The sequence below is a fragment of the Bubalus bubalis genome, chromosome 2 (genome assembly GCF_019923935.1).
Source record: "Bubalus bubalis isolate 160015118507 breed Murrah chromosome 2, NDDB_SH_1, whole genome shotgun sequence".
In the NCBI taxonomy this organism is placed as follows: domain Eukaryota; kingdom Metazoa; phylum Chordata; class Mammalia; order Artiodactyla; family Bovidae; genus Bubalus; species Bubalus bubalis.
Genome location: NC_059158.1, coordinates 162,568,736 through 162,857,093, shown reverse-complemented (window position 1 = coordinate 162,857,093; position 288,358 = coordinate 162,568,736). Strand labels below are relative to the sequence as shown.

The following is a 288,358-nucleotide window of genomic DNA, read 5'->3' as shown; positions in this document are numbered from 1 at the left end:
GAAAACCTTCAGGGAGTTCAAGTCTTTTCAGCATGAGAGGCTTGTACTCCTTGCTGGGCACTTTCAGTAAACACTGTACTTACCTTCACCACATCCTGGGGTCAGTAAATTGGCTTTGCTTTTCAGTGGGTAAGTGGATGGGCCTTTCCAGGTGGTGCAGAGGTAAAGAATCCAACTGCCAATGCAGGAGCTGTAGGAGACGTGGGTTCGATCCCTTGGTTGGGAAGATCCCCTGGAGAAGGAAATGGGAACCCAGTCCAGTATTCTTGCCTGGAAAAATCCCATGGACAGAAAGGAGCCTGGTGGGCTACAATGCATGGGGTTGCAAAGAGTCAGACATGACTGAGCAACTGAGCATGCATGAATGGGTGAGTCGTCAACTTCAGTTTGGTAACAGTAGCCAAATTAAAAATCTGGAAGTCCAAATCCAAATCAAGTGACAAAATAATAAATCAGAGACAAAACTAAGGTGTGCCTGTATAAAGAGGGGTTAAAGAAAAAGAAAGGTCTAGAATGGGGACTTGGAGTGTAGATAAGCCTGAGACATTTCACCCTGCCTCAACGAGAACATATTTGGAAGAATATGTTTGAAAGAAACCTTTGCATATTAAAGGGCATACAGGACATAAACTATATAAAACTGTCACTAAAATATTCCAGCACCTACAGAGAGTAGAGGTTCTAAAATTTCTCCACAAGGAAGTTTTGTTTCTTGTCTTGCTTTGAAGAAATAGTTGCTTCTATACAATTCTTATATAAAAAAAAATTTTTTTAATTTATTTATTGTTGCCTATGGAGAAGGCAATGGCACCCCACTCCAGTACTCTTGCCTGGAAAATCCCCTGGATGGAGAAGCCTGGTAGGCTGCAGACCATGGGGTCACAAAGAATTGGACACGACTGAGCGACTTCACTTTCACTTTTCCCTTTCATGCACTGGAGAAGGAAATGGCAACCCACTCCAGTGTTCTTGCCTGGAGAATCCCAGGGACGGGGGAGCCTGGTGGGCCGCCGTCTATGGGGTCACACAGAGTCGGACACAACTGAAGCGACTTAGCAGCTGCAGCAGCAGCATTGTTGACTATGCTGGGTCTTCACTGCTGCATGGGCTTTTTCTCCAGTTGCAGCGAGTAGGGGCGACTCTCTAGTTGTGGTGCACAGGCTTCTCATTGTCATGGCTTCTCTTGTTGCAGAGCATGGGCTCTAGCTCCCAGGCTCTAGAGCACAGGATCAGTGGTTGTGGCTCACAGGCTTACTTGACTGTCCAAGGCATGTGGGATCCTCCTGCGTCAAGGATCGAACCTATGTCTCCTGCATTGGCAGGAGGGTTCTTTACCACTGAGCCATCAGGGACACATCTTTCATCTCCTTAATATGCTTGATCTCCAGCACAAATTTTCTTCAGAATGAAGGCTGGGAAAACCATTTGCTTCTAAATGAATTGAGAAACTAATCATTGCTAACCTAGCCACAAAATTTCTGTAACCCAGTGCCTTCTTCTTTGTCTTGATTGCTAGAACGTTCAGAGTTAAGTTTTATCATCCATTGATGGGAATTTTTAAACCAGAATCTTTGGGCATAATTTTTCTACTCCTCTTATGTTTTCCCTTGTCTCCTGTCTTATATTTCATAATATGTGCAGCCTTATCATGGGGCTTCCCTCATAGCTCAGTTGGTAAAGAATCCGCCTACAATGCAGGAGACCCCGGTTTGATTGCAACCTTACTGTATCTCTGACATGTACAGAAAGGGCTATGAGGAGCTTGCCAGTGGATCCCAGCCCCCATTTTGATTCTGGCTTTTGTGAGTGCTGTTTCTCAGAGAAACAAGAATATCATACTGTCCTCTGCTTTGGCAGGCCCTGTACAGAATCTCAGCTGAGGGAGTTTATGTGCAGAAATAAGAAGCCAAGCTTCCTGAGCAAACATCTTAGCAGTACCAGAGACTTGGCTGTTCCCACATTTCAGAAGTGGGGTCAAGAAGCTGACAGTGTCCTCAAATAATACTCTTCTCTAGTACTAAAGCTCCTTCCTGGGTCTTCCCCACCCTACTGTGATAGAGAGTTTGTCCATAGGTTGTTAGATTTAGCAAATAAAAATACAGGAAGCCCAGTTAAATATGAATTTTAGATAAATAATAAATAATATTTAGTATAAGTATGTCCCAAAATATTTCATGGGATATATTTATGCTAAAAAGCCTTATTCTTTGTTTACCTGAGATTTAAGTTTAGCTGGGCACCCTGTATTTCTTTCCTGGCAATCCAAACATATCAAATAAATGGAAACAGAGTCACAGCATCTATACTCTCATATTCAAAGACTGTTTTGTTCCTTGCTAGCTTCTCTAGCGTCAGTTTTCAATTTATACAATGGTATTCATTTACAAGGCATGCAGTAGGAAATATTTTTCTTAAGGCACTATTTCAAATGTTCTTTAAAAACCTAAGTACTCTATAAATTTAATTTCTTTTTTATCACAAACAACACATTCAAAAAGGGATGGAAATGTATTACATCCATTTAGTGTTGTTTTAGTTGCTAGGTCGTGTCCAGCTGTTTTGACCCCATAGACTGTAGCCCACCAGGCTCCTCTGTCCATGGGATTTCCCAGGCAAGAATACTGCACTGGGTTCCCATTTCCTTCTCCAGGGGATCTTCCCAACCTAGGGATTGAACCCATGTCTCCTGCATTGGCAGGCAGATTCTCTACCACTGAGCCACCTTGGGGAGCCCGTCCATTTAGTATGCTGTTTGATTAAATCAATCTTTTCCCCAAAGAATCCCACTATGGGTTGTTGTTCATCACTATCATCGAAAGGGGTTTTATGTTTTGGAGATGTTTAAGAAGGCTAATGTTATAGAATCACAACTGGAATGCCTTTTATTTTTAAAACATGTATTCAGCCAAATTCACGATGTGGGCCATTCCATAGGACATTTGACCAGGTTTCTTCGAGAAGTCAATGGCCCAGAACAAACAAATAGAACTGGGAAGAGACTTCTAGATTAAGAGTTAAGACAGGTATATGATTATGAATAGCCTAATACAATGAATGGGACTTGTTTGGATCTTGGTATGTACAAACAAAGTTTTAAGAAGATGCATTTTAGCAAATGGGGGAAATTTGGCTTGAGATGGAATTAGGAATTTTAGTTTTAGCATGTATGGCCACAATATCCAATTAGGTAAGAAAACGTGCTCTTCCTTTTTTGACATTCATACTACAGAATTAAGGACTAAAATAACATGAAGTCTTGAAGTTGCTTTAAAATGTTTAGAGAGAGAGAGAGGGAGAGAGAGAACAGAAGAAATTAGTGTAGAAGATTAATGATGATTGGTGAATTCTTATAGTAAATTCATGAAGTTTTGTTATAGTCTCTATTCTTGTGCACATTTTAAAAGTTTCTACAACATAAAATTCAATCTAATTTGGAAAGATTACAAAGAAGACATAGAAAAAAGTTTTAAAGGACACAATACTTTTTCAACTTCTAAATGTTCTCACTAACTTCATTTACTATTTTGCTTCTAATTATAAAGGTTCATTTCAGTTCAGTTCAGTCGCTCAGTCATGTCCAACTCTTTGCGACCCCATGAATCGCAGCACGCCAGGCCTCCCTGTCCATCACCAACTCCTGGAGTTCACTCAGACTCATGTCCATCGAGTCAGTGATGCCATCCAGCCATCTCATCCTCTGTCGTCCCCTTCTCCTCCTGCCCCCAATCCCTCCCAGCATCAGAGTCTTTTCCAATGGAGTCAACTCTTCACATGAGGTGGCCAAAGTACTGGACTTTCATCTTTAGCACCATTCCTTCCAAAGAACACCCAAGGCTGATCTCCTTTAGAATGGACTGGTTGGATCTCCTTGCAGTCCAAGGGACTCTCAAGAGTCTTCTCCAACACCACAGTTCAAAGCATCAATTCTTCGGCGCTCAGCTTTCTTCACAGTCCAACTCTGACATCCATACATGACCACGGGAAAAACCATAGCCTTGACTAGACAGACCTTTGTTGGTAAAGTAATGTTTCTGCTTTTGAATATGCTATCTAGGTTGGTCATAACTTTCCTTCCAAGGAGTAAGCGTCTTTTAATTTCACGGCTGCAGTCACCATCTGCAGTGAGTTTGGAGCCCCAAAAAATAAAGTCTGACACTGTTTCCACTGTTTCCCCATCTATTTCCCATGAAGTGATGGGACCAGATGCCATGATCTTCGTTTTCTGAATGTTGAGCTTTAAGCCAACTTTTTCACTCTCCTCTTTCACTTTCATCAAGAGGCTTTTGAGTTCCTCTTCACTTTCTGCCATAAGGGTGGTGTCATCTGCATATCTGAGGTTATTGATATTTCTCCAGGCAATCTTGATTCCAGCTTGTGTTTCTTCCAGTCCAGCGTTTCTCATGATGTACTCTGCATTTAAGTTAAATAAGCAGGGTGACAATATACAGCCTTGACGTACTCCTTTCCCTATTTGGAACTAGTCTGTTGTTCCATGTCCAGTTCTAACTGTTGCTTCCTGACCTGCATATAGGTTTCTCAAGAGGCAGGTCAGGTGGTCTGGTATTCCCATCTCTTTCAGAATTTTCCACAGTTTATTGTGATCCACACAGTCTATACTAAATATTATAAATAAATAAATAGCATGGCAAAGAGCAAAGAGAAGAAGAAAGTACATGAAATCATATGACTATGATCTGAGAAGGAACAAAAGACATCCCTTGAAGAAATACTTACAAGTTTTTTTTCCTGGTCTTTAAATTATTATTACACATACTTGCTTAAAGAAATAGTTTGGACCTGGCTATTTGTCCAACAAATTTTCTTTTACTCTGGGATGGGTTCTATTCAATAACAAACAAATGGTTGGAGTTTGATAGAAATCCCAGATGTTGGGTCATTTAAGCAGTGTTGCTTCCCCACTGTGAAAGTAAAAGTGTTAGTCACTCAGTTGTGTCTGACTCTTTGCAACACCATGGACTGTAGCCTGCCCGGCTCCTCTGTCTATGGAATTCTCCAGGCAAGAATACTGGAGTGGGTTGCCATTCTCTTTCCCAAGGGATCTTCCCAACCCAGGGATCAAACCTGGTCTCCCACATTGCAGGCAGATTCTTTACCATCTGTGCCACGAGGGAAGCCTCCCTACTGTGGCACCTGGAAATTTCCAAGGAGCCCAGAGCATCGGAAATAATAAAAATGCTATCTTTCTACTTTTTCCTCTCTTCTTTAACTTTTCTACTCAGTTTTAGCTTCTGAGAAAAACAGTATCATAATTTAGCTATTTTTTGCCTTTCCAGTAGTACTGAGTGGAAACTCTCCTTTTATTCTTGTATTAGATAACTACTTGCTTATTTTAAATATGCAAAAATGGAATAGTTACCCACTTGGTTATCTTAAGGAAAGTATTAGCATGATTCTAATAGAAGGGTATCTGTATAATTCCAAAATTAGGTGGGGCAAAATCTTTAGATATAGATCCATCAGCATTATGTTAGAACATACGGCCACACGTGGCTATAAACTAGGGGATATGTCTTCCCTGAGCCAAATGCTAGTGGCTACCCTTGGTCATTGGTCAGTCTGAACAAAGGGGAACAGGATCTCTACTTGTCACCATTAGTGTCCTACAATCCTGATGACGGAAGGGTGACCTGATACTAAAATCCAGGGGAGGGAGAGGAGATGAAGATAGTGGAACAGAAGGGCGTGGAGCTCTCACCTCCTACCACAAATACATCAAAAGTATATCTACATGTAGACAAATTCTCACAGAATACCTACTGAAAGCTCACAGAAGATCTCATACAGCCAAAATTGCAAGAAATATCATCACATAACTAGGTAGGATGAAGGGGAGAAAATGGAATGGGGATGGGACCTGTGCCCCTGGGAGGGAGTGGTGAAAGACCAAAGGTCCGGTCTGTCCGGAAATGTCCTTCACCAGCTGAGAGATCAGCTGGGACAGAAAGGGAGCTTCAGAGGAGAGTGCAGCAGGCACAACAGACAGAGAGCAGCACAGAGGGTCCTGGCCACTTCCCTGTACTCCCCAACTTGAGATGCATGTCTGCTGGTGCACAAAGGAGTGGGTCCCAAAACGTGGGCTTCAGCAGATAGACTTGGGAAGAGAACTGGGGTAGGTTGAATGCAGACAGCCTGAAGGGGCTTGAGTGAGGTCCAAGCAACCTGAGGTGCACTCTGGGTCTGCCAGAGGGGCCTCACTGTTAACATGCATGCAAAGGGCAGGGCGGGGCTTCCCATCACAGCCTCATTCTCAGTTTGAGGGTCACAAAGAGTCAGGCACAACTGAAGTGACTTAGCAGGCACCAACGAATCTGTGCTTTTTGAGCATAGCACCTGAGGGACACTGGGACTGACTGCCTGCGTTCCCATGGTTAAGGTGGGGCTGGGGGCAATGCCAACAACGGTGCACTGTGTGAGTCCCTGCGACAGGTGACACCCAGTGTGCACCTCCTGGTGGACTGCTCCGGCAGAGGGATACTCAGTGGCTTCTCTCCTAGTGAAAATGCTCCATTCCCACCTACCTCATACCGTATGAGAAATGGATCTGTGGGCTTCTACCCCCAAAACTGGGGAGAAAACCCTGCTGCAGACAGTGCTGTGATAACCACGCAGCAAAGAGCAGGCCCTGCTGAACATCCAGTGGTCATCAGAACACTAGCCACAACCCCTATCAAGGGGATAATGGTCAGCACACACCGAGGAAAGATGTGGCAGACATCCATATTAAAGACAGCACTTGCACAAAAAATATTAGACTTCTGCAGGCTACAAAGGGATGATCCCACATAAAAATAGCCCTTCATGACTGCAAAAAATAAATGTTTCTCCTAAACCCACATGTGTGTGCTCACTCAGTCATGTCTGACTCTGCGAACCCATAGACTGTAGCCCACCAGGCTCCTTTGTGCGTGGAATTCTCCAGGCAAAAATACTCGAGTGGATAGCCATTTCCTTCTCTGGGGATCTTCCCAACCCAGGGTTGAACCTGAATCTCCTGCATTGGCAGGTGGATTCTTTACCACTGAGCCACCATAGAATTAGAGAAATATAAGTACAGTGAAGAAGCAGAGGAATAACTCCTGAACAGAAGATCAAGAGAATTCCCCTGAAAGAACAATGAAACAGACCCCTCCCATCTATCAAATCCAGAGTTCAAAAAGGAGGTGATTAAAATACTGAAGGAATTAAGAAAAGCTATTGACATAAATTGTAGATCACTGTAAAAAGAGAACTAGAATCTATAAAGAAGAGCCAGTTAAAAACTAGAAAACTCATTTGCTGAGCTAAAGGCAAATAAACAGCAAACTAAATAATGCAGAAGAATGAACAGGTGATCTGAAAGACAGAATAATGGAGATCATCCAGTGAAAATAGCAGAGAGAAAGACAAATTTAAAAAAAATGAAAGCAATACATAAAACCTATGGGATAATATAAAGCATGCCAATCTATGCATACATGGGATCCCAGAAGGACGATAAAAGGGGGTCAAGAATGTATTTAAAGAAATTATGGCTGAAAACTTCCCAAACCTAAAGAAAGGAAACAGATATCCAGGTAAAGGAACCACAGAGGGTCTCAAACAAGATGAACCCAAACAGACCTACACCAAGACATATAATCAAAATGGCAAAAGTTAAAGGCAGCAAGAGAAAAGCAAAGAGTTAGTTACAAGGGAACCCTTATAACAGCTATCAGCTGATTTCTCTACAGAAATATTGCAGGCCAGAAGGGCATGAAAAGGTATATTCAAAGATATTAAAAAATCCTGAAGTGGAAAAATCAGCAACCTAGGATACTCTGAGCAAGATATGTGTTTATATATATATACAACAGAAACTAACATAGCTTTGTAAATCAAGTATACTTCAATAAATTTTTTTTGTAAATCCAGGGGAAATGCTAACTTGAGGAATGATATAAGCAGGTATCTTTCTTTCCTAATCCACTCCTAACTATGTTCAAAAGTTGGCCTGCTACTGATTTTAGGAGCCTTGGGATGTGGTATAATAGAAGTACACAGCATCATCTATGAAATAGTCCTGACAAAACATTTAACCTGAAATGTAATTAAGCCTCTACATCTGTATCATTTGCTTTTGCTGCAGGACAGATCACCCCAAAATTTAGTGGTTTAAAGCAGTAACCACTTATTATTTCATATTATGCTGTGAATCAGATGATTCTTCTGGTCTGAACCAGATGGATGGTTGGGGGTGGCTTCACTCTTGATATCAGCCAGGGGGATGGAGATGTAACCATACATTTCTCCTTAGCCAAAGACTGGTTCAGTCACAGCCCCTCAGGAGCAGCAAAGCTGAGTAAGCCTTGGTACACCAGCACATTTCAAGCTTTGGCTTGTATCATATTTGCTAAAGCAAATGTCCCATTGGCCAAAGTATGTCTCATGGCTGAGCCCAGAGTCAAGGGAAGGAGAAATAAACTCCACCACTTAATATGAAAAATATTGGCAGTTTTACAGTCTCACCACAACATCTACTTTCTTTTTGTTTTTAATTCAAAAATTTTTCTTTTCATTTTTTGGTGTTACAACCATGCAGCATGTGGGATCTTAGCTCCCCAGGATGGAATCCATGCCCCCTGCATTAGAAGAGCAGAGTTTTAACCACTGGACCACCAGAAAAGTCCCCACAACATGTAATTTTTAATTTCTGTAGATACAGTATGGAGAGGAGCAAGTTAAATGGTGTCATAGGGAAATAACTGGTCATTTAAAATGTGAAGCATTCAAAATATAACTTGTTTATGTGTTTTTAAAAAAGTCAATGCTATTGAGAAAATAAAGATGAAAAACATGATGGGTGGAGGAGGGGAGACTGTAAAAGACTAAAACAATGTAACAACCAAATTCAGAGATGAACCTTATTGGATCATTAGTCAGGAAAATAAAAACGATCATTAAAAAGTCTTTGGATAACTGGGGAAAATCAAATATAGATTGAATACACAGAATATTTTAAATTTCTTAACTGTGATAATGGCATTAAAGTTGTGTAAGAAAATATGCTTATTCTCAAGAGATGTAAGGTGACTTATTTAGGAGTAAGATGTCATAATACCTGTAATATAGTTTAAAGTGGATCATCAAATCAGTACATCTGTGTGTTTATATATGATACAGAAAGAAAACAGTGTTAGAGGCTGAACTGTGCCTCCCCTATTCATATGTTGAAGTTCTTACCACAGTATCTTAGAATGTGACTATACTTAGAAACAGTGCCTTAAAAGGTGATTCCCTGATGGCTCAGATGGTAAAGAATTGGCTTGCAATGTGGGAGACCTGGGTTCAATCCCTAGGTCAGGAAGATCCCTTGGAGAAGGGAATGGCTACCTACTCCAGTATTCTTGCCTGGAGAATTCCATGGACAAAGGAGCCAGTGGCCTACTGAGTGACTAATACTTTCACTTTCAAAATGTGATTAAGTTAAAAGGAGGCTCGTAGGGTGGGCTCTAATCCAATCTGACTGGTATCCTTATAAGAAGAGATTAGGACAGGCTACAGAGAGGAATGATAGTGTAAGCACTAAGTTGTATCAGACTGTTGCAACACCATGTAGCCTGCCATGCTCCTCTGTCCATGAGATTCTCTAGGCAAGAGTACTGGAGTGGGTTGCCATTTTCTTCTCCAGGGGTAAGCACACAGGGAAGATAATTATCCACAAGCCTAGAAAGGAGGCTTCAGGACAAACCATCCCTGCCGACCTCTTGATCTTGTTCTTCCAGACTCCAGAACTGTGAGAATAGAAATTTCTGTTGTTTGAGCCATCCAGTCTATGCTGCTTTTTATGGCAGCTCTAGCAAACTAACACACATAGCAAAATTCTTTAATTGTTAAATCTAAGTGAGGGATATACAGGTGTTCATTGTCCTATTTTTTTTTCAACTTTTCTGCAGGTTTGAAAATTCATGTAATAAAAAGTTGGAAGGACCAAACCTTTCCGGACTTCCTCTCTATTCAACTGGCTCTTAAGAAAACATTTTCAATCAATTATAATTGAATTCTGCAATATAGAGATTTGGCTGCAACTTTGCTTAGAGACAAGTAAGATGGTAGGTGTTGCAAGAGGGCATCAGAGGGCAAACACACTGAAACCATACTCACAGAAAACTAGTCAATCTAATCACACTAGGACCACAGCCTTGTCTAACTCAATGAAACTAATCCATGCCCATGGGGCAACCCAACATGAGTGGGTCATGGTGGAGATATCTGACAGAATGTGGTCCACTGGAGAAGGGAATGGCAAACCACTTCAGTATTCTTGCCTTGAGAACTCCATGAACAGTATGAAAAGGCAAAATGATAGGATACTGAAAGAGGAACTCCCCAGGTCAGTAGGGGCCCAATATGCTACTGGAGATCACTGGAGAAATAACTCCAGAAAGAATGAAGGGATGGAGCCAAAGCAAAAACAATACCCAGCTGTGGATGTGACTGGTGATAGAAGCAAGGTCCGATGCTGTAAAGGGCAATATTGCATAGGAACCTGGAATGTCAGGTCAATGAATCAAGGCAAACTGGAAGTGGTCAAACAGGAGATGGCAAGAGTGAATGTCGACATTCTAGGAATTAGCGAACTGAAATGGACTGGAATGGATGAATTTAACTCAGATGACCATTATATCTACTACTGTGGGCAGGAATCCCCCAGAAGAAATGGAGTAGCCATCATGGTCAACAAAAGAGTCCGAAATGCAGTACTTGGATGCAATCTCAAAAACGACAGAATGATCTCTGTTCGTTTCCAAGGCAAACCATTCAATATCACAGTAATCCAAGTTTATGCCCCAACCAGTAATGCTGAAGAAGCTGAAGTTGAACGGTTCTATTGAAGACCTACAACACCTTTTAGAACTAACACCCAAAAAAGATGTCCTTTTCATTATAGGAGACTGGAATGCAAAAGTAGGAAGTCAAGAAATACCTGGAGTAACAGGCAAATTTGGCCTTGGAATACAGAATGAAGCAGGGCAAAGACTAATAGAGTTTTGCCAAGAAAATACACTGGTCATAGCAAACACCCTTTTCCAACAACACAAGAGAAGACTCTACACATGGACATCACCAGATGGTCAACACCGAAATCAGATTGATTATATTCTTTGCATCCAGAGATGGAGAAGCTCTATACAGTCAACAAAAACAAGACCAGGAGCTGACTGTGGCTCAGATTATGAACTCCTTACTGCCAAATTCAGACTGAAATTGAAGAAAGTAGGGAAAACCACTAGACCATTCAGGTATGACCTAAATCAAATCCCTTATGATTATACAGTGGAAGTGAGAAATAGATTTAAGGGCCTAGATCTGATAGATAGAGTGCCTGATGAACTATGGACAGAAGTTTGTGACATTGTACAGGAGACAGGGATCAAGACCATCCCCATGGAAAATAAATGCAAAAAAACAAAATGGCTGTCTGGGGAGGCCTTACAAATAGCTGTGAAAAGAAGAGAAGCAAAAAGCAAAGGAGAAAAGGAAAGATATAAGCATCTGAATGCAGAGTTCCAAAGAATAGCAAGAAGAGATAAGAAAGCCTTCCTCAGAGATCAATGCAAAGAAATAGAGGAAAACAACAGAATGGGAAAGACTAGAGATCTCTTCAAGAAAATTAGAGATACCAAGGGAACATTTCATGCAAAGATGGGCTTGATAAAGGACAGAAATGGTATGGACCTAACAGGAGCAGAATATACTAAGAAGAGATGGCAAGAATACACAGAAGAACTATAGAAAAAAGATCTTCATGACCCAGATAATCACGATCATGTGATCACTCACCTAGAGCCAGACATCCTGGAATGTGAAGTCAAGTGGGCCTTAGAAAGCATCACTATGAACAAAGCTAGTGGAGGTGATGGAATTCCAGTTGAGCTATTTCAAATCCTGAAAGATGATGCTGTGAAAATGCTGCACTCAATATGCCAGCAAATTTGGAAAACTCAGCAGTGGCCACAGGACTGGAAAAGGTCAGTTTTCATTCCGATCCCAAAGAAAGGCAATGCCAAAGAATGCTCAAACTACCACACAATTGCACTCATCTCACACACTAGTAAAGTAATGCTCAAAATTCTCCAGGCCAGGCTTCAGCAATATGTGAACCGTGAACTTCCTGATGTTCAAGCTGGTTTTAGAAAAGGCAGAGGAACCAGAAATCAAATTGCCAACATCTGCTGGATCATCAAAAAAGCAAGAGAGTTCCAGAAAAACATCTCTTTCTGCATTATTGACTATGCCAAAGCCTTTGACTGTGTGGATCACAATAAACTGTGGAAAATTCTGAAAGAGCTGGGAATACCAGACCACCTGATCTGCCTCTTGAGAAATCTGTATGCAGGTCAGGAAGCAACAGTTAGAACTGGACATGGAACAACAGACTGATTCCAAATAGGAAAAGGAGTACATCGAGGCTGTATATTATCACCCTGCTTATTTAACTTATATGCAGATTACATCATGAGAAACGCTGGACTGGAAGAAACACAAGCTGGAATCAAGATTGATGGGAGAAATATCAATAACCTCAGATATGCAGATGACACCACCCTTATGGCAGAAAGTGAAGAGGAACTCAAAAGCCTCTTGATGAAAGTGAAAGTGGAGAGTGAAAAAGTTGGCGTAAAGCTCAACATTCAGAAAACGAAGATCATGGCATCCGGTCCCATCACTTCATGGGAAATAGATGGGGAAACAGTGTCAGACTTTATTTTTTTGGGCTCCAAAATCATTGCAGATGGTGACTGCAGCCATGAAAGTAAAAGACGCTTACTCCTTGGAAGAAAAGTTATGACCAACCTAGATAGCATATTCAAAAGCAGAGACATTACTTTGCCATCAAAGGTCCGTCTAGTCAAGGCTATGGTTTTTCCTGTGGTCATGTATGGATGTCAGAGTTGGACTGTGAAGAAGGCTGAGCACTGAAGAATTGATGCTTTTGAACTGTGGTGTTGGAGAAGACTCTTGAGAGTCCCTTGGACTGCATGGAGATCCAACCAGTCCATTCTGAAGGAGATCAGCCCTGGGATTTCTTTGGAAGGAATGACGCTAAAGCTGAAACTCCAGTACTTTGGCCACCTCATGTGAAGAGTTGACTCACTGGAAAAGACTCTGATGCTGGGAGGGATTGGGGGCAGGAGGAGAAGGGGACGACAGAGGATGAGATGGCTGGATGGCATCACTGACTCGATGGACGTGAGTCTGAGTGAACTCCGGGAGTTGGTGATGGACAGGGAGGCCTGGCATGCTGCGCGATTCATGGGGTTGCAAAGAGTCGGACACGACTGAGCGACTGAACTGAACTGAACTTGCTTAGAGAATAGATGAGTAGTTGGAAGTCTGACAAATTAAATGAGGAAGCCATTTCTCACTACACCAGCAGTTTCATTGTTTCAGATTTCAGGCCATTACATCTAAAGAGACACTCAGTGACATGATTGATTTGGAAAATGATTTTGTGCAGCAGAATGAAAGGACAGAACAGTATATGTCCTGAGTTTCAGTTCCAAGTTATGGCAAAAGAGCATCGATGGCAGTTGGCAAAGTTTGGGAATGAGGGACATCAATGCTTGCACTATCCAAATGGTGCATTAACTCTGTCCCTCTGCCAGTAGCTCAAACAAGTCCTTCTGATAAGATTTTATTGCTTCTGTAGTAAACAATTTAGAGACCTTGGTCACTGGATTTGATCCAAGCAAAAAAGCAAGTTCATTTTGTATATTTTGCTGTCTTTTCTTTTTTCTGATGTTTTCAACAGTTGCTCAGACACTCAAGTGTCCTATCTATTTCTCTTCTCCCTGGCATCCATGAGATATAAAAAGAAGCAATCACACATTTAGGTGTTACTATTCTTAGCAGGTGATTGCATTTCTAATAGCATCAAGATCCTAAGAGAGTAGTTCTCAATTCTGGTAGCACATTTGGAAGAGTTAAAACAAAATGACCAAACAACAATGCTGGGACATATCCCTAAATATTTTGAATTAATATGATCTGAGGTAGGAGCTCAGTATGGGTCCATTGTTGTTGTTGTTGTTTATTCGCTAAGTCATGTCTGACTCTTTTGCAACCCCATGGACTGTAGCCCACTAAAATCCTCTGTCCATGGGATTCCCCAGGCAAGAATACTGAAATGGGTTGCCATTTCCTTCTCCAGGAATCTTCCTGACCCAGGGATTGAACCTGTATCTCCTGAATTGGCAGGTGCATTCTTTACCACTGAACCACCAGGGAAGCCCAGTATGGGTCCATGCTGCTGCTGCTGCTGCTAAGTCGCTTCAGTCGTGTCCGACTCTGTGCGACTGCAGACAGCAGCCGTCCCTGGGATTCTCCAGGCAAGAACACTGGAGTGGGTTGCCATTTCCTTCTCCAATGCATGAAAGTGAAAAGTGAAAGTGAAGTGGCTCAGTTGTGTCCGACTCCTAGCCACCCCATGGACTGCAGCCTGCCAGACTCCTCCGTCCATGGGATTTTCCAGGCAAGAGTACTGGAGTGCGTTGCCATTGCCTTCTCCAATGGGTCTATACCAAGGTAGTTTTAAAAAGCTTCTCAGGTGATATCAATTTGCAGCCGGTAAGAACAACTGCCCTCACCTAAAGTCAGTTCCTGACCACAAGTCCAGGTACTTCTGGGGAGTCTTTGAAGAGCCTTTAAAGGATTCTTTAAACCATCTCTAACATGATCCTTTTCTTTGATGTTAAAATTCATTTTGAAAAAAAATGATTTCCAAATATACTATTAAAGAATCATTTCACTCTTAAAAAAATGTTAAAAGCCATACCAGCCAGGGTAAACATGACATAAGTTTGAGCAAACTCCAGGAGATAGTGAAGGACAGGGAAGCGTGACATGCTGCAGTCCATAGGGTCCCAAAAAGTTGGACACAACTTAGCAACTGAATAACAATGAGCCAGGGATGCTATTGGGCAAAGAGGGTATGCAGCTGCCAGACTACAACATCTAAAATATTTTTCCCCATTGACAACGGCATAACATGAATTTCCACTGGAACACAGATCTTAATTTCCAAATAATATTTTCTATTAAAGGAAACCAAAACTTCAATGAGCACTTTCAGTTCTGAAGCATGGGAAGTACATGGCAAGGACAAGACATCTGTTTGCATTAAAACAAGAAAGTGCTCAAAATCTAGGACTTCCCTTGTGGTCCAGTGGTTAAAAATCCACCTTTCCATGCAAGGGATGCAGGTTCGATTCTTGGTCAAGGAACTAATATTCCACATGCTGAGGGGCAACTAAGCCATTTGCCTGAGTGCCACATCTACTGAACCCAGGCTCCGCAGTGAAAGATCTTGAATGACACAGTGAAGATCCCATATGCCACAGCTAAGACCTAACACAGCCAAATTAAAATAAATAAATTTTTTTAAAGTGCTCAAAGGCTAATGGAGATGTTTCAAAAGGGCTCTGAATCCAGAATGAAGGAGCTCCTTTTGGCTAAATTTGGGACAATTTGAGCATCAGAAGAAATAATAACTATAAAGTGACTACAGAACAATAAATAAAAATTCCCAGTCCATAATGCAAGAGGAAAAGGTAGCGACAGAGGATGAGATGGTTGGATGGCATCACTGACTCAATGGACATGAATTTGAGCAAACTCTGGGAGCTAGTAAAGGACAGGGAAGCCTGGCATGCTGCAGTTCATGGGGAAGGAAAGAGTCAGACACCATTTAGTCACTGAACAACAACAACGATACTCAAAATGGAAGAAAAAGAACTGGAAAAAAATGGAGAAATTTATTTGCCACTATGGAGGTGACTATTCATAACTCTTTATTCTGAAAGAAATGAGTTAGATAGTAATTTTATCCTAATAGAAAGAACAGAGACTAATCTCCAGGTGATGACGGAAATCTCTTCCCTTAATGGATGCTACTTAATTTAAAAAAAAAAAAGGAAGACTTAAAAAAAAAATCACCAAGCTCCAATGAAATAACTGATTAATACAGCAGTCATTAATAAATGTGATAATACTGAATAAAATGTTAACAGGATTTCTGCTTTTGTTATGGATGAAGTAACAAAGAAGATATATCGTAAAACAACCAAAACACCAGACAAAAATATATGAAACAATGACCCAAAAGATGTTGGACATCAGCTTGTTAAGGACAGTGATCCCCGAGAAACTGAAAGCAAAGAGAAATGAGTCCTCTGAATATCATGGCTTATTCCTGCAGTTTCTAGGCTGCAGTGTGAAGAAGGGGAATTTAGGCAGAGCCCAGTGATATCCTTAAACTGCTTTGAGCTGGTGGAGATGGCAATTCAGGGAAGCTAAGATGCCCCGAGTTTGCAGGGGAGGATAAAAGTGAGCTGAACAAAGAAACATGAGATCTAAAGGGAATGTCCCTCATATATTCAACTGAGTGTTGTTTAGCACATGCATGTGAGGAAGCTATCTGACATCAGGGAAAGAAAAGGTCGGAGAGAACAGTGTCTGGAGATTACCCAGGGTCAGAAATAGTGCCTGTGTCCACCAGAGTGGAAAACCTCACAATTCACAGAGAACCAGATATAGTACTTTGAAGGATCTTACTTCAATAGTGGGAAAAATTCACCCCAGAATTAATGCAGTTTTGGTCCCACTTTTTTTTTTTTCTTAGTCGCTTCAGTCGTGTCCGACTCTGTTCAACCCCATAGACAGCAGCCCACCAGGCTCCTCCGACCCTGGGATTCTCCAGGCAAGAATACTGGAGTGGGTTGCCATTTCCTTCTCCAAGCAATGCTTAAATGTAAGTTCCAAAAGGATTAAACTATAAGCAACTCTCAGGCTTTCCTGGTGGCTCAGATGGTTAAGAATCTGCCTGCAAGGCAGGAGACCCAGCTTCCATCCCTGAGTCAGGAAGATGCCTTGAATAAGAAATGGCAACCCACTCCAGTATTCTTGCCTAGAGAATTCCATGACAGAGGAGCCTGGTGGGCTCTAGTCCATGGGGTTGCAAACAGTCAAACACGACTGAGTGACCAACACTTTCACTTTCATGAGCAACTTAGTCATGTTCTAGAACAAAGCTGAAAGCGTTTATTTATGGGGGGAAAGGGGGACCATATGGCATAATTCAAAATATTTGACATCCAATCAAAGATAACTTCAATGAAGCAGAAAAATACAACCCATAATGAGAAGAAAAATTATTAACTGAAAGTGACTCATATATGACACAGGTGGCAGAAAAAGAACATTAAAACCTTTATTATAACTGTACTGTATATGTTCAAGAAACTGGATCAAAGATTAAACATGTTAAGAAACTGAATTTGTATTAAAACTTTTTAATAAAGAGAACTCTGGATTCAGATGGTTTCTTTGGTGAAATAATATCAAGTTTACACAGTCTTCCTGAAAATTTAAGGAGGGAATACTTTCTAATATATTCTATGAGGCCAGGATTACTCTGATACCAAAATCAGACACAGACTTCTTAAAAAAGAAAAAAAAATACTTTTACAGACCAGTATCTTTTATGAACATAGATGTACAAATTCTAAACAAAAGCTCACAAATTCAATCTAACAGTAAATGAAAAGGATAATACATCATTTGCATTTCCAGAAATTCAAAGTTGGCTTAGCATTTGAAATTTAATGTTTCTAAAAAGAAAACCCAGTAAATTAACAGCAGAAGAGAACCTTCTCAATCTGATTTAAAAAAAAAAAAAAAAAAATCTGCAGACTTTATATAGAATGGTAAAACACTGAATCCTTCCCCCAGAACAAATTTTCACTTCTTCTATCCAATATTGTTTAGGAGGTTATAGCTGGCACAATAAGGCAAACCATAAAGAGAAAGAGAGAAAAGGAAGAAAGGAAGAAGAAAAAGTCATACAGATTAGTAAGAAAGAGATAAAACTATTCTCAGATAACATGGTCATTTGCATAGAAAATCCTAGAGAATCTATATAAAAGCAATTAGAAATAAGTGAGTTTAGCAAGCTTGTAAGATCCCATTTCCATATAAAAAGTCAATATATAAAAGATCTTCATTCTTATTTTTTTACTTTCCTATATACTGGAAAAAACAGCCTCGACTAGACAGACCTTTGTTGGCAAAGTAATGTCTCTGCTTTTGAATATGCTGTCTAGGTTGGTCATAACTTTTCTTCCAAGGAGCAAGTGTCTTTTAATTTCATGGCTTCAATCATCATCTTCAGTGATTTTGGAGCCAAAAAAAAGAAAGTCTGACACTGTTTCCACTGTTTCCCCATCTATTTCCCATGAAGTGATGGGACCGGATGCCATGATCTTCGTTTTCTGAATGTTGAGCTTTAAGCCAACTTTTTCACTCTCCTCTTTTACTTTCATCAAGAGGCTCTTTAGTTCTTCTTCACTTTCTGCCATAAGGGTGGTGTCATCTGCATATTTGAGGTTATTGATACTTCTCCCAGCAATCTTGATTCCAGCTTGTGCTTCATCGAGCCCAACATTTTTCATGATGTACTCTGCATATAAGTTAAATAAGCAGGGTGACAATATGCAGCCCTGATGTACTCCTTTCCCTATTTGGAACCAGTCTGTTGTTCCATGTCCAGTTCTAACTGTTGCTTCCTGACCTGCATACAGATTTCTCAAGAGGCAGGTCAGGTGGTCTGGTATTCCCATCTCTTTCAGAATTTTCCCAGTTTATTGTGATCCACACAGTCAAAGGCTTTGGCATAGTCAATAAAGCAGAAATAGATGTTTTTCTGGAACTCTCTTGCTTTTTTGATGGTCCAGTGGATGTTGGCAATTTGATCTCTGGTTCCTCTGCCTTTTCTAAAACCAGCTTGAACATCTGGAAGTTCACAGTTCACATATTGCTAAAGCCTGGTTTGAAGAATTTTGAGCATTACTTTACTAGCGTGTGAGATGAGTGCAACTGCAAATCCAACCTCAAAAAAAAAAAAAAAAAAAGACTCTGTCAAAAAGCATATTTGCTGTTCCAAAGTCTTCTCTCTTCACGGTTATTCACCACACGCCTAAATGAAAAGAAAATTGCCCATATATAATTATAGAGATCTTGGTTCACATACTGTTGAAGCCTAGCTTGAAGGATTTTGAGCATTAACTTGGTAGCATGTGAAATGAGTGCAATTGTGTGGCAATCTGAACATTCTTTGGCATTGCCCTTCTTTGGGATTGGAATAAAAACTGACCTTTTCCAGTCCTGTGGCCACTGTTAAATTTTCCAAATTTGCTGTCATATTGAGTGCAGCACTTTCACAGCATCATCTTTTAGGATTTGAAATAGCTCAGCTGGAATTCCATCACCTCCACTTGTTTTGTTCATAGTAATGCTTCCTAAGGTCCACTTGATTTCACAATCCAGGTGGTCTGGCTATAGGTGAGTACACATATCATCATGGTTATCCGAGTCACTAAGACATTTTTTGTACAGTTCTTCTGTGTATTCTTGCCACCTCTTCTTAATCTCTTCTGCTTCTGAAATGTCCTTAAGCATAAACATGAATCTTAAGCATAAAGATTGTTTATACATTTGTAAGTGTGAAAAAGGAATTTCCTTTGTTGGAAATGATGTAAAACATTGTGGGTCTATGTTTATATGCTTTTTTCTGGCATAGACATCATTGCTTCTCTTGGTTTCTCAAAGTAGGTTCTCAAAGTAGTACCGTAACCTAAAAAGGTAAGAAACGCTGCTAAAAGAATGAAACTCTGGGAATTTCAGGCACTTCTCAGTAGCTAGAGTAGGATTCATAAAGCATTCAGCTTTTCCATTGCTCTAAAACCTCACAACTGAGGCGATCTCCTCCACCATCTATGTCTAAGCTCATTCTTGTAGAGTCTACTTCAAGAGGTGAAAAGTCAAATGTTGCCTTATTTATGTATTTTACAAATTTGTCTTTTTCAACCAATTGTTTCACCACATTTTTTTTTCTCTTTTTTTCTGGTGTGCTGGGTCTTTGTTACTGCGTACAGGCTTTCTCTAGTTGTGACAAGCGGGGCTACTCTTCATTGTGGTGGGAGGACTTTTCTTGTTGCAAAGCTTGGGTTCTAAAGCATGCAGGCTTTAGTAGTTGCAGAGTACACAGGTTTAGTTGCCCTTCGGCATGTGGGATCCTCCCAGACCAGGGCTAGAACCCGTGTCTCCTGTACTAGCAGACAGATTCTTTACCACTGGACCACAGGAAGTCCATTTCACCACTTTTTTAATGTGCCCTAGGCTTATTTGGTGGCTCAGATGGTAAAGCCTCTGCCTGTAATGCAGGAGACCCCCAGGAGTTCGATCCCTGGGTTGGGAAGAAACCCTGGAGAAGGAAATGGCAACCCACTCCAGTATTTTCACCTGGAAAATCCCATGGACAGAGGACCCCGGTAGGCTACAGTTCATGGGGTCGCAAAGAGTCGGACACGACTGAGCAACTTCACTTTCTTTTCTTTCTTCTTAGGCTTATTCAGCTGTCAGGCTTCTTTGAGTTTATTAACAGAGCTCTGGTCCTATGCATAAGAAGCAGTGACAGGGAAGTCAGTCTTTATCTTATTTTTATATTTGAGGCTAATAATACCTTAGATTGTATGCTGTATTTTGAACATAATTCCTATCTACTTTTCTCTGTCAGTATTGGAAAATAAGTCTGCTACTGAAAATATTTCTGCCATTACAGGGTTGATCCATTACTAGAAGTAGAGACAGTTAAGTACAAACAGAAGGTATTAATGACATAATCAGTAATTACATCAATGGTGTTGTATTATCACACACAGTGTCATGTCTGTCTTGCTTTTTTTTAGAAACTTCTTATTTTGTATTGGGGTAGAGAAGGCAATGGCAACCCACTCCAGTGCTCTTGCCTGGAAAGTCCCATGGACAGGGGAGCCTGGTAGGCTGCAGTCCATGGGGTTGCTAGAGTCAGACACGACTGAGCGACTTCATTTTCATTTTTCACTTTCATGCATTGGAGAAGGAAGTGGCAACCCACTCCAGTGTTCTTGCCTGAAGAATCCCAGGGACAGGGGAGCCTGATGGGCTGCCGTCTATGGGGTCACACAGAGTCAGACACGACTGAAGTGACTTAGCAGCGGCAGCAGCAGAGCCGATTAACAATGCTGTGATAGTTTCAGGTGAACAGGGAAGGGACTCGACCATACATATACATAATTTGCTTTCCATTCTCCCCCAAACTTCCCTCCCGTCCAGGCTGCAACATAACACTGAGTGGAGTTACCTTGATATACAGTAATTCCTTCTTGGTTAACATTTTACATATAGCAGTTTGTACATGTCCATTCCAAACTTCCTATCTATCCCTTCTCCCAATCCTTCCCCCGTCAATGCATCTATCTTTCTTTGCTATATGAACCAATGATATATGAACAAAGATTAATGTGGTGAAGAGGTGCAAATTTTTAAAATTATATTAAATATTTACTAGTTAACAAAGTAGCTCAAAAGCTATGATGAAATAAGAAAATCTAAAACTGACAGCAAATATACTTTTCTTTGTGTGCTTCAAATCATAGTATTCTCATTCAACCTCATTTATAAAGGTCACACTATCTTGGTAACTACAATCTACTCCTCTCTACCATGTGTTTAATTAAAAAGCTCTTTCATGAACATACAATCTCTTTTGAATATAGATTTTGGGACAAATTAATAAATTCCATAGCACTAGACTAAATACAATTGAAGCACTCCTCAAGGAGGAAACAATTCAGCTAGATATAGAATTCAAATAGTAGAGATGATTAAAATCTGTCCAAACAATTTATTTTTTAATTGTGCTAGTTTTTGAGCTCTCTCCTATACATGGCTTTCTATAAGATGGGATTTTAGGAGCTAGGTAGACTTTCTAAAGTGTTACAAAGATCCTTAAAATTTTTTTCTCCAACAACTTATCTGACTTCTTGGAATCAATACAAAGAGAATAAACCTAAATATTTAAAAAGTTATATTAAAAATGTTTATTGCAATGAAAACTATGATTTAAAAAAAGTTTAAAGTTCCTATAATTGTTTAAAAGACTGAAAATAAGCATTTGAAATAAGAAACATGAAAAATAATAAATACTAATGAAAATATAGCAGGAGATGGGACTTAATCCAAAATCTCTGAAATTATGAAATAAAAGAAAGAATCCAGAGATTTTCCTTATGGTCCAGTGGTAGAGAATTTGCTTTCCAGTACAGGGGATGTAGGTCTGATCCCTGGTGAAATAAGTTGGATAGAGAAAGACAAATACTGTATGATGTCACTTATATGTGGAATCTAAAAAATACAACAAACTAGTGAATATAAGAAGAAAGAAACAGATTCAAACTATAGAAAACAAACTAGTGGTTACCAGTAGGGCAAAGGAAGAATGGAGGGACAAGATAGGGTTAGGGGACTCAGAGGTACAAATTAGTACATATAAAATACATAATCTACAAGGATATATTGTATAACACAGGGAATATAGCCAATATTTTATCATAATTATAACCTTTAAAAATTTTGAATCACTATGTTTTACACCTGAAACTTATATAATATTGTCCATCAACTATACTTCAATAAAAAAGAAATCTGTCTAACCCCATTAGTAGTATGGAAATACAAGTTAAGCAAGACAATTTCTCAACTTCATATTGCCAGTTATTAAGAGCAAAAGATTCTAGTGTTGTTGAGGGTGGTGCTGAAACTAGCAATTTCATATATAACTGATAAGAATGTCAATTACTACAAACTTTTATGAAATTAACTTGGGAAGATATACTGGAAACTAAAGAGTCCATACACCTTAAGGATTCCACTTAGAACAATGTAGCATAAAGAGGGAGAATCAATTAGATTAGAAATAAAAAATACAGAAATACAAAGGATCATAAAAGACTATTATGAGGAGCTATTTGCCAAAAAAATGACAACCTGGAAAGAATGGACAAGCTCTTAGAAAAATACAACCTTCCAAAACTGAACCAGGAAGAAATAGAAAGCATGAACAGACCAATCATAGCACTAAAATCGAAACTGTGATAAAAAAAATCTTCCAACAAACAAAAACCCAAGGCCAGATGGCCTCACAGGTGAATTCTACCAAAAGTTTAGAGAAGAGCTGAATCCTGCTCAAACTCTTCCAAAAAACTGCAAAGGAAGGAAAACTCCCAAACTCCTTCTATGAGGCTACCATCACCCTGATACAAGAACCAGACAAAGACACCACACACACACAAAAATTACAGGTATCACTGGTGCAAGGGATGCAAGGATTCTTCAATATAAGCAAATCAATCAATGTGATATACCATTTCAACAACCTGAAAGATAAAAGCCATATGATCATCTCAATAGATGTAAAGAAAGCTTTCAACAAAATTCAATACCTATTTATGATAAAAACTCTCCAGAAAGTAGACATAGAAAGAACCTATCTCAACATAATAAAGGCCATATATGACAAACCTACAGCAAACATTATTCTCAATGGTGAAAAACTGAAAGCATTTTCTCTAAGATCAGGAAAAAGACAAGGGTACTCACTCCCGCCACTATTATTTAACATAGTTTTGGAAGTCCAAGCCACAGCAATCAGAGAAGAAACAGAAATAATAGGAATCCAGATCAGAAAAGAAGTAAAACTCTCACTGTTTGCAGATGACATGATACTATACATAGAAAACCCTAAAGATTCCACCAGAAAATTAGTAGAGCTAATAAATGAGTATATCATAGGATATGAAATTAATACACAGAAATCCCTTGCATTCCTATACACTGACAATGAAAATAAGAAAGAGAAATTAAGGAAACAATCCCATTCACCACTGCAACAAAAAGAATAAAATACCTAGGAATCAGTTCAGTTCAGTTCAGTTCAGTTGCTCAGTGGTGTCCGACTCTTTGCGACCCCATAAATCGCAGCACGCCAGGCCTCCCTGTCCATCACCAACTCCCGGAGTTCACTCAGACTCACATCCATCGAGTCAGTGATGCCATTCAGCCATCTCATCCTCTGTCGTCCCCTTCTCCTCCTTCCCCCAATCCCTCCCAGCATCAGAGTCTTTTCCAATGAGTCAACTCTTCGCATGACGTGGCCAAAGTACTGGAGTTTCAGCTTTAGCATCATTCCTTCCAAAGAAATCCCAGGGCTGATCTCCCTCAGAATGGACTGGTTGCATCTCTTTACAGTCCAAGGGACTCTCAAGAGTCTTCTCCAACACCACAGTTCAGAAGCATCAATTCTTCGGCATTCAGCTTTCTTCACAGTCCAACTCTGACATCCATACATGACCACGGGAAAAACCATAGCCTTGACTAGACAGACCTTTGTTGGCAAAGTAATATCTCTGCTTTTGAATATGCTATCTAGGTTGGTCATAACTTTCCTTCCAAGGAGTAGGCGTCTTTTAATTTCATGGCTGCAGTCACCAGCTGCAGTCATTTTGGAGGCCAAAAAAATAAAGTGAGCCACTGTTTCCACTGTTGCCCCAACTATTTCCCATGAAGTGATGGGACCGGATGCCATGATCTTCATTTTCTGAATGTTGAGCTTTAAGCCAACTTTTTCACTCACCTCTTTCACCTTCATCAAGTGGCTTTTGAGTTCCTCTTCACTTTCTGCCATAAGGGTGGTGTCATCTGCATATCTGAGGTTATTAATATTTCTCCTGGCAATCTTGATTCCAGCTTGTGCTTCTTCCAGCCCAGCATTTCTCATGATGTACTCTGCATGTAAGTTAAATAAGCAGGGTGACAATATACAGCCCTGACGTACTCCTTTTCCTATTTGGAACAGTCTGTTGTTCCATATCCAGTTCTAACTGTTGCTTCTTGACCTGCATACAAATTTCTCAAGAGGCAGGTCAAGCGGTCTGGTATTCCCATCTCTTTCAGAATTTTCCACAGTTTATTGTGATTCACACAGTCAAAGGCTTTGGCATAGTCAATAAAGCAGAAAGAGATGTTTTTCTGGAACTCTCTTGCTTTTTCAATAATCCAGCAAATGTTGGCAATTTGGTCTCTGGTTCCTCTGCCTTTTCTAAAACCAGCTTGAACATCTGGAAGTTCATGGTTCATGTATTGCTGAAGCCTGGCTTGGAGAATTTTGAGCATTACTTTACTAGCGTATGAGATGAGTGCAATTGTGAGGTAGTTTGAGCATTCTTTGGCATTGCCTTTCTATGGGATTGGAATGAAAACTGACCTTTTCCAGTCCTGTGGCCACTGCTGAGTTTTCCAAATTTGCTGGCATATTGAGTGCAGCACTTTCACAGCATCATCTTTCAGGATTTGAAAGAGCTCAACTGGAATTCCATCACCTTCACTAGCTTTGTTCATAGAGATGCTTTCTAAGGCCCACTTGACTTCACATTCCAGGATGTCTGGCTCTAGGTCAGTGATCACACCATCGTGATTATCTTGGTCTTGAAGATCTTTTCTGTACAGTTCTACTGTGTATTCTTGCCACCTCTTCTTAATATCTTCTGCTTCTGTTAGGTCCATACCATTTCTGTCCTTTATCGAGCCCATCTTTGCATGAAATGTTCCCTTGGTATCTCTAATTTTCTTGAAGTGATCTCTAGTCTTTCTCATTATGTTGTTTTCCTCTATTTCTTTGCACTGATCTCTGAGGAAGGCTTTCTTATCTCTTCTTGCTATTCCTTGGAACTCTGCATTCAGATGCTTATATCTTTCCTTTTCTCTTTTGTTTTTCGCTTCTCTTCTTTTCACAGCTATTTTTAAGGCCTCCCCAGACAGCCAGGAATAAACCTACCTAAAAAGATAAAAGACCTATATGCAGAAACCATAGGACATTGGTGAAAGAAATCAAAGATGACACAAGCTAATGGAAAGATATACCATATTCTTGGATTGGAAGAATCAATATTCTTCCAAAGAGAATGAGTATACTACCCAAAGCAATCTATAGATTCAATGCAATCCCTATCAAACTACCAATGCTATTTTTCACAGAACTAGAACAAAAATTTTCACAATTTGTATGCAAACACAAAAGACCCTGAATAGCCAAAGCAGTCTTGAGAAAGAAAAATGGAGCTGGAGGAATCAACCTTCCTGACTTCAGACTATACTACAAGCTACAATCATCAAGACAGTATGGTACTGGCACAAAAACAGAAATACAGACCAAGAGAACAAGGTAGAAAGCCCAGGGATAAACCCATGCAGTTATGGGCACATTATCTTTGACAAAGGAGGCAAGAATATACAATGGAGAAAAGACAGACTCTTCGATGAGTGGGGCTGGGAAAACTGGATAGCTTTTTCGTTAGTGTTCTAACGAAATTAGAACACTTCCTAACACCATAGGTGGCTCAGTGGCTCAGAAGGTAACGAATCTGCTTCCAATGCAGCAGACGTAAGAAACATGGGTTCAATCCCTGGGTTGGAATGATCCCCTGGAGAAGTGAATGGCAACCTACTCCAATATTCTTGCCTGGAAAATTCCATGAACAGGGAAGCCTAGTGGGCTACAGTCTATGGGGTTGCAAAGAATTGAGCACAACTGAACTACTGGATCATCGAAAAAGCAAGAGAGTTTCAGAAAAACATCTATTTCTGCTTTATTGACTATGCCAAACCTTTGACTGTGTGGATCACAACAAACTGTGGAAAATTCTGAAAGAGATGGGAATACCAGAACACTTGACCTACCGCTTGAGAAACCTATATGCAGGTCAGGAAGCAACAGTTAGAACTGGACATGGAACAACAGACTGGTTCCAAATAGGAAAAGGAGTACGTCAAGGCTGTATATTGTCACTTTGCTTATTTAACTTATATGCAGATTACATCATGAGAAACACTGGGCTGGAGGAAGCACAAGTTGGAATCAAGATTGCTGGGAGAAGTATCAATAACCTCAGATATGCAGATGACACCACCCTTATGGCAGAAAGTGAAGAGGAACTCAAAAGCCTCTTGATGAAGGTGAAAGAGAAGAGTGAAAAAGTTGGCTTAAAGCTCAACATTCAGAAAACAAAGATCATGGCATCCGGTCCCATCACTTCATGGGAAATAGATGGGGCAACAGTGGAAACAGTGGCTCACTTTATTTTTTGGGGCTCCAAAATGACTGCAAATTGTGACTGCAGCCATGAAATTAAAAGATGCTTACTCCTTGGAAGGAAAGTTATGACCAACCTAGATAGCATATTCAAAAGCAGAGACATTACTTTGCCAACAAAGGTCCATCATAATCAAGGCTATGGTTTTTCCAGTGGTCATGTATGGATGTGAGAGTTGGACTGTGAAGAAAGCTGAGCGCCAAAGAATTGATGTTTTGAACTGTGGTGTTGGAGAAGACTCTTGAGAGTCCCTTGGACTGCAACGAGATCCAATCAGTCCATCCTAAAGGAAATCAGTCCTGAATATTCATTGGAAGGACTGATGCTGAAGCTGAAACTCCAATACTTTGACCATCTGACGCAAAGAACTGACTCATTGGAAAATATCTTGATGTTGGGAAAGATTGAAGGTGGGAGGAGAAGGGGACGACAGAAGATGAGATGGTTGGATGGCATCACCGACTCAATGGACATGAGTTTGAGTAAACTCCGGGAGTTGGTGATGGACAGAGAGGCCTGGAGTGCTGCAGTCCATGGTGTGGCAAAGAGTTGGACATGACTGAGCAACTGAACTGAACTGAATTGATAATAGTAAAGTTCTATATGATACATATAAATAATGACTTTATTTATAATAGTTGTTTTTACATATAGTATTTACCCCTTAATAATAGTAATATTTATTTAGTAAATAATCATAATTACTGAGGGATAAAGAACTGAATATTGTAAGGCAATAAGTAATATTTGGGCAGTTACTCTTACCTTGAATTTTATAAAGTATTTATTTCCTAGAGCTCAATGTTGGAATCTTAAAATTTGTTTCAACTGTTAAATATCACATTTCATTAGCAGCGTGGAATTTCAGCCTCTGTTAGCTAATGCCTGTAGTTCTGTGCTGACATTCCTGTGCATCAGCTTAAAACAGTTGTGCTTACAGTGTCTAGAGCTTTTGAAAATGTCATATTAATAGTCAATAAATAAGTATTATGTAAATTCAGCATAGCAAACTCTGCTGTGGCATAGCATAACAGAGAGGCTAGAGAACTACCATATACAATACAGGAAGACAGTTTGGGGGAAAATGAGGACTATTACCTCATACAATCTTACTGGACCATCATTTGGCATCCTGGAGCCTTTGTCCCTCCCAAACTAACCAGATACCATATATCATATCTCTAAATAATCACATAACCAGATATCATAGAGATATAATCTCTAATCACATTATTTAGAGAAATAATGACATATCAGTAAAAGACATACCTTCTAATTTCTTCCTTCTGTACCTAATTGAGTGTTCATGCTGTCCTAAGCATATCCACTTGCCAACCAGCAAACTCAGAGGCAGTAAAGAGATGCGTAAGTTAGTGACACCAAGTAAGGGTCAAGACCATTATGAGTTCCCAAAAAGTGCTCTCTTCCATTTTTTAAAAAATCTTCTTAACTCACTAGAATAAAGATCTTGATATTAGTATGATATCTTGACTCCCCCAGCCTCCAAGAGATAGGAAACCCAATAAAATCATCAGATCCAAAGGAAACTTTTTTTTTCAGCATCCAGTATACACCAGGTTCTTTGAGTTTTAAGGCAAAGAAACCCATTCAAACTAGCATAGGTAGAAATGGGGAGAGAAATGGCAATAACTCAGGGCATCAGGGAAGACCCCCAGAACCTAAAGGTCATCACGGTGCATGCGTCTAGGAATAGAAAGAAATCCTGAACCACAGCCTTGCCTCCATCTGTCAGGCCTTGCTCATTGTCTCTGCTGGTGTTTCAGTCTGTTTTCACTCATATGGGTTTCCATTCTTGCCTTTTCTCCCAGCTTCTGCTTCCTCTTCTCCTACTTGGCTCAATTTCCTGGAGGGTCTCTTAGTAGAGACTCTAGGCAAAGGGAGTGTGATTGTTGAACTCATGAATGAGCATATGTGTGAATGAATGGGTCAATAAATGGATAAATTCAGCATTACTTTCCTTTGAGTTAGAAAATTAATTGAAGATAAACCACTGAACTCAGTTATTTGCCCCAATTATCCACAGGTAGAATTTTGCGAAGATGACTTTGGGTAAGAATAGTAAACCATCATCTATCTTAACGTGATGTAATATTTTGAGCTTTCTATTTGAAGTCCCTTATATTTATGTTCCTGAACAATATCTACTAAAATAGTGGCATCTTGTATAAAGTTCATTAATAAGTAACAACAACTTGTAAGTCAGGCATTTGTTAAGTACTTTAGTATTTAAGCCTTACAACAGCTAAAGAATAGGTACTATTATTAGACCATCAAATGAAATTTAGGAACACAGGGTTTAGAAGTCACTTTCACAAGGGACACAGGATTCCCACAGGGTTTTTCTGACTATAGCTTCAGGGCTTAGCCATTGCCCTATATAGCCTACTTTGCACTCACAGTGAAATGAAACTTTTAAGCTCTGTGTTATGTAAGTCTAGTTAATACAAATGTTTTGCTAAAGTTTAGCAGTTAAACATCAAGACTAGTTAGTAGTTAACTTGAAAGTACTAGAGAGTTGGCAAAATGAAGAGATGATATTTGTAACTTTAAAAGTTTCTTTTAAGCACTTTAGGTTTTTTGTAAGTGTTTAAAGTGTTGGTTGCTCAGTTGTGTCCAACTCTTTGCGGCCCCATGGACTGCAGCCCACCAGGCTCCTCTGTCCATAGAATTCTCCAGGCAAGAATACAGGAGTGGGTAGTCATTCTCTTACCCAGGGGATCTTTCTGACCCAGGGATCGAATTTGGGTCTCCTGCATTGCAGGCGAATTCTTTACAGTCTGAGCCACCAGGGTGTTTTAAACCCTTGCAATTAACTCGGAACTCTGCAAGAAATTTGCAAGATATTCCTATCTGCCCCAATACTCTTACCAGTTACAGTGTTAGTGGGACAGAGTTGAAGTTACGATCTTTATTTATTGTGAGAGTAACCAATTGAATTGTTCCTGACTTCCAAAGATCAAAATAGCATTTCTAAATTCCAACTCTACCATATCATTTAAAAGTTACTGGAGAAGGCAATGGCAATCCACTCCAGTACTCTTGCCTGGAAAATCCCATGGATGGAGGAGCCTGGTGGGCTGCAGTCCATGGGGTCGCTGAGGGTCAGACACGACTGAGCGACTTCACTTTCACTTTTCACTTTCATGCATTGGAGAAGGCAATGGCAACCCACTCTAGTGTTCTTGCCTGGAGAATCCCAGGAACAGTGGAGCCTGGTGGGCTGCCGTCTATGGGGTCTCACAGAGTTGGACACGACTGAAGAGACTTAGCAGTAGCAGTAGCAGTAGGGATCTAAACTCCAAGGATCTTAACTCCAAGGATCATAGTTCAGGTACAGCATCTCATATCATCCTGGTATCTTAAATCACTGAAGTTTTCTTCTCTCTCATAAAGACGATTTTACCGGCAAGTGTTACCCAGTTCTGGCTCTAAAACTTTCCCCAGGCTTACAGGTTCTTTTACTGACCTTACTTAAATTGAAGTACACCTCAAGTTTGGAGAACTATTCAGAGAGAAGTCAAAGGTCAATGTGGCTTTAGTATTTGAATGTAGTGCAGAAATTTTTGGCAAATTGTTACTAGTTGTTCTTTAAAAAATATTTGGCAGAACGTAGGTAGAATTTATCTGAATTCATCAAGTCTTTCTATTCTAATTAACTGCAACCTTTTTTTTATTATTATCATTTTGCCAGGAATCTTCCTTTCTTTCTCTGAATAGCACAGGCAAAATACCAGTTCTCAATCTATGAAATGCAAAAAGAGAACACTTCTCAAAGATTTATTGGCTTAATGGAAAAGGATACATTGAGGAAAGAAATAGTAGTGGATAAAAATTTCCCTAGGCTATGTGTTTCTGTCAAGCTGCAGAAGAGACAAAATTAGATCCGTAAGACTGTGATCCTGAGCTCGTGGTACGGTCTCTGTCTCCTTATTGTTGTGCCTGTATTGAGGTTTCAAGACAGCAGTTGCACTTGCAGCAAGTAATTAAAACAATAATTAAAATAAGACAAGATGTATTCTTGTTCCTCACTCCCTTGCAAATTGGACTATAAGAAGCAGAGACTCTCGGCTTCTGCCTAAGTATTCTCTGACTCCCCCACACACATCAGTTATCTTGTAAATTAGAAACCAGCCATAACCATTAAGAACTACCTTGTTATCCCTTATTTTGATTAATTCTCTTCCTCCACAGCACACATTTAGACGATGACATCTGTTCTGAGAAGCTTGCATTGGAAAGCCACAGTTCTTGTTGGTTTTTTTTTTTTTTTTTTTCCCATCTGCATATATAAGATGCATGGTCATGAAATAGGTTTCAAAAATAGTAATAAATATTTGATTTAATTAACCCACAGAAACCATCAGTTTTTTAGAACTTCAAACTGAGGAAAGGAAACAGGAGATGAATGTAAGTAAATCAGTTCCATCTTAAAAAAAAAAAAATCACATGACTAGTATTGTCAATATGCTTTAGATCTGTAACACTAATTGATTAATAAATTGTATGTTTACTGATGTTCCCATAATAGAATCCTACATGTGGTATGGGTGTTCAATAATGTACACTTTAATTAATGATTTCTTTTATCTGAAACTTAAATGTCAATTTGATTACAATGCATCTGCTGAGGGCAGAGTTCAGTAGAGCCTCTCAGGAGTAGAACTGAAATAGAACTAAAATAGAAGGCAACAGCCATTTAACTACAGGAGACTTAAGCCAATTAAACCAGCTCCCTTGAAATGTTCCATCTTAGGGGAGCAAACTTTCAAGTCCCTTCTCACCAATAACTTTCTGATCAACTCTGCTGTACACATGGGCGATGGCTACAACCCACTGAACTAGATACTTAGGTCTCTATTTTATACTCAGAAATTGCCTTTGTTAGCATCATCCACGCTTTGTACCAGCTTTTGGCCTCTGGTGGTAAAGATGCATGGTGTAGGAATCCAAAGGAAAAAGGTTTTGAAACAGAATTGCCACTTACTACCTGTGACCTTGTGTAAATTTCCTGAGTCTCTGTTTCTTCATCTGTAAAATAGTATTCAATGAGGCAAGTTCTATCAAGTATCAGGCACAAAAAGGAAAGTCAATTATTCTCTCCTCTGTGGGCATCCAGATCCAACTGGGTTTGGTATTTTCATTGTTTTATATTTCAACAATATAGAAGTTTATCCCTGTATGGTCCTTTGGGAGAAACGTGTCATAAACTTTCTAGATTTTTTACAATGAACGTGTGTAAGTTTTTAAATCAAGGTTAGGACATAAAATCCTTATTTTTTTGGATTCAAAGTGGCATCCACAAGCTAAGCACAGTTTTTTTAACTGAAGTATAGTTGATTTCACTGATTTCACTTTCACTTTCATAGTTGATTTACAAATACTGTGTTAGTTTCAGAGGTACAGCAAAGTGACTCAGATATAAGTCACTTTGCTCATATTCATATTCTTTTCCATTCATATTCTTATTCTTTTCCATTATAGACTATTATAAGATATTGAGTATAGTTCTCTGTTATACATTAAATCTTTGTTGTTTACCTATTTTATACATAGTGGTGTGTATCCCTTAATCCCAAACTCCTAAGTTATCCCTCTCATCCCTTTCTGGTAACCATAAGTTTGTTTTCTATGTCTGTAAGTCTATTTCTGTTTTGTAAATAAGTTTGTATTATTTTTAGATTTCACATTTAAGTGATATCATATGATACTTGTTTTTCTCCAACTTACTTCACTTAGTATGATAATCTCTAGATCCATCTATGTTGTTGCAAATGGCAGTATTTCATTCTTCTTTATGGCTGACTAGTATTCCATTGTGTATATATATTCTTTATCCATTCTTGTGTCAATGAACATTTTGGTTGCTTCCCTGTCTTGGCTATTGTAAGGAGTGCTGCTCTGGCTATTGGGGTGCATGTGTCTTTTCAAATAAGAATTTTCTCTAGATATATGCCCAGGAGTGTGATCACTGAGTCATATGGCAACTCTATTTTTAGTTTTTAGTTTCTTTAAGGAACCTCCATACTATTTTCCAGAGGCTGTACCAATTTCCATTCTCACCAACAGTGTAGGAGGTTTCCCTTTTATCCACAGTCTCCCCAGAATTTATTATTTGCAGACTTTTTAATGATAGCCATTGTGACCAGTTTGAGGTAGTTTTGATTTGCATTTCTCTAATTATTAGCAATGTTGAACATCTTTTCATGTGCCTGTTGGCCATGTGTATGTCTTCCTTGGGGAAATGTCTATTTAGTTATTCTTCCCATTTCTGATTGGATTTTTTTGATATAGAGTTATATAAGTTATTTGTATATTTTGGAAATTAACCTTTTGTTGATCACGTTTGCAAATATTTTCTCCCTGTCTGTACATTATCTTTTCATCTTGTTTATAGTTTGCTTTTTTAATGGTTTCCTTTTAAGCACACATATTTACTCCCTTCTCTCTGGAAATCTCATTAAATAATAGTACAGAAATTTAAAAAGGAATAAAAGCAAAACTATCCAGAGAGTGACCTTAACAGATAAGAGAGATAAATTTCTGGAAGACAGCAGCAGATAGAAGTTGATATATATATATTTTTTAATGGTTGAGGAGACTGCAGTCTAGAGCATTCTAGGAGGTGGCCACCGTGGAGAAGGGAACCCATCTTTGCAACAAGTGTGGTTCTGGGTGCAGCTGTGATAGGATAAAGGCCTGGGAGGAGCGGAAAATAAAGGGATAAACTGCAAGTTGAATATCTCTCCCATTCCCACTTTAAAATAGACATGCCATCTAGCACCGACGCTGAGAGGAAAACCCCCAGTGTCCTCCTCTAAAGAAATATAGTGAACCACCAGCGGAGAGACAAAGGGGTGCCACAGTTTGTCATTTTGTTGGTCTCCAGGGAAAAGCCACCTCCTGGATCCTTCAGTCTACAAGTTCCACATACATGCATACATCTCCCATTCAGCCCTTCTATTAGACTGGAAGGTTGATTTTGGAGAAAATGGAAATAATTCAGGTAGTTAAGAACCCTTTTAAGAAATCTCTATCAGTATCTTCAGAGAGTCTGTAACACATAGCACTCATGAAAAGTATGTATACAAAGGGGCCCTCAGAAAACAAGAACTAAATTTTCAATAATAGATAAGTCAGTCACAAAGATGTAATGTACCCACATGGTGACTACAGTCAATACTTTGTTACATATTTGAAAGTTGCTAAGAGAGTGAATCATAAAAGTTCTCATCACAAGAAAAAAATTGTAACTGCAGTGAGACACTAACTAAACTTACTATTTAGATAATATTACAAATTATTATTATAATATCATAATTATCAAATCATTAGGTTGTATGCCTTAAACTAATACCATGTTATATGTCAATTGTATTTCAGAAAAAAAAATAAGAATGGGTGCGTTGAAATAAGAAAATTTGGTAATAAAAATGATAAAATCAATGGGATAATTGGAAGGTAAAATCAAGGAATTTCCCCCAGAAAAGAATGACAATAATGAAAACAAAATCCCAAAGAAATAGACAATATGAGGGTAAAAATAGATACAGAGGATTAATTCATTCAACTAATAAAAATTCTAATAAAGAATAAAGGTTCTTAAGGAGCCATGGAGACCAAATGAAACATAAAAGACATGTCCAGTGTTTTATTTTCATTGTATTATTTTTATTATGTTTTAGCCATGCTGTACAGCGTGCAGGATCTTAGTTCCTTGACTAGGGATCGAATCTGTGACCCCTGCAATGGAAGCATGGAGTCTTAACTACTACCCTGCCAGGGAAGTCCCCATTGTATTATTCTTTATGTCCTTTCATATGACTTAACTATTTCTTAGCAAAATAATTTAAAGCCCCAGATTCAAATATATTATTGTGAGATCTCAGAGCACCAAGAATGTAAGAATATTCCAAATCTTCCAAAGAGACACAGCTCACCCATAGGAAATGAAAGTCAACAGCATTAGCCCTCTCAGCATCAAATTTCTAAGGAATAATAACTTTGAACGAAGGGTACCATGTAAAAACTATCAAGTTTGAATAGGAAATGGTGATTTTCCTTTTTTTTTTTTTAACATGCAAGAACTTGCAGAGTTTACTTTGTACTATTTATTTCAAAAGAATTTACTTGAAGATGAACACCAAGAAAGAGGATGATGCAAGATAGAAGCCATGTCACTAAAAAGGAATCTAATGAAAGGAAATTTCAAGGTGACAACTGAGCAGCTATTCTGATAAAAGATCATCCAAATTAGAATGTGAAATCATGGGACTTCAAGGAAACACTCTCCAATAAGTAGAAGGAGGAGGAGGACAAAATGACAGAATCCATAAGATATTCAGAATAGAGTGACCAAAGCATATTATTTTGCATTCACTAGAAATATAATGGAAAAATCAGTCAGAAACTAGGGGGAAGTCTATTAAAATCATTAAAATCATAATTCAAATATACGGCAGCTAAATTGGAGTGTGGCTTTGAATAGCAGTGAGACTGTAAGAAAGAAGAATATATTTGATGTTGATACCTCAAACATTTCCTTTTGAGAGATTCAAGGTTCTTGACAGTGGAACCAGAGAGAGTGGTGTGTTTATTGCATGTTATATGGTTCTGTGATAAGCTAGAGTCATGACTCATGTAAGAGTAAATGCTGTTTTGGTTTGTTTTTTTACCTCAACACATAGACTCAACCTATAGACAAAACACAGGAGGTTTAATTAAGATCACAAAACAGATAATAAATTATCAACACTGACAATATAAAGGTTGAAGAACAGCTAACAGAGGGCAGGAAATAAGGGAGGGAAGAGAAATAAGAAGAAGGGGGAGGGTTGTTAATGTCTTCAGCATAAAAGATGAGCAGTCAAGAGGGGCTTTTGAAAGCCAATGGAATAAGAAACAGTTTTGAAGTATACTATTTACAGTTATAAAAGACTAAAAATAGTAATATGAAATACAAAATGGGACAATGGGGGAGCTAAAGCCTCACCCGTGATAGCAGAAAGTCAATATTTAATATCCCAAGTTGACAGATCAAGAAGTGGTAATGGAAGTGTATAATTTACAGATGCATTAGGTAGCCACTAACAGAACTTAACAACATAAATGATTAACCATGGCTGCTTCTGGAGAGACAGGCTGACAATAAGGAGCCATGATGTGGGGACTGCTCTTCCTCATTATAAGTTTTTCTGAACTGTGTGAATTTTTTTTAACTGTGTGCTTTGTTACTTGGATTAAAAAAATAAAAAAATTTAAAAATCTAAGTTGATGCGGTTGCGCTAAGTCGCTTCAGTCGTGTCCGACTCTTTGAGATCCTGTGGACTGTAGCCTGCTAGGCTCCTCTGTCCATGGCATTCTCCAGGTAAGAATACTGGAGTGAGTTGCCATGCCCTCCTCTAGGGGATCTTCCCGACCCAGGGATCAAACCCATGACTTCTGTGATCCCTGCTTTATAGGCAGATTCTTTATTTTTTTTCTCACACCTGCTATAGGCAGATTCTTTACTGCTGAGCCACTGGGGAAGCCCCTAAGTTATGATATTTTAACCCCATTTACAGAAACTAATTTAACAGAGACTCTAAAACCTGCAGGCTTCTGCTAACTGGCTACTCTCCACAGTTGTAATGAAGTAAAACTGAAGTTTAAAATCATTGTGCAGATGTGTTTAGAGATACTAATATGACTTTATTAATGAAAATTATACTGTGCTTCAAAAAGCTTCAGTTTTGAGTTAAATCTTATTTTAATTTAAAAAATTTTAGTTGAAAACACATGATGAAAACAATGACTCCATAACTACTCAAATATTTGACTAACCTAGGTCTTTTTCTCTGTACAACTTTTCACTGGTCTTCAAATTTTGGCAAAAGTCAAATAAGATGTTCTACTTTGATTCTTAAGAGAAACTAATAAAAAGAACTGAGGGGAAATCTGCATATAAGGTCCATTGACTTAGAATCAACGGTTCTATGTTATATTTTACGACTGTGCACATAAACAGGCTTCTCCTCTCTTCTCTCGCCTCTCTCCTTTATGACTGTAGCTCATGGTAAAGAATCTGCCTGCTAACACAGGAGATGAGGGTTTGATTCCCAGGCCAGGTAAAGCCCTGGAGAAGGAAATGGCAACCCATTCCAGTATTCTTGCCTGGGAAATCCCATGGACAGGGGAGCCTGGCGGACACAATTTAGCAACTAAACAACAACAACAATAAACAGGTTAGGATTTTAAATGTGATATCCTTTTTTTTTTAAGGAAAAGATAAGGAATCATAAAAGATGTCTTTTTTAATATTTAGGAAATAATTTGCATATTTAATGTTTCCTCCTACTTCTAATTGCCCAATTATAATGGAACCTAATGACACTTAGCACAGGTTGGGTTTTCCAGAAGCAGATGCTGAAACAAAACTTAGAGTGCGAGATGTTTATAGATATCAACATCTGTGAAAGCATGCGAGAAGAACTGACACAGAGAGAAGATGAACTATAATGCCCGATAAAGCCCCTGGACCACTGGGGAGCTCTAGAGCAAATCTTGCCTCATAAAGTTATCCTCCCATTGGACTGAAATGGCTGGTCCCTTGTACCCACCTCTAGAGGCAGGCTGTCCCATGATGGGAGTGGTCTCAGACCCAGCTGCTGTTTGCAACCCAGGCAGACCCTGAAGCAGCAGTCAGTAGGAAGCTGTATGCTGCACACACTCCTCACAGCTGAGCAATGAACCTTTCTTGAGGGGAATCTGGGTTGCTCATCTCTGTGTCTACCTCACTGCTGATCTGTGATCAGTCAGTTCAGTCACTCAGTCATGTCCGACTCTTTGCGACCCCATGAATCGCAGCACACCAGGCCTCCCTGTCCATCACCAGCTCCCGGAGTTCACTCAGACTCACATCCATCAAGTCGGTGATGCCATCCAGCCATTTCATCCTCTGTCGTCCCCTTCTCCTCCTGCCGCCAATCCCTCCTACCATTAGAGTCTTTTCCAATGAGTCAACTCTTTGCAGGAGGTGGTCAAAGTACTGGAGTTTCAGCTTTAGCATCATTCTTTCCAAAGAACACCCAGGACTAATCTCCATTAGAATGGACTGGTTGGATCTCCTTGCAGTCCAAGGGACTCTCAAAAGTCTTCTCCAACACCACAGTTCAAAAGCATCAATTCTTCAGTGCTCAGCCTTCTGCACAGTCCAACTCTCAAATCCATACATGACCACAGGAAAAACCATAGCCTTGACTAGAAGGACCTTTGTTGGCAAAGTAATGTCTCTGCTTTTGTTTTTTTTATTTTTTATTTTTTTTTTTATTTTATTTTTAAACTTTACATAACTGTATTAGTTTTGCCAAATATCAAAATGAATCCGCCACAGGTATACATGTGTGAATATGCCATCTAGGTTGGTCATAACTTTCTTTTCAAGGAGTAAGTATCTTTTAATTTCATGGCTGCAGTCACCATCTGCAGTGATTTTGGAGCCCCAAAAATAAAGTCTGACACTGTATCCACTGTTTCCCCATCTATTTCCCGTGAAGTGATGGGACCAGATGCCATGATCTTCGTTTTCTGAATGTTGAGCTTTAAGCCAACTTTTTCACTCTCCTCTTTCACTTTCATCAAGAGGCTCTTTAGTTTCTCTTCACTTTCTGCCATAAGGGTGGTGTTATCTGCATATCTGAGGTTATTGATTTTTCTCCCGGTAATCTTGATTCCAGCTTGTGCTTCTCCTAGCCCAGCGTTTCTCATGATGTACTCTGCATATAAGTTAAATAAGCAGGGTGACAATATACAGTCTTGACGTACTCCTTTTCCTATTTGGAACAAGTCTGTTGTTCCATGTCCAGTTCTAACTGTTGCTTCCTGACCTGCATATAGGTTTCTCAAGAGGCAGGTCAGATCTATGATAGTTAAATGCAAAAACCTACCTTATTGTGGTGAAACAGATCTGGTAAGCTGAGTTTGTGATTAGCTATGCTGGGCCCTACAATGGCTATGGGAAATGGCTTTGTAGATGGCTTCAGCCATTTTGCTTCTTCTCAAAAACGATTTTAGGATCCACTGAGCCAAGCATTTAGAAACATCCCCTTTTCAACTTCTGCTTTCCTTGGCTTTGCTCTCTCTACTGAGCCTTATTTGATTCACAACCTACTTTGTTTCAACACTGCCTGCAGGAACCTCACCCAGAGTAGGTAGAAACCAGCAGATCACCCGACAGGTTCCATAGCACCCACCCTAGTTGTCAGGAGCAGGGCATCAGAAATGCATGACACCAGGGGCTGGGCAGGTCAGAGAATTCAGCAAAGACAAAGCGAGTCTGCCCCCAGTTGGAAGTGGTTTGAGAGGTCTTTGAGCCCACCACCCATTCATCAGTTGTTTCTGCCTGCAACCCTGATTTGCTGTAGGGCAGTGGTCCCATCCTTTTTGGCACCAGGGACTGGTTCCATGGAAGACAGTTTTGCCATGGACTGGAGTTGGGCCGGGGAAGGGCGGATGGTTTCAGGATACTTTAAGAGCACTGCACTTTATTTCTATTATTATTGCATCAGCTCCTCAGATCACCAGGCATTAGATCCTGGAGGTTGGGGACCCCTGCCCTAAAGGAACAACCACCCTCTCGTTCAGGTCACATGGGTGGAGGCTAACCAACCCTTGTGTGCCTGAGGTGATCTTGTGGGCCAACTCGACACTCAGCCAACCTGGATGTAGTGATTATGTCGGAAATGGACACTCAACTCAACCATGGCAATACAACTCTACTCCAAAATAGATATTATTGAAAGGGTGCTTTCCCTCCATGGGAATTGCTCTGTGTAGGCTATTTTAAACCTCAATTCAGCCATGCCTGAAATAGGCTTTTCAGCCTCAAGAGCCAATAAGTTTCTTTTTTTGTCTAAACTCATTTGAAATTAGTTTTTCCATTTCCCCCCCAAAAAAGCCTGGGCCAATACAAATCCTCTCATAACTTTCTTACTAATTGCTGATACAGTTGATTTGATGGGGAACTCAACACTCTCGCTTACACCAAATAAGAAACCTCTTTATAAGTTTACCCTTTGTTTAGTCCCGTGGAACTTCAGTGGCATAGGCATTCATCCAAATAGTTTGTCTACATCAGTGGGTTCTCAAATTTGGCAGCACATCAGAATAAACTGGGAGACCTAAAAATTGGAGATTACTGGGCCTCAATGTAGGTCTACAGAATCAGAATTTCTGGGTTTGTGGCCAAGGAAAGTGTCTTTTTTCAAAGCTATGTGGATAGTTTTAATCTAGTGCCAGATTTAAAAGCCACTGATCCACATAATGCCAAGTAATTGTTCTATTAAAAGCAATAAATTGGTCAGCTGGAAAACAGTTGGATACATGTGTCTTGTTTGTTTGCATTATATTTTTTAAGATCTGGTCCTTAAGTTCAAGAAGCAAACACACATCCTTCCTAAAGAAACAGCAGTAGCTCTGGTGGGAAAAAAAATTGAGGGGAAGAAAATTGAGAAGTGGATTTACCATGAAACTAATAAAGCTTAAGTGTCAGGGCTCCATACTAGAACTTGTAAGTGCTTCCATGACGATCTGGGCTTTTGAAATTTAAGGAGTACAATATTTTAATCACAAATGGTTGAGACCACTGTCTCTTTCCACTTTGAATTCTAATCAGTCATATTTCCCCTTGTGCTGGGTGGCATGGGAGGAGCCCATGGTATTTTGGGACCCTGACTAAGGAAGCTGATGAGGTTACATATAGTTTTGGTTAAGTGTAATATTTATGTGGTCCACAGCCTCTTGCATGTATGGTTTAGTTACTGCTAGCTGCCCCAGTGCAAGAACAAATTTTAGGAATGGTCCCACCACCTTCTATACCAACATACTCCACCTTGAAAAATGGAAGTTCAGGGCCTGACATGACCTTCATAATATGACACAATATCAGGAATACAAGAGAAGCTGGTTAGTGAATGTTGTCAATTCAAATAGTACTTGAGATTCGTTCTTGCAACAAACCTCTGAAATATCTTGACATCTTACAGCTCATATATGAAAGACACCTGAGTGAAGTTTTCTTAAAATTGACAATCCTAAAAGCATACATACCAATACCAGTAATAGGTGGTGAAGCCAAGAGAAAGCTTCCCATTCCGTAAATCATAAAATCAAACAAACAAACAAACAAACATTATTTGAGGACTTCCCTAGCAGTCCAGTGGTTAAGATTCCAAGCTTCCAATACAGGGGCCACAGCTTCAATCCCTGGTCATGGAACTAAGATCCTACATGCCTCATGGGGTGGCTAAAAAGTAAAAATTCATTTGATCCACCATGCTAGAGGGAAACTGATTCCTCCTGTTCTCTAGGTAGAAAGTGTAGCAAAACCATTGTTCTAAGAAGAGGTCATCAAACATGCAGGCAGTACTTTTATTTGTTATATCAGATAGCTAATTATTGACTATGCCAAAGCCTTTGACCGTGTGGATCACAACAAACTGTGGAAAATTCTGAAAGAGATGGGAATACCAGACCACCTGACCTGCTTCTTGAGAAACCTGTATGCAGGTCAGGAAGCAACAGTTAGAACTGGACATGGAACAACAGACTGGTTCCAAATAGGAAAAGGAGTACGTCAAGGCTGTATATTGTCACCCTGCTTATTTAACTTATATGCAGAGTACATCATGAGAAACGCTGGGCTGGAGGAAGCACAAGCTGGAATCAAGGTTGCCGGGAGAAATATCAATAACCTTAGATATGCAGATGACACCACCCTTATGGCAGAAAGTGAAGAGGAACTAAAGAGCCTCTTGATGAAAATGAAAGAAGAGAGTGAAAAAGCTGGCTTAAAGCTCAACATTCAGAAAATGAAGATTATGGTATCTGGTCCCATCACTTCATGGGAAATAGATGGGAAAACAGTGGAAACAGTGTCAGACTTTATTTTTGGGGCTCCAAAATCACTGCAGATGGTGATTGCAGCCATGAAATTAAAAGACGCTTACTCCTTGGAAGGAAAGTTATGACCAACCTAGATAGCATATTCAAAAGCAGAGATATTACTTTGCCAACAAAGGTCCATCTAGTCAAGGCTATGGTTTTTCCAGTAGTCATAAATTGATGTGAGAGTTGGCCTATAAAGAAAGCTGAGCACCGAAGAATTGATGCTTTTGAACTGTGGTGTTGGAGAAGAATCTTGAGAGTTCCTTGGACTGCAAGGAGATCCAACCAGTCCATCCTAAAGGAGATCAGTCCTGGGTGTTCATTGGAAAGACTGATGTTGAAGCTGAAACTCCAATACTTTGGCCACCTGTTGTGAAGAGCTGACTCATTTGAAAAGACCCTGATACAGGGAAAGATTGAGGGCAGGAGGAGAAGGGGACAACAGAGGATGAGATGGTTGGATGGCATAACCAACTCAATGGACATGAGTTTGGGCAGGCTCCGATAGGTGGTGATGGACAGGGAGGCCTGGTGTGCTGCAGTTCATGGGGTTGCAAAGAGTCAGACATGACTGAGCGACTGAACTGAATTATCAAAAAATGTTATTTTATACATTTTGAGATCTCTCCAGAATTTATCAGCCTTAAATGTGTCGCTGTTATTGTGTTCGTTTATAATTCTAAATGAATATTTAATTTCCTATCTAATAATTTGAATTTTTTCAATAAAAAAAGGGCCTCCAAAACTGTATGAGCTTCAGGCCCACAGATCTGCCCCTCAGTTGAAGTGAGCACCTTGCCCATTCATGCTGGTGGTGGAGGTGATAAAACCTAATGGACTTGTCCTTTAAGCTGCCTTGGTCTCCTGAAAACCAAATCTGCTTATTATTAAGTCAGCAAATGTACTGTTGATGGATTTAGTGACTGTGTAGGAATCTGTGTGGCCAGACAGATAAATAATACATTATTTAAAGGTTTTTGATCTCTAACAGTGTTTTGGAAGAAGCTGTTCTTTAAAAGAAATTAGGAAGAAGGATACATCATAGACAGGGAGAGAAATACATAAACAATCAATTATGATTGAGCATGCTAGAGGAAGGGTGATTTATCTTTTATTTCCCTCTATAGGAAATACTACAAAATCATTGTCATGGGAAGTGGTGATTAAGCAGATCTTGTCTAACAGAGCCAGTCTGGCTTGGCTCAATATAACCTCAGAATCCATTTCTTCTTTTTCAGCAAGGGCATTGCTGCAAATAGAATGGTATGTGGTTTCATGTAGATGATGCAAAAAGTTTATGGAAGCTGTTACAAACACACTCGGGTCTCTGTGCATGCTGAATCTCACTCACAGCTTTGCAGCTTATAGGTCTTAGGGAGAAATCAATACTTATGATGACAGGTATGCTCTTTTGTCCTATGTATCCTATTTCCTGCACCACTTCAAACAATCTCAGTATTTACAAAACAGCATTTAAAAACTGCTCATTTAAATTCTCTGCCCAAGTGTCTTTAGTCATATCTTAGATTCATAGGATATTAATTGGTTTACTAAGAAGAAAATTGGAGCCATAAAAGTTTGGTAAACATTGGTTTATATAACAGTGAGCTGATTTCTTTACTATTTGCAGTAGGTCTTGGAGTTTGAATCTTCTCAGTATAGAAGAATGTAGTTTGCAATGCTGCCCAAATTATTTGATCACAAAAACCTTTTTTGTAATGAGGAAAATGGGCTATAACACTGAAAAATGCTGCTTTGGACTAAAATAAAGGGAGTTAATGGGATGTAAATGCATTTATAAAGTATAAAAATTAAATGAATTATATGATACTATGATAATAACTATTATTATTATTATGATCACTATGTTCAAAGGAATCAATTGTTTATCTCATTTCTTTCTACTGGGACCATTCAAACTATCTGTTTATGAGAAAAAGATGAACTAAGACAAATGTATTTACTCGCATAATTTTCCTCTGTGATAGTTTTATTTAAAAAAGCAGTTGAGAAACAACTACACAAGCTTCTAGTTATCAAGCTTCTATCTGCTGCCTCAGTACTTTCACTACTTTTTTGAGTTTTTTCCACTACATCTATTAATATTAAAGAACAGTGACTATCAATGCAATCTCTATCAAAATCCCATTGGCATTTTTGAAGAAATTAGATAATTCATTCTAAACTTCATATGGAATCTAAAAGCACCCTGGATAACCAAATGATTTTGAAAAATAAGAACAAATTTGGAAGTCCCATGGGTCTTAATTTCAGAAAGTATTACAAAGCTATAGTAATAAAAGCTTGGTGGTAGTAGACAGACAAGTAGACTAGTGGAATAGAATAAAGAACCCAGAAATAAGTCAACTCATATATAGCCAAATTATCTTTGACAAAGATGCCAAGGTCACCCAGTGGGGAAAGAACAGTCTTTTCAACAAATGATGTTAGGAAAATTGGATATGCACATACAAAAGAATGAAGTTGGACTCTCATCTTACACCATATACAAAATTAAATCAAAATGGATTAAAGCCCTAAATATAAGACCTGTAAAACCGCTAGGAGAAGAAGGGGGAAAGTTTCATGAGTTTGAATGTGGTAATGATTTTTTGGATATGATAGCCAAAGTACAGGCAACAAAAGCATAATAGGCAAATGTGTGTGTGTGCAAAGTTGCTTCAATCATGTCTGACTCTGTGTGACCCTATGGACTATATAGCCTGCCAGGCTCCTCTGTCCAAGGGATTCTCCAAGCAAGAATATTGGAGTGGGTTGCCATTCCCTCTTTCAGGGAATCTTCCTGACTCAGGGATCAAACCTGTTTCTCTTAGGTCTTCTGCATTGGCAGGTAGGTTCTTTAACACTAGAGCCACCTGGGAAGTCCTAGTAGGCAAATGAATCTACATCAAACCTAAAAATTTTTGTGCATTAAAATGACACAACCATAAGGTTTTTCCTGTGGTCATGTATGGATGTGGGAGTTGGACTGTGAAGAAGGCTGAGCGCAGAAGAATTGATGCTTTTGAACTGTGGTGTTGGAGAAGACTCTTGAGAGTCCCTTGGACTGCAAGGAGATCCAACCAGTCCATTCTGAAGGAGATCAGCCCTAGGATTTCTTTGGAAGGAATGATGCTAAAGCTGAAACTCCAGTATTTTGGCCACCTCATGTAAAGAGTTGACTCATTGGAAAAGACTCTGATGCTGGGAGGGATTGGGGGCAGGAGGAGAAGGGGACGACACAGGATGAGATGGCTGGATGGCATCGCTGACTCGATGGACGTGAGTCTGAATGAACTCCGGGAGTTGGTGATGGACAGGGAAGCCTGGTGTGCTGCGATTCATGGGGTCGCAAAGAGTCAGACACGACTGAGCGACTGATCTGATCTGATCTGATAAAGTGAAAAGGCAACCTGTAATGAGAGTATTTGCAAATCATATTTCTGAAAAGGAATTAATATCCTGAGTACATAAAGAACTTCTACAACAACAATCTTGAGAAAGAAAAACAGAGCTGGAGGAATCATACTCTCTGACTTCAGACTATACTACAAAGCTACAGTCATCAAAACAGTATGGTGCTAGCACAAAAACGACACCTAGATAAGTGGAACAAAATAGAGAGCCCAGAAATAAACCCATGCACTCACCATGAATTAATCTATGAAAGGAAGCAAGGACATGTAATGGAGAAAAAACAGTCTTTTCCATAAGTGTGCTGGAAAAAAAACTGGACACTGTATGTAAAAGAATAAACTTAGAGCATTAACACCATATATGAAAATAAACTCAAAATGGATTAAAGACCTAAATGAAAGACTGGAAGCCATAAAATTCCTAGAAGAAAACAGACAGAACACCCTTTGACATAAATCATAGCAATATTCTTTTAGATCTGTCTTCCAAAACAAAGAAAATAAAAACAAAAATAAACAAATGGGACCTAATCAAAATCTTTTGCATAGCAAAGGAAACCACTGATGAAACAAAAAGGTAATCTAGTGAACAGGAGAAAATATTTACCAATGATATGACCAACAAGTGCTTAATATCCAAAATATATAAACAGCTCATACAACTCAACATCAAAAAAAGCAAACAACCCGATTAAAAGATGGGCAAAATACCTGAACAGACATTTCTCCAAAGAGGACATACAGATGCCAACAGGCACATGAAAAGATGCTCAACATTATTAACCATCAGGGAAATGCAAATCAAAACCACAAAGGGAAATCACCTCATATCTGTCAGAATGGCTATCATCAAAAAGAACACAAATGAAAATGTGGAGAAAAGAGACCCTTATACACTGGGAATGTAAATATAAATGTTGGTGGAAATGTAAAGTAGCGCAGTCACATGGAAAAACAGTATAAGAATTTCTCAAAAAGCTAAAATCAGAACTACAATACTCCTGAGTAGGTATCTGAGAACAAAAACACTAATTCAAAAAGATACATGTACCCCAATGTCCATAGGAGCATTATTTACAACTGCCAAGATATGGAAACAATCTAAGTGTCCATCAACAAATGAATGGATAAAGAAGATACAGTGTATATAGACACAGTGCACTACTACTCAGCCACAAAACAGAATGAAATTTTGCCATTTGCAGCAACATGGATGGACTTGGAGGATATTATTCTAGGTGAAATTAGTCAGACACAGAAAGAAAAATACTATATGATACCACTTATATGTGGAATCTAAATAATACAACAAATGAATACTAAAAAAGGAACAGTCTTACAGATATAGAGAACAAACTAGTGGTTACCAGTGTAGATATAAAAGTGGGGAGAGCAATATAGGGGTAGAGGATTAAGATGCACAAATTATATACATAAAATAAGCTATAAGGACATATAGTACAATATGAGGAATACAGCCAATGTCTTATAATAACTATAAAGGGAGTATACCTTTAATAATTGTGAATCACTATATTGTACACCTGTAACTTATATAATATTGCACATCAACTATACATTAAAAAAAAAAAAAGTAAAATGGTTGTTACCAGGGGGAAGGGGGAGGGGGGAAGGGGGTTGTTTAATGGGTATAAGGTTTCAGTTTTGCAAGAAGAAAAACTTCTGGAGTTCTGTTTCAAAGCAATATGAATATATTGAAAGCTACTGAACTATATGCTTGAAAATGGTTAAGATGATAATTTTTATGTTTTGGTTTTTTTTCTTTTTACTATAAATAAAAGTGGACTGTCCTGGAGATACTCAAAGATGAGCTGAGGATATTTACATTCATACCTTCTAATACTTCTCCTTCTGTTCATCTTTGTTCTGATCAAATGCAGTTCTTTTAATAAATTCCCCTTGGAGCCAGAATACTTAAGAGATTATGAATAGAAAACAAGAGAGCTAAAGAGTGAGAATTTCACAATGGGTCTGAAATGTTCTTATTTGAAATTCCCTTTGATTTAAAATTTTGCTATTGGTGATTAAACACATCAAGGACTTGCTTGACTCACACAAGTCTGGGAAACCTTTTACTACAAAGATCTTTGCAAAGTATTCAAGAGAAGCTCAGAGGCTAGGCCTTCTCCTCACCCTCCTTGAGTCTATGAGTACCTACAGCATCTTCTATTTCAGTTGAAGGGATGGTTATTTTATGTATAGACTTATACCATCTTTTGGGGCTTCGCAGCTGATGCTAGGGATAAACAAGCCAGCTGACAATTCAGGAGACATAAGAGACAGGTTCAGTCCTTGAGTTGGGAAGATCCCCTGAAGGAGGGCATGGCAACCCAATCCAGTGTTCTTGCCTGGAGAATCCCATGGACAGAGGAGCCTGGCAGGCTACAGTCCATAGAGTCACAAAGAATCAGACACGACTGAAGCAACTTAGCACATACCATCTTTGGCTTTTACACTCTCTAGAGCTTAAGACAGTCCTGGTATTAGGTTGGAAACTCAAATGCCTTTAGTATTTCACAACATTCAGGTAGTCTTTAGAGTTTTGGGATTCATTGCTGTGATAGTGTTACCAAAACCATAAGTTCATGTGCCTGATACACGGTGAGGTCAAACAAAACTAAAACGTTGGAGTTTGGAAGAGAGAAAGGTTTATTACAGGGCCATGCAAGGAGATGGGTGGCTCATGCCCTAAGAAGCACAAAGTTACTGAAAACTTTTAGCAAAGATCTTTTAAAAGCAAAAGGTAAGGGAGGAACGTGGCTAACTGTTGCAAACTTTCTGGTGGTCAGATCCTTTGCTCTTGAAGTCAGGTCATGGTCAGGTAATGATGTTCCTATAAATCTCTACTAAATAAATGTTATTCTCTGTCCTGACAAGAAAGGGCAAGGTTCCAAAGTACAACTTTCACCCTCCACGGTCCCGGTCCTAGCTAAAAGGAGGCAGAGCTCAGCTGCCAGTTCACTCAGGGCTAGGTCCCCAGACTCTGCCTAGCTGTCACCTCTGAGGGAGCAAGGTGCCCAACCCAACTGGCCCTCAGGCTCCTCAGGTCACCCAAAGGGGAGAGACCAGATCCCACAGACTGTGACCCAGGCAGACTGCCACTACTGTTAGGTCACTGCGACAGGGACAGGGGAGGTTCCCGGCCTGTTCTCTGGGCCCCCACCAAGCTCACCTGCTGGCCCAAGGCGGGATGAGCTGGAGGGCTTCCAGGATAAGCCAGGATTCGCCTCTTACCTGATTCTTCATCTTACAACCACTACTCCACTCTGGTCTGATTCCCCTCACTAACTACAATTCCTTAACAGTTGGTCGCTTGTGGGCGGGGCCCACTGCTGCAGTGTCCAATGGCTGAGCAGGACCCATTGCCTGGTAACAGGGATGAGTAATGACCCAGAGCAATCAGTTAAGGGCTTGGGCTCACTATGCTCTGCTATAATAGAAGTCCAGAACAAACCTTACTGGAAAATGGAATATTTTGCATCATTTACTCCTATTTGTGGCATCCAAGAAGCTGGTTTTCTTATTAAAAATATTGTACCCCAGCCCCTTTTTAAACTTTTTTTTGCAGTGAAGATGGTGGAAATTCAGACTGAGCGTGGGTACCAAAAGCAACCGATCATTCTTTCAAAATAAGAAGATGGTCCTGCTTGGGGAAACTGGCAAGGAGAAGCTCCTGCAATACTACAAAAATGTTGGTTTGGGCTTCAAGACACTGAAGAAGGCCATGGAGGGCACCTAGATTGACAAGAAGTGCACTTTACTGGCAATATCTCCGAGGGCAGATCCTATCTGGTATGGTGACCAAGATGAAGATGCAGAGGACCCCGTCATCAGCCGAGACTACCTCCGAACATCCGAAAGTACAAGCGCACCTTTCCCCTCGCTTCAATGGAGAAGGCAATGGCAACCCACTCCAGTACTCTTGCCTGGGAAATCGCATGGGCGGAGGAGCCTGGTAGGCTGAAGTCCATAGGGTCGCTAACGGTCGGACACGACTGAGTGACTTCACTTTCTACTTTCCTGCATTGGAGACAGAAATGGCAACCCACTCCAGTGTTCTTGCCCGGAGAATTCCAGGGACGTGGGAGCCTGGTGGGCTGCCGTCTATGGGGTCGCACATAGTCGGACACGACTGAAGTGACTTAGCAGCAGCAGCAGCAATGGTGTCCAGACAAGACAGTGCGCTTCAATGTGCTCAAGGTTACCAAGGCTGCCGGCACCAAGAGAAGTTCCAGAATTTCTGATACTACACCCCTGTCCACTGTCCCAAACAAAATATTTTCCCAGTCAAAAAACAAACAAAACCATACACTTTTCTGGGCCCTTGCAGCATCCTCCTCGGTCCGGATTGTGCTTCCGGTGTGAAGGTCACGGACGAGATGGCTCTGCCTGTGCAGGTCCATCTCGGGTCATCAAGCTCAGCCATTGCTCTGCAGTGTGTTTCTCAGCGGGCGGCCTATAGTACCGAGTGCTACCATTACCTGAAAACCCAGGCAGAAGAGGAGAGGAGTATAGCAGCTGAGAAGAAAAAGAAGCAGGATGAGCAGAGGCTCATTGAGAGAGAACTGGCAGAAGAAGCCCAAGAGGACAGTGTGTTAAAGTGAGCCTGCCTGTCTCCAGAGCAGTATGATGAATAAAACTGGCTGTGTTCTGTGAAAATAAATAAATAAATAAAATAAAAATACTGTACCTTAGTTTTGTTCTTCAAAGAGAAGATCCATAGCTCAAAGAGAAAGCTTTAAAGCATTTGCTACCTAAGTTTTTTTTTTGTTTTTTTTTTTTTTTTATAGCATCTAATCAAAGGGCAGACTTGTAAGTGGAAAAACTTTTTTCTCTATCCGCCATACAGAGTTGATGGAAACGGTCCCAACCTTTTGGAGAAAAGTACATTTCCTGCATATCCGATTTACCTTGCCTTTGCTGTACAAAGGTTGCCAAGTGATAACAGGGTAAGAAACTGCTTTTTAGAAGCGAGCCTGCAGCCGGTTGGCTTGGAAGGCGCAATCTCTTTTTGTTGCTCAGATCTTTTCAAAGAGACAGGTTTTGCAGACAGGGCCTCTCCTCATCAGGGAAAATCTATGAGGCTAAAATTGCCCCCACTTTAATCTCTGGGAGCCATTTAAGATTATAGATTCTGATAATCCTTCAGGATACATTTATAGCAGATAAGAACATTTTCCCTAACTCCACTGCTATTACTATAACAAACAAAATCAACAATAAGCCCTTCATATTACCTAATAAGTTCTGGGGCTCCACCTCACCTGCATGGGTTCACTGGCAGGTGAAGGAGAAAGGAGAGAGCCACAGAACACACCTGTGTGACACTTTACTCTTTCAGAACCCTTCTCCCTTCAAACTCCTCCCAGGTAGGGCTAGTGCTCCTCATACATCCGTGTGTGTGCGCTAAATGTTTCAGTTGTGTCTGACTCTTTGCAACCCTATGGACTATAGCCTGCCAGGCTCCTCTGTCTGTGGGTTTCTCCAGGCAAGAATACTGAAGTGGGTTGCCATGCCTTCCTCCAGGGGATCTTCCCTATACAGGGATCAAAACCACATCTCCCGCACTGGCAGGAGGGTTCTTTACCACTAGCACCACCTGGGAAGCCCACTCTCCTCACGAATCCCTCTCTTTTCCAAGATGGTACTCACCCTCCTGCTTCCTTAGAGCCATAAAAGCACAGCAGCTCTGGGAAACATTTGCACACACGTGTGAGGGTTGGAAAATACATTTGTTGTTGTTAACAGGTGTATGTTACTCCACATTATCCAATTAACCTATTGTTTCCTATGGCTAGTCTCATGGTGCCATGTGAATGAATGGTGGACCACAGTTAAAACAAATAATGGGAAATGAAATACCTTCTCTAATGCTAGGTGCAATATTTTATGCTCCCAATTTATAAGCATCCCCTTCCCCATTTTTCTTTTCTTTTTTTGATTAACTGACCATTTCTTGGACATAATCAAATTGCATAAGAAAACTTCTACTATTCTTGTTCTTTAAGATGTTTTCCTTTCTTTCTTTTTTTATTAAAAGCAAAAGAACAAACTTATTTTGGTAACTCAGTCACCTCTCTTCCACTTTTAAACACCTTTTATGGGGGTAACGGTTCAGTCATTTTAGGATTGTGGTTCTCTTCCTTCTCTTCCTTTCACTCTGAATGGCACATGGATTCAAGGAAAGCAGAGGCAAGAGGTGGAAAAGAGTGAGAGGGTCCTTCCTGGCCCCTGCTCAGGTGACTGTCATCTTACCTTGGTTCTTGGTGCACCTAATGCTGTGCTGCTGTGATTTCTGCTCTTGAAGTCCATCTGCCTCCTCCACCTCCTAACCAGGATCTCCCTCTGAACTGACTTCTGTACCCCACCCAGGGCTCAGGATGTTCCACGTGCAACCCTGGAGCTCTCTGGAGCATCAATCAACTGGTGGTGGGATGAGGTGTGTCTGAGCCTCTCTGCACTGATCTGCCCCAGCACCATTTTACTCCCTTCTCTGGGTTTGGAATCTTCCCAGGATACACTCTGAAAATGGCACACAAACCTTCATGCTAAAATACGTTTATAAGCTCCTATTACCTCCTGACTCCAGATTTTACTTCAAGAGTGGTTCAACAAACAAAGCTTTTGCAGGATTTCCCTGGTTGTCCTGTGGCTAAGAATCTGGCTTCCCAGTGCAGGGGACCTGGGTTTGGCGTCTATTCAGGGAACTAGATCCCACATGCTATAAGTAAATGATCCTGCTGTAACTAAGACCCAGTGAAGCCAAATAACTAAATAAATATGAAAAAAAAAGAAAGCTTTTGCAAATGTGTCTGAATGTTCTTTTTCTGCTCTCTCCATTTCCAAGCTTGTCCCCACATCTTAACTTGGGATTCCCCAGAAACAGACCTTGAGATAAGAGGTGATCCCAAGGACACAGCAGTAGGGGAGTAGGAATAGGAAGCAGGGAAGGAAAGGGTGCACTGTCAATCCAGCCATCACTCTGGTGCTAAATTCTGATGAGAAGACTCTGAGAGCAGAGAGAAGACACATGCCTCAGAATCAACTCACTCAAGGGGAGAGGGAGCTGGGATACATGAATTCCCATTAGTCAGGGGTTGAGGGCTGATCTCTGGGTCAGGGAAGGGGTCAGGGGAGGGGGCTGCATGTGTGTATTAATTCCTCAGTGCTTCAGGCAGCAAAGGAGACTTGGCCACAGGAAAAAGTTGTCAGGAAAATGAATACAGGTACTGGCAGTTCCTCTGACAAGAAATCTGCCTTTACATTATTTTATATTTTGTGATAAAGTTTCCAACTGGTGTTCAGCAACCCACTGGAGGGCCAGAAAGGATATTGAGCCCTCAGGCTTTTTGCAGCTATGGAGGGCCTGGGACAGCTGCAACCTAAGGGCCAGTCACCAACTGTGAGCAGCTTTTGAGGGGGCTACAGAGGTGCTTTGGCCAAGAGAATAATGGCCTCTAAAGATATACACATCCTAATCCCGAGGTTAGGGTCCTTAAGAGGGAGACAACAGGATCAGAGTCAGGGTAAAAAGGGATGTCAACTCAGAGTGATGTGGCCCGGAGCCATAGAATGCCAGCAGCCTCTAGAAGCTAGAAATGGCAAGGGAATGAACTTCCCTCTAAAAGCTTCAGAAGGAATACAGCTTTTGATTTTAGCTAAACTTACCAGATGGCCCTGGGTAAACAATTTGGACCTTTGTGTTCTGTATTAGCACACTGATCATAAAATGCAAGTAGAAAAATGAAGGCGTTGCAAAATAATGCTTCAAAAATCGGCAAATTTAAGCATAAAAGCCATTTTTCAAGTTTCTTATATAAAAAAATGTCAAGATACCAGAGTTTGTGAGCTTCTTACATGTCTCCAAACTTGTTTAGACTTGACTCTGTTTAGCTCTGGTATGCAGACACTTGACTGGCCTTAGTGACTGTCGGCTGACAAAACCCCACCAATCAATCTGCCACCTGGTATAAGCTCTGGGGCATTAGACACTTCACAGGGTTGCATAAGTGATAACAAATACACAGGATTACCAACAACCGGAACCTCTGGCTTTCCTCTTTTGGTGGCACCTCTAATAATTACACTTATAAAGAACTGAAAAATTTAAAGAGCAACTTCTAATAGTCCCTGGGAGGCATGACAGACATGTATTTTCTTGCATAAACTACAGTTTAACCATCAGAACATAAATTAGTGACAAGTACTGAAACATCAAAAGTCCAGTGAAACAAGAACACCTGTAAGGAAATGGGATAAATTAATTATATGAAGTATAAAATTGACCTACTTATTCTTTTTTTTTAAACTGATATCTCAGTGAAACAAAATTAAAACAAGCAATAGGTAGAGGAATGGTTTTAACACCTACAATGACCTTCTTGAGAAAAAATAAATTCTTCTTTAAAAAAAATTTTTATTCCTTCATAAACATGAATGTTAAAAGAATAAAAGTACTTTCCTGGGTGATAAAAATGTGTTCTTAAATAAAAAACACCAATTGCTTAAAGGCTTTATGCTTAATAGGATGTGAAGTCATCAGCTAATAGTATTTTGTAAAATATTTTTTGAGGATGATGGCCTACAAAATTTCTGAGAATCAGCCTTGGAGAATAATCCAAAATATGGAAAACGTTATATGATGAAAATTTTAATTGCCATATGATTTGTAGTAGCCAAATATTTTACCCAAATATCCACTGATGGAAGGATGCTTAAGGAAATTCAGTTCAGTTCAGTTGCTCAGTTGTGTCTGACTCTTTGCGACCCCATGAATTGCAGCATGCCAGGCCTCCCTGTTCATCACCAACTCCCAGAGTTTACCCAAACTCATGTCCCTAGAGTCAGTGATGCCATCCAGCCATCTCATCCTCTGTTGTTCCCTTCTCCTCCTGCTCCCAATCCTTCCCAGCATCAGGGTCTTTTCCAATGAGTCAACTCTTCGCATGAGGTGGCCAAAGTATTGGAGTTTCAGCTTCAGCATCAGTCCTTCCAGTGAACACCCAGGACTGATCTCCTTAAGGAAATTATGATAGGGTAATTAGATAAACAGTTAATCAGCTATTAAAAATCATTTATTTATTCAAAAATATTTTTTGAGTGTCTACTATATGCTAGGTACTACTCTAGGTGTTAGGGATACGGAAGGGAAGAAAACACAAAAAATCACCATTCTCCATAGGCTTACATAAAGAAAAAGAAAGATACACAGGAAATAAGTCTGTTAATTAAATATATGACATGAATATGTAGGGCTGGCTTCGTGGACTTGTGACAGACCCTGATCTTATCAGGGCCTCCCTCTTATTTTAATGCTCTGCTGGCAGCCTTCTTAAAATTCTTGTTAATTTTCAAGCAAGGGCTGCACGTTTTCAATCTGCACTGTGTGCATGCTCATGTCAGTTATGTCTGATTCTTTGTGACCCTATCGACTGTAGCCTGCCAGGTTTCTCTGTCATGGGGATTCTCCAGGCAAGAATACTGGAGTAGGTTGCCATGCCCTCCTCCAGGGGATCTTCCCAACCCAGGGACAGAACCCGTATCTCTTATGTCTTCTGCATTGGCGGGTGGGTTCTTTACCACTAGTGCCACCTGAGAAGCTTGCACCCCACCAATTAAGGGTCAGAGGGATATCAGAAGGGGAGGGGATTACAATTTTTTAGATCAGAAGGGGTCAGAGTAAGCATCTCTGATGTGATATTTAAGTAAAAAGATGAAAGATGTCATGGTTATAAAAATTATCAATATTCTGGGAAATGCTTATTATATATTTGTTAGGTTAATGATTGCTATTGAGTAAAAGATATATATATATATATAAGTTTGGGGGTTTTGGATTGAGGACAAAAGCCTTGAAAAATGCTTTTTCCCTCTCTCCCCACACCAATCCTGCTGGCCTTACCTTCACATACAGAATCCAACAAGTCTCACCCAATCCAAGCACTGTTTTCTCTCTAGCCTCTTTAACTGGAGCCCCCTTCCCAGGTTTCCTGCTTCTAAATTTGCCCCCTCTAAGCTATTCTTCACACAGCAGTAACTGTGATTCTTTTCAGACCTAAATTGATTATGTACTTCTCTGCTCAAAACACTTCAACGGTTCTCATTTTACTCCAACAAGTCCAGATCATCCCTACCCTGACCTCCTCTGTGGCCTCCTATCCTGTCCTTTCCCCTAGCTCACTCTGTTCTGTGGTTGGCTTCCTGGCTGTTCCTGGAACGCATGGACTATGCTCCCACCGCAGGACATTTGCACATGCTATTCACTGCTTAGGGTATTCTTCCTTTGAAGAGCCACATGGTTCTGTCCTTCATGTCCTTAAGGTCTTTGCTCACATGTTACTTTATTAGATGTGTCTTACCGGCCACCTTATTTAAAAAAAACAAACCATCCATTCCACAGTCCAATATACCCTGTCTTCCTATCCTGCTACATTTTCCTTTGTAGGACTTTAGACTTACTCATATTATTGTTGTGGTTGTTCAGTCACTCAGTCATGTCCAACTCTTTGCAACCCCATGTACTGCAGCACACCAGGATTCCTTGTTCTTCACTATCTCCTGGAGTTTGCTCAGACTCATGTCCATTGTGTCGGTGATGCTATCCAGCCATCTCATCCTCTGTCTCCCCCTTCTCCTCTTGCCCTCAATCTTTCCCAGCATCAGGGTCTTTTCCATCAGGTGGTCAAAGGATTGGAGCTTCAGCATCACTCCTTCTAATGAATATTTAGGTTTGATTTCCTTTAGGATTGACTGGTTTGATCTCCTTGCTGTCCAAGGGACTCTCAGTCTCACACAGTTCAAAAGCAGCAGGTCCTTATGGTCACCCTTCCTTATGGTCCAGCTCTCACATCTATACATGACTACTGGAAAAATCAGGAATTTCTGTACATGACTTTTCTGGAATTTACAGTCATGTAGGAAAAACTGGGAAATTTCCAGTAGTCATTTTGCTATTAAATACTTCCATTTATTTTTTTATATCACACGTACATGTGACTACAAGCTTCATGAAGACAAGCATTTTGTTTTGTTCACTATTTTACATCACCAGCCTCAAAAACACTGTCTGACACATAGTAGACACCATAAATAGTAATTTGAATGAATAAATCAAATTGAAGTAAAGCAAGTCACGTGCATTATTACCCCAAATATGTAAAAACATTTGCTTATAAGAATAAATTTAGTGATAGTAATAGTTATGCCAAAGTTTGGGGGTATAACTCTCTTTTCTGAAGTTTCTTTAAAGTAATTGCACTATTTCTATACATATTTAAAAATCAGCATCATGTGCCTTTTATAATAAGTATTAAGATCCCCTAATGCAATAAATCAGATATTTTCTGATTTATTTTCAGATATTTTCCTAGAACATTTTTTTTAAGTTTGCTTAATGGATTTTACTCGAAATGAAACAAACGCATAGTGAGCTGATATGCCTTATCCCAGGGAATTCTTGTGATTGTAAATCCCCATAAATTGATCACATTAAAAGATAAACTTTTAATTCCAGAATAGTTTTAGATTTACAGAAAAACTGCAAAGATAACACAGAGAATTCCCATCTACTCCACACTGTTCCACCTATTATTAATATCTTTTATTAATATGCCACATTTATCTTATTAACCAATGTTGATACATGATTATTCACTCAAGTCCATGCCTTATCCATATGCTCTCACTTTTTACCTAATGTCGCTTTTTTGGTTCCAGTCTCTCCTCCAGGATATCACACTACCTTAGTCATTCTGTCTACCTAGGCTCCTTTTGGCTGTGACTATTCCTTAGACTTCCCCTCTTTTTGATGATCTTCGCAGTTCTGAATGGTATTGGTTAGCTATTTTGTAGAATGTCCTTCTATTGGGATTTGCTTTCTGTTTTATTCCATGATTAGATGGATTATGGATTTTTGAGAGGAATATCACAGAAAGTGCCATTGTCAACACATCATATCAAGGGTGCGTGCATGCCAACTAAGTTGCTTCAGTTGTGTCTCACTCTGCGACTCCATGGACTGTAGACCACAGGCTCCTCTCTATATGCCACATCTTCTTTATCCATTCATCTGTTAATGAACATTTAGGCTGCTCCCATATCTTGACAATTGTGAAAAATGGTGCTATGAACATTGAAATGCTTGTATCTTTTAAAATGAATGGTTTGGGGTTTTTGTTTTTTTTTTTTGGATATATACTTAGGAGTCAAATTGTTTGGTCATATAATAGTTCTATTGCATGAATACTCTTAAAAGTTTTATCTTTACAATATACAGCAAAGAGTTCTAGCTCCTAAAGTTATGTTAATTGTTATGCTTTCTCTTGATGAAGACAATTCCAATTCCTGTCCACCCCACAGTCCCATGGGTACTCCTGCCAAACCCTGACGTGGTATGTCCAGTTGTCTACAAAATTAAGTCCAGCCTTGCTACTATGGTTCTGAGCTTTCCTGAACAGCAAGTAACTGCTGAAGCAGACTACTTACAATGCCTTCAGCATGTACGCTTTCCCTGCTGCTGCCTTGAAAGTCTTTTTCTCTGCCTCTTCCTTAAATCCCCAATTCACTAACCATGAGTCTGCAGAAATTTCCCTCATCCCACAGCAGAAATAACTTCTCACTCCTCATTCTCACCAGACTTGTCCCTGGACCACAGACCTGCTTTATTCTGTCTCCTGGTTTTGTACATCAGCTTAATATCCTCTATTAAACTCTCGTTTTCTGGAAGCCAGGTTATCTTATCACATAGCCATAATGCCTTCCAGAATAGTACTTCAATAAATGTCAGATTGAATCAACCCAGTTTGTATTTGAAAATGTCAACTGTTTGATTGACTCATTCCCTACTTGCTTCTGAATGGCGTTATCCATCTATATATTTATTCTTCCAATATTACCAATGAAATTTCACTTTGTCCTCCTGTTTTATGCAGAGCTTTATTTATTTCAGCTGGCAAATCAATAATGCATGGTGAGATTCACAGGTCAGGCCTCCTCCTGGTCTTTCTGATGGAGATGCTACCTGTATCTCTACCTTTGAAATAATGGAAGAGTTGGACCACTCTACCTCTTTTGGCTGGGTCACCTTGGACTGGTGAAACAAACTCTCTGGGCCTGTCACAGGGCATTTGAGAAAATTATTGAGGTTAGGAATAGAAACTCCTGACCATAAACAGTATTAACAGGGGCTGGGAACTCTGTGTATGTTCTGTGTACATCATGTTCACTCTTTACAACAGACTTAGGAGGTAACTGTTCTTATGCCCATTTTACAGTTCAGAAAACAGGCACAGAGAAGCTAAGTAGCAATCCAATGCTATACAGAAGGTGAAGAACAGATCTCGAATTCAGACCCAGAGCAGTCAAACCCCACTCTCTGTTCCCCACTAAGTCCTTTGTGAAATAGCTGCCCCCAAAACTTAAATATTGGCTCTATTTATATGGAGGGAATATATACAGGAGATTACCTGAAACCACTGTTGCCTCGCATTTTCTCAGGTCCTCAAAAAGAAAATGACTCAGCAAATACTGAGTGTCTAATATATTCAAGGCACGAGCAGGATTCTTGCAAAGTCAATTCAAATCCTAATATAAATGAGTTGCTTGTTTCTGACATAGACCTCTTTCAACATATCTTTCACTGCAGTGGAAACTCCTGCTTGAAGGACCAGACTTCACTACATGCTGCTGTGGGTAACACTGTGAGCACTGGGCTTTACAGCCTGTAAGACAGGATGCCTGTGGTCTGTGTCATGCAAACTCATACTCTTCATGAACAGTCTCTCATTCCACGGATCGAAACCCCATGTCACACCTTGGGAGTCCTAAAAGTGAATGACTGCTACTAGGATATAAAATAATTGGAAATGCTGGTTTAAAAAAAAAAAAACTTGTCAAATACAGAGTAAATTCCAGTCTTGTTAACCCAAATTCTGGCAGTTGATTATGACCCCATCAACAGAATATATTATTGACAAAATCCAAGCCTGGACATCTCAAAGAGTGCGGTGGTATCTAAGTGACCATGAGCTATGGGAGACCATTAACTATTAACTAATTACTTTGACTGGTAATGCTGATGACTTTCCTTGCACAGTTAATACTTGGGAGATGTTTCTGCTTTTGGTTTCATTTTAACCAAACTGGTGGCTATTGTATAAATCCTCAACTAGGGGTGATTATGTCCCGATGGGACATTTTTGGTTGTCACTGCTGGATTGCTACTAACATCAAGAGCATGGAGGCCAGAAATGCTGCAAAACATCTGACAATGCATACATCAGCACCCTCAAAATGAATTCTCCAGCTCAAAATGTCAACAGCTGAGGCTGAGAAACCCTGGTGGAGCCACATGCTCCATTCCTCAGTTCTTTCATTCAGTGGTGAGAATGCATAATAGAGTGACATTTTGAAATCTTAAACATTTTGTCCAAATGCACACCACATGTGAATATGTAGATCTTCGGAACGCTTTCAGTCCCCTTTGGCACGCAGCTTGCCAGTGTCTTAGGAACTGGGTGGGTGGGATGGACAAGGACATAAATGCACACAAGCCCCTCATGTTTCCACATTTCTCTTCTGCCCATGCCCTGTTTAAAAATTTCTTTCTTGGGCTTCCCTGGTGGCTCAGTGGTAAAGAATCTGCCTGCCAGTGCAGGAGACACGGGTTCGATCCTTGATCCGGAAAAATCCCACAGGCCATGGAACAACGAAGCCCGTGTACCACAACTCTTGAGCCTGTGCTCTAAAACCCCATGTGCAGCAACCACTGAGCCACATATTGCAGCTACTGAAGCCTGCATGACCTAGAGCCCCTGCTTCACAACAAGTAAAGCCTGCCGGCCGCAACGAGAGACTAGTCCCCACTCTCTGAAACTAGAGAAAAGCCCTCGTAGCAACAAAGACCCAGCACAGTCAAAACTATAAATACATAAAATTAAAAAGAAAAGTCTCCCCTATAGCAGCATTATCTATCTTCTCAGCTTCGGGCTGCTCAGGGCTTAAAGTATTTAGAAGAACCAGTTTAAAATTGTGCTTTAAATGCTATTTCAGAGGCTTTTCACAATCAGATAAAGGAGGGAAAGAGAGGCGAGGACAGGAACTTAACTCTGTCCACAATCGGTTGGTTTGTGAAACTTTGTACTATTCCAAGGCCAGACTAGGGTCTTCTTCCGATGTTCATTACCCTGCTCTCTGCTTGTCACAGCCTCCATCACAAAATGATACAGTTTTTTTTAAGTATAATTTTTTTTTAATTTAAAGTAAAATTTGAAACTAGGAAATGGAAAGCTCACGGTTTTTAATGAGCCTCACCTAAGGTCTCTCAAACTTACCATGTCAATCACATTCTCTATTCACATAGAGTAAAAGGTCTATTTATTTTCAAGTGTCATAGAAACCTGATAGTTATTTATGATAATTCCATCTTTGGTCTGTACATTGGTGGTTTGTTGGTATCTTCCTTTCCTTCAGCTTCTCTCTTCCTTCAGCTTGATTCTCATTCATTCAACCTTTCCACAAATACCCCCTGGGGTATCTTGCTTTCTGCTGCAGAGAATCCAGAGAGAAAGTGGGAACATTCTCATCTCATGGGAACCCAGAGAGCTCTCCCCTTTCCCTTCCCTGTTGGGGCTGGGGAGGTTTTCTCTTCATACAGTGAGGACCAACCTGGAGAAACAGAGGAACAGAACTTTCTTATTAGGAATATCTAAACATCGCCCCTCAGATGCCCATCCTCCATTCCTGTACCCTCCTGAGTGTTCCTTCAAGAAGTGCTACTTCTTGCTAACCTGCTCACATGGGCTTCCCTTGGTTTTAATTAATAACATTAAGAAGATACCTCTCCTGTTACTCATGGAGTTTTCAGCTCTCTACATGTGTGTGTTAAAAGTTTAAGTCGACCACAGTGGGGAGTGATGCCAGGGGTAGACTTAAGCTGTACCTTGAAATTCTGTGAACCTCTCTGTGCCGATAACATTTCCCCTCTCCAGGCTGTAAACATATGCACAGCCACCAAGTAGCGACCTCCATCCCTAAGGGTCAACGTCAGGAAATCAGCGAGTCTGTCTTCATGCCTCCTTCAGGAAGCAATATTTCAGGGGAGGAAAACGTACTTTTCAGCTCCCAAATTTTCCTCTAGATGGTTAAAAGGAAAATGCCATCTCTCGGCTTCCACCCTGAGAAGAACGCTGCAGGGCCGCCTGGGCTTTGCTAATAAAAGCGGAAAGTGTAAATGGTTTGGTGATGACTGGCTTTCGCCCTTGGACGGAGAAATGAGATGACGGTTTTCACAAAGGACAAGAACCGCAGCTGCCGCCACCGCGGAGTCTGCCGCTTCCTCTCCCAGAGCGGGTCCCGTATTATATCACCGGTGAGCTCCTGGGGGGTGGGGGTGTGGGGGGAGCGGAGGCTCCTCCAGGGTCGTATCCCCTGACTCCGGAGGATAAATACGGAGCAGCAAGGATGTAGGGGGAGGGGGCGAGCGGGAGAGGAGAAGGAAAAAGGAGGACCACGTTTCCCACTACCCCTCCGAATGTGAGGAGGGTGTTGCACTGGCTTCTGGTCCTTAAGCAGCCGCACCCCAAATTTCATTCCCGCATCGCCCCCCCTCCAACTCCCCACCCGCCCTCAACACTCAATTCTGACATCCAAAGCAGCCAGGGAAGTCGCTTTGAGAGGTCCAAGGGGGACTGGGCAGAGAGGCTCTCGGGGACTGGGAGGGACCGCGACGCCCGCGCCTCCTCGGGGGAGTCGGGGGGGCGGGGGAGGCGGCCGCCACTGCGCCCCCGCCCGGCCCAGCCAGCGGTGCCTCCCCCGCCAGGCGACAGCAGCCGGACGGGGGCGGCAGAAGCGCCTCCTCCCAGTCTGGAGCCGAGACGGCGGCTCAGGGGCAGCAAGGCGCCTCACCTTGCCCCCGATGAGGGGCGGATCATGCCATGGCAGAGCCGGCGAGCGACCGCGGCGGCGGCGGCTGCGGCGATCGGAACCCAACCAGCAGCCCCGGGAGCTCGACCGGAGCCGGGGGCACCGCGGCGCGAGCCGGGGACGGCGGGGACGCGGGAGCCCGGAGCGCAGCGGTGACGGTCCCCGGCCTCCCTCCGCTCGAGGACTACGAGTGCAAAATCTGCTACAACTACTTCGACGCAGACCGGCGCGCGCCCAAGCTGCTGGCGTGTCTGCACACCTTCTGCCAGGAGTGCCTGAGCCAGCTGCAGCTCCGCGCCGCCGCCGCCGCCGCCGCCGCGCCTGAGCGCACGCCGCGCCCGCCACCCTGGCACGGCCCGCCCGGCGCCATCGCCTGCCCCGTGTGTCGCCACCGCACGCCGCTGCCCGACAGCCGCGTGCACGGCCTGCCCAACAACACTAAGCTCGCCGAGGCCTTCCCGCTGGCCCTCCGCGCCGCGCACGACCCGCTGCCCCAGGACCGCCTCCCGCCGCTGCCCGCGCGCCGCCCAGCGCCCACTTCGGCCCCGTCGACCGCCGCGGCCCCTGCCCCACCGCCGCCGCAGCCGTCCTCAGAGGACGCGGCCGGAGGACCAAGCGCCCGCGCCGGCCTGCGCGCGCCGGGCAGCTACGAGAGCTGCCAGAACTGCAAGCGCGCAGCGCTCACCGCCGGCTGCGTGTGCGTTGTCTTCTCCTTCCTCTCCATGGTGGTGCTGCTCTTCACCGGCCTCATCTTCGTCAACCACTACGGCGGCGGCGGCGGCGGGGCCCCTCCGGGGGGCGGGGCGCCCCCTGGTGCAGCCCCGGCAGCCGGCTCGCCCTCGCCCTCGCCAGTGGGGCCCATCTGCCTGTCGGTGGCCAGCATCCTGGCCCTCTTCTCGGTCGTCATCACTTGGATCATCTGCTGGCTCAAGTACCGGCCCGAGGGCGCCGCCTCGGGCTCTGCCGGGGGCGGTGGCGGCCCGAGGGCGCGGGCGGTGGCAGCGGCTAGCGGTGCGCGGAGGAGCGGCACGTAGCGGGGCCGCACGCTTGGCCTCGCTCGAGCACCTCTACCCCCGCGTGGCCCTAGTGGAGGGGGCCTCTGGTCCCGTGCGATCGAGCTTCTCCGCCCTCTCCCCTTGGACCCCGGACGCGCACCCCTTCTGCACCCGGCCACTGAGGAGCCTCGGTTTTCCGCCTCTCTGGCCTTTACCGTCCACTTCGCGCTGGGCCAGAGAGGGAAACCGAAGAGGCAGGGATCCTGGTGGGGTGTCACATCTCCGTGGACTGTTCAAGGTCAGCCCCCTCCATGCACCGCCCTCATCCTCGCCAGAATGCACAATCATCCCTCTCCGGAGTGCGAAGATTCGCAAAAAGAGGAGGAAAGAGGAGTGGGACACCCATCGCCTCGCCTGGAAGCTGGTTTTCTGAATGCCGTGACTTGGGCGTTTCTTTAAGGGTATGGGTGCGCGCGCGCGCAAGCCCGCAGCAGTTGTGAATGGACCTAAGCTGTCCTGAGGAAGAACGAATGAGATGTGAACGTGAGAGAAAGGTCTTCCTGCCCCCCTGGAGGTCCTGGAGAGTGAGTGAGCCGGATCGCTGAGAGTGATGTACAACCTTCGGGGGCGTCACGCGTGGGGAGGCTGGAAAGAACAACCGCCCAGCATCTGTGAGCAATTGAGCAGGTGCTCAGCGCGCGTGCGCGCCCTCATCTGCCTCCAGATTATTTCGAGTAGAATGGTGGTGGAGCGCACTGGGCGGTGGATCCTTCTGTTAGTGGCCCGACAGAGTCCAAGAAGTCCCACCTCCTGGAAACTTGTGATCGCTTTATTCTCGATGTTGCTACCAGAAAGTCATTTCATCTTCAGTAACTGGACTCAGGGAGCTTCAAGAGCCCGTTCTCCCTTCTCTTCTCAAAACTGACTTACTGTTGCCCCCACCTGGAAGATACTGAAAGCTATTCGCGCAGAATAGAAACTGTAGGCTTCCCCTGCCTTTTTTCTTAATTTCATTTTTAAAATAATTTATTTTAGAGTATATAAATCTGAAAAATTTGTGCATTAACATTTCTGGAAAAGTTGTTTGATAAGCAGTACTATTTCTCCTGTACCTCTAGTCCGAATACATTTCGAAATGAGGGGCATACAATAAACGCGTGTTGGTAGTTGATTCAAGATTTTATACTGTGAAATAACTGACTTTCAATTATCTGATAAAAAAAGAAAATACTGCCCAAAGACGAAACCGATAAATCAAATACCAAGTCTTTCTTCCTTTGATTACAAATATATATTATTTTGAATGTAGCTGTTTGATATTGTTAGAAATCACTGAAATGTTCACTTCTCATCACATTAGATGAAAAAGAATACATATCTATCCGGTTTTGTAACTAAAAAGATGAATTGGAGTGTATGTTGCAGGTGGATTCGATGCTTTTTTAAAGAAAAAACAACAGTTATTCCAAATGTGTTTTATATGAAAACATTCTTTATTCCATCTTTTGAAGTTTGGAATAAGATAAAGTTTTCATGCCTAAACACCACAGAAGCTACGGAGGGTATGCTGTTATTCCTCGTGTATTTATGCAAGCTGTCTGCATGATATCCTGACACTATTCTATTAACTGAACTTGAATGGAGCATTTGTATCTATCATAGAGTAAAGTAATTTACTGGCCATTGATAAGTGTGGTAGGGCTGCAATTTAGGAATTGCAATATGATGTGTTTTATGTCTGCACTGTCAATAAAAACAAGAAGCATTTCTAGAAAAACCTACTTTCATGAAACTTATTTCATGGGGAAATGGCTCCATGTTATTGGGGCGGCACTTCTTTTTCTGAAATACACATATCCTCAACCAGATTCTAATTTCGCATTTTGAATAGGGCTGAGAGAGAGATAATTCACGTGTGGGAATGTACTACAAGGACATTTCATGGAATTACTGGAACTCCTGAAGGCCAAGTGAGATCTGTTGTATTTTAAAGTTTTACCCACCCAGTACTATAAAACTCCCCTAAAATGAAACTCTGTTGTCAGATTTTGTTCTCAGTTTCTGTAAAATGTTTTCAGGTTCCTAATATGAACAATCACATTCCAGAGATTGGTTTTAATTTACTTTTACCTCCACCAAGTTACTTGTGCTATTTTATTTCTATATTCATTTTTATCTTTTATATTTTGTTCGCCTCCAGTGCTGAGATTCTAGCATTCACATATGTTCAGTTGTACAAGTGCAACTACACATATATGTATAGTAGTGCTAGTGACAGAACTTGGCTTTGTGGATGTAACCAAGTGTACACCCACATGTGTGCAAGCCCATGTGTTTGCTATTTCATTCCCTCAAATTGACAACCTAGAAGTCTGTCTAAAGTTACTTGGGGACCAGCTTGCTTGAATCTGTGTTCCAGAGAGGAAGGTACAACAATGACATAAACTGAATTATTGCTCATAAATAAGAAAGAGATCTTTGAATTGCTTGAGTCACAATACAAGCCACATTGCACTTCTTTCATAGGCTGTATACATGTAAAGCTCTTATAATGAGAAATATGAATACTTTAAAATCAAGTAGATACAATTAGGACCTCAGTACCTGAACATGGGGAGATTTTTTTTTCTTCACTAACTTTTTTTGCTTTGTTTTAGTGCTAATTTCTGAGTTCTTTATCAGGAATTGAGTGGCAGGATGAGGTGATAGAAAACATTTTTCCAACTTCAAGTGGTTTTCTGGCATTCAGGTGCCCCCCCTCCTCATTTTGCAGATATAACTTCATCATTTCCACCTCCTTTGGAAAGTCCTGGAATTCCATCACCTTAGAGCATGAATTTAGCAGTAATTGTTGAAGTGACCAAGGAGATATCTGGAGGACTCCTGTTAAAGTGGAAGACTCCTTTCTTATAAAAATTCAGTAACTCAGTCCTGAGCACATCTCTAGCTATTGAGTATGAACCACCAGTAAAGTCACTGCAAAATGCCAGACCTGGTCTGGGCTGCACACATGCTCAAGAACTTGTGGTTTCCATGGTCCAGGTTCTGCTTACATTCTGAGACTGTTAGGTAGAATTATTGTGATTAGGTAGAATTATCGTGAGGCTTCAATAGCATCTAAATTTCAAGTGAAAGAAACTCATCTTGGAGTGATAGATTAAATACTTGGCTTATGAATGTAATATGATTTGGTGAACAGGGTCCACATCCATAAAGAACATCGGTTTGGATTCTAAAAATCAGTAACATCATCAGGAGTTACGAGTTTGAAAACTGGCTTTCTCTTTTCTTGGAAGGACCTTGGCAAGTCATTTAACCTCTTTGAGTCTCAGGCTCCTCATCTACAAAATGGGAACAAAAAGGATCAGCCCTCCTTTCCTTTCAGGATTGATATAAGGCTTTGTATACAAAAGAGGGAATACAGGTGAAAATACTTTGGAAACAATCCCTATGTGGATCTATAGTTTTGCTTCATTCAGGCTTGCAAGGGTCCAATATCACCTCCCCAGAGAAGAGCTTCCCTGGTGGCTCAGCTGGTAAAATCCGCCCGCAATGCGGGAGACCTGGGTTCGATCCCTGGGTTGGGAAATCCACTGAGGAAGGGCATGGCAACCCACTCCAGTATTCTTGCCTGTAGAATCCCCATGGACAGAGGAGCCTGGTGGGCTACAGTCTATGGGGTCACAAAGAGTAGGACACGACTGAGCGACTAAGCACAGCAGCACAGAGAGATCTACCCTGACCACTCTATTCCTAAGGGAATATCTACTGAAGTTTTCTCTTTTTTCTTAATACTACTATCTGCAGTGGTCTCATTTGTTATATGCTTTATCTCAACCTCCTGTAACCAGAATGGAAACAAGCGAAGAAAACTTGTCTGGTCACTCACTCTATCCACAAAAACCTTAACCAGCTCTAGGTATTTGGTAAGTGACAATTAACTAGTCTGTTGACTTGCCTTAATGGGAAACCCTGTACTAAATGTTAGATGCCTTGGCTCCCTTTACGCACACTGCCACTCAGTAACTCCTGAAACCCTGGGGGACTTACGTAAACAATTGATTTTCCCAACTTCATCTGGAGTTTTCAAAGGTGAAAAAATATACCCCCAAAGCATCTTGAGTTTTGATAAAAATCAGTTCAAGCACAATGAAACTCTAATTGCAATATAGTCAGTGAAAGTAGACACTGAAGAAACTAAAAGACATTTGGCTTCCATTTCCAATCATTTTCTGCACTGCAAGATTTCAAGATGTGATGCCTTTTGGCTTCCTTCTTTATAAGCATGTCTGAACCATCCACTCCAAAGCCAGCAGCACCTACATGTTTGGGATAAGTTTACATTGCAGTGAAATTTCCTCACAACATTTATGTTAATATCTATCAAATTTCTCATTATTTGTTACCCCCTGTTTTATTAATTCTTCAGTCTTTGCCACTTTACATAAATTATCCTTCATAGACTGGCTAAATTTATAATCTCAGTATCTGAGTAATCCCCCATTAGTCTGTGATCCAACTCATCCTCTTTAATCACTTAATTCCCGTTAGCTAATATTTGTATTTTAAAGTTCTGTTATGATACAAAGACAATTATGCTCATGCCTTTGGCATAGAACTGCATTCTTGTTAAAGGTAAACTGCATACTTCTTTCTTTGAAATAATATGTATATGCTATAGTGTGAGTTTGTCTGCAGAATAGTATTTGCTACAGTAAATATTTCTGAAATGAGTATTAGAAATGACTGCAGTCAGATCTTAGTTAGTTCTGAGTTATGTGAATAAAGAAATCATGAGATATTTTATCTATCTTTTGCTAGATTTCTTCTCATTGTTCATTTAAGGAAAGCTTTGTAATACATACCCTTAGCATTGTTTCTATCCATCAGTTATACCTGAGGCGAGAGGCAAATTTTTTTCTGTCATAAATTCACCATCATTCTTGAAATATATTCAGGGAAATGAGAGTGTTTAATGTTCAATTTCCAAGAATATTCCTAGGAGCTCAGGAAGAATGTGCACACTTCCCTTAGAAGAAATTGTCTTTGCATGTAAAATTGGATTATCTTTGGTTTAGAAATACCACATCTCCATGGGGTGGAAGAAGGGAAATGCTGATGTGGGAAGAAAGAGCGTAGAGAAGATGTGCAAAAAAGTTCTCCTAACCCCTAATATTACAAACACACATTCCAAAATAAACGGGAGTGAAAGCATTTAATCTTTGCAAGAACAGAACACTTTTATTTCAGCAATTATTATCTCAAGAACCATGGTCTGGTTGTATTTGAATGACTCAGCTATCTCTGACCACAATGATGAAACTCCTTATCATATGGAAATGATACTTTGATGGGATTTATATGTCTAGTGTGCGTGTATTTAAAAGTAGTTTGCAGTCAAACTTGAGAGGTAGAGAACCATTGCACCTGACTTGCAGCTTGGGGGAAGGATTAACTTCAAGTTGTGAAGTAGATAGTTTTTGTGCGGAAGAAACTTTGGAACTGAACTCTGCAAGAAGATTTGTCCCTAGAGCCAATTTCTTATTAAATTCACACACAACAAACTTATTTCCTGATTGGAGCCTTAGCAGAGGTTCTCGGCTCCGGCCGCAGGTTAGAATTACCTAGAGCGCTTAAGAAAAAAAAAAAAGCGAAAGCACCAGTCCCGCCCCCAGAGACGTTTCTTTAATTGGTCTGGGAGTAGGGATGGGCGTAGGGAGGGGAGGCGCATCAGTATTTTTAAATGGCGCCGCAGGTGATTCTACTGGGCAGCGAGATTTGAAAGCCATTAGACTTCACAACGTTTTTTATTGAAATGCGTCGTTCTCCCTAATCTCACTTTAATGAACGAAAGGCCGCCAGGTTTCTTAGAAACTGGGAGATTGTGGACAAATGCTTGGATTTTTGGAAGTGGCCATGGTTTGAATAACTATTTGATTGCTGCTCTACTTTCTGACATTCTCTCTATGTCTCTATCGATTTCTCTCTCTCTACACACACACACTCACACGCTTCTGTTGACTTTGTCTTCCCAGGAAAGTTAGGTAAATATTTGCAGCCCAATTTGGCTCGCTTTGTGGTCTTTCCTAATGTGGTGGGGATGAAAGCTGCGCCTCCCCAAGGCTTTTCCGTGGGCTCCCCTCGGCCCCTCAAAATAAGTATGTGCTTTTCCAAATCCCGCCAGTCATCAAAATTCGGTGACAACGTGGGGATTTGAGGGCGGATTATGTGGATAACCAGGAAAAGTCTACAGGTTAAATTAACAAAACCTGGCCGGTTAGACAGCTCTGGGTGTCATCGACCATGACAGCTGAGGGCGAAGCCGCTGGTCGCCGACAGGTGTGGACCTGCGAGCAGATCCAGCTCAGAGTCCTGTTTAAAAATATTTGCTAGAAGAGTTCAATTTTTTTTTTTTTTAAAGACACTTCCGAGTAGCCGATCAGCGTGCAAATTAATTTCACGCTCTGGGACCCAGGTGTAAAGGGATTTGTGCTGAGACTCGGCGGCTGGCGTGCGGTGGAAGGCGGGGGGACTACCTTGATTTCTCCCCCTTTGAACGCGGACGCCGGAGATGGTTCGTGGCTGAGCTCAAGGACTCTCGGGCGGAAAGCGGAGGCTCACCCCTCCGCGGGAACCCGGGGCCGGGGCAGCCACCGCGACAAGTTCCGGGGAGGCTCCTGGGCGAGTGGGATGGCGTCTGCCTCCTGGGGCCGGCCTGTGCCCGCACCCGCGCAGCCTCGGGTGAAGAAGAGAACTCGAGACCGCCCGGGGCAACGGGCTGGTCCCCGCACAACTGGGACGACACAAACGTGACCTCTTTGCAGCCCCCGACCCCAATCCCCAGCCCAGCAACCCCTACACTGGCGATCCCGAAGGACAGGCGCGGGCCCGGGTGAAGCAGAAGGCACAACAACGCTGTCGCCAACCCTCTGGAAGAGCGCACGAGAAGCCGCTGGCGCGGTATCCTGTCAACCTAGCCACTCAGTAAAGAGACTTAAAGGCTTGTTTGTTTTGCCTTTGTATGGAAACTGGTCTTCCTTCAGCCCTTACTCTCCGGATTTTGTGACGCCCGGATTTCAGAGTCTGAAGGTCTCTGATCGGGTGGCGTCGTTACCATTCTTGGATGTCCACCGGCCCCTCCCAGCGCCCGTCCCAAAGTCCTGCATTCGCATCTATTCCTAAAAATAACAGAGAAGCCAAAAACCCGCTCCAGCCTCCCGCCGTCTTTCCCATTTCCCCCGCGGCTTTCGCAATCCCCACCACCACCGCGTTGTTCCCGCGCGGGTCAGCGGGACGTGGACACCAACGGATGGCGACTTGGAAGTACCTTTGGTGTGTTCGGTTTCCTTTTGGAAATTCCTCGCGGTTCCCCGCACTGGCGTTGCCCGCATCCTACGCGAGGTTCACTACCCGGCTAGGTGCCTACGAGGACTTCTAGAAGCCCGGCCCACGACCCGTTCCAAATAGAGCGCTGATCCGCGGGAGGCACGAAGATTTGGATTCCTTCTGCAAACATGCATCAGCTGCCTGCCACGTGTCCTCCAACCCGAATTAGAGGCGGTTTAATGATGTTAGGCGTCTCTGGTTCTTCTCCGCCTGGGAAGACAGAGTTATAAACTCTAACTGGGAGTAAGAAAAAAAGATTGTTTAAAATAAGCAAAAAATTTAAAGTGGGATTATATTACTGGAAGCGTTTTAAAAGGGAACTGAAATGGAGTAGATTTCCAAATTATTTTCAATCGAGATAAGATAGATCAGTGCCTCCCAGAGGCATTAAAGGTAACTTCTGTTGAAATTTATTTACAGAACAGGGCAAACAGTGAGAGGTAAAGTATTTGGCCAACTCCCAGATCCCATCCCTTTGGAGGTCTGATTGGAGAGTTAGAAACTTGTTGGGCTTCTGATTGAACAGGAGTGACAACACCACATTGTCTGTGGTTTAAATCCTAGTTTTGTTGCTTGCTAGCTGTGTGACCTCGGAGAAGGCAATGGCACCCCACTCTAGTACTCTTGCCTGGAAAATCCCATGGACGGAGTAGCCTGGTAGGCTGCAGTCCATGGGGTCCTGAAGAGTCGGACACGACTGAGCGACTTCACTTTCACTTTTCACTTTCATGCATTGGAGAAGAAAATGGCAACCCACTCCAGTGTTCTTGCCTGGAGAATCCCAGGGACGGGGGTGCCTAGTAGGCTGCCGTCTATGGGGTCGCACAGAGTCATGACATGACTGAAGTGACTTAGCAGCAGCAGCAGTAGCTGTGTGACCTAGAGCAAGTTAAGTAAACTCGCTGGTCCTCTTTTTTCTCATTTTAACTGGATACAATCTAGTGGTTTTAAACAGTAAGTAAATTCGTCTTTGTAAAGGGCTGAAGATGCCAGTACTTATGAAATGCTCAATACATATATGCTATTACTCTTAGATAGTATTATATTACTATTACATCATTATAAAATGAAAATGTGAGAGTATTATTTAGTGCTATTGTCACTGCACAATTTCCCTTGTTCTCCCAAGATAGTTTATTCGAGATGGGGAACCCAAGCCTCGGGACCAAGGAGTTGTAAGGCTTTCTGAGCACTAGTTTTCCCAACCCCAGGACACCAGTCATGTTCTGAGAAGTCTTCTGGAAAGTGTGGTCTGATTCCTGGAAGGTAGACTGTGACAGGTGATGGAGAAATGGCTTAGCCACCACCTGTGGTGGTGGCGAGAGGATGATGGCATCAGAAAAGCCTGATGTAGGACTTCTCTGGTGGTCCAGAGGTTGAGGATCTGTGCTTCCACTGCAGGGGATTCAGGTTCGGTCTCTGGTCAGGTAAGTAAGATCCTGCATGCTGTGCAGTGTAAAAGATAAGCCTCATCTCCCTACTTTGGTACTTTTGGACAGAGGAGCCTGGCGGGCTATGATTCATGGGGTCACAAGAGTCAGACATGACTTAGCAACTAAATCACCCTTAAAAGGATTTGGTCCAAGTGTTGATTTTATGCATCCTTTCTCCTATCAACCTGCACTTGTATAATGCGTGAGCTGGCAAAGTCCAATATCTATTTCTCCTTGTCTTTTTTTTTTTTTTTTTTTAACACAAATGAGTTATAAAACCATGGGAGCAGACTAAATGACATATCCTTAAGTCAATACTATAAGGATGTGTGTGCTGTGTCTGGCACATAGAAGGATCATCACTTTCGTATTTTTCTTCCTAATATCCTTTTCTTCCTCACAACCCTCTGTATCCTGTTGTCCCCTAGTATACACCTATCCCCCCCACCCCCCCCAATCACATGTTCTGCAACAGTGAAATGGGGATTCAGGTCACTTTTCCCAGCACAAATGTATCCTTCAAATCATAAACAGTCATTCTCTGCTGTCTATTATGAGCCCACCTTGACTAATGTCAGTTAGAACTTTCAAAATCAGAAATATCTTATCATGTTTCTTCAGTATTTTGTCATTTTCTCTCCCTCTCCCCTTTTCAATCTTAAAGCAATTCCCTTCTCTTCCAGGACTTTTCAATTTCTTCTCTTTTGTCTGTCTCTGAGAACTTCGATTTTCAGGGTCCTTTCCTGTTTTTTGAGCTCAGAAATCTTTGATTTCCCCTCCCAGAGTGACTTGCCAATCCCTCAAAAGTTCACATGCCCCCAGGATCTAGCTCCCACTCCTCTGGTCATCCTGCCCAATGAAACCACACTGTTTGCTCTTCTGATACTGCGGCTTCCTCATTAATCAGAGAAGAAGAGTGCACTGCACACCTCCCCTACTTGGAAACATGACCTTGCTCTGGGGGACATGTGATGATCCTTTCTATTACAAGGATGACTCTTATGATCTCATTACACAGGGCAGGAACCCAGGCTGTCTGAGAACCTCCTCAGCCTGCTGTGGAGATAGAAAACAGATCTGAGATGCCCCAGGAATTCCCTTTCTACGTGGGCCTTCTTACCTCTGCTGCAGATTCACGCTGTTTCTGTTCTTCTCCCCTATCAGATCAGTTCAGTTGCTCAGTCGTGTCCGACTCTTTGCGACCCCATTGACTGCAGCACGCCAGGCCTCCCTGTCCATAGCCAACTCCCAGAGTTTACTCAAACTCATGTCCATTGAGTCGGTGATGCCATCCAGCCATCTCATCCTCTGTCGTCCCCTTCTCCTCCTGCCTTCAATCTTTCCCAGCGTCGGGGCTTTTCAAATGAGTCAGTTCTTCACCTCAGGTGGCCAAAGTATTGATTGGAGTTTCAGCTTCAGCATCAGTCCTTCCAATGAATATTCAGGACTGATTTCCTTTAGGAGGGAGAGTTCTCCTCTATCAAGTAGCTCCAAAATCGAGTAGGACTTTGCTTTATCAATTGTTTTCTGACAAGTAAGAACTGTTCCTTTTTGTTGAGCAGTATGTCCACTACTGTTCTGAGAAAACCATGGCCCTCTTTCAGACCCCCACAGAGCACTACCTGCTGTTGCCTCTACTGAATCTGCTGGTTCCCTTGAACCCAGACCTTCACAGGGGCAGTGGTGGCTCAGTCGCTAAGTTGTGTCCAACTCTTCTGACAACATAGACTGTAGCTTTCCCGGCTCCTCTGTCCATGGAATTCTCCCGGCAAGAATACTGGAATGGGTTACCATGTCCTTCTCCAGGGGATCTTCCCAACCCAGGGATCAAACCCCATTCTCTTACATTGCAGGAGGATTCTTTACCGACTGAGCTACCAACCCTTTCTATTAATAATGTATGAAGCCCTGTGAAGACATTCTCTCCTGTATGGTCCTGCTGGTTTTTTCTCATTTACCTCACAAGGCTGGGGAAAGATGACTGGTTTGCTAGGGTCTTGGGCTCCTCCTCCGGAGTCCTTTCTCTCCCTTTCTCCTCCGAATGGTAGCAAATGTGGGAATCATTCAGGAGGAACATGCATACTTGCCATGTGAAGCAGGGCATGTGTAGTCTGCCCAACTCTCTCCAGCCTGCAGGGAATTTTCTCCTAGTTAGGGAGCAGGAATGACAGGTCCAGATGACTGGGGGGACCTGGACACCAAGACACCTGGACATCTGGGTCCCCATTTTCTTTCAAATAAAAATTCAATTTTTGGACCATGGACATCGAGAAGAAGACGCTCAAGCTCATGCTGGATTTTAGAGCCAGGGACACCTGGAAGAGAGGCGACAGGGCAATCTCAATCTCCTGACCCACAACAGTGACATCTACCTTACTCTCAGAGGTGGGGTGAGGGATGGCTCCAAGGAAAGCTCCCTTTGTTGGTGGCAAGATTCAGTCCCCCAGTCACTCCTTCAGTAGTTGGAATGAAGTGTCTTCGGAAAGAGGACAGTGGGAAACATCTGGAGTGACTTGCAGCCCCCAAAGTTTCCTCTTTCTAGGTCAGATCCCCGGCCCCTAGTTCTCCAGGACGTCAGAACGCCCCGCCCACTGGCAGTAGTAGCTCCTTAAGCTGTTGTCCATCTACTGGGTTTTTTCACCTTCACCCTTTTCCTTCCTTTAGCAATCACTCCTTCCAACCCTAGTTCTCTGCAGAAACCTACCTCTACTGAGCCTGCCCAAAATTACTCTGTTGAAATAGCAATGCGGCAACCCCATCTCACCCCAGGGTTGCATACCCCTTCTCCCTGCAAGTCCTCTGAGCTTCTTCAGAGCTGAGCTGCAAACTTACAGTCAATCTCTTGACAAGTTGCATCTATTTATTTATATTTTGGTTATTTTCTGGGACTTCGGCTCTGCCAGGATGAGGACTCTGGTTTGTTTTCATCACAAGGTTAGCCCTAGCTTTTGGAACTGCACATAGTAGAAGCTCAGTAAGTATGTGTGTAATAAATGAAAAGCTCTGGGGTGGCTCTGGGAACTCAGCCAGAGGACAAGCCAACCATTCAGTGCATAGAGTAAGATAATCAAAACTGCCCCAGGGAAAGGCTTCAAAGGCCAGGCTTGCAAGTGTCTCAGGGCCTGGGGGTGACCAGTGGGTAAAGGAACCCGCACATTTAATGAAAAACTTTTTGAAGAGGGGAATGAATGATTAAGACAGTGTGGGACCTGGAGTGTGCGCCCGCACATTTAATGAAAATTTTTTCAGAAGAGGGAAGGAATGATTGAGAGACTGTGGGACACGGAGTGTACCCAGCTTCCGCACAGAGCAAGCAGCAGGAAAGAAGGAGATGATGCATTCAGAGGGTGCAGCTTAAGCCAGGAGGGCGGTGCTCGCCAGCCACCGCATCCCGCACTTCTTGGCCTGGCCAGTACGGCCCAAAGCAGGATAGCACGTTTCCCTTCTCCTCAGGCCTTCGCGTCCCCAGGGCGCAGGCCACGGCTTGGTAGCTTTGGGCACCGTAATCATGAGAAAAGCTGGGATTACATGGAGAGGCATTCGGCCTCCTGGGGAAGCTCCAAAAAGCCCGCTGGCCTTGGACGCTGAAGGATGCAAGGGTGGATGGACCAGTCCTTTAGGGCATAGTATGCTGAGTGCCCAACCCCCACGCCAGATTTGAGGTTGCAAAAACCAAGAGAGGCAGCTAAGAGTGCACCCTACATTCCCTGAGGTCGGATCCTCACTGTTCCAGCCCAGAGAGGCCACGAAGAGGGCTTGCGTAGCACCCACCTCACCTGCTATGGCCCTGTAAATAATTACCCTACTAGATTTGTGCCCTGAATTGGCCCCCTCCCCTTTAATCAGGCAGAATCTCTTTAAGGGGTTCCAGTAGAAGAATCTCATCTCTGATGGTGCAGGTTCAAAGCAGAGAGAGGATGGGACCTGCTTAGCATGGTGTTGGAGGGGTGAGGGTAGGGGTGAGAGGAGCTCAGACCAAGAGACCGGTCCTGACCAGGTTGAGGGGGGTGGTCTACAGACATCCTATCCCAGGACTCTTTCCTGAGTGAGCCCAAGGGTCTCTGCCCTCAGAGGACAGAATGCTGTAGGGCTGCCCGGAAGGAACCTGAATTTGGCGACCCCCATCTCCAGCCAGCTTTCCCACAAGGGACCTGGAGGCTCGGAGGTTTCCTGATTTCTCAGCCAAGAAATAGAGCCTCCTCCCCAACCCCACCCCCTCCTATGCAAAGCAAGCGTCCTCTTGCACCACCACCCCCCTCCCCCGCAACTGGGGGAGTTGGCCTCCTGGAAGGTTTCTAGGGTCTTCCCGCCACGCCCTCCAGGGCAGCTCTCTCGGGGAGTGGGTACGTCCTTGGGGCCACTGGACTGGGTTTTCTGCTTTCCATCCCTGTCGCTTCACCCAGGAGTAAATAAACCCCCACCCCACTCCTGGAACATGGCTCAGCCAGTATTCGGGGCTCCGCAGAAATGGATTTTAGTCCGGCTGCTCCTGGAGGAATCCGATGGAAGAGAAGGGCGGGGAGCTGTGTGGGGAGGCGGCGGCCAGAAGAACCGGGGGCCGGGCGATGTGTTCGAATGAGTCTGCTTGTGAGTTTGTGTGTATGTAAACGAACGAGTGCTCAGATGCGGGAGGGACGGAAGCGGGGGACGTCGGGGCTCTGTCGGGGCTCCAGGAACCCGGCGCACAGCCGGCTCTGGGCTCTGGGAGAGGCCTGGCGTAGCCCCGAGGACCGCGTCTCCTCCGGCCTCCCCTGCAGCGCCAGCCGAGGAACGTGCGCCCGCGGCGGGCAACGCCGGCTCCTCGGCTCGCTCCCCAGAGGCGCTGTGGGAAGATATGAGGCGTCCCCAGTACTTGCGCTTCGGGCCTGATGGATGCGACCGCACACCGAGGGTTGAGTAATTAATAAAGATTACGACCGTTTTGTCCAAACATCCCTCTTAATTAATGAAGAGGAAGAAGCGAAGGGTGATTCATTGGCATTTGGAAAAGTCCCTCAGCGGCGCGGGCTTTGCGGTGGTGGAGGGGGCCGCTGGTATCCAGGCCACCCCAGGACAGAGGCGTTCTCATTCCGGATCGAAGCGTCCCGCAGCCAGTACCCCTTCACCGCGCCGTCTCGGGGACGTGCTCCCCGGGACTCAACAACCTGCTTCCTCAGGCTGCAGCCACTGTAGGTCGAAGTGGCCCTCCCCTCCCTCAAAGGATGCGTTGGGACCTCACGGGCAAGCCTCTCTCTCGCTCCTCTGAGTTCGCTCCCGGCGGTGCTGCCTCATCCAGTCCGGAGAGGACTTCCAGGAGCCGGGATCGCTGATCCCTGGGCTCTGTCGATGCTCCGCAGGGAGAGGGCTGTGGGAAGGAAAGAAACCAGTTCCGAATCCTTAAGGCCAAATGCGCGCAGAAAATGCTGGGAATTCACCCCTGCGTGGGAATATGCGTGTGTGAGTGTGTATCACCGTGTAAACGCATCTAGAGATGGATGTTTGTGTGTCTGTATGGCTAGTATGCCCATGTGTGGATTTCTACGTGTCTGTGCGTGTGCAAACCTGTGTGTGAACCTGGAACTGTGTGTGTCCCCGTGGGGGTCTTCTATGTCTGTTTCTAGGTATCTTAGCGTCAGGTTTTGCTAAAATACCGCCCCGCTCCCGGCCTACTGTCCACCTGCTACAGACCCGGAAAACAGTGCCGCCTCTCTCTCTCAAGCTTCGCTGCATTAAAACCCTCCCGCTTGAGCCGGAAACTTATTTCCTCCTAGTGCAGGTGGTGGGGGGGCGGGGGGAGTGTTCCCTCCCAGCAGGGGCTGGGGGCCGGCAGGTGGGGGACGCCGAGTGGCCGCGTGGAGGGCCCAGGAGCCGGGAAGCGGCTTCAAAGGTTTGGGGAATGACTCTTCGGCCTTTATTTATGTCCCTATTAATATAATATCCATCATGTAGATATTGATCTTTATCCTTTAAACTGATACGCTGGGAATCAATTAGCCATGCAGATTACATTTCCTACATATCCAAATGTTAATCTTTCAGACTCTGGGCCAGTGATATATATTTTTGCAGCCAGATAGTATTAGATTTCGTTTAGAAATGAAAAGAAGAAGAAAGGCTTTCTGAAGCTCATTTCTCTTGGGGCTACTTGTCTTAACTCTTGGCCCCGGGCAGGGCGCATTGGGGGTCTGGGGGCCAGCATGCCTGTTGCAGGATTTTCCAGGGGTGGGGTGGGAAAGAAAAGCCACTAGGGTGACCTGAGTGCGGGGCCCCCAGGGGACCCGGGACAGTTTTCTGTGATAGGACTCTGGGCAGTCTGTTAGCCCCAGGTCTGCACTTCTATCGAACGCTCGCTCCAGCTCAAACTTCTCCTGGCCGCCTCCTTTCCATCGCTTTCACAGTATGAGATGATTAGTTTTCATCTTTTCAGAGTTTCCCCTTAGGGTTCTTCTGACTCTATACTTCTAAATCAAAGGCTTTCTTCCATTCCTCGACCCCAAACCCAAGGCTAGATTAACGGTTGTCTCCAGAAAAAGAAACTTTGTTTAGAAGAGGGAAATAGGTGTTTTCCAGCAGGGAAGAGAAATGGAGAGCAAATTTAAGACCTAGAAAGGAACTTGGTGTCCGTCGTAGTATCTAGAGATCTGAAGGGCTGAGGTAACCGGTTTTGGTTGTGGTGAATTCCTTTTCTGTTTTTTTCTTCTTTCTTCTTCCCTCCTCCTTTCCTTTTCCTCTTCCTCCTCTTCTCCACCTTTGAAAGGAAGGGTGATCAGGCTGTTCCCCAGCGTGAGGAACCCTCCTCCCCTCATGCCAGGTGAGCTTCCAAGGGATGGGGGTGGTCAGGAGGCAGACTGCAAGCAAACTTCTTCCTAAGAATCTCCCTTTGGTCCCCACCCGTGCTCCTCAGGGCTTTAGTCAAATCCCCGAGACTGGCCTTTTCCAGCTTCCCAACCTGTTGCGTTTCCTCTGCCGAGTTGGCAGCACAGTCCCCACCCCTCGATTGGCTTTGAAAACCCAGGGACCGCAGGTCCCAGACTCACTCACAGCGCCGCTGCCGCTGCCCTAGGCTCCCTGCCGTAGGCTCCCCGGACCTCACTGTGGCTCAGCTGGAAATCCTGGGTTTGAACAGCCTGCCGGATCTCTCTTGCTCCTTGTGTCACCCGCCTCCCTCTTCTCCCTGTGAAATCCCTCGGGAGAGAAATTGCTTGTGGGCTTGGAAGGGATTCAGGTCGAGAGGCTGTGGTAGCTCACCGCGCTGGCGTGGAGTCTGAGAGAGACCTGGCCTGATCAAAGAGAAAGGCCTATTAGTCCACCCTGCTCCGTTCCTTCCCTGCCCACCCCTTCTGCTCCTATCCTGCCCCGGACCCCCCACTGGACACTGTACCCCACACCACTCCATCTGAACTCACAGTCCAGGCACTCCCTCCAGGCACTCTGGGGCAGGAGTTCCAGGTGTGGTCATTTGCCTTTTTTTCTGCTCCCAATGTCAAGGAAACCCCAAGACCTCCTGCTTCCCCCAGCGGTCATGGGCACATTCCCAGCTCTGCTCTCAAACTCACTTCAGACCCCCAACCTGGCCTGCACACCTCCTCTTTTCCTCAAGACCCAGGCTGCTCCCAATAATACCCACTTTCCAAGATCCCTCAATCTTTACCTTCAACACCAGGATCCCTTCATACGAGGTCTTTTGTGTTCTCATCTCGTACACACACCAGCAGAGCAGTTACCGCGAATTTCTCTTCTAAATTTCAACAACACCTCCCACCCAGCCCCCAACATACTCACTCTTTCCTATTTGGGCAGGACATTTTTTTAAGGTAGTATTCTATAAGACTCTTCTCCTGAACTCCCCACCCCCACCCACCACCCCGCCCCCAGCCCCAAATGGGCTCTGGCATCCTGCCTTCCTTATTTGCATAAAAAATAATTTTTTGCAGAACCAAATGAAGATGGATAGGAGACCAGTTGCTGTGACATTCATTCTCTCCTTCCCTCACCACCTTTCAAAAAATACTTTTTTACGTCTCTCTTCTTTCTCTCCCTTCTTTTTCCTTTCCTCCTTTTCTTCTTTTTTCACAAACCATATGTTCTTTATTGAGAACCCCTTCTGGGGTGGCTCCCCCAGCTACAGGGGCAAAACCACTGCAGCTGATCCACTCCATGTTTCAGTGAGACGCCCACATTTCCATCTAGTCCCTAAATCGGACCCCATCCCAACCGATTTTCCAACGTGGGAGAATAGAGGCGCCACAGCTTTTGACGAAAGCCTGCAGGGAGCCTGATGACAGTTGCTAAGTCCGGCTCTGAGATAGGCCTCGAGCAATCACCAATCTGGTGCCCGGAAGAAATGCGTGGTCAGTATCTGGCGTTTTGATTTCTTCCTGGGGAACATGTCTCAAGAACTGACGGTTTCCCGTTGCATTTGCTCAAGCCTTAGGACTGCCTCCTGAGCTGTCTGAGACCCGGCGGGAGGTCAGATGCCTCTCTCAGAGGCTACTCCCTCCAGATAAGGCAAAAAAAGATCTGGGTGGCAGGCACCCTCCAGTTCAGGCACATTATTTCATATAGATCATAACTTCCTCTTAAGGTCTGTATCTGGATAGAATAAGGTCGTCATCTCTCAGAGGCCCGAGAAGTCCATAGGTCATGAAAGACTGTAGCCTGGGGCCCACAAGTGCGGGAGCTGTGTTCTGGGTGTCACCTGGCCCAGGCAGACTTCACTTAACCTGACTTGACTGTGGACCCTTGCATCCAATCCTGCCCGGAGGGAGAGCCTTCTAGGAGCTGGGCATTGTCCTCCCCTCCCCCAGAGCTGGGAGGGGAAGCTGCTGTCTATTTCACCTGAAGGGCTTCTGAAACTAGGGGGACGGGGTGGGGGGTGGGGGGCAGCGGAGGAAGCAGTGGTAAGTTATGATCCTGTTTTGGTTGAATTATCCTACTGTTGTCCTCAAGGCTCCAGTTTCATCTTGCGCATGCACAGATAGTGCGGGTGGACACCACCCTCCTTCACAAAACTGAGCTACAGACTCTCTGGCTGCTTTCTGGGTAATTTGTCAGCAGAAATGACTCTGCCTTCCAAACCTGGATTCAGGGCTGCAGGCACTCGTTTTCCAAGCCCACTGCAGGGTCACTCCTTTGCCAATGAGTAGAATGGGGACTCTGTGGCCTACAGGTTCCAGGCAGGGGTGGGGCCTGGAGGAGACTCGCTTCCTGCTGCAGGAGTCAGGGGGTGGGCTAGCTTTGGCTTCCAGAGAGACTTTGGAAAGTAAAATAAAGGAAGGCCAAAGCTTTCGAAGACAGGGAAGGAGTGGCTGGAGTGCAGAATCAGGTGCCTTCTTGAGAAACCAGGTGGGAAACCAGTAACCACTCCGACCTCTGATGACCAGTTGCTCACGTGATGCGAGACATTTCCCCCTCCCCCCGTCTGACTTGACTGCAGTGGGCACCACCAGCCAGGGAGTCTCAAGCAACATTGCTGTCCTGGCCCTCCCGAGTCAGACTTTGGGTCTACCAATCTCAGAGAATTTGGACTCTGGGGAATTTGGAAGTGATCCCATAACCTTATGGGCCCAAGCACCTGAGGATGTCCTCCCACCTATGTCTGGGTCTTCAGGTTCCTCTAGCTGTTGCCAGGGTGCGGAAGAGTCGAGTTAACTGGTGGCATATAAACGCCAGAGCGCCAGAGCGCTCTGGCGGGTGGGGGTGGGGGAGTCCGGGAAAGAGAGACTCCTGGGCCACAGGTCTCCACTTCACCCTCTCTGGTTTCCATTTGTACTTTTTCATAGCAAGGGGTGTTCGGTTTATGGATGCGTGTGCTGGCCAGGCACCTATGGGCACTCGAAATCAATTTCAATCGGCAGTATCCCCATTCAAAGGTCCTGCCGGCTCTATGGTTGCAAGGAGGATGCAAAACCTGGGAGAGTGAGTCTTTGGCTTTGTGTTCCTTCACGGATCCATGGGCCCTGGGGAGAGAGAACGCCCATGGAGAGAGCACTGGGTCCACGGGGAGAGCTTGAAGCCCGAGCCCTCGGCTTTGCAACCAATGAGACACAGCCCTGGCCGTTCTTTAAGTTTTTCACACTGTCATTACCGGCGGTGGGGAGTGGTTCCCGGGTTCCTTTTAACTGCGAGTTGAGTTTGCATTTGCTCCCGTGAAACACACTTTGGGTACCTCCCTCCTCCAACAAGAACCAGGGACCCTAGAAGGTGCTCTGGCTGCTCCGCTCAAGCTTTAGTGGCAGAAAACTTGGAAAAAGCCCAGCTCTTGAGAAGTAGCATAGGAAACAAGACACAGGCTTTGGTGGCCCTTAAGTGTGCAAGAAGGAAATGAGAACGTTTCCCCCTGACAAACTGAATCATTTTGTGTAAAACCAAGTTAAACAGGACTGCATGCTAAGCAGCATCCCTCCAGAGTAGTGTGAGTGCACGGGGCCTCCCCCCTTGGGTGGGTGAGGGGGTGTCCAGATTTTTTCTGGTGTCTCCATTGCCCATCTCCCATTGCTCAGAGGGTCAAACAAACCTTTTGACTTTGGTCTGAGATGAAAGCTGCCTGCTTTTCCCACTTGCGAGTGGAGTTTTAAAAAGCCGGCTCCCACACAGTTGAGCAGCTATACTCCCCCCAGCCCCCCATCTTGCCTTCTTAGTTTGACTTAATTAGGGGGTGGAGAGTTGGGGTTGGGGGGGCTGAGTTCACGTAAAAACTGTCAAATGAGTTGAGGGAGAAAAGGACGGGAGAGGGTGGAGAACTCCAACACAGAAAAAATTCAAAAATCGTAAAAGGAAAAGGGGGAACTTGAAGCCCAGAAGTCATTGTTTCCTTTATTTCAAAGGGAAAAACCTGCCCGATTCTCATCCTTTTGATTGATTAAGGCCCTGAATACCTCGCAGGCCCAGAGTGACAGTCTCTGAATAGACTCGAGCGAATAAAGCGCAGTGCAGAGCGCGGGGCTGGCACTCGGGGGTGTGAAGGAGGCGAGTTCGCTGGCACTTACCAAGTTATAAATAAAAGCCTATGCACAATAGCACCTTCTCTAAGGACAGACAGTCTTTACAACACTCCTGGCGTCATATCCTGCTGGGGACACTTCAGCTCCTAGCCAAGACTTTGCTCCTTTTATTTTTCCAGCAGTTTAGTCTGAATACCATAATAAATTCCTGAGAACAAACGCTGCAGCCGGGCAAAACTTTAACATATAGATGAATCTCTGCCGAAGCATTGGGGGATCTGTACCTCTAGATTTAGAGCTGGGGCTTCTGAGAGAGGGTTCTTTTTAATCAAGAAGAGGAGATAATTTTCTTTCTCTTCCTCTTCCCAGGCTTCGGGTAACCAGGACTGGGGCCTACGACCACTACTTAAGTAAGCTTCAGTGTCTTGGCCGCCAGACGGTGAAGACAAAAGAACTTATCAGCACATCCTGGACTCTTTCTGGGAGGAACCCCATAGGGAAGACCCTCATAATAAGCCTAGGCCAAGGGGCATGGGCCAGAGGAAGGAAGACTAAAGAGGTCTGGGGGCTCCAATGCCTTCTTATTGGAACTGCGCCCCCTTCATTGGCAGTAAGCCAAGAAAAATGGGCGAGAGGGAGAGCCACAGGTAGAAAAACAGAGACATAGAGACACACAGAGAGAATGAGAGGACGAGTCAGAGACAGAGAAAGACATACAGAGATACACAGAGATGAGGAGACAGAGAAACAGAAAGTCAAGGAGAGAGACATACATGGGGTGACAGACAGAGAGGCACGGATCCCTCTTCAGTCTCGGCATCGCCTCAGTACTGTCTCTCCGAGTTTCCGTGGGTCTACCCTTCTTTCCCCAGGTTAGAGGCGCAGCGCGGGTCCCTCTCTGGGCCGGTCGAGGCTTGGGCACCGCCGGGGATGGGAAGAGAAAGTGGCCGCTGTCGCCCAATCAGCGCGTATCTCCGCCACCCGGGACGGTCTCCCCGTCGGCCAATCGCAGCTCAGGGCTCCTGACCAAGCTTTGGGTGAAAGAACTAATAAATGCTCCCGAGCCCAGATCCCCGCACTCGGTGTCACGACGGGAGGAGACTCAGGCCGGCCACGCTCCCGCCCCCACCCCCCCTCCCCGGCTCGTTGCCGAACTCCGAGACCCCTCCCCAGCGTTCCTAGCCGCGGGGCCGCCGGCCCAGACTCGCACCAAACTTTTCCGCCCTGGGCTAGGGATCCTGGACTCCGGGGCCTCCCTGACCACCCCCTTCCCCCGGTTCCACCTTGAGCCTCTCTTTGGACTAAGAGCGAGCAGCCCCCCTTTCCCGGGTCCCTCCTTTCTCTCCAGCCTTTTTGGGGAGGGACTCTCCACGCTCGGGGGAGTTGCCTGGGGTCACCAGCGCCTGTCTCATCTATTTCGCCTTCACCTGGATATAATTTCCAAGCGAAGCTGCCCCCAGGATGACCACACTGGCCGGAGCTGTGCCCAGGATGATGCGGCCGGGCCCGGGACAGAACTACCCGCGCAGCGGGTTCCCGCTGGAAGGTAAGAAAGGGCCTCAGCGCCGCCCAGATCGTGGGTCCGCGGCCAGGCTGCTCCACCCAGCCGGGGTCTCCACGGGCTCCTTCGGCGCGTCCAGGAGCGCATTCCCGGGGTACCCCCATATCAGGAGGAAACAGTCGGGAGAGGTCCCCTCTCGAGTTTCTCTGGGTAAACGAAGGGTCCTTTTTCTCTGTAACTCCTGCCGGAGCTTGGTGGCCAGGCCTACTCCTGGGCGGGTATGCTTTCCCCTGTTGTTTTGGAAATGCCTTGGTGGGGCAGGGATCAACCGGCTTTTGAGCACCAGCAAGCAACTTCTCAGCACTTTGTGCCCCCGAAGGTATCTCAAAACTACCCCGGCTGTTCCTGTATTCGCTAAACTCTTGTTAATTCTGGAAGGATTTTCTTAGGGGGTGCGAAGTTGTGGTGGCGCATGCCCGTGCAGAATCGTGCTGGGGAATTTTTAGTATTAATTGATTCCTTAATTAGGGCCCCATTTATCTCCAGCTTCATCTGGAAGTTTCCACAATCCATTCGGGGGACTGCCTTTCAGTTAGAGTGAAGGTTCAGGACTCCAGGGAGGCAGGAGACCTTGCAAATCCTTTTTCGGACTTTCTAGACAGTTTGCAGGCTCGGGCACCCGAGCCGGGTTGCTGACCCTGCCGGGGCCTGGGCTTGGCCCTCAGTCTGATATAGGATGTATTATTAATAATAACCAGAGCACCAGAGGAGGTGAGGGGCCTGTGAGCAGACTGGACTGTCATCTCTGGCCTGAGGTGTAACAGGTGACTCGCGATGACACCTGCGGCTTGCTTTCAGTACCCTCTTTGACCTTTGGCTGCAGTACTCCTAGCCCAAAACCCAAAGGGTTGTCAACTCCTCCAAGTTTCTTAGAAAGATCCCCCAGTTAGACAGGGTTTAATGCCAGCCGCAGAAGGCCTGGGTGAACTTCTCTCTGCAGGGAGGCTGTTCTTTCACCAGCCTCTAGGTCTCCCCACCCCACCCCCTGCCCCTGCAAATTGTCCCCTTTCTTGGGTCCAAAGGGAAGACAGGTTCACTATAGCGAGTTTATTTTGCCCTGGTTGCTCCTTTCACACAAGATTATGTGCCCTTGAATTGCTTAATAGTTTGAACAAGTGTGGTTAAAGTAGGGTCTCAGGTTGGGAGCCCGAATGGAGCAATTTCAGTGCTAAGGCTGTAACATACCGATTGGCCAGAAGAGTGTGAAATTGGGGTTTATCTTTTGGGCTGCTCTCCTCTCTCCCCAAATGATCTTCCATTTGTCTCTCTTCTTGACTTCTGTTCCCAGTGTCCACTCCCCTCGGCCAGGGCCGGGTCAACCAGCTTGGAGGTGTTTTTATCAACGGCAGGCCACTACCCAACCACATCCGCCACAAGATCGTGGAGATGGCCCACCATGGCATCCGGCCCTGCGTCATCTCCCGCCAGCTGCGTGTGTCCCACGGCTGCGTCTCTAAGATCCTATGCAGGTATCAGGAGACCGGCTCCATCCGCCCTGGTGCCATTGGTGGCAGCAAGCCCAAGGTGAGCTCGCAGGCCTGGCCCTGGGGGCCTCCTGTCTGGAGTTAGGGCAGAGTGGGCAGCGGGAAAGGACTGCCAGCTGGGACTTTCTGAGGTGTTTTTTTTCCAAGTCTGGGAAAGTGTGTGTACGTGTGTGCGTGGTGGGGAGGGTGGTGGTGGTGAAGAGAAGGGTCTACAGTGCTGTTTGAGCTAGTACTCCTTGATAAATGCTAAGGAAAAACTCTAGCCTTTTTGCAAAGGAGATAAAGCCTTTGTTTTGTATGCCTCAGAATCCTGAAATTCTCATCAAATTGTTTTAATAGGCAGACACCCAAAGCGTCCAAGCTGTACGTGCTCACCTGTTGCTGGTTTCTTCTCCAAGTATCTCCCCAGCTCCCAGCGACTACACTGCCCATTCCAAATGTAATCCAAGGAGCCACTTTGGGTTTTTGAATGGTTTCACTTCCAACTTTTCTCCCCTATTGCCTCCAGTCCAAATTGTCTTCAAGGAATCAAAAGCTAGGGTGATTTGCTTTCTTTGTAATGAGCCGATGACTTGGCTTTTAAAAGGCAGTTTGGTGCTATCCTCAAATTATTTAGGTTCTCCTTACAAAAGGAAAGAGAATCACACTGGCTATGGCTGAGTGGGAGGGGATTGCCTACAGCTGCCCTTTTTTCTGGATGTGGGGAAAATCCAATATAATTTTCTGGTTGCCACAGGGCAAAACCAAAAGGAGGGTTCTGGTAAACTGAAAATTTCCAGACAACTGCCTTTCCTCGCATGCCAGCCCGCTTTGCAACCTCTCTAAGAATCTCTGGAAACTCTTTTTCTTGGGGGGTGGGGTGGGATGGAATAAAGAGCCTGTCTTTCCGATTAATCATATTTGCTACCACTCTGATTTTTAATGGACACTCAACTTTTGCGTTTCATTTTGCTCTTCACTTGAGCTAAAACCTTGAGTTCCTTTGAAAAGGCCCAAGTTACAGATCTAACCTGATTTTTTCTGCTCCTCTTTCAAGTCTTACTTTTTTTAGTTTCGTTTTCGTGTTGATTCAGCATAAGGGGTTGCCTTTCTTTATTCCCACGGATCAGAAAGTACACCCCTTCCAAGAGGTCATACCTCTTCTTATTTTATCCCAACTGTGAGAACTGATCTGGGGAGGAGAGGGTTGGGATGGTTTTCTCTCTGCCCTTTTCTAAAGTACACTGCTCAGAGAGTTGGGGTCCTTTTGCTAACCAGGGGAAACTTGCCACGGGGCGCAAGAAGGAGCATCCCGCCAGGCCCGGAGGCGGTGAGGCCGCCACATCCGGCCCAGAGAACTGGGTACCAACGCCGGTCTGCCGGTTCTCTTAAAGCAGGTGACAACGCCTGACGTGGAGAAGAAAATAGAGGAATACAAAAGAGAGAACCCCGGCATGTTCAGCTGGGAAATTCGAGACAAATTACTCAAGGACGCGGTCTGTGATCGAAACACCGTACCCTCAGGTACCAGGCTCATCTGCGTCTTCCCAAGGCTAGTCGTCAGTCGCTATTACGCGGGCGGGCCATCTGAACCATAACCACCCCCAGTGATCGATCTGGATGATCGGGAGGCGGTCCCTCCCGGGGCTCTGAAATATTTACGAACTAGCCGTTTTATGGAGGTAGTGATCAGCTGCTTGTCCTGGGGTTGAGAGATCGCCGCTCAGGGCTCCCCAAAGAGGGTTTCTGTCGAAGGGGCAGGGCAGGAAACGCGAGGCGGAGGCCAAGCGTTTATTAATATTGATGTTTCCTTTTAAAGAGAAACAAATGTTTTGGTAACCCTAACCGAAGGGAGATGGGGCCGCGCCAGCCGAGGCTTCTCCGTGCGCGCACGGGAGGGGAGGCTTCGGCAACGGCCGGGAGATTTTTTTACGGGAGAGTCCCAGGGACCATCCGGCGCCCCCGGCGGCCAGGGGGAGGCGAAGGAAGAATAGGGGCGAGAGCAGGGCAAGCGCGAGGGCGCACGGTTTGTTTTTAATTAGAAGGAAACTCCCTTTCCCCCCCTGCGAGAACGAGATATTTCAGAGGATGGATTTGTTTACCAGACTGGAATCTGGAAAAAATAAACGGGGAAGAGTGCATTTTCTTTTGATTTTTACAATAGGAAACGATTCTGCAGTTGAAATTTAAACCTTTTATGGTCGCAAAAGAAAAGAAAAAAGTCGAATTGCAGGGGATGGGGCCGCTCTCCTTCTTCCTGCCATACCGCGAACCGCGGGGCGCAATGCCTTCAGCTTGGGGTTGGGGGTGTGCCGGGTGGGCTGGCGGGAGAATTCTCTGAGACTGGAGATCTAGAGGCCCGTCTGTGGAGTCAGGAGGGAGGCTTCCTACTGGGGAGAGAGGACCGGTACGGCTGTTCCCGGCCCCTAACCCGGAGGTGTGAGCTTTCCAGGCTGCGGTCTCCGTGATCCTAGAAGACGATCATACAATGGGGGTGGGGTGGGGGCAGGTTGAGTGGGAGGGTGAGGCGGGGTGTAGAAGGACAAGGATGCCCAAAGATGCAGGAGGGGGCAGAAGCAAACTGTGCAGGGCAGGCCTTCTTCACCCCCACTCCGATTAGGGGCTGGGGAGCCCCTTCCAGCATTATCCTGCAAATCTCAGTCGTTTGCGCCCCTTTCTTCCTTCCGCCCCCAGTGAGTTCCATCAGCCGCATCCTGAGGAGTAAATTCGGGAAAGGCGAAGAGGAGGAGGCCGACCTGGAGAGGAAGGAGGCAGAGGAGAGTGAGAAGAAAGCGAAACACAGCATCGACGGCATCCTGAGCGAGCGAGGTAAGCGGCGGCGCGCTGAGCGGCGCCCTGCGGGCCAGCGCCTCTCGGACTCCGCGCTCTGACCTTGGAGGCTTACGGGCTGCGCCTCCCCGGCTCATGTCACGGTCCCTCCTCACTCGTATCCACTGCACCCGGGTAAGAGCATTGAAGAGAAAGAACCGAGATGCACTTTCATTAAATACAAAAATCTTTTTTCTCTCTCTCTTTTCTGTTTTATAAATCTTTGTTCCGCATCACTCCCAGTCCCTCGGAATCTAGAACTACAAATTGCGGTCTGGCTGAGGGGCTACCCTCTTGCCCGCAGGCTTGCAAGACTGAATCTGAGCAGTTTGGGGCCTGGGGGGCAGTCTTTGAGCCTCCCGAGGTTAAAGGAACTTTTTGTGCCCTTAGGAAAGGCCCAGAGTCTCCAAAGAGCTTCCTTGGTTGAGGGGGTGGGTAGGCAGGGGAGAGGAAGAGAGACTCAAAACTCTTGAAGGCAGTAGGTTCTCAAAGTTGTGTCACACTGATTGCCTTATAAATGTATATGTGTACGTCGGTGGTTTTTCCTTTGTTTTAAATTGGTTTTCAAGTGCGGTAGGGTTTGAACTGTGTGTGTCTGGGAAGAAAAACAATCCTAAAATCTTGGTTACAAGCGAGGGGCTCTGGGTTCTCGGGTTCGCAATGTGGGCGCACTTTCTCTTCCCAGGGGTGTCTTCTCCTTGGCTGTGATCTGTTAGCCTCAAGAGAAAAACCTCCCCTGTGGAGCCTTACATGTAGCCTTGGGGTTATCTTCAGAGCCCCACGGAAAAAGTCAGCCCCATGGGAGTTGAACTGGGAAGGGATCCTGGCACAAGGAGAGTCTCCGCAGTTCTGCCTCTCAGCACTTTTGGCCTGGGGGATGGTTGCACCTCTTCCAAGGCCCAAAGGGTCGGGAGTTGCCTGGTGTCCCCACCCATGCATGGCCTTCCCTCGCTGGGGGCTGAGACTTCTGAGGCTGAGTGGACTTTTGAGTTGACCTAGAAGGGCAGGCGGCTCTACAGGTGGGCTTGGAGCGGTCAACCACTTCGACCTACTGGATCTGAGCCCTCCGCCAGTGGTGTCCCGGGTAGGACTGTGGTTCGGGAAACTGGTCGCTTTTTTTACTTTCGTTGCTCAACTCTAGCGCAGACCACTGGCCCTCCGGAGCCGACAGCTTTACAAATCAATAGGAAGTCTGTACACAACCTCGAAGAGACACAGACTTAGATGTTACAAATCCAAACCACAGTTTGTAGGGCTAAACCGATGCCTAGGTGCTCTGGCACACACAGGCAATCAAGACATAAAAACCCAGGGCAGGTTGAATGAAGAAGACACATACCCTGTGGCTTTCCTCCTTTGAAGCAGGGGTCTCACACAGACTCAGTGTAAGCCCTTCTTTTTGAAGGGGTGCCTTTCTGCCCTGGTCTCTGAGAGGATGCCTGGCTTTTAGTCCTGGTCTAGAGCTGTACTGGAGGTGCTGGGGAGGGAAGAAGGAGAGAAGCCAGCCAACCCCAAACCCAATGGCCCCTGTAGGCACTAAACCCAGAGGGAGGCTTGGGAAGGAGGGTGGAGGTGGCCAGGCTTTGCTACTTGTTGCTGGAGGCGCCTGCGCCGCAGCTCCATCGCTTCCTCGCCGCACCGGCAACCGAGGGCCCAGGAGACAAAACGCCCCAAATGAGCTGGTCAAACATTTGTACAACTTTTCCAGCTTTTACAAAGAAGGCCTTCTCTACACAATCTACACTTGGAGATGAACTTGGGAGACAAAGCCTGGAGAGTCCATTGAAACTCACACTTTAGCTCGGCCCAGACAAAGCTCCCGCTCGCAGCAGCTTGATGTGAACAAAGGAAGGCAACCTTTTTATAATTCAAGGAGAAAAGAAGAGAAAACAGCCCCACAAAGGGCTGAGAATAGACATTATGGGCTTGCAATGAGGGATGAATTATTCAATGAGCCCCAAGAGCTGCTGCGCCAGGAAGTTTTATGGACTCTCCAGCCGTGGAAAAAGTGGCCATTTCACCTACAAAATGTTTCTAGTCTTTCGGGCTGTCTAGCTGGGGCTGCTGCCATTCAAGGGCAATTGCTACCATTTTTAAAAGCAGAGTATTCTCCCCAGCGGAGCTGAACCGTTGAAAACACACACATACACACAACTCGGAGGCTAAAGTCTAATTTAATTTGGGGTTGTCAAGCAAGAGGCAGCGTCAGTCTCTTCAGCGCCTCTAGCTCCTTTTCCAGATGAGCCCTGGAGGGCAACAGGGGCCCAGAGAAAGGACAGAGTGGAGTGGAGTTGGAAGGGAAGTTTAGAAATCTCAAAAAAAAAAAAAAAAAAGATTCCCGGTGGTTTGGGCAGCAAAAGTCTCCGGCTTCCCGGCTTGGAAAATAGAATGAATGTTGATAAAGGGGTCTGAGCTCCCAGGCGGGCCTAAGGAAGGCGGTTTGGGCGTCCTGAGCAGGGCGGCGCGCGCTTTCTGAAGGTTCCAGATTCCTTTTCGGCCTGCCGGCTGTTGCTGACTGGCTCTTCTCGGGTGCATCTTTCTACTTGTCAGAGACTAGGACATAGGGTGAGAGGCATCCTGAAAGAGGTCAGAACAGCTCTCGTTTTTCTCCCCAGGGTCGCGTTCTAGATGGCCCCATTCACTTTCTCAACTTTGCCTTGTGCCTCGCCCCATCCAAGACGACCGTGGCTGACAGACCCGGTGCGCGCAGGCCCGTGCGCCCTGGCACGCAACAGACTGCGCGCCCCTCCTTGGATCTACACCTCCAGCTGTTTTGCCAGTGTGGAAGGAGAGGGTTGGGCGGCCAGGAATCCCCCACCCTTCCCAGGACCTTCTTCACTCCCCTTCCTTCCCCTCCCCACTCGGCACCGAGAGCCGACCGGGCGCAGCCGGAGAAACCCAGCCCCGGTCGCGGCAACGGGGGGCTATGGGCACGGCCCGCGCCGCGGCCACTCAATGGGCGCCTCTGTTCCTCCCCCGGCGCGGCGGAGCGGGCCCGCGGGCGCCGCCACAATGGGCACGGCCCCCACTCTTGCGCCCTGAGCCAAAGCGCCGCGCCGCGCCGCCCCCTCCCCTGCGCTCCGGCCGGCTCGAAGCTTAGCTCGCCGGGCTGCAGCCGACTCAATTGCCTCCTTTATGTCCTTCTCACTTTCATCTAGACACAGCCCGCCTCCCCCTCCTTCTTCTCCTCTTTTTTCCCCCTTCCTTGCCTGAGGCTCACATTAGTGAAATTTCTGCAACCTCCCCCCATTTTTCCCCCCTCTTATTTTAAAGAAAGCCCTTAACACAAAAGCGGTGACTAATCAATAGAAACTGCTCCTTCATCAGCTCCTCCCCCCAGCCTTCTCCTCCTCCTCCACCAGCGGCAGGGTGACGCTTTTCCTGTTTGTGAGTTTTGGGAAACATTTTTGCTTTGTGCCGTAATGGAATTAGAGGACAGATGAGGACTGTAAATGGACACGCGACTGCAAGACTCTCGCTTAAATATTTAGATGCAAAGTTACAATTACTGACTTGTTGCAGCAGCTTTGAAGTGGCAGCTCGGGGGTGCAGGGGGAAAGAGGCCAGATTGCCAAATTGATGTTTTGATTGGGGCTGGAGATACACTTTCATAGGACCCTAACCCTTTTTAAGAATCACCAGCTAGCGTGGGAGGTTTGCAACAATTTCAAAGTTTGAGCCAAGAGACCCAAGCATAGGTCGGTTGGAGCTTACCCTCCTTTTATATCGATCCCTTTCAATTTGACATTTATGAAAAGCACTGTTTTGGGTTTTTTTTTTTTTTGGATTTGAGAAAGTAAAAGTGACAAAAGCTTTGCTCGAGTTTGCAAACTTGTGAGCTTTTCTAAAATTAACGAAGACGACGTCATCTTTTCAGCCGGGCATACGATAAAACAATTAAACACGTACTGACATTTTAAAAGTTCTGGAACGATTTCGTTTCCTGTGGGATCATGAACATTTTATCATTAACGGGAGCACTACTGAAATGGAGGGGAACTGAAGGCAGTTTCGTGTCTCTCCCCCTCTACCCCACCCCACCAGTTAGCAGGGAAGGACTTTTTGGCGCGAGGCAAAGGGCGGGGGTCAGGCGGGGGCGGGAGGGGGGAGGGGGAAAATCTTTCCCACAGATTAAAATCATGAGCTATAAGATCTTAGGTTTGTGGCATCGGAACCTTTATTAAAGTGGACAGCCCGGTCTCCATTTGTCAGAATCACGAATTTGACCCCAATGTCGTCTCTTGTCTTTGGGGGGTAAATTTCAAAATGTTTTCTGCAGCGCTTAAAATACTCAACATATAAAAATCTATGGGAAATACCAGAACTTGAGTTAAATTGAAACAGCACGCTGTGTTCTTTTCGAGGAGGTAACGGTAACGATTTTCCCGTTGGACCGATTTGAAAGGAAGCAACCGAGATCAGATTGTAGCTTTCTTTTTCGCTGGTTGGTTTTGTCTGGTTGACTGCTGTCGGCTTACTTTATAGCCTTATTGAAAACATGCAGATTTTCTAATTAATGCTTGAAATTGTATGTTTATTTTGAAGTTTGATTTGCTGGGTGATAGCACCGGAACGGGGACGTTGGGGCTTCAAGTGCGTAATAATTACTGAAGGGTCATTTAAGAGTCCCCAGGGCTATGCAATAAAACCCATCCGCGTGGCGAGGTGGAACCAGCAAGTGCGCCTGGGTTCAAGGGGTGGAATATGCGGAAATTCATCAGGTGAATAGCAGTGTTGCCGCCGAACTCAGGTTCAACTTTCACGAGTATTTTGTATTTTGAGAACAACAACAAAAATCCTTCGTAACCACGAGGTTAAATGTTAACGTACATAGTCAATAAATGTTAAAAGCCTCAACAACAGCAACAAACACATGTTGAGAGTTTCGCCAGGCTTGGGGGCAGAGGAGGTTCTGTTTGGTGGGGTCCTACCCCAGGTAATTTATTTATGCGGGTAAATAAAGATTAAAGTACCATTAAGAATGTACATATATAACTAACAAGACAGTAAAAGGCAATTAAGCAGTCAGTTTAATGCCTTATCTCACTGGCTGCTCTGGGGTTGTTTTACAACAAGGAATTAAAATCTGAAAAGGAAGTTTTCAGCAGCTCTGGCCAAATATTGATTAAGTAGCTGTTTGTTGATACCATTGTTACGCATTAAAAGGCCAGGATCGCGGCCTCTCAGTGGCCATCTTCCATTGTGAAGGATTCTTAACCACTGAGATCAAAGCGGGATCATTTCAACTTATCTGTCTTGGAAAATCCCCCTTTTCCTCTGCAACCTCTAAGGAGGATTGACCGAATTCTCTTTAAGAAAAAGGAACCGAAACCAGTTACATGTCCTAGGTTTGTAGAGAAGAGATTCTTGGGGTGTTTTTAATTATCCTATGGTGATTTCTTGTTTAAAACTTAAGCTAAGATGGTGAATTTATCATCAAATAGATTTTCCTTGGCCGGGAGGTGGTGGGAGGCATGGAAGCTAAGATCCCAGTGTCCACTAAATTTCTAAATATGGAAGTTTTACTGAAGTTGCTTTCCAAGCTGGAATGATGTAAAGGCAAGATGTCAGAGTTTTATGTAAAACTAGGTGGGGAATAATTAAATACACAGGAAACTGAGAGTTAGATTAACTGCATTTCCCTACATATGTTTCCACAATTTTTCTGTTTATGGATGGTTAGATGAGTCCCATGTATATTTTTAAACCTCCTACAATGTAGGAGCAGATATGTGTTTGTGTGTGTAGTTTGTGCATCGTTAGAGTTTATTTATAAGTTGGTCACTATGAATTATGCTGGCAGTAAACTATACCCAGTTGCACACACACACAGAAAGGTTTATTTGTCCTGTGGATTACACTTTCTAGAGTCATCAGAATTTGAAGTAACAGCACAGCTTCCCAATTCATACTCAGCACTGCTGTTGAATGCTAGGAAAAATATTTCCCTGAATAATTGTATGACTTTTTTGGACTGTTGATTTTTCGATGAACTGCTAGACTTTTTTTTTTTGGTTTAAGAATTCAATATATTTGGAAAGATTTTTCTTTTATTATGAGAGCTAAAATTCCTGCAAAGGCTCTTTTGGAAATACCATCTCTGTGCTTAATTTGCAAATTCCAACAAATCACTCTAACTGAGGTTGTGAAATTTATGCCAGATTCAGCTTTGAATATTCAACTGAGCATCATGGATCTGCCTGTGGGGGAGATTTTCTGAAGCCCTTTCTCTGTTCATTTCTCTACTAAATGTGCTTAGAGACTTATTTTTATTTCATTTGATTTTATTTTACTATGTCATTCACTCTTGAGCAAGATGAATCTTGACATACAGAGTCAGAATCATTAGTGAGTATTTTCTAACATTTTCTATTATAATTCCCAATTAATTAATAATCTATCTGTGCTCAAATGTCCTTTGAAATAGTCCCAATCATTGGGCATTGGGACAACTGCCTGAAATAGATTAAGCTGGAAATGTGAGTCAGTGCAGATTGATTATGACTGCCTTGTCCTGGATCCAGATGCAATGCTAGAGAATTCTTTGCTATATTTTTCACGTATATGTGTATTTCATGTTTCACATACATGTGGAGTGAAAGTGACTATCCTGTCTTGGAAATCAGGCTATGTGTTCATATACTGCCAGGGGGACACAGAGTCATACTCTGAGTGGAGCCTGACCTCAGTACCAAGGCAGAATTACTGACTTTGACAGTGGGCTTATGTTAATTATATCTCAATAAGGTTAGAAAAAATATTTGATGTTATTGTTGAAATAGAAAAGTGCTGGCTGCCTTAGCTGGAGAATTGTGATTTAAGAAAGTAAAAGGGAATTTCAGAAGTTGCTGTTCTTTTGGAAGATGTACACCAAAGTGGGGACAGAGGACCATTCTCTACTCTGCTGGGAAAGGTTTCCTCACCCCATTCGTCCCAGTCTTGGGTGGAAAGTGGCACAGTTCAGCTTTCAGCTTTATGTTGTGGTATTGGGCCAAATGCTGAACTCCAATAGTGTTGAACTTTTCTGGAATGGGGTCGTCTCTTTTCTAAGAAAGCATCCTCTCACATTGTCTGTGATGGAATTATGCCCTCAAATGAACAGAATATACTTTCCAGTTTGTATCTGGAACATGTAGTTATCAAAATGCCCGTTAGGATTATAAAACCTTTATTCAAGACAGATGAGTTAGAAGTTTCACCATTGTCAAAGGGAATTATGAAAACCATGGAGAATAGTTGTTGAAGACAGTTGAGTAATAAAAGGCTTTATGAATTTTTATCGTCAAAGTCAGTTTTTCTTCCTTCCTGATAAAGACCAAGGAGACTGACATAATTTCTGCCACGGCAGTGGCCACTTCACTTTAAAGAAGTAATTGCATCTTAATAAAGAATAATGGTGTAAAATTTAGAATTTGATTTGGTGTACATTTGTCCTAGAAAAAAATTACTGAGGAAGAGTTTTACCTTAGATGTTGTATATAACAAAGTTCATAACATTTAAATTTTAGCTGCAGGATTTTAAGTTAAAAAAAAAAAAACCCCAAACAACAAAGAACCCCTTCTCTCTGTGATGAAGCAACTTGATCAAAGTAGGTAGTCTGAGTTTTTACTGCTGTGGCTGGGAAACGAATCTTCCTCCGTAAAACAAATTGGAACTCATGACAGGCAATAGCAAACCAGCCGTGTTTGTCTCCTTCAACTCACTTAGTGATTTCTTGATTCTTATGTACTTTTATTTGGCCAGCTTTACTGTATCTACAATAGTATATTAATATAAACTTTTGATTTTGGGAACCAATTTCCCACTCATTCTGGATCTGATTCCATTAGATCTGTTTTAAAATAGCTGATCAAAATGCTTCGTGACAAGAGTGGGAGACTCTTCTTGGCCAACTAACATAGGTTTGGGGGAGAGGAAATACCACTGACTTTCAGCATTAAAAATTTTCAGGATCATATTGGAATTCAAATAGTACAGCTAAGGAGGCTTAAGTGGAAATTTAAAAAGATTTTATAATCAGATGGTAGGCATATTTCTGGAAACAACTGCAGAATTCAGTGTGCTTGGCCTTAGGTCATTAGATGGAAACAATAAGTATGTTAGGATAGAATAGCTAAGAAAGGAAAGTTAATGGCTTTGCGCAAGTTACCTTACAACATGGAATTGGTTTTTGTATACTTTCACAGTCAACACTTACATGGTCATGTACAAATTTACATTTTTAACAGAAAGCCTGGCTTATGATTCTTACAAGTACACAGATAAAGGAGAAGTACAGCCACCATACTCATATCTTTTTTTTTTTTTTGGCAAGCCCTAATATAAGCATTAACTTACCCAGTCAACAGGCACTTAGGCATTGTCTGGGGGTATTAGCATAGTTTTTGTTTCTTTTATAGGGTTTATCTTTTTTTGAAAAAAAAAAAAAAATTCTTATTTTTAAACAATTATAGACCCATAGAGTCTATTTTCAAACACATATTAAAAAATTCTTCCAGTATTCAAATATATTATCATGATTAAGAAAATCTTGGCCACAGGGTGTGTGTGTCTCCCAATTACCATGGTTGAGCTTAACCTGAACTAAAGAAAATTAATTGGTCCAATTCATTTTATTATAAAAAAAAGCAACAGGTTTCTTCTTTCTGAATCCCCACTTGGCTGGTTTCCTAACTGAGGTTCACTAATACAATTGAGTGTTTCTTGTCTGACTTAAACACACCCCAAAGTCCTTTATCATGTCTTTGCTTGCCTTTAAGAGCATAGCACCCAAGGTAAAAGTAGTCTGTCTTACATCACTAATTTTGCTCTAAAATTGAGACCAAGCACATTTTGGGTGTGATCCCTTGAACTTCAGTTTTGACAGCTGGTAAGATGGGGGCATATTATACCGTACCAATTTCCCAGAGTGATATGAGAATGAAACGAGAAGGTGCAAGTTATACCTAGCTCATAGGAAAACTCAAAATGTTGTAGGGGAAAAAAAACTCTGAACTTGCAGAAAGTGACTAGTCTGCTGGCAGATGGGCTCTGCCCAAGGGCAGATAAAAGCTTAATTCAGGCTTAGGAGCAACAATGAAGACCAGTACACATACATGCACACACTCATGCACACCACAAAATCCACTTTCACTGAGTCAGAAAAAATTGAGTTTATAAGAAACTCTTTAATAGAAAAGTCTGTATTGATTTACTAGATATGAAAAATAACAAAATTCAAAAACCATTTGCTGGGATGTCAAAGATATTTCTTAATTACTTTTTTTCTCCTGATCTGAAAGTTTATCTTTCTCTCTTAGACTAACTTGGTTGTTGAAAACTCTTCCAAATCAAACTTTGTTTTCTTTGTGTATTTGCACAAGTCTTCCCCCACTCCCCCCAGTAATCTGACAAATAAATTGCTTTTTGAAAATGGATCTCGTCTATACGTTCTTACTCCTGAAATCCTGGCACAATCCTTTGTTTGTGTTTGTATAATTCCTCATCGTGTCCCTTCTTCAGCCTGCTTCCTTGTTCTAAAATGTCTTTATGGCTCCGCATGTGAGATGGTGTGCATTCTTAAAGCTTTCTGCATGATTCTTAATCTCTCTCCTTTAAAATTTGAGTTCAGAAATATTAAGGAAATTTTCCAAAATAGCATTTGTTAAGCTGGGGGGTGTAGATACATTTCAATGACCTCGCTATTCAGTTGTACTCTGTCTAGTCCCCAAAGCTGGGGACTTCTGTGTGACTGGGGTGCTATGTGAGGGTGAAAAGAAAGTAGCCCGGTTTGTAAGACTGGGGTGGGGGGCACGGTTGGAGAGCTCCTGCCCCGTGGTTCCCCCGCTGGAGCAGCTTGCCAATGCAGCCACTGGAGAGAAGGAAGGTTGTTTTCTTATCCCCGCATGCACTGGGCTGACCTGTCTCTGAAATAGGTCAGGCTGGGGCACCGCCAGTTTATGCAGCTGTCACGGCTTAGGCGTCTCAGCAGGCAGCCCGGCTCCTTGGCCAGTCGGCCCCCAGTGAACTGATAAAAAATTCGCTGGCGAGCCCTGGGCCTTCCTTCTGGACCGTGCTGGCCCCCTGAAGGCTTTTAGAGGCAAGAGGACTCCAGGATTATGGGGGCCAATGCTCAGCCTCAAAAGGGAAGCGATCTTTTATTCCAAGGATTGCCCTCTTGTCCATCTGAACACTCAAGTGAAATATATGCTTTGTCAGATGGCATTTTAATTTTTAATTGCTTATTTTTTGGTTGCACCACGTGGCATGTGGGATCTTTGTTCCCCGACCAGGAATCGAACCTCTGCCCCCTGCATTGGAAGCATGAAATCTTAACCACTGGATTACCAGGGAAGTCCCCAGATTTTTAAATCACATTTATTTTTGACTGGGTAAACCCTTCACTCTGTACATAATTCAAAAGATAGAAATGGGTGTACAGGGACAAGTTTCCTCTCACCCAAGTCACTCAGTAACTTGACTGTCTCTCTAGAGAGCCTATATAAACAAGCAATTGTATTTCTTTCTCTCTTAAAAATATTCTCTCCTCCTTTGTTTGCACAAATGGTAGCCCACGGTAGAAACTTTTCTGCACTTTGCCTTTTTTTTTTTCCCCCACCTTCGAATATATCTCTGCCATCACTCCACATCAGAGGCTGAGGGTCTCCTCAGCCTGTTTGTATAGCTGCATAGTATTCCATCCTGTTGGCAAATGATTTATTTACCAGCATTTAGAGTGTTTCCAATTCCACAGCACCATTTGGCACATGTGTGAGTTTATTTGTAAAATAATTCCTCCGTGGTAGGGAAAAAGGGAACGACATTAGTGATTTTGATAGCTTTAGTGGAATTTGGGTTCTGTGTTGAGAACAAATGGTGAAGGAATGTTTAGTCAACATGGAGTGTGTGCAGGTTTGCCTGTGGCTCCTTGTACGAGAAAAAATAGACGCTTGCTTCTACCACGTATGTAGGTAGGAACATAGGTTTTGAAATTTCTGCTTGGAAATTCCTCCAGTATTTTGGTATTTCTCCAAATGGAACATTCTCTAAATCCAAGGAAAGGTTTTTGCCTTGACTTATTGGTGCCTTTTTTTATTCTATTTTTATCTATTGTTTATTTCACTTTGCCTCCATCGAAACTAGTACACATATGTTAAGCACTTATTTTTCTTTCTTTACTGGAAAAATTATTGGTAGTTTTCAGAACAATTCAAAGACAACTTATTCTGATTATTTAGTTACAAGAGAAATTGTCTCTCAGGGTTACCAAATTAGGTTTGAACTGGTAAGACAGCAGGTTATGAATAATAAAGCAGTCTTCTATTTCTCGTTTTTGAAAAAGTGCTGGCCTGATTCTCTAGGGTTTTCTTGAGTTTGGTAAAGGCTAGTTTTTAATTTTATGAACTTTTAAGGGGGTATGTATCCATTCCCTTCTAGGTACAAAAGACTTTTTATATTTTTGCACATACCTTGCCTCCCTCAAATCATTTCAGCCCATTTCCCCTTAAATCTGATGCTCAGGAATTCAGTTGTTGATGCTGCTGAGTACCTGGCTTACCTAAGCTGGACGTTCGAATCTGCAGAATGAGCCAGAAAGAACTGTGCTCCAACTACATGAGAAAAACAACACTCTCCAAAGCCCTCTGAGAAAGCTGGAGATGTGAATGCCAATAAATATTTTAAGGTCGATATTTCAAGTCATTCCTTCTTAGGACTGGGCCTTTCAGAAACAGGAGAACAAGTTAAATGTTCAGGATTCATTTTTGAAAATCAAAATCTTGATTCGGTTTTTTAAAATAACAGAAACAAACACAGGTCTTCTTTCTTGACTGTTCCTGCAGCCAGCCCCACAGCATGTAGCAGTGTTCTACTAGACAGGAGGCAGGAAAGTGGGTTTTCCTAACGCTAGAGCTTTTATTTGTGCTTGGATAGAAACGGCTATCTGGATGCCTTGGTTCTCTTCCTGCTTCCCCTCCAACTGGCTTATGGAACTCCAAAGGAGTCAGTTGGGGATGTAAACAGGCCTGGCATTTAGAGCATCTGCAAAGAGCTGAGAAGAATCAAAAGCAGCTTTTTTCCCCTCTCCCAGCTCTGTGCATAATTTGGATTGAATCAGACCCATAATTTGTGACATCTGATTACTACCTGCAAAAGTATGCAGCCCTCCATGTAGGAAGGAGGATCTTAGGAGGGTTAATCCCAACGAGGAAAATTGTTGACCTGTTTGTCAGCTTGCTGTGACGCTTTCAACAGAAATTTAGACCATATAAAATTAGTGGTTTACGGGTCCATGTCAGCAGAGTATCCGTACTTTAGATTCTCCACATATCCTCACGTTGTTCTGATCACAGAGGTGAAGAAGGTAGCAGGCTGAGGCTTCTCTGGGGAATTGGCTTAATATTAGGGAGCAGGGGTTTCATTGGGAGAGCTGCCCCCTCTGAATTTTAGATTTATAACTTTTTAAAAGGAGACCCATGAATTCATCTGGAGAAACGCTTCAACTTTCCATTGCAAGAATCCCAAGTGACTGGGATCTCAGTGCCAGGAATTATTGGATATATTTTGGAAACGTTTAGAACTTATTACATCCTCTCATACTATTTATTTCTAAAGGGTAAAGATAGCCCATGTCAGGTGGTTGAGCAGATAAATGGGGGTCTCTCCCAGTGCATCCTGGGAACTTGCAGTCCTGGCTACACAGTGCATCCGGGTCTCCTCACAGTGCATCCGGGTCTCCTTGATGCATCTGGGGGAACCTGTAAGATTCCAGGCTGAATAGGATTTGGGAAACTAACCAGGATGGAAACTTTCCAGGTAGTAGATTTGCCCCAACTTTTATTCCTACAGGACACATCTGGGGCTCGTGTGCACGCAACACGTATTTATCAGGGGCCTGTAGAAAAGCAAATTGTGTAGTCTTTTACTAGAAGCCAATGTCTGCTTGTGGTGACTGGCTAGCCCTGCCAAGCCCAGAAATTTCGCTGAAGTTTTGTCTAAAAGAAGAAAGGAAATGAAGGACTGCGGACTTAGCATCGGATCAGAAGCTGGCTGATGAAGAACCTCGTGAAGAACCTGGTTCGCTAAGAGTGCAGGGGTGAGGCGGGATGCCTGGTTCGGGGAATTTCTCCCATTCTACAGGGAATCAGTTCCCGGTAGAGGGCCGGGATGGTAACTCAAGCCCTGGCTTATTTTGGATTTAGCTCCTGGGCTTTTGTCTGAACTTTTTGAGCCTTAACCTCTGCCTTCGTCCTGCCTATGGAAAGTGGGTTTTCTTGGGTCATCATGAGCATAAAGCTCTTTGGGGGCTGGGAAGGCTGCCTAATTTTGTTTTCATCAGAGGTTCAGTAAGTGGATGTGGAAACAAACACATCGTGTTCAGGTCAAGTACTCATTCCCTGGCACACCTTTGTGTCATGTGGTTTGTCTTTTTGGAAAAATTGAAACCAACAGCCACTGCATAAGCTTTTATTCCCAGTAGAGTCCTAGCAGATACCTTGGGCAGATAAGGAGAGGAACAATTTCCTTATTACAAAATACAAATGACATAGAGAGCTGAATTTGGTCTTCATTTTGCTGGTTGGCGAACTTTCATCATTTTATTGAATTACTGTAATTTAATGTTACTCGTTTAAAAGTAACGATTTTTCCCCTGAAATGAATCCTTTTTATTTATTTATTTTTAAAATAGAAAGCTCAAATTAAATTCATTTGGGAAGACAATGACTATCTTTCACATTGACATTTCTGGTTCTTGGAAAATCCTTTTGGAAAAACTTTAGAAGATGGTCCCTCAGACCATAGTTTAATAAGAAGTGATATTACTGGAACAAGTTTGTTGTTTTTTTTTTTTAAGATCATTTATTTAGCGGCACCATTTCTTAGTTGTGGCATATGGAATCTAGTTCCTTGACCAGGGAACAAACCTGGATCCTCTGCATTGGGAATTCAGAGTCTTAGCCACTGGACCACCAGGGAAGTCCCAAGTTTGGGTTTTTTACAGGGATGTTTGATAATCTCCCTGCCCTCAGTCCTCTGTTCCCAAACTCCTTGAAAATGTTTTTGTCACTTGCCCTTCACAAAGGGCTTTATGGGCTGACCTTGGGTAACAAGGGGGAGGTCAGCCTTAGCTGCTGTTCCCTCTCCTTTCCTGTCTCCCTGCCATCCTGCTTCTTTGTGCCTGGTTTACGCTCCACTTGTGTACCCTGATTCCACACACACACCTACAGGCCCCTGGGAGCTGGTCTCCTGGCATAGAGGAATGAACCCCCAGTGACAGAATTCCAGGTACCCATGTAGGACAGCTTTTTGGTGGAGGCAAGGGGCAGGTTTCTGATGCCCCTCAGATCACACTCCAGCAGATACCAGCTTCACTGTGAATGGGCAGGATTAGTTCTGCTCTGAGGAAGCTCTTTGCTGGTGAGTGTGGTTTTCCAGGGCATGGTACCCCACTGAGTACTCAGGGGGAGGCAGGGCCAGGTGGGGCTCAAGAGCATTCTCCCCTGCAGGTGGATTTCCGATACATCCAGGATGCCAGGGAAGGGCCTTGGCTTGTGTCTTTTGGGCTTTCTGGCAAAAAGCAGGGCCAGAGAAAGGACATACAGCATCTGTTCTGGCTTGGAGCCAGGGAGGGCACTTTGGGGCCCATCCTGCCTCTGTGCTCACAACCCTCCCAGGAAGCAGATATCTGATTTGGGTATCTGTGCTTCTAGTGGTGCCTGGATAGTTGTCAGTGGTCAGAGGAAGTGAGGTTCTCCTCCTCAAAACAGGGCCCAAGGGGCATTTATGATGGATCCAGTGGCTAGGAGAGCTTCTGGAAAGTGCTCTGAAGCACTTCCAGGAGTCTTCCGGAACGCAAGAGTTTCCTAAAGTCTCAGTGCTGGCATTCTGGAGAGCCTCAGAAACATGTGGCTTTGGAGGATGTAAGCCACTAGGGTCCCAGAGGGACCCCTGGCATTTGGTCCACCTGTGAAATATGGGGTTCAGAAACATCCTGCTGAGTTTGTTGACTCTGATGATCTTGGCTTACTGCTGAGCCCCCAAAGTTGATACTTAGACTTGATTAATGTTTTGCAAGTATTAACAACAGTGCATACGAGCACCTAGAAACAGCCCCCATCTCTCCCAGGCCCTCTCAAGTGGAGGATGAGAGAGGAGTCCTGGGCAGAGGTGGGTTTACCACAGAGCTGATGAACCTTCAGTTCCAGAGCCCCTCACCTGTGTGTGTTCCTTACAGGGGCTCTCTGAATTATAAAAGCTTCGGGGCCCATGAAACTGCATCTATCCTTGTCCTTGTTCAGTTTAGTGTGGGAAAGGTAGAGGCTGCCTGTACATACAGTAAAGGCCTGGCACAGCTGTGTTTGAGAGCAAAGCAATGATGATAATAATTCTGATACTCAGTTACCCTCCACTTGTATCTTTAAAAGTTTCCAGGATGTTTCCTTGTTTCTTATGCCCTACCTTGTTTACTTATGGAGCCAAAGTCTGTGTCTAGCAATCCAGAGGTGCTGAGAATTCACCCACATGGCCCTTCTACTGTACAGTATTCTCAGTCCTTGCGTGGAGACCCTTACAGGAATCATAGACCACCAGCTCCATCAATCTGGAGGAACCTCCATTCACTCACTGCATACAGGTCGGTGGGTATGACTGTAATTCTGGTGGGGTGGGGGCTTGGTGCCCTCAGCTGTTAAGGTGTATTTGGCAATTTTTAGATATTTCTTTTAGGTCTTTACAACTATCACTGTGAACAGGTCGTATTCCCTCTCTGGACCTCATTCTCCCTTGCTCTTAAAGATGGAAGCATAGGCTAGGTAAAGGTGATGGTCTTTCCCAGCCTGGCAGGTTGTGGCAGCTGTGGTCACATGAAGCTCTTGATAGACGTTGGGAAGGCCCGGGCAGCTGTTTGAGGAAACAGTGGGGCCTCAGGCAGTCAGGGAATCAGGGCAAGAATGGAGAGGCCTGTGGGCCCTCAGTGTCTTAGAAGGTGAGTAGCTCCTGCCTGTTTTCTGTCTCAGGGGAAGGATAGTGGCAGTGGGGCCTGGCTGTACTGTTCAGCAGGTGGACACACTGGCTTTTCCCCATGTGGGGAAACGCTTGCTTTCTTGGACCTCCTCTCATAGCTGCAGCTTCCAGATGAGGCTGGAAAGGCCTGGAGTATTGGTTAGAGAACTTTGCTTTAAGTTAGAGTTGCTTAAACAGGACGGTAACTTTCCTTCTTTCACATCATCTGTGCCTCGACATTTTCCCCAACACCCAGAGAGGGACACAGATTTCTGGCAGCTCACGAAGTCAAAGCTAGAAACTACCTGGGCTTGAGGAGAGAATCAAGACAATGGTGCATTCACTTCATCGAATTCTGCTGTCATTTCTTAAACTTAAATTAGCTTCCTCACTCGTAGTTCTCAGAAACTCAGTCGGATAAACAAGATTTGCTTTTTTGTTTCTGAGTTATAATACTATCAAGATTAAATGGGAGATCATTCACATCCAAAAACTTTTATCATTTTTTGAGAACTTTGCTATGAAGCGTTTTAGAAACTTGGAGAGGATGTAAGAAGTATTTTTTGTTATATTGAAAACAGTTCAAAGCAAGATGTCCTAGCCTAACAAGGGAAGATTTCAATACATTTTTCCCCGTCACTTTTTTACTTTTATTTTTGTGGAGGATAATTATTTCAGAAGTCAACACATACTACTTATCAACTTTTTAATATATATTCTGAAAATAGACAATGGTTCATCAGATGCTACAGTCCTTAATTACAAAGACCAAATGATAACAATGTAAAAATGTGTTGTGAAAAGTCATTTTTTATTTGAGGAATTTTTAGAGTATATAAAATAGCCAATCTAATATTTGCATTTATAACTTTTCTTATGTATCTGAAATATGTGGCTCTAATTTTGTTGTAGTTTTATCTTAAGCAAATAGATTTTGTAAGCGAATACAGCTACAACGTATCTACCAATCTTTAAAAATAGAAGCAGAACATTATAAAATGAGAATATCAGGAAGAGAAACTGTACCCCTTTATACATTCAGAATAATAAGTACTACTGTTTACCATATGAAAGAGTTTGTTTCTGTTTTTCTTAGTGATTATCCTGTACTCAGATCAAATGTATTGCAATTTTGAACTTTGAATCACAAATTAAAATTTTTATTTGATAGAAGAGAAAGTCACTACTTGACCTATAGATTAAAGAAGAAATCTGATCTCAGCTACTTTTAGTCAACATTAGAATTTTTGTTGAGTAACTCCATACAAATCAAAACAATTCAAATTATTGACTCCCTTTTCTGTATCCAGAAGCAAACTTCTGACTTATACTGCCATGTGAATTGAGTTCCATCAGCTTTGAAGAAGTCGAATTTGTGAAAGTTATGGCATTCATTTGTTTAACATAGCTTGAATAGCCAGATAACTATAACTTTTAAAACGGTAGGCATTTATAATGCCAGGTTTGGGGTGGTGAGCAGTATTCGATCTGAGTATTTGATTTCTTGTACTTATTTTTTTTTCTTGTTTTCTTAGGGAAGTGCTAGTTGAGATTTGAAGAAGACTTGTTATTCTATTTAACTATATAAAAACATTAAAACATTTTAGGGAATGCAAAAATACATATGCTTCAGGTTAAAATATTGAGACATCTTGGATATTTTAATAACATTTCCACTCTAAAGTAGCAAAAGCAGACTTTTAAAAACTTTATACATGAGGTTACATTTGCTGATTAAAGTAATTTGAACACTTTGGAAGGACACTCAACTTTCTAGTGGTAAGACTTTTTAATGTTTTCCATGCTGCTATTTATTTATAGATAGAGTACCATTATGATCATTTTTGTAATCGTACAGAGGGACAATTCTTAAAAGTCAATGTGAATGCAAATGTATACGAATGAAAGAAAATGAAATCAACAAATGCTAAAACTAAACAGTAAAATGACATTCTATAAAGTAAATATATATGCCATATAATAATATATACATTAAGTATTTATATTAATAATACTTATAAAGACTGTTGTACAATTCCGTTTGAATGTTTGAGAGGAAAAATATCCCTTTAGGATTTGGAGAAATTGAAACTGTTGCTATTTGCAAGGAAAGGGACCCACAGAGGAGAACAGGTTCTAGGCAAGTAAAAGGAATATTTAAACTTCTTCAGAGGCTAAGGATTTTGTATCTTTATATACAGAATGAAGAGTCCTTCCTGAAGTTGATTTCTCACATTAAGATTAAAAAGATAATTTCCCTAGAAAGTGAAAAACAAAACCCCACCAAACTCCAAATTTACTTGTAGGATGGAAAACAGTTTAGATTTGCTTTTACTCAAATGATGGGAATTTTTTAATGAAGGAAAGTGAACTGAGGAACAAATTCAAGAAATTATAGCACCAACTTTGTTATATTGTGGTTTAATTTTTTTTTACTCTATTATAGTCCCAAGAGCTGTCAAATTACCTAAAGAGAACAATGAGTTTCTCAACAGAAAACAAAAAGGAAAAGGAAAAAGAAATTACCCAGAGATGCTGCGACTTACAAAACAGTCTCTCCTGCTAGGCTTCCTATAGCTTTAAATGCAATTGACTATTGATTCTATCAGACCTAGTTGACTTAAAAGCTAGGATGGATCAGGAGCTGATTTTTGGCATTCCTTCATTTTCTCACTCTTTTGTTCACTTGACACGCAGCTTTTATACACTGGCTTTGCAGGAACCACTGGCATGATCTCTGAACAATCTGTCGGAGGAGGAAAGGGCTCCTCCAACCAGCAGCCAGCGTTTTAATTAAATACTGTGCATCCCGTCTATCTCAAGCAGCTGAAGAAATTGCTGTTGGCATAAAGGTACCAATGAACTTATGTTCTCTGGGGTTAATACGGCAAGGAACCTTCCTGGTGGTTTAAAAACAAAAAACAAAAAACAGAACTCCAAGCTACCCCCAATCATGTGATTATTATTTTTTAAGTTAAGAAGACTCTCTGAAGCAACAGTGCCGATCTGTGGAGCTCAACTCAGTATCACGTTGAAAGGGACATGCAGGTTGGAGAAATTATTTTGTTTATTAATTCAGGTTACATGTCCTGCCAGGCTGGCTGGAAGAGAAGGGAAAGAGAGGTGTAACTTTTAAGCACACACTGATTTGTTCTTATTACATAACAAAAGTCTATTTCTTTATCATGTTATCATTCAGTTAATAAAAATTAGCTACAATAACAGCATCAACTTAAAAACCCCTCAAAGTCCAGGGGATTTTCTTTCACAATGAACATGAATACTGTTCAGAAATACAAACAGTCAAAGGATAACTTTAGGTCTGAAAGAGAAACCTGGCAAGGGTAATTGAATAAGCCTGGGTCCCTTGACTGTGTCATGGTGAGGGCAGTCAACATGTCATAATTAGGTTTATTGAGGGCCATTCCAACAATCTGCTTCTATTCTTCCTGCCTTATTGTCCACAGCTAGGCAAATAGCCAAGGGACAAAAGGAATCAAGTGCTGACAAAACATGAAAGAGGAAAAAGATTTAGCTGCTTTTATCAAAGAAACTGAGAAGGACTTTGTGTAAATAAAATAAGTGGCTGGCCATCCTGCATTTAGGCAATGCCGTTTTCATTAGAATTAATTCTTGACATATTGGAAGAGTTCCAAGGGAAGGATTTCTACTTCTGACAAGTTTAATTTGTAAATTAAAAACAGTTGGTTAAACATGAGCCTCCATCAACAAAACTTAACCAAAGCCATACACAGCAAAGGGCTAAGCAGGTGAAAAAGAGAATTACTTTGAAAACAAAGTCTTCCCCAAAATTATGCAAATTCTTATTACTTCATAACAAATGTTTCCCATTGAAGCCTACAGCAGGATGTCTGCTCAGGGAGGTTTGTTTAGATCACATTTTCTTCCCCTTTAAGCCTCTTTAGTTGACATAACACTTATTCCTTGCTTGGGCACCATGCTGCTTCTTGGGAGAAGTGGCAGCAAGAACAGAAGAGGTAGACTGACATTTTAAAAGAAGTCAAGCTAATACCACTTTTGTAAGTCTCCAGATTTCAGCACAGCCTACTCTGCTTTTTCTTCAAGGTGAGAGAGTCTTCCAAGTGTGCTTTCAATGCCTAATGGGGATAAACAGTGGAGACTGCTATGCGGTATTTCCTAAACTATTAATAGTCATCATCAGCTCTCAGGTCCACATTGTCTGCCTAGAAGGTTGCATGCAAAACCGCAGCGCTGTTGGTTAAGACTTGGTGATGCAGAGAAAGTGGAAAACTTCGGGAGAGAGATATAGCTTGCATCTGGACAAGGCTTTAAGTCTAGAAAGCCCCTTGAATAAAACAGCTGTTGGTGAAGTTGCAATACCTTTCCTGTTGCATTTTTTCAGCTTGCAAATTAAGCTTCAGATAGGGGTCTTTTCCGTGAACCTGAATTTCAGAAGCTGCAAAAGAGTAGGTGGCTGGAAAAGAGAACTCTAGCGTGAACAGTTTGTCCCTTGGGGATACAAATTTTACTTGGGTACCAAGTGCCCCTTAGTTTTATTGAGAGTAACAGAGGCAATAAGAAACCTATGACTGGGGTAGCTTCAGTGACTAAGCTGTTTTGATTTAAAAACTTCACATTGCTTTACTTCACCTGACATATTAGAGACTTACATTACTCTATTCCTTGGCACTTGAGAGTGAAAAAAAATTTTTTTCTCATGTCAAAGAATTATTTAATTCCATCCAATAGTGGATATGAAAGAGTTAAAGCCCTGGAGGAATGCAAGACTTCATCGCGATCATCAGTACCCTTATCATCAGTATCAGTACCATGTTTGAATGGAGCCTCTCAATGGTTGTATTTGTATGACTGTAGCATCCTGAGGAAGTATTGAAATACATGATCCAAACAATTTTCCTGTGGCTCATGAAGCTGGATCTGCAGTGTCTTGAAGTTTATTCCACTTGTGGATTTTGGTTAAAAAAAACCCAAAAACCCACACAGTTGGACTGCTGATCTAGTTCTGCACCAGATATAACTGTGGTTTTTATGAAGGATTTTTTGTTGTTGTTGTTAAAAGATTTTGCTTTAGGTCCCAGTTCAATCTCTAGCTAGCTGAGTGATGAAGGGAAACTCAGTAGCCATTCCGAGTTGGATTCCTCTGAAGTGAGGTGCACAGTAAGATGCTTTGCTGTCTCCAAGGATTGTTGTGATGTGTTAGTGGCCCTGAATACATTTCAAGTTCTGAGCAAGTATAAAGAGTTACTTGTTTATAATCTACCCATCGCTTTTGTATTCAGTGAAACAAGATTTGGTGGTCCATTTGCCTTAATGTGCTTTCTTAGGGTACAGTTTAACAAGAATTAAGTGGGTCTTCCTGTGGTCAGTCCAGAATACCCTGAAATAATTCTATATCCAGGACATGTGGGACCTGGTTGCTAGGATGATTCCGCTTTATTGCAGAGCAGCACACTGGTATACATCTAGTGGAAAAGTGGTATGGGAGAAGCTGCTTTAAAGGCTTGGATTTGTGCAAAATAAGTCTTTTTGATTTCCATATTGTTCCAATGCCCGTTGGCTCATGTCACAAAATTGGAAGGCCCAGCAGGCCAGGAAGGAGTCTCTCTGGAAGGAGTTGGAGATTTATGCAGATTGGCTGCCTGTCTGACATTTATTTGCTGCCCTTTTCTCACTGTTTTGGCAACTCTGAACCAGATGGACAAGCCCATGGAAATGAAGGCCAGTGAAGAGAAGATGCTTTTGATTTCTTCAAAGATAAGGGAGAACACTTTCTTTCTCTCTTTCTTTTAACATAGCCGTGGCAATTTTTTTTTTTTGTGCACAGATCAAAACTGGCAAGTCACTTTTGGAGACTGATTGGAACATTTGAACAAGGACTTTCCTTGTTACGTCATTGAGAGTAACATAAACTCTGTTTACCAAGGCATCCACGGAAGAGAAATGTCCAGGCAGTGGTCCAAATGTTATGTCTACCAGAAGCCAGCCATGTACTTTGTAGCTGGGCACCAAGAATGTTGTCTGAGTTTCAGCTAGGATGATAATTCACCAGGACTGAAATCCTTCCTTAATCACCAAGCTCTCCAAAAGGCGAGTGATGATGAGGGGAAGCATAGCTTACTGTTTCACTCTGTAATCATTTATGATTTGAGCTGTATTTTACCTTACAGTGACCTCTGGTGCTGTTAGTGGATCATTCTAGACTTGCTGCTACAGTATTACAGGGGCTACCATGAAGACAATGGCCACTAAATGGTGATTTATCTGGGAGAGTTGGAAAATATGACCTTCATGCATAAAAAGATACACAGAGGTATTTTCCTATTTTAGATGCAAACGACAGTCTCTGTACTGAAAGTGTTCATGAAGAATCAATTATTTAAGCACAAATATTCACTTCGAAAGTTAATTATGTCTTGAGCACTGGGATATATTTTTGAAAGATACTGTTTCTTTCCTGCATTTTAAAGTCATATGCTTGTCCCTCTGTGTTACCCATGGTGCAAAATTTCAGACTGAAAATATTTCATCTCAGGCATGTGACTGAACCTCGTCCTTGGAATTTCAGTGTTGAAATATGGGATTAAAAATGGTGAATGGATTTGCTAATTAGGTGCAGCTTTTTTTTTTTTTAAGGGGGGCACGGGAGGGGGATGTGCAGCTCCTGATTTTTGTCTTATTATTTATTGTATGTTGTCGCTGTCTGTAGACTTTTTCTTTTATTTGTTTACTCTTGTTTGTTTGAACTAATCACTACTTAAGAAACAGTTCTCTCAGGACGGACAGCCTCCTCTTCCTGAAGCCTGTAGCTTGGTGACCGTTCAGGCATAAAAACGTGCTTATCTGCAAATGAATGGTAGCTCTTTGCTTCATTAAAGCCCCTTTCTCTTTTGGCACTCGCATTGTGACCCTTTGATATTAATTCAAAGGGCAATTAAAGAATGCGGCCCATCTTTGAAGTAAGGCATTCAGGGCAGGGCTAGGGATGAACCTGGGCCTCTGATGGACTGTGTGTATTCAACAGGCCTTTTCAAGACAGTTTGAAGTGAGTCAAAGAAAATGGGCAGGAGAAGGTCAAAGAGAAAAAAAGGGCTAAAGAAACAGTCTGTATTTGTCCGGAGTATTAGCCAAGCAAACTGCAAATAGCAACAAAATGAAACAGTTAATAGAGCAGCCAGACAGAGCCATGTCAATCACTTAACTTGAACAGCGTTAGGCGATCGAGCTCCGTCCACTGTGTTACCTAATTATCTTGGGAAAGGCAGTAACTGGAAGTAATGGTATTGTATTTCTTTCTGCTTACTGCCCAGAAAAGGTGATAAATACTCACTGCTCCATAATTATGCAACATATATACATAAAGGAGTAGGAGGGGGTGGGAGGAGGTGGAAGGGGGCTGCATGGGGGAGGAGGTCGCATTGAAGTTGTGTTCCTAGTCAAAGGACCAAATATGGCATAAATATGGCATTTTCAAACATTAGCATGCTGGAGAATCACTTAACTCGTTTCATCTGGAGCTGGCTGAAATATGCATGATTTCTCCTTTCACAACCCTTAAAGACAAACACGTTGAGCCATCCAAGAAAAGTTCTTTCGCGGAGAAAACAAAAAAAAACAAAAAAAAACTAACCAAAAAACTTAACCTGCAAAAGCTGTGCTCAAATAATATGAAGGATTGGGCTGAGCGTTCCTGCTGCTTCCGTGGAAACTGGGTGAAGCCGCCACCAGGACCCAGCTCTTCCCACCGCGCCTGGCTGTTGAGACACTTTCTTGCAAGAAAAGTCCTGAATAAGCCCTTAACCTTAGTAGACGGTCGAGGGGAGGAGGCAGGACTGGAGGACTGATTGGAGGCAGAATGAGTTTCTGTTCCTAGGGTTAGGAAGGATATTTTTGGATTCTACTTTTATGGGGTCATTGTAAAAAACAAAAGAAGAGCATCAACCACACGCTTCTTTGAATGGTGTGAGCAAACTGATTTTAGAAAGATTTCCAACTGCCTGAGGGGTGTCTGGGTGAGAGAGGGGGAAACCCCAAGCCCCCGTTGGAATGTCTGCAGATAGGTCGAACTGATCTCCGAATTGCAAAACGCGGCTGCCTTTTAAAGGGGCCGCTGAGGACTGTATTCGGATCCTTTGTAACAGGGGCTGTTGCGGATTGCTGTTTGATGTTGGCTTTGTGCATAATGGGTTTTGTTTGGAGGGACAGTAATAGATCTGAAGGGTCTGTTATGTAGCTTTTTGACCTATTGTTCCAGAATGTATCTATTAATATAAAAGTTTCTGCCTTTGTAAAAAGTCCATTACTGAACTAAGTACTCAATTGCTCGGCATTTTAACACACCAGTCCTGGCACTTGAAAACTGCCTTCTTAAAATCTGATTTGAAGGTCACCCAGGGTGAATTGTAAACAGAGCTAGGAAAACAAATTATATGGTCAGTTTTTTAATATATTAATAACTTCAGCTATTTAGTAGTGTCAACACATAGATTCTCTCTTGCCCTGTGTAATGCTACTTAGGATGGAACAATGTTTGGGGGCTTACGGGGCATTTCTACTTGGAAACAAAGTTCAAATGGAGAGCAGTAGCTGCTTAAGAAACTGGAATTCACTGAATTTACAAATTTCCTTAGGTGACCTGCTTGCAGATTCTTTACCCTCTAGCCCACCAGCAAAGCCAGAAGGGGAAACTCAGGCAATAGAAATAGAATAATCTAGGACATTTTCACCAATAAAAAACTGTGGAAACTTTTCCACTTAGAGAAATTTTTTTCAGACAGATTTTGAAAAATTGTTTTAGTTTTAAAATTACTCAATTTAAAGCTCAGTTTTATGTTTTTCAGGATGATTTAAAAAATCACGGTATCTGGAAATATTAGGAAATGTCCATCATCTTAGAATGCTAAAAACTGATATAACTTTCAGATCAAAATCAGCTCAAAGTGGGAAGAAAGACTGGGGACATCTTTGTTATTCTTTGTCTTTTTCCTAATCCTGGGTGATTTGTAGATTTTCACCAACTTTTACCCTTCTAGCCTCTTTTCCCCACACAAACCCCCAGTTTTGTTGCCAGAAGTGAAGGCTGGAGAATAGTGGTGAAGAAGAACAATTTGGGTTCCCTTTTGTCTCCTGTGTTAACCTTGCCACCCTTCCTGAACTCAGAATCCTGTGCAGTCTCTAGGAGACTGGTTCTGAAGACAAGATACATTAAAAATATATATATATATTTTTAATGGGAGGATAATCAATTTACAATATTGTGTTGGCTTCTGCCATACAACACTGTGAATCAGCCATAAGTGTACATATATCCCCTCCCTCTTGAACCTCCCCCCAAGCCCCTGCCCCATCCCACTCCTCTGAGTTGTCACAGAGCACTGGATTGAGCTCCCTGTGTTATTCAACAAGTTCCTATTAGCTATCTGTTTTACATATGGTAATATATACCTAGATGTCCATTGACAGATGAATGGATGGTACATATATACAGTGAGATATTAGCCATAAAAAGGAACACATTTGAGTCAGTTCAAGTGAGGTAGATGAGCCTAGAACCTGTTATACAGAATGAAGTAAGTCAGAAAAACAAATTTCATGTATTAAGGCATATATATGGAATCTAGAAAAATGGTACTGCTGAACCTGTTTACAGGGCAGGAATAGAAACATGGAGACAGACAGAGAACAGGCTTGACACAGCCAGATGGAAGGAGAGGGTGGGAGGAATTGAGAGAAGATACAGTTTATCATTTGCTCTTCTTACACCTGTGGAGAATTTGAACTGAAATGGATGAGTCTAGCTTACAGAGCATCAGTGGCAGATACTACACCTACAGCCCCTGCTACATTCAGGTTCAATGCCGATCCTTTCATAGGTCTGTAATGCAAAGAACTCCATTCTGTCATCCCCTCGGCTGCTTCCTAGAGATACATGAGGAATTCCTAGTATCTGTATGATCTTTCGGATCTCGTGGTTTTAATAATTTCCCCCAAATCAGAATTTATCCCTATCCTTGGATCAACAGTCAGTTCTCCAGGGGCCAGACAGGTAATGAGAAAGCAGCAATATAAATGTATTCCTATTTTCTGTCTAAGGATACAGAAGTGGGAGAGTAACACCGCTTGTAAAGGCAGAGCTGGGCTTGGACCAGCTCGTCCAGGTTTGTTGCAATCCAGAACTGCCACTGTGTAACTGGCTTGTGGCTTCTGGGAAGGCAGGTGACAATAAGAAAGTACTGAGAAGGGGGTCTGTTTTCAGGGAGCATGCCTAGCAACTCTGGCAGCTGGTAAGTCTATGAAGTCCGGCCAATAATAATATTTGCCTTACAAAATTGTGATAAAAATTATATGAGAAAAAAAATTATATGAGAGACTACACAGGGATACAAGTGCCCCTCGATAAGTGTCAAGTACTGTCTTTGTTCATCTTATTTGTGGGGCATGGCTCAGAGGTGAGTTCCCAGGAAGCAAATAAAGCTTCAAGTATAGGGCTTTTAGGTCCATGAGCCCCTGAGGGTGCTAGAGTCCTGGGTGGGGACAGGAAATCAGGATGACTTTTTGTGTAAAAATTCCTACTAAACTGCCTTGAGAGGTAAACACAACAGGTAACTCCAGTAATAACTTACTGTATTTTTTCTCCCATTCAAAATAAATATTCACTTTGTACCTGGCTTTTGTAGTTGTAAATTTATATTCTTAAGAAGGTCCTGCCAAACCTGGATCAGCTACTGGGTGTTGCCATACTATTGGGCTGGTCTTTGGAGAGATATCCTCTCCAGGCACCAGTGAGCCAGGTTATGGCGTGAGTGGGAAATGGTTACTTTACTGATGGGTTAGTGAAGAGTTTAATTTATTCAGAGGCATTAACTGAGAATTCTATCTGTTCCATCAGATTCTATGTACATGCACTAAGATGTCAAAACCACTGTCCTACTCTGGAATTATATGAAGTATAGTTAGCTTAATGTTTTAATTCCCAATATCCTGAGAGAGATGGAGGAAAAGTCTTGCTGTCGGTATGAAGACTCCATAGGAGGCTAACTCAAAACAACTGGGAAAGTATACAACCTAGGGAATTAGAAGTCATTTTAAAGCAAGAGTAACAGATCCTATATGAATAAGGAGATACCAGCACTTGTTCAGAAACCAATTCAGACTGTTTTATGAGAAATATACAACAATCAGCACCAACCAACTACACTTTAAAAGTCCAGGGCACCAAGGAAATGAGGAGAACCCTTCATCTGGACATCTCCAGGTTCAGAGATGCTTCCTGGAAGAGAAGATGTCAGAGCTGAGCATTAGAGGATGACCAGGAGTTGATCAGCACAAGAACTAGAGGAAAGGCGTTACAGGCAGAGGGAACAGCACTGTCTTAAAAGGCAAAATAAGCACCCCCTTTCATCTTTCCACTGTTGAAAGTGAACAAGTGATATCTGTAACACAACACCATTCTCAAAAGGCTAGATAGATTGCTTTCTCCCTACCCGCAGCTTTACTGAGATATAATTCACATATAACATGGTGTGAGTGTAAGATGTACAGTGTGTTGATTTGATACACTTGTATATTGCAAAGTGATTACCAGAACATACACTTGTAACTGCATGTTAGCTAATACCTGCATCATATCACATAATGAGTATTTCTTCTTTTGTGGTGAGAACATTGAAGATCTACTCTCTTAGCAAAGATGGGCTTGATAAAGGACAGAAATGGTCCTAACCTAACAGGTCCTAATGCTTCTGACCTAACAGAAGCAGAAGATATTAAGAAAAGGTGGCAAGAATACACAGAAGAACTGTACAAAAAAGATCTTCATGATCCAGATAATCACGATGGTGTGATCACTCACCTAGAGCCAGACATCCTGGAATGCGAAGTCAAGTGGGCCTTAGAAAGCATCACTACAAACAAAGCTAGTGGAGGTGATGGAATTCCAGTTGAGCTATTTCAAATCCTGAAAGATGATGCTGTGAAAGTGCTGCACTCAATATGCCAGCAAATTTGGAAAACTCAGCAGTGGCCACAGGACTGGAAAAGGTCAGTTTTCATTCCAATCCCAAAGAAAGGTAATGCCAAAGAATGCTCAAACTACCGCACAATTGCACTCATCTCACATGCTAGTAAAGTAATGCTCAAAATTCTCCAAGCCAGGCTTTAGCAATATGTGAAGCGTGAACTTCCAGATGTTTGAGCTGGTTTTAGAAAAGGCAGAGGAACCAGAGATCAAATTGCCAACATCTGCTGGATCATGGAAAAAGCAAGAGAGTTTCAGAAAACCATCTATTTCTGCTTTACTGACTATGCCAAAGCCTTTGACTGTGTGAATCACAATAAACTGTGGACAATTCTGAAAGAGATGGGAATAACAGAGCACCTGACCTGCCTCTTGAGAAACCTATATGCAAGTCAGGAAGCAACAGTTAGAACTGGACATGGAACAACAGACTGGTTCCAAATAGGAAAAGGAGTACATCAAGGCTGTATATTGTCACCCTGTTTATTTAACTTATATGCAGAGTACATCATGAGAAACGCTGGGCTGCAAGAAGCACAAGCTGGAATCAAGATTGCTGGGAGAAATATCAATCACCTCAGATATGCAGATGACACCACCCTTATGGCAGAAAGTGAAGAGGAACTCAAAAGCCTCTTAATGAAAGTGAAAGTGGAGAGTGAAAAAGTTGGCTTAAAGCTCAACATTCAGAAAACGAAGATCATGGCATCTGGTCCCATCACTTCATGGGAAATAGATGGGGAAACAGTAGAAACAGTGTCAGACTTTATTTTTTTGGACTCCAAAATCACTGCAGATGGTGACTACAGCCATGAAATTAAAAGACGCTTACTCCTTGGAAGGAAGTTATGACCAACCTAGATAGCATATTGAAAAGCAGAGATATTACCTTGCCAACAAAGGACCATCTAGTCAAGGCTATGGTTTTTCCAGTGGTCATGTATGGATGTGAGAGTTGGACTGTGAAGAAAGCTGAGTGCCGAAGAATTGATGCTTTTGAACTGTGGTGTTGGAGAAGACTCTTGAGAGTCCCTTGAACTGCAAGGAGATCCAACCAGTCCATTCTGAAGGAGATCAGTCCTGGGTGTTCATTGAAAGGACTGATGCTGAAGCTGAAATTCCACTACTTTGGCCACCTCATGCGAAGAGTTGACTCATTGGAAAAGACCCGGATGCTGGGAGGGATTGAGGGCAGGAGGAGAAGGGAACGACAGAGGATGAGATGCCTGGATAGCATCACCGACTCGATGGACGTGAGTTTGAGTGAACTCCGGGAGTTGGTGATGGACAGGGAGGCCTGGCGTGCTGCGATTCATGGGGTCGCAAAGAGTCGGACACGACTAAACTAGTGAACTGAACTATAATCACTGTGTTGGACATTAGGTTTCCAGAACTTATTTTTATAAATGGAAGTTTGTACCCTTTGACCAAGATCTCCCTTTTCTCCCCACATTACAGCCCTTGCTAACTACCATTTGGGTCTCTCTCTGTAAGTTTGTTTTTTTTTTTAGGTTCCACATGTAAAGGAGAGTTTGAACTTATCTTTCTCTACCTGACTTATTTCACTTGGCATGATGCTTTCAAGTGTCCATCCATATCAAAGTATGTCTCTTTAAAATTTATTGTTACGTGTTGTTTGAAAAGAAAATGGATTTCATATACTTTGGTTCTTTTTTTTTTAAACAGGACAAAAATTTTCTCACTCTAACTGACCACTTTGAGGAGCATTTTTTTTTAATGGAACCAAAAAATTCTCCCACTCTGAGTGACCACTTTGACGAGCATTTTTGGAAAGAACAGAGCCTGATGTACAGAAGTGAGGTCCTTGGGAATGTAACAGCCTAACTCAAACTCTTCCTTTACCCTTTGTTCAAGGAGGTGATCTGAGTTACAAATTCTATTTTTTCTAGATTTCTTCTTTTTGTGACTTAAAATTATATTTTGAAATGGTCATATGGTAAAATAGACTTTAGTTTTTTTTTTTGCGTTGAGGTGAAATTCATACAAACCATTTTAAAGTGAACAATTCTGTGGCATTTAGAACGTTCACAGTGTGATGCAACCACCAGGTCTGCCTAGTTGTAAAACATTTCATCACCCCGAAAAAGAGACCGTGTACCCAGTAAGTAGTTGCTCCCCATTTCCTTCATTCCCCAGCAACTACCAGTTTGTGTTCTGTCTCTGTAGATTTAAATATTCTGATTATTTAATGTAAACGGAATCATATGACCTTTTGTGTCTGTCTTCTGTCACTTAGCATCATGTTTCAGAGGTTCATTCACACTGTAGCGTGTGTCAGAACTTCATTCCTTTTTATGGCTGAATAATACTCCATTTGTATGCATAAACCACTGTTTATCTAATCATCCACTGGTGGGCCTTTGGGCTGTTTCCACCTTTTGGCTATTATGAATAGTACTCCTGTGAACTTGTATATACATATGTTTATTCTTTTTTAAAATCTTAACACATGTACATATTCATGTAATGACCGTCACAATCAGTATACAGTATGGTTCCATCCTCCTCCAAGATCCCTTCATGCTCTCCCCTTAAACGGACACCCCCGTCCCACTCCCAGCTCCTGGCAACCACTGGTATGTTTTCCAGTTTTGTCCTTTTAAGAATATCCTATAAATGGAATCATACAGTATTTAACTTTTTCAGACTGGTTTCCTTTACTCAGTATAGTTATTCTGAGATTCATCAAGCCATTGAATGTGTCAATATTTCATTTCTTTTTTAAAAATTGACATATTTATTTTATTTTAGTTTGGAATTAGTATTTAGTTTGAAGTATGTAGTTTATTTTATTTAGTTTGGAGTTGATTAACAGTGTTGTGTTAGTTTCAGGTATGTCGCTAAAGTGATTCAGTTATACATATGCATGTATGTATTTTTTTTTCAAATTTTTTCCTGTTTAGGTTATTACAGAATATTGAGCAGAGTTCCCTGTGCCATACAGTAGGTCTTTGTTGGTTATTTTTAATATAGCAGTGTGTACATGTCCATCCCAAATTCCCAATTTATCCTTCCCCTTTCCCCCCTAGTACTCATAAGTTTGTTCTCTGAGTCTGTGAATCTGTTTCTGTTTTGCAAATAAGTTCATTTATATCATTTTTATTTGCATATAAGCAATATCATATATTTGTCTTTCTCTTTCTCTGTCTCTGACTTACTTCACTTCCTATGGGTAATCGCCAGGTCCATCCATGGTGCTGCAATTGCATTATTTCATTCTTTTTACTGGCTGAGTAGTACCCCATTGTATATATGTACCACATCTTCTTTATCCATTCACCTGTCAATGGGCATTGAGGTTGCTTTCATGTCTTGGCTACTGCTGTAGCCAAGCACTGTAATGAACATGGGGGAGTATGTATCCTTTCAAACCATATTGAAGAATACTATCCTACTGACTGGTTGTGCTACAGTTTGTTTATTTATTTACCTGTTGAGGAACATTTAGATTCTGTCCAGTTTTTGTTCATTATAAATAGAACTGGCATACATGTTTGTGTAAAAGTTTTGTTCAAACACAGAATTTCATTTCTCTTGAGTAAATACCTAGGTGTGGGATTGGTAGGTTATATATTAAGTGTATGTTTAACTTTATAAGAAACTGCCAAACCATTTTCTACAATGGCTATACCATTCTGCATTCCACCAGCAATGGATAAGAGGTCTGGCTGCTCTGTGTTGGTGCTAGCCTTAATATTGTCAGTATTTAAAAATTTACCTGTTCTGAATAGATGTCTAGAGATATCTAATAATGGTTTAATTCACATTTCCCTAATGACTAATGATACTGAACACCTGTGAATGTGTTTATTTATCATCCATATATTCTCTCGAGTGAAATATCTGTTCAAGTGTTTTGCTCATTTTAAAATTATGTTGTTTTCTTATTGTTAAATTTTGAGAGTTCTTGTTATTCTGGATTCAACTCCTTTGTCAAATATTTGATTTGCTCTTGATCTTAGCTTGTTTGTTCATTCTTCCAACAGTGTCTTTTACAGAGCAGAATACTTTGATTTCAGTGAAGTCCAGTTTGTCGATTTAAAATTTTATGGTTGTGCTTTTTAGTATCATGTGTAAGAACCTTGTGCATAGCCCTGGTTATGAAGATTTTCTCCTATATATCAGATTTTGCATTTAGGTCTGTGGTCCATTTTCAGTTAATTTTTGCATGTGGTTTTATGTTTAGGGCAAAGGTTATTTGTTTTTGCATGCGGATGTCCAATTGTTTCAACACCATTTATTGAAAAGATTATTCTTTCTCTGTTGAATTGTGCTTGCACTTTTGTCAAAATCAACTGGTGGTGTTTGTGTGGGTCTCTTTCTGAACTCTCTATTCTGTTCCTTTGATTTATAAGCCAGTTCCTTTGCCAGTACCACAATGTCTTCATCACTATAGTTTTGTAGTAATTCTTTAAATTCAGTGATATGATTCCTCTAAACTTCTTTTTCAAAATAGCTTTTAGCTATTCTAATGATTTTCCACATACACTTTCACTATAGCTAATCTTATAGCTATGAAAATTCCTCCTGGGAGCAAATTAATTTTTTGAAAGGCATTTGTTTTGGTTTTGAATAGTTTTGGAAAGAAGAGAGTGAAAATAAAATAAGTCTGTTTTTATTTCACGCAAAATTAATGAAATTATCAGATTGCAGGTTTCATTCTATTACAAATTCTTCCTCTATGTAAAGTGCTCAGTTTTAGTGAAATGGTTGGCTGTAAGTCAGAGAAATTGAGCAGAGTCATGTCTACATGAGAGATAAACTTTGAAACACCACATATGTTTAACCTGCTTTTTAAATTGGTCACGCAACACTCAGAATCAGTTTCAGTCTCAAGGAAGGCATACGTAAAACATTTAATGTATGTTCATGAAGAACAGGTCAACCTGCCCTTGGCTTGTGTATCATTTATTTAATTTATACAGTTTTAGGCCTTTGGGTCCTTTCAAAACATTTGCAAATGTGCAGCATTATAGGGTTTCCAGGCAAGTCTTCGTCCCGTGAGTTAAAAACTACAACACCAAGAACTCAGGAAGGGAAGTAGAAGATAGGAAGTTTTGCTTTCTTTTTCTGGTTTGAAGGAAGAAAGAAATTCACCCCCTACCCCACTTTAGAAGAGGCTTCTTAGAAAGATGTCACAATCTTCTTGGCATCTTTTCCTTAGAGTCTAGAACTTCATTGCAAAATTCCAGAGAACTTTGACTGCCAGGTCCTTATGTTTTATACAGAATCATATGTATGCCAGGTATTAGTGTGTTTGTCCTATCCATTTTCTAACACTTAGAATAAAATGAACATTTAACACTTATAAAGTCAATGTGAGCATTATGAAAGTGAGCTTAAAATATAATTAAGGATTCAACACACTAATTCCTGGCATACAGGTTGAAGATTGGTTTTTTGAGGGATGCTGTTAAAATCAATTATCCTGAAACTCTTGGCAGCTCATTGTGTGCATACCAGGTCTGCCAAAATAGTTCAGTTTGTTGATCTAAATTTTGGAAGCTTTGGGTTAAAGTCTGCTTATTTCAAGTTACTCTTTAAAAACTGTATATTGAGATGAATATCCAAGGTTAAAGTTTATCAGTTAAGTAATTTTAGAAATTTTACATTGAGAAGTGAAGGATGTGGCTACTTGAGTTCATTCTAATCATACCAAGTCTAGGTGGCTCTTGCTAATGCTCTCTTACATTGAGAGCATCATTTTTAAATTTTGTGTTTCCAGAAATACTTTTTTCGTTCCTCAACCAAGACCTTATGGTGTTGAAACATAGCTACAGGTAAATGAACATTAGTTTTTCGATTTCTTAAAGACTAGATAGGCATGTAGTTCAGTGAAACTAACACCGTTCAGCAAATAATTATAATGCTTTATTTCTCTGCGGTTCCTTTACATGTAGTTTTTGTTTGCTACTTCATATTGTGACGTGCTGCAGAATGGTATGGCTTTCCCCACCTCAGAGATGAAAGTGAGCCTCAGAGAAGTGGTTGATCTGAAGTCATTGAGCTAGGAGTACGTAGCAGAATCAGCCTGAAAACCTCATTCTCCTGAGGCCATTTTACTTTTAGATAAAACAAATTCCTATCATATATCTGTGAGAAAAGGGAGAGAATGACTCCAGAATACTGCAGTTCGGATTCTATGGCAAAAGTTACTTTTGAGTTTTTCCATTAAAACTAAAAGGACAAAAATGCTGAATTCTGTAGCATCAGCTCTGGTTTTGAAGTATTTTAAAAAACATAGGCATTTGTATTTTTCTTTCTCTAAACACAATCAGTGTTACTTCCCAGTGGAATTTCTCTGTTTGGACTAGTAGTTATAAACCCTTGTATTTTGATATTCTTAATAGATGTTGATTGGTATAACGCTATGCCAGGTCTTTATATTTGATGTATCACATAGTACCTGCAAAGTGCTTATTTGTTTTGTACAATCTTTTGGTCTTAACCTTTTGATCTAGATATAAAACAGGCAGAAGCAATGTAATTCCTGCCTTTAATGTAATATGATGACAGGAATCAGGAATGTCCATTTTAGAATGCATCAGGAAGTGGGGACTGGGCTTATTCCACAACCATGTTGTGTTGGATACATTGTGTTGGTTCCTGCCCTGTGTGTGTGCTTGTGCACAAGTGTGAGTGTTCATTTAGAAACAGTAAGAATAGGTTCTTCCTTTCCCAATAAGCCATTCTTGGAAGGTAGATCTCAGCAGCTGTAGATGAGATAAAATATAGAATAAATTAGGTTTAGGAAAATTGAAAACTTTAATTTTTTTAAAAAGGAACCCATTGAGGGGCAAATCTGCAGGAAGAATTTTTCTCATTCTAGTTTCCTTGTTGAGGTTAGTTTAGTGGCTCACTTCACAGAATGCCTCAGGGTTTGAGATTTTTATAGTGTGTATAAAATCAGTGCCATGCACTCAATCCCAGATCTGACCCAAGAGAATAAGACCCAGGGGGAAAATATCTCAGCATTACCAATAAGAGAACTACTTTTTTTTTTTTTTTTTTAAGAACTGAATTGCAGATCCACACTTCAGAAAAATAGGGTTAGTACCCAGTAAAACTCAGATTAAAAAGAATCCTCCATCTGCCGCAAATATTCTCTAATTGCAAACAATATGCAAGGGTTAGGAATCAAGTCCAAAGGTTAAAGGTTCTTGCTGGCAAGTGAAAGAGGGAGGAAAGAGGTATATTGATGCATGTCAGTTTCCAGATTCTGGGGTCAAGCTATTGTGCCTAAAAGGAACAAGGCATCTTCAGAAAAAGTGTGATTATCAAACAACAGGTCAAAGTTTATCTCTAGGTCAATGAAAAGGGTGGGGGGAGGGTCATCATTCAGATTCTGAATATAAGCTTTGTATTTAAACTTGTGACAAGGTATTCAATATTTTGCAAAATTAACCTATTTGGTTTACTAAATGTCATTTAATAATGAAATCAGAAAAATTGTTCTCACTTATAATAAATATGAAGTAATGATAATAATAAAGCCTCACATACATTATATAATTTAATCCTCAAAAGAATGGTGTGACGTATATATTATTATTCCCACTTTGTAGATGAAATAATTGAAACACTTCTTCTAAGGTCATTTATGTTAAGAGTCACTCAGTTGTGTCCGACTCTTTGCGACCCCACGGACTGTAGCCTGCCGGGTTCCTCTGTCCATGGGATTCTCCAGGCAAGAATCCTGGAGTGGGTAACCATTCCCTTCTCCAGGGGATCTTCCCAACTCAGGGATCAAACCCAGGTTTCCTGCATTGCTGGCAGATTCTTTACTGTCTGAGCCACCAGGAAAGCCCCAAGGTCATAGGGGCATGTAAATATACTGTTCTTTCCGCCACTGTAGTTCTCCCCCCAAAACTGAATGGTGTGATATTGATTTAGTCCTAATTTGATTCATCATAAAATACAAATGTTCTTGAGCGCACTTGGTTTTAGGAGGGAAAATGTCTCTCAAATATTCCTCTTCCTTGAAGCGGTTCTTTTTTTCTTCTCATTTCCCCAGAAGGGTTTGCTGTCCATATCTGTCCAAAGCCCCTTTTGTCCTTTGCCTGGACATTGCCCGGCCAGTCCTGGTGGTGACTCTGAGCTGTACAGGGACACCGGCAGTGGCGGCGGCCGGCACCGGCAGCGGTGCAGGGAGGCCCCAAGGACACAAAAGCCTCTGGAGGCCCGGCCTCCCAACGCCTGCGCTGCTCGCAGATGCTAATGGCCCTTCGCTCCTCAGCAGCCCTTCTTGTTTAGTTTAGAAAAATATTTCAGGAAGGCATTTGGACCAGTGATTACAGGCAATCTGATTCAAAAAGATCAACCAAGACAGTTAGTTGATAATGATTATTTTTTTTCTTCACTAAAGGAAGGATGTTTTTGAACCAATGTCTGGGAAATAGTTTCCCAGTGGAAGCTGCTGAGAGCAGAAGTCTCCATAATTAGGGTGGTAAAACCTCCAATAGTAATTAAAACAATTCACAGACTAAGCTGGTTTTAATTTTTCTGGTAGCTGCAGAGGCAGAAAACAATTGTTCTAGCAAATTACTAATGCTTAAAACATAAAAGCCTATTATTAATTGGCTGTTTAGTTGTATAAGTAAAAAGTAAAGCGAAACAGTGTACACCTTGAATTACCATGACCTCATAGCATCAATAATAAGGCAGAGAGTGTGAGGAATTAGATATTATCTGAAGGTCTAAAAACGCTGAGCCCTTTAGTCAACAAACTTTTTGTGTTTCCTTGTTAAGAGAAAGCACATGTAGACAAATGAAGCAAAATATATATCTACATGGAAGTTTCTTCCCCCCCCCCCCCCCCATTTTGGTAGTTTTTCCTCACCAAAAAAACGAGCCTGTGTTATGGTGTACCTGTGTGTGACCATTCTGTGAATATTTTCTAGATTTAACCAATAGGCCGTACCTAATATTTAACTATCAGTAGTTATTTATACTGCTTCCAATTTACCTCATAAACAAAACTACCTCGCAATCGCAGAGTCCACTTCCCCCTTTCAGACTGAACTGAAGTTTAGACCTGTGTGGCCACATCTGTACCTTTCAAGGTGGAGTCCGTCTAGGGATCGTGCAGCATTTCACAATGGAGAGAGAACCAATCCATCAAATTCCATGCCTGTTTTCCGAGGTGGAGTCAAGTTACGTTCCCTGAAACAAGTTATCTCGTTGAAGCCCAACTTAAAGAGTTCCGTATTCATATTCGCTTTCTGATTTTTTAGGAAAAGGAAATTTAAAAGATAATTCGTTTAAACAGTGCCGTTGCATACAGTATTTAATTTTGTATTCATGAGAAAAATGAGACTTCCAGGCTACTAGAAAAGAAAAGTTAATTCCTTGCAGTAGAGAAATCAAAGCGCAGTTTCCGAGTCTCCCGGGCGGAGGGCCTGGAGGAGGTTAGGGGGTCTTTGTGCCCGGGGGATTGTCTCAGTGGGAGTGGAGGGGGAGCGGGAGAGATCAGGAAGTGCCTGCCTCGGTGCGAGCCCGAGGGATCAAGGAGGGACCGCAGGGGGTTCTGAGAAGGAGGATGGTATTAGCTGCGCGAGGAGGTCCTGCTCAGATCAAGGCATCTTCCAGGCAACGGTGAGCAAAGTCCTCGGGGGTTGGTTGAAGGGAAAGAATGGTTTTCTGTGAGCAGAGAAAAGTACTTCGTGGAAACTCCGAAAACACTTAAGAGCACTGCCTCCTGGAATGTGATTGATTCCAGCACACTCCTAATCCCAGAAGGAAAAAAAAAAAAAGCCCAGGAGCTCAGAGGCTTCCCAGGGCAGGATCAGGCTCAAACCATAGAGAAGAAGTTGCTCATTCTCAAGGTAGAATCTCACAGCCACCAGCAAAGAGTGCAACCGACTGGCCTTGTCATTGCTGCTCAAGGCTGGAACTTTCCTTAAGGGTACTTGTGCGCCTTGTGAGACCCCACACTCCTGATCAGCTCTCGGCAGAGTTCTAGGGAGCTCCTGTTGGGTGCTTTATGTGTAATTAGAAATTCCATCATCACAACACCATGCAAAATAGGAATTATTGCCCCTGTTTTACACTTGAATTCCCTGGGGCGGCGGCGGGGGAGGTTAAATAACTGCTGGCAGCCACACTGCTGGGAAAATGGCAGTTCCAGGATTTAACTCCATGTGTGCTTTACTCTGAAACCTAGCTCGGTGGTCCAACTTCACAGAAACTTAAGAATCATACATAGAGAACATGAGTTAATACTTTAAAAAAAATTCTCAGAACTTTGGTACGGTAAGTGCTAGATAAGTGTTAATATTATTATAATTGATTTCTGGGCTTCTTGCATAAGAGAATATTTCTGGGACCATCTTCAAGTGATTTTGATTTTGCATATGTGGAGTAGAGCTCAGAAATCATCATTTTTAACAAACATGTCAGGTGATTCTGATGCTTATATTGGTAGGTGACTTGCATGATGTCCCCATTTAATAACAGTGCTAAGACTTTATCTGGAGTAGGAAGAGGCAACCCACTCCAGTATTTTTGCCTGGAAAATTCCATGGATAGAGGAGCCTGGTGGGCCATAGTCCGTGGGGTTGCAGAGTCAGACACAACTGAGCGACTGAGCTTGAAGGCTTAATTACCTAATGGGGCCTCTCCAGCTAGGAGGTCCTCCTTCTGTCTTCCTTGACCATATTTAGGCAGGGCAGGTACTTCCTATCTCATAACCTCAAGAGTAGGTTCCTATCACACAAGCTAACTCATTTTCAGTATTAAAATCAGATCCCATGACTTACGTGTTTAAACACCACACATTCCCTCTTTCCTTAGTGAAATTTGTGAGTTTGACTATTGAACAAATCTCTAATTCTGTTAATGTTGCAACTTGCCCAACTGGCTAAATTGAGAATGCTGCTGCTGCTAAGTCGCTTCAGTCGTGTCTGACTCTGTGCGACCCCATAGACGGCAGCCCACCAGGCTCCCCTGTCCCTGGGATTCTCCAGGCAAGAACACTGGAGTGGGTTGCCATTTCCCTCTCCAATGCATGAAAGTGAAAAGTGAAAGTGAAGTCGCTTAGTCGTGTCTGACTCCTAGTGAACCCATGGACTACAGCCCACCAGGCTCCTCTGTCCATGGGATTTTCCAGGCAAGAGTACTGGAGTGCGGTGCCATCGCCTAGGAAGTCTGATAGTAAATCTTAAGTATATGATAAATGCATGTTGACATAAACTGAGATCTTTGACATGCATACACTGTAAAGTGACATGAAAATAATATGAAAAAAGATCTCAGAGATCTCCAAGTGGTCTCAGCCAGCCACAATACTTTCTTACATCCTAAATAAACATGGCCTTGATGGAGACATAAGTTTGAGGGCAGACCCTGAGATGGGTCTCAGAGATGCCTTCATGATAAAATAATACACTGAGACTATGGGAAACCCAGATTTCCAAAGGTCTTCTGAGACCATATATGTCTGAAGTATTGACAGTACTTATGGTGGGGCGATGTATGTCAGAAGAGACAAACATATTTCAGTACAACAAAATTGAAATGTAAGGTGAGAAAAGACTGACAAAATATAAAGTGAAAAAAGACCGTGACAGCTACTCCCCACACCACCACCCCCAACCGGGCAAATAATATACCCACCACACACAAAGTGGGATTAGGAGTCCAACTGTTATTTGGTAAAACATCTAACATGTCTGACTGAAAACTTAAAGTGAAACTCCAATAAAAAAATTTGCAATTGACATTTCCTGGAGGTTGGATGTCAGATTCTTAAAAATTTGATATTTGCTAAACTTTGAGCTTTGTTCTGTTCACTTTTCTGCATGTACTGCTTTGGATAGACCTGGACCTAGAGTAGGCACTAAATATTTGGTGAATAAATAAATGAGGAATTAGAGAAAAATTTTGTGATGAGGTTATTTAAAATTTCCGTCTCTTTTTACTGGAAAGGAAAACATATGTCCAAACGTGTGTATGGGTAGATTATGTCCTGTTGTCTGGACTCTTGTTATATCTTTGCCAACTTGTTTTATTGCTATTTCTGGTGGTGCGTCATTTAGGGTTATTTGTGTAAATAAGGCCTTGGTTAGCATTAAAATTTGGATCCTGAATCACAGCCTAGAATGTCTTTAGTGTTTGAGAAAGTTAGCACACTAATGTAAACCAGGATACATAGTTTATACTTGAAAATGATAACTTTTATTTGACATTTCTACAGTCCTCTACATTTTTCAAGGTTTATTCATACTTCTGTAAATCTGTTCTTTACAATCACCTGTGGACTTTTTATGACTCCTTAACAGATGGCATATCTAAGAATGATACAATTTAGGCAACCGTTTGTCCAACTGAAGGTCTGGGTTGAGAATACAATCCTAGAGGTAGAATACTAGTTCTTTTATGTTATTTTTAACTTCCTTGTTTACCAAATAAGTAGATTTGCTGCCTTGGTGGTGGCCACTTAGATAAAAAGGATGAGAGTGGTGTGTGGGGCATCAGGGCATAGGACTGGGGAGGCAGGGGACAAGTATGGTTCTAGCATTTCTGCAGGTGTAGCCAGTGGCTTGTGTCAGAGGTCACTGAGTTCATGGCACGGAGCTCCAAGACAATCTGAGGCTCTAAAGTCAAAGCCAAGGTGAACATTAAGCTAAAGTAACCATAGCAGCAAGACTTGAGATCACCTGGGAAACTGTTGTCCAAATTAAAAGAATTTCTCCGTTTTCTATCTCCTTGTAAATGGAGTAATAACTTTGGTTTTGGGTATAATTAATTCATGAATTAGGTTTGGCACTCAACTCTGTAAAGCTGAGTAACATCATATGGACCTGGGCTCTCATGGTAAAAAAAATCTGCTGCAACTCTGGCTTCATTCATGCCTGGAGACAGGGGAGTGACGGCAGTGGGAGACAGGATGAGGAGCCCTCCACCCACAGTGCAGAGCGAGTGGGACTTGAAGCATGCTATGGAAAAATGAGAGTGTGGGCTTTATGTTTTGCCTACCCCTGGGTAATGAGAGTGGTGGTGGGCTTGGATGGTAATAGGGGATGTGAAGAAGAAATTTGGCACAGAATTCATAAACATGAGCATCTGTATGAGAAAATTATTATATCAAACCTATTTCCACTCCATACTACTTAAGTAACTCTTTATGTGCCTCAGATTTTTCACCCATAAAGTCAAGAATAGTCTTAATTTGCAGATTAGATGAACAAAAGCAAGTAAAAATGTTCCACACAGTATTTGGAGCATAGTAAGTACTCATAAAATGTTGGCTTTCTTTTTATCTAATAAAGGATTGTATAGTGAATATTTTTGGTTCTGTGGACTACTGGTCTCTGTCACAACTACTCAGTTTACCTTTGTAGCATGTAGCCACGTGCTCTGTGCTAAGTCACTTCAGTCATGTCTAACTCTTTGTGACCCCACTGTAGCCCTCCAGGCTCCTCTGTCCATGGGAGCCATTTTCTTCAAGCATGTAGCCATAAAAATACATAAATGAATAGATGTGGGTATGTGCCAATAAACTTGATTTATGGACACTAATATTTCATTTATTTTCTTGGACTCCAAAATCACTGTAGATGGTGACTGCAGCCATGAAATTAAAAGACACTTGCTCCTTGGAAGAAAAGCTATGACAAACCTAGACAGCATATTAAAAAGCAGAGAGATTACTTTGCTGATAAGGTCCACATAGTCAAAGCTATGGTTTTTCCAGTAGTCATGTATAGATGTGAGAGTTGGACCATAAAGAAGGCTGAGTGCTGAAGAATTGATGCTTTTGAACTGTGGTGTTGGAGAAGACTCTTGAGAGTCCCTTGGACTGCAAGGAGATCCAACCAGTCCATCCTAAAGGAGATCAGTCCTGGGTGTTCATTGGGAGAACTGATGTTGAAGCTGAAGCTCTAATACTTTTGGTCACCTGATGGGGAAAACTGACTCTTTAGAAAAGACCCTGATGCTGGGAAACATTGAAGGCAGGAGGAGAGAGGTATGACAGAGAATGAGGTGGTTGGATGGCATCACTGACTCGATGGACATGAGTTTGAGCAAGCTTTGGGAGTTGGTGATGGACAGGGAAGGCTGGCGTGCTGCAGTCCATGGGATCTCAAGGTGTCAGACATGACTGAGCAACTGAACTGAATTTTTCATTTAGTTTTCATGCACTGATGTTATTCGTCTTATAATTTTGTTCAACTATTTAAGAGTGTAAACACCATCCTTAGACAGGACATGCAAGGACAAACAGTGGGTCATGTTTGGCTGACCTCTGCTATAGACCTTCACATCTTCAGTCTGGAAGTCTTATTTGCCTAGTGAGCTTCCCTGGTGGCTCAGATGTTAAAGAATCTGCTTGTGATGCAGGATACCTGGGTTTGATCCCTGGGTTGGGAAGATTCCTTGGAGGAGAGCATGGCAACTTCCTCCAGTATTCTTGCCTGGAGAATCCCCATGGACAGAGGAGCCTGGTGGGCTACAGCCTTGCGGTTGCACAGAGCTGGACATGACTGAACGACTGAGCACAGCACAGCACAGCACAGCACTGGGCCACATCTGTGCTTGTGGAGATGCCCATTATTAGAGTTCTGTTGGCCACTGCTGGTTCTGCTGCAAAGCATGTGATGGGGTGTCAACAGTACTTCCTCATTCACTGGAGACTGGTTATATCCACCACGTGGAACACTTCTAGGAGACAATTGAAGTGATGGACTAAGTGGTTCTTTAAATGCAAACATGCATTTCTTGGGTAGGGACATGTCCCAGGTTCCCAAGATATTTCTTTAAGGTTTGAAAACAAAGCAGAATGTCTTTATTTGCCATGAGTTTCTCTGCATTCTCTGTGACCTTATAAGTCAGTTATCATAGTTTATAGAATGGGTTTTGCTCATAGGTGGGGAACGTGGCTGCCCCTGAAGGGTGATTTTACTGGGATTGAGGAAGAAACCCCATGTCCCCATGAAAGACTCAAGGAAGTTCACAATCATGAGTATTGGTTGACTTGTCTGTCCCTGCTGTTTGGGGGGTAAACTGGGCTTCATTGCTGTTGTTTAGGGATCTTTGCACTATATTCATGGTAAGAAGTGTAGAAAGAGAGTGTCTTTCTTTTGTTCATTGCACTTAAGGACTCTAGTTTCGTCAGGGGTTCATGAGCAAATGTAGATTTACAGTGAAGCTAACTTCAGAACCCCCTTTCCAAATCCTTGCAAAGGGCCCCCAAACTGTGTCATGTGGTCTTGCAATTTTGTGAAATATGCAAAAATAACCTAGTTTAGTGGGTTATTTTTAAAGAACTCCGCCCTTCTAAACTGTAAAAGCTTTAGACCCCACAAAACATGGATCTGCTTCAGGCTCTGTATTTGTAGGCTGGGACCGACTTACACCTTTTTGGAAGGTGAGAAGAAAAACACCTTTGTTGGTAGATTAGGAGGATTCTGGGATTTGTGAGTAAATCTTCCTTAAGGCCTCAGACTGAAGAAAATGTAAAAGATTTTCTTAGGGAAAGGGGCATGAAACTGAGAGAGGAATGACATTGTTGGTGTTTTCCTGTTTTCCTCACCCCACCACCTCTGGAAAAAAAGAAAAATCAGGATGTCTGAGAAAAAGAAGGGCAGGTATCTTAAGCTGATCAGAAAAGAACCTCATATACTCACATTTTTGAATGCTTCATATATTGTCTAATTTGATACTGGCTGATAATGTTTAGTGCGGCATTATCTGCTATAATAATGATGATGAAATGCTGGTGATGATGATAAAAATACATATGTTACATGAATGTTACCATTTATAAAACACTTTCACATACTTCCTCTCATTGGTAACCACTGAAGCCAAGAAAGCATCTCTTTATTTATGGTCTTTGGATGCCTCCAGAATTAACTGGGATCCCGTGAAAGATTGAGATGGAATGGTCTCTATGGTCTTTTTAATTATTCTCTACTTGTGTGCACGTGTGCCCAGGCGCTCAGTCGTGTTCAACTCTCTGTGACCCCATGGACTGCAGCCCACTGGGCTGCCTGTCTCAGTGGAGACTACTGGACTCAGCCCACCGGGCTCCTGTCTCAATGGAGACTACTGGAGTCCCTGGTGAGACTACTGGAGCGGGTTGCCATTTCCTTCTCCAGGGATCTTCCCAACCCAGGGACTGAATCCACATCTCCTGCATTACTGGCAGATTATTTACCTCTGAGCCACTAGGCAAGCACCTATTTTTTCCTTATTTTGTGATAAAAACCATGACACCTGTCAGTTTCTCTTCTTTTGTGAATTCTTCAGCATTGGGACAGTCAAAATAACCATTGAGCTTTGACACACAAAACTGTTTGCTTCTCTTCAAGTGGCTTCTAATTTTTGCTTGCAAAACTACTTGACTGGCAAGCAAAGAACTCAGTTCCCTCAAAACCTACTCTTAGTAAGGCAGTGTTTGCATTCATCAGCTTTGTCTGTAAAAACATACTGCTGACCTCTGACTGTTTGACCTTTTAAATGAAAAAGCACCACTGGGATACATAATTAAATTTATACACATTCAAGGATGTGCTCAATCAGAGAAATGTGTGGTTGTGAAAGAGTTGATCTGGAAGTTTAGTCAGTAGTTCAGTTAAGAAGGAAAAGTGCTGGCAGAATGCAAAAGATGAAGTGCTCTTGAGTGCAGAGAAAGGAGGGGTGTATAGGATTGGAAGGTTCAGGGAAGGTTTGTGGAATGGGCTTTTGAGTCCTTTGACATGGGTAGAAAGGGCATTCTAGGTAGAACAGATAATGGGTTAAGGTGGAAAGGTCAAGATATGACCAATCCTTGGTCCATTTTGGCAAGTACATGGGATTCGGGGAAGTAGGTTTGTTTCAGTCGAATGAAACCTTTAAACTCCACTCAATGAACTCTTCGCAGATACTCATATACACATTCAATTTCATGTTAATGAATAGTTTTCTAATTTTTAAAGCTGATTTACTCAGGAATATATGAATCATTATTTCTTATAAAAATTGGTTATTAGTGCTTGGTATTTGAATAATCACGTTACTTGACCAAAGAAATTTGATAATGATACTAAGAAATAGATGATCTAAAAATCACTTTAATGCATTTTTAGAGTGAAGACTGGTGATTATCTTCTTAGTTCTGATATTTCATTGGTTTCCTGAGACTTTGGGTCCTTTTAAACACCCTGAGTATCATCTTCATTTGAAAAACAAGAATAATTTAGAATTTGAAGATCTACATTTGAGATTTAACTCTGCCACTAAAAAGGCAGATGATAGATGGATCATTTCATCCATTTGAAACTCAGTTATTATTTTATATGTAAGGTAAAACATGGTCTGATGATTTTTAAAGTGATTTCCAGCTTTTAAATTTCTGTGTTCAGCAGCACATTTTAATACAAAACAGGAGCATCTCTGGGCTTCCCACGTGGCTCTGTGGTAAAGAATCCACCTGCCAAGCAGGAGATACAGGTTTGATCCCTGGGTCAGGAAGATCCCTAGAGAAGGAAATGGCAAACCACTCTAATATCCTTATCTGGAAAATCCCATGGAGAGAGGAGCCTGGTGGGCTACAGTCCTTGAGGTCATAAAAAGTCAGACACGACTGGGGGATTGAGCATGCACACAACACACACATGAACGTCTTGAGCAAATGATTGAAAAAATACTTTAAACAAATAATTGAAAAAATAGCAAATGATTGAAAAAATACTTTAAACAATATTGTTGATATTTTCCTCCTGTAGTTTTACATGATTAGTTACTTGGAACATCACCTTCCTGTATCAGTTGGTTTTCTTCTGTAGCCACTGTCTCTCTTCATGCCCATCTTATACTCAGACATTCACACACGGATCCTGCTCTGGCTTCTTCTACCAGGAAGAAGAAAGCAGTTTAAGGGCCTCCTCTTACTTAATTGAATCATGATTAGAAATGAAGATTTGGGAGGATGGTTAGTAACGACAACCATCTCTGATGTCTCAGACTTTCTTAAAACTGTGAATTTTTTATCCTTATTTATTATGAGAGTAGAGAGATGTACGAGTGTGGCTTCTGTGCTTGTTTGAATTAATTATATCACTGCTTTATGTGAATGCAATGTGAGTACCTGTCATTTATCTCGATCTTCATATATAGAGATGGGCAGATGCTTGTATTTGTACATTCAAATATATATACAAGTATAGATGAGCAAATTGGAAGAACCGTATGTAATCTCAGAGCTGAATTGAAATGTTCATGTATCAGCAATACTACCAAACAGTTTGTTGTTATTACTAAAACAACAGAGACAAATTCACTGAATACTTACTGGAGGAAAGAATTTTATTTACTTTTTAATTGTGTAGCTAATCAAGAGAAAGGTTTTAAAAACTTATATTTTGTTAATAGTATACATGAAACAAAAGAATAGAAAGAAACACCACGAAGGAGTTTGACTAATTCATCTCTCTCTCTTGAGCCATCTATCCATCCATGCATCCATCCATCCATTTATATAATCTGTTCCCTAATTTAAAGTCAATAGTGATTATTTTGAATTCTGGAACTATAGTTTTTTATTTTTATATACTGCTCAAATTTTAATTTGTAATGTGTTTTTATAATGTAAAGACAAAAATATACAACAAAATAAGAAATGTATTTTGTCCAGGAAACACTTCTTAGGAATAAACTTAGAATTGGGTGATGAGGAGTAGGGCTTCAGTTTGAACTAAATTGGCAACATAGTTTTTAGATGTTGGCATTATACTGACATGTCAAATGGGATGATTTCTGGTTACATTATTGGTTGGTGTGGGTAGGAAGGATGAGTAGGACTATCTTTGGTCCATCCAGGTCATCCAGGATCCTTAATTTATTCAAAAATTGTGCCAAAGATAAAGACACACATTTAGACCCTTAACCCGGAACCCCTCAGAGCAGGCATTCCTAACTCAATAAGACTTGTCATCAGAGCCATTGGAGAAAGGGGTGCCTGGGGTCAACCATCTAATTCTGAAATCACTTATTGTGTTATTACTCTTATTTGTGAGAAAGGGGACCCTCTTTTGTTCTTTCCTCTTCTCTCCTCCCCTCCCTTGCTCTCTCCTACCTAGTACTTCCATTCTTTCCCTTTCAGCTCTGCAAGATAATTCTGGAAAGAGAATGTCGAGAGGAAATGCAGTGGCCCCAAAATTCACCTGGAAGCCTGCTTTTGAAGGAGTTCTTCATCTTATCTCTCGTGGAGATGGGAGCCTGACTTCACATTGGCCAGGGACACTAAAATGAGCAGATAGAGAATTGCTCAAAGCTATACTTCATTTTACCTATGTTGATTCATATTAGTAGACAAAAATGAAGATGAGAATTTGCCTGTGGAAATTCTTCCCCATGGAAACCAAAATGAATGTTGGCACAAAGTAGAGGCCAAGTGTCCTTCATTTATTTTAGGCTGTTTGCTGGATGTTTATTAAGCTCAGCCCTCTTGCTTAAGCCCTGAGATATTTGGGAGCACAGAATTTATTTACTGTCGTAGCTACCTTAATCTTTGATTCTGCAGCACAGATGCATGTCCTGGGCCAGGATGAGTAGAGTGTGCTGGGTTACATTTTAGATATTTTTAAAATTAATTTTTACCAGAGTACAGTTGCATTACAATGCTGTATTAGTTTCTACTGTATCGCAAAATGAATTGGCCATACCTATACATACATGCCCTCTCTTCTGGATTTCCATCCCATTCAGGTCACCATAGTGCATTAAGTAGAGTTAACCTGTGCTATGTAGTAGGTTCTCATTCAGAGCTGAACATCCTTTTAAAGCAGATACATAGATACTAGCTGACTGTGGGCAGGATCTTCAGAAGAGAAGCAGATGGGAGATTGGATGATGATCTTATTTCACAAACTCAGGAAGTTCTACAAACATCTTCGAAGTTTTGGTGATCATTTTTCTCCCTCAGTCTTAGAACATAGCATTTTTCTCATGCTAATTTTTTTTTTTTTTTTAATACCCGGTGGGGGTTGGATAATATGAAGGTGAAGGTATGCAGAGGGCTACATGTTTGGAGGATCTGTTGTGCATTGGGAGCTGTTGTGTGCTTTGCAGACTCTTTCCTTAAAACCAGCCTTTGAAGCAGGTGTTTAAAAACCACATTTACTAATGAAAGCACTGAATCAGAGGCTTAAGCAGCTGGCCCCAAATCAGAGAGGAAGTGGCCAGGTGGGCGTTTGAAGTAGATTGACTTTTCTCTAGAACTGGAGGTCTTTTACCATAGCTTTTTTTTTTGCGCCCACTTTGTTTGCTCAGACCTTTGGTATCATCTCTTCTGAACTCAGTGGTGACTGTTGCTTAGATGTAAAGAGAAAATTTCATAAACCAGCCATCCCTATCTAACTAAGGATAGTGATAAATCATTCACATTATCTACTTAATCATCTTGACTGGTTTGCCAGTTCCTCCTGGGGTTTTGGTGGGAGAGGACACCAATCTGGAAACCAACCTTCCAAGCCTGAGCATCATACCTTTGCAGGATGAAGGAGAGAAACACCACTTTCTTCTTCATTATCCCTTTCGTCCCAGCCTCTGGCAAAGTACTACTTGCACAGCAGGTTTCCCATGAGTGCTTTCCGATGGTGACCTTGATGTTGCTACTAATGCTTTTACCAGCGAGAATTAAGCTCAGCCTCCCTCTTTTGCCTCCAGGAAAAGTTTCCTCTTTCATTTATATTCAGTTATTACCTCTTCCTATCTTCCAACAAGCAGTAATTGACCCAGATAAGATTTGGATTTTCAAAACAAGCTTCCTGCGCTGTTTCTTTTCTTCGTTATGGAACCCGACAGAAAACGAAAAGCAAAAAAAAACCAATCTTGAAATGCCATATGGGAGGTGTCACTTAAAGCATTTATGTATTAATTTGATCTCTATATTAAAGATCACAGGCACACAGAATCTATGGCTCTGTTATTTAGTAAATAATGTATCAGAGTTTTTCAGCCTTGAGAGACCACTTAATCTTTCTGTTGCCTCGGGGCATGGCTGTATTACCTTCTGTATATACTGATACAGGACTTGGATTCAGTGGAAAGAGCACTGGAGTGTGAGTTAGGTGATTTAAGTTTTACTTTCTGAGTTTAAGCATCATACTTGCATCCCCAGTGCCAAGGACAATATCAGACAAACCTTAGGCTTTCAGTAAATGTTTACTGAAAGATGTGTGATTTGAGGCAACCCCCCTTGCTCTCTCTGACCTTCAGCTGCAGAATGAAAGGATTGTCCTAAAGTTTCTTCTGATAATTCTGTAATTCTCTAAGTGTTTTGTTCTGTATTTCAAGTCTCTTAGTCATTTATCTTCTTACCTCCTTTGGTAGGTTTCTGGCACCAAAACTGCAGTATTTAACTTTCTTCTTAAACCTGACTTTCTTCTCTTTTCCAAACATCTTCAGTCATGCTGATCCTGACAAAGTTTGGTTGTTTAGGTTTTGTGTATCTCTAGGTTGTCTTACGGAGAAGGCAATGGCACCCCACTCCAGTACTCTTGCCTGGAAAATCCCATGGATGGAGGAGCCTGGTAGGCTGTAGTCCATGGGGTCGCTAGGAGTCAGACATGACTTCACTTTCACTTTCACTTTTCACTTTCCTGCATTGGAGAAGGAAATGGCAACCCACTCCAGTGTTCTTGCCTGGAGAATCCCTGGGACGGGGGAGCCTAGTGGGCTGCCCTCTATGGGGTCGCACAGAGTCGGACACGACTGAGGCGACTTAGCAGCAGCAGCAGCAGCAGGTTGTCTTGTCTTAATAAGAGTGGCAAAAGCGTTTTTTTGTTTTCTGCCCTCTGAAAGGCTGTGTAACTTGTCACCTCTTTTATATACTCAACCTTAGTTTATTTGTTGACTTTTAAATGACCAATGCACATAATATCAAAAATATTCAATCGTGGAAAATAAAAGCAGGGTGATTCTTTGTCAATTGTGTTTTATTTAAAGCTCTGTGAATATGGCTAAGGTTTGGGTTTCATAGGCAGAATTCTTTCTTAGTGACTGCACATAACATAATTTCACATACACCAACCACCATGGAAAATATCACTCACCTTTTATGGTCATGTTTTCACAACGAATTTATAGAGTTGACTGTGACCAGGAAGAAAAAATGTGTTGATACTGGCCAGTCTTTTTCTCAGCCCACCTCACTGGTTGAACCAACTTACTCCTCAAAAGACAATGCTAATAAAAGTGTATATTTGATATTTAAGATCTAATATTTAGGCAGCTTATCTTAGTTCTCATGGATCAGGTAAGTTACAGGACTCTTGAGATCTCATTTTTTGTCATCTATAAGTTGGGGATGACAGTACTCATATGGGGTCTCGGGAACTTTGAAAGAATATGCACAAAAAGAATGCCAGAAGCAGAGGTGGGCTATCTTAAGCTGTCAGCAAATCAGTGAATAACAGCTTTTTAAAAATATCCTTATTATTATTATTGAGTTGATTTTGCCCAGAACTTTGAAGAAGCGATCACAAGAAGGTCTTTGAGAGATCCATGTTCTGCCTCTAGTTAACCAGTTTACACAGAAATGACTTCAGAATTAAATTGTTCTACATTGTAGTGGATGAACCACACTTGGATCAAAAAATGTGGTTTCAATTCAGATGCAGGAACAGAAACATAAGCTAAATCTCCTCATAAAGAGAGTGTTTTGTGACATGGTTTTTCTTTCCCTATTAAAGAAATATTTTTCCATAGGAGGAAAGGAAAGTGAGTATGTTTGGGAGAGTAAAAGGGCTTGACACAATTATTTCTTAAACTGATATCACTGGTGATATTAATAGTAAGCAACCCAGAATGAGAGTATTTCTAATACTCTACAAGTCTGAATGAATAAGGTATAAGTGGAAGAAAGAGATATAATTACCATAGGGAACACAATCTTCTGTTTCATTGGGTTAATTTTTTTTTTTCCCATTCATGACATCTTAGAAATGCATAGTTAACCCTGAGAGATGAAAAATGCCTATTGTTCTTTCGAATTGTTTGCTGTGTCCAGCTTTTCTTTCCTGACTCAATTCTGTTGAATACCCATGAGTTGTCACATTTTTAGTAAGTAATAACTGTGTCAAGCTGTGATGACAAAATATCCCAACATAACTGCTAATAAGCATTGTCATTTTAAGCATGAAACAGGTTAGCCAGTGATTTATCTCTTATAATGCAGCACTTGGGGCAGCTGTATGATTTGTCTCTTTAGCAAGTCAAGTAATTTCTTTAACAAAATGTTAAGCACAGATGGGCCATAAGCTGTCAGTTAACTATTATTGTGTCTGCATCTGCTTGCTTTCAATGCACTGTTTTATGTATTCAGTCAGTTACTTAGCTGCGGCTCAGTGAAAAGCTGAACCTACTCTGATTGGCAAATAAAATGTTCATTTGTCTCTTCTTCCTATTGTTTTGTTTTGGTAACACATGTCAGCAGCTCAATTACCCAGTTCATTAACAGCTCCCAAAGGACATGATGGCCAGCCCGTGATAAGAGGGCAATTGTGGCACATATGGTCAATAATGGCCTCTCTCTTGGCAATTGTAAATAAAAGTCACTTGGCCCTTTTCCTTTCACCAGAACTACTGTTTTCCTGTTCGCCTTCAGTGTGCAAATTACCTTTCTTTGCTCCCTGCAATCCAATCCCAGTAAAGCAAAACCTAGTTTACTGTTTTTTGAGACTCAGAGACTTCAGCAGAGAGGGAGCTCTGGCTCTTAATTTTAATTATGACTGACTTTTAAGCTCTTGAGGGAGGAAAGTTCTTATCAAGGGAGACTATTCTTAGAAAGCTGTTAGCTGATTAATTAGTTAACTAATCAGTTTTCCTAATTGAATAGCAACACATTTTCTTGGGGCTTTTCTCTCTTTTCCTCTTTGAAATACCCTGGTGGCTGAAATACTCTGGTTACCACAGAATTTAAAGAAGCAATTTATTAATAAAACAAAAATGTGCCAGTAGAAATCATTTGCAAGGGGCAGATAGGTGTGACTTCATCTTTGCTCCATGAGAAAGATTCATTTCCTTCTAGAATTCTTGTTCCAGGTAAGTCTCAAAATAAAGGGTTTAAGAAGCCACTGGGTTCATCTGAGTCACTGTCAGAGTCCCCCCCAAACCAGTTCTTCCTTTTTATACTTTTGGAAGGAGATACGGAAATAGTTCCTTTGGGGTTTTGTAGCTCCCTTAAGCAAAATGTTGCTTGTGTCAGGGGAAAAGAAAGGGCAGAAGCCTGTTTTTACTTCATCATATCAAGGAATACAAAATAATCATTTCTAAAGCTCCTAAAAATAATCACTAGCGGGGCTGAGATGGATGAGAGAAATAAACCTGTATTTTTACAAAAGAGGCCTTGTAAGTGACTCATGGTCAGGTAGTGGCTGTGAGAAGAGAGCTCCACCCTCAATACGTTTCCTTAGTGTAAAGTGGATGGAGACCTCACGCGCACGTGAAATTCAGTGTTACTGGAACCTCAGGATGGGTGGGAAGGGGGGTCTTGGGGGCCATGCAGCGCAATGCTTCGGAGGCAACTAGGTTGTACAGCCAGCCTCTGCTTCGCAGCCCTTATCTTACACAAACACCCAATGGTGCACGTTGTCCTTTTCAAGTGACTCCCGGGTCCGGGGCACACGCGGCCCTTCTGGGCTGCCCCCGCGGCCGGCCATATTCATAACCAATCTGTACTCTCCTCCCAGGGCAGCGGGGACTCCGGGAGCTGTTGAGTGTCAGGGTTTATTTGTGCTATTTTGATTAGCACCAACCTGGCAGGAGCTTATTTTCCTTCTAATGACCCCGTGCTGTGAGAAGGCAGCTTCCGAGGGAAGGGCTTGGGTCAGAGGGGAGGGGACCGGCGTTACGTTTCTGCAGCCCCCAAGTGGGGGTGGGGGGCGCTGCTGGGCGGGAACAAGGGTAGGTGAAGGGCCGGAGGGTCTTAATTATATTGAGAGTTTCTAAAAGAACCTTTCCAAGAGAGCCCAGAATATCCTTCCTATCAACTGTCCTGCTTTTTTTTTTTTTGTAATTGCTAAAGATTTTTGGGCTGGCTGGCACATTTTGCGGGAGAAATTGTAGTGGCTAGAAAAGCAAAACAAGACCTCTACCCGCCCATCTCCCCCACGAGGCCGCTGATCAGGTTATAAACTAAACCGTCTCTCCTAGTTTATCAACGAACACAGTCAGAATTACTCAAATTCCAGTTCTGAATTAGGGATTCTGGAAAGTTCAAGAATTTGTTGGGTCACACACACACTGGCTAGATCTTAGATACCTTAGGATTTTGTTGTAAAACTTTGGTTTGTTCTTTTCAGCGGAGTTTTTTTCTCTCGACGTATATACAATTTTAAACATTAAATAAAATCGCCGATTACTTTTTAGCTGGTGAATTAATGTGGAAGAGAAGCTTCCAGGTGCTGAAGTCTCTCTACTGGCTTGGATTAACCCCTACTGTGCGTCCATTTCAACCTCCCCCTCCTCCCGCCTCTGGAAAAAAAAAAAAAAAAAAATACCCAACCTCCCTTTCTCATCCACTCCGGCTTTCTTTGTGTCTGCTGCTCCCTGCTAGGCAGGTGTCAGAGCCCTGAATGAGGGTAAACGCTCCGCTGATGGATTCCACAGATGGAGCGTGGAAATCGGTAGAATAGGCCTCGGCCACAGGCCATTTCTGGGGATCCAACAAAAGCCTCCAAATAAGTCAACAAAAATCCCAAAGATCACAAAGGGAAAATGTCATTTGTCATTTACTCTGGGGCTGTGAGGGAATATCAGACTCTTCCTGGCTTTCACCCGAGTAAACACGAGAGAGGTCATTCACATCTCTCTCAGTGTAAAAGGACCACTTCAGATCAGAAAACAGTTAGTTGTCCCATTGTCTCCTCCTGTGTTGAACAGTGAAACTCAAACACACGAGAGGTTCTACGATTGGATGCCAAGTAAGTGCATCCAACTTCAAGTTGACCCGTTAAAGACCTCATGGGATATAACTCTGAAATACCCGTTCAGTGTCGAACACAGGGTGAAACCACCTTGTGGGGCTCTCAGGAACCATTTTTATTTTTCTCTTGTTCTTTCATCAGTGAAACACAGATTTGAGGACCGGTGCTGACAGGTTTAGCTCCAAAAGGTTAGTAAAAACACCGGGACCGTGTGATTCAGTCTGAGGCCGTCTAAGAAGAAATGACCGATGACCAAGGAAGTTCAGCCTCAAAACCTGCAGGGCCTCCTCCCATGTCTGTAAATCGCGTTGTATTACATCAGGGGCAAACATAGAGTTTAAATGGTTGTCATGTTTTGATTCTTTAATTATTCAAATGAAAGGTCTTGCTGAGAAGAAAGACTGTGTGCCAAATGCACTCTTGTGAGTTATTTTGTTTCTCCATTTTTTGCCTGTCTCCCATCTCTGAATTATACTGGTCTGGAAACCAGTAATTATAGAATCCCACGTGACTAAATCCCTATAAAATTGAGGTAAGATCTCATGTATAATATCGTTAACTAGGATGAAATATTTCCTGAGGCTACAGAAGAGGTCACAAGGGGTTAACGGACAAAGACATACTCTCTAATTCTGTAATTCCTTCTTTAATTAAACTTCATGGTCCGTCCGCTGGTGGTAAGACTTTAGCCTTCTCCTCCCAGTTTGTTTCTGAAGGAAGAATTTGTAATCCTGTGGGGTATGATTGTTGCCTATGCTTGACCTTTTTTATTTTTTTAAGCTGAAAATATCCATTTTCCCAAGGTTGGTTTTGGGAGTTAGTGTGAGATCATTGGGATAACTAAAATTTTTCCTCCTAACACTTAGAATTAGCTGGACATAGAAAAAGAAGAAATGAACTTCTTTCAAAATTGAGAATAAAACACAAGGTTGAAATACTTAGGCACCTGGTGAAAGGTGACGTTTTCCAGCGATCACACTGCGGTTTCTGCTGAATAACTTGTGAATAGCCCAACAGATTTCAAACTTTTATTTCTGTCCTTTTTGTCTTAAAAGAATTTGAGGTTACCTTATAGCTCTTGATATCCTTTCATCAGGGTGCCTTTAATATAAAAAAGAAGGCTTTAATACAGATATAAACTGAGTGATCAGTTCAACTGCTTGTGATCAATAATATTTTCCAGCTTGACCCTGGATCTTAGGACCAAGGGTCTATGATGATTATTAATGGAGACTGCAAATGGTCAGACAATTTTAATTTTTTCAATTGATTCAATATCTTGGAAAATTGATTAGTTTCCTAGTGTTTTATTTGAATATACAAAGAACTCAATAAATATTTGTTGAATTAAATTCAATTGATTTATCAATTTCCCAATTGAATTTAATTCAACAAATATTTATTGAATTCTTTGTATATTCAAAGTATGGGGGCTTCCCTGGCAGATGGTAAAGAATCTGCCTGCAGTGCAGATGATCTGGGTTCAATCCCTGGGTTGGGAAGATTCCCTGGAGAAGGGAATGGCAACCCACTCCAGTATTCTTGCCTGCAGAATTCCATGGACAGAGGAGCCTGGCAGGCTGTATATAGTCCATGGGGTCGCAAAGAGTCAGGCATGACTGAATGACTAACATTTTCACACTTTCACTGTCAAACTGTTGTATTTCTGTCGATTTTTGCTTGAGTCTAAGTTTTGAAAATTTGAGACAAATGAGAATGGTGGTGGCAATCAGCTAAATGATTTATATCGGAATTACTGATTTCGTGTGTTTCTGGTATTCCTCTTCAAAAGGACTGTGTGTGTGTGTGTGTGTGTGTGTGTATGAGAGAGAGAGAGAGAGAGAGAGAGAGAAGAACTCAACACCTATTTAGGATGTTCCAGGCTAGAAGGGAGAGTTCTCTGAAGCCCTATAAACCTGGGTCAAATTCTAGTTTCCCAGCTGTGCGACCTGAATAACCTCTCTGAGTCTTTCCATTTCCTGTGCAATGGGGTGAGTATTTACTTTACAGGATTTTTGTCTAGTTACATAAGGAAAGGAGAGAAATTCTCAACCTCTTGGTAAGATTTGTTCCAGGTTCATTGGTGACATTGAATTAAACTAACGTATAAATCAGAGAATGGATTGTGAAGAGGTTTTGGTAATAGGGTCAAAACTTTCGAAGTCTGATAACATGGATTGGGATAAAATCTGAGAGTTTTTATACAATTTAAAATAATAAAATTTCCACTTAAAAAACTATATTGTGTATCGATACAGATTTTCTTATGAGAACCATTCTAGAATTTCAAACTGGAGGATAGTATCTGTAATGAATGATAAAACAAACTTTGTGAAGGCAGGTGTAGAATGTGATAGAGCAACTTATATGTACGAACATCTCCCTTCAGTATTAAGGCCAGACAGTACAAGTAGACTGAAGAAATTATATTTAATCTAGTTGCTATAGCCTGGCAATTTATGAACATTTAGATAATCATCTTGTTAATGCTGCTTGTAGTTTCAAAGTCATAGCTTAAATATTCTACACAGAAAAAATATATATAATTTCTTTCTGTCAAGCTGTCTGAAAAAAAAAGTCTTGTTTTTACTTTGCTGTAATATTTAGCAAGGTTAGAAACTTGGTGTCTAGTATCTAATTTGTTCCAGTTTTGAACAAAGTTAAATATGTAAACTAGAACTTCAATGGAATGATTTAGTTTGTGCTATCAAAATGGGATTTAAGTTTTAGACTTGTTTTTGGTAAAAACTGATTCAAGTTCAGGACATTATTGCAAACCATGTTCTGTGTGACTAATACATTTTAATTCTGTTGAGTGATACAAGAAATGGTAGTATTTCTGTCTTTAGAAAGAGCTAGTATTTCCTATCTTGTAGATTAATCTAGGGTGGTTCACTGAACATTTTTTAAAACCCTGATCCCTCTGGAATTCACAGATGGGGAAAAGTTAGAATTAGCTTGTAAGACTGTGGCTTCACAGTGTCAAAAACGATCAGTTTGTTCAGATAATTTTCCAGCAGAAAAATCAGGCAAATCGTTTCCTCAGTGCCTTTGAAATTATGCTGTTTGGAGTTTTTCCTAGTTAGATGGAACCTTTGGATTGCTTTTGAATATATAGTCTAGAAGTAAAAGTAGTAATTTGCTAACTTGTTAAAGAAAAATTTATTTTTGGTGGTGAAGGCTGTCTTACTGAACTCTTAGATAGTCTGAGTCTTTTTCATCACTGGCTTTTGATAGTTCCTCACCTTTTTTTTTTTTAAATCACAATCCTCTTTGAATTGATAATTATTCTTCAGAAAATATTCAATTGCATTCAAATGCTTGCAACAGTTTTCAAGTAATTTTTAAGGATTCAAAACTTCCACCCTCAAAGCTCATCTAAATGGTGGGTGACTCATAAGAGCAGAATTTCCATTTTAAAGATCTAAAATGATGGCAGAGAAGTAAATTTTAGTTCAAAAATGAATTTTTCTCCTGTACTTCTAGCCATTCAGCATGTATTTATTGAGCACGTATTATGTTTCAGCAGTAGTTCTAGCAATGAACAAGGCAAAGGAAGGGACTTAAGCTCACAGAGTTTATATTCTGGGGGAGGGTAGAGGTGGGCGGGCATTAACTGTTAAGTTGAAACAGTGGTCTTGACCCTCAGAATTAGCTCTGGCTGGTTCTTGTACATCTAAGCAGCCATTTTTCTCCAGAAACTAGCGATGATTTTGATTAATTGACCTGACAGTGCATGGCACATCATATTTACTTGGGAGGATTTAATAGCCCCAGAGACTCCCAAAGGAAACATGAAAATTTCCACATACTATTATCCTAATGGGATCAGAGTAAGAGAAAGTGCAAGCATAGATTTAAAGTTCTCACAGGCAGAGGAGAGATTTAGGTCAGTTCTTAAATGCTGTCAAGTTTTTTACTTGAATTCACATTAGACAAAAAAGTCAAGGCAACAAAAACTGAAAGCATGGAAGGAATACTTTTTATAAAAATTTATTTTCTTCTTAGGCGGATGAGTAATTTGTTTCTTGAGTATATTATTTATAATTGAAGGGGCAAGTAGGGGCAAGTTTTTGGATAAATTGTGGTGGAAAAATATTTTATATACTCAGGAATTTTGCAGGGGAAGCAAATAACTAGTCTGGAATATTCTATAGAGGTGGTCCTCAAAGTGTCAGTCCAGGATCAGTAAAATCAGCATCAGTCACCAGGGAATGTCTTAGAAATGTGACTTCTCAGAGCCCCTTCCGTACCAATGAAATCAGATGAAGGGACAGCCATCTGAGTTTTAACAAGTTTATCCAGTAGCTCTGATGCTCTAGAGGTTTGAGAACCACTCAGCAGCCCTACAATTATGCACAAATTATTATTCTTTTAATTTGGTTCACATTTATTAAAGGTAGACACATGTAAGTTGTATTGGCTGCTTTTTAAGTTTAGCACACAACGCACAACATATTTTTTAGCAAGTTAATGTTTGTAGTTCGGTTGCTAAGTTGAGTCCGACTCTTTGCGACCCCATGGACTGCAGCATGCAGTCAGCATGTTATACTCCTGTAAAATACTCCCATACTTAAAGAAAGTCTATTTTTCTTTCTTTCAGTTAATGCTAAAATATCCTAAAATAAGATTTATATTAAATTAGACCATTTTATATTAAATTAGATAACATAATTGAAAAACCAAGCATAATGGCCAACACACAGTAGAGCATTATATATTATAATTACCTTTTGCTTTTATATACCAGAATTGGTTTTCTTTAATTTGTCATATATATTATTAATTTACTTTCTTAATTTCACAGTATTTGAATGTGAATAAAATGTAAAAGTAATAGAAAACTTAGAATTATATTTATGAGTTCTTTTGTATGGGTACATTTTTGGGGCAAATTATAGCTTATTCTAAAGTTGAATGAAATTTAAAATTTCTATGGGGCAGAATTAAGTTTGAGCTCAAGAGAAAAGAAAATTGGTATTGTAGGAGATACTACATTTTAAGATTGTTTCTAGCACCCCTTGCATTTCCCCAAGTCCTCAGGCCTGAGGGGGCAAATGAATTACCTTGACATTGTGTATGTCTACTCAGTCATGTCCAGCTGTTTGCAACTCCATGAACTGTAGCCCACCAGGCTGCTCTGTCCATGGGATTTTCCAGTCTAGAATACTGGAATGGGTTGCCATTTCCTTCTCCAAGGAATCTTCCTCACCCAGGGAATCAAATCCATGTCTTTTTCATCTCCTGCGTTGGCAGGTGGATTCTTTACCACTGTGCCACCTGGGAAGCCCATTAGTAATCTACAATTTTCTGGCTGGCAGCATACATAGGCCCTTTCCCCAGAGGATCCCCCAGTTGTTTGGGGAGTTTTCTGAGTGCATTTGGATATGTTCAGGAGCATGGTGGCTCCAACTCCTGCACTGTGCTCAGAGTTTATGGTCTGACAGCCCCCTGACAGCCTCTGCCACTGCCCTGAGGTCCAGGACTCTGAGAGAGGACTGCTCTCCTACTGAGAACCCTTGTGTGATGCGTCCTCAAACTGCAGAACCTGCTGTTGGCCAACAGGTGCTCGGTTACTGTTATGTCACACACACCAAATTGCATCACGAACACAGATTTCTACTTAATTTCCCAGCTCCTGCTCCTCTTTCATAGGCACCTGCATACTCAGTTTGGAGGTCTTCCCTGATTGTGCTCATACACAGGCAAATTCAAGCTTTGGTGGAGGGGGCTGCAGCAAGGCTGTCTTCAGGGCCATGTGACCTATTCAGTCACCCAGGGCCCCCTGTGCAGACAGGGGCCCTGTGATTACTTTTATGCTCTGTTGTTGCCATCTTGAAATTCATGATGAACTTTTGAACATAGGGTCCTGCATTTTCATTTTTGCACTGCGTTCCTCAAGTTAGAGTACTGGTATCACTCTATTTTTTTTTATTTTAATTTTTTAACTTGGCTGGTGGATTGTTTACTGGTTTGTCCACTAAGTCTCTCAGTCATATCTGACTTTTTGCGACCCCATGGGCTGTATAGGCTGCCAGGCTCCTCTGTCCATGGGGTTCTCCAGGCAAGAATACTGGACTGGGTATCCTGACCCAGGGATAGAACCCATCTTCTGCGCTACAGGCAGATTCTTTACTGTTAGTTTATACCTCAAATTAGGCAGCTGTTCTGAGCAGCTGCCTGTCCATTCAGCAGAGATCCAGACTCTGAATCTCTGTTTAGAAACAATTCACTAGACTATGCTGCTTCTGTTCTTGAGACTTACATTAACAATATCTAAACTCCCCTTAAAGCATTTCCTAATACCTGGTAATGAGATAGTAAATTTAACATGGTTTTTCTTATAAGGAGCAGTCAGTTCAGTTCAGTTCAGTTCAGTTGCTCAGTCATGTCCGACTCGTTGCGACCCCATGAACTGCAGCACGCCAGGCCTCCCTGTCCATCACCAACTCCCGGAGTCCACCCAAACCCATGTCCATCGAGTCGGTGATGCCACCCAGCCATCTCATCCTCTGGCGTCCCCTTCTCCTCCTGCCCCCAATCCCTCCCAGCATCAGGGTCTTTTCCAATGAGTCAGCTCTTCATATGAGGTGGCCAAAGTATTGGAGTTTCAACTTCAGCATCAGTCCTTCCAATGAACACCCAGGACTGATTTCCTTTAGGATGGACTGGTTGGATCTCCTTGTAGTCCGAGGGACTCTCAAGAGTCTTCTCCAATACCACAGTTCAAAAGCATCAATTCTTTGGCACTCAGCTTTCTTTATAGTCCAACTCTCACATCCAAAGGACTAGACAGACCTTTGTTGGCAAAGTAATGTCTCTGCTTTTGAATATGCTTTGGCCACCTCATGCAAAGAGTTGACTCATTGGAAAAGACTCTGATGCTTGGAGGGATTGAGGGCAAGAGGAGAAGGGGACAACAGAGGATGAGATGGCTGGATGGCATCACTGACTCGATGGACGTGAGTCTCAGTGAACTCCGGGAGTTGGTGATGGACAGGGAGGCCTGGCGTGCTGCGATTCATGGGGTCACAAAGAGTCGGACACGACTGAGAGACTGATCTGATCTGATCTCATCTGATCTAGGTTGGTCATAACTTTCCTTCCAAGGAGTAAGCATCTTTTAATTCATGGCTGCAGTCACCATCTGTGGTGATTTTGGAGCCCAGAAAAATAAAGTCAGCTACTGTTTACACTGTTTCCCCATCTATTTCCCATGAAGTGATGGGACCAGATGCCATGATCTTCGTTTTCTGAATGTTGAGCTTTAAGCCAACTTTTTCACTCTCCACTTTCACTTTCATCAACAGGCTTTTTACTTCCTCTTCACTTTCTGCCATAAGAGTGGTGTCATCTGCATATCTGAGGTTATTGAGATTTCTCCCGGCAATCTTGATTCCAGCATGTGCTTCTTCCAGCCCAGCGTTTCTCATGATGTACTCTGCATATAAGTTAAATAAGCAGGGTGACAGTATACAGCCTTGACGTACTCCTTTTCCTATTTGGAACCAGTCTGTTGTTCCATGTCAAGTCCTAACTGTTGCTTCGTGACCTGCATACAGATTTCTCAGGAGGCAGGTCAGGTGGTCTGGTATTCCCATCTCTTTCAGAATTTTCCACAGTTTATTGTGATCCACACAGTCAAAGGCTTTGGCATAGTCAATAAAGCAGAAATAGATGTTTTTCTGGAACTCTCTTGCTTTTTCGATGATCCAGAGGATGTTGGCAATTTGATCTCTGGTTCCTCTGCCTTTTCTAAAACCAGCTCAAACATCTGGAAGTTCACGGTTCACATATTGTTGAAGCCTGGCTTGGAGAATTTTGAGCATTACTTTACTAGCGTGTGAGATGAGTGCAATTGTTGGTAGTTTGAGCATTCTTTGGCATTGTCTTTCTTTGGGATTGGAATGAAAACTGACCTTTTCCAGTCCTGTGGCCACTGCTGAGTTTTCCAAATTTGCTGGCATATTGAGTGCAACACTTTAACAGCATCATCTTTCAGGATTTGAAAGAGCTCCACTGGAATTCCATCACCTCCACTAGCTTTGTTCATAGTGATGCTTTCTAAGGCCCACTTGACTTCATTCCAGGATGTCTGGCTTTAGGTGAGTGATCACACCATCATGATTATCTGGGTCATGAACGTCTTTTTTGTACAGTTCTTCTGTGTATTCTTGCCACCTCTTCTTATTATCTTCTGCTTATGTTAGGTCCCTATCAATTCTGTCCTTTATCGAGCTCATCTTTGCATGAAATGTTCCCTTGGTATCTCTAATTTTCTTGAAGAGATCTCTAGTCTTTCCCATTCTGTTGTTTTCCTCTATTTCTTTGCATTGATCGCTGAGGAAGGCTTTCTTATCTCTCATTGCTATTCTTTGGAACTCTGCATTCAAATGGATATATCTTTCCTTTTCCCCTTTGATTTTCGATTCCCTTCTTTTCACAGCTATTTGTAAGGCCTCCTCAGACAGCCTTTTTTCTTTTTTGTATTTCTTTTTCTTGGGGATGGTCTTGATTCCTATCTCCTGTACAATGTCTATAAGAGTGGTACAGTCCACAGATTTATAGTATTCCTGTGATAGTTTACTGTTATTGCCTTTTTAGATACAAAGTCAGTTTTGGAATATTTATTTTTAAAAATCACTCTTTAACAAATTTTCTCCTGGTCTAAAAGCTGGTGAAAATTTATCAGGAACCAACTTAAATGTGATTCATATTGGACAAGAACCAAGTATCCATTAAATGCTAAGGGTGAGGGCCAGAAAAAATAGAGAAGGCCTGTCCTTGCTTTTTAAGAGCTTGTAATGCACTTAGAATGACAGATGCAGAGAGCAATTATTTCTGCCTGGGGGAGCCTGGAGATGGGGTTGGGGAAGAGATTAAATACTTTTTAATGTACTCTTGCAAGGAGGGGCTTGGTGTCCATGGGAGGACTTCGGCAGTGTACTTTACACTAGGATTTGAGTCATTCTATCTTGGTCAGACTTTTTTCCCCCCATGTTTTGGCCCCAGCAAGCGGCTTTCAAGATCTCAGTTGCCTGACCAGGGATCAAACCTGGGCCCTGGCAGTGACAGTCCAGAATCCTAACCATGAGGCTAGCAGGAAATGCCACCAACTTGTTTGTTGACACACATTAGATCACTTCTTTTCTCCTGTGCTTTTTAGCCTCGGCTCCCCAATCAGATGAAGGCTCTGACATCGACTCTGAACCAGACTTACCCCTCAAGAGGAAACAGCGCCGGAGCCGCACCACCTTCACAGCAGAACAGCTTGAAGAACTGGAGCGGGCTTTTGAGAGAACCCACTATCCTGATATTTACACCAGGGAGGAACTGGCCCAGAGGGCAAAGCTTACGGAGGCCCGAGTACAGGTACCAACATCCCAACATCCTGTCCTGCGTAAACCCAGAAAGGGAACAAGAGCATCTTCTTCTCTAAGGTGTATTTCAAACCAAGAAAGTAACTATGCTAGGAATGGTCCTTCATTGTGAATGGTAGCCTCTCACATTATAAAGTTCTCCCTTTCTGATTTCTTTCCTTTACATTTTGCCTTGTCATGATAACAATATCATGATGTCTTTTTTCTTTTTATTTGCACTTGTGTGGTCCAACTACCTCCGGCCCCTGCTCCTCACCCCCCACCCCGCCTCTGCCCCCTCCCCGGCCCCTGCCCCCTTCGTCAAGGTATGTCTGTGGGATACAGCAACATTTTACTATGCTAACCAGTAAGTCAGAAAAGGTTCTTTTTCCTCTTAATAGTTCGGTAAGTCCAATTATTGATATGATGGCTATATTTGGCTTTTCTGTCACATTGTTTGATACGAGTATTTTATATGTATTGATTTAAAACTGTGATCTATTTAATTAGCTTTATTTCTATTAGTATATTTTGTATTTGTGAAAATGTACGTTCTTATTTTAGACTTTGGTTGTCATTACCAGGAGAATGTGTTAATAATTGTATCAAATGTAACACAGAGAAGAATGTCAACTCGTGTTACTCACGCATCATTTCAGGGATCCTTGTTATGTACCAGGGAATGCATAGATTTTGGGGGTGGTACAGGGATGACAACGAAGTTTTGAGATGTTGTTGTGTGCCAGGCACTATTCTAAATGCTTTATATGGATTAACTCATTTACTTATCATTAAAACCTAGGTTGTTACTATTAATGTCTCCAATTTATAGATGAGGATACTGAGACTCAGAGAATTTAAGTAACTACCCAAAGTCATGTAGCTAGTAAGTGATCACGGTAATTGGATTCCATATATTTCCTCTCTGTAGCCATTCAGTCATGATGAAGTGCAAAGTTGTATAAGGTAAAATCCCTTTCTTTAAGTCCAGAAGCTTTTCAAGTAACTGTATTATTTTAAGAACATGTAAAATTACCTTTTCAACTTAGAAGTGTTCTGAACCCTGGAGAAAGGCTACCTGGGTATAATTTGTTTCTATTGGGTGATTGAATAATGTTTCATTATGAATGATGAACAGTCTCCCCAACGTAGAAAAGCACTGATGGAAAGATTACAAGTGCCTCAAGGTATCCTGGAATTCTTTACTGGCCCAGGAGTTGAAGTCACCTGATCCAGAAATGTCATGTTATTCCCAGATACTTGACTTTCATAGTCAGAGTGAGACTGAGGACTCAGCAGCGAAGTAGGCAGTTGATGTGGTCTCTAGATTGATTGACACCTTCCCCTATGCTTCTAGCTATCTCTCCCATCACAGATTGTTCTGGAATAGCCTCTTATAGTCTGCAGAGCCAAGTCAGATTGCTTTTCTCAGCTTGACTTTCTATCTGATCATCACAGTGCTAGGAAAGTCAAGGAACACCAAGATGAATGAAGACAAATTTCTCAAAGAACTAGTGTTTAATGGGGTAATAAAGTAAACACACAAATAATTTGAGAGCAAAGCTGATATGATAAGTGTATTAGAGAGAGATGAAGTGCAGTGAGAGCTGAGAGGAGGAAAGGTGTGAGATCTTGTTGGGGTAAAAAAGCGGGGCTCATGAAGAAGGGAGGGATCAGATGGACTTCTGGGTCTAGATAGATATTCAAGGGGCAGGGTAGGTGGGAGAGCATTTTAGTAACAGAATAATGAGCAGAAGCACAGAGGGCTGGACGCACATGAGCTACATGTCAGATGAACTTTCATTTTCTCTCTAGTCATGTTGAGGAAACAGTGAACAGTTCAGTTTGGTTAAATAGAGGGAGTGGTAGGGTGGCAGGAAGGAAGCTGATTGGAAATCTGTTTGCTTTCTTTGTATTCTTGCTGTTTTTGTTCAGTCACTAAGTCTTGTCTGACTCTTTGCAACCCCATGAACTACAGCATGCCAGTTCTTCACTAGCTCCTGGAGTTTGCTCAGATTCATGTTCATTGAATCAGAGATGCCATCCAACCATCTCATCCTCTGTCACCTCCTTTTCTTCTTGCCTTCAATTTTTCCCAGCATCAGGGTCTTTTCTTAGTGTTTATTTTTTGGTACTTAGGAAATGTGCATTCTTAACTTCAGTTATCATTCTGGGCAGAACATGATTCTATCAGACATAGCATATAGAGAGGTGTGTCAATTCTTGTTATTCACTCACCACTTCAGGGATCCTTGTTATGTACCAGGCACTCTGTGGACTGTAGGGGTGGTGCATAAACAATAGTGAAATTTTGAGTGCTTACATACATTTTGTGGCGAGCTTGGGTTTCAGGCAAGGCAGCTAAACTTGACGCAAAGGGCATTGAAGGTGGTGGGCATGAAATAGGTCAGCGGCAGTGGGAATGGAAAGGAGAGAACTGCTGTGGAAGGTGGAATGTAGGCATCTGATTGTGTGAGCTGGAGGTACATGCAGCGAAGAGTCCCAGATATGCTGGGATTTATAGCACAAATGTTTTGCAGCTGGACCTATTCAATCCCTGTATTTAGTACATTGGGATATAGTGCTCTTTCCCAGAAATGACCACTTCTAACCACAAGCTGGGCTTCTTTGGTGGCTCAGATGGTAAAGAATCTGCCTGCTATACAGGAGACCTGAGTTCAATTCCTGGGTTGGGAAGATCCCCTGGAGAAAGGAATGGTAGGTAACCCACTCCAGTCTCCTGCCTGGAGAATCCCACGGACAGAGAAGCCTGGCAGATTACAGTCCATGGTGTCTCAAAGAGTCATATATGACTGAATGACTAACACTTTTTCAACCACAAATCATGATGTGTATATATATATATCACATATTATTTATAGTAACATATACTCATATATCATATTTATATAGCATATATAATGTATGATATCATATCATATTATTTATAGTAACATATACAGTGTACATATTATAATTATATAACAATGCTGCTGCTGCTGCTGCTGCTAAGTCACTTCAGTCGTGTCCAACTCTGTGCAACCCCATAGACGGCAGCCCACCAGGCTCCCCCATCCCTGGGATTCTCCAGGCAAGAACACTGGAGTGGGTTGCCATTTCCTTCTCCAATGCATGAAAGTGAAAAGTGAAAGTGAAGTCGCTCAGTCGTGTCCGACTCTTCACGACCCCATGGACTGCAGCCTACCAGGCTCTTCCGTATGATTTACATCAAATCTGTCTGCTTTTATTATAGTTCTGTGATCACCTAGTTTAAATGTGAAGTTGAGGTCCATTTGTTCTTCCTTTCTTTCGACAAACCTTTATTGCGTGCCCTCTATATCCCAGGGTCTGGTCCCTATCCCCCCAGGCTGGCCAAGCCCACATACTGGGTCTGCCCTTAAGACAGACTGGAGATCAGTTCTGAACTCAGAGTCAAAAAATAAACACTGGATTTAAAGAAATCAAACAGAGAGCGTGATGGAAAACTGAGAAGAGTGCTCCCTGCTCCTCTGCCTCCTCGCTGCATTCGCCAAAGACAAGTACGTGGAGACAGAATTCATCCCAACCACGTGCAGCTTGTACAGCACCGGGCACTCGCATCTGGTTCAGGAAATGTGGAGGAGAGTAAGAATGGCCCATTAACTTCCAGAGGACAAGGGATCAAACCAATAAAGAGTGGTTCATATTTTTCTGTACAGTGACCTCCTCTCCAAAGCAGGGCCCTCATTAACCTAACAGCTGTCCTAATGTGGCTTTAACCCGGTGACTCTTTACATTCCTTATGGCTTCATTAGTTCCCTTGAGACGCATCATGTCTTGCACCACAGCTATGATCTACAGCCTAACAAATTCCCTACAACACCCGGCATATGGATCTTTTACTTAACCCAGCAGGAAAAAGAAGGGAGTAGTTAATCACTGATTAAAATGCCAGAACAAAATCCTTTAGTTTTTAGAAGGATCTGGGAAAGCAGTAGCAGCGTCAGTTCAGTTTGAGTGATAGCCAGAGAGTGTGTTAGTTTAATTTGGGGCACCTGGGAAAACCCAACAGCAAACAAAAAAAAAAAAAAAAAAAACAAACCCAAATGTGTCTACATTCCCCTCCCTCCATGGAAGAAAATTTCTAAGCTCTTGTGGATAAAGATGAAATTAAAGCTTTAATAACGTAGACCTTTATCAGTATTTGAAAAAATTTGTTTGGACAATAACTATATTATATTTATCAGGGCTGAATCTGAGTACACAATATAAGAATTACTGTACAGTAAAGACCTAATTCGCTTAATTCACCTCCCTGGTAGCTGTTGTTGTGCAAATAATGGCAAAAACTACAATTTTGTAAGGAATGACTTGCAAACACTTATGATGTGTAAACGTTTTAGTAAATATTCCATCCAAGAACTCTATGAAGCAGGCAAGTATTCTTGCCACCCAGGTAATGGAAGACAGGAAAGGAAGCTGCTTGTGAAAAAAAGGATTTAACTAGGAGTCAGAAGAGGTGGGTTTTGGTCTCAGCTTTACCCAAAGGGTTTTGTCAAGCAAGTCACTTAATTTTGCTCTAATCCTACTGGGCTTCATTTTTTCTAATTTTATTTTTAAAATATGGGATTTAGATCAGATGGCCTTAGGCTAGGTCCATGAATGACTAGGATAATCATGAATGGATTTCAGGAGACCTGGGAAACTTGACATTTGTACACAGATGTTCTGCTTTTGCCTGTGTGTGTGTGCACACAAGTGTGAGGTAGGGAGAGGGCCACTAGCTTTCCTCATATTCTTACAAATCACCACCCCTTGATCATTTCATTAATTAAAAGCCCCTAAGATGCATGATCTCTCAGGACCCTTCTAACATTGATAATTTGGCATTCTCATGGAAGCCCAATGATGGTTTAAAACCATCTAATAGATCTTTGTAGTTCAGAAGTTAAGATAGGTATGAAATATTTGGCCCTGAACTCCATAATGAAGCAAAAATATGGTCATCCTGCCATTCTCTGCCACAGTTTGCTCTTGTGATGTATAAAGTTGTGTATGCCCTCATGTGTGATATTCACGGCAGCATGGCATTTCTTCTTGTCAGCCGGGCCCGTCCTCTCCCCTCTACACGGTGGTCAAGGCTGGGTAGCAGCCGTGGTAGGAGGGCTGGGCGAGTGGAGTGAATAAGAAGTTCCAGGGAACAAGCAGATTGTCCTGAATTTACCTACTTGGAAAGTACTGTAATTGACACTTTACTATCAGCTCTGGTAGTTAATGAAACATTTTGTAATCTTGTTGTAAATTCTAAGGGTTAACGATTACACTCTCTTCCCATTTTTCAAACTGTATTTGAAATAACCCATCTGGAATAATGTAGGTTAGATTGCTTTTGAGGACCACACCAAAAATGTGAACCAGTAATTTATTGAGAGCAAAATTAGGTTTACACCATGGGACAATTAGCACTAATCCATGAAACTTGGAAACAATTTGGACCTAAGCCTCCGTTCAAGCCAGACTGGCTTTCAATTATTTGAGGTGTTATTTGGGCACTTTCCTGCTTGCTCAGGGGCATGAAAGGCTTTGGCTATAGACAGAACTCAGAAAACAAAGGCTTTAATTCTTGGATTTCTCAATGTGACATTTTTACTTAATAACTAACATTTACTGCACACACTTTTTTTTTTACAGTATTCTTTTATAAGCTTTGTTTGTATTGTCTCATTTAATTATGTTGTCTCATTTAATCCTGTGAAGGAGTTTTTTATTTCTCCCATTTAGTAGATGAGAAAACAGAGGCCCACAGATGTTAAGCAAATTTTTCAAGGTTACAGAGGTAGTGAGAGACAGGAAAAGCTGGGATTCAACTCTTGCCTGCATCGCTCCCATGTGAAAGTAAAGTGTGACTGTATTTTTTAAAATACTGAGTTTTTGTCCAGCTTTTATTGCTAAGACCAAATTGGTCACTTATTTTATTCAGGAAGAGGAAAATTTATAAAAACCTGTTCTTTTGTGATTATCTTTTCCCCTTAGTTATTGTGATATAATAGGGATCTTTCGATCAATTTCAATTTTGCTTCAGAAAATCATCGAATGTTATGTTACTCCAGAATGGACCTGAAGATCATTTCCAAAAGCATGAAGAGAGATATACAAGCAGGGAAAGATTTAGGGAGCAGGTGAAATTGAACCAGGCTGCAGTTCATCAAACGAAATAAAAACTTGCTGCAAGGGAAGGTTCTGATGTTGTGTGATATTGCACAGGCAATTATAAACAACTGTGTCTGATAGTAGTTATCCACTGATATGTGCCTCCTGCCCTACTTCCTTACTATGCGAAATGTGATTGGAAGGCCAGGTAATGCTGGGGAGAGTGAAATCACACTGAATTAGAGATTGTAAAGTGACATTTAACAGGAAGGTAGCAGACTCTGAGATGGAAAAGACTGAAGGCAAAAGGAGAAGAGGGCAGCAGAGGATGAGATTGTTAGCATCACCAACTCAATGGACATAAATTTGCGCAAACCCTGGGAGATAGTGAAGGACAGAGGAGCCTGGCAGGCTATAGTCCATGGGGTCACAAAAAGTCAGACAGGACTTACTGACTGAACAACACCAACTACAAGCTGACTTTGTAAACTTGTTCTCTCTGCCCTACTGGCTAAGAAATTGGTGAAATACTCATATTCTCCTCTAGAACCTCAAAGGCCAGATTGTTGCTATTGTTACTCTTTTCAAAACAAAGAAAAGTTTCTAAACACTGTAAAAACCAAATCATAAATACCTTCTATCGATTTGGGGACTTACCTGGTGGCTTAGGTGGTAAAGAATCTCCCTGCAATGTCAGAGACCTAGATTCGATCCCAGGGTTGGGATGATCCCCTGGAAAAGGGAATGGCAACCCACTCCAGTATTCTTGCCTGGAGAATTCCATGGACAGAGCACCCTGGTGATCTATAGTCCATGGGGTTGCAAAGAGTCAAACATGACTGAGCGACTCGCACTTTCACTTTCCACCCATTTTAAGTGATTTTATTCAGTCTTATGCACTTACATGTGTCATTCAGTAGATTATTCTTTGATTGTCTGTTAGGAATTAGGTGATAGAATATTGGAAGAGTTAGGTAGGACTTCTGAGTGCCAGGGGAATGTCTTTCAGTTACAGATGGGGTAATAACAGCACCCTAGAATCATTGTGCTTGGCTTGGGTACTTAAAATGAAGGTGATTTCAAGGGCGCCTTTTTCCTATTAAAAATAGATGTGTGTTTTATGAGTTTCAAAGCCTAAAGAAGGCAAGGACCATTTCCCAGTTTGCAGCTTCAGTGTATTTTGCAACTTCAGTGCTGCTTCTGGCAGTTTCAGCTGCTTCTTGGAGATGCGGAGGCTGCCAGGGGCAAGATGATAGAAAACTCTGGCTAACTGGCCAGAGACAGGCAGCTCAGCCCTCAAGAAGCCCTGGTTCTCTCAGAAATAGCCTTCTGGATTTATTTAGCCTGAATTTAAACAACTTTTAAATTCATTCCTTTGGGAAACTCTTAGACCTCCTGTTAAAGGTTTGTTTTTCAGTAAAGATTTGCTTTCCAACTATTCCTCGTCTTTTGCGGTAGTTATAATATATACTGTATGGTAAATATAAGAACTTATAAATCCACCTCCTGGTGGGTTTATTCCATGTCATCAGCGTTTACTTGTATCACTGTGGAAAAATGAAACAAAACCAAACAACCTTGTACACCTAGCCTTTTGGGTTTAATCTTTTGAAGGGATTTGTAGAAAGTCATGATGTTCCTTCGAATTTATTATCTGAATGAAGACATTTTTGATTTTAAAAATTGGGTTATGGAGGAGTTAGCATGAACATAAATCAAAAGTAGGTTGGGATTGATGGAGTAACCAGGCAGAGCCCACCCACTGGATAAATCAAATTTGGTTTACTTATCTAAAGGTTACAGCAGGAAGTTGGCACAGAGAGATTGGAGACACGCTCTGATAATGTCAGAAGGGCAAGCTTCTGAGATCTTCATAATGAATCTCACCAGTAGGTTTGGTGACAGTAAGTCTGAATGAGTGAAGTCACATCATAACTTTTGGAAATTCAACTCTCCTCCCTGCCTAGGCAGCTGAAGATTCACTGCACATGGGTTGGTCAAGATAAGTGTGAGGGCCCTTCGCTTGAGCCAGGTGTGACTAACCAGCTTGTTCCAAGCACTTCCCTGAAAACAGTTTTTTTGCCCTGATGCCTCTAGGAGTCATGGTAACAGACACTTAGACTTCCAGTGAGAAAACACAATTGATCCAGAACCGAAATTGAATGCTGTTCTTGGTTCTATTATCCCAGGTGGCAATTTATTAAGTTAAGTAAAACTCTAATTCAATTATGTATCAACTTGAGAAAATATTGACTTAGCTTCTTTTCCTGTGGGATACTTAAGGAGTATTAAATGTTAGTGTTCTGAGGAAGTTCAAACAGCTTTCCTTACCAGTATCTTGCAGCATGGCTAGAGAAGACCAGACTCCTTTTCATACAGATGCTTGAGTGAATAGCAAAAGTTTAAGCAGATGCCTTGGTAAAGTATTTATTAAACTGGGCTTTCTTGTTTAAGAAAGGAGGGAGGGAGACATTGCTCTCTCCACTCTTTTAAAAATTTTGTGACTTAAAATTTACAATTAAGTTGTTTAAGTGTTAACTTTGTTCTGTGGGGAAATCAAGTCATCTTTTCTCAAGCATGCTGGTCTCTTGCATCATCTCTTCCATCTGGACTGACCGCTTTTTGAAGTCACATCCAAACTTAAAATGAGTTGACATTCTGTCTCTCATCTAAAGTTTTCCTGATTCTCTGCATTTCCAAACATGGAACTTCTACCTCTAGTGAGCAGTTAGTTTGGTGACCTTGACCACTCTGTGAATTCCTTGAAGAAAAGACAGTAAGCTCCTTGAGCTCAGGGATCCTATCTTATCTACTTCTTTTTTCCTCTGATAAAAAGATAGGTGCTTACAGCTGTTATGGAAAGAAATAATAAAACAAACTCATTTTGTAAGGGATCTTCATAGATAAAATGCTTTCTTTTTTGAAGTACCTCTTCAACATTTATTTCTATTAAGATCAGTATTATGTCTCACATTTTGGAAGAGAGGGTAAAAAATCGCTCCACTTATCCTTCTGGTCAATTTATAAGACTCTCTAGGAGCTGTGCACATAATGTCCATACAAATACAGACACATTGATAAGACTATGAAATACAAGGGTTAGTGCAGTAGGCAAGGCCAAATTAGGACACATGTCATGGAGGGGGCCATAGAGACTCCTGGCTCCTCCCTCAAGTGCTGTAGTACATGATGGTGGGAGGGTGCCAATGGTGATGGCACCTCTGCTCAGCCATCCCTCCCCAAAGTCACCCCAGAGTTCATGTGGGGGCTCTTGACAGACCTTGAAAAGCCCTTGAAGTCCCTCTACTGACCCCTGACATCTAACTCTCCTTTCTTCCCTGACAATACAAGCCAGAAGGCAGAGGACTCTTGTGTCTGTTTGCCCTGTCAGTAAGGGGCCTTTAATCTGTTTTAGCATGAAAAATTCATTAAGAATGTACTATTATTTCATCAGTGAACTTCTCAAATTTTAAATTAAATCCATAGGTCTGGTTTAGCAACCGCCGTGCAAGATGGAGGAAGCAGGCTGGGGCCAATCAACTGATGGCTTTCAACCATCTCATTCCGGGGGGATTCCCTCCCACAGCCATGCCGACCCTGCCAACGTACCAGCTGTCAGAGACCTCTTACCAGCCCACAGCTATTCCACAAGGTATGGAGGAAGGCAGTCAAGGGGTTAAAATGTAATTCCCAGTCTTGTTCCCCGCTGCTTACTTTATACGGTGAAATCTTCTGTGATGTCCCTGTGGCTGTCTGTATGTTTGTTGCATTATATCGGGTTGTCCTGAAAGTACCTGTCACCTTTCAGAAACATAGTTTGTTCTATGACATGTCTGAATCTCTCTAAACTGTGTTGTAATATAATACTGTTTCAGGATTTTAAAACAAAACCAATGAACCAAAACAATCTCCCAAAATAAGCACGCAATTGGCTTTTCCTTTGTTAAAACCTCTACGTTTGTACTCCAGTCTGCAATTAACTGAAGTTCTGATGGCTCCTCACTGGGGTAGGAATTGAGGGTAGGTAAACTTTGATGGAGTCCTTCTATGTTAGAGCATGGGCTTCCCAGGTGGCTCAGTGCTAAAGAATCTGCCTGCCACGCAGGAGACGTGGGTTCAATCCCTGGGTCAGGAAGATCCCCTGGAGAAGGAAGTGGCAACCCACTCCGGTATTCTTGCCTGGGAAATCCCATGGACCAAGGAGCCTGGCAGGCTACAGCCCACAGGGTTGCAAAGAGTCAGACACAGCTTAGCAACAGCAACAAAATGTTAGTGCATAGAGGTGAATGGGATAAATAGGAAGACTAAATTATTTTGGATTACAAAAGATAGCATTGTGGGCATTTGAAACTATACTATCACAGTAATATTTAGGTGTTTTGGAAGTTTATTTGATAAGAAATTTAAAAACCAATACAATATTGTAAAGTTGAAAAATAAAATAAAAAAATTAAAAAAAAAGAAATTTAAGATGCAATTCTTACACTGGTTAATCTTTATGTTGATTAGTAACATTCAGTACTAATATAGGTTTGTTCTCACTGTTAAGGTGATTTCTGAATTTCTGTTCTGGTTAAGTGTTCCTTGGAAGTATATAAATAAACTATGTACTTGTACATATGTGCAGAAGAGATGTGGCTCTATTTGTTAGGAGTGGTTTTATACTTACATATCAAGAAGTACAGTATGAAATTTACATTTATTTGACCAGTGGATATGCTGATGGCTTGGTGACTGCGAACTTTTGCACTGAACCTTCTCTGCCAGCCTTCAAAGGAGATTTATGGCTGATAACCTTCTTCCTTGCAGCCGTGTCAGACCCCAGCAGCACCGTCCACAGACCTCAGCCGCTTCCTCCAAGCACTGTACACCAAAGCACTCTTCCTTCCAACCCGGACAGCAGCTCTGCCTACTGCCTCCCCAGCACCAGGCATGGATTTTCCAGCTATACAGACAGCTTTGTGCCTCCATCCGGGCCCTCCAACCCCATGAACCCCGCCATTGGCAATGGCCTTTCACCTCAGGTCAGTCCCGTGTTTCCAGACAGACGAGTTGCTGTATACCAGAACCAAATAGTCAATTCCCTGAGGCAGTCGTATAATGAATTGCCAAATTTAAACCATAATGTATTCTTTATACAAGCCACATGATTTCAGTTTTCTGGTTTCCTTTCTCTCCACCCTTCTTACGGGCTGTATCAAAAGTTAGAGCTTAGACTTAAAATTCAAGCGACTTTTATCATAATCAGGGAGATTTTCTGTTTATACTTAGTTGTCAAGGTGTCATCTTCTCCACATGTAGTAGTTCTGGGTTTTGGGTAAGAAGTTCACACATATTTTTTAAAATGGTATTTGGTCAGCTGATAGGGTTGTGAGCAAGAATGCTTAATAAAAAAACACCACAGCTTTTCTATAATTTTCAGAGAGAAGGTTAACAAGTTGTGTGGAGAATGACCCATCTGATGGCTGCAGAACTCTGGGATAAATGAGTTATAAATGCGAAAATTAGGAGAATTACTGCTCCTTGGGAATATATAGGAATTTGAATGTTGTAATTGTTTTTCTAATTTGCATTGGACTATGAGCTTTTCTTGAGAGATTATATTAATAAATTGCCTTGATAATTGCATGTCAGAGGGTTGGTTAAATTTCCTACATGTGGCATCTGTCTGGGGTTGACATTATTAGCAGTTGTTTAAATACAGATCACTTGATTTTATTAGAGAGCACTTGGCCCAGGTGGCGAGGAGAGCTGCCCGCTAAATTTGGAGAAATGTCACGAAGGGGTTGCAATCTATAATTGCAATCAAGAATCTCTTCAGGGCTGAGAGTGAGAGTTTTAACAGCTTTATCTTTTCTTAACCCCCTTTTTCCTCTCGGTGGTTGGAAAAACAGAGAGAAGCTCAGAATGACACAAATGAAAAGTGAAAAGACAATTATACTCAATTACACACCAATCACTGGCTATCACCACTGCCTAAGCACCAAGAGGGCGTTCTAATAGGCAGAAAATGAGATTTTAATGGCACAAAGGGTGGCCAAAATAAGGACTCATATATCTTTGCCTTCTTCGTTTTCTTCAACTTGTGGTTTGCATCTTGGGAGTGGAGTTCCTGGGCTCTGCACAACGGTGATAACTCTGAGCAGCTGAAAAGTTCAAAGCTGTTGCAGTTGAAAAGAATGAATAGCAAAGGCAATGAAATAAACATTTCTGCCTAAAGGCAAAAGTTCATAAATCCTTTTTTGTAACAGTAAATGTAATTAAGTTTCTTAGATTCCTATAGCACATCCTGGGATAAAAACTAAGAGGTGGCTTTAAACCTTGGCTGCAAAATAGCAACATGAAAACAATGGACGTGCTTCCTACAGGACTTTAATAGACTTAATTTCCAAGTACTGGCATTTGTGTGTGGTTTGCATGAAAATCATGGACTTATATTAATAGATTCATGTTTAAAGGCCTGCACTTAGAGCATAGAGGCTTCTCCCACAGTTTACAAGTAACATCAGAAGTAGTTGTTGTCTCTGCAGTTTAAAACGTAAGTAGTTTGAGGCCACAGAAAAGTTTTTTATGAACACAATTCGGTTGAGAGTTTGCATAAAAGTAAACTTAACTCTGTAAGGTGAGACCCAGGATTCTCTTGGCATTTGTCAGTGGTCGAGTACAATAAAAATGACACAAATCTGTATTCTCAAGACACTGAGGCTGCAGGTATCTTGTATTATAGATGTCTACCCTTGTATGTTATAACACATGTATTATACTGTGTTATTTAAGTGGAGGTACTAGCCCTGGACTTTGAAACTGTTAGTCCTTGATTTCAAGAAGACTGGCTATGATTCTAGAGCTGGCAGTAAGTAGGGCAGGAATGATTCCATTATCAAGCAATGGAAAATTCCTCAGGCAACTTTTCCTGTGTTTCTTTACATTACTCTTGTACATTATGTTAGCTCCTTACTTATTATATTGTGGATATCCAGAATATTTTGCATTTCTACCATATATTTCCTCCTCAAACCACCACTTGTGTTAGTTACTGTAGCATCTCTAGTGAGTTAGAAGAGAGATGAATAATATGAAGTTCCTCCTTATTTCCTTAGGCAAAATTGGAGAAAAATAGCTGAGTGCATCAACATCTTGCCAGACGTATCTACAAAATAGATGGAATGGGAGCATTAGGGGAATTGGGAATTAGGACTTAGATTTCTATAGCCTTTGAGACTGACCACTTCTCAGGAATGCCTCTATTTAAGCAAAGAGGGATGTGTCCACTGTTTTTGGTTGTCTTTATTAAAAATATCGTAGGGATTTCCCTGGCAGTCCAGTGGTTAAGACTCTGCCTTCCAGTGCTAGGGAGTGTGAGTTTGATCCCTGGCCGGGGAACTAGATCTGCCCTGACACAGGGTGTGGCCAGAGGTCCAAGAGGGAGGGAATATGTGTATCCATAGAGCCAATTCACTTTGTTGTACAGCAGAAACTAACACAACATTGTAATGCAATTATACTCCAAAAAAAAGTTTAAAAAATATTGTAAAGAAAATTGAAGAAAAGAGTCCACATTTAACAACTAGTTTACCTGTTATCTAAAGAAAAGGGTAAAGAATGGTGGTGGCCAAGTCTTTTTGCTTGTTATAGGGAAGTGCTTATTAATATATTGGATCATATAATATTAAATATAGGGAACTTCCCTGGTGGTGCAATGGTTAAGACTTTGCCTTCCAGTGCAGGAGGTGGGAGTTTAATCCCTGGCTGCTAAGATCCCACATGCCTCAGGGCCAAAAAATCAAAACAGAAGCAATATTGTAACAAATTCACTAAAAATAGTCCGCATCAAAAAAAAAAAAATCTTAAAGAAACTAATCCTACAACTGCCATTTCTCCTCTTCTCCAACTCTTGCACTTCCTATCTCTGGCTGAAAGTCTGATATGCCGACAAATCAACTGAGGCTCAGAGAACTTGTGGCCATATCGCTGATAGTGAGAGAGCTGGGACTAGACAAAATTCCTGGCTCCTTGTCTAGAACCTCATTACTTACAGCACCCAGTTGGGTGGAGAGAAAACAGATTAAAAAAAAAAGAAAATAAAGGTGGGGACTTTATTCATATTTTAAAATCATTTTATAGAAGCTCGTTTTCTAAACTTTTGCATTTGGGTTAATTAACACTCTTTTCTAATGCACTCTTTACATGCTTTTTTGCTTTATGCATTTTTCTTATCAATCTTTTAACTTCCCCTAGTAATAAAAAGTACTTTTTGGTTATTGTAGAAAATGGGGAAAAATTTTTTTTTTTTAAGATTTCCTTTCTCTGGAGTAGGGAAAAAATTCCCCTAGGCAGCCACTGCTAATATTTTTGCATTTTACCTTCCAGCTCTTTATGGGTGTTATGCTTTAAAAATACATACATAATTGAGATAGTATATATATACTATATCATAAAATATGTAAGCTTCCATCTTGCCTTTTCCCTGCCTTTGCACTTCATCATAGGTTTTTTCTTATCTACTAATTTAAATGAAATTGATCTAAAGTTTTTTGAGTCCTTATGATCAGTTCATTGTAGATCTCTTTAGTAGATGCCATTTTATTTGTGCATCTTATTTGATTTTTTTCCTAGTGGCATTGATATTGATGTATCATTTGCCCTTCAGACTTGGACATGCATTAGAATGTGCGTGAACTATTGTAAAATCAGCTTTCTAGTTAATGGAATTAATAGACACCATTATGGTAAGCAAATTATTCCTTACGGTTTGTGTGTGGGATTTAGTTGATTTTCCTCTGAGGCCTCTAACGTATCTATCTGCTCCCTCAAACAAAGATTCTTTTAAGGCTTGGCATCAGAGCCATGAGTCAAAGGGTGTTTCTCAGATGCCCTTAGCGCTTTCCTCAGAGAAATTCTCAGCTTTCGGAGGGATGGGTGTGAAGCAGGGACTGAGGAAAAGGTCACTGTCCAGTTGGTCAGATGAGAGTAGCAACAGATTGACAAACAGGTGTGACATTCTGAATCTCAGAATCCTCATGAAAACTTTTAGAGACATTGATCATATCCTTCCTCAAGTTGCCCCTAAGTGTCTGTGCATTACTGAATTGTTGGCAAGTGTAGTTTGTTCTGAGGGACTCCATAACTGTATCCATTTTATTTATGGAAAAGCTGAGGCCAGGGCAACACAGTCAGAGTCACTGGCAGAGGTAAGAGCCAAGTCTGTCTCTCTTCCAGGTTTTTTTGGCTGTGCTGGGTCTTCATTACGGCACATGGGCTTTCCCAGTTGCCATGTGTGGGCTTCACTAGTTCCAGTGCATGGGATTCTCCACTTGTGGCGTGCAGGCTTCTCTGGTTATGGCTTGCAGTGTTAGTTGCCCCGTGGTGCAGGATCTTAGCTCCCTGAACAGTAATCAAACCCATGTTCCCTGCATTGGATAGCAGATTCTTTACCACTGGACTGCCAGAGAAGTCTCTTCCAGTTTCACTAGTTCTTTAATAAACCAAATTACACATTTAATTTGCCAAAGAGGCATGATGTCGTAGAAAGTTTTCCATGGGCTCCAGCGCTGATATTCAACTTGGTTTTCCAGCAGGGAGACTGGAAAGGCTTCACAGATGAATGACTGGGCTTCACACTCCCTCCAGAACTGGATTTGTTAAGACATCTTGAGATTCTCAGTGTTGGGTGGAAGGAGAATAGGATAATTTCCTTGAAATTTTCTGCTGTCTCTGAATTTCTACATAACCATTCTAGAAGATGAGGCTTTTATAACAAATGACAAAACACCCCTTAAGAAAACCGTTCAACTCACTATACCCTGCAGTAGCACCCTCTTTTGAAAAGTTGTGTGTTCTTGGTATGGGGACACCACAGAAAGAAAACAGGGAAATAGAGACCGTGTATTTTCCCTCCAAACCCAGCTGGTATGTTCCCGGCATCTTCCTGCATGTGCAGTGGAGAAAAAGGAACGCCGACTTGGAATATGGAGCCAAGGAAATACAACCAGATGCTCGAGAAGTGAGACTAATTAACATTTGGCCCATGTTCTTCTAATTAACTTTCCTTTGCAAGAAATACTACCCTGACTGCTCCCCCACCTCCAAAACGCACATAGCTAAACCTCCAGAACAAGGCCAATAAAATGAGCAAACTTATATCATTTCAACCCCCTCTGACCCAAATCCTACAAAACTCCACAGTTTTTGGTGACAGCTTCTAATGATTTCTTGAGTGAAATACAATGTCAGTGGGTTACAGGTTTCTAGGAAGCTTTTTTTTGTTGTTGTTATGTAGTATGCAAAAATGGGCCAACTTGGCTGCATTTAGAGTTCATCAACCATTGCAAATGATTCTTCAAATGTTTTGGGTTTGGTAAAACCTAAAACACATTTTGCCAAGCACTTTTCCTCCTTAATTTTTCAAACTGTGTATTTTAGGGAAAATTTGATCCATATGGTTTTGATTCATTTACTCTTATATCATTGACATTTTTTTTTTCCTGTGGAGCCATTTGATATCCAAGAAGCTTTCTGAGCCTTTGCTGTGTTCATTTTAAGCATTTTCTTCCTTAAAAAGAGGAAGTCCTCTTTGCAACCTCAGAGGCTATAAATTTTGAGTACTCTCTCAATTCAGCAATACTTAAAAATACATTTGGTATAAATCTGGATTATTATGAACACATTTTATGTTTAGAACAGATGGAGTGATTTTTGTTTCTGGTTTTATGAGTGAAACCAATGATAAAATAAGAAAATAGGCTTAAATTACAAAAAACGTTTTGTTTTAGACAACGTTTAACTGTTATTAATAAATCCCCACGGTAAGATCTACGCTCACAGACCTCACTGCAAATTTTGTCCAGGTCTTGGGTAAGATGTAATTGAATAACCAGTACACCTGTCCTATTTCATGGGTAATCTACTGAGGAAAGAAAAAAAATTCTCATAAAGATTTGTGTACCAGGCTTCAACATGCTTGAATGTTTGCTCACCACTCAGCACCTCAGGAACAAAGAGTAGGTCTGCAGATCTCATCAAGTTTATGGACCATACCTCTGTTAAGTCTGGTTGAATCATCACAGCTTTGTGGGGATGAGATGCTGTCTCTGAAACAGACCCAAGAAAGAGCAGATAGATCTTTATACTAACGAGATTGAGGTTAATGGCAGAAGACGCCAGGATCAACTTTTGTTCTTATTCACATTTTACAAAAGGAACCCTTTAACTTCACCACCCATCCAGTTGCTTTTAAAGAATAATATTAAAATTGAGATTATTAGTGTGTAATGTATGTAAATTGCATATTTGGTGTCAGCTACGCCTGTTAGGCAGCTTCTCCATTTCATGCATATATGTATTAGACTGTCGTGGTTCCATTTCAAATCAGATTTCAATTGCTCAGCACAGTTTCTTTTGACAAACATTTGTTAATCCTGAAACTTATTAGGGAGATGCATTTAAGTGTTAATATGTATACACCAAACTTAAGACTGCTTTTGATTTTGCTTGTCATTTCTTGGACCACAGTGTTCCTAATTATCTCAAATTCCTTAGCTGCAAGGCAAGATGAGGTATCTGTGTCCATCGAAGGTGTAAGGGTTTACTACAGACCAGTTTGTTATGTGAATGGGGTACCAACCTTAAGAATGCTTGTGATGGATACTCTTCTGTTTCCTATAGAAAGAATATCCCTTTCATTGTGGCATGGCAATTCCTTGACCTTCTTTTGTACTGTTGATGCATGTGAAAGCAGTAAGACTTACCCTCGTGGCAGCCCCTGTTTCAGGAGAGCTATTTTTCTGGACATTTTGGGCACACATCCAGAAGCTACTTGATGCCAGGCCATTTGTTCTGTCCATTTCACACACAAGTTTGCAGATCCTCTGCCCTCAACTTACCTTTATCATCATGAAGGAGCAGGCAAGCAGGTGGCCTGGACCAACTCATTTCCCAACAGAGGCACTTCTTTTCTCTCTCTCTTTTTTTTTTTTTTTTTTACAATTTCCAGAGATTCATCTGTGGACGGAAAAGAGTGCTTTTGATTAAAGAGATTGGTTGGGTGTCAAACAAAGCCTGGAGAGAGAAAGTGGCAACCTCTCTGAAGCTTCAGCCTCTTTCTGTTTCATTTCTAAAGCAATTCATGAGGTGCGGAAGCCTTACATGTTTATGAAGGCTCAAGGATGTTTATGCTCATCAATAAGCCCATTTCAGCTACACCAGAGTAGCCGCTGACCATTTGCAGGTTTCCATTTTGCCATATTAGGTTTTCAAGATGTCCTGCTTGGTGGTGAAAACATTGCTGCTAATCCATTTGTTGAATCAAGGCAGGCTGTAATTGACATGGTGCCTTTGGTTTTTCTCCGAAGGCTGTGGTTGCTACCCTTAAAGAGTATGAGGAGAGCACTGGTTTATATCAGTTCTAGCCACAGCCTCTTGCGTTAGTTATACAGAGTTGAAGAATTGTGAGAGAAATAAGTCCTTGGCCAAAATCTCCCTTTATAAGAGAAGAAAGGAGCAGCAGCCTCCAATGACTGAATCTTAACTCATGTCACTGAAATGAGCCACGAGAAAACCTTTCTTGCTGAATTAAATTTGTATGTGTGTGTGAATTATATTGATTTAAATAGAAATTCTATCAGCTACTTTCTCTTGTACATTGAACAAATCAAATGTAACAACCCCATGGTTTTTAGGCCCATTTGAATTCTGTTAGCCATCGAGGAGAAAAAATTGAGTGTGATTGCTTGGTCTATAATTAAGCTACTAGAATCAAAAGTTTTTCTTTGTAATCAGTAAAGCATAGGAAAGCCGTGCTGGGTTTTAGTGTGAGGCCACGGTCTGAATCAGCCCTTTATATGTGGTTGGAATGCAACGTAAAGCTTTTAATTTATTACTGCATTCGCAAAATGGCAATATCTACAGAAATCTGAATACTTGCATATTTATTCAATTAGAGGCTGAATGTGTGCTTTGTACTGCAGACGCAGAAGACTGGATTCAGTCATTAGTTGTGTACTATTTTTTGTTGTTTTTTCTTTTTTTTTTTTTTTAAAGAATCTGTCTCTGCAAAACAGTCTGGGTTCCATCAGAGGTGTATATTTTTCAATGTGTAGTATAATATTTAAAAATTACTCTTGACATTTAGCTAGAGTTCAGTGAACTCGAGTTTCTGAGATTAGTGATTGCATTGTCTCCACTGATCAGTGGAAAAGATGATAAATTTGGGAGACCCTTTGAAACAGTGCATTTTGTAGAATCAAAGAGTTGTTCCTACTTGTAGGGAATATTTCTTAGCTGTGAGAGGACTGGGCAGGCAGTCCTCAGCACCAAACTAATGAAGGGTGCAGGCATTATTTAAAGAAATAACCTTCTCCCCCCCCCCCCACCCCATGAAATACTGACGTCTGATTTTGCTCTGCTTGCATTAAAAAATCTAATTAGATAGTTACAGATTAAAGAAACACTCTGTATCACTTCTCAGCCTTTTGGCTAAGATGAAGTGTAAAAATCCTCAAAAGAAATGACCCTCTATATGTACAAGTCCACGGGAAAATTTCTAGTTCAATGTCAACCCTTTTGTGATGCTTCTAGGCAGAATTCCTTTAGTCTCTGTTGATGCCACAGTAGTGTGTTTATACCTTGTTAAAACACATACCACACTGTATTATAATATATCCATCCCCCCTCAGACCATGAGCTTCTAGAGGCATGACACTAGGTTGTAATCATCTTTGAATGCCTAGAAGCCAAACAGTGTCTCATAATAAAGGCTTGTTCCCAAAGTGGTCTCTGTGGAATGGTGGTTTGGGGAAAAAAGATTTTGAATCAAAAATCTGGTAAATATTTCAAATTATGTCCCTTTATCTTTCAGAGTCCCAGTGCATGTTAGCCTACTAAAGGCTCTGACAAATCTTGCAGTCTAAAAACATGTTTAACTTGGCATTCTCTAATTTGACTATGGATCCCTTTTGTTGCGTATCAGACTACTAAATTTTGAGGAACATTTTCTGGGAAGTGCTGAATGAAAGCAGTGGAGAGTAGAGACCCAACTCATGATTTGTCCATTTCTAGAATTGTTCTTTACATTTTTTTCACTAGTGAATGTTTCTTCTGTTAACATCCGATATTATCTTCTGCTTGAATACATTATCATCCTCTGTAGGTGACCTTAGGGGGGAAAGGGGTAATTTTAGAAAAGAAGCTATAAACTGCTTAATAATATCGATAGGTATGAAAATGAGTAAAAACAGAGAATTCCTGTTTAGTGAATTGATGGCCATGTGGGTGTAACTCATCGATCTAAGCAGGAACACCAAAGTCAAAAGCACTAGATTGCAATACTTGACAGCCAGTTACTAGCTGTGTGTCTTGGGGCAAGCTGCTTAAACTATCTCATCTTCTGTTCCACTCTCTTGTCAAACTTGGAAGGTATTGAAAAAGAATCACCCTATAGAGCTATGCTGAGAAACATAGTACTTAAAAGAACTAAATGCATTTTGGTAAAGAGATAATACTGTTTGTTGCAATAGGGCTTTCATTATTGTTTACTTAAAAAAAAAATCATGTGGGCCTCTGACAAAAAAACATACTTTTGTTTGTCTCTGATGAAGAAGGCAAATGTGGAAGCTGAATACCATCAAAGGAAAAGCAGTTTCTTGGTGACTGGGGTATTTTCAGTTATTCTACTTAGACATTTTAAAGGCCCAAGGACTCATAGTGGTGTCCATTCAGAATGCAGTCGTTGTAATTAATATACTTGGGATATGATACTGCCCCAACATACATTGTACCAAAATTAGTTTTGTTTGAGTAATTCAGATCACCTGTGGCTTCCCAGGTGGCTCAGTGGTAAAGAATCCGCCTGCCAATGCAGGAGACACAGGAGATGTGGATTCGATCCCTGGGTTGGGAAGATCCCCTGGAAGAGGAAGCAGCCCACTCCAGTATTCTTGTCAGGAATTCCATGGACAGAGGAGCCTGGCAGGCTATAGTCCATGGGGTCTCAAAGAGTTGGACATGGCTCAGTGACTGAGCATGTACTATAATGAAAACAAGAGGCAACCATCCTTCATTACATGGGGCTAAGAGTAGGGATGGGACAGGCTTGTCTTGTTGTTTCCTATTCTTATTCTTGTTTTGATTTATTGAAATGTAATGCTGACATTCCCAGGTGGTGCTAGTGGTAAAGAAGCTGCCTGCAATGTAGGAGACCCAAGAGACGCAGGTTCAATCCCTGGGTGGGAAAGAATCCCTGAAGAAGGAAATGGCAATCCACTCCAGTATTCTTGCCTTGAGACTCCCATGAACAGAGGAGCCTGATGGGCTACAGTCCATAGGGTTGCAAAGAGCTGGACATGACTGAAGTGACTTAGTAAGCAAGCAATAGTGACATGAACTCATTTTTAAAGAATCAATGGTTCTGCTTCTGTGATACTAGATACCTCAAAGGCAGGAGAATCTGATGAACTATACTCTCTCACCAGCAAAGGAGAAAGTTAGCTAAAACAACAGGTACAATAGAAAGGTTTTAGAAAGTAAAGGACAACCTTAAGTAATTCTGAGTTAACTGACTGGGGAGTATTCTTTTTATCACTAAATTACAAAGATTCTATTTTGTCAAGATCTGTAGGAGCAGAGTTCATTTATGTAGATAAAAGAACTATCTATGTACATGGGCTCTGAATCTTGCCAGCTACTTCAGGTTGCCTGGGCAATAGGAGACATCAGTTCAGTTCAGTTCAGTCGCTCAGTCGTGTCCGACTCTTTGCGACCCCATGAATTGCAGCACCCCAGGCCTCCCTGTCCATCACCAACTCCTGGAGTTCACCCAAACTCATGTCCATCGAGTTGGTGATGCCATCCAGCCGTCTCATCCTCTGGCGTCCCCTTCTCCTCCTGCCCCCAATCCCTCCCAGCATCAGAGTCTTTTCCAATGAGACAACTCTTCGCATCAGGTGGCCAAAGTATTGGAGTTTCAGCTTCAGCATCATTCTTTCCAAAGAACACCCAGGACTGATCTTCTTCAGAATGGACTGGTTGGATCTCCTTGCAGTCCAAGGGACTCTCAAGAGTCTTCTCCAACACCACAGTTCAAAAGCATCAATTCTTCGGTGCTCAGCTTTCTTCACAGTCCAACTCTCGCATCCATACATGACCACTGGAAAAACCATAGCCTTGACTAGACGGACCTTTGTTGGCAAAATAATGTCTCTGCTTTTTAATATGCTATCTAGGTTGGTCATAACTTTCCTTCCAAGGAGTAAGCGTCTTTTAATTTCATGGCTGCAATCACCATCTGCAGTGATTTTGGAGCCCCCAAAAATAAAGTCTGACACTGTTTCCACTGTTTCCTTATCCATCTCCCATGAAGTGATGGGACCAGATGCCATGATCTTAATTTTCTGAATGTTGAGCTTTAACCCAACTTTTTCACTCTCCTCTTTCACTTTCATCAAGAGGCTTTTTAGTTCCTCTTCACTTTCTGCCATAAGGGTGGTGTCATCTGCACATCTAGCCCCTGCCTATTGTAATCAAGGACACAAATAAGTTTAGATGTGAAAAAGCATCACCATGTCTTTATTGGTCCAGTGTCTCTGGCATTGTGAAGGTGGGGGAATAAAGTAGATAGGATTTTAGCTTACTGGAATAGTAGCTTCTGATTCTTAGAAGACTGCATTCTCAGATGTTGTCCCATATGTATACAGTTGTTACAAGTTTCCAAGCATTTTAAATGAAAGTTTATTCTGCCTTAACACGAAAACCTATGAAACAGGCCAGAAAACTCTTCTTGAAGGGTAAGTTCATTCTCAGACTTTTATGAGGCTGTGATCTGCTTTCCCATGGTTAATAGAAATAGTTTCCCTGATAACTACTTGTTAAATCAGTATCACTTGATCTTTTCAGTTGGCTCTTTTCTCTGTCCTGAGGCCATATCGGAAGGTCCTTTTCTGTAGTCTTTAGGCATTTAGTAGATGGAGTCTTATGACACGGGCTTTGGGCAACCACAAAAATATTTGCCTACATCACACATGGTCTGGAAGAAAAGAGATTTTGTTGTTGAGCTGGGCAACTTTTTCCTCCCTTAGTAGCCTGGAATGTCTGCCTTCCAAGTTTGTGGGGGGATTGGAGATGTAGTATAACCAAGCATCCTTCTGCTTCAGAGGGGGCAGTGTTGAGGCCCTTCTTTCTAAAAAAAGGTAATGTGGATGCTAGGTTATTGTAAGGTTGTACGAGAATCTCAAACAGAACTGGGCAGTTAGGATGCAGTCAGTGTTCTTGCCTGGAGAATCCCAGAGACGGCGGAGCCTGGTGGGCTGCCGTCTATGGGGTCGCGCAGAGTCGCACACGACTGAAGCGACTTAGCAGCAGCAGCAAGGTGTGTGTTTATGAATGGTTATTAGGGTGCATCAGCCCTGCCTGTCCTTGAATGCAGGCATAGTTTATAGGCAGTTAGACTTTTAAACGCCATTTCATTGAAGAACTGTGGAATGCCCAGGTGTAGAGCTTTCCCCTGTCTATATTTGGTTTCTTAGGTCTCAAAAGGTCAATTAATATTTAGCAAACGTGTCCAGAAGTAGTCATGAAATTAAACCAAGATATATGCTTGATTTTCCACAGTCATGTTTTTTAGACAGGTTTTTGAAACAGTGATAGGTTTGAGTACTTACTCTTCAGAGGGCTACTGCGGTGGTGAGAAATTTCCTGAAAGGAGAAGAGTTAACAGCAGGTAATGTCATTCCTCCCAGAAAGAGTTGGAGACTCTCTGTGCTAAGTGATGAATGAGGGTATCTGACCCACATGTGTTTTACATTAGAATGGAACATTGCCCTGACATCGTTAGGAGCATTTGTCAAGATTCCCTGGACAGAGCTTCTGTAAATTACATGCTGCAAATGTGTCAGGGTCAGATAAGAGGATATCATTAACTCCCTCAAGTTTACTCAGGGCTCTGTCAGTCCATCTTAATATGCTAACGGCCCACAATTTTCCTTGAGCCGTTTTGCTGTATTTTTCATTCATAGAAGAAAAAATAGGTATGCTATCCCCTCCCCCCCAATATCACACATGTTCTTTTCTCATAAATCATATTAATTGTAGACATGGTCACAAAGCATATTAAATGCAGGCATGCGTAAATGAATTAAAACATATGAGAATTTTATTACAGCCCATGGTGGGTCTAACATAGTCAGCAATTGTATTAACCATAAGTGTTCATTTAGGTGAAATGAGCTTTTTCTTAATGGGCTTTATTTTATTGATAATAGATGGACATGATATGACTGTCCATCATGGTCTAGAAATACACTCTATATGTATGTGTATATGTATATATGTCTCTTGCAAGCCATTTCTATGTTAATTTTCTGCCTGCTGCTGCTACCAAGTCGCTTCAGTCGTGTCCGACTCTGTGCGACCCCATAGATGGCAGCCCACCACGCTCCCCCGTCCCTGGGATTCTCCAGGCAAGAACACTGGAGTGAGTTGCTATTTCCTTCTCCAATGCATGAAAGTGAAAAGTGAAAGTGAAGTTGTTCAGTCGTGTCCAACCCTCAGCGACCCCATGGACTGCAGCCCACCAGGCTCCTTCGTCCATGGGATTTTCCAGGCAAGAGTACTGGAGTGGGGTGCCATTGCCTTCTCCGAATATTCTGCCTAGATTTATATTTTAGTCATCAGTGTCTAAAGCAGTCTCTGTTGCTATCCATTTGACAGTTTAGGTCTGTTGAGAAAGAGGTATTCTAAAGAACTGATAAAGTAAAAATCATTCTGTAACTGATCACAGAGTTGGAGATTAAAGCACATGTAACACTTAAAAGTTTAGCTTATACAGTACTTACAGTGCTTTTTTCAAATAAATCTTGGAAATGTATGTACCATATGAACCACACTTGTCTGGCACTCATACTTTTTCATCATGCATGAAACAGAGCTACTTAAAAATGTTAGCTAAGGATTAACATTAAAGAAAAGTATTGAGTTGGCCAAAAATTTCATTTGAGTTTTTCTGTTTGGGCTTTTAAATGTACAGAAAAACCCGAACAAACTTTTTGGCCAACACAATAAGTATGTATTTGGCTGGACATTTTACATGTACTAGTTTTCTTTCTGGTTAGGCAGAGGTCAGCCATGCCCTTCCCTAAATCTGGATGGGTGAGAAGGTCACCATTCTTACCTTAAGAGAAACTTCTGCCTTAAGGCAACTTCCTTCTTACAGCTTTCAAACAGAGAGGGCAAAAAAATCTAATTATTTAGATGCTAATCAACTGCAGGATAATTCCTAAGGCATTTGAATCTGAAGACAACATTTTCAGGAAAGTCTCCACTGTTCAAGTTTAGGTTTAGGTATAGCCTTAAAAATATAGTTGCTGAAATTTAACTATCAGATAACTTCAGTAGCACCCGTATTGAAAAATACAATTGCATAAACATTTGGATTTTTTGTTTGGTTCTGGAAATAAATTATATCCAGATTTTAAAAGTTTAAAATCATTAGATTTTTAACTAAAGTGTTCAGTTCAGTTCAGTCGCTCAGTCGTGTCCGACTCTTTGCGACCCCATGAATCACAGCATGCCAGGCCTCCCTGTCCATCACCATCTCCCGGAGTTCAAGAAAAGTGTAGAAGCTATTAAAATAAAACCTCTTTGTATCATACAAAGCTGTAACTCACAGTAGTTTTCCAAAATGCAACTAAATGTGTATTAGTAAATGTTAAGTTAGAAGAGCTTCTGATTACTTAGGAACAAAAAAGAAAATAAAGACATGAACCAGGATTCCTGCTAAGGAAAAAAAGAAGTACCTAGACGTACACCATAATATGCTAAATCATTTTAGATTTCTGATAAGCTCTAAGCACTTTTAACTGATGGCAAAATCATAACACGTAAGCCAAGACAAATATTTTCCAGACACATTGTTTTAAATGTAAATCTTGATTTGGCTCATAGTTTTTTATCTTTTATATTTAAAATTAATTCAAGAAATACGGCATGAAGCAATTGTAAAGTTAGTTTTTCCTGAACCATATAATCTTCCAATCAAGATATAAACAACCTATTTGGAATTCTGAAAGTTGAGAATGAGTTTAAAAGGATCTTTAAGAAAGCTTCTAATAATGGGAATGACTAAGGAACCGGCAGAAGTCCTGGTTGATGATTCTAAGGTTTGAATTTATTTTTAAAGGTTGTCCATAAAACAATTTAGAAATGACATCTGGGAAATATTTACCAATATATTTAATAGATTTTTATACGCTTCACCTTAGATTTGTACTCAACTAAAAGTTAAATATCCTCCTATCTCCCTTCCCAAGGAGACAGACAGATATCTTTATAAAAGGAATAATTTTCTTGTTCATTGCAGTTCCTGGACTTATCTGACATTTAATAAGAATATGACTGGTGTTCAATTGACAGAACTGAGTAGCCCTGAGTTTTTTGGTTTTTTTTTTTTTCCTTTGAAATTATTTGTGAAAACCAGGCAATTGTGTTTCTCCTATCTCAAATTAAAAAATAAAATCGGACAAAAATGGAGACTGAGCAACTTCACTTTCACTTTTCACTTTCATGCATTGGAGAAGGAAATGGCAACCCACTCCAGTGTTCTTGCCTGGAGAATCCCAGGGACGGGGGAGTGTGGTGGGCTGCCATCTATGGGGTCGCACAGAGTCGGACACGACTGAAATGACTTAGCAGCAGCAGCAGAAATACCTTACTGATAGCTTATGAGGAAAAAAACCCCACTTTGCAACCAGTGAAGATTTTATTTTAGGCTTTGAACTACAATTTGCTGTAGGAAAAGCATATATAAAAAAGATCCTGACAACATTCTTTAAAATATGACTGGAAGATATTCTGTGACCATATTGGGGGATTCTAAGAAGTTCGTTTCCCAACTTTGTGCAGCAAAAAGATATTTCCATAGCTTCCCTGGAACCACATGGAATAGCAAAATTGCTTTCAAAGAAACGTACATAAAAGTGTAATGGGACCCTTCCATAGAGACTTGAGGTTTTAAATTATGTTAGGGGAAAGTAATACATTTTGTATTGATATAGTTATTTTTCTTTCCTAACACAGATTTCCTTTTTGATTTTTAAATAAGAAGTTAGTAAAATGATGTATATATATCTCATGTTTTCTCAGCATGAAACATTGGAATTAATTGTGTTAGTTATCATCATTCACTAACTTCCATTTCAGAGCAAATGTAGGGTTATATTAGTGTTTCTTTCTCCAACCTTATACAATTTCTGAGAAAGAAGTCATGGTTACAATATGTGACTGTCTCAATGGAAAGAAAAACTCATGGGAGACTATCTGTGTCTTGGGCTTGCTCAGGGAAGTCGAAGGGATAATGGGTCTCTGGTGCTCTTTATTTCTTCACATTAGCCTCTGGAAATGCTGGGCTGCTGGGCTACGGGCAGCTGCTGATACAGGAGCTGTCACTGGCTTCCGGTGTGTGACATTGGTAATAGCGACAAGAAGACCTAACAAGCATCCTTCTTGTTCCATTCACACAGCAGCCACTCCTCCTGATTGGATCAGGACCCAGGATGCCTTCAGGATACTGTGCCCTGGCACCTTTAAGGAACTCTGTTTCTCTTGCCCTAGAATACAGCCTTGGAGATAGTACCGTATCTTCTCCATCCATCAGTAGATAATGTTTCAAGGTCTTCCTATCCTGAGGGATTTTCTAATTCAGCAACTCCAATAAGTTGCTACATAAACAGCGTAAGTTGAATTTTGCTTCTCGGAAGGACTCATTTCTTCTCTTTTAGGGTCTTCATGTATTTTTCCCCATGGACAAAGTTATTACTGCCTTCAGAGTTTTGCAAACAAGAAATATATGGCAGAGGATTAAAAAAGTTTATCACAAAAATGTACATATAGCTCATGAGAGAGTGGGCATGTTTTGAATAAAATTTTGCTCTTACTCTTCAACTGTAATGGTACATAGAGTATACCATTTCTTCCTTAAAGTGATATACCATTAACAGAACTGGAAAATCCCATGGACGGAGGAGCCTGGTAGGTTGCAGTCCATGGGGTCGCTGAGAGTCAGACACGACTGAGCAACTTCACTTTCACTTTTCACTTTCATGCATTGGAGAAGGAAATGGCAACCCACTGCAGTGCTCTTGCCTGGAGAATCCCAGGGACAGGGGAGCCTGGTGGGCTGCCGTCTATGGGGTCTCACAGAGTCAGACAGGACTGAAGCAACTTAGCAGCAGCAGCAGCTTCATGAAAAGCACTATTAAAAATATACTTCTTTTTTATCCAGTAACACTGTATATTTTTCCTCTCTGATTTGATATAGTTACAAAGTTGCTTTTCCTAAGTGCTTTTTGAAAAAAACTTACCACAGATTATTTACACAGTAAAATATTTGTGCCCTGTGTTAAAATCCCCTTTCATTAAAAATATACTTTAAAAATTTTTTTATTTTTTACTGGGGTGTAGTTGATTAACAATGTTGTGTTAGTTTCAGATGTATAGCAAAATTATTCAGGTATACCTATAGCTATATTTATTCTTTTAAAAATTCTTTTCCTATTTAGGTTATTACAGTGTATTGATCTCTACAGCAGGTCTGTGTTGGTTATGTATTTTAAATAGAGCAGTGTGTATATATCAATCCCAAACTTTCAGTTTATCCGTCCTTGCCCACACTTCCCTTCTAGTAACTGTAAGTTCATACTCTAAGTCTGTAAGTCTATTTCTATTTTGTAAATAAGTTCAGTGTATCATTTTTTAAGATTCTTCATATCATCTGATACTTGTCTTTCTCTGACTTCACTTAGTATGATAATCTCCAGGTCTATTCATGTTGCTGCAAATGGCATTATTTCATTCTTCTTAATAATTGAGTAATATTCCTTTGTATGTATGTACCACATTTTCTTCATCTGTTCATCTGTCCATGCACATTTAGGTTGCTTCCATATCTTGGCTATTGTAAATAGTGCTGCAGTGAGAGCACTGGGGTTCATGTATCTTCTTGAACTGTGGTTTTCTCTGGATATATGTCCAGGAGTGGGATTGCTGTTTTTTTAAAGAATCTCCATACTCTTCTCCATAGTTGCTGTACCAGTTTACATCACCATCAACAGTGTAGGAAGGTTCCCCAGAATGGTACATTTTTAATATTTTTATTTTCCTTATCCACTCTTGTCCATTAGGCTGGTATACAGGGAGGTACTCCTGATTTGAAAGGTTTATGTTTGGTACTGAGCAACTTCTATTTTAAAGACTTTTTTCTTCTAATAGACATTAGTAATTTGGGCTGAAAGAAAATATTTAATAAATTAGTATATCAACAAATTTTCCTAACATATGCCATAAAATCACCTATATGAGCTCAAAGAAAGGCAAAAAAAAAAAAAAAAGTATAGCTGGAAGAACATTCAGGAGATAAATGCATTTTGCATTATGTTTAGGTTTTTTTAAATGAGAAAATGAAGTAATCAACTTACTGTAAATAGCATTATATGAGAGCCCAAGTTCTGGTGACTTTCATCCTCCTGGAGCTGGGAATCCTATTGATTCTTACTTTACTTTGTGACTCTCATTTTCTCTAATCCCCAAGAAAACAGAACTATGCTCTGAAACATATAATTATTTTTTTGAATATAATTTTAGAGATTTTGAAAAATCTCAAGCTCAAGAAAATTTAGATCCCTTGGAATGTCTTTTAAAATTTGGGAACAACCGTGTTGCTTGCCCTACACTGGCCCCCCTTCCCATCTGCTCACACATCTTACACAAGAACTCAAGTGAAGGGAGACAAGGAAATGGAGAACAGAGACTTGGGTGTGTGGGGAAGGGGGAGGTGAGAAGGACTGGAGGAAGAGAGCACAATCCATAGAAGGTGGTGAACAGATTCTCTTTTGTTTCCTTACCCCATCCCCCCCTTTTTTGGTCTTTTGGGGCTAATTGAAGATGGATCAGTTTAAAGCTTTGTTTCAAGAAGATTTTGTTTAGCTATGAGGATTATGCAAACCCTTCCCAAAGGGGATTGTGGCCTCACTGGTTTTGGAATCTAATTTAGGAAGCTTTCTGGAATGCGAGATTCACCCCTCCCTCCTGCCTCACTGGTGCACCTCCATCCAGGATTCTGTGGCCTGAATTACCTTAGTGAGTAACAGAGGCCTCCAGTCAAGGTTGAGTTCCATTACTGCCCTCTCGTCTTGCTTTTATTTGTGCATTTTCATCTCCATATGCTTCAGACTTCCTAAAACACAGCGGGACTAGGATGGAAGTATTGTGCCATGGTGGGCCCCTGCATTGAAATACTTTGTGAGCAGGTGGAGCTTTTTACCCAGCAGTCTATTTCTTCTGCGATTGCTTTTTGAGCCCTGCCACCGACTTGTACAAAGTTGAGAAAAATCACTTCCTCTCTTGGGTGGCAGTTTTCCAGCTGCAAAATTAATTATCCACTTGCTTCCATCACAGTGTGTTGTAAGGGTCAGCAAGCCTGAGTTTGTGAAGCTCGTCACCGTGCTAATCAGAAAGTTGTTCTGTTATTACAGTTTTGTTGTTTTAAAAGTTCGCTTGCTCTCCAGGGTTATTTACAAAGCCAAACGACTTCTGATAATATGTTTGCATTTCAGGCTTTTTTTTTTTTCTTTTTTGACATTTCTTACGAAAATGTTAGTTTGGAGAAGAAATGAAAGGATTAGGTAAATAGAGGAAGTTATTTGAAGAATCATTTGCCTGATAAGTGCTAAGAACTGTTAGGGGCTGAGAATATAAGAATCAGTAGTTCACTCCTCTCAGAACACTCACAATTCAAAGTAGGTGACCAAGTATTAATTGCACAGTAAGAAGGATGGGGAAAACACAAGGGAATGTCAGAGAAGGAGTACTTTATTTGTAACTACTGAAGGATGGCCAACATAAGGAGAATAATTTTCTTGAGAGGGAACTCTATGAAAAAAGACAGAGATCTCAAAATACACAAAGAGAATTTGATTTAGATTCATGTCACTTAAAGAAATATAAGCAAATGCCTGTTTAAAATGACACGTGACACTCCCAGTTATAACATGGTTAAACATTATTCAAAATGAACAGTTACAATTTCTCCCTCCTTCCATCCTTGTGTCCCTGTGTCCCTCCTTCCTTGAATTTCCAGCCTGATCTTATCACTAGGGGCATGGTGTCCGCTCTCTTCCACCCTCTCTCCTTCTTTCTGAAACTGCAATCCGATGTTATCACTGGGCATGATGTAATAGCTCTGCCACTTTGAATCGAGGTTACCCTCTTTGGGACAGCCCTCTCACAGCAGATTTCCAAAGAAATCAAACTTGGCCTTTTCCAGTTATCCCTTCAGCTTCAGGCTAGCGTCTGGTCCTCCCTGCATTCTCACTTCTTCCCCATCTGCCTGTTTATTTTAGGTAATGGGACTTCTGACCAACCACGGCGGGGTACCCCACCAACCCCAGACTGACTACGCGCTCTCGCCTCTCACTGGGGGCCTGGAACCTACCACCACGGTGTCGGCCAGCTGCAGTCAGAGACTAGACCATATGAAGAGCTTGGACAGTCTGCCGACCTCTCAATCTTATTGTCCACCCACCTATAGCACCACGGGCTACAGTATGGACCCTGTCACGGGCTATCAGTATGGGCAGTATGGACAAAGTAAGCCTTGGACTTTCTAGGGAGTGATTATTCCTGGAAGAGTGAAACACTTTAACTCTTCCTGGAGAAAGGGGAGCTGCCAACATGATTAAGCCTTCCATCCCGGTATCAATTTTGTGGCAAAGCCAGCTGGTTGTTCCAGCAAGGGCTTCCTTGTATAATTATTTTCTTAACTGATGTCAACAACCTCTTGCAGTTATTAATTGCTGAGACGTGAAAGCTGATTGCCACTAGGTAAAACACAAGTGTTGGCCCAAACGAAATAACCCCTGGCATTAGAAACACATGTTCTTAATGAGGTCAGCTCAAGGATCATATGGGGTATAATCCCCAGGACACAGAGTTCTGTCAAACTTGTCTCAGGAATAAAAATATTAGTCTCAATCCTTTGATACCCCGGTATTAAATATGACATTGTCAGCCTGTAGCTGATTTTGCCCCTTGCTGTGAATTGTCCCAGCCTGACCTGAAAAGCTGCGTGTGTTTCCTTACAGGTGCCTTTCATTATCTCAAGCCAGATATCGCATAAGTGAACTGTCCACTTGGAGCGTAAACTGGCCCTGTTTCCGGTCTCCACGGCCTAGACATGAAGAATCTTCTCAGAAAAAAAAAAAAAATTACCCTCTTGGGGGGGCAGTCTCGACAGGAGACAAAGGAGAATGATTGATTTTCTTTCTCCAGTAGTTGGTTTCAAATTCTTTTGAACGTGTCGAACAAAAGCAGTGGAGAAAAGGAAGATCCGGAACAATAAAAGACAAATGCAACATTTTAAGGCAATGATTTAACATGGCTACATATCAAATATCCCAACTCTAGTGCAGATGATCAAGGAGCTAAAACATTCCATTTGTGTGTGTGTGTGTGTGATTTATTTTAACTGGTTTGGGTAAGCAGAACGTTCTGAAAATGTAGTCGGAGAAGAAAGTAGAACAAGTTTGACGTCCGATGCTGCCACTTCGACAACTTTAAAACTGCTCGCTCCATGAAGCAGGAACGAGGGGTCTTTGACACACTGGAAATGGATATAAGAATAAGTGCCACCGTTTTTAGGAAGTTAGACTAGATGTAAAGGACGTCCCCAATAAATTGTTATCTTACCCTCATCTGTAATTCGGTTGTCAATATACGACCTGGGTGGACACGTCTTGCTCACAGGACGGGAGGGTGGGGAAATCCAGGAGGAAAGCTTGTTTTCTTTCTCAGTGTGGAAGAGGTGTGTGACATTTGCCCAGTTTATTTTCATTCGGAAGCCAGCCTGGGGTGGGGGGTGGGGTGGGGTGAAGAAGTGGTGCGCATTCCCACAGCTGCTTATCAGAGTGCAATATTATGTACCTCACGGACGCTTTGGCAAAGTCCAGGGCCCTAGAAACAGAAGCAGAATTCTATTTTTGCAGGTGCTTTATTTTTCACAGCCCATGATTCATTGTGGTAGAATGCAGTGACATTTGCCATTTGCTGGACAACCAACACCCGGCTTGCCCCTTTTGATGAGAGAACATGTTTGAGAATAATCCTTTTTAAATGACTACGTTTACATTCTTCTCTTTTCTATGAAAGGCAGGGCAGCAATACCGATGTCCATGTTGGCTCTCATGTACTTTTAAATTATACAGTAATATCCAATATGGAAAGGTGATAGGAACTGAGGTTTACATATGTTTGTGTGGTGACATTTTAGAATGTCAATAAATTTGTTTTTTGAGATGTTCAGAGGAACAGGACGGTGGAAGGCAGTGTTATTTATTTCTTTCTATTCTTGGAACCATGAATGAGGTAGGCACAAATACATTCCTTTTAGAGTTAAAAACTATGATGTAGTGAGTTAGCGAGACTAGACATAGTACTGAGTTTAGTTCCTACGTTGGTCTTAGGGGGTGATGGATCGAGAGAAGAGCTATCTTCGTGTTGCAGCCTCAACCAACAACGTGTTGTAAAAATGTCTTTCCTGTAAAAAAGTGCAGTAAATATTTACTATTTATAATGAATAAACAGTTATGAAAACTTGCCCCACACTGATTTTTTTGGGGGGGAACTGGTGAATGCAGTATTAATAATAACGTGGAAATGTGGAACCATCAAAGCTTATGCTTCACTTCTAATCTAATGCCTTTTAGATTAAACCAGCAGTCCCCACCCTTTTTGGCACCAGGGATTGGTTTCATGGAAGACAATTTTTCCACGGGCCGGGTAGGCAGAGGGCATGGTTTTGGGATGATTCTCTTGAGAAGCGCACACCTAGACCCCTTGCATGCTCAGTTCACAGTTGGGTCCATGGTCCTATGAGAATCTAATGCTGTCACTGATCTGACAGGAGGTGGAACTTAGACAGTCATGTGAGCCATGGGAATGGCTATAATTCAGAGAAGCTTCGCTTGCTAGTCTACCACTCACCTCCCACCATGAGGCCTGGATCTTAAAAGTCCATGGTCTGGGGGTTAGGGACCCCTGCATTAGACTATCACATGGACATACAAGGTCACACAACCCACACCTGTTTTCTTGATGAAGCTTGGTTGAAAATACTTTTAAGGACTGAAGTTTGTATTTTAATAGGTGTGGAATCTCTTCGTAGACAATCCCTTCGAGGCCAGCTTCCTATCCCCCTGGTTCTCTCAGAGCTATCAGCTCCCTTTATAGTCACTTGGAAGCGTGTTTTCCTGCAGAGAACGTCATTCCACCTTCATTGCCAGCAGTCATGTCCACTGAGGTTTTTATTGAAAGCTCTCATATTTTGTTCTTCTGTTTTGGAAGCTTGCTTTACTCTTCATGAAAAAGATTTACTGGCTATTTTATTCAATCTTATTCCCTCCCTTCCTCCTCTTGTGCTGTTCCCCCTCCTCCCTTTCCTCTTCTTTTCCCTCTCTCTGTTCCTTCAACACTTTATTTAAACACTTATTTAATGAGAGTCTAAATGCACCAGGCATGTACTTGGCCTTGGTGTTACAGCAGTAATTATAACCTCATGGATGAGACAGAGAAGCAAATACATGGCTGTAGTAAAGCATGAGGACTCTTTACTGGGAAATGATCATAATACTCTTTGAAGCTCTTACTTGTATTGCTCTGCTGCTGCTGCTGCTAAGTTGCTTCAGTCATGTCCGACTCTGTGTGACCCCATAGACGGCAGCCCACCAGGCCCTGCTGTCCCTGGGATTCTCCAGGCAAGAACACTGGAGTTGGGTGCCATTTCCTCCTCCAATGCATGAAAGTGAAAAGTGAAAGTGAAGTCGTGTCCGACTCTTAGCGACCCCATGGACTGAAGCCTACCAGGCTCCTCCGTCCGTGGGATTTTCCAGGCAAGAGTACTGGAGTGGGGTGCCATTGCCTTCTCCCTTACTTGTATTGACTTGTGTTTACTCCTCCCAACATCTTATTTGAGGCAGGTGATGTCATTAGCATTCTTTTAGGTAAGAGCACCCAATGGCAGAGCTGGGATGTAAACCCAGGCAATCCAACTTCAGAGCCTGTGAGCTTCAACTTATTCTCTCTGCTTCCCCAAGGCCAGACTGCTGTGAGAGAACCTTATAATAAAGGAATATCATCGAATTTGGTCTCCTGCACTGCAGGCAGATTCTTTACATCGGAGTCACCAGGGAAGCTACAACTAACCATGTGTGGCAATTTAAAGAAGTAATTGAAAGTAAATACAATTCAGATTCCAGTTGCAGTAGCCACATCCCCAGTGTGCAAGGGCCACATGTGGCCAGAAGCTTCCATATTGGGCAGTGTTAAAGAACATCCCACCATCATAGAAAGTTCTGTTGTTCAGCACTGATCTAAAAGCACCTGTGTGTGTGCTAAGTTGCTTCAGTCATGTCCGACTGTAGCCCACTAGTCTCCACTGTCCGTGAGATTCTCCAGGCAGGAATACTGGAGAAGGTTGCCATTTCCTTCTCCAGGGAAACTTCCTGACCCAGGGATCGAACCCAAGCCTCTTATATCTCCTGCATTGACAGGCAGGTTCTTTACCACTAGTGCCACCTGAGAACAAATCACCTGAGCTCATTGTTAAAAACTCCAAGGACTCATAGTACTGTAGATAAAAATGTCCAAATTCTTTAAATGCCATAAGGTCTTTTAAGCATGGATACCCATCTTTCCAAGTCAATATGTTTCCCCTTTTCTGACAATTATTTATTCCAAAAATGATACAAGGAGAGGAAGGTAATCCTTACTGAATGCCTACTCTTGTAATCTAGCTTAATCTTCACAAAATCCTGTGAGATGGTCGTTATAAGCCCCAATTTATAAATAAACAGACTGAGGTCCAGAATTGTTCATTAGTTTGGGTGAGGTCACACCATCAGAAATAGCAGAAGCAGACTTTGACTTCCATTCAATCTGGTGGTGGAACTCTTTATTACTATATCTCTGCAAATCCTGCTTGCGGTACTCACTTCATTATGTCAACCTATCCTCATGCCAAACTCAAGTTGAAAACAAAGTATTTAAAGGAAAAATCATTCACTCCCAACACATGAGAGAAATGCTACCAGGCCGTGGGATTACTCATTAGAAACTGATCTTACATATCACTTTCCCTTCCTTCCAGATCTCAGAACTTGCCATATGTGGCTCATACCTCTTTTTGATACTTCTTTATGCCCTTTTCTTATTTATACATGTCTCTGAGATCTGTTACTCTGCCTGTATTTCTTATGTTGAAAGTCTCTGTAGATCATTTCCCCCTGACTTCTTTTGGCATCTAATCCGTCTCCAGGGTAATGGGGCTCTGACTTCCCCCAGTCCTAACCCTAGTTGGGGTCCCTACTCTCACCCTCTAGGACAGGCAGCCCTCAGGACTTTGAACTCTCAGCATTCAACTGAGTTCAAACTTGACTTTGTGTGAAGGGCTTCCCCTTTGTCCGTGTAGTTATACACTTTGATCTAAAAACCTTAAATGTAAAAACTGAAATTTAGAACTTAAAATTATTAAACAGTGGATTATGAATGTTAACTACTGAGTCATTCCTTGGCAATTTTCCTAGAAACTGACACATTTTGCACCTGTGATGGAAACAAACATATTGCTTTAGGCTTTTAATTAGCCCAATTTGAAAATGCATGTTCACACACACTTAGATATTTGGAGAACATCCTTTGTTAGAAGGAATCTTCATTAGTGTTGGCATACAGAACCAGTGTAATTGACCAGGTCACTGGTTGTGAATTTAGAAAGAGACTTAAATGGGGGCTGGATGGATTAATTAATGCCCTTTGTGTGGACATGCCATGGATGAATCTCTCCTCAAACTATATAATTGCTACATGGAACCCGAACTGAGATCTCTTTGGAAGGAAATCCATTTTGGGGGTGAAGATTTGGGCCTCAACCATTCTGAGAATCTGGTTTTTTGGTGTTTAATCATTTATGAGTAAGGAGCATGCTAAGTCGTTTCAGTTGTGTCCGATTCTTTGTGACCCTATAGGCTGTAGTCCACCAGGTTCCTCTGCCCATGGGATTCCCCAGGCAAAAATATTGGAGAGGGTTGCCATGCCCTCCTCCAGGGAATCTTTCTGACCCAGAGATACAATATGCATCTCTTGGGTCTTCTACATTGGCAAGCAAGTTCTTTACCACTAGCGCCATCTGGGAGTAAGGAGAGCTGGCATCAGACATCAAGAAGTGACATGTGGCAATATTTATGCAAGGAGATCCAGAGGTCTTGGATAAGCCTTGGCCTTGGACAAGCACTCATGTATCTTCAATCAGTGTTAGATTATATACGAGAAGATAGGAATAAAGAACTCGATTTAGCGTTCTTGCTAAATGCCAGTGATATAAGCTAGTTCTATCTTTTTCATAGACCCATTCCTTGGTATTTCTGATAGGTACCCAAATACCTAGTCCCATGTATGTCCCCAAATGAGTACTCAGTGCCTGCCTGTTGAATAAATAAATGAATGAAGAGTGTCTCAAACTATCCCAATGTGATCTTCTGAAGGACAATCTCTACCTCAAGGGTGTGTGAATTATAGTAGGAATGGAATCAGTTAGGGACAGGCTTTATTCAGGACAAAGAGCAGCTTTTAAAACATTTTCTACTTAAATAAGGGAAGTAAGAAGAATATAGACATATTGGTGGGTGGGTGAGGAGACCACGAAGTTGCAGGTGTTCACCTCTGCTGCTTCTGTGTTTTCTGAAGTTGAACACAATGGGAAGAGGCAGACATTTAAAACACCCTCAGTGGAGCAGTGAGGGACCTGTCATGGGACACAGACAGGATGTGGAGCAAACTTGAGCACCCAGGAGAGGGCAGGATGACTTTGTTCAGCTGTGCTTGGTGGCTCATGCACGGGGACTGAGTGGACTGGAGACTGGACTGGTTCTTTTAGGGGGATTTGCAGCATCGCCAGTTAGGAATGAGTGGTGGAAAGGCTGCTGGAGAGGATGGAAGAGGCTAAGTCTTGCAGGGCCCTGAAGGCCATTCTAAGTGCTTCCTCCTTAGTACCTATGAGACTGCTAGACTAGGATTTTTTTTTTTTTTTAATTGAGGTATAATGCTTTGCAGTGTGTTAGTTTCTGCTGTACAATGAAGTAAATCGCCGTATGTATATTTATCTCCCCTCCCTCCTGAACCTCCCTCCCCTAGGTCATCACAGAACACCAAGCTGAGCTCCCTGTGCAAGTTCCCTGTAAAATAGCTATTTTACACATGGTAGTATTTTAAAGCACAGGGAAATACAATCAGACATACATTGTTGGAAAGATCATTTTGGAAAGCTGCCTTTTGGTGCTGGGGATGAGAACTGAAATGGGATCCACTGCACACCAGAGAAGAGATGACATCTCTGCCTAGAGATTTCAGAGATACATAGAAAATGGACCCCAAGCTCCTAGACTTGACAGGGTTACAAAGTATAGGGGACAATCTTCTGAGAAAACCATTCTCCCATGCCTTTGCATCCTCACATCTTTAAGAATGACATACTGCTCTAAAAGTAGTTTTCTGAAGGCAGTATAGCCTAATGCTATAGATTTTAAGAATGCTAGACTTAGGTTTTAAATTCTCCATGGGCAATTTAAAAATTTGTGCGACTAATAAGTCATCTAATTTCTCTAAACTAATTTAAATTACTCTAAAGAACAAAAAATAGTGATGATTTCTTTATTGGACTCTATAGAGGGTTAAATGGTATCTTGAACATGCCTGGCAGATGGTGGGCAATGAATAAATCTTTAGCTATTGATATTATTAGTTAATCACCTTGGTCATAATATGCAGATTATAAAATGTGCTCCTGGACTTTTAACTTCCACAGTAACCTAGCCAAGTTGCTAAAATAATGAGGAATTATTTTTAATGACTATGAATAGAGAAGTCAGAAAATAGCTCTTTTATGTGAATATAACTTATTGAGCAGACGTATTCATAGTTTCTTTTTTTCTTTGCCATATATGGTCATGGTTTTTAAATGATTCTCTCTTACCACTGAGAGTTCCCCAAATAATGGGACTGAAGTCACAAACAAGAAAATAATAAGCTGACCTCTGCTCCAAAATATTCTTACTGATGATGGCTCATTTATCAGGGCAATTTTTGTCATGGTAAAACAGGTATGTTTCTAAGATGCAAAGGAAGTACAGTAAAGGTCAGTCAGAGACAGTAGACTCCAATACATGTTTATACACAGAGGGCTATCTCATTGCAAGACTGACACTTAGCTGTGTATGATGGCAGTGAGGAGCAGTTATTGGGGCTATCAGGGGTTTGGGGGCAGAAGCATTTCTAGTTCTTTTGGGTTTGGATTTTATAGCAATGTGTATTTGTCAGGGGAGAAAGTGTGAGTAGATTTTTTGCAGGCACAAGTCTGGGCACTTTTAACCTCATGATCCAGGGCAGGAGGTGGTTTACTGTTTGACTACCTAAATGGTGGGTCCCATCTGTCTTCTTTGCTGAAAAAGCCCCAACTTCTTTCAATTGTGTTGCAGTCAGATACTGGGGTAAGTAGAACCCAGTGAGATCCAGGGCATAGGGAGGGAAGAATCACTGGGTTCTAGCAATACCACTGACACACTCTTGAGATGACAGTGAGGCAAATGCTCAGTATTATGCTAACAGTTAGAATGTGAACTGGGAGCCATTGAGATCTGAGTTCTAACCCTATTGTTCATTTATTTGGTAAACACTTTTTGAGAGTCTTCTGCCAGCCAGGAATTGTTTTATTGTCTATGATGTTTTGTTCAACAAACAGTGGTTCCTGACTTCAGAAGTTCATGTAGGGAACATAGATCTACATGAATAAAGAAGCAAACATATAGGGCTTCCCTTGTAGTCCAGTGGTTAAGAATACATTTCTGTCAATGCAGGGGACACTGGTCGGGGAAGATCCCACATACCACAGAGCAGTGGAGCCTGATTACTGCAAATACTAAAGCCCACGCTCCCTAGAGTCCACGCTCTGAAACAAGAGACACCACCACGATGAGAAGCCCGCACACCACGGCTAGAGAGTAGCTCCCTCTTGCCACAGCTAGAGAAAGCCCACACGCAGCAACAAAGACCAAGTGCAGCCTAAATAAATAAATGAAAGAAGCAAACATATAATTAGAAATCGTGCTGAGTGTTGGGAAGGAAAAGAATAAGATGCAAAGAGAGATTAATGGGACCGACTTAGACTGAGCCTTTAGGGAAGGCCTGGCAGAAAATGAGAAACAGTGACTCATGGGAAGGGAACAGCGAAATTTTCTAAACAGAGGGCACAGCAATTGTGATGGCCTGGGTTTGAGAACGAACTTTGCTTGTTTGAGGTACTGAAATTAGGTCCTTGCATCTGGTACGCGGAGCGGAAAAATGAGGCTGGCCTGGGTCATGCCAGGTCCCCTATAGGCCACAGTAAGGGGCTTGGATTTGATTATGTATGCAGTGGGAAGGGACTGAGGACTTTCAAGCAGAGGAAGGATATTATCTAATTTTCATCCTTCATGGAGGACGTGTTGGAGGGATGCAGGACTGGAGATCCTGGGAAGTAACATAGTGAGACTTAACTTGCACGTGTTGTCCTGTGTGAATACTTAGATGTGGATTTCAATACTGATTCAATCTCCTATAATTCTTTACTTATTCCCTCCAAGCAATAGCTTCTCTGAGCTGCTATTTTCAAAATTAAGTGAATAAGAATTCATAGGATAGTGAGATTAATTGAGTTAATTCTATGTGTTTCAACACAGACTGTTGCATAGAGTGAACTTCCAAGAAATGTTAATTCTCTTTCCGTCCCCACTGGGAGTAGATAAAGGACCTGATACTCTACTTCTTAGTGAAGATGCGTGTGTGTGTGTGTGTGTGTGTGGCATTGAGGCCAATGGGTTGATGAAAGTAAAACAAAGAAAAGATATTACTGCTTTCCTTACTTGTCTATTATACATGTGTGTGCTCAGTTGCTCATCTGTGTCCAACATTTTCGTGGGCCTGTGGACTGCAGCCCACCACACTTCTCTGTCCATGGAATTTCCCAGGCAAGAATACTGGAGTAGGTTGCCATTTCCTCCTCCAGGAGTTCTTCCCAACCCAGAGATCACACCTGTGTCTCTTAGGTCTCCTATATTGGCAGGTGGATTCTTTACCACTGTGCCACCTGGGAAGCCCCTGGTCTATTATAGGGGTAGCAATGTCTGTTAGTATTCACAACATTAAAAATTATGTTTTCATTTTAAAAATACTAATGGACCATTAAAAAAAATTAGAAACCGTAGAAAAGTAGAAAGATTAAAAAAAAAAAAGGTCATCTAAATTAACAGAAAGTAAAAGTTGCTCAGTTGTGTCTGACTCTTTGCAACCCCACAGACTATACAGTCAATGGGATTCTCCAGGCCAGAATACTGGAGTAGGTAGTCGTTCCCTTCTCCAGGGGATCTTCCCAACCCAGGGATTGAACCCAAGTCTCCCACATTGTAGGCAGATTGTTTACCAGATGAGCCACCAGGGAAGCCTGAAGCCCAAGGAAATGATGCTTTTAAACTGTGGTGTTGGAGAACACTCTTGAGAGTCCCTTGGACTGCAAGGAGATCCAACCAGTCAATAGTAAAGGAAATCAGTCCTGAATATCCATTGGAAGGACTAATGCTGAAGCTGAAGCTCCAATACTTTGGCCACCTGATGTGAAGAGCTGACTCATTTGAAAAGACCCTGATGCTGGGGAAGATTTTGAAGGCAGGAGTAGGAGGGGACAACAGAGGATGAGATGGTTGGATGGCATCACTGACTTGGTGGACCTAAATTTGAGCAAGCTTTGGGAGTTGGTGTGCTGCAGTCCATGGGGTCACAGAGAGTCGGGCACAACTGAGCAACTGAACTGAACTTAACTGAGAGAAACAGAAGCCAAACATAACCACTGGTAATATTCTGGTTTTCTTAGCCTCTTTGCACTGAGGATAATATGGCAGACAGTGTCTATTGTTAGGGAGGCTAAAAGAAAATTGAGATATTTGTGAAAAGTTTCAAAAATTTTGGATGAAAGATTCTACACAAATATAATGCCCTGTTGTTTCATTGCCACTTTCAGAATTATTGTAAAGATTTAAATTTTGGGGTTCTATTTTGGACTGGTCAGTATTTCAGGGCCTCAAGCCTTGTTTCAATATTAGGGAAAAGCAGACATCTTGAGAAAGAGAACTCTGGTATCTCATAAATTATTATCCTAGCACCTAAATGGATATTATGCCTTGTAAATCATTTCTTTCATTTAAGAAAAAATGTTGACTATGGCAACCTGAGGATCTGATACCCTCCTGCTGCAGAGATGAATTGGAATTAATTCATTTTTGTAATGATAAGCAGTTAAATTGTGTTTCTGACAGCTGGTAACTGGAAGATTTTCAAGCACAAAAAAGGAATTGGCTGAGTTACTATACACACACAGCACTGCATAAAACCCCATTGTCTAAGTGACCAATATCACACCACAGGAAATCAGCACTTGGGCGTAAATGTCTTCCAGTCTTTGGAAATACACTGTATGTTATCCAGTTACTCAGTCTGTGTCATGAAATATGAAAATAGTTCAGGAAAGACACATCCCACTTGACCTTTGCAGAATGATTTAATAAAGTTAGCTTGATACAAAAATATGAAAGAGTAATTGCTGATAAAAGCAGACTTGTGGCTTCCTTCTTTCAGATCCTCCTTTCTTTGGAAACACTTCACAGGCCTTATTAACTCTTTAATGTTGTTGTAATTGGTGGCATTTGTCCCTGAGGCCGTGTTACCAGCCCCGGAGTTGGGTTCCATTAGAGCAGAGATTCCGCATCTCCTACGTTTTCATCTCCTTTCAGCACTCATCTTGATATCTTTGTCTACATAATTAGGCAAATATGTTTTCAATTGTTTTTACGTGTGTACACATTTCACCCCTTTTACTGCTATCTTGATTGATGTTTTATGGGATACATTTTCATTGGTGGCCTCCTCCGCTTAGAGAGGTGCCAACGTTGGCTTCTGCATCCACTTAGGACTCGATCGCTTCCATCTGCAGGTGTAACTGAATCTGGTCCTTCACTTTCCCAATAAGGGCTGTCCTTCCCAGGCTTCCGTCACTGACGCCTCTATCACCCCATCCTTCCGTTTCCTGTTATTTATTTATTTTATGGTGCTGTTCTGATTTGAAATGAAATGCAGAGACAATTTGGAGACTACAAAGATGTTGAAAAGAAAACTTCCTTGTGGGTTGAGAACTGGCATCGCAACGGCAACCATCAGCTGACGTGGTTTCTTCCCAGAGGCCTCTTGGACCTCCCAGTAACACTGTGCAGTTCATTTTCATCCAAGGGCACCCCACTACCTGATATTTTCTTGCTCACTCATTTGTTTGTGTAAATTATGACAGTAGGGATTTTGTCTCTCCTACTTGATGGTACTTCTCCTGCCTGTGATGACCTGGGATATATTTGGTCCTCAATAAATATTTGCCTACTTTAATAAATGAACTGATTTATATTTTCAAACACATCTTTTTTTTCTCTTAAACATCTAAAAATACTAAAAAGAACTAATGTAATTATTAGGTTTACATCAGGATTTCTTTCTGATGTCGTATCAGCCAGGAGAAGCTGGACAATGCTGCCCATAACAGTCTCAAATCTTCATGACTGAAGACAATGAAGATTTATTTCTAACTTTCTCTACATGTCCAATGAGCTCTGCTCATCGTGGTCACTCAGGAGCCCTGACTGATGGGAGTTTTATCTTTGCACATACTTTCTACAAACTTGGGGCAGGAGAAGGGCCAAGATAAGTTGAACATTGGCTGTTAAAACTTATACTCAGTTGAGACATGCTTTATATCTGCTCACATTTAATTGACCAAAGCAAGCCATGCAGCCTAACCTCAAAAAAGATGGAGGAAAGAAATTACTCTAACTAGAGCTCTTGTGATGATAATGTGGGTTAATATCACACTTGGTAGATGATGAAAAGTAATTCCGTGTCTTACCCTAGACTCCCAATCCTTCATTCCAGCCTCTCCACTATTTACAGTCTCTGGTATATCATGCTCAAAAATTTTCCTTTCATATAAAAACATATGTAATGTGTATATCAATGTATGCATGCATCCTTTTTTGGGTGCTCAAGAATGTTCAATAAATGCTATTCTGTCTTTTCTTTTCTTGGTTATTGGATTGTTTTATTTCTACATATTTTTAAAGATCTCTCTCTATACATCATATAGTCCTCCTGCATTAGCGGCCACTGCTATATGTACCATGCTTCACTTAGTTCAGTTCAGTTGCTCAGTCACGTCTGACTCTTTGCGATCCCATGGACTACAGCACACCAGGCTTCCCTGTCCATCACCAACTCCGGGAGTTTGCTCAGACTCGTGTCCTTTGAGTCAGCGATGCCATCCAACCATTTCATTTAATCACTTCCCTTTTGATGGTAGGAGGTTTCCAATCGCCTCCTTTGACAACAGCGCTAACAGTGCACTTCGATGAAACTACTGTAATGTAATAAGAACAAGCCTGTCTTGGCTTCAGAAAGATCTTGTTTGCAACCCTAAATCCCACTGATTACCTGAATAGGGAACCCAAGCCTCATGCATCTTGGTTTTTTCAGCTATGAAAAGGAGATATTAACGCATCCTTTACAGCACTCTTGTGAGAAGTAAATGAGATAATTTCTTGTAACCTAATGGCCTTTCAATAAAAATTTTGTGTGACTGTTTCGTCATTGAACTTGAATTTAAAGGATTACTCATATGGAATCGTACTAGAATAGTAGGTAGCAGTTAGTAAGCACTCAAATGTATAAATACCATGGAGGTTTTCTCATTCATTTTTTCTATTTTATTGTATAAAACCTGATTTTTTTTTTGCCCAATCTTAAATAGTTTTCACTTATCTTATTAAAAATGTATCAATTAACTTAAGTCCATTTCTGATCAAGAATAAACAGAATTTCATAGTTTGTTATATGAACTCATAATTATCTAGCACATCCATGCAATGTAATCTGGGGTATGTCCTATAAGTATGTCCTATAACTGTGTAGTCCACGTGGTTTCAATAGAAATGTACACTAATTTTATGGCCACAATTAACAATTCAGAAAATCTTGCCCTCAAAGTCTTCCTTCTGTTTCATAGCATTACTGCTAGCATGGGGCTGCAAAGAGTCAGACACAGCTGAGAGACGAACACACACACTGCCAACCATGTAAATTGTGATGCCACCTGAATTCACACATTCATCAGAATGACGCACTTCTGGTCATTTTTCAGTAGCCAAAGCAAGTCACATGGTCCTTCTCACTTCAAACATAACGTATCTGGAGGCAAACTCTTTATTCTCCTTTGGTTACAGTCTGATTCTATCTACAGTTACTGCTCCTCATCTCAGTAAACAGCAACGCTATTCACCTGGTTGATCATGCCCCCAAATTGGGAGTCATTTTGACTTCTCTTTTTCTCTCGTGCTGCACATCCAAATTATCAGCACACTGTAGTAGCTTTAAAAGTATATCTCAAATCTAATCACCTCTTAATATTTCTGTTGTTAACAATCTAATGCAGTCATTGCTCTCTCTCAGTGTCTGAACCACTACCTCAATACCTTTCAAATGTGATCTTTTTTCCCAGTCTTAGCACTCTGCCCTAGTCTGGTTTCCAAACAGCAGCCACAGTGATTATTTTAAATGCAGGTCAAATCTAGTGACATTCTCTCACGCCTAGAACAAAGTTCAGTGTTTTTCAAACTGGTTTGTAATCTGTGTGTGTGTGTGCCTGTTTCTGTGTGGTACATATATCTAAACCTATGCTAGTTTTTGATGCAGACGCTTTTTTCTTACTTTGAGTTGCAATAGAAAAAAAAATATAAACTCAATTTTATAATCTGGCTTCTGGATCTCTTTGCAACCTCTTGTTCTAATTCTCCCATTAATTCAGCCCTAATCACACTGCCTTTCTTGCTGTTTCTTAGCACTCCAAGCACCCATCACCTCAGGACATCTGCACTTGCTGTTTATTTGTGTTGGATCATTAATCATCCAGATATTCAGCACCTTCAGTTTCTTTTACCTACTTAGAAACCTTCCTTAGAAACTTTCCATTTTCTTTGTCATTTTCAGAAGCCTAAAGGCTGGTTCAAAAAGTTAAATTCTAGGACAAAGGATCTAAAAAAATGGATGAGGAGCAAAGCTAATATATTTTTCTTATGATCATCTATTAGTATATGTATATGCTGCTGCTACTGCTGCTAAGTCACGTCAGTCGTGTCCGACTCTGTGTGACCCCATAGACGGCAGCCCAACAGGATCCTCTGTCCCTGGGATTCTCCAGGCAAGAATAAGAATACTGGAGTGGGTTGCCATTTCCTTCTCCAATGCATGAAAGTGAAAAGTGAAAGTGAAGTTGCTCAGTCGTGTCCGACTCTTAGCGACCCCGTGGACTGTAGCCTACCAGGCTCCTCCGTCCATGGGATTCTCCAGGCAAGAGTACTGGAGTGGGGTGCCATTGCCTTCTCTGGTATATGTATATAAGATTCTATAATTTTTATTACCAAACTAGAAAGAGGCACCTCTATAAAAAGTCTAGAATCTGCCTAGCTCCCTCCAGCTCCCCAAATTAACAGTATCTTTCCACTTATTTCTTCAGTTCAGTTCAGTTCAGTTCATTTCAGCTGCTCAGTTGTGTCCAACTCTTTGTGACCCCTTGGACTGCAGCATGCCAGGCCTCCCTGTCCATCACCAACTCCCAGAGTTTACTCAAGCTCATGTCCATCGAGTTGGTGATGCCATCCAACCATCTCATCCTCTGTCATCTCCTTCTCCCCCTGCTCTCAATCTTTCCTAGCATCAGGGTCTTTTCAAACGAGTCAGCTCTTCACATCAGATGGCCAAACATCGGTCATTTAGCTTCAACATCGGTCCTTCCAATGAATATTCAGGACTGATCTCCTTTAGGATGGACTGGTTGGATATTCTTGCAGTTTAAGGGACGCTCAAGAGTCTTCTGCAACACCACAGTCCAAAAGCATCAATTCTTCAGTGCTCAGCTTTCTTTATAGACCAATTCTCACATCCATACATGACTACTGGAAAAACCATAGCCTTGACTAGATGGACCTTTGTTGGCAAAGTAATGTCTCTGCTTTTTAATACGCTGTCTAGGTTGGTCATAACTTTCCTTCCAAGGAGCAAACGTCTTTTAATTTCATGGCTGCAGTCACCATCTGCAGTGATTTTGAAACCCCCCCAAAATAAAATCTGACACTGTTTCCACTGTTTCCCCATCTATTTGTCATGAAATGATGGGATGTTGGCCACTTAATGAGAAGAGCTGACCCATTTGAAAAGACCCTGATGCTGGGAAAGATTGAGGGCAGGAGGAAAAGGGGACAACAGAGGATGAGATAGTTGGATGGCATCATCAACTCAATGGACACGAGTTTGAGTAAACTCTGGGAGCTGGTGATGGACAGGGAGGCCTGGCGTGCTGCAATTCAAGGGGTCGCAAAGAGTTGGACACAATTGAGCAGCTGAACTGAACTGAACTGAACTGATGGGACTGTATGCCAGGATCTTAGTTTTCTGACTGTTGAGCTTTAAGCCAACTTTTTCACTCTCGTTTTTCACTTCATCAAGAGGCTCTTTAGTTCTTCACTTTCTGCAATAAGGGTGGTGTCATTTGCGTACCTGAGGTTATTGATATTTCTCCCGGCAATCTTATTCCTTATGCTTACACAAACGTATAAGCCTATATTTGCATATACGGAGTTGTTTCTGGTGCATTACTGTGCTTTATTTTTGTGTGTGTGTGTTGCATAATACTGGAGAGGGTGGATCTATCTTAATTAATTACACCATTTTCTGATGTAACTATATCATTTTCACATAATGTGTTAGTTGCTCAGTTGTGTCCAACTTTTTGCAATGCCATGGATTGTAGCCCACCAGGTACCTCTGTCCATGGAACTCTCCAGGCAAGAATACTGGAGTGGGTTGCCATTTCCTTCTCCAGGGGATTGTCCTGACCCAGGGATCGAACCCACGTCTCCCACATTGCAGGCAGATTCTTAACCATCTGAGCCATCAGGGAAGCCCCTGACTGAGCACATAGCTTCCACACAAATATACTGGGGTAAGTTTATCTCTCTATCACCTCTGTCTCTATCTATATCTCTTTCCATATTGGCACTTTAGTTTCTATAGGGTGGATTTCTAGAAATGGGCTTGCTGTGGTAAGCTACTTCATTTTCAGTCAGTGTCCCAACACTTCAGTAGCTTCAGTTCAGTTCAGTTCAGTCGCTCAGTCGTGTCTGACTCTTTGTGACCCCATGAACTACAGCACGCCAGGCCTCCCTGTCCATCACCAGCTCCCAGAGTCCACCCAAACTCATGTCCATTGAGTTGGTGATGCCATCCAACCATCTCTTCCTCTGTCGTCCCCTTCTCCTCCTGCCTTCAATATTTCCCAGCATCAGGGTCTTTTCAAATGAGTCAGCTCTTCACATCAGGTGGCCAAAGTATTGGAGTTTCAGCTTCAACATCAGTCCTTTCAGTGAACACCCAGGCCTGACCTCCTCTAGCTTCTTTTCTTAGCTTGGTCATGGCTCCCACCCCAACAGCCCCACCTAAGTGCACACAAGATGGCGACAGCGGGAGGTAAAGTAGCTGTTGTGCCTCCTGACCTAAGCTGTTTGTTTATAGTGACCCCACCTCAGAAGCAGTGTGCTCCTTTTGACCACGGACAAAGAGGGCAATTAATATAAAATTCATGTGCTTTTCTGGATTGTAATTCTGTGCTACCTGCCTTTAAGAGAACTTTGAATAAAACTAAACATATGGGGCAGTTTGGAAAATTTTTACATAGTTCATTCATAAAAGAGGAGGGGAAAGTGCTGCTGCTTCGAGGCCCATTCAGTTGTGTTGCTGGAATATATGCTCCCGAGTGTTTGAGAAGGAATATATGAAATACACCATAGGAGCACCTAAATGCCATAAACGGTTGTTTAAATAATTCCACCAAATGATTTAGAATTCAAATCTGTATTTTTATCGGAATTCAGTTGGCTTTAGGGTAATAGAATAACCTTTTTGATTTTGTCTCTTCATCCTGGCTTCTCTTTCATGATTTACTAGTTCTCAGTTTTATCTTTTAGAGCTTCTAAGTTACTTAGTTTTTGTATTTTTCAAGCAAGTAGTATTTGGCAATTAGGATTTGGTGGTTAAAAAATCTTTAGTTTTGGGTTAACGGAAGTTAAAGGAGCAGCAACTACAACCACCAAAAAAGCCAAAGCAAATATGTGGACCAGGAAAAACATAATGAAAAAACTGCCAATGAATTCACCAGGACTAAAATCAACTAGTCTAATACCTACAAATATTTAATGATAAATACTCCATTTTAAGATGTTCAAATTAATTTGATAAAATTAATACAATCTGAAACACTTTCTATATTTTAAAGTAAATTTAAGTGATTAACTCCTGATATGAAAATGACATAATAAAAAAGCCAATAATATACAAAGCCCACTATTAAATGACTCTACATGGCAGTGTTGGCTACATGGTTTCACTGTATCAGAGATTTCAACTCAGAACCTAGGGCACTGATCAAATAAAAATCAAGAAATGAAAGGGGATTTCATGACATTATTGTTGACTGTGTTCTCTTTGCCTGAGATTTTTTTTGTTTGTTTGTTTGATGAGAAAATGAAGAATTTGATTCTCGAAGGCAGTGGGGGTGTCGCACAAAACGTGGAACTACAGTGCTATCGCTTCTATTCTGATCTTGCTCAAGTTCATCAGGGAAAATTAACGTTGGCAGCTTATTCAGTGACTAAATCTTGATATTTTTCTGGCTTAATTCATAACATAACTGTAAGCTATTGCCCCATGTTTATATTTCCCATCCATTTCTCACATTTCCAAAGCATGCTGATATGTGATCCAGGCCGTTTAGCTACCATAATTGGCATTTTTCTTGGGCCAAAAGGAAACAAATTCCTTATCCACCATACTTTTTTAATTTCTGAAAAACAACAAGTAACATGGTTAATCCCCTTTTTGATCTTTTTTCCTTTTGAATTTTCCTTATATTCTTTCTCTCTTTTAATCTTTTACTCTCTTTTTAATCTTCTCATTTTGCCCCACCCCTTTTATTTGACTTCTCGTTATGTACTCCTTTAAAAGAATTGGTCCAGTCTATGGAAATGGTTCTTCAGAGGCTGTTCAAAGAGCCATTATCCACAGTTAGAGGCCCTACTATTTCTCTAAAGAATTTCATTGCAACACTTGCCAAGATGTCTCAACAGACTATCTTTCACAGTATTAATAGCACATAAATCTTGTGGACAAAATGATGCTTAATGAAATTATTTTCTTGTGATGAAACGTTAAAATATATTCGATTTTTCACCTTCCGAATATACATGCAAGACAAAAGTTATCCTAACAACTCATAAAAATTGGTAATTCACAAGTCACTTAGCTTTTTCAATCAGGAGCATCCATATACATCTTTAATTTCTGTTAGACTACTTTGGTGGCAACAAATGGAGCAGAAGGGCAGTTTAGTTTCAAATGCAAGCACTATTGAATTAATCTTTACTTTCTTACACAATTTTGAAACTCACATAGCAGTGACATTATTTATGCATAAGGTACACTTTTAGCAGTAGCCAAGAGTTTGGAAAGAAAGGAATGAAAGTTTGGGAACTTAAAAATATATAGGCCTTCCTTCTAACTTGAAAGACATATTTAAAATGAGTTGCCTATTTCTCTTATAAGTCACATTTGCAAAACACACTCATAAGATGTTTGGCTGCTGGTCTAATATTACACCTTTCCCTTTCATCTTTCTTTTTACTACAAACCCTTAATGACAAATGCAGGCAGACCAGTGATACTGATATACCGCGAGCTTAGCATGTGAATTAGTCATCAGACAATCAGTTCAGGGGTCAGGCTTAGAGAAACAGTGCAAAGTTTGCAAAATGCAGGTCAGCAGAGGTGCTCTCCACTTCAAAGAGGGCGTGCTTGGCCACGAGAACTCGGATCCCAGGCAGAAACAGCTGGGATTGTCGTTTGTCCAGAGATGGAAGGCTTGTGTGTGTTTGAGCGTGTTTGTAGCCAAGATTGGGTTTCACTACTTTGTAGAACAACAATTTACTTTAGGAGTCTGTGCTGATAAAACACAATAGGAAGCTGGTGTCCACAGAAGCCCAGGTCACTAATATCAAGCAAGGGGACTGATCTGGGACAAACCACACAAAAAGATATCTGAAACGTCCCCATGTGGTTGACTTGCTCAGGATTTCAGTTTCCGAGAAATTTATAAAAGCATTTCCTTTTCTCGGGAGTAAAGTGAGAACCCCGTTTTGTTTGTATAGGAACTGAAGAGAAAATATGAAAATTTGAACCTATTCTGAAGATTTTAGAATTTGCTTTTTCTACCTTATTTTGTTCATGGGCAAATATAAGAAAGAAAAAATTTGATTCAGACTTTTGTTTGAAGAAAATATATAAGGAAATATATAAGAAATATATAAGGAAAACCAGTGTGTCCTTTTCCACTTCAGTTTATTTTTCTTAGGAAAAATAAAAAAAGGGAAGTCATGTCTGCATGTTACCCTAATGTTAAAACTTATTTGAATTAAAGTTGAAATGAATATTTACATTTGTATTCGGTCTGTAAATGCATTTTAGTTTCAGTTTTAAAAATGAGATCTCTTCTTAGTGTCCTCAGGGTTTTAGGGCAACTCATCCAGAACTCAGCAAGTAGAGAGTCACTGCCTTCAAAGAAGCAAGTGTACAGAATGCTAGTTTGACCTCAAGCTGATGTTACCATTTTCATTTTTGAGAAAAACTACAGTGTGAATCAAGAGAACTGGGTTCTTGCATCTCTCAGGGTTTTTCAACTACTGGAAAGAAAACTGGAAAGCAAAGTAAAAAATGCTAAAGAGAAAAAAAAATTCAAAATCCAAACCATATGACAATGCCTATTTCTTCATTTTCTTTGTCATGTTGGTTTACTCTTTCTTGGCATTAACTGTCTTGTTGGGTTATAGTTGCTCCAAGAAAGCCATTTCAAAGAAAGATCTTTACCAGGAGTTCAATGAGAGTGAGCCCTGAAACAAGAATGTGACCCGTCGATGGTGGAGAAGCATTACTTTGAAGACGAAAAGCCTTCTTTGAACACTGAAACCAGGATACTGTGCTAAATACTCATAGAAGGCTCCTATCATAGGGGGGCTGTAGACACCTTATTCAGCTAATTCCAGCCTGATAAGCCAAATTATTGCCTGAATGCAGAAAAAGACCGACTTTCTAAAAAAAAAAAAAAAAAAGCCCTGATTTATTTGCAAAAGAATTTTCAAGAGGAGGTATAACTTATAATGCTTTTCTGTCTTTTTATAAATCAGTATTAACATGCCACTAATTCATCACGGAGCATCAGTAATGGAATGTTTTGGACTGTATTCTTTTAAGCTATAGGCAGAAAAAGAAGAAAAAACCAGCCAGTCCAGGTTCGATGCACGATACTGGATGCTTGGGGCTGGTGCACTGGGACGACCCAGAGGGATGGAATGGGGAGGGAGGAGGGAGGAGGGTTCAGGATGGGGAACACATGTATACCTGTGGCGGATTCATTTTGATATTTGGCAAATCTAATACAGTTATGTAAAGTTTAAAAATAAAATAAAATTAAAAAAAAAAAAAAAATAAAAAAAAAAAAAAAAAAAAAAAAAAAAAGAAGAAAAAACCAGCTCGACTCAAGTATGGTGAATAGTTTGAAGGAATTTGTTACTTATGATATTATCTGGTGATAAAGCCCATGAATTTCTGGTTTCATTGGAAATTAACTCTGGGAGCACAAGCAGTATAACAGAACGTGCTTTACCCTTCTTTATGAACTAATACCACTGAATATGGGAATATATCAATTCCCTCCATGCCCCCGCCCCCATTACTCAGCTGAGTTCATATGCAATGGGAAAATTATTAGCACAACATCTGCAGAACATAATTACACTGCTGTTTTATATCTTTTTACTGGAAAGCTAGGAGTTGAAAGCTGACATTTTTTCTTTACATGACTTGAAAACATTCATAAATCTTATAACATAAGTGTGCCTCTGATTTTCATTGGTAGCCACTAATGGTCATTTATTTCTACAGGGCTATTCCCATGAATTTTTTTTAAAATATATTTTTAATACTGATTAAATTAATGCAAAATACAGTATATTTAATATGATTTATTTTCAATGTATCAGATTATCTAACTCTTTCTGTCGGTTTCTTTGACATTGTAGATTGATTTATAAACCTTTTGTATTTGTTCTGAACATCTGAAATTTTGGACTTCCCAGCTGGCACAGTGGTAAAGAATCAGCCTGCCAATGAAGGTGATGCAGGAGATTCCTGGGTTGGTCAGGGAATGGCACTTTTAAGAGGATTATAAGAATAATCATAACATCATCTATATTAACAAACATTTTTTTGCAAACATTGTTAGTAAATAAGGATGGTTACCATTGTCTACAAGTGCATCACAATGACTGCGTTGTGGTCAACTGAGTGTTTCCTTTGTGACAGACACACATCTAGGAGCTGGGGATGTAGGGAGGTGCAAAACAAAGTACTTACCTTCATGGAGATTACCTTTTAGGAGAAGAGACAGACAATAAATACATGAGAGGTTAAGTAAAAATGAAAAGGAGAAAAATAAAGCAAGATAAGTGATTAAGGTTGGGGGTGTTGTTTTAGGGAAGGGGTTAGACCCAGTGTGTCTGAGCAGGTGATATTTGAGCTTTGGTGACATTGAGATTTGAATGACAAGAAAGAGTTAGCTATGTGATGATCTGGGGGAAAAAGATTCTAGGCAAAGGGACCAGAAAGTGTGAAGGCAATGTTAAGAGGAAGAGCTGGGCATGTTGTTTTAGTTTTGTTTTGTTTAAATGTTTTTATTTAAAAAAATTAAAGATCTTCCTGTCAGCACTTCTTCCCAGCACAGTTAAATTTTATTTATACCAATTACAATATAATTACAACCAATAAATCAAGAAGGGTTGGATGGGTACTTATGGCTTCAAACTTAAAAGGGGAGTAGGGGGCACTTCAAACAAAGTAAAAAACTACCTAAATTTTAAGAGTAATTGCCAGCACAACTGTCAGATTGGCATTCTATTTCCTGCCATCTAATAAGTAATCAGTGTAGACACAGGTGATGAGGGTTCCAAAACAAGGTATACAGAGGAAGTAATTTACAACCATAGAAGTTGTTACTCTGTAAATCTTTGCCGCTCACCCAACTGGGTCTTTTTTAAAAGATTTTTTGTTGTTGTTGATATGGGCCATTTTTAAAGCTTTTATTAAATTTGCTACAATATTGCTCCTGTTTTTTTTTGTTGTTGTTGTTGTTTGTTTGTTTTTTTCTGGCCACAAGACATGCAGATCTTAGCTACCCGACCAGGGATGGAACCCCCATCATTGTAAGGTGAAGTGTTAACCATGGTTGGGTAGGGAAGTCCTGGGTCTTTTTTTTTTTTCATGCTTTCGCAGTGACTCCTTATGTAGTATTTTAAAAACTTCTATTTCTCTTAAAAGACTTTTGGGTGGCGTTTCAAGTCTTCTACATTCACCTTCAGTTTCTTGCAAGGTCTGATGCGTGTTAGGAGGTTCAGCTGTTTGCAGCTTCCCACATCAGCCTCAACTACACCTAGGTTCTCTGAGCTACATGGGTGGGATGTGAAGTCTTGATTTATAATCCTCACCATCTCAAAAGAAAGAATACATTTGTCATAAGTGGCCTGTTCAAATCCCAGCCAGTGCGAAAGTAATCACAGATTGCTTCTCTGGCACATCCGGAGCTTAGAGCTTCTGCACAGATTCAACATGGTAACCTCCTCCCCTGTAGCATTCTAGGGCATGAAAGGGTCAAGAAAGATAAATACACACTGTAAGTGGTCACAAAAAGGCAAGATGGTTGTCTGAGGAGGCCTTACAAATAGCTGAGAAAAGAAGAGAAGCGAAGGGCAAAGGAGAAAAGGAAAGTTATATCTATTTGAATGCAGAGTGCCTAAGAATAGGAAGGAGTGATAAGAAAGCCTTCCTCAGTGATCAGTGCAAATAGAGAAAAACAATAGAAGGCAATGGCAACCCACTCCAGTACTTTTGCCTGGAAAATCCCATGGATGGAGGAGCCTGGTAGGCTGCAGTCCATGGGGACACGAAGAGTCGGACCTGACTGAGTGACTTCACTTTCATGTTTCACTTTCATGCATTGGAGAAGGAAATGGCAACCCACCCCAGTGTTCTTGCCTGGAGAATCTCAGGGATGGGGGAGCCTGGTGGGCTGCCGTCTATGGGGTCGCACAGAGTCGGACACGACTGAAGCGACTTAGCAGCAGCAGCAGCAGAGATCTCTTCAAGAAAATTAGAGATACCAAGGGAATACTACATGCAAAGATGGGCACAATAAAGGACAGAAATGGTATGGACCTAACAGAAGCAGTAGATATTAATAAGAGCTGGCAAGAATACAAAGAAGAACTAGATAAAAAAGATCTTCATGATCTGGATAACCACAATGTTGTGATCACTCACCTAGAGCCAGGCATTCTGGAAAGCGAAGTCAAGTGGGCCTTAGGAAGCATCACTATGAACAAAGCTAGTGGAAGTGATGGAATTCCAGTTAGGCTGTCTCAAATCCTAAAAGATGATGCTGTGAAAGTGCTGCTCTCAATATGCCAGCAAATTTGGAAAACTCATCAGTGGCCACAGGACTGGAAGAGGTCAGTTTTCATTCCAATCCCAAAGAAAGGCAATGCCAAAGAATGCTCAAACTACCGCACAATTGCACTCATATCACATGCTAGCAAAGTAACGTTCAAAATTCTCCAAGCCAGGCTTCAACAGTACGTGAACCGTGAACTTCCAGATGTTCAAACTAGATTTAGAAAAGGCAGAGGAACCAGAGATCAAGTGGCCAACATCTGTTGGATCATCAAAAAAACAAGAGAGTTCCAGAAAAACATCTACTTCTGCTTTATTGACTATGCCAAAGCCTTTGACTGTGTGGATCACAACAAATTGTGGAACTTTTTTAAAGAGATGGGAATACCAGACACCTTACCTGCCTCCTGAGAAATCTGTATGTAGGTCAAGAAGCAACAGTTAGAACCGGACATGGAACAACAGCCTGGTTCCAAATTGGGAAAGGAGTGCGTCAAGGCTGTATATTGTCACCCTGCTTATTTAACTTATATGCAGAGTACCTCATGAGAAATGCCAGGCTGAACGAAGCACAATCTGGAATCAAGATTGCCAGGAGAAATATCAATAACCTCGGATATACAGATGACACCATCCTTATGGCAGAAAGCGAAGAACTAAAGAGCCTGTTGATGAAAGTGAAAGAGGAGAGTGAACAAGTTGGCTTAAAACTCAACTTTCAACAAACTAAGGTCATGGCATCTGGTCCCCTCACTTCATGCAAACAGACAAGGAAACAACAGAAACGGTGAGAGACTTTATTTTTGGGGGCTCCAAAATCACTGCAGATGGTGACTGCAGCCATGAAATTAAAAGACGCTTGCTCCTTGGAAGAAAAGCTATGACCAATCTAGACAGCATATTAAAAAGCAGAGCCATTGCTTTGTCAACAAAGGTCCATCTAGTCAAGGCTATGGTTTTTCCAGTAGCCATGAATGGATGTGAGATTTGGACTATAAAGAAAGCTGAGTGCTGAAGAATTGATGCTTTTGAACTGTGGTGTTGGAGAAGACTCTTGAGAGTCCTTTGGACTGCAGGAGATCCAACCAGTCCATCCTAAAGGAAATAAGTCCTGAATATTCATTGGAAGGACTGATACTGAAGCTGTAACTATAATACTTTGGCCACTTGATGCAAAGAACTGACTCCTTGTAAAAGACCCTGATGCTGGGGAAGATTGAAGGCAGGAGGAGAAGGGGACAACAGAGGATGAGATGGTTGGATGGCATCACTGACTAGATGGACTTGAGTTTGAGCAAGCTTCGGGGAGTTGGTGATGGACAGGGAGACCTGGTGTGCTGCAGTCCATGGTGTCACAAAGAGTCGGACACAACTGAATGAACTGAGGTAGTCACAGAGAAGAAAATCACCTCGCCACACAGTCAGCATGTTTTCCCTGCAGTTGAGAAGCATTATAAAAGGAGGCTTTCAGTTCAGTTCAGTTCAGTCAGTCACTCAGTCGTGTCTGACTCTTTGCGACCCCATGAATCGCAGCATGCCAGGCCTCCCTGTCCATCACCAACTCCTGGAGTTCACTCAAACCCACATCCATTGAGTTGGTGATGCCATCCAGCCATCTAACCCTCTGTCATCCCCTTCTCCTCCCGCCCCCAATCCCTCCAAGCATCAGAGTCTTTTCCAATGAATCAACTCTTTGCATGAGGTGGCCAAAGTACTGGAGTTTCAGCTTTAGCATCATTCCTTCCAAAGAACACCCAGGACTGATCTCCTGACCTAAACTGCCATTTTGGAAGAGCCAGGAGCACAAGCAGGGTGTTGGTACCATGTATGTTCCCTGCACTCAGCAACACCAGAGGGCTGGGCAAACCACTTAAGCCACCCCTCCTCCTGAGCCCTGGACACACCCCTACCCTCATCCCATATAAAGACATTCCACAAGCTCACCCCCTCCTCGGTGAGCAAGGGAACCTGTTGTTGGTTCTCACTTTCCTCCGCTGTAGCAGGAACACCACTAAGCCTTGTCTGAATTTCTTGTCTGGTTTCTAATCAATTTCTTTCTTTCTTTCTATTTTTTTTTTGGTGTGTGTGTGTGTGTGTGAATTTCTATTGATTGGGGAAGGCAAAGAACCCTGGATGGTATCAACAGGGCTGTAACAAGAGAGTTTCATTTTCCCACAAAATGAAGTGAAAGTGAAAGTTGCTCAGTCGTGTCCGACTCTTTGTGAACCTATAGACTGTAGCTTGCCAGGCTCCTCTGTCCACGGAGTTCTCCAGGCAAGAATACTGGATTGGGTAGCCATTCCCTTTTCCAGGGGATCTTCCTGACCCAGGGATGGAACCCAGGTCTCCTCCGTTGTAGCCAGATTCTTTTAATGGCACAAGTGGCAAAGAATCTACCTGCCTATGCAGGTTTCCTGAACTTTAGACAGAAATTGGGTTCAGAAAGCTTTTCAACTTCACAGAACTCCTTCTTCTTTCATTTTTCACATGTTCAATAAAAATGAGTGTTTGTTTTCTGAGATTTCCTGGCTGTTCTTCTCATCCTTTTCATCTGAACCATCTCTTTTCTTCATCTCCATTGTCCCAGTTTCTATTCAGTTTTGTTTTTCTTCTAGTGTTTCTCTTCAGGCTGGACCTCTGTTCTGGAAGTTAGCCTGAGGCCAGTCATGAGAGTTCACAGGGGCTGCCCTGCCCCAGCCTCTTCAAGAATCCTTGGGAAACTCCTTCTTTGAATCCACTGCTGGGGTAGCCATGACCCTTTCAAGTTGTGGACTTCAAATGGACCCTTTGCATTTCCCAGGGAAATCTGTCTACTTTTGTTTTGTTTTCCTCTTCTCAGGTTTATCAGATGCCCTGATGCTTCCCTGTGCTTTCATCTATTCAGAACCAATAATATACAGATCCAGAGGCCTTGGGCAATTTGGCCCCAACTACTTATATTTTGGGGTATAAGACTGCCTTGTCACATAATTTAGTTTTTCTCTTCAGTTTCTTTTTAAAAAATGTTTATTTATTTAGTGCATTGGCTGGGAATGTTTTATTTCTAATTGAGGTGAAGTTCATATAACTTCTCCGAACATAAAATTAACTACTTTAAAGTGTACAGTCCAAGGTCACTTAGTTCACTCACCATGTTGGGCAACGATTACTGCTATCTACTTTCAAGACATTTTCATCACTCCAGAAGAAAATCCCATAGCCGTGAAGCAATCTTTCCCTGTTCTCCCAGGGCCCCAACCTCTGGCAACCACCAATTTGCCTTCTATGTCTGTAAATTTACCTGCTTTGGACATTTCGTATGAATGGAATCATACACATGTGACCTTTCATGCCTGGCTTCTTTTACCTAGCATAATGTTTTCAAGGTTCATCCACTTTGTAGCATGTACTCTTAGAGCATTTCTTTTAATGGAATATGGTAATATTCCATTGCAGATACATATCATAATTTATTTACTCATTCATCCTTGTCACTTCGTTTTATTGAAATGTCTGTGAAGTTTTGATTTTGCGTTCCAGTTGCTCTGTAGTTTTTGTGTACGGATTCAGGAAGATCCCCAAAGTGCTGCTGTCATTTCAGCCATCTCTCTAGAGTCCCTATGGGGTTTTACTTGAGGTTTTAAATGCCTACATCAGATATTATTAAAAATAAAAGGAAAAACATTTGGTGGCACATGAAAGAAAAAGTTCACAAAATCCTGCTGAGGTCCTAGTGCTCTCCTTTTCTTTATGCTTTTTGAGGCTGATTGTCAAGCTTTCCTTTGAATTTCATAAGTCTGTATCTTTATTTCCACCACCACCACTTGCATTAATTTTAACCAGTTTGGGTGGGTATCTGTCATTTGCAGCGCAGCAGGCCACGACCATCACCCCTCACCCCAATCTAGGGTTTGTGCTTCTTCTACAATTCTCCTTGGGTTCAATTCCCTCTTGGGAACAATAGCAGCATTACCTCTCAGTGTGTGATTCTTCTCCAGCTGACACGTTCTTTAGCAAACGTCTAAAGTAACAGATGACTTTGTATGTATGAACATACATATCTTTCCTCTGATTTTATGTTTGGTTGTTTCCTCTGCTGCTCCCTGGTTTTGACTGGATTTGTTAGATGCCAAACCAGAGACAGTAATTCTTGAGCAACTCATTTATTGAGGCAGTGCTTTCAAGTGGGCACTGGCAGGGAGTAAGTATAGCAGACTGAGATGGGAGACAGGCAGAATGTGACTTTAGCTGAAGCCCAACCTCAGTTTGACCCCACATGGACCTCTGGGGCATGAAAGACACCAAGAGTTGTCGCATCTTGAGAAAGGGAGGCAGGCCTTTGGTTGGAATGCTACCGACTTAGCATTTTATTTGTGACTCTATGGACAGAAGCCTGCCAGGCTCCTCTGTCTGTGGAATTCTCTGGGCAAGAATACTGGAGTGGGTTGCCATTCCCTTTTTCAGAGGATGTTCCCAACCCAGGTATCGAACCCCGGTCTCCTGCACTGCAGGCAGACTCTTTACCATCTGAGCCACCAGGGAAGCCGCCTCTCCTCTAGTTAGGAGTAAGTTGATGGAGAAGGGTATAGTGCTCTACTGTTAGCCCTCATCTCAACTAGTTGGGGAGCACCACTTCAGTAATGAGGATCTTAGTGGAGGACCAGTTGTGTCTACTTCACTTTTATCTAGCTTGACACATCAAGAAATTTTTCTTCCCTCTACATATGTTTATCTGTATCTATAAATTCCATGTGCATATAACACACATAAAGATATACCTATGAATCTTTGTATTTATGTATATGTTGTACACTTGTATATTTGTATGATTATAAATACATGCCTTTTAATTTTGGTGCTTTTCCCATTCTCCTTTTAGTCTATTTAGACAAACTTGAAGTACAGAGGTGTAGTCAGGTACAGGCTTGAAGAAGGTGTGAGGCAGAGATTTGTCCACTGGGAATAGGGTCTAGAAACTCCAGTGACTTCTAGGAAGGTTCTGCCATGAGAATTGTACATGAATGGCTGAAGGAGGGCAGTGGGATGGAGGGAATCTTCCCAGGAAGGGTGAGGGGGTTGAGGGGTTCCTTAGGAAGGTTTAGTACTGCTACCTGTGAGTGTGGAATCAAAAGGGAACAGGAAGTGGCCATTTATATATGTAGGTCACTAGTAAGTTGAGTTTTCTATAAGAGGCAGTTGCGTTTTTAGGAAATTTGTGGTATCTCATATTTTGAGGCTTAAACAGAAAGATATTCTTTGGGTTGTGGTGTGGGGTAAATGTGGAGGCAGGAGAAGCAGGGAGGGAGGAAGTAATTAATGTCTCAAGGTCAATTTCATCTTTACAATTTGTGGTTCTGTGGCTTCTCTTTGATTTTGTTTCTTTCTGTAGTAAAACTTGTTATAGAAGCAATGGAATTATGGAGACCCTTTTATGAGAACTTCAAGTCAATGTAAGGCACCATTAAAGGTCTTTTGATAGTTTACATTATTTAGTTTAAATGTGTATTTTGAATTTTTGTGGTGAGAAATTATACATATTTGCCTTTTTAAAGAGATGTATGGGTGCTTAGGACATGTTAAGCCCCCCAAAACTGTTTAAACGCTTGGATGTATTAATAAATTATCTGTAACTATCTACATATAGAATTTAACGTTCCCTGTCCAAAGGGGTGAAAGGGGGGGGGGAAGGCAAAGACATTGCTGTTTTTCTTTTTCTACTTTTTAAGAATCATCAAAACCTCTTTGTTTCTTTTCCCAGCATGGACCCCTGAGGCAGAAGTGGAGGGTAATTTTAGGACTGGATGATACATAAGGGGGCCAAAACCCCAGAGGTCATGACCTATGCCTTCTATAAGTGAAGAGTTTCTATTTTGGGACAGCAGTGTTTGCAATGTTCTCTTATTATCTGCAGATCTGACAGTGAAGTGTCATAATTGGCATTCAACCTCATTTTCCTACTGACTTTCTGAGGAACACAAGACAAGCCCATCTGGTACAGCCTTTCTCTTTCTACACTTCTGCACTCCTGCTTCTCTCATATTCTGACATATTGGATATTTTGCTAATATATATTATATAATGTGTGTGTGTATATATATGTATGTGTGTGTATATAAACAAATGGTATGTGTATATACATACCATTTCACTGGAGACTGCTACAAATTTATAGCTCATTTTGGTGGTCCCTTTTTTTTTTTTTCCACTTGGTGTAGATCCTTATTTTTGAATTTCCAGCAAGAACCTTGTTTGGATCATAAGGATCTTGATAAAGGACTTTGTCTCTGTAACTTCTCTTCCATTCAGGCTTCAGAGCTCCAAAATTGTAACTTTCTGGCTATTGGGCAAGAGCTATCTTTCCTCACAGAAGATTCAGCTCATGTTTTTCTTTAATAGACTTTTAATGTTTGAAGCTGGTTGAAATGAAGAGCTTTCATCATTTAAGAAATGTCAACAGCCCAAATGTCTTAATCCAGAATGAAACTGAAGTAGAGTGTACTTTTTAAGTGCTCTTGGGAAAAGGTGACATTTGAAATGAATAAGTGAAATAAATTAGAGGATGATGGCCTCCTGAACCTCAATAGAGGTTCCTGGAAGTTAACTTTCAACCATGTGATATGAGATAACTTCTTTCCAAAGAATGGGTCCATTTAGGCAACAAGGCGACCCTGTTTCCCACAACCAGAAAACACTACACAATATTTCTGATCACATGGTTTCATAAATATGTTTCACGCCTAAGTGCATGGGACTGGAATTGGGTGTTTAAAGTTTCCTTCGTTTAAAACTACCAAGGCATCAGTTCAGTTCAGTCACTTAGTCATGTCTGATTCTTTGCGACCCCATGGACTGCAGCACGCCAGGCCTCCCTGTCCATCACTAACTCCCAGAGTTTACCCAAACTCATCTCCATTGAGTCAGTGATACCAAGGCATAGAGCTTGTTTTTTTTCCTGTGGTTTAAGAAGTGTTCTGAAGCTCTCTTATACTCTCCCATTGCAAAGCAGATGTGCTCCTCAGCGAGAAGCTTGTAGTTCATGGTAACCAGCTGTTGGAAACAGAAAGTCACAAGGCAGATTCTCTGACACCAGATTTTTTTCTGTGAAGGGGAAGAGAATAAACATTTTAATTTTTGCAGGCTAGTAGGCAAAATCAGGGATATTATGTAGGTACTCATGTCACAAGACAGAAATATTTTCCATAGATTTAACTGGCAAGATTAAAAATATAATAGTCATAATACTCACTGTGTATAATTTTTGTAATGCAGGCCCACTAATGAGAAGAATGTATTTTTTTGGGGGTGGAATAGCATTTCATCTGTGGGCTTCCCTGGTGGATCAGTAGGTAAAGAATCTGCTTGCAATGCAGCAGACCGTCTGCAATGCAGGAGACCTGGGTTCCCTCCCTGGATTGAGAAGATGCCCTGGAGAAGAAAATGGCAATCCATTCTAGCATTCTTGCCTGAGAAATTCCATGGAGAGATGAGCCTGGCAGGCTACAGTCCATGGGTTTGCAAGGGTTGGATACAACTTAGCAACTAAATGACCACTGCTGCTGCTGCTGCTAAGTCGCTTCAGTCGTGTCCAACTCTGTGCGACCCCAAAGACAGCAGCCCACTAGGATCCTCTGTCTCTGGGATTCTCCAGGCAAGAATACTGGAGTGGGTTGCCATTTCCTCCTCCAATGCATGAAAGTGAAAAGTGAAAGTGAAGTCGCTCAGTCGTGCCTGACTCTAGCGACCCCATGGACTGCAGCCCATCAGGCTCCTCCATCCATAGGATTTTCCAGGCAAGAGAACTGGAGTGGGGTGCCATTGCCTTGTTCGAAACCACCACCGCTACTCAGCATTTCATTTAATTGGGGCTCAAAGTTGGCGGTTCATCATCAAATCATTTGTACATGTTCATTTGTAGGACCTCTTCTTGACTGAGGGGATCATATGCAAACAGGTGGCGGTGGGATTTGGTCCTCAGGTGTTTCACCAAGGAACCCATCCTAGGCACTTCTTTCTAAGTGCTGTGTTTGTGTTTGTTTCTGCTTTCTGAAGAGGCATAACAAAGTAGAGAAATATACATGTTTTAAAATGTGTATGTATGAAGGAAAATAATAGTTTGTCTCCAATTCTTTTAATTAAAAAAACGCAATCTGTGTATTTACTCCCAGTGATACATTCTAGCCCCCTTCTTTTCCAGTGAGTGCTAATCCCAGTTCACCCTTCTTCTAGGTGTGGCCTTCAGTTGCAGATAATATTAAGTGTCTTTCTCAACGTTTCCAATTGCCTGACCGATATCAGGTGGTGGGGATACAGTGGCAAGGAGCGGTGACAGGTCGTTACTCTTAGGAACTTGCATTTCAGTGGACAACTGGACAGTCACTGTTGGCTGTTGATGTCTATCAGTGAGCCATGACTAGGTTCAGCACTCCATTCTCAACATATTTAGTTCCTACAATAACCCCTTGAAGTCCTATTTTTATTCTCATTTTATAGACTGGAAGTAGAACTTTAAGGTAATGGCTAATGATAACTGGGTACTTAGTCTGTGTAAGACTTGGATCTAAGTGCCCCACATACATTTTCTCATTAAAACCCAACTCTTATGTGGTTGGTGGATTTCCCAGGTGGCACTAGTGGTAAAGAATTCACCTGTCAATTCAGGAGACCGAGAGACATGGGTTTGATCCCTGGGTCTGGAGGAGGGCAATGCAACTCACTCCAGTATGGAGAATCTCATGGATAGACAAGACCGGTGAACTATGGTCCACAGGGTCACGAAGAGTCGAAAATGACTGAACATGTATGCAAGGAATGTGATTGGTATTACTGTCCTCATTTTATAGACAAAAAGAGGCAAAAAGATGTAGGCAGCTGCCCAGAGTTGCTCAGCTGATCAGAGGTAGAGCTGGGATCAAATCCAGGCAGTCTGTGCTCTAGCATCTAAGCACTGAGCATCCTGCTTTTTCAGTCTTAGAAAGATTCTGTTACTTGCCCAGGATCACACAAGTAGTAAATGGCAAAACTGAAATTTGAACTAGAGGAGACTGACTCCAGAATTTTTTCAATCACTTCCTGTATCCAGTGATTCCCATTTTCCAGTTTGTCACTGGGATTGATCCTTCATTCAGGAAAGAGTTCCTTCCAAGGTAAAGGGGAGGAAGTGGGTCTAGCTCACTAGGAGTTAAACACAGTAAGCAAGGATGATAGAGTCCCATTCCTATGGTTTCTGGATCGACAGAGAGAGAACCACATAAGATGGATGCTCCATGGATCCTGAGCTTGACTCAGGGAAGCTTGACTGATTTGCTTATTCTTTCCTTTTGTGGTTGATCTTGGACAAATCACTTAACCTATCTAATCCTCAATTTCTTTACCCCTAAAATGCAGCTAATAAAACATTCGTGAAAGGGAATGTAATGAGAAGTGTTTAAAACATTCTCCTCTTCTGTGATGCTTCGTTTTCTATGTCAGCTTAGCTAGGCTGTTACCTTGAGATTTTTTTGTTGTTGTTGGAGTTTAATTGCTTTATAATGTTGTGTTAGTTTCTACTGTGCAACAAAGTCAATCAGCTCTATGTATACACATATCCCCTTGCTCTTGGACCTCCCAAGCCGAGCTCCCTGTGCTAAACAGCAGTTTCCCACTATCTTTTTTTATGAGGTTGGGGTAAATGAGGTTTTGCATTGTTGAACTTTGCTGTTTGATACTGGAATACATTCATAAATAAATGTGGTTATGTTATAGACCATTTTAATGTGCATTTCTTTCTTTACTTTTTTTTGTTAATGACGTATTACTTCCTGTGTATTTTATATTTATTTTAGACTATGGAAATGATGTTAGATAAAAAGCAAATTTAAGCAAACATCTTATTCAAGTTCAAAATGGGTCGTAAAGCAGTGGAGATAACTCACACCATCAGCAATGCATTTGGCCCAGGAACTGCTAGTGAATATACAGTGTAGTGGTGGTTCAAGGAGTTTTGCAAAGGAGACGAGAGGCTTGAAGATGAGGTACATAATGGCAGGCCACTGGAAGTTGTTAATGACCAACTGAGAGCATCATCAAAAGAACTCAGTGTTGACCATTTTATGGTCCTCAGGCATTTGAAGCAAGTTGGAATGGTGAAAAAAGCTTGATAAGTCAGTGCCTCATGAGTGAGTGAAAGTTGCTCAGTCGTGTCCAACTCTTTGTGAACTTATAAACTGTAGCCCGCCAGGCTCCTCTGTCCATGGGATTCTCCAGGCAAGAATACTGGAGTGGGACCCCATTCTCCTCTCCAGTGGATCTTCCTGACCCAGGGGTTGAAACCAGGTATCCTGCATTGCAGGCCAATTCTTTACTGTCTGAGCCACCAGGGAAGCCCTTGAGTGCCTCATAAGTCTACCAAAAAAAAAAAGAAAAAGAATCATCATTTTGAAGTGTCATTATCTCCTTCTATGCAACGACAAAGAACCATTTCTTGATTCAATTGTGATGTGCAACGAAAAGTGGATTTTATGTGACAACCAACAATGACCGGCTCAGTGACTGGACGAAGAAGAAGTTCCAAAGCACTTTCTAAAGCCAAACTTGCACCAAAAATGGTCATGGTCACTGTTTGGTGGTCTGCTGCCTTTCTGACCCACTACAGCTTTCTGAAAAGCTTTCGCAAAACCATTGCATCTGAGAAGTATACTCAGCAAATCTATAAGAATGACCGAAAACTGCAAGGCCTGCAGCTGGCATCAGTCAACAGAAAGGGCCCAATTCTTTTCCATGACAATGCCCTACTGCACATCACACAATCAACGCTTCAAAAACTGAATGAATTGGGCTACGAAGCTTCAGCCACCATGTTCACCTTAGCTCTCGCCAACCGACTACTACTTCTTCAAGCATCTCAACAACTTTTTGCAGGGAAAACATTTCCTCAACCAGCAGGAAGCAGAGCATGCTTTCAGAGAGTTCGCCAAATCCCAAGGCACAGATTTTTATGCTACAGGAATAAACAAACTTATTTCTCACCGACCTTTGTAAAGGGGACTACCTTTGAAAATGTAGGCAGGCTTCTTCCAATCAGTTGAAGGCCTTAAAGGCAAAAACTGAGGTTTCCTGGAGAAGGAGAAATTCTCTTAGCAGCATCGATCCTGCCTGAATTTCCAGCTTGCCTATCTGCCATCTGCTCTACCAAGAGGTATCTCAGAAGGACCTTGTACGTGCTCACTAGGTAACTATAGCTATCAATGTCCTAAGGCCTGCAGAAAATCTTTGAATCTCAGAGATCTAAATAATTGAAATATCTGCATTTTATTTTATGTATTGACATATTTCAGGCCTGTAAAATAAAAGCACCCCTACCTTTGAATTTCATTCCAATTATAACATGTATTCACAACACAATTTTCTTTGAGCTGTACCGCTATGGCAAAATACAGATAGACTTCCATCATCATAAAGCCCGGCTGATGTGCTGATTAAAGGAAAATGGCATGGTGAATTGAAAGATGTTTTAACTACTGTATCTAATTACAAAGAAGAACATGTTAGTTACCAAAATTCAAATATGTTCTATAATAAAAACAAGGGCAATTAACAATCAAACAGGCAACTGCTTTCTTGACAGGCAGATGACACAGAACAGGACTAAGAAAATGCAGAAAGTCTTTGCTTGACGAGGAAAACTGAGATTTTCCTTCAAATTGTAAGGTAAGATCCCAAAAGCATATGACTTTGTGGTTATAAAGCCAGGGAGGCGCTCAGGAAGCACTGGAATTGCTATGCTTGGTTATGCATTACTGAAGCAAAGTCCAATTTATTTCTAAAATGGGGGGAAATATGTATTTACAAGTTTCTCAAGATATTGGATGTAAAAGACACTTTATTTCCTTGTAATTTTGCTTGGAGATAAACTAGTATAAATGCTTATTTTAATATATATATTTCTTTATGGTATTATCCTTTAGGTAGTTTATGTTCAGAATTTCATAGTCTTGCCTTCTGACAAGCCCGTAGGATTCTGTGCGGTTGAAGAAGTTAACATCCATGAATTAACATGAATGCTAGGAATGATAAGTTTTAGAAAAGTTAAAAATTTCCTAATAAAGCCAATTCTTTTCTCTTTCAGGTGAGTATATGTGATGTGATCTCTTTCTCCTGGACATACAGCTGCTACTTACCCTGACAATTAATCTTAGTAAGTGTGAGAATGGGCTAATGGGTTTATTATTGTCAACCAAGGGGATGGACCTTTTATACTCAATCTTTGGTCTTGGGCACAAGCAGTGAATATGGTAGCTTAGAGATAGGCATACTTTTCTGGCCCAGAGGCCCTGGTTTTCAAGCTGTAACATGTACAAGAATCACCTGAAGAGCTTGCTAAAAATGCAAAATCTTGAGCTACACCTTTAGGGATTATGAATCAGCGGTTCTGGGGTGAAATTCTGGAATTTTAATTTTTAACGAGCACCCTAGGTGATCCAGAGGCAGATAGGTCATGGACCACATTTTAAGAAATATTCTTTGGAGTGGGTTATCTACCTCTCCTTTTTTTTAAACCTAAACTCCTAGTAGTAATTTTATTTGTAACTTTATTTACAAATTAAAGTAATTTTATTTGTAAATAAAGTAACTTTATTTATAAATTACCTAAAATTACATACTGCTTTTTTATGTACGCACATTCTATTCATCATAAAACATATATAATAATGGAAGTTAAACATTTTAGGATGCTCTCAAGAAGAAACAAATTATATTTTATAAATTTTTGAGCCTTATCTTATTCATTATTCTATATGGTTTATTCTTTTTGCTCTCACTAGAATTATTATTAACATATTTAATTCAGTTAATACTAATTATGTTTTAATGAGAGCCATGTGATCAAACATGCTCTATTATTTTGAAAATATGGTAACTATATCATGAAACAGTTATCTAAAAATCATCTCAAAGTCCAGTTTATTCTGACCCTTGGTTATAACAGATTTCATAGCTGGAAGAAAAACCTTTCAAAGATGCACAGATTCAAATGAAAACATACGTCCATGGCTGGGCTTTCTAAACTATGATATTCATTTTTAAATTCCATCCATCAATCATGCAATATTTTTGTTGAAATTTGGCTGATAAATATCTGTATTCTCTGATATCATTTAATGTTTTTCAAATTAATAAAAATTTGCTGAATTTTTACATTTTTAACAAACTTTTAAAACACTCTGAAGTTTCTCATTTGGAAGATTTCAAATCAGGTTAGAAAGTTCTCTTCCAGGTTTGAGTACATAAATCCTAATTTTCTTAGTGACATATTTTTTTTCCTTCCACAAGTCATGTAACAATGAAAACATTTTTAAGCTTTTGCTTTCAAATGCTTAAAATTCATAGCTTGAATTATTCTCTAAAAGCAATATCATTACCCAATTATTATTGAACTGTCACCTTCACTTTGAAAGAACAGATGAAATTTAAATATGTACACTTACATTCTCCAGGGGATCTTCCCGACCCAGGGATCAAACTCAGGTCTCCTGCATTGCAGGCAGATTCTTTACCATCTGAGCCACCTGAGAAGTCCATACATACACATAGGTAGACAGAAGTACATAGGGATAATATGATATAAATCTGCTAGGTAACATGCAACTGAGCATTTCTAGTTATTACAGAAAATTTTGACAAATTTGGAACATTCGTGTTGTAGTAAAATATATATATATAACTTTTTTAAACTGAGAAACTTTCAAAATTACTTAATTAAGGGACAACAGGAAACCTCTGTGGAACCAAACCTTTTCACTGTTACTCTGTCTCATGAAAAGCATGATGAACATTCTGCGATAGGAAAGTGCTAATTTTTGGAAAAGGAGGCACTTGAAAGTCTTCCTTGGGAACTCGGTGTGCATCTGACTTTCACTTTGTTCCAACAGCTCTGAGTGGGGTGGGGTCCAAGTTTCAAGTGTACTAATATCCCTGTAATCTTGGTCCCAAATGATGTGTTTGTGCCAGAAAAGCATTCTTCTCTTTCATTATCATACAAGAAACCTCAAAAATAACTTCAAAACCTTTCCCATTAAGTTTCAGAGACATTTTGTAAAGCCTGATTGCGTATTATGTGTCTTTAAAAACTGTCGAAAAAAAGAGTCACAGTTTGCATTTCATGTTCTTGATGCTCAGGTTTTAAATTGCCTTGTTAATCATTGTGACTGAAATCCATTATCAAATAATATCTCAGGGCCCATCAAACACATTGAGGGCATTGATCAATATAGTGGATAAAAACTCATATTTCAGAGTTTTGATTGTGTCCAGTTTTGCTGGTGGTCCTCTTGTCAGATCCAATTAGACTGTCATTATTTTTATTTATGTGATTCCAAAGAGCTTTTACTGGGGACAGGAGAAGTCTCAGCTCTGCCTCTTTTATTTTCTTTCATTATTCCCTTGTAGTTCATTATTTGTGTTATCTTCAATGCATACTTCTGTTTTGTTTTTTGCCAGACCCTTTTTAATCCACTTGTCCATTTTGTTAAAACCGGATAATGTCACTCCTAAAACAGCTTAGTCTTGCACGTGTGAACTGCAGACTTTTCCAGTATGCTGCATGTGAGTGTCAGAACACAGGTGCTACCTGCAAGTCCCACTGGGTTAGGAAGCTTCTGTTCCTCCCTCAGGTTACCCCACGTGGCATATAGACTAGGGCCAACCTGTACATTAAATATTAGCAAAGTATCATTTATCTTTTTTAATATTACAAACTCTAAGTAGTGCCTATCTCTTTTTTAATATTACAATCTTTAATATTACAAACTGTAATGTCTGAAATTGTTTTCCTCCACCTCAGTCATCACTTCAAGCATACCTTTGGGTGCACAGTACCACTCCTTTGACATGACAACTGGAGAGGATAACTAGGGCAAGTGTTCACAGATGCAGGACAGACGGATGCAGGATGTTCAACCCTGATCCTCTGGGATGTATCCCCAAGTGGTGAGGCCATGCTGAGATATATACAATAAAGCATGCTACACTCACTCCACATACGTGTGTGCATGTGTATGTGAACATACATGGTTCTATCTTCCTAGTCATTCTGATAAAAGAAGCATGTATTCTACATTCCTTGCAAGGTTGCAGATTATTATAAACTACCCAAGTTAGAAAACTTATCCAAAGAATTATATTGGCATGACTATGATTTAAAGATAACATATCAAAAATAGGAAGAAAATGTAAAGCCTTAGTACTGATGGTATTTTATATAGTCCTCACCTTTCCCAGATATACAGAAGCATATGTTCCATGAAGGCAGACTCATGTCTTGTTCACTGCACTGTCCCACCTCACAGAGATGATCACTTTTATTTATTCAGTAAAATTTGTTGAATTAATGAATGAAAGAATAAACAGCCCATGCTTCATGTACTTATTTCTTTTCTGGCTTCACATTATTTTCCTACCCTTATTTTCCTTTTGCGCTGATATATATACTTGTGTATTTATTTCATCTTCTTTATTCATGCATATTTATAAGCTTCCTTGAATCAACTAATAAGATGATAGAAATGAAAACAATTATAGGTATCCTTTAATGAGTGAGTGCTAAGTGTTTTGCTCAGCACCTCCTAGACAGCTGCTTATTTAATTCTCACACAGCCCCGTGAAGTAGGGACAACTAGTTCAATTTTACAGCAAGAATTAGGTTTGGAAAAATTATATTAGTCACTCAAAGTCACACTGGGATGAATCTGATGTTCTGGGACTTAAATTCTGATCTATTTATTTCCAGATCTTATGTTTTTAGCATGTTTACAACTGATGAACATGAGATTTGCTAAAAACTGGGGTGGGAGATATATTAATAATATTAACAGTCTTTGATTGTTTGCAAATCCATGTTTTTTCTAACAGCATGTCTTTTTGGATTTACTACTTTGAAATGCCCTTTAAGATTTTCTCTGCATTTGGGCAGACTTGCATGTAACATATCTTACATGAGCTACTTAGATTATAGTTAACTTGATATTATCACTTGAATTTTATATAGCTGTCAAAATAAATAATTTAATTTTTCTTAGGAAATATTAAAAAAATCAGTCTTGGTTATATAGTTAGTATCTTCATCATTGGGAAAACTAATATTCAACCTTCATTTAGTTTGTGAATCAAATGATGACTTCCTAGATCTGGAAGGAAGCAATCAAAAGCTGCATGAGGGTTTTCAGAAAGACACTATGTTGTTTTTTTATCTAGGGATCTCTATACCAGAACACATTTAATTGAATATTCCAAATCTGAGTGTGAAAATTTTTTTTCCATCCTCTGAGCATGAACTTATATTAATAAGTTTATCTTTAGGGTACAAGAGTCTATTAAAAGGATTTGTCTTTTTCTCTTTCAGATGTCTGCCATTCATTCTAGGTTTTCTCAGGATAGCTTACTTTTTATTTTGGAAAACAAGAATCTTAGGTTTTTCTCTATTCTTCCCCACCTCCTCAGAATGTGAAACCATCTGCAAGCTTGAAGAGCGTTGTGGAAATTACTCACTCTCGGAGAATTTCATGGCCAAAACCACAGCCACATTCCAGATAAATTAAGTGTGCATGAATTACTGCAGCTCTGATACTCCACTCATTCTTCACCTTCCACTTTTGCTCTGTGTCATTAGCATATCAGATGTCACAATCTTCCTTAATCCAGTGACACACACCTCCACCCAGGTCTCCATGATTTCAAGGCAAACACCCGGGTCTCCATGATTTCAAGGCAAACTTTTGTGTTTTTGTTTTTAGATAAAATACTAAGGCATAAAACAACTTTATAATCTCTCTCATGGGGCTTCCCTGGTGGCTCAGTGGTAAAGAAGTCACCTGCCAATGAAGGAGATGCAGGAGATGCAGGTTTGATCCCTGGGTTGGGAAGAATGCCCTGGAGGAGGAATGGCAACCCACTCCAGTATTCTTGTCTGGAGAATTCCATGGACAGAGGAGCCTGTTGGGGTCGCAAAAAAGTCAGAGATGACTTAGTGACTAAACAACAGCAATAACAATCTCTCTAGTAGGTTCTGTAGGGTTTAAAAACAGAAATGAACCAGTTATGTTTGAAAACATGAAGGAGATACCAAAACTGATATCATCCGTTGATCTTGAAAACCTGAGTGTCTGAATTGCCCTTAGATTTCATACTGGATCTCTTGTGAAGGTACATATGATCAAAAAACATGTAAGTCAAGGCCAAGGATGGTTCTTTGAAAAAGAAATAAATGTATCTGAAACTGTGTGAGCCATAAAAATGGATCTCACTGGGGCAACTGTTGTAAAACATATCTTCCGTGATATTTGCTTGAGGCTGAAACCATTTTCATTTATTTTAGAGTTAAGTACTTGAAACAACACTATTTCCTTATGTTAAGATTCATATGACTTATCACATGAAAAACAAAAAGGATAGGATGAGTTTTGTTGGAGACCCCCATCCCCCAAGTTATTCCTTTAAAAACATGTTTTCACATGGCTAGAGGGAGAACTCGCATACAGAGAAATGGTTAAATTCTTACTGGGACTTCCATGGGAATTAGCAGTCTGTAGACCAAGGCTCTGGCCGAAAATGTCATGGTTGGACCATGACTTCCTATGGGGTTGCTGTTCATGGCCAGTTTCTTGTTTTTCTTTCTGCAGTGTGTACATAGGCCCAGAGGCTATTTGTAATGGGAGAATTTTAAGAAATTCATAAATTTAAAACACCCCACACATACAAAATTCTTTCTGAATGTGTCATCCTAAATTTCTTTTCCCAAATCCACATAAAATAAAACAGCATAAGAGCCATTTCTTTGTAATGGCCTATCTTATGCTTATTTTTTATTGATCTTGACCTACAATACTAGGTAACATCATGAATAGAGCAATATAAATTGACTATCTGAGTTTAAATGGCAAAAAAAAAAAATCACCTTTTCATGTTTATTTCTTTGAAATAAATGCATCTTGCATTTAATTTCAAAGCCAACAAACATAGCCTAAAGAAAAATGAAAATTTGTATGCCTGGACAAAAGTTTTAACATGTACCTTTAAACATGTATTTATACAATATGACTTAACTTGCTTTGTATACAAAAGAAATATAAACTCTTCAAAGAGCAAGCATCTGATCTTTAAGAACAGAGTTCATTGAGGTTAAATTGTGCTCAGAGAGTTTAAAGGAAAAAAGAAAGAAAAAGGAGATTATACCTCTGCTCATGGCAGGAAAAAGCTCATTTCCAGGGTAGAAACTCCTGAAATGAATAAAATATGTTCCAGATCTGAGATATGGTGAATTTGTGCATCATATCTGAACACTTCTGCTACAGAAAGACCAGGGACCAATTTCCTTTCTACTAAATTGGGATAAAAATGTCCAAAGTATATGTGAGAGACAAGTTTAAAAATTAAAGTAACTAAAATTTAGTTCTGTTTAATCCTAATGAATCTGCCTGCAATGCAGGTAACGTGAGTTTGATCCCCGGGTCAGGAAGATCCCTTGGAGAAGGGAGTGGCTATCCACTCCAGTATTCTTACCTGGAGAATTCCATGGACAGAGGAGCTTGGTGGGCTATAGTCCATTGGATTGCAAAGAATTGGACACAACTGAGCAACTAACACTTTTATCCCTAATGATCTCTTTTATAATTCCAATCTTTGAAACACTGAAAACTCAAAGCTATAATGTGGGACAAACCCAGAAACACAGAACACTGATGAATCTCTGCTAAGCCAATAGCAAAACATTCATTAAAATTCAAGAAGGAAGATACCTGAATCCCAGGGGTTCTTAAGCTCTTTCATGTCATGGACCCTTTGGCAGTCAGGTAAGCGGTCCCTTTCCCAGAATATTGTTTCTAAATGCATAATAGAGAATACACAGGATTACAAAAAAAATCAATTATGTTTAAATAAAATGTTGATCAAAACATTTGGTATGTTAAAAAATACCATAATTGTGATATAGTAATATTTGTGGTTTTTTATGTTCTGTGTGTGAAATTTTTTTATTGAGGTGTAGTTCACGTACAATATAAGTTCTGTGTGTACAACATAGACAGTCACAATTTTTAAAGTTATATACTATTTATCAGTTCAGTTCAGTCGCTCAGTCGTGTCCGACTCTTTGCGACCCCATGAATCGCAGCACGCCAGGCCTCCCTGTCCATCACCAACTCCCGGAGTTCATTCAGACTCACATCCGTTGAGTCAGTGATGCCATCCAGCCATCTCATCCTCTGTCATCCCCTTCTTCTCCTGCCCCCAATCCCTCCCAGCATTAGTCTTTTCCAATGAGTCAACTGTTTGCATGAGGTGGCTAAAGTACTGGAGTTTCAGCTTTAGCATCATTCCTTCCAAAGAAATCCTAGGGCTTACCTCCTTTAGGATGGACTGGTTGGATCTCCTTGCAGTCCAAAGGACTCTCAAGAGTCTTCTCCAACACCACAGTTCAAAAGCATCAATTCTTCGGCGCTCAGCTTTCTTCACAGTCCAACTCTCACATCCATACATGAACCACTGGAAAAACCATAGCCTTGACTAGACGGACATTTGTTGGCAAAGTAATATCTCTGCTTTTCAATATGCTATCTAGGTTGGTCATAACTTTCCTTCCAAGGAGTAAGTGTCTTTTAATTTCATGGCTGCAGTCACCATCTGTAGTGATTTTGGAGCCCCCCAAAATAAAGTCTGACACTATTTCCACTGTTTCCCCATCTATTTCCCATGAAGTGATGGGACCAGATGCCATGATCTTCATTTTCTGAATGTTGAGCTTTAAGCCAACTTTCTCACTCTCCACTTTCACCTTCATCAAGAAGCTTTTTACTTCCTCTTCATTTTCTGCCATAAGGGTGGTGTCATCTGCATATCTGAGGTTATTGATATTTCTCCCGGTAATCTTGATTCCAGCTTGTGCTTCTTGCAGCCCAGCGTTTCTCATGATGTACTCTGCATATAAATTAAATAAGCAGGGTTATAATATACAGCCTTGACATATTCCTTTTCCTATTTGGAACCAGTCTGTTGTTCCATGTCCAGTTCTAACTGTTGCTTCCTGACCTGCATACAGATTTCTCAAGAGGCAGGTCAGGTGGTCTGGTATTCCCATCTCTTTCAGAATTTTCCACAGTTTATTGTGATCCACACAGTCAAAGGCTTTGGCATAGTCAATAAAGCAGAAATAGATGTTTTTCTGGAACTCTCTTGCTTTTTCCATGACCCAGAAGATGTTGGCAATTTGATCTCTGGTTCCTCTGCCTTTTCTAAAACCAGCTTGAACATCTGGAAGTTCACAGTTCACATATTGCTGAAGCCTGGCTTGGAGAATTTTGAGCATTACTTTACTAGCATGTGAGAGGAGTGCAATTGTGCAGTAGTTTGAGCATTCTTTGGCATTGCCTTTCTTTGGGATTGGAATGAAAACTGACCTTTTCCAGTCCCGTGGCCACTGCTGAGTTTTCCAAATTTGCTGGCATATTGAGTGCAGCACTTTCACAGCATCATCTTTCAGGATTTGAAAGAGCTCCACTGGAATTCCATCACCTCCACTAGCTTTGTTCATAGTGATGCTTTCTAAGGCCCACTTGACTTCACATTCCAGGATGTCTGGCTTTAGGTCAGTGATCACATCATCGTGATTATCTGGGTCATGAAGATCTTTTTTGTATAGTTCTTCTGTGTATTCTTGCCATCTCTTCTTAGTATCTTCTGCTTCTGTTAGGTCCATACCATTTCTGTCCTTTATCGAGCCCATCTTTGCATGAAATGTTCCCTTGGTATCTCTAATTTTCTTGAAGAGATCTCTAATCTTTCCCATTCTGTTGTTTTCCTCTATTTCTTTGCATTGATCTCTGAGGAAGGCTTTCTTATCTCTTCTTGCTATTCTTTGGAACTCTGCATTCAGATGCTTATATCTTTCCTTTTCTCCTTTGCTTTTCCCTTCTCTTCTTTTCACAACTATTTGTAAGGCCTCCCCAGAGAGCCATTTTGCCTTTTTGCATTTCTTTTCCATGGGGATGGTCTTGATCCCTGTCTCCTGTACAATGTCATGAACCTCATTCCATAGTTCATCAGACACTCTATCTATCAGATCTAGGCCCTTAAATCTATTTCTCACTTCCATTGTATAATCATAAGGGATTTGATTTAGGTCATACTGGAATGGTCTAGTGGTTTTCCCTACTTTCTTCAATTTAAGAAGAAATTAAAGTTAGTTGCTGTGTGGGCATAGGAGGGCCTAAAGGAGCTATTCCACGTTCAAGGTCAGGAGGGGCAGTGGTGAGGAGTTACCCCTCATTCAAGGTAAGGAGAAGAGGCTGCGCTTTGCTGGAGCAGCCGTGAAGAGATACCCCACATCCACGGTAAGAGAAACTCAAGTAAGACGGTAGGGGTTGCAAGAGGGCATCAGAGGGCAGGCACACTGAAACCATAATCACAGAAAACTAGTCAATCTAATCACACTAGGACCACAGCCTTGCCTAACTCAATGAAACTAAGCCATGCCCTTGGGGCCACTCAAGATGGGTGGGTCATGGTGGAGAGGTCTGACAGAATGTGGTCCACTGGAGAAGGGAATGGCAAACCACTTCAGTATTCTTGCCTCGAGAACCCCATGAATAGTATATACCATTTATAGTTATAAAATACCAACAATATACCCTGTGTTGTACAATATAGCCTTGTAGCTTATTTATTTTATATGTAGAACTTGGCTGCACCACTCAGTGGTATGCAGGAGTTCCCCAACCAGGGGTCAAACTTGCACCCCCTGCAGCAGAAGTGTGGAATCATAACCACTGGACCACCAGGGAAGCCCTTAGCTTGTACTTCTTAATCCCTTATACCTATATTGTTCCTCCTCCCTCCCTCTACACACTGGTCATCACTAGTTTGTTCTCGATATCTATAAGTGTGCTTCTTTTTTTTTTTTTTGCTATTTTGTCTTCCTTGTTTTAGTTTTTATATTCCACATATACATGATATTGTATAGTATTTGCCTTCTTCTGACTTATTTCACTTAGCATGAAAGTGAAAATGTTAGTTCCTCAGTCCTGTCCAACTCTTTGCAACCTTATGGACTGTAACCTGCCAGGCTCCTCTGTCCATGGGATTCTCCAGGCAAGAATACTGGAGTGGTTTCTATGCTCTCCTCAGGTAAACGCTACTCACTTGTTAAGATGCCCAAAATATTAGGCTAAATATTAACCAAACTCAAGCACATGGAGGCCAGGAAGCAACAGTTAGAACTGGACATGGAACAATGGACTAGTTCAAAATTGGGAAAGGAGTATGACAAGACTGTATATTGTCATCCTACTTATTTAACTTATATGAAGAGTACATTGTGCGAAATGCCAGGCTGGATGAAGCACAAGCTGGAATCAAGATTGCAGGGAGAAATATCAATGACATCAGATATGCAGATGACACCACCCTTATGGAAGAAAGTGAAGAGGAACTGAAGAGCCTCTTGATGAAAGTGAAAGAGGAGAGTGAAAAAGCTGGCTTAAAACTCAACATTCAAAAAACGAAGATCATGGCATCTGGTCCCATCACTTCCTGGCAAATATATGGGGAAATAATGGAAACAGTGACAGACTTTCTTGGGCTCCAAAATCACTGCAGATGGTGACTGCAGCCATGAAATTAAAAGACGCTTGCTCCTTGGAAGAAAAGCTATGACAAACCTAGACAGCATATTAAAAAGCATAGATATTACTTTGCCAACAAAGGTCCATCTAGTCAAAGCTATGGTTTTTCCAGTAGTCATTTATGGATGTGAGAGCTGGACCATAAAGTAGGCTGAACGCTGAAGAACTGAAGCTTTTGAACTGTGGTGTTGGTGAAGACTCTTGAGAGTCCCTTTGACTGCAAGGAGACCAAATCAGTCAATCCTAAAGGAAGCCAGTCCTGAATATTCATTGGAAGGACTGATGCTGAAGCTGAAGCTCCAGTACTTTGGCCACCTGACGCTAAGAGCTGATTCCTTAGAAAAGACCCTGATGTTGGGAAAGATTGAAGGCTGGAGGAGAAGGGGCCAACAAAGGATGAGATGGTTGGATTGCATCACTGACTCAATGCACATGAGTATGAGCAAGCTCTGGAGGATGGTGAAGGACAGGGAAGTCGGGTGTGCAACAGTCCATGGGGTCGCAAAGAGTCATGACTGAGTGACTGAACAACAACAAGATCTGATCAAGTAAGTTGTTACAAATTTTTCAAGGAAAGAAATGTGTCTTACATTTTCTTTTTGTATTTAGAATATACCTTGCAAAGTGACATGCATAGAGCAAAAACTTAGTATTTGCATATTGAAAGAAATGACAGGCTATAAAATACCAATATTCATTGCGCACCCTTAGAAAACCTTTCCATAGAGAAATCATAAATTATTTGAGTTTTTACTTCATTCATCCTTTTACTCTTCAGAAAGGAAGATGTGAATGAGAAAAAAGACAAATAGAATGGGGCTTCCCATGTGGCATTGGTGGCAAAGAACCTGCCTGCCAAAGCAGGAAATGTAAGAGAAGTGGGTTTGAGCCCTGGGTTGGAAAGACCCCTTGGAGGAGGGCATAGCAACTCACTCCAATATTCTTGTCTGGAGAATCCCATGGACAGAGGAGCCTGGCAGGCTGTGGTCTATAGCGTCTCAGAGCTGGACAAGACTGAAGCAAATTAGCACACACATACAGATAAATTATTCCATAGGAAACTTGTGAATTTCATGAAGCCTTATAACTATAATTAATAGATTGTTTTGCCAAGTTATCTGCCAGATTAACACCACGTTTATACTATATGGCCACCTAGCTTTAAAGACTCTATGGCAGGGAACTGACTACTTCTTGAGACAATTTTTTTGTAATCATGTGCTGTTAGGAAGCACTTTCTTAGAATGGGGAATATTTGTCTTCCCTTCACTTTTAGGAAATCTTTGTGGAAGAATGGGTTGCAGAGTACCATGAGTCAAGAATTTTGCCTGAAGGGTTCTCTGTCTGAGAACTGGAGGAAACAGAAAAACACATTGATTCTCACTGTAGCCACAAGTAAAATGATGGCAACAAAATAACTTTTAATGATCCCGTGTGACTGAGCCATCATCTTTAGAAAAAGATCCTATTGCAGAGTTTATCAGATGACATGTCTGAGTCAAGCATAACAGATTTGAATCTTTGTTTTAACTTGATGAACTGCTGTAAACTGCTAACTGCTTTTTAAGCTGTCAGTCCTCTGAAAAATGGCAGTAGTATTATCTGGGCTTCCCAGGTGGCATGAGTGGTAAAGAAGTTTATTATCCCACATAATAAAAACTTTGAAAGTGGAGATATTTTAGGATTTGACTTATAGGATTCAACCATGTCATCAGAGATCCAGGTTGGTTTTTCATCTTTCTGCCTCAGCCTTCCTCATCAGGTTGCTTTTATTCTCCGGCTTGTCAAGATGTTCAGTTCAGTTCAGTCGCTCAGTTGTGTCCGACTCTTTGCGACCCCATGAATCGCAGCATGCCAGGCCTCCCTGTCCATCACCAACTGCCGGAGTTCACTCCGACTCACGTCCATTGAGTCAGTGATGCCATCCAGCCATCTCATCCTCAAGATGTTCAAACAGCTTCAAATATCATGTCTTTATACAATAAGCCCACAGCAGGTCTTCTCTTGTATCTCCTAGTCAATATACATCATCACATGCTCATTTCATATACCAGTTATTGGAAAGGGGATGAGATTACTGTAATTGGCTTAAATTAATAAAATGTTCCCTTCTGGGCCTGGGAAGGATTACTCCACTCCTTTCTAGGAAGTGGCTAGCTGATTACTGTGCAAACAATATTAACAAAGAAAGCATGGAGAAATGAATGCTTGAAGATAACCATTAGTCTGCCATATGGCCCTTCACATACTTCATTGTTATGAAATCAAGAAAAATGTAGGATTATGGTGCAGTGGCTATAACATGACTCCACTAATTCTTTACTGTGTATGGTCTTGGACAAGTCATTTAGCCTTTCAAGCCCCAGTTTTTCTATCTGGAAAATGGAGGTGAATAATACCTATTCCTCAGGGTCATAAGAAGATAGTCTATCTGAAAGCCATTTATGAAAAAAAGGACTCTCTTCAATTTTTATTTAAACTTGTAAATAGACAGTGTATTATAATGACATGATGATTTCTTATGAAGATTAGAATTATTCCACTTTTTAGTTTCAATTGAAAAGTTGACATTTGAAACTGGCTCTTTTATGGTTTCTCATCTTGTTAAAAAAAAAGGTATAATTGTGTACTATAATCAACACTTAGAAAAGTGCATAAAATATAAAGGAACAGATTAATAAGTAGATGTAAAATGAATACTTGTGTAGTCCCTGCCCAGAAATAACAATTTGAGTATCCCAGAAGCCCCATGTCTTCATAGAATCTTTAAACACATATTTCTTTTTTAGCAAATCAATACAGTTTTTAAAAGTACCTAGTAGTTTGACATTGTGTCATAACTGTCTCAGACTATTTTATACTCTTTATTGGTCATTATTTTCTATATTCTCCTGCAGTAATAATTATGATTGCACAGCATTTATTGTGTGTATGTTTGGCACTGTGCCATGCATGATTCTTTCTCTTCATAAAGACACTCCTAAGTATGGCATTCTTCTCACCATGAGAAGATCAAATTATTATAACTGTAATCTTTTTCTGCTAAGTTCCAAGTCTCAAAATTTCAGATTATTGTGAATTAAAGCAAAAATTTCACAACATTTGCAGAATGATTTATCTACAATTTTTTTTTAAACACAAAAACTTGTCAATGGTTAACAAATAGTTAACAGACTTGTCTTTTAGAAGATAAGTTTTCAGCAGACTGTCTCTTCTCTCTATTCATTTGCATGCATGCTAATTTCCTTCAGTTGTGTCCAACTTTGTAACCCTATGAACTATAGCCTGCCAGCCTCCTCTGTCCATGGGATTCTCCAGCCAAGAACCCAGGGATCAAACCTGCATCTCTTACATCTCCTGTATTGGCAGGCGAGTTCTTTAGCACTGGCGCCACCTGGGAAGCCCCTCTGTTCATTTAGTTTTTCTTTTCACTCATGGATATCACTTCCAAACTTTGCATTATGCCTTGATGCTCATTGCTTTATAAATTTTTAAGTAGTTTAGTAATGATTGGACTTGAGAACTTCTACTTTCAATGCAAATTGTTTCCCTCCTGAAACAACTAAAAACTGGATACTGAAATGACAGCCCTCAAGGTATTGGACATCGGGCAACCATGCCTCCAATACCTGATAGATAGAAAGCAAATAAAGTGATCTTTGCAACTGTTCCAGTTTATTTCCTTTAGGAAGTTTCTAGATTTCAGTATGCAAACTAGAACACAAGAAGATGTACCCAGTCTCTTCTGAGTTGAAGAGGCAGTCTGGGGAAGACAATGCAGCTAGAATGGGAAGGACAGAATACCAAACATGAGAGATTCTAATAGGGAAAGAATGCCAGAGATTAGCAAGCGTGTGGGAGAAAATTCAGGGCTGGGAAAGAACCATTCAAGAACATTAAGGGAAATAGTGTCTGAGGCTCACACAGGGCCAGGAATAATACCTGTTCCCAGTGGCCAGAGTGGAAAATCTCATAATTCAGGAGGTATCAGTTAGAGCACTAAGAAGGGTCTTTTCCTGAGTATCAGAGACAATAAAAACCTAGACTAAACCCTGTTCTAGTTCTACCTAACTAAGCAAGGCCTGAAAGGCCCAAACTGCTTTCAAGTAATTTAACTTCACAGAATAAAGTTCAAAAATATTTATAGGAATACAAAAATAACTAACATCTAACAAAGTGAAGTTCAAAATGCTGGTACCCATAAAAAATTGTCAGAATGCGAAGAAGCATGCAGATAGGGCAAATAATGAGGAGCAAAATCAATCAAAACTGACACTGAAATGATGCAAATGACAATATCAGTTGACAAAGACATGAAAGCAATCACTATCACTGTATTCCATATATTCAAGAAGCCAGGAGAATTTGCTAAGTAGAAACATGGAAGATATACAAATCATTCAAATCAGTTTTCTAGAGATAAAAACCATAGTGTCTGAGATGAAAAAAATATATGAAATGAGATTAATCATAGATGAGATATTGTAGAAGAAAAGACCAATAAATTTGAAGACACGGCAGTAGAAACTACTGAAAATGATACACAGAGAAAAAAGACTGAAAAGAACAGAACATCAATGATTAGTGGTACAACTTCAAATGGACAACATACATGTAATTGTAGTGCCCATGGTGAGGATGTAGAATGAAGGAGGGCAGAAAATATAGTGGAAGAAATGATGGTTAGAAACTTTGTAAATTTGATGAAAACTGTATATTCACAGATATAAACAGATCAACAAATTCCAAGCACAAGAAACTTGAAAATTTCATCAAAGCACAAGGCAATCTATTTGCTTAAAACCAGTGATAAAAAGAATATGTTAAAAGTAACAACTGAGCTTGAAACTCTTCTGTTTTCCCCAGGTCAGATCATACACACAGACACAGACACAGACACACACACACACACACACACACATTTTCCATCTCTCTCTCCTTCATAACACACACACACTCTTTAATTAATTTGAACGAAGTCCTTCTATCCCCAGCATTTGTTTTGTTTAAAACTAAGCATATGCTTTGTGTAAGTACAGAAGGACAGTCTTTATTTTAAAAGTTAATTCGTCTGATCTGATTTGGAAATAGCATATCCCCTTAACTGTAAGAACTTAAACTCCAGGGAGACAGCTGTTTCCATGTTCTTGCCTGGGAATCAGGCCCCCAGCAAATGTTTCACATGCATGTACATTGCCTTTAAGCTCTTGATCATTATCTACAGCAATTAGGGTGCTTTGACACCTGGTGTCTCCTTGATGAGATCTTTCATGAAGGTTCTAAAGTGTTAAGAAACAAAATGGTGAGGATGAGCAGCCTCTTTGATGGAACAAAGGGCCCTTCATCAGATCAGACAACTGTTTAGAAATAGAACAGACATTTCCAACCGTGGATGATAAGGGGAGGCATTGAAGAATCACGAAATGAATGCAAGAGATCAGTTTGCTTTCTCTTGCTTCCCTTGTGGCTCAGCTGGTAAAGAATCCGCCTGCAATGCAGGAGACCTCGGTTTGATCCCTGGGTTAGGAAGATCCCCTGGAGAAGGGAAAGGCTACCCACTCCAGTGGTCCACGGGGTCGCAGAGTCGGACATGACTGAGCGACTTTCACTTTCACTTTTCTATAGTTACAAAATAATAACAGAAGCCCCAGGAGTATCTGAAACTTGCCTTGTTTCTAGATTAGAAATTACTGACTTAATGAAATCCCAATTTGACCAAATTATTTGATCATCTCCTTCATATTGGTTGCAGTGGAACTTGTGCCAAATGTTATTGCCAGGTGAACATTTCAGCATTAGTCCTTGACCACTTGAGGCCCAAAGTCCTTAACAATGGCCCCAAATAACTTATTCTGACATTTTCAGACCACTTTTAAGTACTTTGATTATTCCCTGTCCACACTCTATGTTCCTCCATAATCTGTTTTCTCCTCATGTCTCTGTACTTTTGCAATAGCTGTTTTCATAAAGCCAAATAACATACCACAAATTCTTTATGATGTGAAAATGCCATCTTACCATTGAACAGCACATATGCCTTCCTTCATTTTGTTGCTTCACAGTTTCTACTGAGGCTATTATGTCTCCAGGTAGGTGGAGTGCCAACCTTGCCACTGTGGTAAGATTACTCATCAGGCAAGACCACCACGGAGCCTACTCCCATATCTATTGGCATGAAATCCAAGGAAAATGAAGTTGAGATACTAATAATATCTACAATATGTGAAATCAAAACTAAACATTTCTGTTATTTGGAATCTTTAATTATAGAAGCACCACTTACATGCATTTTGACCAAAAAAATGAAAACTATCACTACACCAGAAATGCTTTTTTCTTGAGTGAAGCTTTTTATGACTTCATTTGAAAAACGATTTTAAATGCATACTTCTCTAGAAAAGTTCTTGGGTTCTCATGTCAGTTGCTTCCTAGAGTTCTCTGAGATTTGTACCTGGTGGTTGCTGGCTTTTTCTTTGACCTTCAGCAGCTGGGGTAGACTTGAGGGAAGATACATAATTTCATCAGGAAGGAGTCTTGAGCCCAGATTTGGAAGTAACTAAGCCAGAAAACACCACAGTTGTTGAACCCAGAGTCAGGAGAGTTGCCTGAACATCCTCGTCATCTGTGAGGTGGTCATGTTGCCAACATGAGTTGTCACCTCATCCATCAACTATCATTCTTTCTACTTACCCTCCCACCAGCTGCGCAGCACTGTTGATGAAATCGCTGCATTTTGTGCGACTGTATCATACTCCCACGCTGCAGTCCCTGGGGTCGCAAACAGTCTGACAGGACTGGGCCATTGAACAGCAACGTTATACTGCAGCGACTGTCTTTCTGATGCCTGCGCAGAACTCTTCAGCCCTAAGTCCTGGGCCGTCCTGCCTTAGGGTCTTGGTGCTGAGTCTCCCGAGTAACCCAGTCAATTCAAGGACCTTTGGATTGGGCCTCTTCTGTCCTGATTAGGTGGGGGAGAATGATGACATGCACAGAAATGTAAATGCTCAATTGTTTTCTATTCTTTGATTCTTTTCTATAGTTTTTAATGCTCTTTTTTTTTTTTTTCCTGAACTGGAATCTTCCCAAACTAATAGATCATTATCAAAGCATAATTTGAATATATTATATTTTCAAAAGCTAAAAAACTTGTAAGTCCATGTTTATATGAAAGAAAACAACTTGAAACATTTTTGTGCAAAGCTGCAGATGGTATTTTTTGAAAACAGAAACTCTATCCATCTGCCTGTAAGAAATGTCATCCACTAACAATGACTAGGGACCAGGATTATTCTGTCTGTTTTCTTTTATTGCATTTTCCTGTACCTCTTGGAACCACACAAGTGGATAGGAACCCTTTTAGCAATTGTGATAGGTACCTGCTCAACCATTTGGCAATTCCTCTAGCCTTGCTTGCTTTCTGTCTGCTTTGCTATACCACACTGAGAGCTGATGTGGCTTCTGTCACTGGTCTCCAACCTTTGGCTCTGCTTCTACTTAGCAAACTTGGATTTGAATCAGTTGGCTTTAGTTTATGTATGTGTGTGTGTGATGGTCATGTGGTTTATGTGCTTTGTATACTATAACCCTGTGTAAGAACTGACCCATTTATTTATACCTTTATCCAGACTTTGCCAACCTTACCTGTTTTCCTGACAGGAGAAGAAGGCTGTCATAGTGAAGTGAAATCCCTTAAAATACCTGGAAATGAATCAACACGTCTCATATATCTGTCTCAATTGTCTAGAGATATTTTAAAGAACTTTGATTGATATAGTTATTAAGAAGAACTGTGGAATACATCAAAAGCAGATACACAAAACAGAAAACAGTTTTGCATTTTGCAGGTTTTGCTGAGCCAACACTCACTTATTCACAAACAAATTGACCCACTCATTCACTGAAAAACCTCTCAAACATGTTTGAGATGCTGTGCGTATTGTCATGGGATTATGCCTCTCTTATAGCACTTAACTGCCTTACGCTTGCTATTTGTGCAGTGGTGACCTCTGCTAGTCTCTGAGTTCTCCCAATATTGGGATTGTGCATAGATGAATTTTAAAGATTTCTTGGGTTAGTAAGGATATGGCAACCCACTCCAGTATTCTTGCCTGGAAAATCCCATGGACAGAGGAACCTGGTAGGCTACAGTCCATGGGGTCACAAAGAGTTGGACATGACTGAGTGACTTCAGTTTGTTTGTTTTGTAATCCGGTATCTAGTTTTCTTCCCAAGTTTCCATTAATATTACAGGTAATCAATTATGATGATCTTTATTTATTTTTCATGTAAAAAACATTTATTATGGGATAACAGTGCACAGAAATCTTTGTAAGTGGATTATAGTAAGTAAAAATCTGTAATGTATTTTTAAAAAATTTTATTGGAGGATAACTGATTTATAATACTGAGTTAGTTTTAGGTATACAGCAAAGTGAATAATTTATACATATACATCTATCCACTCTTTTAAAGATTCTTTTCCCATATGGGCCATTACAGAGTATTGAGTAGAGTTTCCTGTGCTACACAGTAGGTCCTTATTAGTTATCTATTTTATATAGAGTAGTATGTATAATTTATCATGATCTTTAAAACCTCTATTTTTCATTAATAATAATCTATTACCCTGATCATCACCTATCTCAAATAAACTCGATGTCCCATCTTCCCTGTTTTTGATACCTATCATAGTCCCAGCTACTCTGAAGCAAAGACTCAAACTCATTCCTCTCTTTCCTCTTTACTGCTTCCTGCTGAGTCCATCCAGTCCAAATAGTAGGGTTTCTTCCACATGATTTCCTATATTTATTCCCTTCCTTTTCATGTCTCCTTTTTAGCTCAATGACTCATCCCTTAGTTCATCCATACTTACTTGTTTCTTCTGGAAAACTTTAAAGTGGTTATGTGTGCTTTGCAGAGTAATCTTGCCACTGAAATTTAAAGATAATTAAGATACAGTTTTCATTCTTTAGGAGTTTAGAGACTAGCTACAGTGACCAGTATATAAAGAATTACACTCACAGTTCAGTGGGAGATAGAGGCAGGTTTGCAATCCCTGGGTTGGGAAGATCCTCTGGAGGAGGGCATGGCAACCCACTCTAGTATTCGTGCCTGCAGAATTCTGTGGACAGAGGAACCTGGCAGACGATAGTCCAAAGAGTTGGAGACAACTGAGCAACTAACCCTTCTACTTTTTTTTCTTTGTAGAAATTGAAATGATTCTCCTCTAGGAAGTATCCAGAGTGTTTGCACAATTAAATACAAACTCCTCACCCGGGCATCAAATGCTTCTACAATATGACATCAATCTAATTTTCCAACTCCCATTTTTCCTGTCTACGTGGTACCCTAGGATGTGGCCAGATTTTCCCTCTCTGATACCTGAAAATATCGTCAAGTATCTGCTGTCTCTCTCTTCTGTGGAATCTCTTCCTCTGCATTTTATGTGAAAATGCAACCCACAATGCTCCCTTGGAATGCTACCTCCTGTCTTTCCTCCCTTCCTGGTGTGATCTCTCCCTCCTTTCAATTCACAGAGCATATTTTTCACACATTTCTTATGTCATTATGTCCTCCCCATGTTGTACTTATGTACATGTTGGATTGTAGGTATTTGAAGCTACTTATCTTTGTTGATTATATGCTCAAAAAATGCATTAGATTGAATCATACGATTGAGAAGAAAGAATTATTATATAAAAAGAAGGCTGAAAAGAGTGAGGGTGTTAGAGTCAATTTTCCCACCAGTTTGTGGCAAAGACTCCCCCAAACTGCTTAACCTCACAATCTCTATATACTTACCAATAAAATGGGAACATTAATACCTGCCTTATTTATCTTTTAGGATGGTAACACATAAAAACTTAAAATGCAGTATGAAAATACTTGAAAAGTGTTGAGAAATCTGTTGCTGATGATAGCACCAACGCTAACAAGGATTTCTATGGAAAGTTTTAAAGTATGTCCAATACAAAAACGTATACGTAGTATACTAGGTAGTCTACTACTACTTAGTAGTTTTTAACTACGTTTATGTTTCAAACCCTTTGAATATCCAGGAGCTGTTGTACAGATCCTAAAAGGTTTTTGCAAATGAATTTTGATCTGAGAACTTCTGCAACCAGTTCTTTGTTTCTACTTAGCTATAAATATATGATTCTTTCTCAAAGTTCAGGTCACATCTTACTTTATTGAAATAACATAAATTGTAGTGTGTTCTGGAGCGGTGTCTCTTTCAACCGGGAATATTCCATCATCAACTGACTTCTACATCCTCCAGCACTTGTCATCACTATTGTTATAACCAAATTTCTTGACTCTTACTACTTCTTTCTTTTCTAATCATTTTTCTGGAGTTCAGAGTTTTTGTTTGTTTGAGTTAGCTTTGTCTCAAAAACCCCCAGCATTTCCACAACACTTGCAAGAAGTCTTCCTTTTCGTGTCACCTCACCATGGTTACTTAGGTATAGCTAAGATGAAAACACCAATAGCCTAATCAAGAAGCAAGGCATTGCATGTATTGAGTAACCACCGCGACAGAGGCTTCATGCCAGACAATTTACATACTTAATCACACATAATCCTCACACTTACCCCACTGAGTAGGTGTTATTATCCCCACCTTATAGAGGAGAAATCTGAAGCTCAGAGGGATTAAGAGACTCTCCCAGGGTATGTCTTGATTCGAGTCCTGGTTTGTCCTTTGATGATTCCAAAGCCAGGATTCTTATTTTTTATGGTGCAGTGCCTCCCAGATTTTGTTAAATTGCAGAGACATTTCTTCAAGGGCTGTCTTAACTTTAGTCTATCATAAGTTTGTTGATGATAAACTTTGGGATTTTCTGCTTTTGTATCCTTCAAAGTCCTTACTCCCTAGTAAATGTTGAATGAAGTGTGTCAAAGAAAATCTTTCATCTTTATAAGCTGTGCCTCAGTTACATTAATCATTTTGTTAACACTCTTCTTTTCCTTGATCTGTTCGTACAGACTAAAGGATCATCTTTAAGTTTTTCTATAATGACTTATAACCAGTTAACTTACGTGTTGCTTCCTTGGCTTTGTATTCATGCACTGTTGGTTGCCTGAGACCATCAAGAATGTACCCCACTTCATTTGATTTGAAAAAAGTTTCTGAAACATTTTACAGTCAACTGGTCCTTTGGGATAGGATTTCTCACCAGTAGCACCACTGACATTTTGGTCTGGACAACTCTTTGTTGTTGGGGGCTGTCCTGGTAGGATGTTCAGCAGCATCCATGGCTATATCCACAAGATGCCAGTAACTCCTCCCATGATGGGACAAAAATGTCCCCAGACATATGTGCCCTGGGGAACAGAATCTCCCACCTCCAGTGGAGAACTACTCCTTTAGTACATTTAAAACACATAGCAAAGTAACGGAGAGAGAAAAAACAACAAAGACTTCTTTCTCTACAACAAAACCTAGACTTCCTATTCAAAGGTGTCTTTTAAAGAAACTGGATATGTCAATGCTTAAAATGGGATTTCATTTGCTTAAATTTGAAGCCTGAAATTAGATCAATAGCCACTTTTCCTTAACTTTGTATGATACTCACTGGATTGAAAATTAGGTAAATTTTTGTCTATCATAAATTTAAATCTCCTCTTCTGTGATAAAGAATTCTAGGATATTTTTTGATTCTGCTACCTCCCTCTTCCAAATTGTATATTTAAATCATATTAGTGAGAGTTGAGAATATGGTTGTTACTGACAAACATTCAGAGATACTTAGGTCAAAATGACTGTGATTTGTCTCTTTCCAAGTTAATTTGACTTCCCCCACCCCATTTGTTATTCCATCTTATTTTTCAGTTTGAAGCCATTTTCTCCTTGACATATAAAATGTACTTTACCAAACGGAACAGTTAATTACCCAAAGGGGAAACACCCTATCTAGGCTGAAATCTGGAATGCAAAATAATTAGGATCTATGTTTTCACTAAGCTGTTAAATCTATTTTCTGCCATAATTTTGGCAAACCCCTGATTTTCTGCTGAAGTCTGCATTCTGATTGTAAGATTGATAATGAATGTGGTTTCAGAGTATTAATCCTATCTCTTTCAGAGTAGTTGTTCTCAGTGTTTACATGTTTTGATAATAGAGCTGTCTTAGTAATTAGGGGATTATTCAATTACAATGCATTTCTCATTCTTCAAGCATTCAATGTACTTTAAATACAAAGAACATATCTTTAGGCAGTATTTTAAAATTTGGGCAGCATTGTTCGTTTCCAAGGCAAACCATTCAATATCACAGTAATCCAAGTCTATGCCCCGACCAGTAACACTGAGGAAGCTGAAGTTGAACGGTTCTATGAAGACCTACAAGACCTTTTAGAACTAACACCCAAAAAAGATGTCCTTTTCATTATAGGGGACTGGAATGCAAAAGTAGGAAGTCAAGAAACACCTGGAGTAACAGGCAAATTTGGCCTTGGAATATGGAATGAAGCAAGGCAAAGACTAATAGAGTTTTGCCAAGAAAATGCACTGGTCATAGCAGACACCCTCTTCCAACAACACAAGAGAAGACTCTACACATGGACATCACCAGATGGTCAACACCGAAATCAGATTGATTATGTTCTTTGCAGCCAAAGATGGAGAAGCTCTATACAGTCAACAAAAACAAGACCAGGAGCTGACTGTGGCTGAGATCATGAACTCCTTATTACCAAATTCAGACTTGAAGAAAGTAGTGAAAACCACTAGACCATTCAGGTATGACCTAAATCAAATCCCTTATGATTATACAGTGGAAGTGAGAAATAGATTTAAGGGCCTAGATCTGATAGATAGAGTGCCTGATGAACTATGGACTGAGGTTCGTGACATTGTACAGGAGACAGGGATCAAGACCATCCCCATGGAAAAGAAATGCAGAAAAGCAAAATGGCTGTCTGGGGAGGCCTTACAAATAGCTGTGAAAAGAAGAGAAGGGAAAAGCAAAGGAGAAAAGGAGAGATATAAGTATCTGAATGCAGAGTTCCAAAGAATAGCAAGAAGAGATAAGAAAGCCTTCCTCAGTGATCAATGCAAAGAAATAGAGGAAAACAACAGAATGGGAAAGATTAGAGATCTCTTCAAGAAAATTAGAGATACCAAGGGAACATTTCATGCAAAGATGGGCTCGATAAAGGACAGAAATGGTATGGACCTAACAGAAGCAGAAGATATTAAGAAGAGGTGGCAAGAATACACAGAAGAACTGTACAAAAAAGATCATCACAACCCAGATAATCACGATGGTGTGATCACTCACCTAGAGCCAGACATCCTGGAATGTGAAGTCAAGTGGGCCTTAGAAAGCATCACTATGAACAAAGCTAGTGGAGGTGATGGAATTCCAGTGGAGCTATTTCAAATCCTGGAAGATGATGCTGTGAAAGTGCTGCACTCAATATGCCAGCAAATTTGGAAAACTCAGCAGTGGCCACAGGACTGAAAAAGGTCAGTTTTCATTTCAATCCCAAAGAAAGGCAACGCCAAAGAATGCTCAAACTACCGCATAATTGCACTCATCTCACACAGTAGTAAAGTAATGCTCAAAATTCTCCAAGCCAGGCTTCAGTAATATGTGAACCATGAACTTCCTGATGTTCAAGCTGGTTTTAGAAAAGGCAGAGGAACCAGAGATTAAATTGCCAACATCCACTGGATCATCAAAAAAGCAAGAGAGTTCCAGAAAAACATCTATTTCTGCTTTATTGACTAGGCCAAAGCCTTTGACTGTGTGGATCACAATAAACTGGAAAATTCTGAAAGAAATGGGAATACCAGACCACCTGACCTGCCTCTTGAGAAATGTTTATGCAGGGCAGGAAGCAACAGTTAGAACTGGACATGCAACAACAGACTGGTTCCAAATAGGAAAAGGAGTTCATCAAGGCTGTATGTCACCCTGCTTATTTAATTTATATGCAGAGTACATCATAAGAAATGCTGGACTGGAAGAAGCACAAGCTGGAATCAAGATTGCCGGAAGAAATATCAATAACCTCAGATATGCAGATGACACCACCCTTATGGCAGAAAGTGAAGAGGAACTAACAAGCCTCTTGATGAAAGTGAAAGTGGAGAGTGAAAAAGTTGGCTTAAAGCTCAGCATTAAGAAAACAAAGATCATGGCACCTGGTCTCATCACTTCATGGGAAATAGATGGGGAAACAGTGGAAACAGTGTCAGACTTTATTTTTCTGGGCTCCAAAATCACGGCAGATGATGACTGCAGCTATGAAATTAAAAGATGCTTACTCCTTGGAAGGAAAGTTATGACCAACCTAGATAGCATATTCAAAAGCAGAGACATAACTTTGCCAACAAAGGTTCATCTAGTCAAGGCTATGGTTTTTCCAGTGGTCATGTATAGATGTGAAAGTTGGACTGTGAAGAAGGCTGAGCGCCGAAGAATTGATGCTTTTGAACTGTGATGTTGGAGAAGACTCTTGAGAGTCCCTTGGACTGCAAGGAGATCCAACCAGTCCATTCTGAAGGAGATCAGCCCTGGGATTTCTTTGGAAGGAATGATGCTAAAGCTGAAACTCCAGTACTTTGGCCACCTCATGTGAAGAGTTGACTCATTGAAAAAGACTCTGATGCTGGGAGGGATTAGGGGCAGGAGGAGAAGGGGACGACAGAGGATGAGATGGCTGGATGGCATCACTGACTCGATAGACGTGATCTGAGTGAACTCTGGGAGTTGGTGATGGACAGGGAGGCCTGGTGTGCTGCGATTCATGGGGTCGCAAAGAGTTGGACATGACTGAGCGACTGAACTGAACTGATTTCTTTCAGTCTTCATAAAAAGTCCTGTGGGATAGATATTTTTATTGTCAGGTCAAATAGTGAAAATGAAAAGAGGTTTAGCCTGGTTAAATGTTGGACCCAAGAAGCCACAGTTTTTATAAATGTGGAATATACATGTGTATTTAATAAGTATTGGCCACCTAAAATGTGCCAGTCATAATTTGAGGTCAACAATGCTCTATAGAAATAGAATGTAAGCCACATAGGTAATTTAAGCTCTTCTAGTCATATTAAAAAATAAACAAGTAAAATTAATTTAAATAATATCTTATTTAACCTTATAAATTAAAAATGTTACCTTTTGTTGGTAAATATTATCATTTCAACAATAAGCAATACAAAAATTATTCATAAGATATATTTTATTCTTTTCTTTCTACGGAGTCTTTGGAATCAAAGAGTACAATACATCCCAATTCAGAAGAAATTGAATCACCCTGGATGGTGACTGCAGCCATGAAATTAAAAGACACTTGCTCCTTGGAAAAAAAGCTATGACCAACCCAGACAGCATATTATAAAGCACAGACATTACTTTTCCTCCAAAAGTCTGTATAGTCAAAGGTATGGTTTTTTCACTGTCATGTACAGATGTGAAAGCTGGACAATAAAAAAGGCTGAGCACCAAAGAATTGATGCCTTCGAACTGTGGTGCTGGAGAAGACTCCTGAAAGTCCCTTGGATAGCAAGGAGCGCAAACCAGTCAATCCTAAAGAAATCAACCCTGGATATTCACTGGAAGGACAGATACTGAAGCTGAAACTCCAGTACTCTGGCCACCTGACGTGAAGAGCTGACTCATTGGAAAAGGCCTTGATACTGGGAAAGGTCTTTTCCACTGACCTTTGGAAAAGGCAGGAGGCAGGAGGAGAAGGGGACAACAGAAGATGAGATGGTTGGATGGCATCACCGACTGAATGGAAACGAGTTTGAGCAAACTCCGGGAGATGGTGAAGGACAAATAAGGCTGGTGTGCTGTGGTCCATGAGGTAGCAAAGATTTGGACATGACTGAGTGACTGAACAATAACAATTCAGAAGAGCAGCTATTCAGGTGTTGTAACTTGAGGTTGTAATTTTGGGCAGCACCTCTCCAGGTGCCAATCTCAAGGGCTTCCCTGGTGGCTCAGAGAGTAAAGTGTCTGCTTACAATGCGGGAGACCCGGGTTCAATCCCTGGGTTGGGAAGATCCCCTGGAGAAGGAAATGGCAACCCCACTCTAGTATTCTTGCCTGGAAAATCCTATGGACAGAGAAGTCTGGTAGGCTACAGTCCATGGGGTCGCAAAGAGTCAGACATGAATGAGCGACTTCACTTTCACTTTTCTCCAGGCACCAAGAATGTGAAAGCATCTAAGACAACTCTCTGGTTTCACAGGGCTTTCTCTCCCAGTGTAAGAGTCAGATAGTAAAAAACGATGAGTGAGCAATTGAAGTAAACCCACGTCTTTTGACTCAAGATCATCAACATTTTGGAGAAGTGTGGTGCAGATTTTCAGACTGAGCATCTGGGCTGGGGTTGTCCAGTGAAAAGTGGAAGTGAAGTGTCTGCTGAGAAGTGGGAGTGAAGAGCTAGTATGAGTCGAAAGGATCGTGGAGCTGGGTGGCTTTGGGTTTGATGAGGAGGGTGCTCAAGTATGAGACTTCAGGGAGCTGACAGATGGAAACAGGAATGGATATTCAAGAGGAGAACATCCGTTGGAGGCCACAAAATGTGGGAGACCCTGAAGCCAAGGCCCAGGTGTCAGGGACAGAGAATAAAGAGCCACCGTGGATAGACACTTTCTCGGAGAGCCTGGCAGGCAGCTGTGGGCTACACTGATTCCCCATTGTCTGTCTGGAAATCCACCAGCTTTCAGTGGACAACCTGTTGTTGATCATCTCATTAAGTGGCTTCAAAAGAAAAGAAAAGGCTTCTGAGAGTGTGCCTTCATTTTTTTGTTCAAAACTTTTAAAAGTCTCTTTCATTATTTGTTGTTGTTCAGTAGCTAAGTTGTGTCTGACTCTTTGCGACCCAATGGACTTCAACATGCCAGGCTTCCCTGTCCTTCACTATCTCCCAGACATGCTCAAATTCATGTCCATTGAGTTAGTGATGCCATCCAAGCATCTCATCCTCTGTTTCCCCCTTCTCCTACCCTCAATCTTTCCCAGCATCAGAGTTTTTTTCCAGTGAGTCAGCTGTTTGCATCAAGTGGCCAAAGTTTTGGAGCTTCAGCTTCAGTGTCAGTCCTTGAAATGAATATTCAGGGTTGATTTCCTTTAGGATTGACTGGTTTGATCTCCTTGCAGTCCAAGGGAGTCTCAAATGTCTTCTCCAGCACCAATACATTCAAAGGTAAAGTTGCTGAAAAGGCACCACTAACTGAAAATGAACAAGGATGTGGTAAGTGTTTTTGTTTATACCTTTTAAGATGCTCGGCCTTTCTTTATTCTGTCTTTCATGCAGCATTTTGTTTCTGATTTCTCCTGTCCCTCAGAAAAACCCCACTTAATACGTGTCTCTTTTTGCTTTGACCACACATGCTTGCATTGACCTATGCACACTGGCTCTTGAATTGCCACATGTGCTCACCTGCTCAGTCACCTCTCTGTCTTCATTACCCCAGCCTTATCAGAGAGAGGGAAGAGACATGTATCCTATCCCATAGCATCCTAACCACAAGTAGAGAGGGGTGAGTCTCAGCCAAACTGTCGAGAAGTTGTGCTGCAAGTTCTCTTCTTCCTTCCTTACTCAGTCTGCCTCTTCCCACAGCTTCCATGGTCCTTATTTGATGGCATCTGCCCCTTCAGCAGAACAACCTTAGCATTGGCAGAGACTCATCCTTGTTTAGTTTCTGGCAAAACTTGGGCCAAGAGAGCACAGAAGCATGTGGTGTTTAGGCCGGTCTGATACAAACTAAGAAACTTGGAATAAAAGACTTGGTTGATGGGAGGGGAGTTTGGAGGAGAACGGATATTTGTATATGTATGGCTGAGTCTCTCTGTTGTCCACCTGACACTATCACAGTATTGTTGATGAGTTATACTCCAGTATAAAATAAAAAGTTTTTCATAGATAAAGGGAAAAAGAGACTTGGATGGAATGTGGAACAGTTGTGAGAAGAGGTCTAGATAAGACCCCCTCTCTTCTCCGATCAATCTCAACATGGCTGAGACCTACTTTGAGCTCACTCTGAAATAGTTGCACTGGAATATCCTAAGAAGTGCATTTTTACAAGGCTTGTGAAGCCCATCACTTACCTTTTAAAGAGAGATTCTCACTGTCTAGCAGAGCCTTGGGTGGGGGGGGTGGGGGTGGAGAGGTGGGGGGTGGGGTACTTCCAGCACACAGCACATCTATCATTATGGGCTGAGCTCTTGTGCCAGAGTTGGAGCTGGGCAGACTGCAAGCTGTTTGCTATTGCAGCTGATGGAGCAGGTCCAGTCCTATTTGCATTGTGGGAATGGCAAGGCTGGTCCTGCCCCTCACAGGATGAGCTTACATGGTGACTTCCCTCTCAGGGACACCTGTGTCCATTGAGGAGTGGGACTAGTCTCAGGAAGATACCAGCATTCCTGAAGGGTCTTTGTGCTATTCCTCCAACTTGTTGACAATGCTTAGCTACCAGCTAAGGTTGTAGAGAAGAGTTGTCACATGGTATAGATTTCTGGCAATGAGAAACAGAGCATTCTCCATAAATGCTTCACTCCTGATCCCTCCCTGGTGGAGTGGATGCGTGTGTTACATATGTGCGCTGGAAGAGTATTTCCACACCAGCGGGTCACTTAGTTTCCACTACCAGGGACTCATTTTCTTTTTGTTTCCATGTGGAGCCCTTGGTTGGAAACGTTTACCAAAGCAAAGGACCCTCTTGCATGTATTAATGAATTAAAAAATTACAACACAATTGATGCTCTTTGTCCAAATTCAAGCCATACAAGAGTTTAGAGTAGAAAACTTAGGCAAAGTACTCTCTGACATAAATCACAGCAGGATCCTCTGTGACCCACCGCCCAGAGTAATGGAAATAAAGGCAAAAACAAACAAATGGAACCTAATTAAACTTAAAAGCTTTTGCACAACGAAGGAAACTATAAGCAAGGTGAAAAGACAGCCTTCAGAATGGGAGAAAATAATAGCAAACAAAGCAACTGACAAAGAATTAATCTCAGAAATATACAAGCAGCTCATGCAGCTCCATTCCAGAAAAATAAACGGCCCAAGTGAAAAATGGGCCAAAGAACTAAACAGACATTTCTCCAAAGAAGACATACAGATGGCTAACAAACACAAGAAAAGATGCCCAACATCACTCATTATCAGAGAAATGTACATCAAAACTACAATGAGATACCATCTCACGCCAGTCAGAATGGCTGCTCTCAAAAAGTCTACAAACAATAAATGCTGGAGAGGATGTGGAGAAATAGGAACACTTTTACATTGTTGGTGGGAATGCAAACTAGTACAGCCACTATGGAGAACAGTGTGGAGATTCCTTAAAAAACTGGAAATAGAACTGCCTTATGACCCGGCAATCCCACTGCTAGGCATACACACAAGGAAACCAGAATTGAAAGAGACACGTGTACCCCAATGTTCATTGCAGCATTGTTTACAATAGCCAGGACATGGAAGCAACCTAGATGTCCATCGGCAGATGAATGGATAAGAAAGCTGTGGTACGTATAAGCAATGGAATATTACTCAGCTGTTAAAAAGAATGCATTTGAATCAGTTCTAATGAGGTGGATGAAGCTGGAGCCTATTATATACAGTGAAGTAAGTCAGACAGAAAAATGCCAATACAGTATATTAACACATATATATGGAATTTAGAAAGATGGTAATGATGACCCTATATGTGAGATAGCAAAAGAGACACAGATGTAAAGAACAGACTTTTGGACTGTGTGGCAGAAGGTAAGGGTGGGATGATTTGAGAGAATAGCATTGAAACATGTATATTACTATATGTGAAATAGAGTGCCAGTCCAGGTTTGATGCATGAGACAGGGTGCTCAGGGCTGGTGCACTGGGACGACCCTGAGGGATGGGATGGGAAGGGAGGTGGGAGGGGGGTTCAGGATGTGGGACACATGTACACCCATGGCTGATTCACGTCAATGTATGGCAAAACCAATACAATATTGTAAAGTAATTAACTTCCAATTAAATAAATTAAAAAAAAAAGAATTTAGAGTAGAAAGTGAAAGACCCTATTTATCTGTCCTCATTTCCCTTCCTTTCCTGGAAATTACTGCTGTTACCAGTTTAGGTTGTTGTTGTTGATAAGTTGCTAAGTCGTGCCTGACTCTTTGTCACCCCATGGACTGTAACCCTCCAGTCTCCTCTGTCCATGGGATTTCCCAGGCAAGAAAACTGGAGTGGGTTGCCATTTCTTTTTCCAGGAGATCTTCCCAACCTAGGGTTTGAACCCATGTCTCCCGCATTGGCAGGCGGATTCTTTACCACTGAAATGCAAGGCAAGCCCACCAGTTCCAGTTACTTCTCTCCTTTTCTATTAAAGCAATTTTGCATATTTCTATTAGTGCACTGGGTATACAGAGAATATGCATATCTCTATCCTTTACCTTCTTAACCTAGGTGAGACAATAAGGCTCTTAGTATGCAAGGAATAAATACTGTTCTGTGACCTGTGTATTTTATTCTGTATTTTTCTATATTTTAGTCTATAACATATCTTGAAGTGATGCCTGGCCTTTTTTTAGTTAGATAGTATTCCATTGCATGAATAAGCTATAGTTTACATAGTTATTCCTTATTGTTGAGCATCTAGTTTCCAGTCCCCACTCCTTTTGGTACCGTAACTATAATGTTGTAATAAGCATAAACATCTTGGCACATATACCTTTATGATATTAAGTAATCATTATGTTTTTTGAAACTTTTTTATAACCAAAGACATATGCAATTCCCAATCAGTCTTTCTGATCAGGATGAGATCATGAGTATTACTGCACTGAGCTGAAGTAATTTTGGTCAAAAGCTTAAGAATGTGGTTATTTAGTTAGCCTGTTCTGCCTTATCTAGTAGACATATTTGATATTTGTTAGACTCTTTGAAATGCTGAAAAATAGTCTTCAGACCTTCCCCTGACCCCATGCACCTCATTACACGACTACCTTAGAGAACATAAAAGATCTGACCATGTTTGTGAGTGTATTCTACACACTTGTGTAACTTACAGGGAAATTAAAAATTCAATGAAAACCATAAGCAATTTGGCTGACTTTTAAAACATTTTTTATTTATTTTTAAATGAAGGATAACTACAATATTGTGTTGCTTTCTGTCAGATTGGTTGACTTTCTTAATAGAAGTTTTGAATTTGTCTGACTGATTTACTTGATAAGCTTAATCAGCTTTTTCTTTGGCATATTGTAAATACAATAGTATGTGGACTTAGCCACATATGCCCAATATACTACTGATTTTATTATTTTCAATCATAAATTTCATGATAACCCAGTAATTTTTAATCTTTCAGAACTTTTATAAAAGTGCTTTGTAAATTATAATTTTATTGGAAACTCTTAATTATTCTGACCTAGTGGAAATAACACTATAGTTTGAATCCTATAGACAGACCTGGGTTTGAATTCTGTTTATACTCTGATTAGTTACTTGGTCTTGGACAAGTGTCTTATAGCTTTGAATCTCAGATTCCTCACATGTAAAAAATGGCTCACGTGTTAAAAACTTTAACAAGTGTCTTATAGCTTTGAATCTCAGATTCCTCACATGTAAAAAATGGCTCACGTGTTAAAAACTTTAACATGAAGGTTGAGAATTTATTTAATGATGTCTTTAAAAATACCTAGTTTATTGCTTGACATATTAGAGTCTTGTTGTTTTTATTAAGCTATTATTATTATTAGCTGATAAGCTGGCCATGTGTTTATATATTTAGAAAAGAGATGACTGAAATCAGAAGATGCTTCATTTGGCTCAGTAAGGAGTCTTGCTATGAGAATTTAAAATGGTCTTTACAGTGTCCCTTCATGAATAAAGTGGTTATTATGCCAGTCACTTTACTGAGACATTGTGAGATGAAGCAGGCTCCCATGGTAATGCAGAGAGTCAGGTGTGGAACCAGAACTGCCATTCCAGTGGGGCTGACCTCATTACTTGGCTGTTAGACACACTACTTTTTTTTTTTTTTTTTTAACCCCTATTTATTTATTTTTCCAAACTTTAAGCTTTTAATTTTATATTGGGGTATAGTCGTTAACAATGTCATGTTAGTTTCAGGTGAACAGCGAAGGGACTCAGGCTTCCATATACATATATCCATTCTCCCCTAAACTCTCCCTCTCATCAGGCTGCCACATACCATTAAGCAGACTTCCACGTGCTATACAGTAGGTCTTGTTGGTTTTCCATTTTCAGTATAGCAAGGCACAATACTTCTTTAAAGGACAGGGCTCCTTTGGAACCTCCTTTAAAATGTTGGAGTTGGAAGATGAGGTTGGTGACCGTGAAATGGCTGGAGGCAATCACTCTATAGGAGGCAATCACCCTATAGACCTATAGAGGTGGTCTACTTAGGTGAACATACTTAGACCCACAGTGCATCTGAATGTTTGAAATCCATGTGTGTGTGCATGTGTATGTGTGCATGTTCAGTCGTGTCCAACTCTTTGTCAACTCCATGGACTGTAGCCCACCAGACTCCTCTGTCAGTGAAATTTTCCAGGCAAGAGTACTGGAGTGGGTTGCCATTTCCTCTCCAGGAGATCTTACCAACCCAGGGATAGAACCCTTGTCTCTTGAGTCTTATGTGTTGGCAGGCAAATTTTTTTTACCACTTGGGTGCTTTAACTAGATGCTAATGTATTTTAGAGTTCTTTTAAGAAGAGTATGATTTTTCTTCTTCAAATATAATCTTTTTAATCTGCATTTTTATCTTTTGCATTGAATCTTGCAAACATCTCAAGTGATTCAAATCAGATAACATATCTTTTACTTCTAAAAAAAGGTTTTATTTATTTTAAAATATTTATTTATTTGGCTACAACAAAACTAGGTTTTAAATTAGGTTTGTGAACCAGCAGTGGTTAAGGAAGTAACTACACACACACACACACACACACAGATGTTTGCGTATTCCTCAAGCTTCAAGTCGAGCCCAATGTTTTACAAATAGCAAGTATTAAAGGGATATTAATTAAGAATTAGGTTTGCAGAAGGACAACACTTGGACCAAGGCTTAATACTTGCAGACATCCTGGGCCTCAGTTTCTTTAAGGGGTGATGGAATTTGCACCCCTGTGTTCTGGGGGTTAGAATGACTGTGGAGTGGATGGGAGGGAAGGACAGATAAAACTCTGTGGATCAACCTTTGGAAGAAGAACACTTGTATACATACCATTGCTTTGCAAATTGTTTTTTCCTTTTTCCTTTTGGATTCTGAATCACATCGCATTGGCTAAGCGTTTCTTATGAAGCTCAGAGTGTACCACATTAGAAATCGGTAAGTATAAAACCTTAATAAGATGTTTTTTCTAAACCACTTTTCAAGATTTTATTGTGGTGCCCAAAAGGACCATTCCTGTGGAAACCATGCTGGTTTCTAGGATCTCTAATGGGTATGCTTCAAGGAAGCAGAGTCTAGCCACCCCCAATAAAAGTGGAATGTCACCTTAACTACCACTCTACCGTTTGGCTTGACTGCACAAGGGGGTGTTTTTAGGACCAGAACGAATATGTCACCCTTCCTTTCAAGGTAGATTGTATCTTAAGAAAAATACATAATTATTACTTTAAACTTAAGACAGGAAATGTTTCCAAAACTAGCCAGTATATAGAACACTATAATCTAGCTTGTTGTATTTGCATAGTTTAGAGAAATGTTGGTCATATATTACTTAAAATTTTAAGGAGTTGGCACCACCCAAACACAGAACAGATTAATTTCATGGTTTCTATATGCATTTGCACAAATTAAAATATAAATCCTCATTTGGTTTTCTGTACCTCTTTCTTCAATTAGTTCTATATGCAGAGCTAGTCATACACAGTTTTTAGCAGTTTTCCAGTTTCTTCTATATGTTGTTATTGTATAGTTGAATTTCTTTATGTTCTGTATGTCAATGTCATGGAAATGATGCCTGAATTATGAGTTATTTATGCTGTATTTGTCCCAGTAGCAAGTCCTGTATCCCCAGAGCTACAAAATTGTGAGAAAACTTTCTGAAGAATTATTCTTTTATATTGAAGAATGAACATAAACTTCTTATGGATAGTATGAGATTTTTCTAGATCTAAACATCAAAGAAATGATTCTTTAATCTTTTTAAAAGGGAAAGCCAATTCTTAGAATATTTAATTTCACATTTTCAGTTCAGTCACTTAGTTGTGTCCTACTCTTTGCGATCCCCTGGACTGTAGCACACCGGGCCTCCCTGTCCATCACCAACTCACGGAGTTTACTCACACTCATGTCCATTGAGTCAGTGATGCCATCCAACCATCTCATCCTCTGTCGTCCCCTTCTTCTCCTGCTTTCAATCTTTCCCAGCATCAGGGCTTGTCAAAAGAGTCAGTTCTTCACATCAAGTGGCCAAAGTATTGGAGTTTCAACTTTAGCATCAGTCCTTCCAACTAATATTCAGGACTGATTTCCTTTAGGATTGACTGGTTTGATCTCCTTACAGTCCAAAGAACTCTCAAGAGTCTTCTCCAACACCACAGTTCAAAAGCATCAATTCTTTGGTGCTAAGCTTTCTTTATAGTCTAACTCTCACATCCATCCATGACTACTAGGAAAACCATAGCTTAGTCTAGATGAACCTTTGTTGGCAAAGTAATGTCTCTGCTTTAATATGCTATCTAGGTTGGTTATAGCTTTAAAAAAAATCTTACATTTTAATAACCTTTAAATAAGTCATTGATCTTACAAAGCATCCCAATAGTTAAATAATGGACCCCCAAAGTCAACTCCAGTGGCCTCAACTGATGATAAGGAAAGCAAACTTGGGGTTAGGTGAAAATTAACTTGGTCATCAGTAAAACCCATGGGCTTCCCTAGTTGCTCAGACAGTAAAGAATTTACCTGCATTCAATCCCTGGGTTTGGAAGATCCCCTGGAAAAGGGAATGGCTACCCACTACAGTATTCTTGCCTGGAAAATTCCATAGACAGAGGACACTGGCGGGCTACAGTCCATGGAGTCACAAAGAGTCGAAAAGTCAAACATGATTGAGCAACTGACACTCTCACTTTCACTTTTTCAGTAAAACACAGGTTTTACTGAGCCTAAAAACTAGTTCTCTTGTTACTGTCCTTGCTGTTTCCTCTAATAATGGCACTTAAGAGCTGGAGAAGTATGTTCTTCAGTGATTCTTAGGGCAGAATAAAGTGAACTATGTTTAGATACTTGCCCCACTTCGCTTTCTCTATGTAACGTTTTTCTTCACATATTATTAAAATATTCTTGAAAAAGTATAATCACTTTATTAAACTAGATTTTCAATCATTTGGCAAAGATTAATTGTGCACCTGGTGTGTGTTTGGATCTATAGTAGGTATTATGAAGAGATGGAAAAATGAGTCAGTCTCCTATATGGAACTACAAAATTCGGGAAAGAATAATTGATTCTTTCTATAAAGTACTTTCACAAACATGATCTCCTTTGAGCCTGCCAATGTTATAGAAAATCTTTTATGGTTATGGGAGGGTTTTTGGTGATAGTATTTTTTTTCAGATTTTAAGTATATTTGATTTATAATATATTAGTTGCAAGTGTATACCTGAGTGATTCGGTATTTTATAGGTTATGCTTCATTTAAAGCCATTACAGAATAAAGGCTGTATTTCCCCATGCTGTTCAATATATCCTTGTTGCTTACCTATTTTAAACACAATCGTTTGTATCTCTTAATTCTGTATCCCTCTCTTGCCCCTTCCCCTTCACTCTTCGCACTGGTAACCACTAGTTTGTTTTCTATATGTGATGATATTATTTAACCAATATTTCAGTCATGTCTCTGTCTATTGGAAGAGAGAGTAGAAATTGTTAGGCTGGTTGACAAATCATTCATTCATTCATTCATTCTCTCATGAGTCAACAAAATGATTTGAGTGCGGTATTCCAGATACTGTGCTCGTAACTGGGTAAACAGTTGGTATCAAACAGATAGTATACTACTCTTAGGAACTCAAGGCTGGTGGGAAAGTAAATAGTTTCACAAATGAGTATATAATTATAAGGTATGATAAATGCTGTGAAGGAAAAGGATGGAATGCCATGGGAGAGTATTACAAGGAGACTTGATTTAGATTGGAGAATTAGAAGAGGTTTCTCCAAGAAGTAAAATTTCCACTGAGAACTGGAGGATGGACAAGGTTAGGCAAGGAGTGGGGAAAGGACCACCTGTGAAATGGATGCAGGAAAGAGGACAACTCACTTCAGGTACTGATGAACATCAAGTCAGAGCCTGCAGCCGTGGGAGACAGAAATGGAGCTGAAGCTGGGAGATGGTTACACAGCTTCATGGTTGGGTTCCCAGTCTATGCAGCCATACAACACTTTTTCATTTATATGCTAAGTCGTATGTCACAGGAAGAAGATCTAACGAGTTAAGATGTAGGAAGGCTGACATTGGTTATTGTTGGTTTCTTCTCTTATCGTTTTGATGCCATTGTCTACCTGTTGCCCTGGGTGTTCTCCAAATCTGCAGCTGGACCATACAGATCTTGCTTCTGTCAATTACCCGTTTCTGTAGTTACTTGGATTACATCAAGTTATGCCTGGATATTTGACAGCTCTAAAGCTCAGACTTGTACTAAGTCAGAAACCTGGAAGCAATAGTGGGTTTCTGCTCTAAAATAAGATTAAGTAGCAATTTTCTTCTTATTTTAACAAGGATGACTAGAGTAGTGCAAATCACTCACCAATAAGAGTATAAAGTCGGGTAACAAATTGTATCTTGGCATCTTTCTCCTGCCTCCTTCTCTTCTCTTTCCTCCCCTCCCTCTTTCTCTTCCTTCCTTCCTTTAGAAAACATGTACAGAGAAGTTCATAAAATGTAGATATTCTGTTTAATATTTATAGAGCACAATCTTCACACAATCTTTACCCAGGATACAAGATAGAATGTTCTAGCACTCCAAAGTCCCCAGGGCGTCCCTGCCCTAAGTAAGATCCTCCCTCCCTGCCAGAGATAATCACTACTCTATTGTAGTATCCTATTATGGGATTATGCTGTCCCCATACCTACATCTACCATACATCTGCAGAGTTTTACCAAGTTTACCTGGTGGGAGATACCTGATGCCAAAATGGTGACCCAGAGGAAATAACACTCTGAATAATCAGTGTTGCAAACCCAAATCCACAGAATGACTGTAATCACGATTAATTTCCTTGCCTTTCTTTATAATTTTACATCTAATTATGTAGGTTTAAAGAACATAGTTTAATTTTTCTTGGTTTGCAACTTTATATAAATGGAATCCATCTTCCCAGATGGCTCAGTGGTAAAGAATCCGCTTGCCAATATAAGAGATGCAGGAGACATGGGTTTAAGCCCTGGGTCAGGAAGATCCTCTGGAGGAGGAAATAGCAACCCACTCCAGTATTCTTGCTTGGAGAATAATACAGTGATTAGTTTATAAATTTACATTCATACAATATGATCTACTGCCCACAATAACACTTTTATTAAATAATCCTTTATAGCAATTTTCCCCTTCCAGTGAAAGTTTCTCTTTAGTATAGGACATAGTTCAGGGTCAATGCTGCTGCTGCTGCTGTTAAGCCGCTTCAGTCGTGTCCGACTCTGTGCAACCCCATAGACGGCAGCCCACCAGGCTCCCCCGTGCCCGGGATTCTCAAAGCAAGAACACTGGAGTGGGTTGCCATTTCCCTCTCCAATGCATGAAAGTGAAAAGGGAAAGTGAAATCGCTCAGTCGTGTCCGACTCTTAGCGACCCCATGGACTGTAGCCCACCAGGCTCCTCCATTCATGGGATTTTCCAGGCAAGAGGACTGGAGTGGGGTGCCATTGCCTTCATTCAATTGTCATATCTCTTTAGTTTTCTCTAATCAGGGATAATTCCTTTTTTAAAAAATAATAATAATTTTTGTAATATATGCATTTCCCTACTCCGTTTTAAATAGAATTTTCCTCATTTTGTGTTTGTTTGGTTCAACATTATTTCTTAAGATTTATCCATGCTGTATTTTTGAAGTTTCTTCATTTTTATTGCTAAAATCATGTGTATAATATTTTAAACACATGGATGTAAATGTCGCAGTTAATAATTACTTCACATGTGTGGTTATAACTTTTGTTAAATAAATTAACTGAACTATTGTAATACTGAATTTTCCTTTTCTGAGAAAAATTCCCACCAGCACATCTACAGAGCTGCACTCAGTTTACCTGGTGGAAGCTACCTGATGCTGAAACGGTGGCCCAGAAGAAATAAACACTCTCTGAATAATCAGGATTGCAAACCCAAACCCACAGAATGATTGTAATCACAATCCTAAGGCTTCAGTTTTAAGTATCTGTTCTGAAAAGACACAAAATTATCAGTCACTGAAGCCATTGAACTAGGATCAGGGGATATTAGGATGTGCAGTTAATTGGAAAATGACTAGTGATGGATAAACCTCAGAACTCTAATATCCAGGGATGCTTATGTGAGACTTTTAAAAATACTTTTAATCAAATGGGCTCAAATCCTTTTGGTTAAACCCTTTTCCTCAATTACAGGTTCTCTTTCTACTCAAACCAACCAGAATTCATATGTTATTTGCCTCGCCTCCATCAAGATATTCTTTCTCATGTTGAAGAGTGATCGTCTTTGTTGATACTTCACTTTGAAGTCAGTACAGGGTTGCAGTACATGACGACTTTTACGTTAATAACCTTACATTCAAGCCAAAAGAATTCCGAAAACTAATTTGGTTCCAGGAAGTGGTTTTAACTTTCATTCTTCCATGTTCAAATTCTATATTTATCTGTCACTTGCTTTAAAAAAGGTAGATGCTTGTACATTTAATATGTATATTTCCAACTTCTCTGGAACTCTAGCTTTCTTTGTAATTCTTTTCAATTGATTCAGATTTTTGGCTCATAGACTATATTTCCTTCTTTCTGGACTAGATGCCTCTCCTTAAGAAATTGATTACTGATGATTAGAAACAAAGTCTGGCACAGTGCTAGGTAATTCTGGCTTGATCCTAACAAAGGTATTGACTGGATCAAGAGATAAATGGAAGGCAGAGGATTATTGTCATTTTGGTCATAAATAAAAGATTTTGATTTAATAATATGTTAGAATTTTGATTATCTTTAGAGATTCTGGAGAGAATTAAAAATAATAGAAATTGCTGGAGAGAAAAAATAATACAGGTATCTTTTTGCATTGGGGTGAAAGAAGAAGTAAAACATTGTAATTTGAAGACAGCAGTTGGGCAGGCAAAAGGGTTTCCACGTCCACAGATGACTCATTTTGGGAATAATGAGATGTAAGTTTCGAACAATGCGGCTATACAAAAGTATCAGATTTCAAGAAAGTAAATTTTGGGGAATTAAGAAATCTGGTGAATAAGGTGCAATAAGAGGAAGTATAAAATTCACGAGCATGAAAGCAGCTGAAGAATCTTTTGAGACACCATAATTAAAGCTCAAAGAACCGCAGGCCTTCTGAAAAAAAAAAAAAAGAAGAATGTGGGACTTAACAAAAATAGTATGTGCATAACACATTGGGGAAAGCAAGAAGAGTTGTGTAAAGATCTGAGAGAGAGAAACAAATCATTACAGAACGATTGTCTTGTTTGCTAAATGGAAATGATGGGGGAGCTGGGGAGGGCTGCACAAAAGAGAAATGAACACAGAAAATTCTTTGAAGACTGCTAAAAAAAATGGACATAAAGAACAAATACTGGGTATTTTTAGTCATTGGTGATGGTTGGGGAAAAGGGTGGTAAAACAGGTTTTAATCCAGAATAAAAAAGGAATTAAAAACAAAAAGACAAGTTTCAGAGAAGAAAAGCTTAAAATTGCTAAAATGATTGATTTTAAGCAGTTTACCTCTTCAAAGGAGAAAGTACATGGACAACTGGGAACAATTAAATTGTAGCTTAATAAATAAATTATGAGCTTTCTAGATTTGGTTAGATGATGATTCAAGTGCATAAGGCTGTGAATAGAGGATTTGGGGAAAAGTTCAGGAAGATTCCCTCAGTCCAAAGAAACAAATGGTTTGGGTCTAAAAGAGACCTAAGAGCAGAATCAGCATGGAGAAAGCCATTTGGAAGGAAGCAGGAAATGGGGCATTTTCCCTTATGATCGAATGAAATAGATGAATACACAGATTAACAGAAAGACATGTAAATAGAATATACAAACCAATTGTTTTTCTTTGTGATGAAATTAATCCCACTCAACATTTGTTGTATTCTCCTTCCTGGTTAGATATTACTCATCTCTAAGCTTTCTCTTGGAGAAGGCAATGGCACCCCACTCCAGTACTCTTGCCTGGAAAATCCCATGGACAGAGGAGCCTGGTAGGCTGCAGTCCATGGAGTCGCTAAGAGTCGGACACAACTGAGCGACTTCACTTTCACTTTTCACTTCCACGCATTGGAGAAGGAAATGGCAACCCACTCCAGCGTTCTTGCCTGGAGAGTCCCAGGGACGGGGGACCCTGGTGGGCTGCTGTCTATGGGGTCGCACATAGTCGGACAAGACTGAAGCAACTTAGCAGTAAGCTTTCTCTAATGCTGACTCTCAGAGATATAACCATCAGAGGAAGAATGAGGAGCAGGTGATAGAATCTGGATGGCTGAAAGAAGTCAAATATTATTGAGAAGACTGGTGGGCTACAGTCCATGGGGTCACAAACAGTCATACATGACTGAGTGACTAACACACACACACATACACACACACAAACACACACACACACACACATGACCACGGATCCTGTGATGTGTGCCAACATATCATCTAAAATGGCAGCAGAACCAATCACACCTCAGCAGCTACATCTTCAAGGGAGGACCGCAGACAGCAAATCTGCAGCAAGTCTCTTGGGGAGATTTAGGCATGGGAACAAATTTCTACATGGATGAACGCTATACCTGAGGAAGGCTGAAGAGTTACCTTTAAAAAATGTGTCAATTACTGAATCAGATTCATGTTATTGGATTGAGCTAAGAATTTCTTCACTAACCAGACTGATGTGTATTCATGAGGAAAACCAACCATAGAAATAAAGGAGTCATATTCATCTGAGGGTGAGCAAGACAGATCGTTCTGTGCTAGGGGTTGCTTGAAACAAGTGTATTGTCTCTGTTCACAACTAACTTCTTGCCTTGAAATTAGTTTTCAGGTGAAACAAATTTAACTTCCTGGGGTGGGAATGATAGTTTCTTGAAGCAAAAGTTTGCAGTGGAAAAAGCGGTTTTAGTAAGGACATCTCTACCCATGGGCTTCCCTGGTGGCTCAGATGGTAAAGCGTCTGCCTGCAATGTGGGAGACCCGGGTTCCATCCCTGGGTTGGGAAGATCCCCTGGAGAAGGAAATGGCAATCCACTCCAATACTCTTGTCTGGAAAATGTTGTGGATGGAGGAGCCTGGTAGGCTGCAGTCCAGATGATCACAAAGAGTTGGACACGACTGAGCAACTTCACTTTCACTTTTTCTCTACTCATCTTCATGAGACGGGAAGACTAGGAGAGACCTCCAAGATCATCAAACCTGTTTCACGTATTGTCCAGATGAGGCTGGGTGTTTAAGTAGTCTGTGCTAGGTCTTACTGATAGGTAGAAGAGAGGCTGAGCCTTGAGCCAGGACTCCAGCCTTCTAGAATAGTGTCAACTCTACTAGGCTGAATCTGTATTCTTATTTTTTTAAATTATTTTTAATTTGAGGATGATTGCTTTATAATGTTGTATTGATTTCTGCCATACAACAACATGAATCAGCCATAAATATAGATGTGTTTCCTCCCTCTTGAACCTGCCTCCCACCACCACCCCATCCTACCCCTGTACACTGGGTTGAGCTCCCTGTGTTATAGAGCAACTTCCCACTAGCTATTTTACATATGGTAATATATATGTTTCAGTGTTGTTCTCTCAGTTCATCCCACCCTCTCCTTCCCCTGCTGTGTTCATAAGTCTGTTCTCTGTGTCTGTCTCTCTACTCCTGCCCTGCAAATAGGTTCATCAGTACCATTTTTCTAGATTATGCATTCTTTGATTTTCATGTTCTGTAGACCAAGACTTGAGGTCATGGACTTGGTTATGATTTCTCTTGGCATTATATCCCAGTATGTGAAGTATGTGAACTGTGCATTTGAAATAAACTAGCCACTAGGATCTGTTGACAGTGTGTACCCAAAATAGACTTGTGCAATGAAATTAATGCTGTGCAAAATCCTCAGTGCTTTTAAGAATGTTTCTCTGTAAACTCTTTGGAAAACAACCCTCTTAAAAAAAATCAAGTTCAGTCATCACCATTCCAGTTTGGAAAATTTTTATCTATTAGTGTTTTTACAGGGCATAAATTAAAATGCATAAAACAATTGCTATTATTTTCCCACACCACTGAATGGGAAATTAATAGAGTCTAGGACTTCCCTAGTGGCTCAGATGGTAAAGCCTCTGCCTACAATGCGGGAGACCTGGGTTCAATCCCTGGGTCAGGAAGATCCTCTGGAGAAGGCAATGGCAACCCACTCCAGTACTCTTGCCTGAAAAATCCCATGGACAGAGGAGCCTGGTAAGCTATAGTCCGTCGGGTTGCAAAGAGTCAGACATGACTGAGTGACTTCACTTTCAGTTTTACTTTCACTTTCAGGGTTGAAAAGGACTTCCCAGTTGGCACTAGTGGTAAAAAAAAAAAAAAAAAACCTGCCTGCCAATGCAGAAGATAAGAGATGTGGGTTTGATTCCTGGGTCGGGAATATCCCCTGGAGAAGGAAATGGCAACCCACTCCAATATTCTTGCCTGCGAAATCCCATGGACAGAGGAGCCTGGCAGGATACAGTCCACAGGGTTGCAAAGAGTTGGGCACGATTGAAATGACTGAACATGCAGAGTTGAAAATTATATAACATGATGCAAACCTACTTTTTAAAGAAAATGAATATAGCAATTGCATAAAGTTCTGTATTTGGAAATTCATTAAATTCATTCATACCCCAGTGAGTCTATATCCACTCATGTACACAAAGAAAAAGTATTCTTCCTAAAAGAAATAAGTCAGATGGAATTGTGGGATGAGGGAAATAGAATGGGGGAGAAGATCAATGATTGAAAATTGAACAACCAGCTAGGACAAAGGAAATACTAATACATATTTGCAGAGGAAACTTTGAAATTCTCATGAATCTTCTCTGGCCTGTCTACTTAGCCCCTATTCTCAGAGGCTGGAATTTCAAAATGATTTATGCAGAGAGTAATTACATCTAGTTAGGGATCTTCCTTATGTTTCTGTGCCTTTGTGCAGACCTGATAAGCATATGCCTATGATACCTGGCAATGTCACTCATTACCTCTTCTGGCTACCATGTATTACGTTGGTGAAGGAGACTTCCTACCCGACCATGACAATAGCTTCTGTAACATCTGAGGTCTAATGAACAACACTGATATATGGAGTCTTCATGGCCTGTGAGGGTTTCCCAGGTAGTGCTAGTGGTAAAGAACTGGCTTACCAATGCAGGAGATGTAAGAGACATAGATTCGATCCTGGGTTGGGAAGATCCCTTGGAGGAGGTCATTACAATGCACTCCAGTATTCTTGTCTGGAGAATCCCATGAACAGAGGAGCCTGGTGGGCTACAGTCCATAGGGTCACAAAGAGTTGGTCACAACTGAAGTGACTTATCAGGTATGTGGCCTGTGAAGAGTAGATCACACTGGAAATGAGTTTCACAAAGGAACCATCATAAAGACAACTCAAGAAACACTACAGTTGTTTCTCTATAGGCAAGGAACAGGAAGTACAAAGTATGATGAGATTTTCTGGCCACCCATCTCTGGACTCATAGAAAGACTAACTTACAGAAAAGCCAAGGAAAGCCTTCTTCTACTCAAAGCCTGCCAAACGTGAAATGAAAACACAGTGGCACAAGTGGAAGGAGCCTTGTAACTCTCTTAACTATTTCTTGTCTGAACTGAACTTCCAGAAAAGGTTTATGCAAATGCTAGTGAATATATACAACTATATCTATGGATATAACTATTTTTCTCTCCATACCTGTTCTTCTCTTTGCTTGTACAAATGAGATTGTTGTTGTTCAGTCACTCAGTTGTGTCTGACTCTTTGGGACCCCACGGACTACAGCACGCCAGGCTTCCCTGTCCTTCACCATCTCCCAGAGTTTGCTCAAACTCATGTCCATTGAGTCAGTGATGCCATGTAACCATCTTGTTGTCTGTCATTCCCTTTTCCTCCTGCCTTCAATCTTTCCCAGCATCATGGTCTTTTCCAATGAGTCAGCTCTTCTCATCAGCAGGCCAAAGTATTGGAACTTCAGCTTCAGCATCAGTCCTTACAATGAATATTCAGGATTGATTTCCTTTAGGATTGACTGGTTTGATCTCTTTGTAGTCCAAGGGACTCTCAAGAGTGTTCTCCAGCACCACAGTTCAAAAGCATCAATTCTTCATCACTCAGCTTTCTTTATGGTCCAACTTAGGCATCCATCCTACTGGAAAAACCATAGCTTTGACTATATGGACTTTTATTGGCAAGTAGTATCTCTGTTTTTAAATATGCTGCCTAGTGATTACAGACTACATATTTCTTGTACTTTGATCTTAGGAGATTTTATTTGAAATGACATATAAATCTAATTACCCTCTTTTAATAGCTGCTCAATATTCTGCTGTAGAGAGGTATCATAATTTCTTGGTACAATTAAATTTTTTTTTTAGAATTTTGGTATACATTCATCCGTTTATTCAGGAGAGACTATATCCATTGTATTTATTGAGTCAAAAGCATGCATATTTAGAATTTTGATAGATATTGCCAAACTGTTCTCTCAAAATGTTGCACTATTTTATATGTTCATCAACAATCAATGAAAGAACCTGTTCTCCAAAGATACCATACATGTACAACTTTCATTAAGATTCTGCTGCTGCTGCTGCTAAGTCGCTTCAGTCGTGTCCGACTCTGTGCGACCCCATAGACGGCAGCCCACCAGGCTCCTCTGTCCCCGGGATTCTCCAGGCAAGAATACTGGAGTGGGTTGCCATTTCCTTCTCCAATGCATGAAAGTGAAAAGTGAAAGTGAAGTCATTCAGTCGTGCCCGACTCTTAGCAACCCCATGGACTGGAACCTACCAGGCTCCTCTGTCCATGGGATTTTCCAGGCAAGAGTACTGGAGTGGGGTGCCATTGCCTTCTCCCATTAAGGTTCTATGCATTTATAAACTTTCATTATATAATTGAGAAAATAAAAGAATCCCACTGTTTTGACTTGCATATATTTAACTATGTGTAAAATTAAGTATCTTTTACATATTTTTTGGCTATTTGTATTTCATCTTCTTTGAACAACCCATTGATAGTATTTTTCTATCAAGTTGTACATTGTTTTTACTGATGGTGGAAAATCCTGCCTTTTTCTGTTTTTCATTTGTCTTTTGAGCTATCTATCTATCTCCTACCTACATACACTCATAAACATTTTCCTTTAGATGTTTCAAATTTTTCTTTATGCCTGGTACATTTTGTGGAATGCTAGAAAGTTTTTAGATTTAGTGAACTTAAAAACTGGATTTAAGTTCAATTTTAGTTTGATTTTTTCTTTGTCTTTTTCAGTTTTTCTAAAATGAAGCATCCACGGACTTCTCCAACCAATGCCAATTTGATAAAGTTCTAGAGTTGATGCTCTGAAGAGGTGCAGAATGAAAATACCCATCTCTTTTGGGAATGCTGATTAAATTCATTAAGGAAGGGATGCTGCTTTTCTTCCACAAGAGAGAACTCTTTTCTAAAGGGGGAAAGGAGTTGGGCTTAAAGATTATCATGCTTAACTCTACAAAGAAACGTTCAGCAAAGAATTTGCCATCTGAACTTGAGAAAATTTTCAGTATTCCCTAAAGGAAGAATGGCTTGTTTCCAGATGGCAAAATAGGGACAGCAGCATTATTCAGGGTGAAGAAGGTCTCTGTCATATGTCAAGTTTACATACCAGAAGAATATAGTGTATAGTGAGAGACTTATGCAGTTGAATGTATTCTCATAAGAGCTAATATAAAAAGTTTAAATGTGCTCTGACCACCACCAGGCAACAAACACATATACTCATCCATATTACTCAAACTCATTAAATAACATACAATTTATATAAATAACAAAAATGTTGAAATTTTATGATCTTTCTTACCTTAGCATAGTTGTTTCTGAGCTTTAATAAATAATTAGTGGGACATCTAAGATGTTGGAACAAAGACAAGGGCTATGAAAGTGAAAGTGAAATCACTCAGTCGTGTCTGACTCTTTTCAACACTATGGACTGTAGCCTACCAGGCTCCTCAGTCCATGGGATTTTCCAGGCAAGAATACTGGAGTGGGTTGCCATTTCCTTCTCCAGATTATATTATAAAGGCCAAGGATCATGGAAGGACCACCCACCTCCACCCCCATCAATTCCACACCTACATCTACATACTGATAGATGAGGAGAGACCTAGGGTGATTGCAGCCTAAAAGTCCTTGCTGTGTCTTCTCTTCACCCTTCTCTGGGTGCTTAAGCAGTGTTTATAATCTTAAACTGTTGAAAACCACATGTGTTTTCCTCTAAGCCAGAGTGTTCTAATCCTTACCAATGCAAAAAACAGTACTTTACTGTAAAATTTGTCCTATGTAATTAAATGATGTAAATGCAAAACAACTGGTAGACTTAAACATTTTTTATTTCTAATTTTTAAAAATTTTATATAAAAATTATATGATTTTTAAAGGTTATTTTCTGTTTAAGTTATTGATACTACAAAATATTGGCTATATTCCCTATGTTGTACTATATATCCTTGAGCCTATTGTACACCTAATGGTTCATATTTCCCATTCCCCCACCTCTATATATTCCCTCTCTGCATCTCTCCACTGTTAACCACTATTTGTTCTCTGAATCTGTGAGTTTGCTTCTTTTTTGTTACAGTCAGTAGTTTGTTGTATTTTTAAGATTCCACTTATAAGTGCTACCATACAGTATTTGCTTTTCTGATTTATCTCACTTAGCATAATGCCCACCAAGGTATCTATGTGGCTGCAGATGGCAAAATTTCATTCTTTTGAATAGGCTGAATAGTAATGCATTTATCTTCTCCATCCATTCATCTATTGGTGGACATTTGGGTTGTTTCCATACCTTGGAAATTTTAAACAATGCTGTTATGAACATTGGGGAGCACGTATCTTTTTGAATTAGTATTTTTGTTTACTCAGGATTGGAATTACTGGATCATATGATAGTTCTATTTTTAGTTTTTTGAGAATACTTTATACTGTTTTCAACAGTAGCTCACCAATTTACATTTTCACCAACAGTGTAGGAGGGTTCCCTTTTTTCCACATCCTTGCCAACATTTGTTATTTGTATTCTTTTGGATGATGGCATTCTAACAGGGGTGAGGTGATATCTCATTGTGGTTTTGATTTGCATTTCTCTGATAATTAGTGATGCTCTTGATGAAAATGAAAGTGGAGAGTGAAAAAGTTAGCTTAAAGCTCAACATTCAGAAAATGAAGATCATGGCATCCAGTCCCATCACTTCATGGGAAATAGATAGGGAAACAGTGGAAACAGTGTCAGACTTTATTTTTTGGGGCTCCAAAATGACTGCAGATGGTGACTGCAGCCATGAAATTAAAAGACGCTTACTCCTTGGAAGGAAAGTTATGACCAACCTAGATAGCATATTCAAAAGCAGAGACATTACTTTGCCAACAAAGGTCCGTCTAGTCAAGGCTATGATTTTTCCTGTGGTCATGTATGGATGTGAGAGTCGAACTGTGAAGAAGGCTGAGCGCCAAAGAATTGATGCTTTTGAACTGTGGTATTGGAGAAGACTCTTGAGAGTCCCTTGGACTGCAAGGAGATCCAACCAGTCCATTCTGAAAGAGATCAGCCCTGGGATTTCTTTGGAAGGAATGATGCTAAAGCTGAAACTCCAGTACTTTGGCTACCTCATGCGAAGAGTTGACTCATTGGAAAAGACTGTGATGCTGGGAGGAATTGGGGGCAGGAGGAGAAGGGGATGACAGAGGATGAGATGGCTCGATGGCATCACTGACTCAATGGACATGAGTCTGAGTGAACTCCAGGAGTTGGTGATGGACAGGGAGGCCTGGCGTGCTATGATTCATGGGGTCACAAAGAGTCAGACACGACTGAGCAACTGAACTGAACTGGAGCATCTTTTCATGTACCTGTTGGCTATCTGCATTTTGTCTTTGGAAAATGTCTGTCTGGTTCTTCTGCCAGTTTTTAATTGTTTTTCTTTTTTGATGTTGAATTATATGGTCTGTTTATGTACGATGGATATTAATGCCTTATCAGTCTTATCATTCACAAATATTTTCTCCCGATAAGTAGCTGGTCTTTTCATTTTGTTGATGGTTTTCTTTGCTGTTTAAAAGCTTGTAAGTTTAACTAGGTTCTATTTGTTTATTTTTGCTTTTATTTTCTTTAGCAGGTAAATCCAAAGAAATAGTGCTGCAATTTATGTCAGAGTGCTCTATCTAAGTTTTTCTCAAGGAGTTTTATAGTGTCTGGTTTTACATTTAGGTCTTTAATCCATTTTGAGTTTATTTTTGTGTATGGTGTTAAAGAAGGTTCTAATTTCATTCTTCTACATGTAGATGTCCAGTTTATTTTTAGTACCACTTTTTAAAAGACTGTCTTTTCTTCATTGTATATTCTTGCCTTCTTTGTCATAGGTTAATTGGCCATAAGCATGTGGGTTTGTCTCTTGGCTCTCTATCCTGTCCCATTGGTCTATATGTCAGTTTTCATGCCAGTACCATACCATCTTGATTACTGTAGCTTTGCAACATGGTCTGAAGTCAGGGAGTGTGATTCCTCCAGCTGTGCTCTTCTTTCTCAAGGTTGTTTTGACTATTTGATGTCTTTTGTATTTGCATACAAAATTTAAAATTAAAGATAAAGAAAGAATAGGAAAAGCAGCAAAGGAAAAGCAACAAATCACATACAACGGAACAGATACTATAAGGCTATAGCTGACTTTTCAGCAGAAACTGCAGGCCAGAAGGAAGTATCACAACCTACAACTAAAAATACTCTATCCAGCAAGTCTCTTGTTCAGACATAGTGGAGAAATCAAGGGCAGGAACAGAGTTGCATATGTAGAGAATGGACATGTGGACATGGCGGGGGAGGAAGGGAGGGTAGGATGGATTGGGAGATTAGGATCGACATATATACATTACCATGTGTAAAACAGATAACTAGTGGGAACCTTCTATATAGCATAGGGGACTCAGCTCAGTGTTCTATGATGACCTAAATGGGCGGGATGGGAGGTAGTAGGTGGAAGGTCCAAGAGGGAGGGGATATATATATACACATATCTAATTTGCTTCATTGCACAGTAGAAACTAACACAGTGTTGAAAAGCAATTATATTCCAATTAAAAAAGACTTACAGACAAGCAAAAGCTAAAAGAGCTTAGCACCACCAAACCAGCTTTACAACCAATGTTAAGGGGACTCCTCTAGGTGAAAAAGAAAAAGCCATTACTAGAAACAAGAAAATTATGAAATGAAAACTCTCATTAATAAAGGCAAACAGTAAAAGTAGGAATCAACCGCAAATAAAGCCAGTAGGGAGGGTTAGGAAAAAGGTAGTAAAATCATCTATATCTACAATAAACAATTAAGGGATACAGAGAACAATTAGATGTAAAAGATAGTATCAAAAGCAGTAATTATGAGGGGAGGAAAGTACAAATTCAGGGTTTTTAAAAAATGCATTTGAAATGAAGAGATCAGCAACTTAAAACGATCATGTATACACAGACTATGATACAAAAACCTCATGGTAACCACAAACCAAAAATCTGCAATAGATATACATAATAAATAAAAAAAGGAATCTAAACATAACACTAAAGATAGTAATCAGATCACAAGAATATAAAAGAAGAAGAAATGGAAAAAAAAAAAAAGACCTACAAGGCAAATCCAAAAGAATTAACAAAATGGCAATAAGAACATAAGTATCAATAGTTACTTTAAATGTAAACAGATTAAATGCTCCAACCAGAAGACACAGAGTGGATGAATGAATACAAAAACAAGGTACACATATATGCTGCATACAAGATACTCAATTCAGTTCTAGAGACACATACAGACTGAAAGTGAGGAGAAGGAAAAAAGACATTCCATGCAAATGGAAATGAAAAAAGCCAAGGTTCAGTTTAGTTCAGTCACTCAGTCGTGTCCTACTCTTTGCGACCCCATGAATCGCAGCACGCTAGGCCTCCCTGCCAGAGTTCACCCAAACTCATAAAGCCAAGGTAGCAATACTTACATCATACACTATAGTCTTTAAAATATAGACTATTGAGACAAAAAGGGCACTACATAATAACCAACAGAGAAATCCAAGAAAATATAACAATTGTAAATATACATGGATCCAACCTAACATCTCTTCAATACATAAGGCAAATATTAATGGACTTAAAAGGAGAAATCAGTAGTAACACAATTATAGTAGGGGACTTTAACACCCCATTTACATCAATGGGACAGATCCTCCAGACAGAAAATCAATAAGGAAACAGAGGTCTTAAATAGCACATAGACCAAATGGACTTAATTTATACAGAGAACATTCCATCCCAAAGCAGCAGAATACATACTGTTTTCAAGCGCATATGGAAGGTTGTTTTGAAATGGTAGTTCAAAAGAAGTGTCCTTCTTATGTGTAGTTTGTATTGCAGGCACTCTTACAGTAAATTTTCCACAAAGTCCGGTTTATTCTCTGTAGCAGAGACATCTTCCAAGATGATTGTGATGGAGAGGGGACCACTGTCAGGTCTGTAATGAAAAGCCAGATTTCCCAGGAGCACGGGAGCTAGGTGAAGCCTATGGGATGTATGAGGTCCTGCAGCAGCCAAATAGACAAGGGGGTTATAACTGTCTGGAGGGAAGGAGTGAGGATTGAACAAGAAAGGAAAGTGGCCTGAAAGAGTGGAAGCTGGTTTTAGGCACATGTTACAAGCAGTACTGACTGGTACCGGGGAAGGGCAGCAAAGAAGAAAGTTCCCATAGACCCACCTTAAAGAGATCTTGTTTTGTCCATTCAGTGGGGAAGGTAGAAACAAAAGTATTAAAATAGAAGCCAGAGGGATGAATTGTGAAGGGGAGAGACTGATCTTCCAGGGACTAGAAGTTGTATGGGTGGGATTCACTGGCCATCCTCTCTCTTGCTCTTTGTCCTTTTCCTCTAGTTTCGACTCTCTTCCAGTGGTTTTCCATATCTTTTCCTCTTTCTAATCCTTTGGCTTTTTTCATGTTCTCAGAGTATGTCTAGCTTTTTCCAACATCTATTAATGGTGCTCTTCTGGCATAAAATATGACTACTTTTGCTAGATTTTCTCTTTTTTTGCCCCTAAAAATAGGAAAGCTCACCAAAGTTAATTCTAAGTTGCTTTGGTAAGAGCCTGGTGGTTTGACTGCCCCTCTATTTTCCCATCTTTACAGGACAGATCTCTTAACCAAAACTGTCAGCTCAGTCCCAATCTTAGTACTTAGAGAGTAAGTTCAGCAACTAGTCATCCTACTGCTAGCCCTGCTCTTCCTCTGGGATGCTGGGCATGTCCCTGGGTTGCTTTCTGCCTTGTTCTTGGGTTCTACCATGTAACGTGGGTCACACATTCGAGTTGTTGTTTTGTTATGTCCAATTCCTGTTCATGACACTCTGACAAGTTCTTTAAGCCTTTCAGGACCAGAGCCTTACTTGGTTTTTGCCAGAATTGAAGGAATGAATGTTACCCATTTGGGTTGCATAGTAGACTGGTTATCTATCATCCACTTTGGACCACGCTGTTAGCCTGGCTGCTTATCTTTCTCTCCTCTCCATTGTCTAGGTATAATTCCCAGGGCCCCTCTAGCTCCCCATCAACCATTCGGCAGAGTATTCCTTTACTTTTGTCATTTGAAAATGCTAGGTCCGTCTTTATTTAATAGAAGGCAAGCAATTCCATTAAGCACAGTTAGGTACCTTTATTCACAGCTGAATGCATCCGTTGATTCATGATAATGAAAAGATGGAATCCCCTCTTCCAAAAGTGGCTTAAAAGGATCTTCCAGAGTTAGCCATGTGTAGGGATCTTTCATATACTAAGCAAGACAAATGCCAATTAGCTGCAATGGGGATCACATATTCAATTATTTTATTGAAAATATTGTTGTAGAAAATATTTCCAAAGAATACATCAATGTTAACTGTTTTCTTCTTTTTATATTGAATTAATAGAATTTTGGAAAAGAAACAAACCTTTTAATTGATCTAGTATAGGATTTTCATGGTCCAGAAAAGGGAAATGGATTCCAAAGAGATTAAATTAATTGTTTAAGATTATGCAGCTTGTAATAAAATTGGGTCTAGAACTTGAATTTCCTGGTATTCTAGTGCTCTTTTTGTTGTCACACTCTTTCTGATCTCATCCCAGGTTAATAGAGGACAATGTCCCAGGAGATATGAGTTGCTCTCTATGCTGGCTTCATTTAGAACCATCAGAGAAGCTTTTAGAAATACAGATGCCTGGGGCCTATATTCACTGATTGTCACATTTACTTGGTCCAAGCTGAACTCTGAACTGGAGTAGTAGTTTTAAAAACTTCCCCCCAACGTAATGACAATTTATTTCTGGAGTTGAAGCTCATTGGAATAACAGATCAGGCAATTCTGTACATTTCTCTTTTAAACTTCATGATTTTTGTTGGTATCACAATACCAAAACCATTTGTTGTTAAATATTACACCATGCAAACTTTTTACTTTTAACTAATTTTTGTTTAATATTTTTAAGTATTTAGAAAAAAAAAAAGAATAATAATTTATAAAACATCGATGTCTCCACCACCCAGCATTGACACTTGTTCATATTTAATCACATTTGCTGAGTGTTTTAGAATATTAAAAACTGAAGTCAAACTCTGCAGACAAAGTTGAATCATGGCCTTTCGGGCTCTCATTTTATTCCCAGGTTTTCCTCTGTATGATTACCTTAAAAGTCCAGACAAATGATTCACTCCCTTCTCTTCCTTTTCCCTCCTAAGAATCCAGAGGAAGGGCCTATTTGCAATAAGGAAAAGACCTGCTGAGCTATCAGAGAGCTTTAAGATTCTCCCAGTAAACAATCATATCCTGATGCTACAGAGTACATCAGCTGAGTCAGGATAGTAAATAGCTCATCCACATTTTGGTAGGAGAAAGTGGCTTAGTGAGAAGTTTATGGAGGTCAATTTTCACACTCATGAAAGGACTTGGGAATCACAGACCACAGTCATGTATTTAAGAATGCAAAAATCCAATAGCCGAAGATATGCAGAGCTATTATTTTTCTTGGCTGAGACTAATCATTTTCTTCTTTTCCCCATAAATTGGGGTTTTAAAATGTTGTTGCTACTGCTTATTTCTCTTGGCACATGAAATTGAAATGACTGAGTTTCTTTGTTCCCACTGCATTTTCTGTGGACCCTCTTGAGCTCCTTCTCCTGAGTAAATAACCTAGCTTTTCTGTGGCTTTTATAGTAGCTTAGCACTCTTTCGGCAATTTTTTCCCCCCTCTGGCTATGGAGTCTGTGGACCATACTCTTAGTAGGTATGTATTTATTCTTTAACTTCTGAAGTTGAGTGTTTTATTTTATTGTTCTCCAGTGGACAATTGTCTTTTCCCTGTCTACACTTCTGTAAGCACCTTGACCCAGACTTCTGTTCTGATTTCACACTCTGTCCATTTATAGTCAGGCAGTGGCTCCTCAAATGAAGTGATTTCCCTGGTATGCTCTGTGTGGGGTATGTTTCTGTTGAATGGCATCATGTTCTGTACTCTTTGTTTTCTGTTGTTAAAAAAAAAGAAGACAGGTGAAAACCTCCATCCTTAATAAATTTCAGTTGTCTCTTTAGGTTTCATTTCACATCTAACCTCTCTCCTTCCCTCTCTCTCTCTCTCTCTCAAGATCTTGTTCTTTATATTATGTTGCATACTACCTGAAATGAACTTGGGCTAAAGCTAATTGCTTTCCCCTTCTCAGTTTTTCCACTCAACACTTGCTGCATCCTCCATAGCTGTCAGATCAAATTTTTGCCAAGAAAGAACAGACTTGGAAGATCCAAGAAGTTCCTGAAAGCAGAAACATGTGTTTTTATAGGTTAACATCAAGTACATTGAAACATAGGAAGAAGAGGAAGGAGACCATGAGTGTGCAGTAGCTTGAAACACCACATCCACCCATTTAAGAAACTGTAATACTGAAAATGTAGAGACCATATTTGTTCTGTTCACAGAAGTGACTGGTTTTCTTTTGAAAGCCTTTGCATTTTAAACTAAGAGCTTTTTTTCTCTGTTCCATAATTGAAAGACTGTGAAAGTGAAAGTGTTAGTTGCTCAGTCATGTTCAACTCTTTACCATCCTATGGACTGCAGCCTGTAGCCCACCCAGGCTCCTCTGTCCATGGGATTTCCCAGGAAAGAATACTGGAGTGGATAGCCATTTCATTCTCCAGGGGATCTTCCTGACTCAGGGATCTAACCCAGGTCTCCTGTATTGCAGGCACCAGGGAAGCCCAATTTGAAGATTATGGCCAAGTAAATACAAAGAAGATAGGATCTGTAGCATAAGAATGAGCTCTTTAGGGGGAGGATGGGATGAATTGAGAGAGTAGCACTGACATATATATACTACGGTGTGTATAATAGATAGCTAGTGGGAAATTGCTGTACAGAACAGTGCTCTGTGATGACCTAATGGGTGGGATGGGGGGTGGGAGGGAGGCTTGAGAGGGAGGGGATATATGTATATGTATAGCTGATTCACTTTCTGGCATAGCTGAAATTAACACAACATTGTAAAGCAATTATACTCCAATTAAACATAAATAAAAAAAAATAAGCTCCTTTGCTAATGATTGGGAAGCATTTATTTCCTAGGGAGGTGCAGGAGGCTGAGAGCACCGCCTCTCCAGGCACTTCATCTTCCTCTGAACCTGGAAGATGGTTGACAATACAGCTACGAGTCATTGGGTCCCTCCGTTTGTCTTTGGTATGCCTCTCAAAAACATGTCACAGGCTGCTAAATTGGGTTTATACTTTCTGAGATTAAGCTGAGCGGGTTCTAGTAGAGGCACTTGATGTGTAGGGTGGTGGATTACACCCATATCTGCTTTAGGTTGTTCAATTGTATTTTGAATTCCAGCTTTTAAAATAGCTTACTAATGGCTCCTAGCCATTAATGTTGTTTTCCTTTTAAAAAGTTCCACTGCATGCTAATGAGCAGTTTAATGCTAACAGAAGCTAGTGCATGGCTGTGCAAGCTGAATTCTGCCATATGCTTAACTCCTGTTTCACACAAGCACTAAGCTTGCAGAATGCAGGATTGCCACAAATATCCAAGTGCAGAATTAGGTCCCATGGACAAGTATGTGAGTGAAGAATTTGGCTCATGTATATACCCTTGGAAAAAATTTTCCCATAGTTTTCTTTTCTCTAAGGTATTGAATGGGCCAACACTTGTCCTCATGTTTCAAACATTTCAGCCCCCCTGAAACATTTTGATTGCCTCTAACATAGGCTAGAATTGCAAAACATTATGTTCCAAATGATATCTTTTTCACTGGCTTCATATAATTCCAGAATAAACCCTCTGCTTCATCCACTATACCCTTATGTATATGGCTTCTATTTTTACTTTGCTTCTTCCTCTGTTTTCTTTCTACTATTTCATCCAACATGTTTTGAATTTGTGTAGTTGTTTATATTTGAGACAATCATACTTGAAACCAACAATACTTACTTTATTTAAAAAATATTTGTCTTGATGCAATTCCCAATTTGGGGACCTGGCACATCAAACTCAATAGAAAGAATGCAAGTCTTGGGAAGATGAAATAAACCCATGATGTAATTGACAGAGTTGATGTGTTGATTCCACTCTTGTGGAATTAAGATCTTTATTTTATTATCTTCAAAACTCACCAATAACAGAAACATAAGAGTAGTCTTACAATAGTAAAAGCCAATTTTTTTATATACATGAATGAGGAGATTTGAAAATGTACATTCGTGATCTTGTTTCTTGTTCATTTCATTCAATCATCAAATATGTGCCTTAAGATATGACAAGAGTATCTGTATATGTGTGTGTGCTTTCATTTTAAAGGACTCAGATGTTTACTGGTAGGTTAACAACATATGTTACTCAGAAATTGGGAGACCTACATTCTAGATCTACTCCTAAAACACAGAAGCTATCATGCCCCATTGGAGACAGAGATCTCTAAGCTTGGCCTCAGTTCATTAACAAAGTAGAATCAGACACCCAGTTTCTTTGGTGCAACTTGACTTTCCAGGGAAAATCCAGTTTTATGACCCCATTTTCAGCTAAGACTCTACTATAATTCTGTGGAAGTGTCATTAGTTTCTGTCATGTAGACTTCAAGCCTGTCTATTAACCTGACTAACTTCTGCCTCTGGCTTTTCCCTTCCTGGCTCATCTGCTCAAAACTGGCCCTTGTAACTTTGGCTGACCAACCTTCCTACAGTCTTGATCTTTGATCAGCTGATTAAGTGGTAGGAAGGTCCATTTCATTCCCTTATTGGTCCTCACATGTGTTTTTGACCATGCCTAAATATTTATTGCCATGTCCTAACTTAGCACCTGGGTTTCTGGAACAGCCTCTTCCTTCTCCTTCTCTTCCTCTACTTAACTTCTGATATTTCCACAGTCTATTAGTTTTATCTTTGTTCTTTGCTTATCCTGAGCTACTCCACAGCAGATCTCAGACAAAGATATGGAAACAAAAATTAAGAAGGGAGATGATCTCGGGAGGCACTTGAGAAGGAGTTAAGAGGAGAGATGGGGGCGGTGGTGGTGGAAGAGTATTATTGAGCTACTGTTGTGGGAGATCCAATCCCTCTGGTGACCCTATGAGAGATGGTGGTGGGGGGAATACCTCAGGATTATGCAACTAATGAAGTGTGAAAGTTGAAGTATTTACCACTCAATCCCTCAGGGTTTGAGATTTGTATTTAACTAGGTGTTAACTCCTGACATTTCTAGCCTGCCCTGGGTGCTCTTTTGGTCAGAAAAAGTAAGAAGATGTCACTACATTCAGGAAGGGTCTATCAAGCTACAGGTAACCTCCAGGGTGGGCTGTGTCAGCTTTGATTAGGATATTGGCAGCACCAGCCACACGAGTCCTCAATATTCAGGCTAAAAGAATTTACTAGAAGGAACTGCTGCCTGGAATTAGGAAGTGCAGTGATGGAAAATTTGATTCCTGGGGGAAAGATTATCTTTCTGATAGCCCTTTCCCACCAAAGGCAACACCTGAGATTTCTGAGAGGTAACGAAACAGCCTTTCCCACTGTAAGTGAGAGCTGAGGAATATAGCATTGAAAGAAAAAGTCTAGAAAGAGTGTTGCACCAAAGATGAACCCACCAAATTCCAGGTTATTCTAAATTATTATGCACTTTGGATCTGGGGGAATGACTTGTGTTTCCCAAATTTAAGTGTTTTGCATGTCTCAGTCAATCCTAAAGGAAATCAGTCCTGAATACTCATTGGAAGGACTGATGTTGAAGCTGAAACTCCAATACTTTGACCACCTAATGTGAAGAACTGACTCATTGGGAAAGACCCTGACACTGGAAAAAATTGAAGGCAGGAGGAGAAGGGGATGACAGAGGATGAGATGGTTGGATGGCATCACTGACTCGATAGAAATGAGTTTGAGCAAGCTCAAGGAGTTGGTGATGGACAGGGAAGCCTGGGGTGCTGCAGTCCATGGGGTCACAAAGAGTCGGATGTGACTGAGCGACTGAACTAAACTGACTGACTGAACTGACAGGCCAAGTGATTTTATAAGTGATAGGTCAAGTCCACCTTAGTGCTGCTTATGCTTCTTGTACGTATTTAACTGTCTTGTTGAAAGAAGCATTTTCTTTATGTCTTAAGCACAAAGAAGTGCTCAGAGACTGAATCTGACATTCAGCTAGCTGATCTCCTGTGAGCACAGCAGAAAGATGAACAAAGTCCCATATCCTTTCTGTTTCTAATTCCGAGTTGGGGGAAGTATGCGTAATCTAAATGAAACTCACATACGCAAAGTTTATTTGTAGATATGGTTGTAGAAGAGATTTGTAATGAGTTGTATATGCTTAATTTGAATGCTTGGTAAATTTTGGTTATACGCTTGTGTGTATGCTATGTGCATTAAGCCATTCTAAGGGTTGCCTTTGGTTATAAAGTCTCAGTTTAAGTACTCTGGCAGGACAGACCCTGCTACACATCTGGTTGTTTCTTTGTTCTTGGGGAGTGACTAATTTTGATCAGATCTACTTGCACCTCCTACTTTCAAGTAAAGAGAAGATAGATTCCGGAATTAAAACACCAACAGTGATGTTTGTATACAGAAATTTAAAATTCCTCTATAGGCCATAGAACCATAACATTCTATACTGGAAATGAACTTTAGAGAGATAAAGCATTAGAGGGTTATGGACAAAAAGTGACTTGCCCAAGGCCATAGAGATAACAGGATATCTTTAACTTGAATGTAATTTTGGTGATGTACTACCAGACCATCACAATTTTGATTAATGCTAGTGCCTGTCATCATGTAAAGTTAAGACTCATTTATGGATTCCTTTCAACACAGCAGAAGCTATTGTAGTCATAAATTTCTTCAACTGCAGCAGCTGCTGTGCAAGACAGTAGAAAAAAATCTAATATTAATCTCTCTTTTTTCTGAGGGTTTCAGTACTTTATAGACTTTTATTATTTATTATAATGTGGTCAGTTGTGTCTGACTCTTTGAGACCCCATGGACTATAGCCCGCCAAGCTCCTCTGTCCATGGAATTTTATGGACTTTTAAACCACCCCTTTTGCCAGCTGAAGTGGGGCCATTTGGCAGAAGCTTTCCCCAGAAAGCAGCCAATGACAAGAAGAGCCTTGACTGATGCACATTAAGAAAAAATGTTGGAAGAAACGGAAGAGTAAGAGCTGCTAACTTAGGAAAGGGTATTTATACAAAGCTTTCAATGCTAACCAGGCAATGCCGTGGAAGAATGACCTGCTTGGCAATTGGCAAAAGGAAATATGAGGCTAAAAGTCACAGTAAACACTCTTTCTTTGTTTTTCCCCAAAGAGTGCCAACACATTTTTAATTCTCAACAGATATATTATTACCTAGAACTAAACAAGGTACAGATTTATCTTTCTGGGAATAAGTATGTATTAACTCTGCAACAGTGTGGAGGAGGATTGAATCACTTATTCCATGGTCAGTAATAAACAAAAACACACAAAGAGGAAATTATTCCCCTCGTACACCATAGACCTCTCACTGTCTGCTTTGGTTTAATAACTATCAATGTTTATAACTATCAAAGTTTTCTGACTTCTTGTCAGAAAAGATGACTATATTGTCGTTAGAAATTTTCCAAACAAATGCAGTGAATTTCTTTGATGCAATGATGGTGTTTTTTAGAAACAGATTCCTTAATGGATTATAGGCTTCTCTTTTCCTTTGTAAGATTCTAAAGGCTGAACGAAGTATTTGAAATACAACATTCTAATAACAAACACTACATCCCATAAAGTAAGCAGAAAAACAAAGGCCCTCACATTAGGGTACAAAAATATGATGATGACTTTAATTTAACAAGGAAAGATAAAATAAATGTGGAGCTGTAACTGATGATTTAATCTAATTTACCTTTAAAAGCCATGGAATAGTCAAGAGTTGAAGACACCTGCCACCAGGAGGCTGAAATCTGAGAAACTGTTATGTGCCCTCAGTTGCAATTGGAGGTAATTTAATTGCAATTACTGCACAAAATTTGTTGAATGACATTCTCATAAACTCTGCTGAGGTAAATATCATATTATTACAAATATAATTTCTGATTTTCCCTGCTTGAAACAGATGAATGACAAAATTAAATGCCACTTCCTAAACATCTAAACAACAATGATAATCACAACAGTTTATAACATCCTTAGTCTGGTTTCTGATCTGTGACTTAGAAGTCAGAAAGTCATAAACCTGTGTTCATTTACATGACTGGAAAATTAATTTCTCTGCTCTGGAGGAATGGAAGGAAGGCATTTTTCTCAGCTCTTTGACTGTGGAGTCAATGGCCTGAGAAGATAAAGTTCAGAATGGAAGTGATGTCCTTATTAATATCTTAAATAATTTAGGTGTGAGTCTGAGTAAACTCTGGGAGTTGGTGATGGACAGGGAGGCCTGGTGTGCTGCGATTCATGGGGTCGCAAAGAGTCAGACGTGACTGAGTGACTGAACTGAACTGAGCTGAACTGATGCTCAATGTTGAATCTAAATGTTAACTCGTAAGTGTTAGGTTGAAAAGCTAAACTAAGATTTGAAACTGAACTTCATCTTAGAGTTCCTTTCAGAGAACATTTAATGGACACTGATATATTGAGTGTCCATTAAATGTTCAGGCTATACTTTTAAAGATGAAAACAAGGATAAAAATGATAGTGGCATAGGATGTGGGGGTGGAGAAAGTATAACAGGTTTCTACCTTGATCAAATTAACCTGGTGACTGTAAAGAGCACCTGTGTGAGCACAGAAATGGGTCAGTCTCTAAGAACTATTGCCTATGGAATAATATGGGATTTCTAGCTCTAGAAATCTGTAAAAGAGCTGAGCCATTAGATCATTGTTTGAGCTAAAAGCAAATGAATAGTGTATTAGTTTGCTAGGGCTGCCATAACAAAGTACCATAGCCTGAGGGACTTAAATGACAGGTATTTATTTTTTTCCCCACAATTCTGGAGGCTAGAAGTCCGAGATCAAGGTGTTGGCTGGGTTATGTCTTCTGGGGCTTCTCTCATTGTCCTATAGATGGCTGTCTTCTTTCTGGTTCTTCATATCATCTTTCCTCTGTGAGTGTCTTGTGTCTTGGTCACGTCTTCTTGTAAATTTACCAGTCATACTGGATTAGAGTGCACCTAATGACCATTCTATAGGCCATAGACCTTTTTTAGCTTAACCTCATTTTAACCTTTCACCTCATTTTAGCTTAATGACCTCTTTAAAGACCTTATTGCCAGATACAGTCACATTCCGAGATACTGGGGGTTAGAACTTCAACATGTGAATATTTGGGGACATAATTCAACCCACCGGAGATGGGTTGTGTGACATGTGGAAATTTTGTTGAGGCTGTCTGATAATTCTCTGAAATATCTTGAATGCCTAAATAATGATATTCTGTGTTGTGGGTATTCTGAGAAAGGTAAGTGGAGAGTTAAGGCAGGAATTAATTAATTTTAACTATTCTCTATCAAGGAAGATGGTTTTGACATTTGTCCTTAGACTTTCCCCTTAACACACAGCCCTGTCCTTAAGGGGGCTCCAGAAAGAGGAAGGTAGAGAAACAGAGCTGTCTTAGGCTTCTGTGCTACCTATAAAGTGAATGAGATGTGTCAGAAATATTATGGAAAGTCATGTTTTGTCATGATTGTCAAAACTGAGAAAATTTACTACTTCCTAGCGTTAGTTTCAGAGAAGAGAATGTAGCCGGCATTCCTAGTTCATTTTCCATTCTTCCATGTATAACCAGCTAAGCCACTAGTCCTTGGGTTGATGCTTAGAATTTCATCAGATGAGACAAGCTTAAATAGAACTGGTGGGTTCTTTTAGCATGAAATAACTTTCCCACTGGGGCTTCCCATGTGGCACTAGTGGAAAGACTCCTCCTGCCGATGCAGGAGATGCAAAAGATGTGGGTTTGATCCCTGGGTTGGGAAGATCCCCTGGAGGAGGAAATGGCAAACTACTCCAGTATTCTTGCCTGGGAAAGCCCATGGACGGTGGAGCCTGGCAGCTACAGCAATAGCGTTGCAAAGAGTTGGACATGATGGAAGGGACTTAACATGCATACAACTTTCCCACTAGTTCTCCATTCTTCAACTCTTAAAATCTCCAGGCCAATGCTTCCCATGCTGTCAGGATTCCAAGAAGTAATACTCCCAAGTGCTTATTTTAGAATTTTTGTTAAGGTTGACTTTTAGGTATACCGGTTTATACCAGTACAGTTCAGTTGCTCAGTCACATGAGACTCTTTGTGACCCCATGGACTGCAGCATCCTAGGCCTCCCTGTCCATCACCAACTCTCGGAGCTTGCTCAAACTCGTCAGTGATGCCATCCAACCATCTCATCCTCTGTTGTCCCCTTCTCTTCCTGCCTTCAATCTTTCCCAGCATTAGGGTCTTTTCCAGTGAGTCAGTTCTTCGCATCAGGTGGCCAAAGTATTGAAGTTTCAGCTTCAGCATCAGTCCTTCCAATGAATATTCAGGATTGACGTCCTTTAGGATTGACTGGTTAGATCTCTTGCAGTCCAAGGGACTCTCAAGAATCTTCTCCAACACCACAGTTCAAAAGCATCAATTCTTCGGCACTCAGCTTTCTTTATAGTCCAACTCTCACATCCATACATGAGTACTGGAAAAACCATAGCTTTGACTAGACGGACCTTTGTTGGCAAAGTAATGTCTCTGCTTTTTAATATGCTAACTAGGTTGGTCGTAGCTTTTCTTCTGAGGAGCAAGCATCTTTTAATTTCATGGCTGCAGTCACCATCTGCAGTGATTTTGGAGCCCCCCAAAATAAAGTCTCTCACTGTTTCCCCATCTATTTGACATGAAGTGATGGGACTGGGTGCCATGTGCTTAGTTATTGAATGTTGAGTTTTAAGTCAACTTTTTCACTCTCCTCTTTCATCTTCATCAAGAGGCTCTTTAGTTCTTCTTCACTTTCTGCCATAAGGATGGTGTCATCTGCATATCTGAGGTTATTGATATTTCTCCCTGAAATCTTGATTCGAGCTTGTACTTCACCCAGCCCAGCATTTTGCATGATGTACTCTGCATAAAATTTAAATAAGCAGGGTGACAATATACAGCCTTGATGTACTCCTTTCCTGATTTGGAACCAATCTGTTGTTCCATGTCCAGTTCTAACTGTTGCTTCTTGACCTGCATACAGATTTCTCAGGAGGCAGGTAAGGTGATCTGGTATTCCCATTCTCTTGAAGAATTTTCCACAGTTTGTTGTGATCCACACAGTCAAAGGCTTTGGCATAGTCAATAAAGCAGAAGTTTTTCTGGAACTCTCTTGTTTTTTTGATGATCCAACGGATGTTGGCAATTTGATCTGTAGTTCCTCTCCCTTTTCTAAAACCAGCTTGAACATCTGGAAGTTCACGGTTCACATACTGTTGAAGCCTGGCTCAGAGAATTTTGAACATTACTTTACTAGCGTGTGAGATGAGTGCAATTGTGTGGTAGTTTGAGCATTCTTTGGCATTGCCTTTCTTTGGGATTGGAATGAAAACTGATCTTTTCCAGTCCTGTGGCCACTACTAAGTTTTCAAAATTTGCTGGCATATAGAGTGCAGCACTTTCACAGCATCATCTTTTAGGATTTGAAATAGCTCAACTGGAATTCCATCACCTCCACTAGCTTTGTTCATAGTGATGCTTTCAAAGGCCCACTTGACTTCACATTCCAGTATGTCTGGCTCTAGGTGGGTGATCACACCATCATGGTTATTTGGGTCATGAAGATCTCTTTCGTATATTGTATATTGTATATGAAGATCTCTTCTGTGTATTGTTACCACCTCTTCTTAGTATCTTCTGCTTCTGTTAGGTCCATACCATTCCTGTCCTTTATTGTGCCCACCTTTGCATGACATGTTCCCTTGGTATCTCTAATTTTCTTGAAGAGATCACTAGTCTTTCCCATTCTATTGTTTTCCTTTATTTCTTTGCATTGATCTTTGAGGAAGGCTTTCTTTTCTCCTTGCTATTTGGAACTCTGCATTCAAATGAGTATATCTTTCCTTTTCTCCTTTGCCTTTAGCTTCTCTTCTTTTTTTTTTTTTTTTTTAGCTATTTGTATATATATACACGAATTTATATAATATATCTTAAAATACTTTTTCTGTTGATGAAGGTTAGCAATTTTACAGATGTGGGGAGTGTTAAGATCATCTAATCTAAATACGTTTGACCTACCCTGTATAACTTGAACTTGAATAGCCATTTAGAGCATGTAGGACAAGAAAGCTCACATTACTTGTTTTGAGACTCAAAGCATCCATATGAGTGGGAGGAAGAATTTGCATACGAAGACATTTTGCTCCAGAAGTTAAAGATTTGTCCAAAGCAATCTATCTATTGTTGAGTGGAGGTACCATGACCAAGCTTGGTGTTCTATTATCCTGTAGTTGTAGAGAACCAAGGCAGTCCTTTAAGCTCAATTCACTGTGTAATGGAACAATTTTGATTAACCACAAAAATTAACATTTTATGTTGAAGGATACTGACTCAGCCTTGTGTTCCTTATAATATAGGGAAAAGAATCTGTGTAGGTCTTCTACCTTCATTTGTAAACTTTAAAAATAATGTCCTTGCCTATTTCTCAGGTCACCTGTGGAAGACTGATATAATGATACTCAGAAATCTCAAAGAAATTAAAATTCTTTTTCTGCTTGGATGTATTTCTTCTTAGTTGATTATGGCTGGGACTCACTCAGAAGGAAAATAAATCCTCAAATGTTTCAGGTTCAGAAAAAACCTGGAGGAAGAAGAATGAAGTGGGAAAGATTACTCTATAGGAGGTAATTCTCAAACGTTATAGAATGTTTTAAAATTTGTTAAAATCTTGCCTTACTATCCATTCATTTACTAATTCCTTTACCATATTTATTTTTCATTCACAAAATTTCTTTCCTAGGTTTTCTGAAGCTCTTTCTCAGAAGCATCCTATCCTCTGTACTATTGTTTATTTAATAGTTTAACTGAAGTGAAAAAGATGTCACTGGGTCCTTTAAGGTGGATCAAAGGCAAGAGGCCAGACTTTCTAGTATAGGGTCTTGGTTTATTTCTAGATGTGCTAGGTTTAGATGTTTACCTAAACCTGATAGTTTTCTGATTCTAATATTTATTTTTCTCTTGTTTTAATGATTTTATTTTCTGAGAGATTTTTAGTTACATTTACAGTATATTTGACAGCATCCTAAGAGACATCAACGGGCTTCCCTGATGGCTCAGACAGTAAAGCGTCTGCCTGCAATGCAGGCGACCTGGGTTCAATCCCTGGCTTGGGAAGATCCCCTGGAGAAGGAAATGGCGACCCACTCCAGTACTCTTGCCTGGAAAATTCCACAGACAGAGGAGCCTTGTCGGCTACAGTCCATGGAGTCACAAAGAGTCAGACACGACTGAGTGACTTCACTTAAGAGACATCAAGTACCAAGCTGTCTCAATATTTTATGTGTCTTCTTTTTTAATTTTCCTTGTCTTCATGATAATTAAAGGTTGTTGTACTCAGATTGTTTAGGTTGGAGTTGACAGAAACCCAAATTTAAAGTAACTTAGGCAAAAGTAAGAATTTGCTAGTTCATGTAACTAGGATGGCTGATATCAAGTCCATCTTAATTCAGGCAAAATTTAAGCTAGGGTGTCTAAATAGAGTTGAAGGTGAAATAAAGTTCATTTGGTCTCTTTCTCTTCTATCTCACAGCTCTATTTATTTCTGGGTTGGCTTCTGTTCCAATTACTATTGTCACAAATAAATCACCCTAAATTTTCCCCTATCTTCATGGTATTTTGTGGGTCAGGAATAAGAGAAGACAGAGCAAGGAGGGCTTTTCTCTGCTACACAACGTCTGAGACCTCAGCTGGAAAGAACTGAGTGATGACTGGGGGCCAGAATTGTCTGCAGACTCATTTACTCACATGCAGGGTGATTGACGGTAGAGGCCTGGCTGGGACATCAGCTGGAGCTGTTGGCCAGAACACTGACATGTATCCTTTTCCTGTGGCTGCTTGGGCTTCCTCATAGCATGGTGACTGGGTTCCATGAGTGAACATCCACGAGGATCAGTCAACCTGGTTTGCCTTTTATGTCCTAGTCTCAGTGTCACTTCTGCCATTTCCCAGATTCAAGAAGAGGAAACACAGACCCATTGCTTCATAGGGGGCATGTCAAAGGAGATCATGGGGGATGGGAGATATCCCATTTTGTGGCATTCTTTGCAAAAATATGATTAGCCACACCTTTATTCTCAGTCTGGCTCTGTCCACATGATAGTAAAGATGGTCCACAGAAGCTTCAGGCATTTGTGGCCCTTATTGCTGGGGAATCTCAGAAGGAGAAAGACTCTTTCTCTCTCTCAGGCTCATTATCATTCCCAAGAAAAGGGCCAGTTGGGTCATGTGGCCCCTAGTGGCAAGAAGTAGGGCCATGTGACTGGCAGCAGATATTGACAAGCTTATAGTAAGCCAGGAACAGTTTTTCAAAAGGAAAACAGTTTTTTTGATACAGAAGGAAAAGGAGTACTGACTGACATAAACAACCAATGTTGACTACAATGGTTTCTTTAATCACTAAATATTACATGCTCTTCCCTTCTTCTTAATCTAAATTAGCTCATGTACTCTAGGAAGCTAATATTTTCTCTGGGATAGCACTCATCAGTCCCATAATTGTTGATTTGCCTTTTTATCTTCCATGCTAGAACCCAACATTGTAAGGTAATTATCGTATCTTATTTAACACTATGTCTGCAAGGGCTTCCCTAGTAGCTCACCTAGTAGGCTTACCTAGTAGGTAAAGAATCTGCCTGCAATCCAGGAGACGCTGGTTCAATTACTGGGTTGGAAAGATCCCCTGGAGAAGGGAATGGCTATCCACTCCAGTATTCTGACCTGGAGAGTTCCATGGACTGTATAGTCCATGGGGTCGCAGAGTTGGACACAACTGAGAGACTTTCACTTTTGGAGAATGAAATGGCCACCCACTCCAGCATTCTTGCCTGGAGAATCCCAAGGACAGAGGAGCCTGGCAGGCTGTAGTCCGTGGAGTCTCAAAGAGTCGGACATGACTGAGGGACTAACACTTTTACAACTGACAAAACTAAAGGTAATCATTGGTGTGAAAAACCTAAGTACAATGCAACTAGGAAGAATTTGACAATCTTTAGATAGCTTCCATAGCTAAAACAGGTGTTCCCTGTTGGTTCAGCTATAAAGAATCCACCTGCCAATGCAGTAGACGTGGGTTCAATCCCTGGATTGGGAAGATGCTCTGCAGAAAGAAATGGCAACCCACTGCAGAATTCTTGCCTGGGAAATCCCATGGACAGAGGAGCCTGGCAGGCTATGGTCCATGGGTTCACAAGAGTCAGACATGACTTAGAGACTAAACACCAACAACAATGACAACAGCTACAAATTCTACAAACAAATTCTACAACAGTGGTTCTTAAAGTATGGTATCTGGACCAGCAACATTAGCATTATCTAGGGAGTTAGATATGCAAATTCTTAGGCCCTCATCCCAGACCTATTGAATCAGAAACTCTGAGGGTGGACTGACGAGCACACTGTCTTTTTAACAAGCCCTGCTCATGATTCTAAAGCACCCTGAAGATGGAG

General features: G+C 41.0%; 2 protein-coding genes and 3 long non-coding RNA genes across 5 annotated transcripts; 4 read left to right on the top strand and 1 right to left on the bottom strand.

Moving 5' to 3' along the window:
* Nucleotides 1-60,791: 60,791 nt before the first annotated feature.
* Nucleotides 60,792-71,354, bottom strand: LOC123332189. The gene is made up of 2 exons (XR_006548964.1): nt 70,682-71,354; nt 60,792-61,102 (listed from the first exon to the last, which is right to left on the bottom strand). It is a non-coding gene; the product is annotated as an uncharacterized LOC123332189 (long non-coding RNA).
* LOC123332188 (RING finger protein 225-like) lies at nt 61,393-64,436 on the top strand. The gene has a single exon (XM_044937880.2). The coding sequence runs from the start codon at nt 62,371-62,373 to the stop codon at nt 63,391-63,393; it is 1,023 nt and encodes a 340-aa protein (XP_044793815.1). The 5' UTR covers nt 61,393-62,370; the 3' UTR covers nt 63,394-64,436.
* Nucleotides 69,108-70,357, top strand: LOC123332190. Its single transcript, XR_006548965.2, has 2 exons — nt 69,108-69,398; nt 69,776-70,357. It is a non-coding gene; the product is annotated as an uncharacterized LOC123332190 (long non-coding RNA).
* Nucleotides 71,355-84,342: 12,988 nt separating the features above from the next.
* On the top strand, nt 84,343-184,593 carry PAX3 (paired box 3). The gene is made up of 9 exons (XM_006079638.3): nt 84,343-84,641; nt 85,945-86,180; nt 87,514-87,643; nt 88,814-88,948; nt 152,041-152,246; nt 161,849-162,014; nt 163,172-163,386; nt 183,745-183,991; nt 184,486-184,593. Exons 1-9 carry the CDS (start codon nt 84,557-84,559, stop codon nt 184,518-184,520), a joined length of 1,455 nt encoding a protein of 484 aa, XP_006079700.1. The 5' UTR covers nt 84,343-84,556; the 3' UTR covers nt 184,521-184,593.
* On the top strand, nt 108,627-111,887 carry LOC123332187. Its single transcript, XR_006548963.1, has 2 exons — nt 108,627-109,013; nt 110,755-111,887. It is a non-coding gene; the product is annotated as an uncharacterized LOC123332187 (long non-coding RNA).
* Nucleotides 184,594-288,358: the final 103,765 nt, after the last annotated feature.

Excerpts from the sequence above, each read along its gene's own strand:
- LOC123332188 (XM_044937880.2), top strand. The coding sequence starts at position 62,371 with ATGGCAGAGCCGGCGAGCGACCGCGGCGGCGGCGGCTGCGGCGATCGG.
- PAX3 (XM_006079638.3), top strand. The coding sequence starts at position 84,557 with ATGACCACACTGGCCGGAGCTGTGCCCAGGATGATGCGGCCGGGCCCG. Across the intron at positions 84,642-85,944 it reads CAGCGGGTTCCCGCTGGAAG|TGTCCACTCCCCTCGGCCAG; the intron begins GTAAGAAAGGGC and ends TTCTGTTCCCAG. Across the intron at positions 86,181-87,513 it reads TTGGTGGCAGCAAGCCCAAG|CAGGTGACAACGCCTGACGT; the intron begins GTGAGCTCGCAG and ends GTTCTCTTAAAG.